The sequence below is a fragment of the Melozone crissalis genome, unplaced genomic scaffold, assembly GCF_028551555.1.
Source record: "Melozone crissalis strain CALT ecotype California unplaced genomic scaffold, PUWL_Pcris_2 ptg000105l_1, whole genome shotgun sequence".
In the NCBI taxonomy this organism is placed as follows: Eukaryota; Metazoa; Chordata; class Aves; order Passeriformes; family Passerellidae; genus Melozone; species Melozone crissalis.
This window is the reverse complement of record NW_026535882.1, coordinates 402,791-691,148: the sequence shown is the minus strand read 5'-3', so window position 1 is coordinate 691,148 and position 288,358 is coordinate 402,791. Positions and strand designations below refer to the sequence as shown.

At 43.3% G+C, this 288,358-nt stretch overlaps 1 protein-coding gene across 1 annotated transcript; it reads right to left on the bottom strand.

Moving 5' to 3' along the window:
- Positions 1 to 133,039: 133,039 nt before the first annotated feature.
- LOC128947409 (ras GTPase-activating protein 1-like) lies at positions 133,040 to 245,496 on the bottom strand. The gene is made up of 25 exons (XM_054291669.1): positions 245,036 to 245,496; positions 220,256 to 220,405; positions 215,284 to 215,419; positions 214,361 to 214,431; positions 207,250 to 207,367; positions 205,648 to 205,679; positions 201,519 to 201,571; positions 200,505 to 200,655; positions 190,426 to 190,504; positions 187,957 to 188,077; positions 185,393 to 185,549; positions 183,048 to 183,135; positions 180,979 to 181,056; positions 178,336 to 178,493; positions 177,993 to 178,069; positions 170,073 to 170,245; positions 169,761 to 169,920; positions 169,443 to 169,585; positions 168,591 to 168,706; positions 160,561 to 160,647; positions 155,314 to 155,381; positions 146,833 to 146,921; positions 142,918 to 142,995; positions 141,476 to 141,610; positions 133,040 to 133,123 (listed from the first exon to the last, which is right to left on the bottom strand). The coding sequence occupies exons 1-25, from the start codon at positions 245,494 to 245,496 to the stop codon at positions 133,040 to 133,042; spliced, it is 3,063 nt and encodes a 1,020-aa protein (XP_054147644.1).
- Between the last annotated feature and the right edge of the window lie 42,862 nt (positions 245,497 to 288,358).

The following is a 288,358-nucleotide window of genomic DNA, read 5'->3' as shown; positions in this document are numbered from 1 at the left end:
CTGGCGCGCAGCCCTTTTTTCAGCTTGAAATTGTAAGAGCTCAGTGTTAAGGACCCGCCATAACTTACCCAACCTCCTGGCAGTTTTATCATCATCCAAAGTAGCCTGCCACAATAAATCACCAAATTTACCCCACTCAGATAATTCATGGATAGTATGAGGATTAACAAAGATTCCCCTCTCAACACCATAGGCTAAAAGCCCTGGTAACTCTTTCTGTAAATCAATTCCCTTAATCTGCCTCTTTTGCAGAAAAGTTATAAAAAGATCATATGCGGCTTGTCGGTCCATCTCTAAATAAAATTGAGCGCTCTTTTCAGCACCTCCGACGTCGGCCACACTTACCAAGCTAGGACCCATCTTTTACGGTCGCCTAGGGCCGGCACGAATCGGCAGACTCCGTCCGCTTTGTCGGCAGACTCCGTCCGCTTTGTTATCGTGCTTAATGCCGTTCCGCAGCTGCTCCTCGGAACCTGGACACCTTCCTCACCTCCCGTGGTATTCCGTTATCCCCAAGAGCGTTCCTCGTAATTCGATATCACGTCCGGGGTCGACCATTTGTTGGAGATGAAGGGAGAATCGACCATACTTTATGCATCGAAACTCGACTTTATTGATCAATCGATCACCTTATATAACAATACTAACGAACTTCATGAATATTCTGTAATCCAATTTCATGATAGGCTAACAGAGAAAACTCTAACCACACCTTTTGTTTTAGAATACCTACAATTGTTTATCATAAGCAGAAACCAAAACAGAAACCATAAACTAAAACAGAAACTAGTGTTCCCAAAACCTCTACATCTGTTCTCAGGATAACAGGCCTTCCCAAGGACGGTGTTCTGCTTGCCATGGGAAGACAAGCTGAGAACTTTATTGTTTATAGAATGATGCCTGAGAGTCTAATTGTTTACACTAATCAGAAGGCTGAGAGCTGTTAGAAACTGCTTTTACTTTTACCTCTTACTTTTCTCTCAATTGTATGTCTCATGGCCTTTTTCTTTAAGCCATTCTTGAACCAACCTCTCCACATTCTGTATTCATTAGTATTATCTCATATTTTAATATTCTAGCATCGGTTAACTACTGCGGAGCTCTCTGTCTCAGTACTGCCCTAAGATCATGAGGAGTATGCACTTTAATTTTTCCTTGTAGGGTCAATTTTTGAGTCTCCTCTATCAGAATTGCAGTTGCTGCTACTGCCTGTATACAAATTGGCCAGCCTCTAGCCACTGGATCTAACAATTTGGATATGTACGCCACAGGTTTCCTGCACTCTCTCCACTCTTGAGTTAATACTCTATAGGCTATACCTCCTTCTGCACTCACAAACAGGTCAAAGCCCTTCCTGAGGTCTGGTAAGCTTAAGACCGGGGCAGAAGACAATTTGTTTTTTAAGTTTTCCAATTGTTGATCATCTTCAGCTGTCTAAATTAGGGGTTCTGGATCTACTAGTTTATTGTACAGAAATTTCACACTCTGTGTGTATTGGTCTAACCATAACTTACAATACCCAAACAAGCTCAGGAGTTTTCTCACATCTCTTTTCGTTTTTGGGGCTGGGAGAGCTAAAATACTTGAAATTCTGTCAGGGCTTAATTTCTTATACCCTCCCCCTGTTATGTGCCCCAAGTATGTTACTTCTGATTGCACAAATTGTAGTTTCCCTTGGGAAACTTTTAGTCTTTTCTCCTCCAGAAAATTCAAAAGTTTAATACTAGTTTGTCTGACTTGATCTTTTTCCTTTCCTGATACCATCAGGTCATCAACATACTGCAGGATCTGCACTTCTTGTTCAGGGACAAATTGTTCTAACAAACTCTCTAAAGCTTGTCTAAAGAGATTGGGGGATTCAGTGAACCTCTGTGGTAATCGGGTCTACTTTAGCTGTTGTCTCCTTTTCGTACCCGGGTCCTCCCATTCAAAGGCAAACTAATCTCTACTTTCTGTTGCCAGAGGACACACTCAGAAAGCATCCTTCAAATCTATGACAGTGAACTAAGCATGTTCTCTTGGAATTCTGCTTAAGAGACTATATGGGTTGGGCACAACTGGATGTCTGGCAATGGTTCTTTTGTTGACTTCCCTCAAATCTTGCACCAGTCTATATTTCTTTTCAGCTTTTTTAACTGCCGGTATAGGGGTATTATGTGGTGACATGCAGGGTTCTAAAATTCTCTCTTGCAACAGTGGTTCAATGACTATAGCAAGTCCCTTCTTTCCTTCTAGGGAAATCGGATACTGTTTAACACGTATGGGTGAGGTATCATCTTGCATTTTTATTGTTATCGGTGGAATGTCTAATAAGCTTCTCTTTCCCCCATCAGCCCATACTTCAGGATTTATCTCTGCAACATCCCCTTGAGACAGCTTCATCACTTGTACTACCATATTCCTTTCTCTTGGAACAATCTCAACCCTCAAATGAACTTGCAGATCCCTTCCTAACAAACTTTTTTCTAAGTTAGGCAGATAAAGAAAATTAGCTTCACATTGCCTTGAGTTTCCAATTATTTTCACTTCTTCAATCACCGATGCTCTAAATGGTCTCCCCTCCGCACCCAATACTTCACAAAATTTTCTCTCAATTTCTATACCTTGTGGCATTTTGTTGAGACAGGACTTATCTGCCCCTGTATCAACCAAAAATTCAAATTCTTCATTTAGAGGTCCCACTTCAAAGTTTACCAAGGGCTCTTCTAGATGTTTCATCGGGTCTCCTATGGTAAAAAGCCCTTGACACCTCTAGTCCTCCCCCTTAAGAATCTTTCTTAAATTGTCTTGTTCCTTGGCTATTGCTTCATCGAGACTGAGCTTTTTACAAAACTTCCTGGTGTGTCTTGCTTCTCCACAGTAATAACACTGTCGTCCTCTCAAAGGGACTTGAGGTCTCTCTATCCTTTGTGCACCTGTCAGTACTGGCCTACTTCTGCCTCCTCCTGATGGTGGACTTGCCCCCCCTGCACTTTCTCTAGCTGCAGCAACCATGACCTTAGCCTTGGCTTTGCTTTTTCTTCTTCCCTCCTTAAATACACCTTCAATGCCTCTTTTAATAATTCATGTCCTTCTCTTGCCATTCTTCTATCTTTTCTAGCTTTCTCCTTATATCAGGCCAAGATTTGGTAACAAATTGGACTTTTAGCAGCATCTGACCTTCTGGGGTGTCTGGGTCTATTCTAGAGTACAACTGGAAGTTCTGCCTTAGGCGATTAAGCCAGGCAGCAGGAGCTTCATCCTTTTCTTGTGCACCCTCAAATGCCAATTGGGTGTTAGTTCCTTTGGGAACTGACTCTTTGATCCCCCGTATTATCAAAGACCTATATTCCCTCATGGCCTTCCTCCCCTCCTCCTGGTTAGGGTTCCAGCTGGGCTCTGTTAGTGGCAATTTCTGTTCACCTGTTGGCACCTGGGGTCCTGGACTGTTATCTTTCTCCCATATTCTTATGCCAGCCGCCCTAATCATCTGGACCTCTTCTGGGGAAAATAATATACTCAGGATGGAATTCATCTCCCCCCAAGTGTAGATATTTGGACCTAGAAATTGATCCACTTGGTTGGCCATGCCCACTGGGTCCTTGTCGGATTTTGGGGCTGTTTAGATGGTCTGGAAAAAGCCCAAAGATGGCCTTGGGCCCCCGGGTTCAAAAGGACGAGAGGAAACTTCAGATTTTTTCTCGGTCTCGGTGTTTATTAAATGCTTATCTAAAAGATTTTCTCTTGGCCTGACAGAGTTCTGCTCAGCAGTCAGCCATGGGCACACACTGAGAGCCCCTGGGGCGGCCACCTATCTTTATACCCGGAGTTACGTATACAATATTTATCATTTTTCTCCAATACCCTCTACCCTTATTAACCAGTGTTCCCCTAGTAAGGTCCAATCCCAGAGTGCCAACATCACCACAGAAAATGGAGGCCTAGAGGAAGAAGAAGAAGGAGAAGGGCACGCCCCAATTCCTCCATCTTACCTCTCTAGACCCCCCTGTACAGAAATTTTAAACCCTGTATCTCACACTCCAATTAACTTATCCCTTCACCATTCACCCCAGTGAAATCCTCCCATCCTCATACTGACGTCATCTCCCCTGTGGGATCAAAGTCCAGCCACCAGACATTTCTGGCAACATTCCAGGACTCCCGAGCCCCCCCCAGGGGTGGTCTCGTTCACCCTGCACCCCAGTTCTGAGAGGCTGAGATCCCACAGGTCCTCAACTAAATGCCCCAACTCTTTCTTGAATCCTCTCACCTCAGAAGCAGTTAGGGGAGCATTCACAAAGCCAACACCTCCCGCTACTACTCCCATAGGAACCTCTCTGAGGGGAAAGAGTCTCTCTGCCTTGGAGGTCTTGGATCTGGTGCTACAGTATGGCCCATCTTCAGATGCCAAACTACTTTGTGGAATATCTGGGTTACCCTGAACTTTCTGCCCATCAGCAGGTGTACTTTCTGATAGCTGTTCATCGGGCAAGGAGGCATGTGTGCCCCAACTAGGAGGAGGTAAAGGGACAGCAATAGGAGGGGGAGAAGAGCCCGAGTGTGTATTAAGCGGAGCTGGAGACGGGGTAGAGAATACAGCAGGTGGAGTAGGCGCTTGTGGTGATGCAGAAGGATCTGGAGGAGCTGAAGGGGGTGGTGAGGGAGTGATTGGAGGAGATACTGGGTTTACCATAGCGGAAGCTGAAGAGGTAGAAGGAGGAATTTGAGCAGGTGGTAGTGGGATGGCAGCCGGGGGAGGAACCGGACCTGCCATTTGGGGTGCTTGAAGAAGAGGATTATAAGGTGGAGAGGCAGAAGGAGGCAAATAATCCAGGGGGTCCCATCTTTTACTAGTTCTATCATCCCCTCCTTCATTCCCCTTCTTTCTTCCTCTGTACCTTACAAATTCGCACCCCTTCATCCCCAACAGCGCTCTGTAACCAGCACGATACATACAGTAATTGCTCAGGATCAGTATTGCCTCGAGCTGTCAGATAATTATTTAATTGTTGGCACATCCACTTATCCTTTGTCCCACACCAAGGCCATCCCCCTTGCAATTCTAATTCTGGCCACACTTCCATACAATAATGGATCATTTTCACTTTATCTAATCCCTCTGTGGCCTCTATAGAATCCCATTTTACTAACAGTTCTCCTAAGGGACTATTGGGATGTATATACCTCAGTCTCTTGCCGGTCTTTTTACTACTACAACCTCCCATTTTTCAGGTCTCAATAAAAAAGTCTCAAAGGTGCCTCAACTGACCGGTAATTCCAAAAAACTTTGTTTGAACACCTTCAGCCTCCTCCACTGAGCTTCAAATTTCTGCCTGATGCTCAGGACTTTATACTGAAACAACTGCCCGATCTCTTGATTGCCCAACTTCCCAACGTCAGGTCTTACATCTATCGGGACTTGAACACACGACGCCTCGGCCGAAGAGTCCGGGTCGTGCCTGACTCCCTCAGTCAGGAAAAACAACTGCCTGATTTTTAGTTTGCCTAACTCGCCAATTTTTAGGCTTCACCGTATCAGGACTTAAAAGCAAACCACAGCCTCCTTCGCTGGGGTTTGTGCCTGACTCCCTTTGTCAGGACTTACTTTGCCTGCAGGGCTTGTGCAACACCCGAATCCTTCTCGGGACTGACAAACCTTACTCGAATCCTTCTCGAGACTTACAAAAGTGCCTGACCTCCCTTTGTCAGGACTTTGGGGTGCGTGCCACTCATACACAGTAATTCACTCCGCACGCCTGGAGTGGGGGGGCCCTTTATTCCCCCTTGGGAGACGACTTCACTCACGCTAATTCCACTCGCTTTCCCCTGTTTCCGGCCTGCCCCTTCGCAGGGAGTCAGGAAACGCGGTACTGAGGGGTCCCACTCGCTTCAAAGGTCCGGCTGCTGGCCCTCGTCTCACTCACACACATGCGCACGTCTCCCACTCCCGCCACCGGATTTCTCACCAGTCCGGTGATCCGGTGCTCCTCTGCGTCGCTGTCCTGAGCCGATCTCTCTGGTCCTGGTAGCCAGCTGTCCTCTGAAGATCCAAGATGGCCAGTCCTGAGTCCTCTTGCGGCGTGGCTATTCCCGATGAGCACCCCCAGCTGAAATAAACAGGGCCAGGAGACTTCTTCTCCTTTTTAATGCCTTTATTGAAAGTGATCAGCTCAGGATTGGGCGGCTCGACGGGTCTGCAGCATCCGTCGTCTCTCCCAAGGCGACTCAGAGGAGGAGGATATGCACAGCTCTGTCCACTAGGGGCAGAGCTGGGGATCACGTCCTCGTGGGAGCCTTTAGGGCCTGCTGATCCCCATCAGATGGTGCCCCTCCCACTCAGTCAGCCTGGTCTCACCGCCGGGGTCGTCTCTCTTGGTCAGGGCGAGAGGGTCCGAAGGTGTTCCGCATCTCTGCAGGCTCAGCATTCGGCTCCTCACGTCCAGACATCACTCCAGTCTCTCAACTCTTAGGTGGCTCGTTGTTTTGGGGGTTTCTCCGTACAGCGGGGGACCCATGCTGCATTGTGGTCTTGGAGTCACTTTGCATAGCCCCCCCCACCTTCTCAGGTCTCTTCACCCTTCTGGGAAAAGAACACCTTAGCCTCGGGCGAGGCTCTGATAATACAAAAGGAGCGATTAGCCACAACGACCCGTTATTACAATAACAAAACACGAAGAACTTGGGCAGCTACAGTGCTCTGGCTGCCTTTTTGTAACTTTTTCTCACAAAAAAAATATTACCCGAATTTTGTTCATAACAGGAGAGGTTAACACGATCAGGGCCAGAACTGATGTGGACTCTAGACAAGGAGCTCACTTCCTCCTCATAGAGGGATTGGTAGCATTCACTGTGCCGCTCAGCTGGGCTTCTCAGAGCACCACTAGCCATCAGAGCCATCAGTACTACCCTTCCCAAGAGTCCGGTATGGGTCATCTTGCGCAGCCTGCCCACCCGGCCTTGCCTCTTGGGGAATTTTACTGAGGAAAAGCTTCCAAGCTCTTTAGAGTCCCTTCTACCCGCTTCTCTGGTTAAACCTCTCTTGGTCTGTTCCCTACCAATTCTGGTTTCCCCTCCCAGGGGAGTGTTCTGTAGAGGATTAACCTGGAGTCTTTAGAAATAAATTGGGGAACTTAACCAGAATTACTTTTTTACAGTCTTAAACTTTTTACCAACATAGTTTACACAGAACAGTTTTGAAACATTTTAAGTAATATTAGAACTCTTGATATCAATTTTTTCCCACACAGTTCAGTCTATTTGACTCTTCCTTCTGAGAGTCAACTTTAAATCCTTCGGTCCTTTTACCACAGTATACTCAGGTGATTTAGCTTGTGAAGCAGATGAATCCTTATCCAGATCCCAGAGGTGAGTGGTGTGGACTCTGGCCCAATGCCAGAGGGAAAAACTGGGAGTATGGCCCAATGCCAGAAGGAGAAAGGGGTGGAGTCCGGTCCAATGCCAGAAGGAGAATGGGGTGCAGTCCGGTACAATGCCAGAATGCCAGAGTGAAAAAAAGACCTGATGTTGAATCTTGGTCCAATGCCAGGGGGTGAGAGTGATGTGAGTCCAACCTTTTTCTTTTGGTCTGCACAGTCGAATTAGTAGTGAAGAGTACCTGAAACGGGCTTTCAAACACAGGCATTAATGTTCCCGTATTCCATAATTTTATCAAAACCCAATCTCCTGGGCTAATGTTGTGAACTTTTGTGTCGAGAGGGGAAGTTTGAGGAAGGTATCTTTCTTTCTAAGTCCCTCCAGAGTTCTTCCAGTTATTTCTAAATACTTTCTGGTAGCTTCTTCCCCTTCCAGATAGTCTTCTGTGCTATAAGGTGTTAACAAGAATGGCAGCCCAAACATCATTTCATAAGGTGAAATTCTTATGTCAGCTCGAGGTCTTGTTCTGATGCGCAATAGCGCTAGGGGCAAACACTTCAGCTAATTCATTTTTGTTTCTTCAATCAATTTAGTTAACACATTTTTGAGAGTTTTGTTCATTCGCTCCACCCTCCCAGAACTCTGGGAGTGCCATGGAGTATGCAACCTTCATTTTATTCCTAAAGCCCCAATTATATTTTGTAATGTTTGGGACACAAAATGTGGACCTCGGTCTGAATCTATGGTGTTCACCATAGCATATCTGGGGATAATGTTCTCTAGGATTGCTTTTGCCACGACTTGAGCTGTTTCCCTCCTGGTCGGGAAGGCTTCTACCCAGTGTGTGAGATGATCAACTATAACCAGTAAATATCTGTACCCTTGCACTGGGGGCATCTCAGTGAAATCTATCTGTATGCTTTGGAAGGGTCTCAGGGCTAATTCCCTTCCTCCAGGTGCTACTTTTCTCATAACTTTCTGGTTCACTCTCAAGACACAAACTGGATCCTTATTGCTAGAAAATCACGGGTCCCCTGTAGCCTCCCCCCTCACCCTGGGGTTGGCCCACAGGTCTCAGTATCCTTGGGCCTCTTGGAAAGGCTCTGACTCTGGTTGCCTCTGGTGCCCATTCACCTGTGAGGCTGTCTGCATTCACTCACGCTCTTACAGCTAGGGCTCCCTCACACATCTGGGGAGCACTAGTCTGGTTTGCAGGTCACACACACACACTTCAGCCACAGCCCCCACCCGCCCAGGGGACACAGGCCTGGTTTGCAGGTCATACACACACACACTTCCACTGCCCCCCTTCCCACCTGCCCGGGAAGTTGAGGCTGACTTTGCTTGTGACTCACTCTCACACACACAACAAGACAACAAAAAGGTACCTTTTACTTTCACATAATTTATTACAAGTAAAGTATTACTGGCTAGTTTTGGTGCTATTGGATATCCTTTCTACCTAGCTGTTTTTAACCAGAATTTCTTAGTACTTTGTTGAGACAGGACTTATCTGCTCCTGTATCTATTCAAAAATTCAAATTCTTCATTTAGGGGTCCCACCTCAAAGTTTACAAAGGGGCTCTTCTAGATGCTGCATTGGGTCCCCTATAGTGTAAAGCCCCTGACCTTGTAATCGTCACCTCTAAGGATCTTCCCTAAATTATCTTGTTCCCTGGCTATTGCCGCATCGAGACTGAGCTTTCTACAAAACCTCCTGACGTGTCCTGGCTCTCCACAGTAATAACAATGTCGTTCTCTCAAAGGGACTTGAGGTGTCTCCATCCCTCTTGCACCTGGCAGTACCGACCTATCCTTGCCTCCTCCTGGTGGTGGACCCGCCCACCCTGCACTTTCTCTAGCTACAGCAACCATGACCTTAGCCTTGGCCTTTGCTTTTTCTTCCTCCCTCCTTAAATACACCTTCAATGCCTCTCTTAATAACTCATTAATGTCCTTCTCTTGCCAATCTTCCATCTTTTCCAGTTTTCTCCTTATATCAGGCCAAGATTTGGTAACAAATTGGACTTTTAGTAGCATTTGACCTTCTGGGGTGTCTGAGTCTATTTTAGAGTACAACTGGAAGTTCCGCCTTAGGCGATTAAGCCAGGCAGCAGGAGCTTCATCCTTCTCCTGTGTACCCTCAAATGCCAATTGGGTGTTAGTTCCTTTGGGAACTGACTCTTTGATCCCCCGTATCATCAAAGACCTATATTCCCTCATGGCCTTCCTCCCCTCCTCCTGGTTAGGGTTCCAGCTGGGCTTCGTTAGTGGCAATTGCTGTTCACCTGATGGCACCTGGGGTCCTGGATGGTTATCTTTCTCCTATATTCTTATGCCAGCCGCCCTAATCATCTGGACCTCTTCTGGGGAAAATAATATACTCAGGATGGAATTCATCTCCCCCCAAGTGTAGATATTTGGACCTAGAAATTGATCCACTTGTTTGGCTATGCCCACTGGGTCCTCAACTAAATGCCCCAACTCTTTCTTGAATCCTCTCACCTCAGAAGCAGTTAGGGGAGCATTCACAAAGCCAACACCTCCCGCTACTACTCCCATAGGAACCTCTCTGAGGGGAAAGAGTCTCTCTGCCTTGGAGGTCTTGGATCTGGTGCTACAGTATGGCCCATCTTCAGATGCCAAACTACTTTGAGGGATATCTGGGTTACCCTGAACTTTCTGCCCATCAGCAGGTGTACTTTCTGATAGCTGTTCATCGGGCAAGGAGGCATGTGTGCCCCAACTAGGAGGAGGTAAAGGGGCAGCAATAGGAGGGGGAGAAGAGCCTGAGTGAATATTAAGCGCAGCTGGAGAAGGGGTGGAGAATGCAGCAGGTGGAGTAGGCACTTGTGGTGATGCAGAAGGAACTGGAGGAGATACTGGGTTTATCATAGCGGAAGCTGAAGAGGTAGAAGGAGGAGTTTGAGCAGGTGGTAATGAGATGGCAGCCGGGGGAGGAACCGGACCTGCCCTTTGAGGTGCTTGAAGAAGAGGATTATATAGTGGAGAGGCAGAAGGAGGCAAATAATCCAGGGGGTCCCATCTTTTACTAGTTCTATCATCCCCTCCTTCATTCCCCTTCTTTCTTCCTCTGTACCTTACAAATTCGCACCCCTTCATCCCCAACAGCGCTCTGTAACCAGCACGATACATACAGTAATTGCTCAGGATCAGTATTGCCTCGAGCTGTCAGATAATTATTTAATTGTTGGCACATCCACTTATCCTTTGTCCCACACCAAGGCCATCCCCCTTGCAATTCTAATTCTGGCCACACTTCCATACAATAATGGATCATTTTCACTTTATCTAATCCCTCTGTGGCCTCTATAGAATCCCATTTTACTAACAGTTCTCCTAAGGGACTATTGGGATGTATATACCTCAGTCTCTTGCCGGTCTTTTTACTACTACAACCTCCCATTTTTCAGGTCTCAATAAAAAAGTCTCAAAGGTGCCTCAACTGACCGGTAATTCCAAAAAACTTTGTTTGAACACCTTCAGCCTCCTCCACTGAGCTTCAAATTTCTGCCTGATGCTCAGGACTTTATACTGAAACAACTGCCCGATCTCTTGATTGCCCAACTTCCCAACGTCAGGTCTTACATCTATCGGGACTTGAACACACGACGCCTCGGCCGAAGAGTCCGGGTCGTGCCTGACTCCCTCAGTCAGGAAAAACAACTGCCTGATTTTTAGTTTGCCTAACTCGCCAATTTTTAGGCTTCACCGTATCAGGACTTAAAAGCAAACCACAGCCTCCTTCGCTGGGGTTTGTGCCTGACTCCCTTTGTCAGGACTTACTTTGCCTGCAGGGCTTGTGAAAACACCCGAATCCTTCTCGGGACTGACAAATCTTACCCGAATCCTTCTCGGGACTGACAAACCGTACTCGAATCCTTCTCGAGACTTACAAAAGTGCCTGACCTCCCTTTGTCAGGACTTTGGGGTGCGTGCCACTCATACACAGTAATTCACTCCGCACGCCCGTAGTGGGGGGGCCCTTTATTCCCCCTTGGGAGACGACTTCACTCACAATAAGTCCACTCGCTTCCCCCTGTTCCTGGCCGGGTTTCTCGCGAAAAACCGGAAACGCAGTACTGAGGGGTCCCACTCGCTTCGAAGGTCCGGCTGCCGGCCCTCGTCTCACTCACACACACATGCGCACGTCTCCCACTCCCGCCACCGGGTTTCTCACCAGTCCGGTGCTCCGGTGCTCCTCTGCGTCGCTGCTCCTGAGCCGATCTCTGGTCCTATAAGCCAGCTGTCCTCTGAAGATCCAAGATGGCCAGTCCTGAGTCCTCTTGCGGCGTGGCTATTCCGGACGAGAGCCCCCAGCTGAAATAAACAGGGCCAGGAGACTTCTTCTCCTTTTTAATGCCTTTATTAAAAGTGATCAGCTCAGGATTGGGCGGCTCGACGGGTCTGCAGCATCCGTCGTCTCTCCCAAGGCGACTCAGAGGAGGAGGATATGCACAGCTCTGTCCACTAGGGGCAGAGCTGGGGGAATCCAGTCCTCGTGGGAGCCTTTTAGGACGTGGTATTCCCCGCCAGGTGTTTCTACCTCTGCCGGCTGTCTTAGCAGGCCCTCATCCCTGGGGGCTACTCCCGTGGTCAGGGTGAGAGGCTCCGAAGGTGTTCTGCATCTCTGCAGGCCCAGCACTCGGCTCCTCACGTCCAGACATCACTCCAGTCTCTCAACTCTTATTTAGCTCGTTGTTTTAGGGGTTTCTCCGTACAGCGAGGGACCCATGCTGCATTGTGGTCTTGGAGCCACTTTGCATAGCCCCCCCCACCTTCTCAGGTCTCTTCACCCTTCTGGGAAAAGTACACCTTAGCCTCGGGCAAGGCTCTGCTAATACAAAACGAGCGATTAGCCTCAACGACTCGTGATTACAATAACAAAACACGAAGAACTAAAGGCAGCTACAGTGGTCTGGCTGCCTTTTTGTAACTTTTTCTCACAAAAAAAATATTACCCGAATTTTGTTCATAACAGGACATTTTTTAGAAAGCTTAGAAGCTAGGAGTTAGGAATGTAACCAATAAAGGCAGACAGTTTCGTAGAAGGATTAGAAATTGACCAAGACTGATTGTTTGCATTTGGTAATACTTAGAGCCAGCCAAAGTGGGGCCAATATACATCTGGTAACATTCGGGTGAAATCAGTATACATCGCATAACACTCAGAGCCAGCCCAGAGAGACCCACACATTATGAATTTTGACACCGAAACTAATCAAGACCAGAATGAAAAGACCAGCAGGTCAGGTAGTCCTAGCAACAAGGAGAAGGTGAAAAGTTTAGGGGAGAGGAAGACTTCCCCCTCTTTCATCTTTTAAGCCCACAGACCCATTTTACGACCCCCAACTCAATAAAGAAAAAGGACTACGCAGCCACAGTGAGCATGCAAACTCATTATAATACCGTGTGGGGAATGGGGGGTGACAGGCAATAAATATGTATAGGCTTCTTAGAATATGCATGACTTTTGTGAATAAATAGAGGGCTAAAAGCTGCGGAAAGGGCACATGCCTTTGGGAGCGATCCCGCGTGTCCACCCAGAGCTGAAATAAATATCCCCTTTTAACCAAACCAATTTAAAGGGATTTTGTCCTTGCCTTTTCTGCATCAGTACAAACAGTGGATGTTTTCTGCATGGCTGCATCGGCACCGGGACCCTCCGCCACGGCACCCAGTTTCCCTACAGCTGCAGTAGCTTCCGTGCCAAGCTATCCCCCCTCACCAGCCATTACCGCTGTGGGGATTCCTCTCCCAGGAGCTTTCTCCCCAGTGCCCCACGCGGATCCCCTGCTGGGTCTCCTTCCCCCCAGCCGGGTCCCGCTGCTGGTCTCCCAGGTCTCGCCCCCCATCCTAAACCCCTACCCCTCACCAGGCGGGAAGCTAATCCAAAGCATCCCAGTTTAAACATGAAAGGCTTCAAGCACCGAGTGTTCCCCAGCCGGAGCTCTCATTCTCATACTAGCACATCTGTCTCCTCTCCAGAGGACAGTGACTCCTCAGATTCAGACAGTGAATTTCAGGATCACTGAGCAAAAGTTCAAAGGGAAGCAGCCTTTGATTGTAATTGGGAATTCGCTCAAAAACTAAAAGGCCTCGCAGCCCCAGTTATATACAGGAGAGGGAGGCCCCCTAAATGGGAATCTATTCCATATGATGAACTCAAAGAATTATGCAGAGCATCTAAAGATTATGGACAAAAATCTCCATATTTTAAGAATCTATTACAATTAACTTTCTCAGCTTACGTGCTCATTCCCCATGATCTTCGGCAAGTTATGTCCCTCCTCCTTTCACCTGGAGAGCTTCTTCTGTGGAAATCAATTTGGAAAAAACTAGTAAAAACATTAGCAAAAAGTTACAAAACTGAGGATGAGTGAGCTTATTTTACAGTAGAGCACCTGAGCGGAAGGACAATTTGAAAATCCACAGCAGCAAGCTCTAAATTTACACTCAGCTGTTTTAGAGGATATTAAAAATGCTGCCCAGAATGCCTTATTCCAAACACCTGATGGTACCACCCCACAACAAAGCTTTGCTGACATTTGTCAGAGTATTGATGAGGCATTTATTAAATTCATAGACAGACTAAAGGACATTATTGATAAGCAGGTTGATTGTCCAAGTGCTAGAGAAGAGCTGCTCAGTAAACTAGCGGTGTCCAGCGCAAATCAGGAATGCAAGAGAATTATAAGAGCACTCCCTCCAGACCCTGGACCCACCATTCAGCAAATGGTGCAAGTCTGTACCTGTCTCACAACTACAAAACACTAAGTTGCCCTAGCAGTCAATAAAGGAGTAGCTGAAGCCTTTGTGGCACAAAAGAAACAAAATATTTGATGCTATAAGGGTCATGAACTAGGCCACCCCAAGGTGGAATGTGATAAAGACTTTTTCCAGATATACCCCTCCACTGGTTGTCCCTTTGCTGCATGCCCAGACTGTAAAGAACACTTTAAACATTGTCCCCAGTTTCAACACCACCAGCAGGTTCAGCATCATCCATCCTAACAAAAACACCAGGGAAACTTCCAGTGGAGCACAGGCCAGTCCTGCACGACGACACAAAATGCCAAGCTGTTCTGTCCCTCTTTCCCCACCATCCCGGAAAGTTAAGGCACTGAGACACCGTCTGTGATGAGAGGAAAGAGCTCCGACTCTCCGAGATCTACCAACACGTTGAGGCAGGGACACGATGCACGCTGGTAAGTGCCCTTTCCATCCAGTTTGATGATGAGGCGATCTACCAAATTCCAACTGGTAAATTTGGACCTTCTGGCAAACCAAGGGACGTTTTAATCATAGGGGACTCTGTTAACGGACCAGACAGTTTGCAAGTACTTCTGGAAGTCCAGACTGTGGGAGCAAGGGATGAAATTACTGTGACTGTCACGTGTATAGACCCACCTTGGTTTTTGTCTAAGGGCTCACCCATCACCCAAGCTTTCCTCATACCCACCTGGACTGACACTTTGCTGGAAAACCCTATGGTTTTTTGGACAGAGATTGTGGACAAAGACAGACCTCTTACAGAGTGTGGCTTGTTTAACAAAGGGGACAAAGTTTATCTTCCAGGAGTAGCAGATACTGGAGCAGAATTGACCATCATTGCCTGCTCTGAGTGGCCAGAAGGCTAGGAACTTGTGCCAGCCAATGGAGTCATCTTTGGGATTGGAGGAGATGTCACCTCTATGCAGGGCAAACAGACAATCCTTACTGAAGGACCTGAGGGTCAGGTTGCCACAGTAAGACCTTTTGTAGTAAGGGCACCTATCCCCTTATGGAGCAGGGACCTTTTGTCTCAATGGGGAGCAAGGCTTGAAATTCCCTCACCACCACAGGATTTCTAGCCGGGGCCACTGTGGAGCGCACTACCCCACTGCTCACATGGAAAACTGATGAACCAGTGTGGGTTGTTCAGTGGCCCCTTTCAGAAGTAAAGTTAAAGGCACTCAAATCCCTAGTACAGGAGCAGCTGTCCAAGGGCCACATAGTACCATCCACTATCCCTTGGAACACCCCTGTCTCTGTCATCTGTAAACCAGGCAAAGACAAGTGGGGGGTCCTGCAATACTTCAGGAAGGTCAATGAGGTCATTGAAGACATAGGCCCTTTGCAACCAGGCCTGCCCTCACCCTCAGTGCTCCCGAGGGATTGGAAACTGTCATTGATATCAGAGATTGCTTTTTTAACATCCCTCTCCATCCCAGAGATGCCCCAAGATTTGCATTTTCTGTGCCATCAATTAATAGACAAGCCCCTCTAAAAAGGCATCATTGGCAAGTTCTTCTCCTAAGAATGAAAAATTCACCATCTATCTGCCAAATGTTTGTTGCTTGCATTCTCTCTCCCATTAGAGAAAAATTCCCGGATGCCATAATTTTTCACTATATAGATGATATTTTAATATGCACTGAGACTGACTATTATTTGGAGATTGTTCTCAAAAAGACTATTCAAGCCACAGAAGGACCAGGATTTGAAATTGCTACAGAGAAGATCCAATGGACCTGCCTGTGGACCTACCTAGAACTCTGTATCGGTGAAAGGACCATCATACCCCAGCAGGTCACCATCAAGGACAACCCGAGAACCCTGAGAGACCTACATCAGCTATGTGGGAGCATAAACTGGGTTAGTTCACTGCTAGGGATCACAAATGAGGACCTTGCACCCCTTTTCAACCTCCTGCAAGGCTGCAATGACCTAGACTCACTGTGAACAATCACACTGGAAGCCCAGGTGGCGATCCAAAAAGTATCAGAGGCACTGTCCACGAGACAAGACCACCACCCTGATCCTACCCCGCCTTTCCAATTTGTCATCTTGGGTAAGTCACCCAAGTTTCATGGGCCCATTTTCCAGTGGTACCTCACTCTGAGGGACCAGTTTTTAATCATAGAGTGGATGTTCCGATCGCACCAGCCACATAAGACTATCACTACTCCCCAAGAGCTGATGGCTCAGCTCATAAAACCCTAGCAGGCTGTGAGTTCACATGCATTTACCTTCCATTGAGATCAGGTGATCTGGAAACTTTGCTCCAGACCAATGAACACCTCGAGTTCGCTCTTGACAGCTACCCAGGTCAAATCTCTACCCACCTACAGAAACATGAACTATTTGATGAGTGTGTTAATTTGGTCCCAAAATCATTAAAAAGGTGAGCTCCTTTAAAGGCACTAACTGTTTTTACTGATGGCTCTGGAAAATCCCACAAGTCAGTTATGACTTGGAAAAATCCTGACACTCAGGAGTGGGAGTCTGATGTTCAAATTGTTCAGGGATCCCCACAAATCGCAGAATTAGCAGTCACTGTCAGAGCCTTTGAGAAGTTCAAACAACTCTTGAATCTGGTTACTGATTTGGCCTATGTTGCTGGAATAGCTGAAAGAGCAGAACATTCCTTATTAAAGGAAGTGCCAAATCCAGATTTATATAGCTTTTTTTTTTTTTAAATTAACTGTGGAAGAGGTTTTTCAGAGACTTCTGTGAGCCAGAGAGAAGTTTGATAAGAGGATTCATGTTTACCCCTGAAAGAATTTCCTACCAAGGTCATTGTCCTAGGTTACAGTATAAAGATGTGTTCTATTCCCATCTTCAAGAGCTGTTGAAACCAGGAGGGGCATTGTTTTCCCTATGTCCTGTTAATGGGCCCATCAAAGCCTTGCCTCATGACTCCCTGCATGAGCCATTTCTGTTTAATGGGCAATCAAGGACCCACCACATGACTCATAGAATGATATCCACCCATTGTGAGATGCTCTGGCCAGGGGGGAGGAGCTAAGCATCCCCACCTGTATGTAGTCTGGGGTTTGGGGCAGAACAAGCTGCCCTTACCCACTGGTTTCCAGAGGACAAGAGCTACCAGATTTTTTCTATGGGATCACCACTTCAACAAGACCATTTCATCTGGATTGCTACCACCACCCTAACTAGCAGGGTGTCAGGTTGTATTCTGACTCTGTCAATGGTTTTTTCTTTTGTATTATTGCATGTATTTTGGTTGGTTTTTTTTCCTTTTCCTAATAAATTGTATTTCTGACTTGGAGTCTCTCACTGGTTTTGCTTTCAAACCAGAACACCCTGTTTTTGTGACAAAAAATAAAACAGGAAAATGGAGACTTTTGCATGATTTACGGCAGATAAATGCTGTAATGGCTACAATGGGACCTTTACAACCAGGTCTTCCAACACCTACAATGATTCCACAGGGATGGGAGATAGTTGTCATTGATTTAAAAGACTGGATGTTTACTATTCCATTGGCTGAATAAAGGAAGGAAAAATTTGCTTTTGCTCTGCCCCCTTTAAATCATGCTGAACCTAATAAAAGATACCAATGGAAAGTTCTAATGGCTTCTGGTACACGCCTTATCAAATGTGCGAGAGCCAATTTAGTAATTGCTATTGCTATCATTACATGGATGATATCTTGTGGGCTTCTGACAGTAAACAACAGTTGTCAGATATCAAACAATGTGTTGTAACAAATTTGAAGACTTTTGGTTTAGTTATTGCCCCAGAGAAAATACGTAAATAGATGCCTCGGAAATATTTGGGGTTGATAATAATGAATACTTGGATTATGTCTTAACCTGTAAAATTAGACATTGAAGTTAAAACTGTTACTGATGTATAAAAACCGGTTGATGCAATAGGTTGGATTAGGTCATATTTAGGGATAACTAATTGTCAAATGCAACCTTTGTTTGAATTATTGTCAGGGATTACTTCTACTGATGAGAGATATTTGACTGATGCAGTAAAAAAAAAGGTCATGGAAGAAGTTGAATTAGCTTTTACATGTAAACTTGTTAACAGGATAAATACTTTTGTTGATGTGTAATTATTTATATTGAAAGAACAAAAATACCATGTGGAATATTGTTTCAATGGAATGATGATTGGGAAGATAAATTGTATATTTTGGAATGGAAATATTTATCTTTCAGATCCTGAAAAACAGCTTCAGGCCTTAATGTGTTTTTTTGCAGATATCATTATAAGTGTCGCAGATGTGGTCATAAAATTCTAGGCCACGATCTTGTGACTATTGTGATATCTTTATAACAATAGTCTTTTGAATGGGGTTTTCAAAATAATCATGAATTGCAATCTGCTTTATCCTATTTTACAGGTTAAATAACATAGCATTTACCTTCTCATCCTATTTTGACTTTGACTAAGACATTCCTTTTTAGGGGAAACAAATTTGTTCTCCTGTTTCAGTGGAAGGTACAACAGTTTTTACAGGTGGATCAGGGAAAACTGGAAAAGCAGCTGTAGCCTGGAAAAAGGATGATCATTGGGAACATGAAGGGATGATTCAACAAGGGTCTTCTTAATTGATCGATGTGGATTCCCTTGTGGCTGGTTTGGCAGTAAAAATGGTAACTAATGTGTTATCTCATCAATTTTTTCACCAAGGTGCTTAGGCACTATGGCAATAATTTAATTTGTCACAAAGTGAAGCAAAATCAGTTATATCTTCTTGCCCTGATTAGCATATGACTCATATTTCATAATATTATGGTACCAATCCTTGAGACCAACTCCCTTTGTAAGAATGGAAAACAGATGTTATAAAAATGCCTGAGTTTGGCCATTCAAAGTCTGTTTATGCTACAATTGACATCTTTGCTCATGCCATGGTTGCATTAGCATTGGCAGGTGAAGCATCTTGGGATGTTATTTGTCATTTTTGCCATGCCTTTTCTATTTTAGGTGTTCCATCACCTATAAAGATGGATAAAGGCCCGGCATATGTTTCACAAAAATTGCAGACATTTTTGTCACTGGGGTGTTGATCATTCCCCATATTTCAATAGACCAAGCAATTTTTGAATGCACTCATGGTGTTTTGAAGTGCCAGGTTTAAAAATAAAAAGGGAGAATGTATAGGGAGTTACCTTAAGTGAGATTAGATAAAGCTGTTTATGTGTTAAATTTTTTATGTCCTTTACCTGATTTACAGTTGTCTCCTATATTCTATCATTTTCCTTCTTTGAATTCTAAGTAGTCAAATCTTTGTAAAAATATTAAGGTATTTTTAATGTTTTGCGGAGAAAAGAAAAAGTACCCCACAACTTTTCGAAAGCTGTAAAGCCGGTATGTTTATTACAGCGCTGGATGCATGCGGAGATTGCTCTCCTCAAAAAGGCATGCGTACCTCTGAGAACTTCAGGTCTTTTTTTCTCTCTCTCTCAAATACATATGCATACAGTTTCACAATAGGTTCATACATATTCATTTTTATGGGTTTCGTGTGACATTTACCGCTAGTTCCTTTTTATCAGAAAGAATTACGAGGTCAGGTTGACTTGCCCTTACAGCAGTCACTGTCTCTCTCCATCATCTTCTGTCTCCCCCCCCTTTATCTCTGTCCTTCGCTGAAGTAACTTCACTGAGTTTAGGCCTTGCAGTCTGGCTAAATAACTGTGGTTTCTAACCACAGACTCAACTCAAAAATGTACATTTCACCTAAATTAAAATGGATTTCTATCCTGGAAAATTTTCACTTTGCTTCAGTATGGGTTAAAGATTCGATTGCTGGAAGGTTGACTGACTCGGTGGAATTATTAACGTGAAGGAAGGGACGCGTGTTCTGACAGAGAATGGCACTCGTTGGGTTTTTGCTCATTGTGCTAAGTCTTATTTGGAGTATATAGGAAGGAACAGGATGGGTGGTTCCACAACTGAAGTAGAATGAATGGGTGACACTGGCCACTAAGTGGATTGAAGCATGGACCTTCAAAGAACGTGCTGTGAAGATGATAATTCAAGGCAGAGTAAATGGGAATATTGACTGATGCTGAAAACTCGAATTTAAATTAGTGGATGTTACCTGTTGGATTTTGGTGCTGTCTGGATGGTCTGGGAAAAGCCCAAAGATGGCCTTGGGCCCCCTGGGTTCGAAAGGACGAGAGGAAGCTTCAGAATTGTTCTCGGTCTCGGTGTTTATTAATTGCTTATCTAAAAGATTTTCTCTTGGCCTGACAGAGTTCTGCTCAGCAGTCAGCCATGGGCACACACTGCGAGCCCCTGGGGCGGTCGTCTATCTTTATACCCGGAGTTACGTATACAATATTTATCATTTTTCTCCAATACCCTCTATCCTTATTAACCAGTGTTCCCCTAGTAAGGTCCAATCCCGGAGTGCCAACTCCACCACAGAAGATGGAGGCCTAGAGGAAGAAGAAGAAGGAGAAGGGCACGCCCCAGTACCTCCATCTTGCCTCTCTAGACCCCCCTGTACAGGGATCTTAAACCCTGTATCTCACACTCCAATTAACTTATCCCTTCACCATTCACCCCAGTGAAATCCTCCCGTCCTCATACTGATGTCATCTCCCATGTGGGATCAAAGTCCAGCCACCAGACATTTCTGGCAACATTCCAGGACTCCCGAGCCCCCCAGGGGTAGTCTGGTTCACCCTGCACCCCAGTTCTGAGAGACTGAGATCCCACATCTCCCCCTTCTGTTTGCACCAAAAAGATCTTTTTCGCTTTTATGTGAAAACCCCCCAAAGTCCTTAGTTTCTTTTTATTTCTCTTCTGGGTCGTTTTTCGCAGTCTGAGTCTCGACTTCTGTCTGAGTACTCGTCTCTTTGCTTCTTGGATCAGCATTCTTGTGTTCTCGCGTTCGGAATGGCTTCACGTGCCGTGCCGACACCCACTTCAGACCTCGATCTGTGGAGATACAAGCGAAACCCTTTCCCCAAGTGATTAGTTTGAAAGGACCCTCTATTTGTCCGGTCTCTGGGTTTCTGATCAAAACTAAAGGATTTTCCCTTAGCTTTGCCTGTGTGTTGTTTAGAAAATGTCTCACGATCGGTGGATCAGGTTCCGAGGATGAGCTATTTAGGAAATTCAGCACGTACAGTGCCTTATTTAATTTCATGTGAGGTGTTGCCTCTGGCTCACCCCTTCTCTGTCTGTCCAGAAGGGATTTTAGGGTGTGATGTGTTCTCTCAATGATTGCCTGACCTGTGGGTGAATGCGGAATACCAAACGTGTGTCTGACACCCCATCTTTTCAGGAATCTGTCAAGCACCCTGCCTGTGTATGTTGGACCATTATCTGTTTTTATCTCCTGAGGCACACCTAATGCTGCAAATGCCTGCAGAAAGTGTCGGCAAGCATGGTCTGCTGTTTCCCCAGCATGTGCTGAAGCAAAGACTGCACCTGAGAATGTATCTACAGAAACATGAACATTTTTGAGCTTCCCAAAAGACGGGTATTTTGTGACATCAGCTTGCCACAACTGAAGACTTTGCAGCCCCCGCGGATTGATGGCCCCGGTAGAAGAAGGTGGCTGCACAAGCTGACAGTCTGGACAAGCACTAATGATCTCCCTCGCCTGACTCTTTGTGAGACGAAAGGACTCCATCAGTGCTTGCGCATTCTGATGAAAGAACGCATGACTTAACCTTGCCTGCTCAAAAATGTCCGGCAGTGTTTGCAAAATGGGCATTGTCAACCTGTCCGCCCGAGCATTCCCTTCCGCTAAAAACCCTGGAAGTGTTGTGTGCGCTCTAATGTGTGTGATAAAATACTCTCTTTCCCTGCTCTCTAGCAGTGTTTTCAAGCTTGTCAGGTATGAGTATAAAACCTCATTACTGACTTCTTTCAAGAGCGAACCCTCCAATCTCTTGACCACACCCGCAACATATGCGGAATCTGTCACCAGATTGAGAGGCTGTTTGAACAACTGAAATGCTCGGACAACGGCTGCCAACTCCACAATTTGTGGAGAGCCCTGAACCATCCTCACGTCTGATTCCCAATCCCCTGTCGTTGAGTCTCTCCACGTGATCACTGACTTGTGTGTCTTCCCCGAGCCATCCGTGAACACGGTGATCCCGTCCAAAGGTTCTTCACTTATCTGTGGTTTTGCTCTATAGCATATTTGCGATTGCAGTATTCTGTGTTGGGGAAAGTGGATTGTGCAAGTTCCTGGGAACGCTAACAATGCGATTAATAGGTCTTTCGATTGTTGCATTGCCCAATCGAAGTAGTCTCGTTTCAGAGGTAACCTGATGACTGAGAATTCTCTTCCTGCCATTGTCAGCAGCCTTGTTCTCGCCTTTATGATGATTTGTGCTGCCATCTCCAGATCTGTGAGAATCGTTTTCGCGGGCCTGTGCGGTAGGAAAATCCACTCTATGATTATCAAAGAGTCCTTTTGCGATTCATCCCATTGGAAGATCAAACCATGGAACTGCGTTTTCTTCCCCAGCACTGCCAACTGAAAAGGCAACGACGGAACAAATCAGTGTGCCTGCCTTTTCTGTATCGCGTCCGAGATTTTCTCCAACTCTTTTCTTGCTTCTGGTGTGAGTGTCCTGGGAGAACGAATGTCTGTGTCTCCTCTCAAGAGATCAAGCAGTGCTGGAATGTCACTATTTGTGATTCCCAAAACTGGTCTCATCCAGTTGATTTCTCCCAAAAGCTGTTGCAAATCATGCAAATTGTTGACCTTTGTGCTGATCTCCACCTTTTGAGGCTTTATTGTTTTCTCTGAGATTTTCCACCCCAGATATTTCAGAGGTGCAACCTCTTGAATCTTTGAAATGCTGATTTCCAGACCTGCCTTTTGCACCTCTGCGATCACACAGTCACGAGCTTCTTGCAGCTCCTGTCGTGTTGATGCTGCAATGAGCAAATCATCCATGTAATGAATGATCTTCGCCTTCGGAAATTTCTTTCGTGCTGGTGCCAAAGCTCGCGCCACGTACCATTGACAGATCGTCGGAGAATTTTTCAGGCCTTGTGGAAGACAGACCCAATGGTACCGCTGCAGAGGCGTTTCCCTGTTGATACTCGGGACTGAAAAGGCAAATCTCGGAGCATCATCTGGATGGAGTGGGATACTGAAAAAGCAATCCTTGAGGTCAATGACCACAAGCTGCCAATCTCTGGGAATCATCGAGACAGATGGAAGTCCCAACTGAAGTGGCCCCAGGTCTTCTATGACTTCGTTGATCTTCCTGAGGTCGTGTAACAACCTCCACTTGCCCGACAGCTTTTTCTTGATGACAAACACCGGAGAATTCCAAGGGCTGTCTGTTGGCTTGATGTGTCCCTTCTGCAATTGTTCTTGGACCAGGTCTTTCAAAGCACTCAATTTTTTCCGCTCAAGGGGCCACTGATCCACCCAAACTGGATCATCTGTTTTCCATGTCAGCTTCAGTGTGGCGAGTGCTGCAGTGACCCCTATTAAAAATCCATTTCGATCTTCGCGCCCCATTGTGCCAAAAGGTCCCGACCCCAGACTGTGATCGGCTTTTGAACGACAAAAGGACGAATGATCGCCGTCTTATCTCCTGGTCCCGTGACAACGACGGAATTCTCACTTTGCAGACACAGAGATGCTCCCCCGATGCCTGAGAGAGAGCCCAATGGCGCGACCAAGCTCCAATTGCGTGGCCAAAAGATGTACGATATTACCGTTACATCCGCCCCTGTGTCGAGCATACCTCTGATCGATATTGTCCTGTCCCCACATGTCAATTGGCACGTGAGCGTGGGTCGGTCTCGACCTATGTGCTTCACCCATGTTGTATGTACTTCAACATGCTCTTTCATAGGGAGACCTTCTTCGTCGAAGATTGACATGACCTCTCCAACTGCGTGTGGTGGCAATGCAAAGGCTCTTGCAACCACAGTATTTTCCGGTACAGTCAATGGTGGACGAAGCGCTCTTGCCAAAACTGTTAACTCTGTATTTTTGTCTGCTGAGACAACTGTTGGATAGACAATGAGTCCAAGAATACTGCACTTATCTTGTCCAATTATCAAAAAATCTTGTTTCTTGTATGAGTCCCCACGGATACCTGTTGGTATCTCCGCATGACTTTCATCTAGAAAGCATACTAGTTTTGAAGCTGCCAATGCACACTGTGCCCCTGGTGGGAGGAGGTCTGGGTCACTGTGGAATCGACTGAGGGTTTTGCTGAGGGCATCTGCTTGTCGCTCACTGATGACTGCCCTGTCTGTTCTTGTGACACCGCCAGTACTTGTGTCGGAGCGCGCCGGGGATTTTCCGCGCTCAATTTCCCGTTTCCCGGATGCGGCAACGGATTTCCTTCCACATCTGTCCGGGAATAACATTCTTTCACAGAGTGTCTTCCTCTTCCGCACCGTGCGCAAATTGGTCTTTCCGCTTTCTGGGCTGGCGTTGGTATATGTGTCCGTGGGCAATTCCTTTTCATGTGCCCAGATTCCCCACATCCGTAGCACTGTCTTCCTTGGGGTCTGTTCCTTTTCTGCATTGCCGCAAGAACTTTGTTGACATTTTCGTCCTGTTGATGGAGTAATTTCTCGAACATCTTCTCCAATGTCTTGTCCTCTGATTGCCCTTCTGAGCGTTCCTTTAGCTGTTTCTCCCATTCCTCTTTTAATTCATTCTTTACAATCGCTGCGACGTGCTGAGGCGTCCCCACCTTGCTGCATGCCTCCACCATTTCTGCCAAGGATGGCCGTCCTGGCATGGTGCTAATCACCCGTTGACAATCCGGGTTGGCATTGCCGAAAGCTAAATTCTCCAAGAGAGGCCTCTTCACTTCTTCTGTTGTCACCTGTCGATCCACGGCTTGCGTGAGTCGGTCGATGAATGACATGAATGGCTCTGTGGGACCTTGCCTGATGCAAGAGAACGGGACATCCGGAGCTCCTGTCGGCGTAATTTGCATGATTGCCAATCGCGCTGCTTCTTTGATGTCGCTTAACACTCTTCGTGGAAGCCGCGCTGTTTGTTCCCCTGGATTGTCATCTGGAGGATCCCCTGCTAATTGCCCTTCTGTGAGGTTCGCATTCGGCCCACCTTGGTATCTGTTCCGCAACTCAGCAAGATATTTTCTCCACCTTTTTTCCCAGACAAGACTCTGTGTGTCAGTGAGGATCATTGCCACAATACTTCGAATGTCATATGGTGTGAGATCATACATAGAGAATGTCCCTCTTAATAGCTGTTTGAAGTATTGTGAGTTCAGCCCAAAAGTCTGAGCTGCCTTCCCTAAGTCTTTGAGTGTCTCATGACCCATCCTTTCCCACCTTGGATTCTGTCCCTGGGCATCATATGTCACTGGCATTGTCAAATCCCCTGATCCCGGGAATAAATGCTTTTCCTTTTCCAATGCTTCTCTGATTTGCCTCCAATCCATTGTCTTCACCGGCTCTTGAAACCCCTCTTCATCAGATTCCATTGGGATTTGCATGAATAATGGTGTTGTAGATGTCATCGGTGATTCATGGTGTCTCATTTTTCGCCTTGAGGTTTTTGGCCTTGCTCCTAAATCCGAAAAGGAAACTCGAGGATCCTGTTGATATTTCTTCTTTACTGCATCGAATGAATGCAAGAAGCTTTTTGCTGCTTCTGCTGCTGATAGCATCCATGTTGGGACACCTTCCGATGCTGTGATCCTTATGACATCTTCCCCTTGTAACTGTTCTTCATCTGAGCTTTCATCATCTTCATGAAATCCCGAAGTGGATGGATAATCCCTTTGTCGTGTTAACATTGTTTTCTTCGAGGTGCTTTTCTTTTTATATATTGTTGGAAAAAATTGCTGCATTGTTGCAGTCTCGCCACGAGATGGCGCTGTGGCTCCGCCGAGCCGACCCGGCATGTCGTGCACTTCTGCCCTCCTGCCACTAGGTGGCGCTGTCACCGGCCTCCCTGGCTCGGATGACGGAGCAATCTCGACTGCCCCACTTCCTCTTCCTGCTCGGCGTCCCCCGTGAGGGGAAGGGACTGGGACTCCGAGGCTCTGAACCAAAGGCGCCAGATCTGGAGACGGTGTGGAGCCCCGGGACGTAGAATCCCTAACACGGCCCCTCCTCACCCGCGACGTCACAGGGGACCGGGCTCGGGTCCGCCCGCGTCTTACTTTCTGCGCATGCGTACTCTCCGAGCTACTTCCTGTGTCCCCCAAGCTGACGTCATCGTCTCCCCCCTGTTTCACCTCCGAGGTTCCCGCCCCTCGGTCTGTCCCAGAGTCCGACCCCTCCTCCTCTGACGTTGTGTTCGCCTCTCCCGCCGGTACTCCGGCTCTCCCCGCGATTCGAGCTGACCGTCGCACCGGGTTTGACGTCACAACCGCGCGCCTCCTGCGTCTCGCCGCCGCGGCCCTTTGAGCCTGCACATTTTCCCTCAGCCCGCCTTCCGCGCTCGCCGCCGCCGCGCCCGCGTGTGAGTCTATACCCCGGTTTTTGCGAGTTTCGCCCTCCGCGCGCGTCTCCTCATCTTCACCCGCGCTGCCCGCCGCCGCCGCGTCGCCGTTTTCACCGCGAACAGGCCCCCCCCCCGATCCCTTATCTTCCTGCTCCCCCCCTTCTGCTCCTGACTCCTCCACACTCTCTGGAGTTTCAGGACGCCCTTGGGGTTTGTTGCATTTTTTGATCGGGGGTTTTAATATTTTTTCCCGCTCTCTTTTTTCGAGAGCCCTTTCCCCCTGGCTTTTTAAAGCCAGAGCAATTTTTTTCCCGGAGCTTTGCCGCTCCGCCCCCTTCTCTGAGGGTACCGCAGCTTCTCGCTGCTTTTCCAGTCTTTTAGACTGCACTGAAATACCTTGTAACATGATTCTTGCCGGCGAGAGTAGCTTTAACGCTGTCTCATCTTTTTTTGTTGCTAAAATATATAAATGCCTATTAATTTCTTGCCAAAACCCCACTTCGAACAGCAAACATGTCTCTGCAAGTGGATAATTAAGCCTTGCCCATAATAACAGCTGTTTTAATTCTTTCTTTGGGATCCCTTCTGTATATAATTCTGCTACACTTTGTAAGGTGGATAAGATTTCCCGTTGTTCTTGGGAGAGTGAGGCCCCCATGATTTTATTTTGGCCTTCTTACCGAATCTGTCGTCAGAGTGGTCTGGAAGCCCTCAGTCTCCGTCCAGCAGGTCACGAGGGATGGATCAGAGGCGCCTTTCTGGTCCCAGTCCAGGCCGCTCTGCTACGAACTGTCTTCAGCAGAAGCTGAGAGATGGGATTTCTCAGTGACTGCTGATTTTTGCAGCTTCTCCCGGCCGGTTTTTTCTTTTTCTTCTTTCTTTCTTCAGGCTTCTCTCCTCTGGAGTTATCAGTGCTGTTCTCTTGGCTCTTCAGCTCTTCAGGGCTTTCCCCCCCCCGAAAGGTTTGGTGGGAGATAGCCCGCACAGCGGACGCCAGTTGTGGGATTTTGGTGCTGTCTGGATGGTCTGGGAAAAGCCCAAAGATGGCCTTGGGCCCCCTGGGTTCGAAAGGACGAGAGGAAGCTTCAGAATTGTTCTCGGTCTCGGTGTTTATTAATTGCTTATCTAAAAGATTTTCTCTTGGCCTGACAGAGTTCTGCTCAGCAGTCAGCCATGGGCACACACTGCGAGCCCCTGGGGCGGTCGTCTATCTTTATACCCGGAGTTACGTATACAATATTTATCATTTTTCTCCAATACCCTCTATCCTTATTAACCAGTGTTCCCCTAGTAAGGTCCAATCCCGGAGTGCCAACTCCACCACAGAAGATGGAGGCCTAGAGGAAGAAGAAGAAGGAGAAGGGCACGCCCCAGTACCTCCATCTTGCCTCTCTAGACCCCCCTGTACAGGGATCTTAAACCCTGTATCTCACACTCCAATTAACTTATCCCTTCACCATTCACCCCAGTGAAATCCTCCTGTCCTCATACTGATGTCATCTCCCATGTGGGATCAAAGTCCAGCCACCAGACATTTCTGGCAACATTCCAGGACTCCCGAGCCCCCCAGGGGTAGTCTGGTTCACCCTGCACCCCAGTTCTGAGAGACTGAGATCCCACATTACCTTTACTTTAGTTCTTTGTATTTTTCTACAAAGAAGTTGGTAGTGCTGAGTAATGTGTCCTGTTTCATTTCCCTTTGCATGGCACTGACGTTCCCAAAATAGGAGAATTTAATGTACCTCGGGGAGAAGTGTTGCCTTTGCATAGGGGTGTTGAATTAGTAGTTAAGGTTCCACACTTTGAACAACTAGGTTAACTGCCCATTATGATAGCAGCAACCAGTTGTAAAGTTAAGTTAATGTAACTTAGAACTAAGTGGTGACTGGACAGATGACTTGGTCTCTAATTCTGCGTGGAGAAAAATCTATTCAACTAAAAGTGTTATCCTGCCATAAATGTTTCATTAAGGGACTGCTGAGTCTGTAACAGCATTTGAAAATTCATTTTCTGTGTGCCTTGTTGGTACATATTTATTGCTGGTGCATGGTTATGAACATCAGGATTTTGAGGATATGTGTTGTATGGGCTTGTTAGATCATAGTGGATAAGTTCACAGGAGTTTTGGATTTGAAGGAAGAAGTTAGTAATTTGCAGGTGAATAAAGTATGGAAATGGTAGTGTGGTTTCTTTGCAAGTTGGAGTATTGTTGAACGGCTCTGGGTATTGTTGGAAGGTGAACTCTTAATTTCGCTGGTGGTTGTAATCATTGTTTTGTGTTTTCCCAGTCTGCTTTGATTTTTGCAAGGGCCCTGCAAAAGTCCTTAGCAGTTGTGTTTGTTGAAATAAACAAAAAGGGCCAGGAGACTTCTTCTCCTTTTTAATGCCTTTATTAAAAGTGATCAGCTCAGGATTGGGTGGCGCGACGGGTCTTCAGTCTCCGTCGTCTTCCCGGGCGGCTCAGAGGAGGAGGATATGCGCAGCTCTGTCCACTAGGGGCAGAGCTGGGGATCACGTCCTCGTGGGAGCCTTTAGGGCCTGCTGATCCCGTCAGATGGTACCTTTGCCGGCTCAGTCGGCCTGGTCTCACCGCCGGGGTCGTCTCTCGTGGTCAGGGCGAAAGGCTCTGAAGGTGTTTTGCATCTCTGCAGGTTCAGCATTCGGCTCTTCACGTCTAGACATCACTCTAGTCTCTCAACTCTTAGGTGGCTCGTCGTTTTGGGGTCTTCTCTGTACACCGGGGGACCCATGCTGCATTGTGGTCTTGGAGTCACTTTGCATAGCCCCCCCCACCTTCTACTGTTCGGGAAGGTTCCCACCCTTCTGGGAAAGGTACGACTTAGCCTCGGGCGAGGCTCTGCTGATACAAAAGGAGCGATTAGCCACAACAACTCGTGATTACAATAACTAAACACGAAGAACTTCAGCAGCTACCCGTGGTCTGGCTGCCTTTTTGTAACTTTTTCTCACAAAAAAAATATTACCCGAATTTTGTTCATAACATTTGTGGTTCAAATAGAAAAAAAGGAGGAATTGTGGAAGAGGTTTTTCAGACACTTCTGTGAGCCAGAGAGAAGTTTAATAAGAGGATCCGTGTTTACCCCTGAAAGAATTTCCTACCAAGGTTGTTGACATAGGAACCAAGAAAGAGAGGATAAATAAGAGAAACCTGCAACTGTCTATTTCATTAAGCACTTTGTTTGTCTTTACTGACAAATGAGTAAAGTGTAAACTTATGAGTTTTGTAAGAATGTATAAAAAGCATGCATGCTATAATGAAACTGTTTTTGAAGCCTTCTGAAAATGGAGTATTGATTTGTATTGTCTCTGTCTCAAGTATGACCGTCTCAACTGCGACAGTTAACATCTCTCCTCTCCCACCAAGAGTGTAATATATGTTATAAAGTAATTCATGCTTAAGTGGAGAATGTATAAAATAAAAACTGTAAAAAGATTCTAACATCCAATGAGCCTCTGACCCCGATCAGCCCGGAGACAGATGACTACATTGGAATTACAAAACTCCTGGTGGCAGCAGGAGAACAATGCCTTGTCTACTAATAAAAGAACATGGCCGGCGCGGAGATGGGCTTCCTCCGGAGCCATCAGGGAACACCCAAGGGTGATCATCACTTGGTAGATACCATCAATCAAGATAACTGAAGTCGCCAAGGAACATACATCTGAATGCACAACTTCCCCTGACATGATCAGCACCTGCCACTACTCAGGAAATAGCAATCCTCCAGCCCTGCTGTGAGAGTCTGTCCTAACTTTCCCTCATCTGCCTCACGATCGTCCTTTGGAGCCCACTAGCCCACTGAAGAGAAGACCCCCCCCCGTCTATATCTGGCTCTGAAGGAGAAAAGTCACATGCCACGGGCCCTGAGACTTGAAAGCTCAGTGTTGTGTTTGCTGTATGCTAAGAAGAGGGCACCATGCCCCGTTTGCAACAATAGCAGCTTTGGAAGCTGTCTCACCTCTCGGCCTGGCTGGACTTCTCCTGAGTTCCAGGTGGTCTCCCACAGAAGACCCTCATCTGTTTTACAACCACCGTGACAGACAGACGGAGATGTGAGAAGCTTTTCCATCAAGGACTGAGACACGAAACTCCTAACAGGCCCCTCTGCTCCTTCCAAGGACTGGGACTGAAACCCCCAGCCCGGGGGAGGTGTGTGGGGGAGGCAAGCTGACCAAAGCGAGATGTTTGCCTGCAGATTGTGACCACTGGAGCAAGAAAACAATGGCTCTCATTTACTGCTAAGAACACAGACTACCTGTTACATCTATCAAGCTCATTTACTGCTGGGAACATACACTACCTGTTACATCTGTTCCCTATTGTATCTGTTTCCCCCCCCTCACAATTTTCAGTAATAAAAACCTCTGAGTTAGCTAGAGCCTTTGAGATCTCCCCAGCGTAGCAGGCGGACCCTCAGCTGGACTGCACCAAAGGACTTCGTCTCTGCGTTGGTAGCTATATCCCCTCTCTCTCTCTCTCTCTCTCTTTCTCTCCCTTAATCCCTCTATCGCATTTTTGCTGTAGTTATTTCAATAAAACTGCATTTGTTTTGATTATCACTGCAAACCCCCTTGTACCGTGTTGGTGTTTTGCACTCTGAGATCATTCCTACGAACCATCAGGTCATCTGTCTATTAGGACGGACCCTGACATTAAATTGGCGTCACGGACACAGGATTCCAGTAGACAGAGGGATTTGCAGGCAAATCCCATGCTAAATTGAGTGCTCTGTCTCCGGAATTGGCACAAAAGATCTCTCAGTGCAAAACAGGGGTAACTGTTACTGTCACTACTGTTGCTGACTCTGATACCGGCACTGACACCGACACTGATACTTCTCCTGATCCTGATATTGATGCTGTTATTGATATTGATATTGATATTGATATCGATACTGTTGTTGTTGTATTTGAGTTGAATCTGAACCTGTTACTGTTGTATTTGAGCTGAATTTGAACCTGTTACTGTTGATACTGCCGTATTTGTGTGCCTGGACTGTCTGAAAAGGAAGGGACAGACCTGAAGAAATTAAGCTGTGCCTTTTAGACAGATATTGTCCCTTCACCTACACAGGGGAGTGAGGGGTGGCTTAGCAAAGGCTGCGTGGCTTTCCCCCTGTTCTAGGTTTTGGTCCTCTCACAAACAAAAACATTTGTGTGTGTATGTTCATGTGAGTGTGTATCTGTACTGTCTGGGAAGGAAGAGACAAATTTGAAGCAACCTCACAGAGCCTCCCAGACTAATTCTGTCTCTTCAACTACCCAGGGAAGCAAGGGGACAGTGAAAAGGCTGTGTGATTTGTGTAACTTAACTCCCTGGTGTAGCTTTGGTCCCCTCACAAAATGACTAAAAACTTCAGTGCAAAAGGTAAAGCTGAATTTTATGCTCTGCTTGCTAAATACAATGCCACACCTTCTCCGGGGGGAGAAGAATGGGCAAGCTGCAATTGGTTTAACTTAGAAAATGTTATTGATAGAATATCTTCTATGCAACATGAATCAAAATTCAAACTGGGCACAAATAAAACCATCCTCTGCTCAGTCTTGGGCGCCTGCCTAACAGCAGCCATAGAAACTCGCTTTAAGCGAAAAAGTGAGGAAAATGCTATCATAGACTCCCTCCAAAACCTAGTTGAAGTTTTGCAAAAACAATTGGATGAAGAAAGAAATGTAAATAACTTATTACGGGCTGCCCTGAGAGAGGAACATTTTAAAAATTCACAGAACACTGATTCCTCAAAAGAAACAGAAGAGAAAGAAACTCCTCGCATTAATCAAAATTGCCCTCAAAAAGAATTAGCCCTGATGGAAAACTGCGGGAAACACTGCTGTAACAACATAAAACCTCTAAGTAAAACAGAATGCAACTATATCAATAATGAAGATCTTAACCCGCACATAATCACTAAAGAAATCCCATACGCTGCTACTGAATTAACAAAACTTGCAAAGCAGTACGGGCTTCTCCCTCAAAAATCTGAAACAGAACACATTTGCCAAGTGTCTCTCGCTGGGGGAGATCAGATTCTCTTGTCAGAACGAGAAGCTGGTGGGTGCTGGGGACATGGGGTGTTCCTAACAACAGCAGACAGACGCATCCCATGGTGCCTAACTCAGCACACTGCTCATTGGGCTGAGGGGCTTAACCCCTTGGGAAAAAGAGACCCTTTGGTCGGTACCCCCGACCAACTCCTGGAAAACATTCACAAAGCCAGCTGCCTGCAATCGATTAATGAAAATAAATTAATTCCTGGTCTTGAATCTCCAATCCAATCACCTGTAAAGCCTGAAATTATGACCTCTTTAACTCAAGGGCTTCCAGGAACACTTAAACCTACAGCAATTCTCCTTCAGAAAACCATAGTAGCTATGTCTCCTATTGAAAGACCAGATAAACTTCTTAGTAACCAGAATGACCCTTTTGTTCCCCTTTATGACTTGCTGAGAAAAAGAATAAAATGGGATTGGACTTCTTCTCAGAAGGAAACATTGCAATTGCTGATTCTTGAAGTGACAGCTCATCAGGTACTGGACCCTATCAATCCTATAGACCCCTTTCAGGTGGAGTGGGGATTTGCCTCCTCACAACTTTCAGTAAACATTTGGCAGCAAGGTCCCGAGGGTCTGACAAAGCCTGTTGGTTTTTATTCCTGTGGTTTCAAAGATGCTGAGAAAAGGTACACTACCTGGGAAGGGGTGTTTGTGGTTGGCTTGGCTCCCAGGGAAGTAGAGGAGAACTGGGCAATCCAAGAAACTGGCAGCTTGGGTAGCAGCCAAAATAAACCTGCCTCTGTGACTAAAGCAACCCCTCCTCTCTCCCCCGCTTCTGCTAACAGAGAGGAACAGGACAATGCCCAGGTTGGGGAACTGTTAACTGTTTGGAGCATTTTCCAAAGTGAGGGACAGAATTGCTTTCTTGTCTGTATTAACACCAAGTCCTATGCTATGTTTATATTTGGGTTGCTCCAGGCTGATGCTTTTAAAAGAACTACAGGAGATAATACTGTTAAAGCAATGCAGGGATGGTTTGGGATTTTCCTAAACCCACAGGAAATTCAGTCTGGTAATGTTTCTCACTTTACTGTCAAAAGTGTGCAGGATAGGGCAGAAGGTGAAAAGATTAAATGGACTTCTCATGCCTCTTACTATAGATGGGGGGTAAATGAGTGTTCCAAAATCGCTGCTTTTTGCCAGACAGCTCCAAGCACAATTCCTTCACTACAGGGACCAGATGATTTCAAGAACCCAGGACCTTACCCTGGACAACATGTTTTTGGTGGACCCTCTGCTGCTGTAGGGGAAGCACCACTGCTGTTCCAAACCTCTCTGACAATTCCATTGTTCTAACCTTTTCTGCCTCTTCGTGGCAGAGTCTGTTGTGTTTACTTTTTCAGAAGAACTCCGAGGGACATGAAGACCTGATAAACCATGATAACACTAGTGATGGACAACAGAAATAATGTTTTCCCTTCTATACGGTAACACCAGGTGATGATATTACACATAACATGTAAATTAACTGAACTTGAATGAATTGGCTGTCACAATTAGAGATTTGACCAAATTACAGCAACTACTGCAGTCATTCTTATTGGCTTTTGTGAACACACCAGTGGTTGCTATCAAACATATTACCAAATTGGGAGAAGGTAGGTGAAGAAGGCACTTTTCCCACTGAAATTTGGAAAATAATTTGGGACAGTGCCACTGACTTTGAAAGAGAATTCCAATCCTGGTGGAACCTGGTGAACTTGACCTATGATCCCATTTTAAATACAGCCACAGTTTTTGTGTTAACCATACGCAATGCCTCAGTGCATTTGACTTTCCCTGTTATAGCATTAGAACTGAATTACGATGGAGCTATTCCCTATCTTTGCGAACATAAAGAATGGGCCCGTCAAATTGGTGAGATATGGCAAACTGTTAATTTGGAATCTTGTATTGCCCGAGAACAACAAGAGTTCATCTGTGAAAGCAATGCAATCATAGTTCAAGACACTTGCTTAGACACAGAGCAAAATATCTGTCATTTTGAGATTTGTCCTAATGAGGCTTCTGAAACAGTTCTTATATACATAGGCAATAGATGTGCATGTTTTAGAATTGTGATTTTGTGCTCATATAAAATGTTATAGTAGATCCTAAAAATCATTCAAATTTTTTTGCTTGTAACTTTACTAAGATTTCAGGATGTGATTTTTTCTTGTGAAGCTCCAGTCACTTCTCACTACCTATTGCAATACAACTACACACTGATTCACAAACTGATGTCTACTCCTATTGAGATGGATCTTACTTTGGTAAGACGACTGCTGCTCCATCAGAACTTGGTTGAAATCCTGGAGAAAATCAAGGAAAGCAAACAGAAGACCCTGGTGACTGTACATCACAATGTAAGACAGATACACCGTGTCATGGAAAGAGTGAAGAAAGATGCTGAGCACAAGTGGTGGGATACTCCTTTGGGTGGTCTCCTTCTGCCACAGGTGTCTTGAACAGTGTGTGTCATCCCATTGTTATCCTTTTGATTTTAATTCTGTTTGATGTTATTTTATCAGCAATCCTAGTCGTTATGAATTAGAAGGTGGTGAAACAGCTGACAAGATTGACGTGTATAGTTAATGCACACAATTTGGCTGATGTCCCCTGCACTGTGGAAATCCCCAAGACATTTGACACAAAGCAATTTTGAATCAAGCATATGTGTTTTAGAGTAATCCTGAGTACCCTTTTATGATTTTGTGAAAATTATTTTTGATTTTTAGTGAATTGTTTTAGAAAATTATTTTAAAGTTAATGCTTATATTATGATTTGTTTATTGCTTTTGCTTTTGATTATTTGTGATTTGTTTTAACCATTTTTGAAATTGTTATAAAAATAATATTGTTTTAATTAATCAACCATTTGTGAAAATTGTTATGATAATCAATATTAATTATGTTTGTTTATTGTCTCCCTTTTCCCCTTTCTTTTTCCTACCCTTTCTTTTCCTCCTTTTCTCTTTTCTCTCTCTCTGTCATACTGTCTCTACTTTTCCGGATATGCTACCGACGTACGGCAAGACTGATCAGCGACACTCCAGAGCCCTGCTGAAGAAGATCCCTTCAAGACAATCGTGAGTCATGGGGTCGTGTGAGATTCTGTCCTAATTTTCCCTCATCTGCCTCACGATCGTCCTTGGGAGCCCACTGAAGAGAAGACCCCCCCCGTCTATATCTGGCTCTGAAGGAGAAAAGTCACACGCCACGGGCCCTGAGACTTGAAAGCTCAGTGTTGTGTTTGCTGTATGCTAAGAAGAGGGCACCATGCCCCGTTTGCAACAATAGCAGCTTTGGAAGCTGTCTCACCTCTCGGCCTGGCTGGACTTCTCCTGAGTTCCAGGTGGTCTCCCACAGAAGACCCTCATCTGTTTTACAACCACCGTGACAGACAGACGGAGATGTGAGAAGCTTTTCCATCAAGGACTGAGACACGAAACTCCTAACAGGCCCCTCTGCTCCTTCCAAGGACTGGGACTGAAACCCCCAGCCCGGGGGAGGTGTGTGGGGGAGGCAAGCTGACCAAAGCGAGATGTTTGCCTGCAGATTGTGACCACTGGAGCAAGAAAACAATGGCTCTCATTTACTGCTAAGAACACAGACTACCTGTTACATCTATCAAGCTCATTTACTGCTGGGAACATACACTACCTGTTACATCTGTTCCCTATTGTATCTGTTTCCCCCCCCTCACAATTTTCAGTAATAAAAACCTCTGAGTTAGCTAGAGCCTTTGAGATCTCCCCAGCGTAGCAGGCGGACCCTCAGCTGGACTGCACCAAAGGACTTCGTCTCTGCGTTGGTAGCTATATCCCCTCTCTCTCTCTCTCTCTCTCTCTCTCTTTCTCTCCCTTAATCCCTCTATCGCATTTTTGCTGTAGTTATTTCAATAAAACTGCATTTGTTTTGATTATCACTGCAAACCCCCTTGTACCGTGTTGGTGTTTTGCACTCTGAGATCATTCCTACGAACCATCAGGTCATCTGTCTATTAGGACGGACCCTGACACCTGCACAGCGAAAGAAAGCTTCATACATATGCGGGGTTACAAAAGAAATCAGGGCACCTCTGCCTCAGGCATAAAAAACTGTATAAAACAGCCCAGCTGGAAACGGCATTCGTGAACAGAGGGAGATTCGATGTGATAGAGGTTGGATATAGCTTCACCCAGCGCCGACCCCGGGCTTGACACTGTCTCTTTGACTGTGGTTTTTGAGGACCGTATTTTGGTCGTGAAAAAAAATCTTTCACATCTATTAATTTGGATTTCTGGCTGATCATTTATAACAAAGAGCAACCATATCACAATATTCATGTGAGGTCACAAACCGACCTTCCAGGACCAGTTACAGAGGGCAACCAGAGAGCAGGTACTTTAGCCATGCCAGTGCCGACCACCCTGCCAGACATTTTTAATTAGGCTAAATTGAGCCATCAGTTTTTTCACCAAAATGTACCGGCCCTTGTTTGTATGTTTAAAATCACAAGGGAACAGGCAAAAGCAATTGTGGGCTCCTGCCCCAATTGCCAGGAGTTTGCTTTGCCCTCCATGGGAGCCAGGGTTAACCCCTGAGGCCTCAAAAGATTACAATTGTGGCAAACAGATATCACACGCTACACACCCTTTGGGAGACAGAAATATATCCATGTGTCCATAGATACGTTCTCTGGGGTTATATTCACATCAGCTCACTCAGGAGAAAAGGCCAAAGACGTTATCAAACATTTTCTTCTGGCGTTTTCCACCCTAGGCATTCCCCAAGCCATCAAAACAGGCAATGGTCCTGCTTACACCTCCAAAAATTTCAAACAGTTCCTAGATCAATGGAGGGTGAAACACACCACTGGCATACCCCACTCTCCAACGGGGCAATCTGTTGTAGAGAGAGCTCACCACACACTCAAGAGAGTCCTTGATCAGTGGTGTGGGGGAGTTGAAACACCACCAAATGTAGAAAGATTATGTAAGGCTCTTTATGTCATCAATTTTCTTAATAATGCATTCATGGAGCCAAATCCCCCCATTGTCAGGCACTTCTCCAACACTAGCAGAGCTCAGCTCACAGAGAAACCCCCTGTGCTGATCAAAGACCCTGAATCCAAGCAAATAGTGGGTCCATTTCCATTAGTAACTTGGGGCAGAGGCTATGCTTGTGTGCCCACAGAGTCTGGCCCAAGGTGGATTCCTGGCAAGAATGTCAAGCTGTTCATCAAGTCACCAAATGCAGCACCCAGAGGCACTTTCCCGGCACCTCAGAGACAGCAAAGAGCTCAAGCTCAGGTAGCGTGGAGGAGAACAAAGAAAAAGACTGCAAACACAGACATTTGTCACAGAAGAAGATGACTCTCCACTGCTCCAAAAGATTATAAGACTTTCTGTTGAATTTTATTCACTCACTGTTTTGCACTGTTACCTTCTTTAGTTGCTTTTACTGCTATGTCCCTTTAGTTTGTTGCACTGTTATCCCCTCTTGTTTTCCCACCCCTTTTCTACTCAATAAAAACTGAGGGGATAAGATGGGAAGATATGAGGGGCTGTTAGTTACATGACCCCCAAGCTCATGACCCCCAAGCATCTTGCCATGTCTCTGGCAGCAGGGAACCTCCAACTGTTCCAGACAGGATTTTGGATGCTCCTCAGCTTTCCATCAGCTTGTACGTGGATCGTCCCTCAGCCCAATCCTAACATCTGGGTCACACTAGCCAAGACTTTGCAGCAAGACAATCTATGCCTGTCCATGGGCAGCATGGACAAACTTCTCTTGACGAGCCTAGGATTCCTTTAGCAGCAAATGAATATCCATATACAGATAAGAAACTCAATCCGGTAGACACTTGGGATGGGTGGACCAAGACCCTACCTCGAGCCCAAGAGGAACCCCAGGAATTAGAGCTGTTTGGGTCCTCTAAAGCGCATTACTGTGTCCAGTTTCAATATCAACCTCCCAACCACCACCTGACCCGCCTTGAACTTATCAAGTCTACCCATAGGAAAGATGTAACCCCATTCAATAAAAATGATACCCCTCCAAATTGGTGCAATTACACCAGTCCTACACTTTCTTCATCCTTACTCCATCTCAAAGTGCTGCCCCGGGGAGTGTTCCTTATCTGTGGAGACTGAGTATGGGCCTGGATCCCCTCATGCCTTCAAGGGGGTCCCTGTAGCCTTGCCCAGCTTACTACCCTCACCCCAAACATAACTTTATTCCAAAATTGGAAGCAAAAAGGGAAATTGGCACACCAAAAGAGATCATATACTGAATTTGATTAAAATTTCAATAGCTAAGTTTACAATTGTAGCAAAGAAAAGAGAGTCGTGGTCTCAATTTTTTACCTTGGGCGGCTGCAGCTAAGGCTCTTGGTGAGCTTTCTCATCTGGAGTGTTGGCTTAGTAAGCAGGCAAACACTATCTCCACTGCACTCAGTGACCTGCTTAGTGGCACTGAGACTACCAGGCATGCAGCATTGCAAAACCAAGCCATCATAGACTTTTTAGTGCTTGCCCATGGACATGGCTGCGAAGACTTTGAAGGGATGTGCTGCTTTAACCTTTCTTCACACTCAGAATCTATCCACGCAAACATCCAGAAGCTGAGAGAGTAAATAAAGGACTTAAAAGCAGAAAAGAACCCAGACTGGATCAATGAACTTTTCAGACAATGGGGGTTGACAGGATGGGTTTCATCTTTTGTTAAAGGAATTTTTGGGATTGTAATCATTGTTTTTATTGTTTTACTCATGTTTCCCTGTTTAGTTAAGAGTCTGCAGAAGTCCATTGGGGAAGTCTTCATAGTAAGAAAAAAGTTGCGGAATCCTCTGATTCCTTCCCCCTCAGGGAAATTCCCAGAGCCCTCCCTTGGGGAGACTTACCATAGAGTTCCTCCCACCTGGGCGGGCAAAAAGGTCTTCCTCATGGACTCTTGCATAACAGTGATCCATCCCAGTTCCTTTCCCCATATGTCCCAACTTCCTCTGGTTTCTCCTTTCCCTGTTTCCCCATTGGTTGTGGTTCCCCTGGTGGCCGGCCCCATCTCCCCTGAAAGCCAATGGCTTTTGCCCTGCCCTTTGTACCTCCCCCGTGCCCTCCCCTACTTAAACCTTGTGCAGAACACATGGCTCGTCTCTAGTCTCTGGTTTCCCTTCAGCGTGCTCGAATAAACCTCACTGGAAGTGACTATATAAAAGACCCTTCTGCTTCCCTTCGCTGAGCTTGCTGTGGTGAGTGTGATGTGTGTGGACTTGATTGCCTTGCCTGAATGCTTACCCAAGTGGCTTTTCCACAGGAGATGCTTATTGGGAAATAGGTAGCAGCAACCACTGTCACAGACATCTTTTCATAAAAATCCTTTCTTTAGGATTTTTCTCCCTTCTGAGAAGCTGTGGCCTCAGCAACAAAATGTAAACAATGGTTATCTGCTGCTGTGGAATGCAACAGGTGGATCCATGATTGGTCTCCTGTGGATGTTTGGATTTACTGACCACTAACGGCAGAGCTGGGTCTCGCTCTCTGCTGAGACACAGACCTTTGTTATTCATTCCTCTTCTATTCTTAGCTTAGCTAGCCTTCTGACAACTTTCCTTCTACTTCTTTTTAGTATATTCATAATGTAATATATATCATAAAATAATAAATCAAGCCTTCTGAACATGAAGTCAACATTCTCACCCTGAAGACCCTTGTGACCACTGTCACAAACCACCATCTAAACCCCCATGCTGCTACAAGCAGCTACATCATAGCTTTCCTGCTGATCAATGTTTCAGGGTTTGACACTGGCTAGGGACCAGGCACCCATGAAGAACTATTCACTCATTCTCCTCTGCTATAGCTGAGAAAAGGAGGGGGAAAGAAAAACCAAAGGGCTTATGAGTTGAGATAAGGATCGGGAAGAAACACTCTAAAGGCAAAATAGGCTCAAATTTGAATGATATAAGGAACATTTATTAACAGAATTATAAGATGATAATGAGAACTGAAATAAACCTTTAGAACACCTTTTTCCTCCTTTCAGCCCCTTCTTCCTTCCCACTGACAGCACAGAGAGACAAAACATGGGAGTCTTTGGTCAGTTTGTTATTTCTAAAAATCTTTCTTCAGTTTGCTTAGGGAAAAGAGTTTCTTTTTTATGCTGTGCTGTGGGGTCTTTCCCACAGGAGACGGTTCTCTGTGAACTTTTCCAGCGTGGTATTTATTTTCACGAGTAGCAGTCCTGCCTGACCTGATGAAATATGAGTCCCTCCCATGGGCAAACAATCTTCCCACAACTGTTTTTCTTAGGTCATTAGTTCATGGGGTGTAGTTTTTTAAGGATGAGCTGTTCTAGTTTTGAAAGCAAGGGTCCTCTATCTCTGGCAGCAAGGGTCTTCTTTCTCTGTTTGAGTTTCCCACTAGATTTAAGCATCCAGTCGCTCCAGTGTGAGCACCTTTTCTCACGGGCTGTGAGTGGATCTCTGCATCCCCCCCCATGAACTTCATGAATTACAGGGAGACTGTTGTATTACAGTCCTCACCACAGCTTGTAAAAGAATCTCAGCTCTGACATTTGGAGCACCTCCTCCCCTTCCTTCCTTTCACTGACCTTAATGTCGCCATGTCGTTCTCTTCATGTTTTCACCTTTTCCTTTTGACTCGGAAGAAAATTGTTGTCCATAGGTTTGTTCTCAAGTTCTATCAATTGAAAAGTTCTTATGGGGTTTTGCAGCACTGAAAGGTTGATCTTGTCTAGGCTCTGTATCAAGGAAATCGCTTGCTATGCCCCTCACTGTTGGCCATGTGGTCCCTGCTGGCACTGCATGATCAGTGGCAGTTGCAGCGGCGCTGACTCCATTCAGCACCTCTCTTCACGCGGGGTGCCCAAAAGGAGACGATGCTGCCGCTGCTTCTGCCCTTCTGCTCACAGAAAGGCTGGTTAAAAGCAGCTAAGCAGGCAAAGTTCATTGCGAGCTGTGCTGAGATGGCAGTGGCCTCATGGCCCCTGCTATGTGGCCCCGGCGGCCGCAGGGCCACTCACAGCACTGGGAGGTCCCCAGCCGCAGTACCCCCCCCCCCCCCCACCACACCCTTTGGACAAAGAAGAGGAACTGCGTGCAGTTTTTTCCTTCTTAAATATGTCATCACTGAGGCATTACCAACTTCTCTAATTGGGCTAGCAATATGTCTATCGCCAGTCTTCAGGGATTGGTTCTGCTGGACATAGTAGAAGCTTTGAGCAGCTTCTCTCTCAGAAGCTGCCTCTGTGGTTTCTCCTGTGTAAGATCTGTGTCTCTCGGGCTGTTGTTTCAGTTCACTCCGGCTAGCTATGGACCCTGACCCACACGGTCTTACATGGACGAAAACAAAAGACGAGAAACGCTCTTCTTCACGTGGGAAGGAGTGTCCTGTTTATTGGCTTGGGAAGGGACACCTCAGACTCTGGAAACCTCCCAGGTAGAAAAGAGGGCGTTCCCTTTTTGCAGAGGACTTGTATACCCGAGGGAATGGGGGCAGGGGGAGAGGACCGCAGCCAATGGGATACCATTGAGGAGGGGCGAGGGGAGGGGTAACCAGGGGCCAGACCACCAGGGGGTATAGCAGAGGGGTGGATGAGGGAGAGACCATGTGATGGGAGAAGGGAAATAACAATCTATGTGACATAACATAGTGCAAATTTCAAATCACCCAGTGCAAAACAACTAAATAAACTATTTAGTGCAATACAACACTCCTGCCCACCAAAAAACCCCAGACTGTTTTAAACTAACACACAATGGATTCCAGCTCCTCCTGGTTTTTACCCATACTTCTGCATTGGTGTGGATGCATGTCTTGGGGTGATTTTATGATGATACTCTATTCCCTTATAGGCTACTCTATGCCCAGAAATCATTGCTGTACCTTTACATTGAGTCTGGGAGAGGGGGGACCCTGAGAGCTCTTCTGTGGACTTTTTCAAAGCCTCACTCCCAGGCATCCCTGGTGCAGAGCAGAGGGCGGTTACTTTGCTGCTTAGCTGGCTTGGTTTTTTGTTAGCTTAAGCAAAAGGGTTTTTTTTTCCCCTTTCCCTAGCCTTGGAGACTGCAGCAATAATCCTTCAGTGGCCTTTGGTTTTTTTTTCCTGGACTGTTTGGTTTTGGTCTGAGATCAGAGAGTCGACGGGAGACAAATCAGCTGGGACTAGTCAGGAGCTGTGGGAAAAGTTGACCCAGCGAAAGAAAGGACCCTAAATCCACCAGGTTAATTTGCTGTGAAGAGGACACGAACATCAAAGATTCACCAGGTTCCCATCTGTTTGTTTTTTTCCCAAGCTGCTGCGTGAATTTTTTGTGTTTTTCTTCCCTGAGACAGAAGCTGGGTGCCATTTTGTTTCTCCCCACCACATGGTCGGTTGTTGCTTTTTCTCTTTCCCTGGCATTTTGGGGTTCTTTTCTTTGTTTTGGGGTGGGGAAGGGGGTGTAATGTTCCGACAGTTCAATATCTAGCATTTATTAATTTTTTTCCACACCATGTGAGCACTTTCTCAATAAATGGCAGGTTTTTTTCACTTTCATCCATTAATATTAATTTCTTATTGGTGGGAAGGGATTGCTGAAACCCTTTTCTTTAGAGGAAACACTCATTCCAGAGCATTTTCTCCTAAATTTGTCTCTAAACGGAGACAATGCACTTCACCTGGACTATTGATTTCACCCCCAACACTGGCCTGCTGCCCATAGACTTGTCTCTGGTGAACCTGGCCTTATGCCCTTTGCCCTTCAAACCTAGTTTAGAGCCCTCTCAATCAGCCCCACCAACTCATGGGCTGGAATCTTTTTTGCCCTTTTAGACAGGTAAACCCTGTCTCCAGCAGGCCTGGTTGTGAAAAACGAGGTTCACGCTCCTGGTAAAATTTTAAAAGTTTAATAAAGGACAACAGGATACAAAAAGAAGCAAAGTTTAACAGCCAGGTGCTTGGCATTCAGCCAAGAGCACACCTGCTATTTCGGAGACACCCTTTACATACCTTTTCTATTGCATCAGCCTATTGCATATTCATAAAAAACTATGTATATTTAAACTTTTCTCCAAACTTGTTTACATGTTCCAAGAACTGTTTATCATGGTTCCTCCTCAGGTCCACCTTTTTAGAGCATGCACATTTCTTGGCTGTGGTTTTAGTCCATTCTTATTATCATCTCCAGCTTGGGCTTTGGTCCATACTTTCTACAGACGGTAGGTGCTGATAGTTGGCATGTCAGTAGCAGGGGTCCTCATCATACGGTCATTGGATGTTATCCCAACCAAGCAGACAGTTCAATTACCACAAGCATAGCTATATCACTACTATGTCTAAGTTTAGTTAATAGCAGAAATAAAAACTATATCTTTATAGCAAAGTTACTTTAACATTATACAGATAGCATCTATTTTAATATTTGCAAAAAGCCAGTATTATAATATGTATTTATAACATGGTGCTGTATTGTGGCTGCAACAGGCTGGTCAGAGAGTGAGAAAATGAGCCTTGTTTTCTCGCAGTGGACTTGAGAGACTTTTTAGGGAGTTGTAGAAACGATGATAACTTGTTAGTATAAACAACCTGCAGGTGGTGTTTTCCTTCTCTGTTTTTCTGTTCTTCTCAAGGACTGTTTGTGAGAAAGATGCTTTTGTTAACTAGCCAATCAAGTAGAATGTGTCAAACCTATCTATAAAAAGAAGAGAATTTTCATATTAAAGCTGCTGTTCTGCAAACCAGCCTTCTAGTGAATCTGTGTCATTTTTTGCTCAACGGTGATACTGTATAAACCGTGCTATGATCAAAAACCCCACAATTCCACTGATGGCACCAGTCTTTAAGCCACGTGTTGATCAGGTGGGTTCTCTTGTTCCTTTCAGTATTCTTCCCTGCTACCAAATGGATTGAGGAAAATGCCACCTGCCCTCCTGTCTCTTTACCCAATTGCTCCAGTGCCCTGAAGTTCCTTTTAATCACCCTTGGACTTCCCTCATCAAGCTCATCACTACCAACCTGAACAGCCAACAGTGGGTAATAATCAGGGGGCTGTACCAGACCAGGGAGTTTCCTAGTAATGTCTTAGGCTCCAGAGAGGCAGTAGAAGAATAAGTCTGACTAGCTTTTCTTTCTTTCTTTCTTTCTTTCTTTCTTTCTTTCTTTCTTTCTTTCTTTCTTTCTTCCTTCCTTCCTTCCTTCCTTCCTTCCTTCCTTCCTTCCTCCCTCCCTTCCTTCCTCCCTTCCTTCCTCCCTTCCTCCCCCCCTCCCCCCCTGGTTTGTAACCCTTGATCAACAGGTGTGAATAGCAGGCTGGTGATCCTCTAGCATAGACCGAGTTTATGGTGCCTGTGTCTTTGCTTGTGTCCTTCTGCCTGGGTAAAAGAAAACAGCAAAACCTGGCACTGCAGAAAATTCCTGGGAAGCATGGAAGAACCTAGATTACGCACTATCTGAAAACAGGAAAGGCATCCTGTTTCTTCAAAGCCTGCAAACCTTGAGGAAACTAACAAACTGTCAGGCCGACGGATTTATTACAGGCCTGCAACCGGGTTGCATGCGAAGGACTGAACAAAAATTCTCACACTAACTGTATAAGTACTGTCTTAACTCTACAATAAACAGATTCATTTTGCTCTCAGCTTGTCTCATTTTCATATGCTACACCTGGGTGTTGCTTTGGGGATCACCCAGTTAGCAAGGTGGCAGAAATAAATTTACTCTTTGTGTTTTAGCCATGGGTTTGTGGTTATCCCAGCTCTTATGGATCGAATGGGAGCTTTAGACAAGCCCTGTCTTAGATTTTTGGCAGCAGCTTTATTTAGATGACCCGCACCTAAATTGATCTGGCTTGCAAGTTCTTAAGAATGGCTGATTAGGTCTATCAAAAAATGAATCACTTATTGAATAAACAGGAGGCAACAGACAAAAGGCCTTAAACAGAGTTACTTACTACACAGTATAAAACAAAATAATTACTAGTAGATTACATAAAACAGTGCATGGCATTAAGATACCTATATTAAAGCTACCAAAGAAATAGTATAGATTAGGAGTCAATGTAAATTATCACCAAAATGACATTAGTGTACAGAGTCCTTTCACTCAGCCCTCAAAGGAGTGACCACAAAGGAGGTATCCCAAACTTTCGGGACAGACCACCACACATTTCCAGGGAACGTGCAGAAGATTTCTGCTTTGTTAAAGTTTGGTGTAGCTTTTATAGTTTGTAAAGTGAAGTGTCTGTCAGTCAGAAATTCCAGCTTATCTTTTGACATCTCACTTCCACAGCACGATGTTTACTGTCAGCTGAAAGCATCAATTCCATGGTGGTGAAATAACTCACTACAAGGCAAACTGTCCTGACTTATTTCATCAAGGCTCATGTGAGAGTGAGATGCCCTGAGTTATTTAATCTGCTAACAAGCAATAGATAAGCTCTCTTGTGGTGGGGGAGATGCCCTGCTACACCAGCCGCCTGCCTTTGATGACTCACACAGACATGTATGCTGTGAAGCATATAGGTATGCTGCCCTGATAAGTAGGAATAGGATCAGGAAACTTAAGGCATAGATGGAGCTGAATTTAGCAAGGGATGAGAAGAATAATAAGAAGGGATTTTACAGGTATTTTGGCCATAAAAGGGAGATTAAAGAAAATGCACACCTCCAGTAAATAAGACAGGAGAACTGATAGAACAATGACCATGGAGAAGGCTGAGGTACTCAACAATTTTTTGACACAGTTTTCAGTAGTAATTTCTCTTCCCACATCTCTCAAGCCCCTGAACCTCAGTGCTGGTACTTAGACAACAAAATCCCTCCTACTGTAGGAGAAAATCGCGTTCGAGACAACTTTAGGAAACTGAACATACACAAGTCCATGGGACCCCACAAGATGCATCCCAAGGTCCAGAGGAAATTGGCTGATGTAGTTGCCTGCACTTGAGTTGGGGCAGTTCCCAGTATCAATACAGACTGGGAGATTAATGGATTAAGAACAGCACTGAAGAGAAGGACTTGGAGATACTGGTGGAGGAAAAATTGGATGTGAGCCTACAATGCGCACTTAAAGCCTAGAAAACCAACCATATCCTGGGCTATATCAAAAGAAGTGTGGCCAGCAGGTCGAGGGAGGTGATTCTTCCCCTGTACTTCACTTTCATGAGACCCCACCTGGAGTACTGCATCCAAATCTGGGGTCCCTGCCCATGGCAGCAGGTTGGACTAGAAGATCTTTAAAGGTCCCTTCCAACCAAAGCCATTCTATGGTTCTATGATGCCCTGATTCTATTATTACATTCAGATTGTTCAACTGTCTCCCAAAACTCAAGGGTCCCGTTATTCAGAACTGTATTTCCTGTTGTCAGAGACTGGAATCTTATGGTTCATGGCTTAAACATTATTATGAACCTTTTGACTGTTATGGCAAAACTGTGTTAAAAAGCTACAACCACCTAAGCCCACCCCTCCTTGAAGATACCTGACTGGAACTTTGGACTGTGAGTTAAGCTGCCTAGATAAGCTAAAGGGGACACTATTGTTCAATCATCTCAGGTCTAGAGAGTAAAAAACAAAGCTTCGGGAAAAGAATGCATCCACAAGAAAGCTAAATGCATCAGAAAATCATCCCTGGCTGGGTTGGGGTGGGGGAGACCACAGCCCACAGAGGCCAGGTTTATACAGACCCCCTCCCAGCCGAGGGGGGAGGAGGAGGTTTCAGGTGTGTGGTATAACCTCTGGTCAGAGGCACTGAACACCCATCCTCCTTTATACAAACTGGCCCAGCTGTGAAAACCCCAACCCTGGGAAAGCCACATCCACGGGACATTCATATGAGAGGCAGCTGAGGGGGTGCTGTAATCCATCAAAGACCCCCCCCCCAAAGTGCCCTCCAGAGTCATTGTTGAAACCTTGCACCACAGCATTGCATATGATGCAAAGTGATGCAACAGACCCAGTCTGCTGCAAGACAGTGTCAAACTTGCCCTGCTTCCAGGGGAGGTACCTGGACATTCCCCCCTGGCCTGAAGGTATATTAATCTGTTGGATTCAATTCTTTCTGGGGGACCCTCACCACCAAGAAGATCAGCTGGAGAGGATCATCAGGATACCAGTGGGGTCCACAGAATGGTGATATTTTCTTTAATCTGTCTCTGTCACTCTCTTTCTGTCCCCACAGCTCTTTTCCTCTTTTCTATTTCTTTCTCTTCCTTCTTCTCCCTCTCTTTCTCTCTCTCTCTCACATTTACTATTAAATAAAATCCATACTATTGACTTTGGCATATGGTCTCATTTGCACCTTACTTTGGGCAGAGGCATTTCTAATAACTTTAAAAAACAGACCATAACACCTGTTAACACCATCTCTTTTTTGCATACTAGAAAACTAATGCTGGAAGTAATGCCTATGTGACATTTCATATTACAGAAGGAGAGCAGAGTTCTTTATGTTTTTTATCTTAGGGCTTCTTTGGAATCACAATAAGGTGCAGATGATTTGAAAGCACACAAGAGATGCATTGTTCTGTTCTAATTTTTAATTTGAGCCTTATATCTTTATTGCCTTTTTTACTCACTTTTAACCCAGATTGATCCTTAGCCTAGCTTTGTTGAACTAAATGGATTTACACTGAGAATTTATTTGGCTCATAATGGTAACATCTATCCAGATGTTTTCAATGTTTTCCTAATTTTAAAAGAGTGAAAAATTACTTCCATAAATAATACTCCCTCAGGGAAAGGGACATGACAAAAATACAGAGAGAGAAATAAGAGAGAGAGAGAAATACAGAGAAATAAATAAGTACAAACAACAAAACTCCAATAACTATGATGGAGCTCATGCACCAACAAGTTTTCTGGCAAGACCTGTGGCCCTGCAAGAGACTCACACTGGAGTAATCCATTCCTGAAGGACTACACCCCATGGAAAGGACCCACAAAGAGAAGTTAGTTGAAGACTGTCTCCAGTGGAAGGGACCCCATGATGGAGCAGGGGAAAAGTGTGAGTAGGAAGGAGCTGCAAAAGCATGTGACGTACTGACTGTGATCCATGTTCCCTGTCCTCCTCTGCCACTTAGTAAGAGAAGGTAGCAAAATCAGAAGTGAATGTGAGCCCATGAAGAGGGGTGGGAGGGAAAGTGTTTTAAGACTTGTTCTTATTTCTCATTACCCTACTCTGACTTCTGATTGGCAATAAACTCATTTCCCTGAGTTCACTCTGTTTTGCATGTGATGGTAATTTCTGAGTCATCTCCCTGTCCTTATCTCAACTTATGAGCCTTTAGTTATATTTTCTCTCCCTCACCCTGTTGAGGAGGGGGAGTGATGAAGAGGCTTAATGGGCACCTGCCATCCAGCCAATCCTAGCCCACCACAGGTTGCCATGTAACATGTTGCACAAATATTTGATTTTTTTTCCTGTACAGGTCAAAGAATCATTGGGACAAAAAATGGTAACTTAAGGGAAGAGAGATTTTATTGAAATGGAATAAAGACAACTGAAGGGCATGAAAGCAGTTGAGAAATGATACTGCATTTGACTGTCTAGGAAATGGCAGTATGTTTTTGGGTTGCCCTGCCTGTTTCCTAAAGAATGAGATGAATGTGTGTTGCTTAATCTAGCCTCAAATCTGGGTGGCAGGAACAACAAGGTTATGTCTATTCTAATGGGTTTCTTAAAATTTGCCAATTGTGCAACATCAGAGGTTCTAGGGACAGCACCAGTATAGGTGTCCCAGTCTGACACAAATTTGGGAGGAAACATTCAAAAGGAGTCTCTTCTGAAAAGGCAGATTCTGGCCAGCCCTTCTCCCACCCAGTTCGGGAGAAAATTTCCTTGGAGAAAATGGAAAAAAAATTGTTTATTTAACAAGCAAAGTACTCACAAGCATGAAAAAAATAATATTAAGTAATAAAACCTCTCACTGCTGGTAAATCAGAGAGTTCTTTCTATGGGTGTGGCTCTGTCTCTCCAAGTCAAGAGCCGGCCTCCGGGCCATGGCCATGGGATGGGTGTCTCCCGGGCAACAGTCTTGTGTCTTGGACCAGAGAAAAGCTGAACAGTTCCAGAAGAAGAAGCTATGGTCTTGGGAAAACTTTCTTGACTCAGCTCACAGATGAGAAAATAGCTTAAAAAGCAAGGAAAGGCTGTCTTTCCTCTCTGTGCCACAAACAACACACCAAGAGGGGAATTTGGGGTAGGAAGTGAAGCTTCTGCACACACAAATGGCGTGCCAAAAAAACATTCCAGTGCTTTTTCCCCTCTTCACTATTAAAGGCACAGAACTTACATCTGGACAAAAAAACAGACTATGGGGATGCCGGACTGTACAGTCACCCCAGGATAATACGTGAGATGGTTTTATTTATCAGTGATATTTAATAATGTAAGATAAAATCTTCTTTAGCTTGCTTGCTGTAAAGGTTCTACTGAACCCGTATAAGTTCTTTAAAAAAAAATCAATTTTGCTTAGTGATTACAACTTTGGTCTCCTTTTTTTTTTGTGTGTGTGAGTATTGTTTAAATGATATTTTTAAAAAATAATCAATACTAGAATTAAAATACTAGAGTGCTAAAACCATGTTTGTTATAGTTCAAGCCACCCATTAAATAATTTCTATTTCAGTTAATAAAATAGCCATGTTTCAATTGCATATTTTTTATGAAATGCCACCATATTCTTACCAGCAATGAAACCTCATGGCAAAGAGTTCCATGAGTGAATTGTGAATTTTCTGCAAAATATATACATATTTTGAGAGTTTTAAATTCAGAAGTTCTAAATGTGTCTCAAATTTTCACTTTCCAAATGAATCAGATCTCTTATTGTTGTTGCTGTTATTATTATTACTATTATTATTATTATTATTATTATTATTATTATACTGGGAACAAGATTAATGCTGTTCATATAGCTTTATTTTAGATCTTATTTTTTTATGCGTTTTCTGTATGCCAAAAATATGTGAATAGGTTTTAAATAGACTCAGAATCATAAAATATCCTGAGTTGAAAGGGACCCACAATGATCATTGAGTCCAACTCCTGGCTCCTCACAGGACACACTCAAGAATTGCACCATGTGCCTGAGAGGGTTGTCCAAACTCTTCTTGAACTCTAGCAGCCTTGGGGCCATGACTGCAGCCCTGGGGAGCCCATTCCAGTGCCCAATCACCCTCTGGGTGAAGAACCTTTTCCTAATATCCAACCTAAACCTCCCCTGTCAGCTTAATTCCATTCCTTTTGGTCCTGTCACTGGTTACCAGAAAGAAGAGATTGGTGCTGCCCCGATGGAAGTGAAGGGAGATGAGCACATCCTATTGATGATCATTGGTCTCAGATTTATTGATCCAGCTTACATACTTTTATAGTAGTGTTAATTAAGCTCATACATATTGCAAAAGCTAAGCTCATCATTGGTTACAGATTACATGTCAACCCCTCCTTTGTGGCTACATTCTCAAAATACTTGTGGTTTTCTTGTTGAGGCTAATACTTGTTTTTACATCCTGCTGTTGACTACAGTTATCCATTCAAGGGCACCGTGTTTTTCACCGTGTTTTTCTTGTTATTTGCTCAAGGACGCAGTGTTGTTTTTCTCGTAAGAAAAAGGCTGAGAACTTACTGCTTACAGCTGCTTTTTACTGCTTAACCAGCTGTATATGATCATGGCCTTTTTCCTCAAGCCACGTCTGCACAAAACTCTCCACACTGCCCCTCCACTTCCCCTCATGAGAAAGGTGTAGACTGCATTGAGGTCCCCCTCAGTCCCCTCTTCTCCAGGCTGAACAAGCCAAGAGAGCTCATCCACTCCTAGTATGGCTTCCCCTCTAGGCCCTTCACCATCTTTGTAGCCCTCCCTTGGACATTCTCTGACAGCTTTAGATCTTTCTTATATTGTGGTGCCCCAAATTGCACACAGGACTCAAGGTACAGCCACCCCAGTGCAGAGCGGAGCAGGACAATCACCTCCCTTGACTGGCTGGTGATGCCATGCCCTCCAGAATGCGGCTGGCCCTCCTGTCTGCCAGGGCGCTGCTGACTCATCTTCAGCTTGCCGTCAACCAGGACCCCTAGGTTCCTTTCCACAGCACTTCTCTCCAGAGCCCTGTTCCCCAGTCTGTTCATACATCCAGGGTTGCCCTGTCCCACGTGCAGAATCTGGCACTTGTCTTTGTTAAACTTCATACGGTTGGTGATTGCCCAGCCCTTTGATTCATCCAGGTCTCTCTTTAGGGCCTCTGCTTTGGAAGGAGTCAACAGCTTCTCCTAATTTAGTGTCATCAGCAAACTTACTTAGTATACCTTTAAGTCCTGCATCCAAGGCATTTATGAACATGAGGAAGAGCACAGGGCCTAAAATAGAGCCCTGCAGAATCCCATTAGTGACTGGTCGGCAGCCTGATGTTACCTCATTCACTATAACTCCTTGTGCCAAACCTGTGAGCCAGTTGCTCACCTATCAAATGAGGTGTTTAGCCAGCTGAATGTTGGATATTTTGTCCAGAACAATACTTTGGAAGACTGTATAATAAGTTTTACTGAAATTCTAAAAGATTACATCAGGTGTCTTCCTCTGATCAACTAGGTAGATTACCTTGTCATGGAAAGAAATTAACTTTGACAAGCAGGACTTTCCCCTCATGAAGCAGTGCTGGCTGTGACCAGTGACTGCATTGTCTTTCAGGTGTTTTTCAACAACTCCCAGAATAATCTTCTCTGTAATTTCCCCAGTCACCAAAGTGAGACGGATAGGCCTTTAGTTTCCAGGGTTATCCTTCTTGCCCTTCTTGAAAATTAGGACAATTGTCTGCTTCCAAACAACTGAGACCTCTCCAGATTACCAACACCATTCAAAAAGCATTCAGACACACCTCACGATGACATCAGCTAGCTCTTTGAGTATTCTTGGATTAATCCCATCAGGTCCCATAGACTTATAGGGATCCAGCTGGAGCAGCAGATCCCACACAGGTTCGGGTCAACTGGTAGTTGATCATTGTCACAGTCATGGTCCTCCAGCTCAGTGCTCTGGGAGTCCCAAAGCCCATCATCAATGTTGAAGACCAAAGTGAAGAAAGCATTAAAGATCTCAGTCTTGTCCATGCCCCTGTTTGTGAGGTGACCATCCTCATCTTGTAATGGGCCAATGTTATTTCTTCAGTGACTTTTGTTAATAATGTCTTTTAAAAAACACTTTTTATTTTCCCCCACAGTACTGGCATCTTCAACTCCAGTTGAGCTTTTGCCACATTAATTTTCTCTCTCCAGTGACAAGCAGTCTATCTGTATTCTTCCCATATCACTTGACCTTGCTTTCACTGGGCATACACTTTCCTTTTTTTGCTGTAGTGATGTGTCAGGTTTTAGCTTTTATACTTTTCAGATTCTGTACTGCTTTAGTGTGTACTTCTGAGCTTCATATTAGAGGACAGTAAGCTCTCTTCACAGAGTATGTATACAAAACAATTCCTTCTCTAGCTGGGGACCAAGGAAAAATGATCCAAATTTCAGGCCCAAGAGCATAAACAATGGTGGACTGAAGAGAGAAAAACAAGAAGGATGGGACTTCATAAGCCAAAGCTAGAATTGGACAATTAACACCAATATGCTAATGGACCAGAACTTATAAAAGTGTGAGACCCCGTGACCGGTTATCCATTTTGTGACAATTTTGGGTTCATCTTGGGTGTAGCCCTGGCTGGAGTCTTGTGCCGCCCAAGGTGTATCCACTGAGGCCTTCTAATAAATACCTACTTTATTCTTTAGCTCCGTCTAGTCTTTGTTCTAGGTCAGCCTTCACAAGGCATCAGTAGCTCCAAAAGAAGATCCTTGTTCTTTCAAGCCAGCCATCTGTCTCGCCTGCTTGACTTGTGACATTTAGAAATTGCCTACTCCTGTGCCCTTAGGAGGTGGTACTTCAAAAGTGATCAGCACTGATGGACCCCAACACCTGCAAAAACATTTTCCTAGGGAACCTTGCTCACTAGTTCCCTGAGCATCCTGAAGTCAGCTCTCCTCATGTCCAGGGTTGCAGTTTTGCTGGCACTTTTCCTTCTGTCAACACAGATTTTAAACTTGATTGCTTCATGGTCACGATGGCCAAGACAGTCACCAATCTCCACTTCACTCACAAGACCCTCTCTGTTGACAAGCAGATCAAGGAGGACACCCTTCTGAGTCAGCTCCCTTAGGACCTGTACCATGAAGTTTTCATCCAGGTGTTTTAGGAATCTTCTGGACCTGTTTGTGCCACTGTGTGGTGTTCCCAGTTAACAACCAGCAAGATGAAGTCCCCCACAAGGACAATGGCAGTTGATTTGCAGGTGTCCCTTAGTTCCTTGAAGAATAATTAAGTGGTGTCATCATCCTGGCTAGAAGGTCTATACTAGTCTCCCACGGTAACATCTGAATTATTTATTTGCCCCTTAATTCTTACCCAGAGGCTCTCAACTGTGCCATTACAAACTGTGAGCTCCATACATTCTAGCCCCTCCATTACATACACCACCACCCTTCCACTTTGCCTGCCCTGCCTATCTCTCCTGAAGAGCCTGTAACCATCCATCATGGCACTCCAGTCACAAGACTCATCCCACCACACTTATACTAATGATATCATGTCTCTGGGACTCAGCCAAATCTTTGAGTTCCTCTTGCTTGTTCTTCATGTTTCATGTGTTGATATAGAAACATTTCAGGTGTGGTTCATTGTAGCTTACACCTCATGGAACAGATTGAGGGATCTCACTAGTGCTCATTTCCTCAAGTTTTGGCACACTATCCCATCACTCATCACTGGTGAGCTTGGTTTTGTCCCTTTCCTCCTTCCAATCTAGTTTAAAGCTCTGTCAATGAGCCCCGCTAGCTCCTGTGCTGGAACGCTTTGTCCCCTCAGAGAAAGGTGCATCCCATAAGGTGTCACTAGACCAGGTGTTGACTAGGCCATCCCATGGTCAAAAATCCCCAAATTATTCTGATGACACCAGCCTTGGAGCCATGTGTTGATCTGATGGGTCTGCCTGTTCCTTTCAATATTACTCCTTGCTACTGGAAGTGTTGTGATAGGTAAAAGAATTATAAAAGAAAGGCCTCATAATACCATACCTTGCTTTGCTAAATTACCAACTAGCCTGTAATTTCTTCTAAGTGCAGCTAGCACTTTGCAAGTTCCCATGTGAAAACAATCTTGGTATGAATAGTTCATTAACATAATTGTGGGAACTCATCCTGCTGGGATTCCTGCTTCAGATGCATTTGCAGAGGGCTTTGGTCACAAACCATGGCAGGTGGGGTACTGAGGGAGGGGGGGACCTGACCAGGCCACGGTGGGAGAGTTGGGGTCATGGGAATTAGTAGTATGCTAATAGAACCATCCTATACTTGGTCAACTTTCCAGTTCTTGTTTTCTGTTGGTTCAGGACCTTTTTCTTATAAGGTCATGTTCTGAGTTCACATTTGTGATTGGACCTGGGCTCCTAAACCTGGCTGCATTTGCCCCACCCAGGGGTCTTTGGAATCTAGCCTCTGTAACCTGCACCACATGTTGTTGTTTTCGTTATTAAAGTTTTTATTTTCTGGGCTAGCCCATTGCTCCTGTTCCTCACTTATTAGCCAGCTCCTCCTGGCCAAGCCGAGCAGGGAGATCACAGCGAGCTTTGAAGCTCATATCTGCACCCCAAGAACAGGGACCTCACACTGAAGGACCTCCTTGGTTTCAGTTTGGCTGGGTCTTGGCCAACCAGTAGGATACTTTTTTTCTGCTGTGGATTAAATCGTCAGCTGATGTGGTTAGAAGTGGCCTCTAAGACCTTGCTCGGTTCTTTTGGATGCCTGCCCAGAAAAACAGGTAAGCAGAGAAAAGCAGATACTTATTCTTGATTGCTCCCCCTGATTATCATGGGAGTAAGACTGTCTAGAACTCAGAGGAATGTTTATGGACAATTTAAAATACTTGTAGCAGTCCACAGCAAAAAAATCCAAAAACGTGAGTTAAAAAGCCTCCTAAAATGGGTGTTTCAAAACTTTCCCGCCACTGCCCATGGCAAAACCCCAGCTGCTTCAACCCCAGCTGCTGCAACCCAAAGCACAGCCTCGCTGGCTGCCAAACTGGCCCTGCACAGCGCAGTGGAAAACGGCACGGACTATGGAGTGTTCTCTTTGAGATTTTGGGATTCCATGGGGGTTGCTCTTTATGACTTAGCAACCAAGGAAGACTTTCTCATGGCGCGTATGCTTCCTGCTTTCCGCACAGTTTTGAAGCACTGAAAGCTGAAAGCCTCCAACTCCCGGCCCCCTCCCCCGCCTTACCAGCACGACAGGACTTCAGAGGGTCTGGGGCCATCCCGCTGCGCACAGTTGCTTCCCAAACCGAGACTGCTTTTAACTCCTTGTAGCCCCTCCCCCCTCACCCCTTGCTCTACCCCAGAGCTGAACATGGGGCCGATCTCCACCGCAATCCCAGAAGCGCCAATCTCCAAAATGGCGGCGCCCATGCCGGCCGCTGGGCAGCTGTGTCAGGGGACAAAAACAACACTGTGCTCGCACACTCCCGTCTGCGTCCCCCCCCCTCCAGAAGAAGACCTCACTTCTAGATCCAGGGATTCCATCACTCCATGGGAATGGATACAGGCAAGTGCTGTGAAAGATGGGGATTGGGAATTGGTTTCAAAAATCACTGCTTTTCCCATGCGATATTGACGGGGGAGAACTAGTCCCAAGTAGGAGCCTTTAGCCTATGAGGAGATAAAAGAACTCTGTAAAGCTGGTAAAGATCATGGCAGAGATTCTCCCTTTTCTGATAATCTCATGCGGGCTACTTTTACAGCACATGTATCAACTCCCCATGATTTAAAACATATGATGACTGTGCTACTATCCCTGACTGAATTCACACTGTAGGAAGGGGGGTGGGTGGGATTACTGAAACAATTATTAATTGATTATGCTGAAGATGAAGCACGGGCAATGCTAACACTAGAACATCTAACTGGGGAGGGGGCATATTCTCAGCCCAATGAGCAAGCCACAAATCTCCAAAGGGCAGTGCTTCATGATATTAAAAATGCATCAAAGAAAGCACTTTTTGCAAGTGCCTGATGGTAACACACCTACTCAAGCATTTGTAAATAGTAGGCAAGGGACTAGTGAATCATATATGAGCTTCATTGACCACCTTAAGCAAGCCATTGAAAAACAAATCGTAGAAGACAAAGCTATAGACGAATTAGTTAAAAACCTGGGCATGTCAAATGCAAATTCTGTGACGGTGGTCACAGGGGTCTTTGGATGAGGGAAGAGATGAAAATGTTGACTCCATGTTTCAGAAGGCTTGATTTATTATTTTATGATATATATTACATTAAAACTATAGTAAAAAGAATAGAAGGAAAAGTTTCATCTCAGAAGGCTAGCTAAGCTAAGAATAGAAAGGAATAAATAATAAAGGTTTGTGTCTCGGACAGAGAGTCCAAGCCAACTGGGCTGTGGTTGGCCACCAATTGTAAACATCCAAGATGGGCCAATCACAGATGCATCTGTTGCATTCCACAGCAGTAGATAACCATTGTTTGCATTTTGTTCCTGGAGCCTCTCAGCTTCTCAGGAAGAAAAATCCTAAGAAAAGGATTTTCATAAAAAGATGTCTGCGACACAAATTCTAAATGCAAAAAAGTATTACGGGCCCTTCCCCTTGAGCCTGAGCTGACTTTAATGCAAATGACAGAGGCCTGTAATCACCTCAGGATGCCAAAACACTCTGCTTCCCTGCAAGCTCAGGCAGTGGGGCAGGGAGTAGCTGAGGCTATGGCAGCAATGCAGATAATTCCTCAAGGACCTCTACAGCAGCAAGATCCTAGCCCTGCCATGCAAACTGTCCCTCAAGGACCACAACAAGAAAGGTCCTGGCCCATGCTTTGAATGCAGCAAACATGGACATTTCAAAAGAGACTGTCCCCGACAAGGAATGAGGGCCAAGGCTCCTGCCTGTTCCAAATGTAAAAGGAGTTGCTCTCACCTCACACTAACCAATGTCGCCCAAAACAGGAGGATTATGGCAAGCCGGTCTCAGGAAGCTTCCAGCGAAGCATGGAACAGAAATGTCCCAGCCGTTTCTGCCCATGACCACCAGAGACCAGGTGGCCTGGAGTTTCAACACCTCCTTCAGGGCTACCAGCAGCCTTGCCCCCACGTGCCAGGCTGGAGCTGGCAAGTGCCAAGCCAGTAACACTGACTGACTGTTTTACACATATTGAAGTGAAGGGGAGAACGACCATCCTGGTAATGCATCGAACTCCAACTTTATTGATCAATCAATCACCTTAAATAACAGTGCTAACGAACGCCATGAATATTCTGTAATCCAATGTCATGATAGGCTAACAGAGAAACTTCTAACCACTCCTCTTGTTTTAGAATACCTACAATTGTTTATTAAAAACAGAAACCAAAACAGAAACCAGAAACCAAAACAGAAACCAGTGTTCCCAAAACTTCTACATCTGTTCTCAGGATGGCAGGCCTTCCCAGAGACGGTGTTCTACTTGTTATGGGAAGACAATCTGAGAACTCCATTGTTTATAGAATGATGCCTGAGAGAGTCTAATTGTTTATACAAATCAGAAGGCTGAGAGCTGTTAGAAACTGCTTTTACTTTTCCCCTATACTTTTCTCTCAATTGTATGTCTCATGGCCTTTTCTTTAAGTCATTCTTGAAAAACTCTCCAACATTTCCCCTGTTTTTTTTTTCTTTGAGAGAAAAGTGGTTAGGTTGCCAGGTTTTCTCTACCATCCTACCAACCATCTTTTTGAATGCAACAAGGTAAGATAATGGTGAAGTTTTTCCTCATAGAAACTCTTGTGGAGGAGACATTACCAGATGTCAAGAGAAGTGCAGACCCCGCTCTGCCAGGGCTCAGCTGCACCAAAGGCCTGAGGATAAACAGGACACTCAGTGTCAGAAATGTGATCCTGCGGAGAAGGATCAGAACCAGTGCTCAGAGGTGGAATAATGATAACTTGCTTAAATAACAAGATCCACCCTGCGCCTGGGCTGGTATTCCATTCCAGGCTCTATCTTCACAAATTAAAAATATCCCTGTGGGTAATTTCCTAGGTGTCATAATAGTAGAGCCTTTACACTGGTTATAAAGCTGTTTAGACACTATTTCCAGGTTTAGAGATGAATCCAGAGTAGCCCATATCTGTTTATGCTGACTCATCCTTTGGAAATTAGAGTAATCAAAGCTGAACTGCAATTATTTAATGCTTGATTGGGATCTCTTCTTATAGGGCCTACAACAGAATGTTGTGTTAAAGGCACCAGTTTTCTACATCTTATTGAGGCTATATATGATGTACTTTGAGCTTTAACCCCTTTTCAAAATACACTGTACCTCCCACTGATAATAAGCCAAGATTTTCTGCTCATGAGATTCATAAAGGTCTAAAGCTGAGGCAGTATTTAGCCCTGTCTCATTCCGTAGTGCCCGCTCCCAATTATGTTCCCAGATATGTCTATAATTACAAGTGTGGCACCATAAATGAAAAAGTAACAACTGATCACAACCCCCACAACACAGTGCAACCCAAGCAGCACAATTTGGGCTGTGACATTCAAGACAGTCCTGTTTTGCCAGTCCTCGTATATGTAAAGATGATAATGATTCAATTATGTCAATCAGTTCTCTGGTCGTCCGGCAACGGCGTGTTAAGGCCTTATCAGGCATTGCACAACAGGTGGTAATTGGACTAAGAAAAGAAAGCTGTTAACTGTTTTCATTCATGCAACCTGGAGAGACGTAAACAAGCCTGAAAATGATTCTTTCTGTCCTTGAAGTTATCACATCCACCTTTTTTCATGAGCTTCTCAGAAATGTTCAAAGTCAGTTTTCAGTTAGTAATCCTTTAGTCATTTGGCTCAAATGGCATCAACTGGGAGATTCTCAGTCCTTTGTTAATTTGGAGTAGTGAAAAGATAGTATGCATTTAAGGCACTTAAAATATTTAACTTAACAGACTTATTTGCAAATCATGTAAAATCACTTAAATCTAATTCAAACTTAACAGAATCTAACTTAACTTACTTAATAATACTTAACAAAAATTTAATTTTCTTTAAATCTCACACAACTCAAACCTATATATAATTTAAACTTAGCAGACCTCGAACCCAACCGAAAACAAGCTCAACAATTTTAACCTTAACATTTAATGGCACTTAATTGATAACTTAACTTAAACTACTTAATAACAGATAAAACCTACTATAGAAATAAAATATAGCATTTACTATAACTTACTTACAGGCCTGATTCTAAAATATTAAGCTAAAATAACTTTCTTCACGTGTTTGCTATAGCATTTTTATACCAAAAACACACTCACAACATCTCACTCATACAATCAATCCAACACATCTCAACATTTTTAAACTTTTCAAAGCACAGCTTTAAAGTCTAATGTTCCACCGGCCCAGCCATCCGGGCTTCTGATGTTCAAAGTCTCTGGTAATACAGATGTTTCCAAGACAGCATAACCAATGCCGAGCCAAATCGGCCGAAACTTACTCCTGCATTCATTTACGCTGATCTGCTTTACAGTCTGTGCTGGGGAGAACAAAAGATCTCTCTAACTTAGGTGAAAAACATCCTGACAGCAACAGTCCTTGGTGTCGCTTGTTTAGTTTCACTAATCTTTTAATTGCAATAGGAATCTTTTCTTTTGTTGACAAGAGTCACAGTTATTACGGCTGTTAGATCTTAAACTGTAGCTCCTGCCGGCTACGGGGCGGAGGGAGAAGCGCTACCGCTCGAAAAAGCACTCTGAAGTCGGAATCCGCTAAGGAGTGTGCAGGACGAAAACTATCAATGCACAGCATGATTGCTCCTCCATCACCTGCTCTCTGATGTCCAGTCACTGTTCCCAAGCAGCAACTGGCCGCCCGTGGACATCTGGCCCCTAGTTCACACATGAGGGCGATGCGGCTCCGGTCGCTCCCCCCGCGGCGCTCTTTGTTCACTTCCGGCGCGGCGCGGCTTGGTTTCTGCGGCGGCGGCTCCATTCTCGGGGCGGCGCGGCCGCTCCCGCGCGGCGGCTCCTGCGGCGGCGGCTTTTGATCTTCCCGCCGCTGCCTCCGGCGCGCCCGTGCCGAGTTCGGAGTAGCACAGCACTGCAATTCTACCATAAATCACCGAATTCACACATTTCCGTTAATCCGTAAACCATATGGAAAATCCCTTTACCGTAACTATAAGTCCAAAGTCCTGTTAAATCCTTTTGCCAATTCATATCTGCTCTGCATTGCGGGTCACTCCCTTCGCGGCGGTTTAGCTTCGCCCGCGGTGGCTCCCTGTGATGTCGGGTTGAAGGCAGGAAAAGGTACCGATGATGCAGCGATGACTTCTGTTGGTGCTTGGCATTCCCGGCGCAAGCGGCCCTTGCATTCGCATGGACAGCATTTCGTGCGGCCCTCTTTATTAGATGTTGCAAACGCAGCTGACACTTGAAGAGGTGCAAAAGCGGCTAACACCTGACTTTGAGAGGACCTTGCCTGCTTTCGAAAACCTATTCCTATCTGCTTAAGTGCATCTACCACAAAAGCTTGCTGCCTGGTAAGAATAAGAGCCATCCCCTCTAATGCTTCCTCGATAGTCCAATTTGCACCTAGAGTGTTAAGTATGTTTCTAGTAGCAGAATTACAAGTTTGAAGGACACACTGCCTGAGTAGGACCTCGCGCAAATATTCTGGCACGCCTGCTCTCTTAATTGCAGCCGCAGCTCTACCAACAAAGGCATCAAATGTCTCATCTTTGCCTTGCTTAATTCCCATATACACTGGTATCCCTCCTGGTTCCTTTAGCATATCTATCGCGAGTCTGACTAACCGCATTGCCTTCCGGCACTTTTCTTGACCTATTAAAGCTTGTGCATCAGTTGGAAGGAAACGTCCCAGACCCATAAGTTCATCAACAGTGACACCATGCAGGGGGCTACCCCGCTGTCTCTGAACTACCACACACTCACTAACAAGTATCCGCCAATGATGATTAAACAGCAATAGTTGATGGTAGGTAAAGATTAATTTAACTATGCCAAGACAATCATTAACGAGGAGGATACTGGTGTTAAAAATATAATCGAGCATTTGCTTAGCTGGTCCGCTTCCAAGTCCAAACTGACTAACAGCAGCTTGCAATTGAGATAACAATTCCCAGTCAAGAGCACTAATTGTGGCTTGAAAACCTCCTCCAGCCTGAGGGTTAAAGACAACCGGACAAGCCAGTTCTCGAGCCGAACTTATCAGCTCTTGATCTCCCTTGTCAATTGCATCTTTGGCCAGGGCAGCCCACGCGTCCCGTCTTTCCCTCGCAATCGCCGCCGCCAAGCCGATTTCCGACCCAGGGACCGGCTGATTGCTTGTCGGGAACGGAGTACACGTATCTGGCCCCAGCTGCTGAGACGCAGCAGGTACGGGAGACTCAGAGGTGCTCTGTGTAGCCTGCGGCAAAGCAGACAACAAGGCACCCCGCGGAGCTTGGCTCGTTAGGGGGGGCTGCGAAGCGGGTACTAAAGCAGTCTGCGTAGCCTGGTTTGTAGGCTGGCTCGTAGCCGGGCTTGTAGCCTGGCCCGTTAAGGGGGGCTGCGCGGCGGGCAGCGAGGCGGTCTGCGCCTGGCTCATAGTGTGACTCATAGCCTGGCTTTCCGAGGGAGGCGGTGAAGCAGGTAATAAAACTGTCCGCGTCGCGGGGCCAAGAGGAATTCCCGCGTTCTTATCAAATTCCCTATCTTGATCGCATTCTTTGTTACGATCGTAAGCGGCAGTAGCCTGGTGAGCAGCCCTTTTTTCAGCTTGAATCCGCAACAGTTCGGTGTTAACGACCCGCCATAATTTACCCCACTTCTTAGCAGTTTTATCATCATCTAACGTAGCCTGCCACAATAAATCACCAAATCTACGCCACTCCAACAATTCGTGAACTGTGTGAGGATTTATAAAGATCCCCCTTTCTAGGCCATAAACTAAAAGGCCCGGTAAATCTTTCTGTAAATCTATTCCCTTAATTTGCCGTTTTTGCAAAAGGGTAATAAAAAGTTCATATGCGGCTTGCCTTTCCATACCTATGTGCGCACGTTGCAGCTCTTCAAATCAAGGTCGCGGCCGCATGTCTCGGACGAGCCTATCTGTATAGTCGCTCGCAGCGCGGCGCGGGCCGGCGGGTTACCCTCCGCTTTGTCTACCGCGCTTCTCCGCCGTTCCGGCTGCAGTTTCGATCTTACGGAACCCGAACCTGGCTTCACTTCGCGTGGCGTTCGCTTCCCCGTGGTGTTCGCTATCACGGTCGGAGGTCACCATATATTGAAGTGAAGGGGAGAACGACCATCCTGGTAATGCATCGAACTCCAACTTTATTGATCAATCAATCACCTTAAATAACAGTGCTAACGAACGCCATGAATATTCTGTAATCCAATGTCATGATAGGCTAACAGAGAAACTTCTAACCACTCCTCTTGTTTTAGAATACCTACAATTGTTTATTAAAAACAGAAACCAAAACAGAAACCAGAAACCAAAACAGAAACCAGTGTTCCCAAAACTTCTACATCTGTTCTCAGGATGGCAGGCCTTCCCAGAGACGGTGTTCTACTTGTTATGGGAAGACAATCTGAGAACTCCATTGTTTATAGAATGATGCCTGAGAGAGTCTAATTGTTTATACAAATCAGAAGGCTGAGAGCTGTTAGAAACTGCTTTTACTTTTCCCCTATACTTTTCTCTCAATTGTATGTCTCATGGCCTTTTCTTTAAGTCATTCTTGAAAAACTCTCCAACATACACACACCATATCAACAGGTCAGCTTGGGCCTGAAGATCGGCCCTGTGAACTGTTAATTTTGGAAAAGTGCAGATCAAGAACCGAGGGATTTTTTGTGTTACCCTCTGTGTTATCAGTGACATCCCAACAAGAAATCACTGTGTTAGCTTTGTGCCCTGACCCACCTTGCTTTATCCCCCAGGAACTGGTAATTGCTCAAGCGATTTCACTCCCTGAACAGGACTCTAACAATATATCAGAGTGCTTAGTAATGTGGACTAAAATAATAAGCCTCAATCGACCTCAACTAACCTGCACACTAGAACTTAACAGCAAAAATATTGTTCTCGCAGGACTCGTTGACACAGGTGCAGATATGATGGTCATCTCACAGTCCAAGTGGCCTCCTGACTGGACTCTTACACCTGCTCCAGGAATGCTAGCAGGGATCAAAGGTACCAGCGACAGCCTGAGGAGTATGCAGCTAGTTAAGTTTAAGGGACCTGAAGGCCACGTTGCCACCACCAGACTCTTTGTGGTAAGAGCCACCATAGTTCTGTGGGGAAGAGACATTTTGTCCCAGTGGGGAATGCGCTTAGAAACAAATTTTTAATTGGGGCCATTGAACAGCATTTACTTGTATTCCCATTTCTACTCGCTTCAGAGACCATTCTGGATTAACCAGCAGTCTGAATTCCTGTTTTCTTAATAGCATACAGCCCAATTCCAGTAATCACAGGAACTATAGGCTTCTCTTCTACTTCTGGAATAATTGGCCTTTGGGTAGTAACAGCTTTCTTTTACATTGGTGAGGTAGTTCTGGTCTTGTTCTTAGGATATTCAGTAGACACTTGAGTGATGTTAAAGTCAAGATCATACCCTCTTACTGCACACCCCTCTATTTTTAGTCTAAACTCAGGACACTTAAACATTTGTCAGAGCTAATCCAAATGAGTTTCATGGGTGGATGGTAAGCCTCATGGAATCCATCTTGCACAAATGCATAGTTACATCCCCAAACATTTCTCCCTTCCCACAAATGTGCATTTGTGACCTTTAGAATCTCATTTATGGCCTTACGAGAGTGGGGATTGTAGGCCCTCCCTTGGCACAGGTATATTCCAGTTACGTTGTACCTGCATGGTATTGCATTGGCTCCTGTTACAACTATGGCAATGGCTATAATGGTTACAACCTTCTCCATTATGTCCATGATTTCTTTAAGTTCATTTATTCGCTGTTCTGGGTGAGCTTCAGCCTCAGTTCATTGTCACCTGGTGTCACTTTCCAGACTCCCTCAGGGGTTTTCTTCACTTGGGAGTGATGGATCCAGGCCTTCTGTTCTTTGATCTTGATTGCAGTAAAGGTGGTGAGGAGCACCTGGAATGGTCCTTCCCACTGTGGTTCCAGGGTCTTTTCTGCAAAAGACTTAACATATACATAATCCCCAGGTTGTACATCACGTACTGGTCCATCTAATTCTCTGTTTTGAGCTCCAGCCACATATTTTTCAATTTCTCTCAGTTGTTTTTTCAAGGCTGCCATATACTTGTGTAGGGTTTCCTCCCCTACTTGTGTAGGTGTGGTTCCTTCTTGAACTGCATATGGTCTCCCATATAATATTTCAAAGGGGCTCAATTTTTCTTTTGTCCTTGGTTTTGTCTGAATTTGCAATAATGCTAATGGGAGAGCCTGGTGCCAAGGTAGGTTTGCCTCCTGTCCTAATCTTACAATTTGCTGCTTAATCAAATGATTCATCTTTTCCACCTGGCCACTCAATTGAGGATGATATGGAGTATGCATCTCCCAGTCTATCCCCAGGTGGTGGCTAATTTGTTGCACAATTTTGGAAATAAAATGCGGCCCTCTGTCTGAGGATATGGTAGCTGGAACTCCAAACCTCAGTATTATTTCTTGCAACAGCGCTTTGGTTACCTCTCGTGCTTTAGCTGTCCTAGTAGAGAAAGCTTCTGGTCAACCTGAAAAGGTATCAGTCAATACCAGGAGGTAACGATATCCCCCCTTCCTGGGTAATTCTGTGAAATCGATTTGCCACTGTTGCCTAGGTCTGCAACCTTTCCCAATTTGTCCAACTTTAGGCTTTGGGCTGCTTTTAGGATTAGTTCGGAGGCAAAGACTACACTGACGAGTTACCTGAATTGCTGTGCCCTGTAGCTTCCTGGCCATAATTTTTCCTTTCAGATGGTTATACAGGGCATCTACTCCCCAATGTGTCTTTTCATGTTCCTTTTGCACTAATGACCACAGCAAGTAGGAAGACACTACAAGTTTCCCTTCCTCTGTTACAGCCCATCCTTCTTGATTATAATATGCTTTTTCTGCCGTAATAAGTTTCTTATCCTTTTTATTGTACACTGGCTTACCTTCAATAGAAATTTTTCCATCTGGGATCAGTGTTGCCTCAACTGCCTCCTCAAATACCTCACCTTTGGCTGCGTCTTTTGCCTGTCTGTCCTCCAGCATGTTTCCTTCTTCTAATTCAGAGCTCACTTTTTGGTGTGCTTTAACGTGCATGATGGCTACTTTCTCAGGTAGTTGTACTGCATCTAGTAGTCTCAGTATCTCTTGTGCATGCTTAATATTCTTCCCTTGTGGATTCAACAGTCCTCTCTCTCTCCAAATGGCTCCATGTGTATGAACCACCCCAAATGCATACCTTGAGTCTGTGTAGATGTTAATCTCTTTTCCTTTCGCCAGCTCTAAGTCTCGAGTTAAGGCGATTATTTCAGCCTTTTGTGCAGAGGTGTTTGCTGGCAAAGGTCCAGAGTCTATTACCTCTCTGCTTGTGGTAACCACATATCCAGCATGCCTTTTTCCACTGATGACATAGCTGCTTCCATCGGTAAACCAGGTCTCAGCATCTTCAAGTGGAGTGTCCATCAGATCTGGGCAGCTGGAGTAGGTGGCTTCAATGGACCCTAGACAGTCATGGATCACTGGTTCTCCCATACTCCCGCTGAGGAAGGAAGCTGGGTTCACAATGTTAGTTACCACAATTTCAACATCATCTTGTTCTACTAGTATAGCTTGGTACTTCAGAAACCTCTGTGGGGAGAGTCAATGTCCCCCTTTTGCCTCAAGGACTGCAGACACCGTGTGGGATACTAGCACAGTCATCTTCTGGCCCATGGTGAATTTGCGTGCTTCCTGGATGTTCACTGCCACTGCTGCAACGGCTCTGAGACACCCTGGCCATTCTTTAGCTGCCGTGTCCAGCTGTTGGGAGAGATAGGCCACTGCTCTCCCCTACGGGCCTAAGTTCTGTGCTAATATTCCTAAGGCAATCCTTTGTTTCTCATGGGAAAACAGGAAAAATGTTTTACTCATGTCTGGGAGTCCCAGAGCTGGAGCTGACATGAGGGCCTTCTTTAGCTGATTGAAGGCTTGGGTTGCTTATTTTGTCCACTGAAGATCTCTGCTCCCTTCCATGATCAGGGCATATAAAGGTTTAACAAGTAACCCACAGTTATAAATCCATAGGCGGCACAACCTGGTCATGCCTAAAAAGGTTCTCAGTTCTTTCACTGTCTGAGGTCTCAGGGTCTGGCATATTGCTTCTTTGTGATCCTGCCCTAAGGTCCTTTGTCCAGCACTCACTTCATAACCCAGGTAAATAACTGCTAGCCTCACCATTTGGGATTTCTTCTGGGAGACTCGATACCCCTGCAGGCCCAAAAAGTTTAGGTGGCTTACCATCCAGTCCACGCATGTCTCCTGGGTCTGGGTGGCTATCAGGAGGTCATCCACGTACTGGAGCAACTGCCCTTCTCCTGGTGGAGGTTCCCAAGACTCTAAATCCTTGGCAAGTTGCTCCCCAAATATAGTGGGGGAGTTCGTGTACCCCTGTGGTAGTACACACTATGTGAGCTGGTTCTTTGGCCCAGTTTTGGGGTTCTCCCATTCAAATGAATACATTTTCTGGCTGGCTTTGTGGAGAGGGAGGCAAAAGAAAGCATCCTTCAAATCTAAAACAGTAAACCAGGTTACTTCAGGCATTAAACGAGTTAACAAGGTATAAGGGTTAGCAACTACTAGATACAAGTCTTCAGTTATTTTGTTAACAGCCCTTAGATCTTGTACTAACCTATATGACTCATCAGGCTTCTTTACTGGCAAAATGGGAGTGTTAAAATCAGATTGGCATTCTTTTAACAATCCTATTTGCAAAAAGTTTTCTATGATTGAGCTAATCCCTTCTCTGTCTTCCTTCTTTAGGGGGTATTGTTTAACCCTCACTGGTCGTTCCCCTTCTTTGAGCTTGATTTGTATGGGTAATGCATTCTTTGCTCTCCCTGGTATATTAGAAGCCCATACCCCAGGGAATACCTGAGACATTATTTTCTTGAAGTTTTCCTCTTCTTCAATAGAAATTTCAGTTTCTGTGGTTATTAACATTAGGCTTAACAACTCCACATATTGTTGGTCCTTTACCTCCAAACTAATTTCTCTGTTTTTAAATATTATTTTTGCATCCAGCTGCTCTAGCAGATCCCTGCCCAAAAGTGCAGATGGAACATTAGTCATATATAAAAATCAGTGAATCCCCCATTGCTTTCCCAATTTATACTTTAATGGTTTGCAAAAATATGCTTTTTCAGATTGACCAGTAGCTCTCCGTTCTCGTCCTGTTGTCTTGGCCTGGTTAGGCTTAGGATGGCCTTGAGGCAGCCCGCGCTCCAAAGGACGAAAGCACTCTTCAGATTTTTTGGTCTTCAATATTGTTTATTAATTCTTATCTACAAAGTTGTCTGCCAGCCCGACAGAGGTCTGCCCATCAAGACAGCCATGGGCACACTGACCTCCCTCTGGGCGGTTGTCTATTTTTATACTAAAAACTACATATAAGATATTTACCTTTACCTTCCAATACCTTTTATTAACAAGTGCAGATTTAATGTGAACCAATCCCAAAGTGCCAGCATCACCATCAAAGATGGATGACAAGAAGAAGAGGAGAAGGACAAGGCACACCCTAATTCCTCCATCTTGTCTCCTAAAAACCCCCCTGTACCAAGATCCCAAAACCTGTGTTTTCACCCTGTAAATAGTCAATTCCTTCACCACTTATCCCCAAGTGATCTTCTTATCTTCATACAGGTGGCACATCCCGTGCAGGGTCAAAATCCAACCACCAAGCACTTCTGGCAACATTCCAGGATTTCCAAGCCCCCCCAGGGGTTACCTCGGCAACTCTGGACATCAGGAGTGATGTGCTGAGTTCCCACAAGTAGCCCCCTTTACCATAACATAATCCTTTGTTAGAGGTATTAGGGCCTTATTCAACACTGAAAATGTTGCCTGTGTTCACTAAAAATTCCACTTCCTTTTCTTTGTTCTCCAGTTTAACTATAACCAGAGGGTCCCCTAGGGTAGACCCCTCCGGTCCTTCTCAGTCCTCCTTCATATGAGCAACCACCCTTTCTCTCCTCCCTGATCGCCTTTTCTCTGTTCATCACCCCTTCTTCATTCTGGGCACTGTTTTTTCTAGTGTCCAAATTTCTTGCAAAATGCACATTGATCTTTTCCCAGTCGGGGTGGTCCTTGTCTCGGTGGGTCTTGCTCACATTTCTCCTTTTCTCCCTCCCTTACTACTGCTACTAATTTCTTCATCCCTTGTCTACACCCTTCCTCCTGATTACTAAAGACTCACCATGCTTCATCCAATAGAGTCTCCAAGTCTTGGCTATTTGGGCCCTGGATCTTCTGGAGTTTCCACCTGATATCTCCTGTGGATTGTCCTAAAAATAAATTTATTACTTGTTGCGTCCCTTCATCCGATCCAGGGTCCTGGGTGGTATGTCACCGCATCGCGTCCCGCAGGTGATCTAAAAATTCAGAAGGTGTTTGAGAGGGACCTTGTTTAACAGCATATAAGGCTGACCAATTTATGGTTTTAGGAATTGCTCATTCTAGTCCTTTCACTATAAAGTCTCGGTATCTCTTAAGTTGTGCTAATTCATCAGGTTCATTGGGATCCCACACCGGATCCTGAAGAGGAAATGCATCTTTGATATCCTCTTATGCTGGTACACAAGCATCCTCAGCTAAATCTTTGGCTACCTTCAAAACCAGCTGCTTCTCTGATTCTGTTAAGGCATCAAGTAGTAACTGCATGTCTGCCCAATCAGGTGAATGCTGCTTAATCATAAACTTCAACCTTTATGCAACCCCTATTGGGTCATTCTGATAACCCTTAGCAGTCCTTTCCCAAGCCTCCAAATCCATTGAGAAAAAGGGGACCTTAATTATCTTTGGTTCCCCGTTAAAGGTTATAGCTTGTCTTAAGGGTGCTTGTATAACTCCTTTAGTTTGTTTTCTAGTTGTTTGTGAGTTCATTCTGGTTTGCTTTCTGGTCCTTGATGCTATCGGACCTTGTGGGGAAAGCTTGGGGTTTGGTTCAGATTCATTCCATTCACCATCACTACTAGGCAACGGTGGGTAAAGCCTCGATGGTTCCCTTGATTCAGGAGTTGGTGGGGAAACCTCTACCTCAATTACTGTTTTTCCCAGGGCAGATGAACCAGAAGATAAGTTAGGGGAGGCAAAAGTTGGTGAGGGTTCTGATTTTACTCGTTCCTCTACCCTCCCTCCTTGCTATTTTCTAGGAGGTTGTAAAAGTGCCTCTATCACCTCTTGCTCTAAGATCTCTGTTGGATACACTTTACTTGGGTGCGAGCATCTTTGATTTATTGAGCATGTGCTACAACACCGTTTGAGCTTTTCCCTATTAGCTTTATTATCCTTTTCCAGTGGATCAGATGTTGGCCTAATCCTGCAATCCCTTTGCCACTCGGGGTGATTTCGAAGGCTGAAAAACATATCAGCACAAGTCACCTCTTGCCACTTCTGTTCACGCCTAAGGAAAAGCATTAACTGTAATAGTGTCTCACAGTCCAGTGTACCATTTGCTGGCCACTTCAGTCCTCCATCAAGTCTATAGAGTGGCCACCACTGCATGCAAAATTTGACAAGTTCTCTTTTAGTTTCACCCCCACCATAGCCCACCAGCTCTTTCCAGTGTGTTAAGATACACCCTAAAGGGCTTCCTCTGGGAATCTCTTTGCTCTCATTTGCCCCCATGTTTAAGATTTTCTTTTTCACAAAGTCTTTTGACCTTATCCCAGTTCTTAAGTTTCACTTGGGTTCCCTCAGGTACAAAAATATGCTGGCCACACTTAACTCTAAGAATTTCCACTGGTTTCTTTAAGGTTCCTGAAATCCCATTTTCCCACAACTCGAATATTTTACTGCTGCCGTGGGCCTCCTGACCAGTTGCCAACAAAATCCGTATAGCTATCTGAGTAGCCTTTTGTTCTTTTGTAAGACAGAGAGCACAAATTCCTCTCTTAGGTATTAGCCACCTATACCCTTGTCGGACCCACGAGTCCTGACAGACTGCACACCAAAACACAATCCGCGGGTTACAGTAGCAATCTACCTTTGGGCAGGGGAATACCCCTGAACCAGGCTCTCAATTCCTGTGCCTCCTGTTCCTGCTCATATAGTTGTGCTAGCAAGCAAAAAGGATAAAACAGCTTGTTAATTAATTTTTCTCTTTACTTTAAAATAAAGGGTTAGCAGTATGTCCTTCAAAACAGAGTTCAGAGCAACAGCTGTTAAGGAAAGAACTTGTAGTTACACAAAAGTGGTGGGGGGGGAACCTCCTTTTTATTCAATCTAAGAGAACCACACAAGGTAGTCAGGCACTCTACCCAAGTTGCAGGTTATTAATTACTTATTAAATCAGGTCCTCTGTTATGCTTTGCTCTGGGTATATTGCTATTAAAATACGTTTAAAAATTGTAAGCAACTTTTCATACACTGTAGCAAGTGTGCAGCTAAGAGCCAAGCGTATCTCTTGTTGCACTGTAACCAAAAAACAGATGGAAACCTTGCAAAGTATCAGCCGAGTTTTGGCAGAAATTTCACGATTCCTCGCTGCACCAAGAGCTATGTGAATCACTACTATAGCCCGTTCTGAAGCTTTTCGGATTGCCGACCAAATTTCTCTCACCCTAAGATCAAAAATGTTACAAAACACGGAGTTCAACTGCGCACTTCAGCACCAAAGTAATCCCTCTGCCAGCACCAGTTCTGGGCTCTCTGCTTTCTGCATACAACCAAAGCCTGAGTTTCTTTTTCTCGAGACCTGACTCCAAATGCTAATAGTTTAAGCTCACAAAATAAAAAAAACAGCTAGGGGTTTTCCACGACCCCAAACAAACTCAAGAAAAGATTTAACAAGGTCCTGCTAAAAATCACACAAATTTTGGCTGGCGCACAGCAAAAACCCCTCCACGAGAAGTGGGGGGGGGTAAGCCACCAACAGTTTAAAGTATTACCACACACTCTAGCAACTGCAAACCTCACATAAAAGTAAAAATCATCAAAACATTCACTCGCCAAACTCTTTCAGGGGTTAAAAGAACATATCCCGAGGCTACAAAGCCTACCGGGAAACAAATTACTCCCCGATCACCTGGACTCTTTTAACTACAAAGTGAACAAATTTAGCTCACTGTCAGGATCCGTCCTAGTGAACAGATGACCTGATGGTTCTTAGGAATGATCTCAGAGTGCAAAAACCATCACGGTACAAGGGGGTTTGCAGTGATAATCAAAACAAATGCAGTTTTATTGAAATAACCACAGCAAAAAATGCAATAGAGGGATTAAGGGAGAGAAAAAGATAGAGAAAGAGAGAGAAAGAGCGAGAGAAAGGGGATATAGCTACCAACGCAGAGACGAAGTCCTTTGGTCCAGTCCTCCAGTCCAGCCAAGGATCCGCCTGCTATGCTGGGGAGATCTCAAAGGCTCTAGCTAACTCAGAGGTTTTTATTACTGAAAATTGTGAGGGGGGGGAAACAGATACAATAGGGAACAGATGTAACAGGTAGTCTATGTTCTTATCAGTAAATGAGAGCCATTGTTTTCTTGCTTCAGTGGTCACAACCTGCGGGCAAACATCTCACTTCGGTCAGCTTGCCTCCCCCACACACCTCCCCCGGGCTGGGGGTTTCAGTCCCAGTCCTTGGAAGGAGCAGAGGGGCCTTTTAGGAGTTTCATGTCTCAGTCTTTGGTGGAGAGGCTTCTTACATCTCAGTCTGTCTGTCACGGTGCTGTAAAACAGATGAGGGTCTTCTGTGGGAGACCATCTGCAACTCAGGAGAAGTCCAGCCAGGCCGAGAGGTGGGACAGCTTCCAGAGCTGCTATTGTTGCAAATGGGGCACGGTGCCCTCTTCTTAGCATACAGCAAACGAACCTGTGAAAACAATAGCTTAACACTGAGCTTTCAGGTCTCAGGGCCCGTGGTGTGTGACTTTTCTCCTTCAGAGCCAGATATTCTAAACGGGGGGGGGGGTCTTCTCTTCAGTGGTCTCCCAAGGACGATCATGAGGCAGATGAGGGAAAATTCAGACTCTCACACTCACTCATAGCCCTTTTCACCTAACAATACATCAAGTAAAATTTTACAGCCAAAAACACATACTACCCAGGCCCACACACAGCCTAATTCCCCTCTAACATACAGTCCAAGCACAATACAAACACTCAGTCTGCTCTCCCAAACAAAGTGTCCCTTTGCAAATCAGGCGGGGGTTTCAAAACCTTTTGCAACTTCAAGCTTATGAAACTCCCAAAAACACTTACCAAGGTTAATAACACACACCAAATCACACAAATTATAATACTTACAACACAAACTCTCACAAACCACAACAAATACCGTACATAAATAGCTTTCTACAACCCAAACATACAAAATCACAAAACCACCAAACAAACACGGATCCGTTTACAATACACACACACAGCGTGGGACCACAACCAAGATTGTCTGCAACCCACAATGGGACCCTTCCCGTCCCAAAAATTCAGACTAGCCACTCAAATGATGGATCATTGAGGTGCACCTTTAAACTACAGACTGAAACAGGAGCCACCACTGCTCCAATCCAAATTGACAACACTGCTGCCGCCATCTCCACTATGAGACGTGGATTACCAGACCCCTGGGTCGCCACTACGGGACACAGGTCCCCAAGTCCCCACTATGGGACACAGGTTACCAGACCACTGCTACGAGACATCTCTCGTGTCTTATTAACTGCTTATATAATAAGGTACCTTTCCCCCAAATATAAACATACCTTTTGTCCATAGTTCCAGCAGGTTCTGGTCTTTCCCCGGGTAGTCAGCGGGATTGCAGGATCCCTCTTCCCAGAAATTTCTGGGTGGGTGCCCAGAGGGGTCCCAGATCCCCACTGGCCCCATGGCCAGAGAGAGCAGATCTCCTGCCTGGCTTGCCAGATGATTTATTAAAAATATGGATATTCATCTAGTACCAATATCCAACTGTGACGGACAAAGACTCTCTAACAGTTTAAAGTTAGAAAGTGTATGTTTATTGCGATGCCGGGCAGTGTGAGGGATAGCTCCCAAATACACACTGTAATTTACAGGTGATTACAGAGTCCTTTTATCTATACAAGTATTGAATACCCAAAATACAAATGCATATTCATAACTTTGGTACATCTCATTCCTCGCTTCGTATGGTAATTAGTTCAAAAGCTATTAAGCATGCGTAGTTTGTTCCTTGAAATGGGTTGGTGGTCCCTTTCATGGGGAGGGGTCCCAAAATGAGGAAGTAAATGAAATCTTCCTCATTCTGACCTTTCTACCTTTTCAATGCAAATATGACAAATTAACCCTTGGTAGAACTCCCATTTCCCATCTTCAATTGGTTTCAGAACAGAGGAGGCCTACTATTGTCTTATGTTCCTAAAAGCTATTTATCAGTTTCTATATTCTTCATTAAAAACCAAGCTAACCAAACATTATGTTGACAAGCAATCAATTATTAGTTAACTACTAACTCTTAACTTCATCAAGGCCTACCTGTTGCGGTGTGTTGTAATGTCCTGTTTTAGACTTCCAGGTCACCTCCCAGGTGTGGCAATACCTCTCTTCCCCTTCCCCCTCGCCCCCTTGCTGAGTGAGTCCTGTCAATCAGGCTTAACATTCCAGGAAGGTCGTAGTGTGGTTGCTCAAGTTCAAAAGATGCCCCTATGCCCAGAGGTCATTGGCCTGTCTGGGTGTCATCCTCCCCTGAGACCCTGCCCCTCCCACCTGGTTGGTGGCTCACCTGTCCCCTCCCCTCCCCCTGGAGCTTAAAAGGTGAATCAGACCATGTACTCGGTATTCTATTGGAGCTGTTGCCAAGATTCAGACCTCTGTGGCCATGGAATAAAGCTCTGGATATCAACCCTCTGGCAGAATCCGTCTCCTTTCTCTTCACCATCGCCTGAAGCCTTCCCTCCTGAGGTAAACGGAGTTCCTAACAAGCCTGGACTTGTTTAGTGCCCAGCTGCAACCTCCAGCAAGCTAAAGGTGTCTCTGGGGTGATACGCCACAGTTGCCGCCTTTAGCCCAGCAGCAAGGGTCAGACTGGCCCAGGCACAATCTACCTGGTAATATTGGGATTCCTATTCCAATACCTACCCATTTATTTTGATTAACTCTAATAAAACTTATCTCTAACTAAAACCTCGGCTCCTCTAAAATCCCTAAATTCCTTAAAGTTTATGTCTCGTACGCACCACTAGAACCCCAAGAACTGGAAATTCTAGGCTCTGTAAAAATGGATTTTTGTGTTAGATTTCATTATATCAAAATGACTCCCAAATTATTACATACTATCATTAATGCTGATGCTATAAGAAAGCAACCAAATACATGGTGGGATGTTCCCCCACATCATCCAGTCTTTCAAAATGAAAGTACCTGGTGTAACTACACCTCACCCATCATTTCCTGGTCCAGTGATTCCCCGTTACAGTTACTACCTGAGACATTTCTTATTTGTAGAGACAGAGCATGGCCTACCATTCCATCTCACATTAAGGATGGGCCATGTAGTTTAGGAAGGCTTACTGTACTAGCACCTGAGATTGCCCCAGTTAATGAAAAAAGGTAAGATGTAAGAGATTGTCTTAGGCTGGAAATGAAAGATGTAGCTAGGGGTGTGTATTCTATTGCCATCTGTTAAAGGTGGGGCAGTTATCTTCTGTTAATTGGGCAGTTTTCTTCATCTCTTCCACAACCAATCCTCCCTCCAGGAAACATCTTCTGTTAATAAGTCATTAAAAATCACTACATTACAAATAAAATTGCATTTAAAAAAAAATTAATTACATAATCCCATTGTGAGATGGTCTGCCCAGGGGGAGGAGCCAATCATTCCTACCTGGATATAATCTGAGATTTGGAACACTGCAGTCCGGCTTCTCCCACTGGATTCCCAGAGAAGCAGCTTTTCCTCTCCACTGGATTCCCAGAGTAAGACCAGACTCATCTACACCACTACTGGACCTTCAGAGGAAAACTACACTCTTCTACAAGATCACTGCTTCAACACAGAACCAAATCTGTCACTCCAGGAGGACTGCAGCCACCATTTAATTGGACTACTACCAACATCCCGACCAACAGAGTGTCAGGTCATATTCTGACTCTGTTTTGGTTTTTTTTTGTTTGGTAGTATTGCATTTGTATTTTAAATTTTCCTAGTAAAGAACTGTTATTTCTACTCCCATATCTTTGCCTGAGAGCCCCTTAATTTCAAAATTATAATCATTCGGAGGGAGGGAGTTTACATTCTCTATTTCAAGGGAGGTCTTTTCAAACCAAGACAGATTTTGGCACCCACTGTGGGGCTCAAGGGCATCGAGTAAAAAGGGTGAAAAAAGGAATTACAATTCTTAAATAACCTAATTTTTGTGTGTTAGACATAGAAACTGTTAGGTGTCACCATGTGGTCTAGCTTACCTTGGTTTAGATGGCATGTGTTTATGGCTATATTTCTCCCATTTGCAGGCCCTTATCTAAACACGGGTCCTATAACTAAGGCTACTATGGCTGTTATCCAGTTTGCTTTATGGGTTAATAAGGTGAGGAATTCATGGATGTTTAACTTCCTCCGGAAGGTGGGCACATGCATCCAGAGCTATCACACACTAACTGTATGTTTTTGGGGTTACTTTAATAATGGTACTTACTCTGAGGAAATGACACCAGGGGAAATTTTCTCCCAACCCTTCACCCAGGTCTTTGGGTCTGCCCTACCAGTTTTAAAAGGGTTCAAATCTTCTCTAAATGCTAATGATATCATACAGTGGTTGGTGTTGCTGATATGACTGTTAAGCTTGTTCTATTTAGCATTCAGAGATAAAGGAAGATTGACTTGGATAACCACACTGATATCTACCCCAGAGAATAGGGATGCTGCCCCAGAACCTGACACAGCCCCAGAAACTAGGGCTGCTACCAAAGAGCCTGATACTGCCCCAGAGACTAGGAATGCTACTCCACAACCTGACCCTGCCCCACAGCCTACCTCAGAAATAAACCACCCAGACTAGGTGGGAGTTCTGGTGAAGGAGATAGTTGAGATGGGCCAGATGCTGAAGGAGTACATTTCCCCAGCTGGTGAGAAACCCTCCCCCTGCCTTGAAGACGGAGAGCCAAATGGTGCAGCAGTAGAACTCACAGACATTACAACTGTCCAGGTTTCAGCTGAACTGCAAAGGCAGTCACAGCCAGCAGCAGTCACCCCTGTGGAAATGAGGAAGTCTAAGATGAAATCAGAGCACACAGATAAGGATAAGAAAGGAGGGCCCTCACAACCCACAGGGGAGCCAACAGTTGAGATCATCACTGAGTCCCTGACTTATGAAAGTCTTCGTAATCTGCACAAAGACCTTGCATGATGGGGACGTGAGGCTTATACAACCTGGTTACTTTGGGTCTGGGACCTTATGGGTACAGGTATGAAACTGGATGGTGGTGAGGCAAGGAATTTGGACCCTTGACCCAGGACTCAGGTGTGAATCAGGTATTTGTAAGGGAGCCAAGGTCCCTTTCCCTCTGTGAGTGGCTTTTAACAAGTGTAAGAGAGAGGTTTGTCCACAGATAGAGAATGCAGGAGCATCATCATAGAATGCACTTGAAGACCCTTGAGGAAGGGATCCACCAGCTGACAGAAGTGGCGGTGCTGGAGGTACTCTTTGGGGGGGATGGACAGCCTGATAAAGACCCTAACAAGGTCAGGTGCACAGGACAAATGTTGTGGAATCTGGCAAATCTAGGGCCATCTCAATACACTGCCTTCATTGCAACAATTAATGACAATAACAACCGAGAGACAGTGGGTTCTATTGCCAACAAGCTTAGAAATTACAAGAGTATGATCAATGGCCCAATGCAGGCTCATGTCTCTGCCATGGTTAAGGAACTCAAAGAGGAGATGAGGGAAATGAGGGAGGAGGTGAGGAGGAACAGTTTCCATATGGCACCAGTACAAGTCACAGGCCCCAAAGTCAGAGCCCAACATTCCCCAGCTAGAGAGAGAGGGTACACCCCATGAGCTGACCTGCGGTTCTTCCTGCACGACCATGGGGAAGATATGGGAAGGTGGGATGGGAAACCCACTTCTGTCCTGTCAGCACAGGAGCGTCAGCTCAAGGAGGGAAGCAATAACCGAGGGAGTTCCACTACAGTGAAGGTAGCCTCAAGCTCCTATGACCAAGCTACCGGGTATGATCTGTCAGATCCCCTAAAGGTACCTCTAATATGTATGCCCAGGAAAGAAATAATAACCAGGGCTAGAGGGGCCTTGCCTCCAGCCAGGAAAAGGCACAGGAAAACCGGGTCTTTTGGACAGTGTGGATCCGAAGGAGGGGTGTGGCAGCAACTCTCTGGCCACAGAAAGAAACAACTTTCTCAGGCATTGTCCTGGGGAAAAGTCTGTGAGAAGATCAGAGAAAAGAATGAGAAACAATTCTTATCTTCACTTGCTACACCTGTTGTTGCAAACATGTAGAATATGTTATAGAAATTTGTTGACCAAATGGTAGTTTCTTAATTAACCAATAGTGATAGTGTTTAGATTAGTAGACCAATTAAGTCCAAGTATATCGTAACTATCTATAAAAGCAATAAGTTTCTTAATAATTGTTGTAGTGTGTTCTGCTAGTTTATTTAATTACTCCCCCATTTTCTGTATCACTCCCCCATTTTCTGTAATGGTTCTGCCCTCACCAGTTCTTCCCGCCATGGTATTGTCTATCATTTGGTTACCTTGGTTACTTCCACCACAGTTTATGTCAATCCTCTCTGTTATATGATTTCCCCTCCCCTGGGTTTCCTTATATGTGAATTTGTTCTCCTCCCTGGGCCCAGTCAATCACTCCCCACTCCTCCCAAGCTTCCAGAATCTTCTTTTACCTGGGAGTTATTATTGGCTGTGGCTCCGGGGCCCCTTCCTTATAATGTAACTATTGGTTTCTCCTCAGTGCCTATTATGTTAAGTCCACTCCCTTACCTTCCCCTATTGGTCCTTTGTAAACCCCTCCCTGAGATCCCTCCTCCCCTTTATAACCCTGTTGCACCCTTTGTTCCTTGTCACTCACTGGCAGACACGGTAGATTCAACATTTGGGTGTCTGCCACTCCCTGGTTGACAATAAATCTGACAAGTCCCCAGTGAGTGTCCGGACTCTTTACTCTCGTCGACCAGCAGCGATTCCGTCCGCTGTGAGCACAGCCTGAAGCCTTCTGACACCGAGGGGTGCTCACACATTTGCAGTTGGGTATTGGCCGCCCTCCTGCTAGCCGGACACCTGACCTTAAGGCCACACCTCGCTGCAAATAATGATATATAAAATAATATAATAAAGAGATTGATCAACCTTCTATGAATCATAGAATCAATGCGAATTATTACCCATTTAAAGATTACTTGCTGCGACAGAGAGGCACATCAGACACACAAAAATATGAAGCATTAGTTGATACTGGTGTGCAGTGTACCCTAATGCCATCGGAGACGTGTGGGGGCAGAACCTGTTTCCATTACTGGGGTAATGGGGGATCGCAGCAATTGACCCTGTTGGAAGCCAAGGTGAGTCTGACTGCGAAGGAGTGGCAAAAACATCTTATTGTGACCAGTCCAAAGGTCTCATGTATTCTAGGCATAGACTTTTTCTGGATTGGCTATTACAAAGACCCAAAGGGACGCAGGTGGGCTATTGGAATAACTGCTGTAGAGGAAGAGGACATGAAGCAATTGACCACCTTGCCTGGACTATCAGAAAACCCATATGCAGTAGGACTCCTGAGGGTGGAAAAGCAACAAGTAGCAATTGCCACCTCGACAATACACTGTTGGCAGTATCAGACAAATTGAGATGCCATGATCCTCATCCACAAAATGATCCATGAGCTGAAGAGCCAAGGGGTGGTCAGTAAGGCCCACTCACCCTTCAACAGCCCTGTATGGCTTGTGTGCAAATCTAAAGGAGAATGGAGATTGACTGTGGACTATGGTGGCTTGAAGGAAGTGACTCCACCCCTGAGCACCGCCATGCCAGACATGCTGGAACTCTAGTACGAGCTGGAGTCCAAGGCAGCAAAGTGGTATCCCACAACTGACATTGCTAAAGTGTTTTTTCCACAGAAGGCAGGCCTCAGTTTGCTTTCACCTGGCGAGGTGTGCAGTACACCTGGAACCAACTGTTCCAGGGGTGGAAACACAGCCCCGCTAACTGCCATGGACTGATCCAGACTGCACTGGAAAAGTGTGAAGGTCCAGAACCTCTGCAGTACATTGATGACATCATTGTGTGGGGGAATACGACAATGAAGGTATTTGAGAATTTGAGAAAGGAGAGAAAATCATCCAGATTCTGCTGGAAGCTGGCTTCACCATCAAGAAGAGCTAAGTCAAAGGACCTGCCCGAGAGATCCAGTTCCTGGGAGTAAAGTGGCAAGACAGATGGCGTCAGATTCCCACTGAGGTCATCAGTAAGATCACCACAATGTCTCCACTGACCAGCCAGAAGGAAACACAAGCTTTCCTAGGTGCCATAGGTTTTTAGAGAATGCACATTCCTGAGTACAGCCAGATTGTGAACCCTCTCTTCCTGGTCACCCCCAAGAAGAACAATTTCCACTGGAGCCCTGAACAGCAACAAGTCTGCACCCAGATCAAGCAGGAGATGGATCATGCAGTAGCCCTTGGCCCAATCAGGACGGGACCAGAATGTGCTTTACTCTGCAGCTGAGAACAATGGCTTGTCCTGGAGCCTGTGGCAGAAGGTGCCTGGGGAGACTCGAGGCTGACCACTGGGATTCTGGAGCCAAAGTTAAGGAAGATCTGAAGCCAATTACACTCCCACAGAGAAGGAAATCTTGGCCACCTATGAAGGAGTTCAAGCCACCTCAAAGGTGGTTCACATGGAAACACAACTCCTCCTGGCACCTCAACTACCGGTGCTGGGGTGGATATTTAAAGGAAAGGTTCCCTCTACCCACCACGACATCAATGCCACATGGAGCAAATGGATTGCCCTCATCAGAGAATGCGACCATATTGGAAACCCGAATTGTCCTGGGATTTTGGAAATAATTACAAACTGGCCAGAAGGTGAAAACTTTGGTCTCACTGACGAAGAGGAGAAGGAACAAGGGACACGAGCTGAAGAAGCACCACCATACAACCAGCTACCACCAGAAGAAACATGCTGTGCTCTTTTCACTGATGGTTCCTGTCACATCTTAGAGATGAAACGAAAGTGGAAAGCAGACGTATGGAGCTGCACATGACAGGTTGCACCAACCACTGAAAGAGAAGGTGGATCAAGGCAACTTGCTGAACTCAAGGCTGTTCAGCTAGCCCTAGACATTGCTGAAAGAGAGAAGTGGCCAAAGCTATATCTTTATACAGATTCATGGATGGTAGCCAATGCTCTGTGGGGCTGGCTGGTAAGGGGGAAAAAGGCCAATGGGCAGCTTAAACGAAAACCAGTATGGGCTGCTGTTGAATGGAAAGACATTACCACTCCAGTAGAGAAGCTGCCTGTGAAGTCTGTCATGTAGATGCCCATGTCCCCAAGAGTCAGGCTAATGAGGAACACCAAAACAACAAGCAGGTAGATCAGGCTGCAAAGATAGAGGTGTCAAAGATAGACTTCAAGTGGCAACATAAGAGAGAGTTGTTCCTAGCTCAATAGGCCCATGATGCCTCAGGTCATTAGGGCAGAGATGCTACCTAAAAGTGGGCATGAGACAGAGGAGTGGATTTAACCATGAACAGTATTTCTCAGGTTATTCATGACTGTGAGACGTGTCCTGAGATCAAGAAGGCCGAGGGAGGGAAGACCCTAAGGTGTGATAGGCAATGGTCCAAATATAAGTATGGAGAGGCCTGGCAGATTAATTACATCACACTGCCCCAGACCCGCCAAGGCAAGCGCTATGTGCTGACCATGGTGGAAGCCACCACTGGATGGTTGGACACCTACCATCTGCCTCACACTGCTGTTTGGAACACCATCTTAGGCCTGGAAAAGCAAGTCCATTGGAGTCATGGCACCCCTGAGACAATTAAGTCAGACAACGGGACCCATTTCAAGAATGGCTTTATAAACACCTAAGCCAGAGAACATGGTATTGAATGGATATATCATATCCCTTACCATGCAGCAGCTGCTGGAAAAGTTGAACGGTGCAACAGGCTACTGTTAAGACTACCATGAAAGCACTTAGTGGGGAAACCTTCAGAAACTGGGAAATGAACTTAGGAAAAGCCACCTGGTTGGTCAACACCCGGGGGTCTATCAATTGAGCTGGTCCCGGCCAGTCTGAACCCCTGCACACAGTGGATGGAGACAAAGTTCCTGTGATACACATGAAAGGTATTTTAGGAAAGACTGGATTAATCCCACTGCAGGCAGGGGCAAACCCATCCATGGGATTTTTTTTGCTCAAGGACCTGGTTCCCCTTGGGTAATGCAGAAAGATGGAGAAGCCCATTGCGTACCATTGGGAAACCTAATCTTAAGTGAGAACTGTTTGTAAGGCTTCATTGTGTAGAGTTTATTGATTTGGGTATGATGCAGATGGAAATAGAATAAGGAGTGGATAATGTCTTAGGTTGGAAATGCAAGAGGTGGCTGGGGGTGTGTATTCTATTGCCATCCGTTAGAGGTGGGGCAGTTATCTTCTGTTAATTGAGCAGTTTTCTTTATCTCTTCCACAACCAATCCTCTCTCTGGGGAAATGTCTTCTGTTAATAGGCCATTGAGTCTCACTGCATGGCTGATAAAATTACATAATCCCATTGTGAGATGCTCCGCCCAAGGGGAGGTGCCAATCATTCCTACCTGGATATAATCTGAGATTTGGAACACCGCAGTCTGCCTTCTCCCACTGGATGCTCAGAGGAGCAGCTTTTCTTCTCCACTGGATTCTCAGAGGAAGACCAGGCCCATCTACACCACCACTGGACCTTCAGAGGAAAACTACACCCTTCTACAAGATCACTGCTTCAACACAGAACCACATCTGTCACTCCAGGAGGACTGCAGCCACCATTTAATCAGACTACTGCCAACACCCCGACCAACAGGGTGTCAGGTCGTATTCTGACTCTGTCAGTGTTTTTTTTGTAGTATTGTATTATTGAATTTGCAGACAACTCTGACAAAGGGGAGAGAGAATGATGCATCTGACTCCATTGATATCAGAAGGCTAAACCATTACTTTATTGTATTATATTATTCTCTACTACATTACACTATATTACATTACATCTAAACTGAATCTGCCAAGCACTCAACCCTGCACACAACTGCTCTCCTACTGCACTCATCTCGTGACTGTCAGCCGACAGTCTCAACACACACGCACACTTGGCCCTGATAGGCCAAGGAAACAAAACACCATCACTTTGGGTAAACAATTTCCATATTGCATTCTACTTTTGCACAAACACAGGCACAGCAAATGATAAGAATTGTTTTTCCTTTCTCTGAGGTTCAGAGAATGTGAAACCCAGAAATATTCTTGGGAAGATGTGTCTTGCTTTTCTCTGGGAAGAGAAATGTGGCGCTACATTGCATTTGTATTTTTAATTTTCCTATTAAAGAACTGTTATTTCTACTTTCCATATCTTTGCCTGAGAGCCCCTTAATTTCAAAATTATAATAATTCGAAGGGAGAGGGTTTCCATTTTCTATTTCAAGGGAGGTTCCTGCCTTCCTTGGAAGACACTTGTCTTTTCAAACCAAAACAGAGATCTATCCATTAATTCAAATCAGATTGCAAAGACAAAATTAACTTTTAGGTAAAAGAATGGCAGCCTCAATATTGGCATCTGGGGTTGCTGCAGCAAAAGCTTTGAAAATGTTTGGCAATCTAGGATGTCGGCTGAGTAGGCAAAGCAGTGCTACATTTTGGGCACTAAGTGTGCTGCTGACAGATGTGGACAGTATCAGAGATGCTACCCTACAAAATAGAGCTGCAAGTGACTTCCTGCTGCTAGCACAAGGACATGGTTGTGAGGATTTTGAGGGCATGTGCTGCATGAATCTCTCAGATAACAACAATTCCATACACAAAAGCATCCAAATTCTCAAAGAGGGAGTCAGAAAACTACAAGTGGAAATAGATGAAGACTGGCTCGAAGGACTGTTCAAAAAATTGAACTTATCGGGTTGGGCTTTATCTTTGCTCAAAACAGGTTTACTGATTTTTGTAGTTGCTGTTGTTGTATTTATGTTGTTACCCTGTTTTATAAGATGTTTGTTAAGAGTTTTTCAGAAATCTTTACAGAATATTTTTCTAAAGAGGGGGGAATTGAGGGATCTTGTCCTGCTGGGATTCCTGCTTCAGATGCATTTGCAGAGGGCTTTGGCCAAAAAACGTGGCAGGCAGGGTACTGAAGGGAGGGGGAACCTGACCAGGCCACAGCGGGAAGAGTTGGGGTCATGGAAATTAGTAGTATGCTAATAGAAGCATCCTATATTTGGTCAAGTTTCCAGTTCTTGTTTTCTGTTGGTTCAGGACTTTTTTCTTATAAGGTCATGTTCTGAGTTCACGTTTGTGCTTTGACCTGGGCTCCTATACCTGGCTGCATTTGCCCCGCATAGGGGTCTTTGAAATCTAGCCTCTGTAACCTGTGCCATGTTTTGTTATTTTCATTATTAAAGTTTTTATTTTCTGGGCTAGCCCATTGCTCCTGTTCCTCACTTATTAGCCAGCTCCTCCTGGCCAAGCCGAGCAGGAGTGTCACAGTGAGCTTTGAAGCTCATACATAACAATTTATTCCTTGGTGAAAAACAACTAGTACCTGCATAAACATTAAATCTATCCCATGAGAATCAATGAAGATAATATGTAAACAATTTAAGAATAGAGAGATTTGATGGACAAGTAAAATAGCTTTTACTAACCAATAGAGTAATTGACAAGAAAGCTACTAACCAATTGGAGTCACACATGAGGTCTGTAAAACTGTATAAAAATGAGTTATGTGAATAAAGAATGGGGTTTTTCCTGCATGAAGAAAAATGGAGTCTTGCGTGTTTTATTCTGATAGGAAGGATTGAGGAAAACACTACCTGTGCTCCTGATCTTTCACCCAATCATCACAAGGCCCTGAAATCCCTTTTGATTGCTCTCAGACTTCTCTTTGTTATCCTATCACTTCCGACTCGAAGAACCAATAGTGAATAATAATCAGAGGGCTATACAAGACTGGACAGTTTCCTAACAATGTCCCTTACCTGGGGCCCAGGGAGGCAGCAGACTTTTAGAATTTTTTATTTCTTTAAATTGACAGTGCTCTGCTCTACCACACTACATTTGCCACAAATATCATAGTTTTAATAATTTGAGACCCCAAGGTTGACTAAAATGAAATTATTCAAATAGCTGAAACCCATCTTTTCATTACCCTTGCTATTATAATCTTTTGTAATGGAATGGATTCCCTTTGAAGTCTATTTTCTCTCTTCTCTAGTTTCATTTTTTTAATGTTGAGTGCTTTTTGTAATTTTCTGTTACCTGTGTGAAAAATGCGTATTTTATTATTGGCTTTTTGCAAATATTAAAATGAATATTATATGTGTTATGTTAGAAAATTATGCTGTATTAATTCTCTTAAGTAGTGTGTTAAGTATAGTTTTAGGTTATAACATAATGTTAAAATAGAAACTATGTTACGTAAGATACTTTTGTCCAGGTTTAGAGCAAATTTGGGGAAGAATCCCCCAAAGGAGCTCCGGTGGGAAAAGCAGATCCAATTGGCCCCTCCCCCCAACTGGTCCAGGAGGAAAAAATACCTCCTTGGAGAAAGGTGGAAAAAAGCTGTTTATTAAACATTAAAACCAAAACAATATCAAACAATGAGACCCCTTGCCACTCTAAAAGAGATGACAAACTGAGAAAACCCCGTCCTCGGGTTGTCGCAGGCCAGGCCTGGCCCGGTGGGCCACAGGTGCAGCTGCTGGTGCTCTCCTGGGTGTTCAGTCCAGAGCAGTTTCAAGAGGTCCAAAGAAAAGGGAAAAAAAAAAACCAGTCCAGGGAACTTCTTTGCCTCAGCTAGCTAACACTAACTAAAAAGCAAAAGAAGAGCTCTATCCCGCTGTCTGTCCGCAGACAACACAGCCCAGGAGCAGGAATATGGAGGAGTGGAGTACAGTGTCTGAAAACAGTCTGCGCCCTTCTTCTCTTCCCCCCTTCACTCTCTGGAACACTCTTAAAGGTGCAAAACTTATTATTCAACATAAACAGAATGAGACGATTGGGGATAAAAGCATCATATAGTCAACCCAGGACAACTTTTTAACTAGCTCAAGAAAGAGATGAGATAATCAAGAAATTCTTCGCACAGAGATAACAGCAACAAGATGCTGAAATTTGAAAGAGAAAGAATTATTGCCTCCTTATCGTGAAGAACTAGTCTCCTTGCAGACTTCATGGAGTCTGATCATGATTTACAAGATGAAGGGGGGGAAGTTGACCATAACCAGAAAAAATCCTTTGTTCAAAAAGAGTTCTTGAATCATGTACAAGATATATGAATATGCAGCAGGCTATTGCTTTTAAGGGTTAATCCTTTGTTAGTGAGCCATGCTTTTTTTAGGAAAGCATCCGAACGTTTGTATTCCTTGCTTTTATTGTCCTTTATTGTCCTAAGTCTGATTGTCCAAATTCTTATTGCTCTAATTTGTATTATTATTTTTATAACCATTTTATTACTATTAAACTTTTAAAATTTTAAAACAAGTGATTGACGTAATTCACACCTGCTACATATTTCAAAGGAACAATAAAAATGTCAAAATGCCACAGTTTATAAGTCTGCATGGCAGTTGTTGCTATTAAATCATGTTTTCAAAAATATTTGTGTGTGGTGTGAGATTTAGATTCACTCTCTCTCTTGGGATTTTCTGAAAGTTAGCTAAAATGCCAAAAATGCTATTTCACTATCCAAGCAGAATTCTTGTGTTTCAGTTTCCAGTTCACACATGAAGTAATGTATTGGTATACAAGAGAGATATTTTGCTATTTCAATTATAGATACAATTTAAAATTCTTCTTCTGTGATGGTATCAAGGCATGTTCTGTTACAATGGTGACTATATATAAAATGGATCAGGGTGAATAGTTTTCACCTTGAAGAGCTGCTTAAAAGTAGAAACATGGTAAAATTTTCATGGTCAAATGCCAGTAGCATACATCCTTTCATGCTCATGAAGGTGTAGTGCCATGAGACAACAGGCATGCTTGTTTTTGTGCTCAGAACAAAAGTCAAAATGAATCTGCAGGCACTTCTTTAAGAGTCTATTTCTAGACCATTTGAATTCTCTCAAGTAAAAGGAAGGTTATTGTCTAAGCATCAATGTTGATAGGAAAGGTGCGTGTTAATGTGTTTACAAACAATTCCATGGGTGAGGGTATGGGTGTTAACCTCTTTGAAATGGATCTTAATGTCTCTACCAACTTTAAGCATGTTTGTTAAACCCCACACAGCTTGACTCCTGAAACAGACAAATGGGTCAGCACAAGCCTGAGTGTCTGAACTTTGGGGCAAAATGACAGGTTCAAGAGGGGATATGTGGTAGGTGGTTCAGGAAGACTGTACTTTCCTGGTACCTCAGCCAGTGGGGAAAGGAAGAGGGCAACCTGTGGCCGGTAATTTAATTTAATCCAAAACCTTGAAACAGAAAACCCCATATGCATATGCCCCAATATACTCTCTCCCTTCATTCAAATAAAGTTGCAGGACTCCTCTGTCTCCTTTTGGACTTAAACCTCTGGTGTTGTGAATAGTTTTCTAAACAATGTACACAATAGCTCCACATTGTCAGATGGCACTGTTTTTTGTGTCTGCAATACGGGACACTAGCATTGGTAGGGTAGGGTGCTTTTGAACCTGAGAAGTGGTGTGTCATGCATCTCTTGCTGATGTGCTGTGATCTCTTAAGGCTGCTGGCTGGCTAGGCTTTTCAGAAGGCTTCACAGTACTCTATCACAGGTTAGGGAAAAAGGTGACTAATTACCATGTGTATTCATCATTCACCAGACGAGAGTGCATAGGAGCCTCTGTAGCAGTGTTTTAGCCTTAGTGCCATCTGCAACCACTACCTTGGGATCAGCATGGAGGGGAGCTGTGCAGGGGACCATGTAAGGGTTCAATCTCCAGCAATCCTGGGGCTACAGATGGAGAAAGGACTGTCTTCAAAAAGCAGTGTGGCTCATGGGGGTAAAACAATCACTCACCACTAGAGCTTCCAGTGATTCCAAATCAAAACCGTGACATTGCAGGCATAACAAGGGAGGAGAAGGCAGGAAAAGAAAGCTAATGGGGCCAGTGGGGCAACAGAGCTGGGGTTGGCTGAGGCAAGGGAACAGAGTAGTGACATGCCCAGCTGCCTGTGCACACCACCACATCTCCTGAATGAGTCCCCAGGGCAGGGACATGCACTTGCCACCAGCCGCCTTGCCGGGTGAAGAAACCATCACGACCCTCAGCAGCACACACAGGCACCTGGTACATCCCACTCCTATCTCATTGAGCCACACCTGAGATGCAAAAGAGGGCCCTGACATCTCTGTGTATACACCTCGGCCATTCCACCCAGCCTCCCTGGATTGTGCCAGAGCCCATGTGTGGAGGTGTCATTATGCCTTATGGCTGAAGCTGCTGCCAGTAGCAGCCTTCTTTTCCCTCCTTCTCCCTGCAAGCTGCTGATCTGTGGCTTCAATTTAACCCCCACCAGACTAGCATTAGTCTCTCAACAAACATTTTTCTCCAGGATTGATTATGTTGCCCTTTTCGTCTGGAACACCACCTGCCTGCTTGCTTGCCCTGCAGGGAACCCAGCTGTCTGCCCGCCCCTCCCGGGCCATTGTTACAGTCGGCTGCCTGGCGTGGCGTAGCAGAGCGAAGCAGGGCAGGGCAGAGCAGGGCCGGGCCGGGCCACAGCTCTTTCTGTGGGGCTGAAGAACACTGCTCACTCCTGCGAGGTTAGCAGCCTGGTGATCTCCCATGTCACGTGGTGAGGGTCACGCTCCTGCCCTGCGCAGAACCAGTTATCTGACGGGGAGAGTACTGGAGATTTGTTTGCTTTGTTCCCTGATAGGAGCCTTTCGTCGTCTAGTTATCCTCCCTATGTGGGGGTGAAACGACAGGGGAAGGATTGGCTAATATTGAGCAATCTTGACGCGCTACGATTCTGTCTGTGCAGGCAGTTTAGCGGACAGCTTAGTTGGGCCTCTGGCTGCTGGGATCCTGGTGTGACCTCTGTGAGGTGAGGTGAGATGTGAGTTAAGTGGGAGTTAGTGAGCGGTTGGTCTTTGATGGATGTTTGGCTGCTAAGGTGGAAGTGGCGTGGAGCGGCAGATTTATGAACTTGGAGGAGAGTGAGGTTGAGGAGGAGAGTGAGGCTGAGCAGCTGGAGTAGCGGTGGCGGGTAAGAGCGACTCGAGCATCATGGTGAGAGGGAGGATAGCTCCTATGTGTGGGCCGGTAGGGGGACTCTCTGTGGGACTGGGTCTTGGGACATGTAATCTCTCCACTGGAAGGAGCTGAATGGGTGAGAGGTACTTATGGATCTCACTTGGCTCTGTCCTTACTAGCTGGGGGTAGGGGCTCTCTTTGCTCCTCTGCTCTCTTGTGACCTAGGGCTGAGGATGTGACTTATTAGGGATGAGGGGATGTCTGGTGCAAGGGGTAAGCCAAAGAACCCAAACCACCCAACACCCCCTGCTCCCTCAGCAAAAAGTGTTACAGCTGGTCTCCGTTACTAGTACTTGTTGGAGAAATACTGATTTGTTTTCAATCTCACAACGACTTTATACTAGTATGTTTTTATGTCACAATGGTTATTTTAAAATCTGGTTATTTTTCAGTCAGAAGCAGTCGAAATTGCTGCATTTTATGGTCTGTATCAGGTTTAAGATGCACTTTTCCAAATAGAAATGTGCATACATGTATAGATGGGTATTCACACCCCATATAGCCAAGAAAGAATCGAGATTTGAATCAGCTGTTATCTTAAATATATTTTAAAAGCTTTACCAAATGCTTTGTTTTATGAGATATTTGGCTTCAGGTGACTTTTTAAATAGATTTCTTAGCATAGACACAAGCTATTGCACATGGCATAACACTGTAAATCAGCTTCTTGTAATACAGACAGAAACAGAGAAGAATGAAGCTTGACAGGTGTAATTTCTACTAATCACAAAAGCTGTTTGGATAGCTCTAGTTTAAATAGCAGACAGATGAGTATTTTACGAGCTCACATCCTTTGCTATAAAGATATGCTGAACTCTGTGTTTAGGTCTTAATTACAACTTGCGACACCAGGATTGGCTTAGTCCACTTATAATATACTTGCCAAATATGAGATATATGGGGCATCCTAGTGATTCAAAATTTTGATAGCCAAACCGAATTTCATTTTTATATCTTTTCTTGTAAAGAAAGCAAGCAAGCAGCGCTGGGTGGCCAGGGAGTCACCGCTCCACTCACGACACACGCCACTTACAAGTTCAGCAAAGTATATATACTGTTTTTAAGCCTACAAAGCATTTTCCAATGTGCTTGGTTAGTCCAGATCAGCAAATATCAATAAACTGGGATCAGCAATTTCATAATCTTTCCAGGTGGTCGTTGGATTCCTGTCCTTGTGGTCGTCTGGAGGGAGGCCTTACCGGTGTCTGCTACATGATTTTGTCAAGTGCATCAAGCTTTTTATTATACATAAGCATTTAGTTGCTTTGTTGCAATATCTCTTAGCTTTACCACAACTTCCTCTATTTTATTCTAAGCATCAGTCGTCTTGCTACCTCATCTCTTTACTCTACTATACTTCTTTTATTTTGATGCTTTATTTGGCTAATCGGTCAGAAAGTTTCAAAACCATTCTTTGTGTCTATTTTCGACACAGCAGATACAAGCATTTGCTGATTCCATTGACGATTGACATGAATCACAAAAACATTTTTCACAATAGGACTACATTTGTACTGGTATAAAAAGTCCATTTTATGTGTGCCATTAACACATATATTTCTGATTCTATTTGCACATCTGTTATTTCTGTTTGTTTAGGAACCTGCAAAGAAATGTGTAGCTGTTGGGTGGTTTCTGGGCCTTGTTTTGGGGGGATTTTGTTGTTGTTGTTGTTTTTCCCCTTTTGTGCATATTTTTTTTTCCCCTAAAGGTTAGACTACTGAATCAAAGAATTTTAAAATATTTGTACTGTTTGTAGGATTCCATGGGTGCTGTCATCAAGCACTGTACTTGAAACTGGATTTGAAAGTTTGTGGGCAAATAGCTAGTCCACTCAATGTAGATCCTTATTAAAAAAAATCTAACAAACCCCAAAGGCTTTTTTTTGTTGCCTGATGGGTTTGAAAAATCAGAACCAATTTTCCTTACTAGTTTCTGGAAGCATGGACAAATAATCCTTGCATGTGATTCCATGATATAAGGAAAATTAAAAGATTATCTGTGATGGTCTGCTCTTATGCTGTTTGAAGGCTGCAATCTCTAGCTGCAAATCAGGAGCAGAATGAAATGTTCACCAGTTTCGTTTGCATTAAAAAGTTTATAAATTAAATTATCAACATAATTTGCTAGCTACGCTATTCCAAGTTGTTGCCATTGGGACTCATCTTTGTAGTTCTTATGCTCACAAATTTAAATTCGACATAAAGATCCTAATACTACCCCAGGCCATGTTTAGACTGTTCAGCAGAGGCATTAAAGACAGTTCATAGAATCATCAAGGTTGGAAGAGACCTTTAAGACCATCAAGTCCAACCATCAACCCAGCACTACCCCTAAACCACATCATCCAGTGCCAGATCCAGATGCCTCTTGAACACATCCAGGGATAGTGACTCTACCACTTCCCTGGGCAACATGTTCCCATGCTGAACCAGTGAAAATTTTTTCTAATGTCAAATCTGACTCTCCCCTGTCTCAGCTTAAGGCCATTTCCTCTTGTCATCTCAGTGCAGGCACAGGAGAAGACACCAGCTCCCACCTCACTACAACCTCCTTTCAAGTAGTTATAGAGAGCGATGAGGTCCCCCCTGAGCCTCCTCTTTGCTAAACAAACCCAGCTCCCTCAGCCATTCCTCATAAGATATGTTTTCCAGACCCTTCATGAGTCTTGTTGCCTTTCTCTGGACACACTCCAGCACCTCAGTGTTTTTTATGATGTGAGGCTGTCCTGGTTTAGGGCAAATTTCAGGAGGAAACCTCCAAAGGGGTCTCTAGAAAGTAGATTTCAGTGACCCCTCCCCCTACCAGTTCAGGAGAAAATCTTCTTCAAGAAAAGTGGAAAAAACTGTTTCTTTAACAAGCAAAGTACTTACAAACATGAGGAAATGAATAGTATTAAACAATGGAACCTCTCGTTGCTCTGAAGAGATGACAAATTCAGAAAGTCCTTCTGTAGTCCAGAGAGAGTCCTTTCATGGGGTGTGGCTTGGCTCGCTCAGTCTCTTTCAGTCCCTCTGGGGCTCAGACCTGGCATCCAGGCCGCAGAGCAGCTTGGGGGAAGGGGGGCCCTGGGCGACTGTCCTGATGTTCTGGGCCGGAGACAAGCCAAATAGTTCCAGAAAAAAAACAGTCCTGGAAAAACCTTTCTTGCCATAGCTAACGTGGAATACCAGCAAAAAAGCAAGGAAAGCTCCCAAGCTCCCCGTTTCTCTCTTTCTCTCTGTGGCGGAGAGCTCAGAGAGCACTGTCACCAGCTTGGAGAGAGCTGCACTCTTATACTCTTATCTCTATGTTTTGAATAGACCACCTCAGACATTCCACCGCTTCTCCTTCTCCTCCCCCCCCCCCCCCCCCCCCCTTCATTTTAAAGGCACAGAACTTATTTCTGGGCTAAACAGACAGATGGGGGATACAAATACAACATCATAAACTCACCTTAGAACCAGGGCCCAAAAGTGAATGCAGCACCCAAGGTGCTGCCTCACCAGTGCCGAGTACAAGGGGACAGTCACTTCCCTGATCCTGCTGGCTACACTATTCTTGATACAGGCCAAGATGCCTTTGGCTTTCTTGGCCACCTGGGCACACGCTGGCTCATGTTCAGCTGGCTGTCAACCAGCATCCCCAGGTCCTTTTCTACCAAACAGCCCTCAAGCCACTCCTCCTCCCAGCCTGTAGCACTGCATGGATTTTCTGTGACCCAATTGCAGGACCTGGCACTTGGCCTTATTGAACCTCATGCAGTTGTCCTTACCCATTGATTGCGTCTGTCCATACTCTCTGTAGAGCCTTCCTACCCTCGAGCAGATCAACACTCCCACCTAACTTGGTGTCATCTGCAAATTTACTGCGGGTGCACTCAATCCCCTTGCCCAGATCATCAATAAAGACATTAAACAGGACTGACCCCAAAACTGAGCCCTGGGGAACACAACTGGCCATCCAGCCAGTTCTTGTACCCATCTAAGCTGTGAACAGCCAGTTTTTCTATGAGGATGCTGTGGGAGATGGTGTCAAATGCTTTACTGAAGTCTAGATAGACAACATCCACAACCTTTCCCTCATCTACTAAGCAGGTCACTTTGTCCTAGAAGGTGTACTAGTTCGACAGCAAACCAGTGGGAGATTCCAAGTCAGAAATACAATTTAATAGGAAAATTACAATAATGGCAATAGTACAGAAACACTGACTTAAATTGACAGAGTCAGAGTACACCCTGACACCCTGTCGGTCAGGGTGGTGGTAGCAGCCTGATTAAATGGTGGCTGCAGTCCTTGTAGTGATGGATGTTGTTCTGTCAAAATGGTGATCCTGTAGAAAGATCTGGTCCTTCTCCAGTGGTGGTTGTTGAGCTCTTGTCTTCTGGGAATCCAGTGGTAGATGCTGCTTGTGGTATTCCGAGCCTCCAATTATATACGGGTAGGAACATTTGGTTCCTCCCACTGGGTGGAGCATCTCACAGTGGGATAATGTAATTTTATGAGTCATGCAGTGAGACCCTGATGGCCCATTAGGGGAGATAGCCTCCCGTTTATCATGGAGAACATAAAGAACACCGCCCCACCTGTTTTAACACCTTCTGAAGATGGTAATAGAATACATACTTTTGGTTACATCTTACATTGTAACCTAAGACAGAAGGATAGCAGGTTGGTGACGTCGGACCTCTCTTTGGGAAATTCATTTTGGCTGGGCTTGATCCCCTGGTTGTCCTGTGTGAAAAGCGCCAATCACTTGTTTTTAAAATTTTAAAAGTTTAATAGTAATAAAAAAGTTATAAAAATACTAATATAATTAGACTAATAAAAATTGGCAATTAGGATTAGGACAATATGAGACAATAAAAACAAAGAGTTATGGACTGTCCGGGTACCTTTTTCTGGGCAAAATAAGCCCGAAAAAGGACACACGTTAACAGAGGATTAACCCTTAAAAGCAATAGCCTGTTGCATATTCATACATCTCATACATGATGCATAAATTCCATTCAAACACAGAATTCTGTCTGGTCAGTGTCAACTTTTTCCTCTGAATCCTGACGGCGTCTTCAAGGCTGAGCGAGGCAGGAAGAAGTTCGTTTCTTCTGATAGAGGAGCAATAAATTCTTTTTCTCTGAAAGATTTAGGTGTCCTGTGGCTGCTATCTTGGTGCGAGTACCTCATTCCTCTCTTTGAAAAAAGCATATTACATAGCATAGTTTCTATTTTACCATTATGTTATAACCTAAAACTGTATTTAACACACTACTGAAGAAAATTAATGCAGCATAACTTTCTAAAATAACACATATAATATTCATTTCAATGTTTGCGAAAAGCCAATCATAAAATACACATTTTTCACATTCTGGATGTGTCATGCAATGGCACTCAGGATGATCTCTTCCATAAGTTTGCCCAGAACTGAGGTTAGACTGACCAGCCTGTAGTTCCCTGGATCATCCTTCCAACTCTTCTTGTAGATGGGCATAACATCTGCTAATTTCCAGTCAGTTGGAATTTCTCCAGTTAACCAGGATTGCTCGTAGACGATTGAGAGTGATTTGGCAAGTTCCTTTGCCAGTTCCCTTATTACTCTTGGGTGGATCCTATCTGGGCCCATAGACTTGTGTCTAATTGGCATAACAGGTCACTAACAATCTACTCCTGAACTGTGGGGGCTATTACAGTAGAATCAATGATGTTTGAATGTCTGAGACGTAACACACAGACAGAACTCCCTGGGTCATCAGCAAACAGCACAGTTTATTGTGTCTAGCACCTTTTGTAGCCTATTCAAAACTCCCGGGTCAGGACAGCTCATTGGTCTATTCCTGTGACCCCAGACTCTGAACCAATACAATGTCTGCATCCTAGGAGAGCTCCCATTTGTTGTGAGCTTCTGTCAGTCAGCCCAGAGGCTGCTCCATGGAGCTGAGCTGCTTATTAACTTGATTAATACTACTGCAACAGGGGCTTCACTCATCTCCCCATCACCAACTTCGAGCACTGGGAGCTGGGTATCCTGGGGACAACTAGTCTTGATATTGGAGACTAAGGCAAAGAAGGTATTAAGTACCTCTGCCTTTTCCTCATCCCCTGACACTACGCTACTCTCTGCATTCAACAAATGATGGAGATGCTCCTTGACCCTCCTTCTGCTGACAAGGGATTTCTAGAATTTTATTTTTGTTTTCTTGAACTGTAGCAGCCAAATCAAGTTCTAGTTGGGCTTTGGCCCTTCTAATCTTCTCCCTACATGACCTTGTGACATCCTTATAGTCCTCCCAAGTTATTTGACCCTCCTTCCACTGACAATAGATCACCTGTTTTTCCCTAAGTTTTCTGTTCAACCAGGTTGGTCTTTTTCCCTGACGGGTCTCTTTCCCTGTCTTTCTATACATGGGAACGGCCTGCTCCTGAATATTTTTCAATTCCTTTTTAAAGTACATCCAGCCTTCCTGGACTCCTTTGCCCTTCAGGATTGATTCCCAAGGGACTCTGTCAATGGACCTCCTAAACAGGCCAAAGTCTGCCTGTAGGAAGTCCAAGACTAATGCGACCTTCTCTGGATTTCGGGGTGTCCTCAGCGGGCTGCAACGGGGTCCGGATAGAGCAGTCCTGCTCGGCACAGTCCTGTCCGCCTGTCCGAGTTCCCAAGAAGTTCTTAGCCGCAGGCAGGCAGATGCAGGGAGAGAGAGGAGAAGGCTGTAATGAGGTTCCACAGTGATGTCTTTATTGGAGTCTTCTGAAAAGGTCTCAGGGACAGCTCTTCTGCCGATTTGGACAAAAGTAGCTCCCTATATAGGGTACAGGGGTTTTGGAAATTGTCTGATAGTAAGGGTTAAAGGAAAGTGACATATAGTCTTACAGAGAGATAAAGCAAGGGTCTGAAGGCAGAAGAGAGGGGCTTCTAAGGTCCAGTCATCATGACTCGGCATTTCCTATCCTAGGCTACAGAACGCCACGGAGCCCTTGCAGGCTCTGTGCCTGCTACAGAAGATGGAAGTTCTGCTGGTGCTCCTCCTTACTTCATCCAGTGCTTAAAACGATAACATTTTATGGTCACTATTCCCAAGATGGCCACTGATCACTACATCACCCACTAGTCCTTCTCTGTTCACAAACAACAGGTCTAGCAGGGCACCTCCTCTGGTAGGTTCATTTACTGGTTGTGTTAGGAAGTTGTCTTGCACACACCCCAGGTGATGCCTGGAGAGGCTACCTAGAACAGAGGCTAGACAGAGTTAAAAGACAAAAGTAGGTATTTATTGAAAGGCCTTCTATGGGTACACCTTGGGCCGTGCAGGAGTCTTGCAGAGACTACACCCAAGATGGATGACTGTCACAGGTTTTTCGGACAGATATAAGTTTGGTCTATTTGCATATCAGAGGTTAATTGTCCAATTACAGTTTCAGGTGATGGAGTCCCATTCTCCCAGTTTGCCCCTCCTACTTCACTGTTGTTTACATTTTTCAGGGCCTGAGAAAGTAAGGTGTCCTTGGGTTTCAGGCCTAGAGAAAAATTGTTTTCTCTGAATAAAATGGGAGAACAGTAGCTGACAGGCTATGGAGTTTTAGAGTTAAACACTAAAGCAGTACTGATCTGAAAAATATAAATGCTAAAACTTAAGGCATCACTGGAACCTCCTAGACTGCTTCCTCTCTGCTGTGTTGTATTTCCAGCAGACATCTGGCAAGTTGAAGTTGCTCACAAGTAGAAGGGCTGATGACCATGAGACTTCTGCCAGCTGCTTGTAGAATGCCTCATCTGCCTGTTCATCCTGGTTGGGTGGTCTGTAACAGACTCCCACCATGACGTCCACCCTGCTGACCTTCTCTCAGTCTTTACCCAGAGATACTGAACTTTGTCATCTTCATCATCGTCAATTTCAATATAATCAAAACACTGTAATATACAGAGCTACCCCACCACCTCTCCTGCCTGTCACTTCTAAAGACCTTATAGCCATCCACTGCAGCACTCACATAATGTGACTCATCCCACCATGTTTCTGTGATAGAGACTACATTGGCACGTTCCCATTGTATGATGGCTTCCAGCTCTTCCTGCTCATTGCCCATACTGCATGCATTAGTGTAGATGCACTTCAGCTGGGCTATGGATTTCACACCCCCCCCCCCCAACACAGGCATGCCACCCTTGGGCTCATATCTAGTGAGCCTAGTCTTATCCCCTTCCCCCTTCAAGCCTAGTTTAAAGACCTCTCAGTCAGCCCTGATAACTCCTGGGCCATAATCCTTTTCCCCGAGTCAGGTGTACCCCATCCCATATGAGTAAGTCTGGTGCTATGTAAGCCGCCTCATGGTCAAAACCCACAAAATTCCATTTATGGCACCGGCCTCTTAGCCATGTATTAATCAATTGTCTTTTCCTATTCCTTTCAGTATTTTCCTCTAATATTGAAGGAATTGAGGAGAAAACTACCTTTGTAGCTACTCCTTCAACCAAGTGCCCCAGTGCCCTGAAGTCCCTTTTGATTACCCTGGGACTTCTTCCTTCAGTCTCATCTCTATCCACCTAGAATACTAAGAGAGGGTAGTAGTCAGAGGGCTACACTGTGGAAGGGGCTAACAGTGGGCCTGTTAGCTAAAGGAGTGAGAAGAAGCCAAGAAGTAAGAAGAAGCTGATAAGGAGCTCTCTCCAAGGCTGTAACCAAGGAGACCGAGAGAAGAAAGATAAGAGAACCTTGCAGCTGGACGAAGCATTTTTAAAAAGTTAGTTGAAGTCACTATAACTTCTCACCAATAGTATTATGTTGACTTATTGTGGCTAATAGTTAGGGTAGAAGAAGCATAAACAATTGGAAAGTGTATAAAAGTCAGCCATGTTCACTAATAAAAAGTTGCCAACTGAGACTGCTTGTGATCTCTGCTTTGTGTTGTGACCGCCTCAACAACGACACTACACCAAATCAGGAAGCTTCCTGGCTACATCTCTTACCTAAGCCCCAGGGAGTCAGCAGACTTCCCTGCAGGTTGGGTCTGGTCTGCATATTGGGCCCTTCGTTTTTCTCAGTAGAGAGTCACCTATAACAATTACCCTTCTTTTATCATTTTTGGAGCTGGCTGCAGTACATCTGGTTGACTGATTCTGCTTAGGCAACCCCCTAGGTGGTCCTTCAAAATCATGATTTTCCTGGCCCTCAATTTCCAGAGCCTCATAACTATTCTGTAGGGGAATGTGGGGAGGGGAGGGAGGCCATGAGAGATTTGCCACCCCAAGCAGGGACCTGCCTCTATTTCCTCCCCCCTCCCCTTCCCCCACCCCACTGTCTCCTAGGTCCACTCCTGCCTGTTGTGGAGAAGGGAGAGGATCCTCCACTTCCTGAGGTACATTTGCTTCAGGGCAGGTAGAGAATGGCTCCACCAGTCAATCTCTTCCTGTTCTCTCTTTATATTTGGAAATATCTTTGTAATGGCAGAACTTTCTATTTAAAAATTACTCTGGAGAGTAATAGCTTCTGTAGTTCTTGCTCATGTGTTAATTGAGAAAATATGAGTAAACCAGATTTTAAAAAATTTGTAATAATATAACCTCACCTTATTTTAATTTTTTTACCTTAATTTCACCTTGTGTTTTTTCCATTGTCATAGATCAGATTCTTTGGACCAGATCTTTTAATTTAATAATACATTTAGTATATATTAGTGTTCTGCACAATGGACATTATATATTGGCTGCTTCAATGGTAATGATAGTTGTGATATTACAAATACCTTTATTCTGGCTGTGAGTTTTCTACAGAAATAACTTGATTTCTTTAGTAGTCATTAGCAGAGAGTTCTATAATCTTCATGTGTAGAGAACCTCAGTGAAAAAGAGAAACAAGACTGTTAAAATACAGTTGATTTGTTTTAAGGTCATTTTCTTTTTAAACAAAACACCTTATCTCAAAGGGAGTTGTGCTGTTGTTGACTGTGGTGGTGTTCACAGGGGTCCCAGGAAGAGGAAAGAGATGAGGATCTGACTCCCATGTTTCAGAAGGCTTATTTATTATTTTATGATATATATTATATTAAAACTATACTAAAAGAATAGAAGAAAGGATTTCATCAAAAGGCTTGCAAGGAAAAAAAAAGAATGATAACAAAAGCTTGTGTCTGACCGAGAGTCTGACACAGCTGGACTGTGATTGGCCATTAATTAGAAGCAACCAACATGAGACCAATCAAAATTCACCTGTTGCATTCCACAACAGCAGATAATCATTGTTTACATTTTGTTCCTGAGGCCTCTCAGCTTCTCAGGAGAAAAAAATCCTAAGGAAAGGATTTTTCAGAAAATATCATGGCTACAGTTGACTACTTCAGTGTAGCAGATTATGACCCTCCTTTGAACATGTAGAAAGATACTGGTTGTCCTGGTTTGAGAGGAAGTGAGTTTTTTGGGATGCTGTGGTCAAAGCAATAGGTGCTCAAATTTGAATATTGGCAACTGGTGTGGCCACTGAGGACATGGATACGCCTCTAAGAACACAGGGGGTTAAAAGCAGAGAACTCCCAGGGGGAAACTCTCTTGGGTTCCGGTCCGGTCCGTGAAGGAGGTCAGACCTCCCCTGCCTGGCTGGGCAGGGGAGGAGAAGCCATGCGGCCTGGTGAGGTAGGCCGGGCCTTGGACAGAGAAGGGAGGTGAAGGCCCCTGAGGATGGAAGGGTGGAGGAGCACCGAGAGGCATTGGGCAGACACCCCTCCCTACCCCAGGAGAGAGAAACAGAGAGAGAGCTGGTGTCTGAATTTGGTAGCAGCCAGCTGAGAAGGAGAAGGGAGAGCGAGAAGAAGAAGGAGCAGCGAGAAGGTGCCCGCAGGGCAGTGTGGGAGCTCCGGAGCTCCGGACAGGCAGAGACTGAGATTTTTAACCCTTTTCTTGCATGATGGAAACTTTACAAATGCTGATCCTCCTGGAGCTGAATTAGAAGAGAGATAAGAGATGAGATAAGAGGAAATGGGCCACGAGGGAAGTGGAGAAGACTCTTAGGTGGGAGGAGATGATGGAGTGGCCTTTTGGCTGGACTTTTCTTGTATAGCCATGGACGGAACCATTTTTTTTTTTCCCTGTGACACAGAGACTGCATTTAGGGGGAGGCAATGGCTCAGAGCCAAGGGAGTGCAGTGATGTTATGTGTAAGAGTGCATGAACAGAGACGATGGGTGAGGAGGGTGGTTAGTGCCCTCGATCTTCAGGGAAGGAGAAGATCTCTTTTCTTGAGACCCCTCGGCCCCAGGGGGTGAAATTTGGGGGGGACAGATGTCCCAAAAGTGAGAGACTGTGCTCTTTTCGGAACTGGGCAAAGCACCCTTAAAAGGAAAACCCTAGAAGCAGCTCTGGTCCATGTGCAGTGGTGAGGGCACTGGGCATGGAAGGAAGATGTCACAATGGCAAATGATCTCTGGGCGGTGCCACGTGTGACGTGGAAACACAGCAGGTTTCAACTGTGTTTCCAGGGGAAGCCTATGGCACAAGCGGGACTCCTCTCTTCTTGATGAACTGAGAATTGATTATCTAAAGGGTGGTGATGGACTGAGAGTTGGTGATCTGAGGGATGGTAACTGAATTGAGAATCCAAGGTTTTGTCTTACTGTGATGTATTGGGAATTTGATGGGGGGAGGAGGAATGTTTGGAAGGTTTTCATCCTGAGTTCTGTGTGTTTCTTTTATATATTGTAAGTTAATAAAGTTTTTTTTCCTTTTATTCCTAAGCTGGAGCCTGCTTTGCTCTGTTCCTGGTCCCATCTCACAGTAGACACTAGGGAGAATGTATTTTCATGGGGGCACTGGCATTGCGCCAGCATCAAACCATGACACTGGTCAAGAAAAGTGACCTTCAGGTGGGAGAAGTCCATGAAGGTGAACAGTTTGATGGAAGTCCTGACTTCCTCGTGTGTTCTTGATGCCACTCTATGAATCTTTTTTTCTTCTCTGCTGTGCTTATAACAGTGGTAGGAAGCAAGAAACAACTTTAGGAAAACTTAGTTATGAAAACAAAACACCTCTAAACTTTGAAGAGACCTCCTGATGTAATGTCTTTCCCAAAGCTAGCTTGTGGATACTTTATGCTTACAAACTATAAGATTTGTACATGCCTTAGACTCTTTAAATATCAGATTGTCAACCATTTAAATGATGTAGTAGCCAACTTTGAAATACATTTGCATAGTAGCGATCCTATTTTTGCTAGGTGTCCTGGTTTAGGGCAAATTTGGAAGAAAGCCTCCAGAAAGCAAACCCACGCAGCCCCTCTCCCCAACTGGTTCGGGAAAAATTTTCTTGTAGAGAAGTGGGAAAAAACCCCCTGTTATTTAACAGACAAAGCACTCCTCAGCACAAAAAATAAACAGTACCAGATGACAAAACTCATTCGCCACTCTGAAGAGATGACAAATTCAGAAAGTCTCTCCTGTGGGTGGTCGCTCTATTATCAGTTCCTCCAGCACTGGGAAAGGCTGCTGCCCAGAGTAGGCCCCGGTGGGCCACAAAGTGCGAACTCTCGGTGCTTCCCCAGGTCCCCAGTCTGGAGCAGGTTTGAGCAGTTCCAAGAAAAGGGAAAGCACAACAGTCCAGGGAAAAGTTCTCTGCCTCAGCTAGCTAAACTAACTAAAAAGCAAAGGAGGGCTCTGTTCTGCTCCATCCGTGCCCAGACAACACAGTCCATGTAGAGGAGTGAGTGCAGTCTCTGATGACAGACTCAGTGCTTCTTCTCCCCGCCTTCGCTCTCAGAACCAGTCTTGAAGGCACAGAATATAATATCCAGCATAAACAGAACAGACGATTAGGGATACAAGCATCATAAAGTCACCCTAGGACAGAGTATTTTTGGGTTTAGTCTGTAGGCAAGGGTCACACTGCTGGGTCACCTGAATGATAGTGGCATATAAATTCTGGGCAACAATTCTTTCAGTCAAATAGGTATGCAGGGCATCAACTCCCCAGTGGTTTTTCTGATGTTCCTCTTTTATCAATGACCACAACAAAGCAGAAGGAATGACTAGCTTCTTCCCAATAGTGGCCCACCCCTCTTTGTTCTATGTCCCTTCTAGGTTTTCAATTAGCTTTTTATCCCTCTTATCATATACTGGCTTACCTTCACGTAAAATTTGTCCATCTGGAATTAGGGCTTCTTCGGTAAAAACCTCACCTTTTGCTGCTTCCTTTGCCTCTCTGTCCACCAGTTTGTTTCCCTCCTCCAATTCTGAGCTCACTTTCTGGTGTACCTTAATGTGCATAATTGCTACCTTCTCAGGCAGCTGAACTGCTTCCAATAGCCTGATTATTTCTTGTGAATCCTTGTGAGGTCAGCAGTCCCCTCTCTTTCCAAATGGCTCCATGTGCATGCACAACTCTAAATGCATATCTCGAGTCTGTGTAGATGCTTATTCTTTTTTCTTTTCCATTTCTAAGGCACAGGTCAAGGCAATTATCTTGGCCTTTTGTGCAGAGGTACCTTTTGGCAAGGCTCCAGATTCTATGACCTCTCTGCAGCTAGTAACTGCATACCCAGCATGTCGTTTTCCACTAATGACGTAGTTGCTTCCATCAGTGATTGTCTAAAGGAGTGTCCTCCAGATCAGGGTGGTTGGAGTAAGTAGCTTTGATAGTCTCCAGGCAGTTGTGGTGTACAGCTTCTCCTTGATTTCCACCGAGGAAAGAAGTTGGATTGACAATATTAGTCACCACTATTTCTACATCATCTTGTTCTACCATGATGGCCTGGTATTTCAGGAACCTTTACAGTGAGAGCCAGTGCCCACCCTTCACTTCCAGTACTACAGACACTGTGTGAGACACTAGTACGGTCATTTTCTGGCCCACGGTAAATTTACGTGCCTCCTGGATATTTAGCACAACTGCTGCTACAGCTCTGAGACAGCCTGGCCACCCCTTGGCCATTGCATCTAGCTGCTTAGAAAAGTAGGCAACTGCCCTCCGATATGGGCCCAGGTCCTTGGCTGATATCCCCAAGGCAAACCCCGGTTTCTCATGGGAAAATAGAAAGAATGGTTTGCTCACATCTGGAAGTCCTAAAGCTGGAGCTGATATAAAGAGCACTCTTTAGCTGGTGAAAGGCCCGCATGGCCTCCTTTGTCCACTGGAGATCTCTATTTCCACTGGCAATGAGGGCATATTGGGGTTTTACGAGCAGCCCATAGTTATAAATCCACAGCTGACACCACCCTGTCATTCCTAAGAAGGTTCCAAGTTCCTTTATTGTCTGAGATTTCAGGGTTTGGCATATCACTTCTTTATGATCTTGCTCTTAAGTCTGTTGCCCAGCACTAACCTTGTAGCCCAGGTACTTTCTGCTTCACTACCTGTGCCTTTTTCTTTGATACTTTATACCCTTGGAGTCCTAGGAAATTTAAAAGGCTTACCGTCCAGGCCACACATGCCTCTCTCGTCTGAGTGGCTATTAGGAGATCATCCACGTACTGCAATAGCCATCCTTCTTCTGGTAGAGCTTCCCAGGACTCCAGGTCTTTTGCAAGTTGTTCTCCAGAGTGGGAGAGTTTTTTAATCTTTGAGGCAACACCGTCCATGTGAGCTGAGTTTTGCCCTCACTTTTAGGGCTTTCCCATTCAAATGCAAAATATTTCTGGCTGGCTTCGTTGATAGGGAGGCAAAAGAAGGCATCTTTCAGATCTAGAACGGCAAACCAAGTTAGCTCAGGTGTTAAGCAGGTTAGTAAAGTATATGGATTGGTCACCACAGGATATAAATCTTCAACAGTCCTAACTGCAAAAAATTCTCAGTTATTGGGCTGATTCCTTCCTTGTCTTCCTTTCTCAGGGGATACTGTTTGATTCTAACTGGCTGTTTCCCTTCTTTAAGTTTGATTACTATGGGAAGGGCATTTTTCACCCTCCCTGGTACATTGGAGGCCCATACTCCAGGAAATACTTGGTTTAATATCTCTTCACTAATTTCCTCCTTAAGTTCAATGGTCGTTAATATTAAACTTAGTACCTCTATGTACTTTTGGTCATTTACCTCCAGAGTAACCTCCTCATTTTTGAATCTAATAGTTGCTTGTAATTGTTCCAATAAGTCTCTCCCTAAAAGTGCCTTTGGCAAATTGGGCATATATAAAAACTTGTGAATACCCCATTGTTTTCCAAGCTTATACTTTAAAGGTTTGCAAAAATATGCCATATCAGATTGGCCTGGAAGGGCCTTGTATCAAAGTGGCAGACTTTGGCAGACTTCTGGGGCAGGGTTCTGGGTGTGTGGCCCAGGGCGGAGGTGGACTCCCTGATGGAAGGGGAGGGTCCCAACACGGGGGCAGTGCTCAACATAGGGGTGGATCCCAACGCAGGGAGGACTCGACGAAAGAACGGGGAGTGGGAGCGAACTCAACATGACGGTCCCCCTCATGGGGTGGACTCCATTTTCTGAACAGTAGGAAGAGGGGGTAGGATTGAGGGATAATGGAGCATGGGTTAGGGTAGGATCCAGAGTGGTATGGCCAGTACAACTCTGGGAAGGGGATAGAAAAGGAGGGGAGATGGCAGATGGCAGGTGGCTCACCTGTGCCTCATTGCAGGTTCCATCTCTTGTCCTCTTCTCAGGATCATTGGGGTTAGGGACACGGGGCAGAACACAAGAACTGGGGAGAAGCATCAGAACTTTGAACATTGGAATCAGCCCCATAAATCAAATGAAAGAGGGGACAAAACTTAGCAACCTTTAACAGCCCTTGGGTTTGCAAAAAATAGTCTTTCCCCAATCGCATCCCAAAATGCCAACTAGTGAACAGAATCAACAGAAATGTCCGGAAAATCTTTGAATCACCAGTGAACAAAAGATTTTAAACTCCCCTTACAAAAATTTTTTCCCTCTAAAACCAGAACTTCCCTAACCCACACATATACATCCCTCTCAGCCTTGGAATAAGCATTCCCCATGGCTGCCCCTGATGAAAAAGGATTGCCCACCCACAGGACCAAACTAACAACCAGCCTGAACCCTGGGTGGCTGCCCACTAAACTCACTCTCCAGTGGGTCCGAATGCAGGTCTCCTAAAATGTCCTGTGAGTGTCATTGACTGACCTGGTCCTTGAGCTGCTCAGAGGGTACCAACTCTCCCTTCAGCGAGTCCTGAAAAAACTCAAACCTTGCTTCCAGGGCTGTGGTTGACTCGAAGGCATCTTCTTTTTCAACTATGATGGACCAGCCAATTTGTCACCGTAGTCACTCCTCAGAGACTCAAAAAGGGGTCCCTGTTCAGGCACCACTTGAAGCGCTGCACTTCAACAAGTCCCAGAGAGTGACTCGCACTTTCAGGGCCCAGAGCACACTTGCAAAAGAGCTAACAAAGAAAGGTGAAAGACAGGTCTTTGGAGAGCCAAAGGCTGTTTATTGCTTTGAAGAGGGTCCAGGGACAGAGACGCAGCAGGGTGGAGGGCATAGAGTTAAATATGGGAAAAAAGGGGTGGATCTGAGGGTCAAGGACCAATGGGAACAGGGAAAAGTGGTGCAGGGGAGGGACAGCAAACTAGGGGAACCAATGGGATAACAGGGGTGGAACACTGCAGCAAACTGGGGCAAATAGGGATGTAGAAAGGGGAGAACATTCTAGGGGATATACATATATGGCGAATGGGGGCTGAACTGGGGTGGAACAACTAGGAGAACCAATGAAACTTGAAACATTAACATGTGCCTGTAGAGGCCCAAGGGAGGGAGGCTTTTCTCATCCTAACCTTAAAGGAATGTTTCTCCTAGCTTGTTTCTGCCCCTCCAGGGTTGAAGTACTATAGCCTCAGTGGTAGACCTTCGAGCCTCCACATCACCTGGTCATAAAAGGAGACCAGGTTGGTCAAACATGACCCATCCCTCCTAAACCCATGATGGCTGGGTCTGATACCCTGGCCATCCTGTAAGTGCTGTGTGATGACACTCAGTATAAACTTTTCCATTACCTTACCGGGCACTGAGGTCAGGCTAACTGGCCTATAATTATCAGAATCCTCCGTCCTACCCTTTTTTGAATGGGCATCACATTGGCCAGCTTCCAGTCATCTGGAGCCTCACCAGTGATCCAGGACTGATGGTAAATGATGGAGAACAGCTTCGCAAGCCCATCTGCCAGCTCCCTCATCACCCTGGGATGGATCCCATCTGGTCCCATAGATTTATGAACATCCAAGTGGCTCAGCAGTTCTCTGACTGCCTCCTCCTGGATAACAGGGGGACCGTTCTGCTCCCTGACACCATCTACCAATCCAGGAGGACAGTTGTCCTGAGGACAAGCTGTTTTCCCACTAAAGACTGAGGCAAAGAAGACGTTAAGCACTTCTGCCTTCTCCTCATTTGCAGTTAGTAAGTTCCCTCCCACGTTCAGTAGATAACAAAGGTTGGTCTTACTCTTCCTTTTCCTGTTAATATATTTGTCAATAATTTTTTATTATGCTTTAAAAAAGTTGCCAAATTAAGTTTGAACTGAGCTTTGGCCTCCCTAATTTTTTTCCTACATGCCCTAGCAACCCCTTTAAATACTTCCTTAGAGACCTGACCCTCCTTCCAAAGATGATGCATCTTCTTTTTATTCCTGTTCCTTCGAAACCTCATTGCCCATCCAGGCTAGATATTTGCCTCGTCGACTCATCTTTTGGCACAGAGGGACAGTCTGTTCCTGTGCCCTCAAGATCTCTGCTTTGAAGCATGCCCACCTTTCCTGGACTCCTTTGTTTTTAAGGTCTGCTTCCCAAGGAACTCTCTGAATAAGTCTCCTAAATAGGCCAAAATCTTCTCTCTGGAAGTCCAATGTAAAAGTCTTACTGATGTTCCTCCTGATTTCACCAAATATTGAGAACTCTATTATTTCATTATTAATATGCCCCAAATGGCCCACAACCATCACATCTCCCACCAGCCCATCTCAATTTGCAAACAACAGATCTAACATAGTCCCTCCCCTGGTGGGCTCACTCATCACCTGTGACAAAAAGTTGTCCTTCACACACTGTAAAAATTTCCTGGACTGCCTCTTGTCTGCTGTATTAAGTTCCCAGCAGATGTCTGGTAGGTTCCAGTCACCTACAAGAACACAGGCTGGTGATCCTGAAACATTCTCCAGCTGCTTAAATAATTACTTGTCCACCTCTTCTTCCTGGTTGGGTGGATGATAACACACTCCCTCTAGGATGTCAGCCTTGTTTGCCTTCCCCTTAATCCTTACCCATAGACATTCAACTTCATCATCACTAGTTTCAATACTCATGGCAACAAAAATCTCCCTAATATGAAGGGCCACCCCTCCACCTCTTCTCCCTTTCCTGTCTCTTCTTAAGAGTTTGTAGCCATTCAGTGCAGTGCTCCAGTTATGTGAGTCATCACACTACATTTCCGTGATGGCGACTACATCATAGCTTTGCTGTTGCACCATGGCTTCCAGCTCTTCTTGTTTGTTACCCATGCTGCATGCATTAGTATACAAGCACCTCAGCTGGGCTACTGATTTTGCCCCTAACTCAGGCTTACCACCCTTGGGCCTGCTACCAGAGAGCCCAGCTGCATCCCCTTCCCCCTTCAAATCTAGTTTAAAGCCCTCTCATTGAGTTCCGCCAGTTCATGAGCTAAAATCCTTCTGCCCTTAACAGAGATGGAGCCCATCCTGTTCCAGCAGGCCCGGTGCCGTAAAAGTTTCCCTGTGATCAAAGAATCCAAAATTCCGCTGATGACACCGACCCTTGAGCAACTTGTTGATAAAAGGGAAACAGATGAGTCCTGTAACTTTATTTGAAGAATTTAAAAGGTCATGGGCCTTTCCCATGGGGTCTCTCCAACTGTTAGAGGACAGAGCCTCCTTTTTATCCTAATTTTCCAGCTGAACTTCCCTCTCTCTTACCCCATTGGCTGAGGTACTTGAGAGGTGCAGGCTTCCCAAACTGTTTAATACAGGCCCCCTTTCTAATGTGTACCTCCCCGCCTTTTCTTTTCCTAGTGTCTCTGTTCTTTTTCCCTAAATCAAGAGATTTAGCACAGTCTTGAGTAAGTAACAGTCTGTGTCAATTAGTGGAATTGCTATGGAATTTATGGTTCCACTCCTTGCTTCTTCCACCTCTCTGTATCTGGCCTTATCTACCATCAGGCCCACAGTTTGTTTGTAAAGACACCTCCTTCTTATTCCTTTCATCTTAAACTATGACATTTTGTTATATCGGTGTAAGTAAGTAGTAAGTAGTTGGCATTGCATTTCTGAAGGTGAAGTTGTAAATTAGATTATACTAACTGCTTTTTCAGGCATGCATTTGTATGAGTAATCTTGGTGCATATAACTGTTGACTGCACATGAAGACTGTCCTCTTGCAGTGGTGGAGATGGTTATTATTAGTGAACAAGTAGTTTCAAAGTCCTGTATAAAACTAGATGTTGAATTATTTGCAAGATCTGGGTATGTGATACAGTGACTGCTTGGAGGATCCAAAGGGAAATGGTCAGTGATCTGATATGCCACTTAGACACTTAGAAGCCTATGGGGCCAGATACGATCCACCCAAGGGAGCTGGCACAAGTACTCACAGAGGCACTTTCAATCATTTCTCATCAGTCCTGACTAACCAGAGAGGTTCTAGTTGACTGGAATTCAGCAAATGTGACTCCCATTTACAAGAAGGGCCTGAAGAAGGATCTTGGGAACTAGAGGTCTGTCAGTCTGACCTTGGTGCCAGGGAATGTAGTGGAGCAGATCATCTTGGGGACCATCACATAACACATGCAGGACAACCAGGGGATCAGACACAGACAACATGGGTTTAGAAAAGGCAGGTAGGTCCTGCTTGACTAACCTGGTCTTGTTCTAGGACAGGGTGACCCGCTTATTACATGAGGGAAAGGCTATGGATGTTGTCTACCTAGACTTCAGTAAAGCTTTTAACACCACTTCCCACGGCATTCCTCTGGAGAAACTGGCTGCTTATGTCTTGGACAGTGTAGTGGGTTGAGCTTGGCTGGGTGCTAGGTGCCCACTAAGCTGCTCTATTTTCTCCTTCCCAATGGGACAGGGGAGAGAAAATAAGACGGAAAACAGCTAGTAAGTTGAGATAAGGCAGTTTACTAAAGAAAAAAAAGTGAAAGTTTGCACACGCAGAAGTAAAGGGCAAAAATTAATCTCTACTTCCCATCAGTGAGGAATGTTCAGACACTTCTTGGGAAGCAGGGCTTCAGCGTGTGTAGCAATAGCTCTGGAAGGCAAACATTGTAGAATAACTAATGCCCTCTCCCCATTCTTCCTGCCTCCGTTAGCTTTTATATCTGAGCTGATGCCATATGGTATGGAATATCCTTTTGGTTTATTTGGGTCAGCTGGCCTGGTTGTGTCCCCTCCCAGGATCTTGCCTACATCCAGTCCCTTGATCAGGAGGGAGAAATGTTAGCAAGAGAGTGCTGCTCAGCAGTAGCCAAAACACTGGTGTGTTATCAACACCTTTCTAGCTACCAATGCAAAGAACAGCATTATGAGGGCTGCTAATGAAATATGAATTCTACCTTAGTCAGACCAAATACAATCTCCACCCCTTATTCCATAACATTTGCATTATACTTGGATACCAGATAATTTATATATCTTCAACTGTGGCTATAGGACACGAAATAAAACAATGTGGACACTGGAACCTCCAAGGTAAAAAGAAGGGCAGTTTAATTTCTGACTCCAACATTTATAGATTTTCAAAAGTGACAGTGGATTGGAGGATGACAGTGCCACCTCTCCAATGACACTGGGCAAACCAACAGTCCATCAAATTTCTCCTCCTCCAGAAAAGAATGTAAAACAATAATTATTTACATAAAACTGCGTGAGAAAGTTTGTTACAAGAATGTAAACATCAGAAGGCTTAAAAGAACTTAGAAGAACAGAGCGACATCTCACCCTTTTTCCATTTAAAAAGAAAAAGAGAAAATGAACAATGTGAAAAAGAAAAATGAACAATGTTCAGTGTCCACTCGTGGAGGAATCATCGGAGTGATCACTCGCGTCTGCATCTGAGTCATCACTCAATGATTCATCCACTTGATGACTTTCAGTTTGGTCACGGTTTCCATTTTGATTGTCGGCCGGATTCTGTCTCTGCGGTTGCAGGTCAGGGTGAACACACTTCAAAGGTACCCAGTGTACCCCAGTATCTGTGGTTACTCACGCATACCCACACCCCGAAGCGATAAGGTCATAGGGACCTTCCCACTCTTTGGTGACCAAATTCCACACCCAAATTTTCGCTTGAGGCTGATGTGTCTCATCCAAAGCCTGCAACGAAAGGTGATGATTCAAAATTACAGGATTATTTGAGTTCTCTGGCACAGTGAGATGATTGACGGCATACAAAGCTTTTGCCAACCAACTGTGCAGGGTTTCACCCTGCATTCCCCATTTTTGTTTTTGAAGAACCCACTTCAGAATACCATGAGCGCGTTCTACAATAGCTTGACCAGTCGGAGAATGAGGAATACCAAACCTGTGTGACACACCCCACAACTGCAGGAATGCGATGCGTAAATGTGAGAGTCTGTCTGAATTTTCCCTCATCTGCCTCACGATTGTCATTTGAGGACCACTGAAGAGAAGACCCCCTCCTGTCTAGAATCTCTGGCTCTGAAGGAGAAAGTCACATGCCAACAAGGCCCTGAGACCTGAAAGCTCAGTGTTAAGCTATTGTTTTCACAGGTGTGTTTGCTGTATGCTAAGAAGGGGGCACCGTGCCCCGTTTGCAACAATAGCAGCTTTTGGAAGCTGTCCCACCTCTCAGCCTGGCTGGACTTCTCCTGAGTTTCAGGTGGTCTCCCACAGAAGATCCTCATCTGTTTTACAACCACCGTGACAGACAGACTGAGATGTAAGGAACCTCTCCATCAAGGACTGAGACATGAAAACTCCATGTGAAAAGGCCCCTCTGCTCCTTCCAAGGACTGGGACTGAAACCCCCAGCCCGGGGGAGGTGTGTGGGGAAGGTGAGACAGAGTACAGATCCATTCTGAATTAGGTGAAGTGTCTAGGAGAGGTGAAAAGTCTGTGAGGCCAAAGCTGAAGGAAAAGTCACATGCTGGAGACAGCAAGGAGACAGAGAAAGAAAAACAGAAACCACCAGAGGTCAATTTGCCCCCGACCTAGGAATTCCTTTGATAAAGAAGAACTGGTGATAAATGTCACGCGGAATGAATATGTATGAACCTATTGTGAAACTGCATGCATATGCATTTGGAAGGGGGATAAAAGGAGACCTGAGGTCTTCAGGGGTACGCATGCCTTTTGGGGAGGCTTGCGTCCGGCGCGCGTTGTAATAAAGGCATACCGGGCTTTACAATTTTTATAAAGTTGTGAGGTTTCTTCTTTTCTCCGCAAAACATTCTGGCGAGCCAGGCAGGAGGAGGAGAGATACCTTCCGTCTCCGTCTCTGTCCCCGCAGGGGCAGGGGGAGAACCGACGGACTCCTAGGCGCGCCCCAGGATTTTCCTGGAGGAGGCTCCGCTCGTCTCGACTTGCCTCCTGCAGGGACAGACAACGACCTGCTGGCCTGTGGACGAAGATACGGTATGTACTGAGGGGCCCCCAGGGGGGGAAAGGAGAGCAAGGGTGTAAACCACCCAGAGACGTCTGGGTTCAGCTGATGGAGCAGCTGTATTAGAGACGGGATTCATCGTTCTGATAGGGCAGAACCGCTACTGGCTCTGGGGGTGAGCTGGGTGAACCCGTGTATGTGTGTATTGGGGTTCGTTGTTCTGGTACGGCAGAGCTGAACCTGCGTGTGTTTTCTTTGTTTGTGTGTGTGTGAGTGGTGTCCGGACACTGTGTTGCTGTATGGTTAATGCATTGTGTGGTCAGTGCACTGTGTTTGTAATCGTGCAGGTGTATAAAGTGTATGGTGCATAAAAGAGAGTAGATCTATAGCGCTCTACTCTGCGGGGGGGAAGTTCCTACCTGCTGCTGGAGAGGCTGAGTAAACACCGGCTGAGGCAGGCTGCGGGGGGAGAAGCTCCTACCCGCCACTGGAGAGAGGCTGAGTAAACACTGGCCGGAGTAGGCTGTGGGGGTGGGGAGCGCCCGACAGAGAAAATAGAGTAAACAGTGGAAAAGCGTGGGTGAGGATGTTTATTGAGTAAAGGTGGTAAATTGTGCTGTAGGTTGTGCACGCTTTCACCGTGGCTAGACGAACCCGAGGGGTTCGTCTGCCTCAGTGGTTTGGACTCGATCCTTGGGAGTTTGTGAATCCTGTGAATTATTGGATAGATAGAGGAGACGAACGAGTTCATTTAGAGGGGCTCTACCAGACTTCAGCTGGCACTCTTGTAAGTCTGGACTGAGAACAGTTTGCCGTAGAGGATTTAGAGCTCCCTGTAATAAACGGAATAGCCTGCCTTTATGGGAAATTTCGGGTAGCCTTTGGTGCATCAAGAGGCTGGCACGCTGCGTGGGTATTATTACAGTGCAGAGTTTGTGAGAAACGCTGGTACTGCTGTTCTAATAAGTGACAGGGCACGTGCCCCGGGTGTAGATTAGAGGTTTCTGATCAAGCTGATTCCGAGTCTAAGATCTTAAAACTTGTGTGTGGGAAATTACATCTGATACCTGCCACTTGGAGTGTGTGGGAGGAGGACTGGGAAGCTATTGTGAAGTTCTGTGAAAAGAAGTTTGGGTGGAAGCGAGATAGGACAAAAAGGAAATAATGGGAACTAACCAGAGCAAGGAAGTTTCACGGGCTAGCCCCTTAGGGTGCATCTTGGCCCACTGGAAGGAAGTCACCAGCAGGGGGGGCTCTGAGAACAAAAAAGATCTAATCCAATATTGCACACGCTGGTGGCCCTTATACAGGTTAGAGGACGGAGCAAGGTGGCCACCCACTGGAACCCTAGACTATAATACTTTACTGCAGTTAATGTTGTTTTTAAGACGGGAAGGTCAATGGGATGAGGTTTCGTATGCTGATATGTTTTTTGTTTTAAGAAATCACCAAGAGTGGCAAAAGGACTGTGGGATTAAATCACTCTCAGACCCACTGGTCTTGGCCCTTGAAAAAGATAACAAGGCAAAGAGAGGTCAAATCAAACGCTGTTGTTCAACATGCAGTATAGGACAACGGTGTATGAGATCAGATAAGGTCTATCGTTCTGAGGAGCAAGAACGAGACACATCTGAGTGGGTGAAAGCTCCTCCCTGGAGGGGAGGTTGAGGCTGAAACTGAGGATGAGGAGGAAAGGAACTTCCCCAAAAAGGAGGAGGACTCAGGTGGGGAAGGCACATCAACTAGAACCCACCCCACCCGTGGGAGTCCAGTTGCATCTAGAACCAGGAGGCAAGTAGTGCTACAGGCCCCTCTGCGACAGGCAGTGGGACCAGAAGGGGGCAAATTAATGATTAAAGTGCCATTTACCACCCTTGATTTAGAGGCATGGGAAAGGATTGCGAGGAATTATCGTGTTGATCCGATACTCACTGCCAAACGCCTATGATATGTTATCAAACAACACAATCCAGACTGGGCTGACATCCAGCTACTACTAGATGCTTTCACTGAAACAGAGAAACAGCTGATCTTAAAGACAGCAGGGAATTTGGCAGAGGATTACTGTAAGGCCACACAGCTGGATGTAAAAGAACATTTCCCCCTCCAAGACCCAGAATGGGATCCTAATGTGTCAGCAGAGGTAAAGAAATTAGCAGAGTATCAAGAGTGGATAGCAACAGGGGTGGAAAGAGCTATTCCAAAAACCATAAACTGGTCTGCCTTATATTCCCTTAAGCAGGGGCCTTCTGAGACTCCATCTGAATTTCTAGAGCGTTTAAGGGATACTATGCATCATCATACATCATTAGATCTGGAGTCTGAGATAGGCACAAATCAACTAGTAATTCATTTTTGGGGAAGTCTGCTGGAGATATCAGGCGTAAACTTCAGAAAATTCGGGGACCAGATGGGAGGAATCTTGAAGTCTTGTTAGAGGAAGCCTGGAGGGTATTTAGTAACCGGGAGGAAGGATATAAACAAGGAATGAAAAGATTGATGGCAGTGGTACAGGAGGAAAGGCAGAGGAACTACAACCAGGGACCGCCGAGACAAGGACCACCTCGGCTGGGCAGGAACCAGTGTGCAATCTGCAAAAGAATTGGTCACTGGAGAGACCAATGCCCGGAACGAAGAAGGAGTGACCAACAGATGGCTGCACACGTACAAAACAACTGAGGAGGACTGGGGCATTCTGCCCCAGTGAATCCACTGGTTATAACAATGAGGCTGGGGGAAGAAAGGAAAAGGGTGGAATTCTTGGTTGATACGGGAGCTACATATTCAGTTTTAAATAAAGTTTTAGTACCTGTGGAAAATGATTATGTTGTAGTGCAGGGGGCAACTGGCCAGTCTGAAAGGGCATATTTTTGTAAACCTTTGAGGAATAAATTGGGAAAACAATGGGGTATTCATAAATTCTTGTACATGCCTAATTCACCAAAGGCACTTGTAGGCAGAGATTTATTGGAACAATTACAAGCAACCATTACATTCAAAAATGGGGAAATTACTCTGGAGGTGAATGATCAAAAGTACATAGAGGTATTAAGTTTAACCCTAACAGCTATTGGCATTAAGGAAGAAATTGATGAAGAAATACTAGGTCAGGTATTTCCCGGGGTGTGGGCCTCTGATGTGCCAGGGAGGGCGAAAAATGCCTCCCCCATAGTAATCAAGCTCAAGGAGGGAATGCAACCAGTGAGAATCAAGCAGTACCCCCTAAAGAAAGAGGATAGGGAAGGAATCAGCACAATAATTGAAAATTTTCTGCGGTTAGGATTACTGAAAGAATGCCAATCTGATTTCAATACTCCCATTTTACCTGTTCGGAAATCTGATGGGTCATACTGGATAGTACAGGATTTGAGGGCTGTCAATAAAATAACAGAAGATTTGTATCTGGTGGTAGCCAATCCATATACTTTATTAACGTGCCTAACACCTGAGCTAACCTGGTTTACTGTTTTAGATCTAAAGGATGCCTTCTTTTGCCTCCCCATCCATGAAGCCAGCCAGAAAATCTTTGCATTCGAATGGGAAAGCCCTAAAAGTGGGCACAAAACCCAGCTCACATGGACCAGACTAGCCCAAGGCTAAAAAAGTTCCCCTACTTTGTTCGGGGAGCAACTTGCAAAGGATCTGGAGTCCTGGGAAGCTCCACAGGAAGAAGGAAGGCTTTTGCACTATGTGGATGATCTTCTAGTGGCCACTCGGACGAGGGAAGCATGTGTGGCCTGGACGGTAAGCCTTTTGAATTTCCTAGGACTCCAAGGATACAGAGTATCAAAGAAAAAGGCACAAGTAGTGAAACAGAAAGTTATCTACCTGGGGTACGAGGTGAGTGCTGGGCAACAGACTTTAGGGCAGGCTCGCAAGGAGGCCATATGCCAAACCCCAAAACCCCAGACAATAAAAGAGCTCCGAACCTTCTTAGGCATGGCAGGATGGTGCCGACTGTGGGTTTATAATTATGGACTGCTTTTCAGACCCCTCTATGCTCTTATTGCCGATGGAAGCAGAGATCTCCAGTGGACAACAGAAGCCACACGGGCCTTTCACCAGCTAAAGAATGCTCTCATGTCAGCTCCAGCTTTGGGACTTTCAGATCTTCCTTTCTCAGCAGAAATCAAGGAGAAGCAGTACACCATGATTGCCTGGAGACCATTGAAGCTACCTACTCCAGCCGCCCAGACTTAAAGGACACTCCTCTGGACGATGCAGAGACCTGGTTCACTGACAGGAGTAGCTACATTGCCAGTGGAAAGCGACATGCTGGGTATGCAGTGACCACCTGCAGAGAGGTAATCGAGTCTGGACCCTTACCAACAGGGACCTCTGTGCAGAAGGCTGAGATAATTGCCCTGACCCGTGCCCTGGAAAGGGCAAAAGGGAGGTGAATAAACATCTACACAGACTCGAGGTATGCATTTGGAGTCGTACATGCACATGAGGTCATCTGGAAAGAGAGGGGACTGCTGACCTCACAGGCAAAGAACATCAAACATGCACAAGAGATATCCAGCTGCTGGAAGCAGTTCAGCTGCCTGAAAAGGTAGCAATTATGCACATTAAGGCACACCAAAGAGTGAGCTCAGAATTGGAAGAAGGAAATGAGCTGGTGGATAGAGAGGCAAAAGAAGCAGCAAAAGGTGAGGTAGCTACTGAAGGAGTTCTTATTCCAGATGGACAAATCTCCCTTGAAGGTAAGCCAGAATATAATAAGAGAGATAGGAAATTAACTGAAGATCAAAAAGGGACGTATAACCAAGAAGGGTGGGCTACCATTGAAAAGAAACTGGTAATCCCTTCCCATTTGTTGTGGTCACTAGTAAGGGAAGAACACCAGAAAACGCACTGAGGAATAAATGCCCTATACACATACCTGATTGAAAGAATTGTTGCTAGGAATTTATATGCCACTATTACTCAAGTGACCCGACAGTGTGATCTTTGCCTCCAGACTAACCCCAAAAATACCCCCAGACCGAAACTCGGTCAGATTGGGAGAGGCCATGGGCCTGGACAACAGTGGCAAATTGACTTTTCAGAACTCCCAAGGAGAGGGGGGTATCGGTATTTGCTGGTATTGACAGATACATTTTCAGGGTGGCCAGAAGCATTCCCCACCAGAACTGTCAAAGCTAGAGAAGTGACCAGAGTATTATTACAAGAAATAGTACCACGCTTTCAGAGTTCCAGCCACAATATCCTCAGATAGAGGATCACATTTCATTTCCAAAATAGTGCAACAGATTAGTAGCCACCTGGGCATAGACTGGGAACTTCACACCCCATACCGCCCCCAATCAAGCGGCCAGGTGGAGAAAATGAATCATTTGATTAAACAGAAAATCATAAGACTGGGGCAGGAAGTTAATCTACCCTGGCCCCAAGCTCTTCCACTAGCACTATTGCGAATTCGAACTAAACCTCGAGCTAAAGAAAAGTTGAGCCCTTTTGAAATACTCTGTGGAAGACCATATGGAATACAAAAGGGAATGTCCACCCACATTGGAGAGGTAACACTAGCCACCTACATGGTGGCCTTAAACAAACAGCTCAGAGAAATTGAGAAACATGTGGCTGGAACTTGGAGCCGGGAGCTAGATGGACCAGTACATAACATACAACCTGGAGATTATGCATATGTTAATCTCTTACAGAAAAGACCTTGGAACCACAGTGGGAGGGACCATTCCAAGTGCTTCTCACCACCTTCACTGCAATCAAAATCAAGGAGCAGAACGCCTGGATTCATCACTCTCGGGTGAAGAAGGTCCAGAAACCCCTTGAGGAGTGACGCCAGGAGACAATGAACTGAGACTAAAACTTACTCAGGCAAAATGAGTATATTGCGGTCGGGAGTAGCTCATACTTTAGTTTGTAGAATCGTTTTGTATGTAATCATAACTGAAGTTTTAGAACTTGAGAGTACCTCTATCCAAAGCAATGCTGAATGGCCTTGGTCCCAGGCGTTTAATCAGTATACTGGATCCATGGGGAAACCTTCTGAGATAAAGGATTTAAACCTATCCACTGTAGTAATTCATGGAGATCAGGTATATGAGGAGCAGGAATGGCAGGAACAGAAACTGTGGACACTTCAAGGGATCAGAGGAGAAGAAATCAAGGTAGGGTGCCGGATGATAAATCGGACGGCTTATGAGAGACCAAATGAAATTAGTGTATCAACTTCTCCTGGTGTATATGAACACCAGGAAATCTGTGATAGCCTAAATGAATCAGACTGCTGGTGTAATTTCACCTTAATACAGCCTGTAGAAATAACTTGCCTTTGGGCATAGGATGATATCGGACTTTCATTTAAATTCAAAGTAGACACTACACTTTTTACCACAGCAGGACCTTATACAACCCATACCAAGACTCAAATAGTTCAGACTCAACCCAAACTTGAACCTGAGGTGTATGAAATAGGCCCCTACGTAATAAGGAATGTGGGTGAACAACAACTATTATTCAATCCAGAATGGTCTCTCAAACGTGTGGAGTTGATAATGCAAATTAACATCTCAAAAATCCAACCAGCCTGCTCCCCCTTCCTAAAAACTTCCTTTGAGGGCTGGACAACATGGTTACAAAAACAGGCATATCTCAGGAGCAGAACAAGAAAGGATCTAACTGGCATATTAGGGACAGGATTAGGAGTTTTAAATGGAATTGATTCAGAAATACTGATGAATAAACTGGCCACTGCAGCAGGTAGCCTAACAAAATTGAAGCAGCCTTTACAGTCATCTCTATTGGCATTAGGAACTAGCCAGTGGCAGATTTCAAAAGTACTGTCAAAGTGGGAAACGGCCGGGGATCAAGACCACAAGTTAATAGTAGAAACACTTAGTACAGTTCAAGATAATGTGTCTTTAGCTTTCAGTTGTATACAAGCACAGTTATGGGTGCAGGCAACAGCAGCTCTGATCATACAGGAAGGGGGTTAAGGTAATTTTCCAGCTGAAATTCGGAAGATTGTGTGGGATAATGCAATTGATTTTGAAAGGAAGTTTCAATCCTGGTGGACTATGGTGAATTTCACCTATGATCCTGTTTCTAATGTGGCAACTGCCTTTGTGCTTACCATACGTAATGCCACTGTTTATGTTATCCATCCCATCATTGCCCTAGGATTAAAGCATAAAAAACAATACTCTATCCTTCAGAACATAGAGTGTGGGCACGAAAGATGAATGGAAAGTGGCAGACAGTAAACTTAGAATCCTGCATTACTAGAGAACAGATGGGATTCATTTGTGAAAGCAATACTATTAATGCTCAGGATGTGTGTTTGGACACTGAACAGAGTATTTGTCACTTTGAAATTCATCCAGTCACTGACCAGAAAACTGTGCTCGTATATACTGGAGAAGGGCGTGTATGTCTGAGAACTGCCTGTGCTGCTGTACAAATTGATAGCAATGATGTTATTCTGTCTAGTAGAAATCATTCTAATTTCTGTATTTGTAATTTTGTTAAGATTATCAGGTGTGATTTTTCATACTTGGCCCCAGTGACATCCCACCAGCTGATTAAAGCCAATTACACAATGTATCACAGACTACCACCTACCCCTATTGGGATGAACCTTACATTAGTAAAACAATTAATTAAGCATCAGGACCTATTGGAAATCTTGAAGGAAATCCAAGAAAGCGGAAAGAAAACCTTAATTACTGTCCAACATGATACAAAGGAGATAACCAGAGTTCTACAAAGAATAAAACAAAATATGGATCATCACTGGTGGGATGTGATCTTTGGGTGGTCACCAACTGCAAATGGAATCTTTAATAGGTTGTGCCACCCCATTGTAGTTTTACTAATATTAGTTGGGATAATCTTAGGATTATCTATTATATTGTTAATTTGGAACTGGAGAATGCTACAACGAATAGCTGTACTAATCTCTTTGTCAAACATACATGGTGAAGCATTAAAAGACACTTATTGTCGTGAGGGTTTTCATTAAGTAAAAGAATTTACTTATTTCCTAGGAAAGGGGGGAATGAGACAGAGTAAAATCCCCCAGAGTAGAAATCCATTTTGAATTGGGTGAAATGTCTAGAAAGGGTGAAAAGTCTGCAAGGCCTAAGTAAAGGGAAAACTGCAGGACAGAGATAAGGAAGAGACAAGGAGAGACTGATAAAGAAAAACAGAAACTACTGCAAGGGCAGGCCAACCTGACCCCAAAATTCTTTCTGATAAAGAAGAACTAGCAGCAAATGTCATGTGAAATCCATAAAATGAATATGTATGAGTATTTGTGAAACTGTATGCATATGTATTTGGGGGGGGGGGGAAGATAAAAAGAGATCTGAAGTTCTCAGAGGTACGCATGCCTTTTTAAGAGAGAAATCTCCTCACGTGTCCAGCGCTGCAATAAAACATACCGGCTTTACAACTTTCACAAAGTTGTGGAGTTATTTTCGCCTTCTCCGCAAAACATTCTATGCTCTTTCAGGAGTAACAAATCTAAGGCCAATCAGTTCTGTAAAGTCATTTCTGTAGTGGCTTGTAATTGCATGTTTAGGTTTTTAAATCCTTCCTGGGCAACTTGCCAATCTATCTACCTGACCTGTAAGTTTGTACAACATTTCTCTATTCTGGTAGGTTGTGCAAGGACCAAACAAAGACTGTAGGGCCTACCCAAATTTCACTCCACTAGAGGGTTCTTGGCAATTCTACAAAATCCATCTGCCAATAGTCTCCTGGTTCTATTCCTACCCAAATCCTTCCTAGCTGTGCCTGTCAGCTAGCCACTGGGTTGTTTTTCAAGATCTCACATTTTGACATTACTGATTTTGCCATTGTTAACATCCCTACTGAGATTAAATTTCACTTTAGCAATTTCACCAATGCCTCTGCACCCCAATGACATTTGTTATGTTTAATTTGTAGAACTTCTCTCATTATTAAGGGGGTTACCACTATTTGCCCTTGTGTAGTTACATATCACCCTTCTGAATTCTTTTGTGCATTTAGCAAACGTCCCAATCTCTCATCTTCTACTGAATATTTTGGTTTTGGAGGCAAATTGAATAGAGATACATTAAGTTTTAAAGGTATCAATGCCATTGTTGTTTTCACTTCTCGAGCAACCTGTCAGGCTGTCCAGTCTGCTTTTCAATTTCCCTCACAAATTTTGGAGCTTCCTGACTGGTGTGCTTTACAGTGTATAATTGCCACTTGTTCAGGTTTTTGTACTGCTTTTATCAATTGCAGGACTGCATCTTGATGTTTAATGTGCGTACCTTGAGAAGACAGCTGTCCTCTTTCTTTCCACAGTGCTCTCTCTACAGGCACCACTCCAAAAGCATATTTTGAGTGAGTCCATATGTTTACCCTTTTCCCTTCACTTAATTCTAGAGTTCTGGTTAAGGCAACCAGTTCTGCCCTCTGGGCAGATGCATTTGGTGGTAATGCTTTTGCCTCCACTACTGTACTGATTGTTGTTACCGCATATCCAGCATATCTGGTTCCATTCTCCATGAAGCTGCTTCCATCTGTGAATAACTCCCACTCTGGTTGCTCTAGTGGGACGTCTTTCAGGTCTTCTCTCACTGAATAAGTGTACTCTATTACTTCTACACAGTCATGCTCTAATGGGCCTTCTTCAGTTATGGTACCTAGAAACAAAGCTGGATTCAAAAGGTTAGTTGTCTTTAATGTGACATCATCCTGCTTGGTTAGGATTACCTGGAATTTTATCATCCTGCTTGGAGATAGCCAATGGCCCCCCTTTTGTTCCAAAACAGTGGTTACCATGTGTGGTACATGGACATCTATGTGCCTTCCCATAGTGATCTTCCTGGCTTCTTGTATCAGCATCACAGTGGCTGTGACTGCCTGCAGACATGAGGGCCACTTGGCACTTATATTGTCAAGTTGTTTGGAAAAATAGCCCACTGGCCTTTTCCAGCTTTCCAGATGTTGGGTCTGGACTCCCAGTGCTAGGTGCAGCCTTTCATGTACAAACAACTGAAAATCTTTAGACAGATCAGGTAACCCTAATGCTGGAGCAGTTGTCAGTGCTGCTTTTAATTTTAGGAAGGCTTCTTTCTGTGGTTTGCCCCAGGTGAATGGCTGAGTCTTCTGGGCTTCGTACAGGGGTTTCGCAATTAGTCCATGATCCACAGGCGACACCACCCTGCCATCCCAAGGAAGACTCGCAGCTCGTGTAGATTCTGGGGTTCTGGAATAGCACAAATAGCTTGAATACGGTTAGTACCTAGTTTTCGTTGCCCTTGTGAAATTTCACATCCCAGGTAGATCACAGTCTGTCGGGCAATTTGTGCCTTTTCTCTGGATACTTTATAACCTCCCATTCCCAGTGAATTTAAAATTTTGATCGTTACCTTTATGCAGGTTGCTTTTTATTCTGTAGCTATCAGTATATCAGCGACATACTGCAACAACAGGTATTGGTCTCTCAGTACTTGCCCATTCTCAGTCCAAATCTCCAGCTCCTTTGCCAGTTGGTTTACGAATAAGGCCGGACTGTTCTTGTATCCTTGTGGAAGCCATGTCCAGGTGAGCTGGGTTTTTCTTCTGTTCCCTGGATTTTCCCACTCAAAGGAAGTTTCCTACTTTGTTTGTCCAGGGGTATGCAGAAAAAGGCATCTTTTAGATCAATTCTGGTATACCATTTATATATCTCTTTTACGGATGTCAACAACATGTAGGGATTGGCAACCACTGGATAAATGTCTTCAGTTATTTCATTTATTGCTCTCAAATCCTGCACTAGGCTATACTCACCATTTGGTTTCTGTACCAGGAATATTGGTGTATTATATTCTGATTCCCATTCTTCTAGAATTTGATACTTTAAGAATTTATCAATAGTCTTTGCTATTCCTTGCCATGCTTCTGGTTTTATGGGATACTGTTTGACCTGGACAGCCCTCGCCCCTTCTTTTAATTCTACACGTACGGGTTGTGCCAATTTAGATTTTCCTGATATATCTGTTTCCCATACAGAGGGGATCACTGCATCTTCTACTTCCCTAGTGATGGTAGAAACTGGTTTTTATTTTATCATTAGAATTTGTCCTGTCTTTGACTCGGGTATTTTCATTAGAAGTTCCCGGTTCTCAAAGGTTATTACCGCATCAAGTTTCGCCAGCAAATCCCTCCCTAAAAGTGGAATTGGACACTCAGGCACATATAAGAATTCATGCGTTAAAACCTTGTTCCCAAAACACAAATCTAAGGGTTGCAAGAATGACCGATTTTCCTCCTTCCCTGTGGCTCCAACTATTGTCGTTGTTTTGTTCCCAATTTCCCCTTTCAAATCTTTTAGTACAGAATACGTGGCCCCCATATCCACTAGGAATTTTACTTCTTTATCCCCTAATTGTATAGTTACTACAGGTTCCTGTATAGATTTTTGTGATTTTTGTTCAAATTCTAGTCAGCTGCTATAATTTCCCAGCACCATCACCTTGGCAATGTCTTCCTGCTGGAACTGATTGCCCTGGTTAAACCGGTTTGGGCACTCTCTCTTCCAATGCCCCTCCTGCTTGCAATACACACACTGATTTAAGCCTAACCCTTGCATGACTGGTCCTCCACGGCCCCTGCCAAACCCACCCCTCCCCATAGTCCTGCCGCCTCGACCATCTCTACTATGTTCCCTTGAATTCCCTTGTAATACTGCCAAGACACTTTGCCCCTGTTTTTTGTTAACTCTTTCTCCCTGTTATTATAAACTTTCCAGGCCACCTCAAGCAGTTTATCTAGGTTTCTTAATTCCCCTCCCTCTAGTTTCTGTAACTTTTTCCTAATGTCTTCTTGTGACTGGCCAAGGAAGATAAGAGCAAGCTGAACTTTTTTTTGCTCTGTGTCTATTTGGAGGTCTGTATATTTTCTCACTGTTTCCTTAAGCCTTTCCAAACACGCAGTAGGGGATTCTTTCTTTTCCTGCCATATCTAATACAATTTAGACTAATTCATTGTCTTAGGTATAGCATTCTGAACCCCTATCTGGACCCACTTGTGAGAGTCTGTCCGAATTTTCCCTCATCTGCCTCACGATCGTCCTTGGGAGACCACTGAAGAGAAGACCCCCCCTGTCTATATCTGGCTCTGAAGGAGAAAAGTCACACGCCACGGGCCCTGAGACCTGAAAGCTCAGTGTTAAGCTACTGTTTTCACAAGTGTGTTTGCTGTATGCTAAGAAGAGGGCACCATGCCCCGTTTGCAACAATAGCAGCTCTGGAAGCTGTCCCAGCTCTCGGCCTGGCTGGACTTCTCCTGAGTTTCAGGTGGTCTCCCACAGAAGACCCTCACCTGTATTACAACCACCGTGACAGACAGACTGAGATGTAAGAAGATTCTCCACCAAGGACTGAGACATGAAACTCCTAACAGGCCCCTCTGCTCCTTCCAAGGACTGGGACTGAAACCCCCAGCCCGGGGGAGGTGTGGGGGGGAGGCAAGCTGACCAAAGCGAGATGTTTGCCTGCAGGTTGTGACCACTGGAGCAAGAAAAGAATGGCTCTCATTTACTGCTGAGAACATACACTACCTGTTACATCTGTTCCCTATTGTATCTGTTTCCCCTCCCCCTCACAATTTTCAGTAATAAAAACCTCTGAGTTAGCTAGAGCCTTTGAGATCTCCCCAGTGTAGCAGGCGGACCCACGGCTGGACTGCACCAAAGGACTTCGTCTCTGCGTTGGTAGCTATATCCCCTCTCTCTCTCTCTCTCTCTCTCTTTCTCTCTCTTTTTCTCTCACTTAATCCCTCTATTGCATTTTTGCTGTAGTTATTTCAATAAAATTGCATTTGTTTTGATTATCACTGCAAACCCCCTTGTACCGTGTTGGTGTTTTGCACTCTGAGATCATTCCTACGAACCATCAGGTCATCTGTCCGCTAGGACGGACCCTGACACCACTCCTGATATTTCTTTAGCCTCTGCATACTCCCGGGTGTATTACGATCCCACCCTGGATCCTCGGTTGGAAAATTATCATCTAGAGTCCCCATCACTAGCCTGTTTCTGATATCTTCTCTCACTCTTTCCTTAGCTGCCCCAAGTACCATCTCTTTCTCAGTAGAATCCAATAAAGTATCTAGTATTACTTGTATATCATCCTAGTCTGGATTCTGAGTTTTCATGATCATTTTTACCACCCTTGCCACTTTATCAGGATTTTCCCCCTAAGTCCCAGCTGATTGCTTCCAAATTACCAAGTCCACAGGAGAGAAAGGTACTTTTACAAATACTGGCCCCTCTGCTCCTATCCCTTGTCTCAAGGGGGCAATCACAGGCCACTTTTGCCTGCCCAAGTCTTTTCCTGCTTTAGACAGGATCGGGGCGAGCTTTGACCAAGTCTGAAGAGATACTGGTGTGGCTGATTCATCTCCACTACTGCTATCTTCCTCACTCACATTTCTCCCATTTCCTTGTACCACAGTTAGATTTTGATCATCTCCCAGGGAAGAAGGATCAGGTGAAGGTGGGAGAGGGGAGTAGAGAGGGAAGGGTAAAGTAGGATTAGGTGAAATAGGGTTAGGTGAAGTAGGGTTGTGTGGAGTAGGGGAAAGCGGAATAGGGCCAGGTTCTCTTGGTCCTGTTGGAACCATTTGTAAATCAACATCCATATTGTTCCCCCAACACAAACTTTCTTTCAATGCCAGGTGTTCTAAACAACACTTCCCTTTTACACAGACCTCACACTTATCACTCGCAAATGCCTTGACCACCATCAATCCACACTCAGTCTGCCATTCTGGCTTATTTCGCAAATGGAAAAACAAATCAACATATGGAACCTCATCCCAATTTCCCTCTCGCTTATAAAACAACATCAACTGTAAAATGGTGTTATATTGCAAAGACCCGTTTTTCAGCCACTTTTCCCTATTCTCCAGGACATATTCTGGCCACCATGTATTACAAAAATCAATCAACTTAGCCTTCTGCAACTCTTCCCCAAAGTTGCCCTGTTTCCAATGTGCTAATAAGCACCCCAAAGGAGAAGTACGCAGTATGGGGGCATTGACACCCAAAATTGCTTTAAGCTTCTCCATATTACAACTACAATACACCACAGATGCCAAGCTTGCAACGCTTTTGCAATTGTCTAACAGACGGCGCCTAGGCAATACCAGGAATTCCTTAGCCCAACCACGCGTAGCTTTCGCTGTGTTTTATTGGCAGGCAACCAGACCAGAGTGAAAAGCACCTTACCTTTCCAGGGGACATTGTGAGCGGCATGAGGGTTGCGGCACCAGTGGGCTCCCTGAGAATCTCTCGGTGTCGGCTGGAGCGTGATTGGGTGATGGGGTCCTCAGCAGTGCTCACAGAGTCCATCTAGGGTTGCCAAAAATGTTGGCATTCACAAACACATAATCACGGAATGATTATATGCAGGTGCTTTTATTGAAGAGCTCTAGGGTGTCAGTGGTACAGACCCAAATCTGACTCCGACATGGGTTCGGGATGAACATGTTTTTATACCCTTATCGTTATATAACTACATATTAATTATTAAACTTATATTGTTCTATTGTATACATTGATTTCATCCAAGCATAGATTTTTGTAATTTCCATCAAACCCCTGGGGCAGAGTGGAAATTTTCCAGAGTAGAAATCCATTTTGATTTAGGTGAAATATACATCTTTGAGTTAAGTCTGTAGCTTGCTCTTTAGTCTGACTGCCTGTTCTCACGAAGGGCCTGTGCTTGGAGGGACTGCTTCAGCCGAAGGACAAGAGATAAGGGGGGAGAGGGAGGAGGAGGGGGCAGACAGAGCAGGGCAACCTGACCCAGGAGTTCTTTCTGATAAAGAAGAATTAGCGGCAAGTGTCACACGAAATCCATGGAATGAATATGTATGAACCTATTGTGAAATTGCATGCATATGTATTTGAGAGGGAGATAAAAGGGGATCTGGACTTCCCAGAGGTAAACATGTCATTTTAGGGGAATGATTCCCACATGCATCCAGCGCTGTAATAAACATACTGGCTTTAGAACTTTCACAAAAGTTACAGAGTTTGTTTGCTACCGCAAATCATCCCCCCAACATAATTTCTCATTATTCTTGTTATGATTAAACAATAATTATATCCAATTACCAAAAAATCATCTAATTTAACAATCATATAATTTATCATAGTCATTAAATGATTATACAGGTACAGCCTAACATTTTCCCAGGGCCTACCAGGCCTATCCTTCCTTTCTAACTCCCCTGAATATTCCATGATTTTAGAAACATTTTATCTCAATGCTATCAAAGTGAGCACACCCTGGGGAAGCAAACAAAATGTAGCAGAAATTCTGTAGCTGTAGCAAGACCTGTGGGGGTTCGGCGGATGTGGGGTATCAAGTTAAAGTGTAACAGGAAGCCCTAATTAGTGGCAGAAAACAGGGGGGCTAGGCAGGGAATCACTCCCATGGATAGCTCACCAGCAATGACTGGTCCCAGGGTAGGGCTGCACAGAGGTAGTGGCCCTGGCGGGGGACAGCAGGCTCCCAGCACAGCATGCACTGGCTTTGGGCTCCCAAGCAAGCCAGCAAGCCCAGTCACACTGCCAAAGGAAAAGAAAAAAAAACAGGCAAAACCCACAAGGCAACAGTATCTCCAGTCAGAGGCACCACGCTGCATGGTTGTCGGGAGAGTAGCTAAGAATTGGAAAAGTACAAGGCTGTGGCTAATTCCAAGTCCTGCACCTGCAAGATAGCGTGTTCTTGGGCCTAGCTGTAGTATAATGACAAATAGTGAAAGAGACATGAGAAAAGAGAGATGGAACCCCTAAGGAATGGGGAAGAGCTGATGTTGTGGTGTGGCCAATAGACGGTGTAAATTACAGAATATTCATGAGCTTATTACTTGCTGAATAAGTGTCTGATGCTCTCTTCAATAAATAAAGCTTGCTGATCTCATATTGAGAGTCCCAAGTTTTCCCTGCACCCGACAAATGGCTCATCCCCGGCAAATGGCTCATTCTGCAACACATGGTCACTGAGCTGATCGTCCCACCGGAAGGAAACCACAGGCTTTCACCCCCCCAACCCTCACAGGATCCCAAGCTGGCTCTCACCCACCATGATACTCCTGGAGCTGGGAAGGGCCGGGGCAAATGACCAATTCGGGACACAAAAAAAAAAAAACAAAAAAATGGTTATGGGATAAAATCCACACCCAAGACAGCTGCTTACCAGGGTTTGTTGTTGCAAGCGGGCCCGCAGCCGAGTAATAATTAGCATAGACGCCATGATTCACAGAAGGCTGATCAAGAATTCTTTATTAAGAAACCCATTGCTCTTTTATAGACAGTTACGATACAGGTGGACCTAATTGGTCCTCCAGTCCAAACACCAGCACCATTGGCTAAATAAGAAACCACCCTTTAGTAAACAAATCTCCATAACACATTCCACATGTTCACAATACCAGGTGCAGCAAGTTAAGAATTGTTTTGCATTCTTTTCTCTGATCTTCTCACAGCCTTTCCCAGGATGATGCCTGGGAAAGTTGTGTTTCTCTCTGTGGCCAGAGAGCTGCTGCCACAAGGGTTGACCCACAAGTAAGAACTGTGGTGGGTTGATCTTGGCTGGCTGCTAGGTGCCTACCAAACAGCTCACTTACTCCCCTCTCCTCAGCAGGACAGGGGAAGAAAAGATGCAAAAGCTCATGGGTCGAGATAAGGACAGGAAGGTCACTAACCAATTACCATCATGGGCAAAACAGACTCAGCTTGGGAAATATGACTTTAAATATTGCCAGTAAAAAAAAAAAAGAACTAAAACCCCAAAATAAAACCACCTTTCCCCCACCCTCCCCCTTCTTTCCAGGCACAGCTTCACTCTTGCCTCTTCTACCTCCTTGTCATGGTTTAAGCATAGATGGAAATTAAGCCCCACACAGGCCCTGTCCTCCCCTCACTCCCTCAAGAGAGATAAAAGGCAGATTCCGAGTTGAGATAAGAACAATTTACTGGAAACAGCAACGAGATAAGAAAATGAACAGTAACAGCTACAATACTAATAACAACAGTGTATGAAAGAATGATTACATGCAAAAATGCTCACTGAGTCTGACCCAATGCGGCATGACTGCAACCAGAGCCATCCCACCGCTCCATCTGCCACTTGTTCTGCTGGAAAAAGGAACAAAATGGAAATGACCCCCTAATGACCCCCTCCCCCCCCCCCCCCCCTTCCCAGAAGTGAGTCCCTTACTTCCATCTCACAACAATGATGTGAATGGTATAGAATAACAACCTAGACACAGCCACACAGCTCTAGGCTCTGCACCCTCTTGGCTGCTACCTCCCACTGGAGAATAGGCTGGGGAGTGAGTAAGAAGTTTGGAGTGGACACTGTAAAGAAATAAAGAAAACTAGTAGCTTAGTGTAACTTACTTAGCATTAGTAACTAGATGTGCTGAAGCCTCAGGCTGTGAGCTGTGAATTTACACCAAGATACACTGAACTTTTACCTACTTAAGTAAAAGGAGGCCCCAGAGCCAGTTTGAGCCAGAAGATAAGGAAGCAAGGAAGGCAACTACCCCTGTCAGCATAAGATGCAGCCTTAGAGGTAAGAGAAGAAATGGGTTCACCTAGAGACAATGAAGAGACCCAATGAAGAACAAGACTACCCCATACCATAATATTACTATTGGACTAAACTGTCACGTGAGGGGTGGGAAACTTGCGTTGTAAGGGTATAATTGCCCAAGGATTTCTTTGTTCAAGGTCCCTCTCCTGAGGCACCCAGGTCAAGCTGTATCTCATCACTGTACCAAATAACCTAATTTGCTAGATTCTGCCTGAGACTCTGCTTGGTGAACCCTAAGCTAAAGCCAAAAGGGAAAATGTCCATGTGAGTGTGTGTGTCTGGAGTCAGCACAGGGTACCCATTGGTTCAGTGGAGCCATTCATCATGAATGGACTGTAAAGTCCTAGTGGTCGAAGTCTCAGGTGGTATGAATATAACTCCTTGATTGAGTGTGAGATGAGGCAAATTTCCCTAACAGACACAGAGAGGACAGCTGACCTGAACTGGCCAAAGGGATATTCCATTCCATTCCATTCCATTCCATTCCATTCCATTCCATTCCATTCCATTCCATACAATGTCATGCTCAGCAATAGAATTCGAGGGAAAGGATGAGGGCTTCCTTTTTTTGGGGGGGGAGAGGGAGGTAGCTGTTGTTCAGAGACTGGCTGAACATCAGTCTACTTCTGGAAGGTGATGAGTAATTACCTTTGCATCACTTGTTCTGGTTTTCTTTTCTTCATCTTTCTCAAATCCTGAGTTCACTTGCTTTTGCTCTTCCTATTTTCTCCGTTCCTTCTTTTTTTGTGGGGGTGGGAGTGGGGTGGCATCTGAGCAAATAGCTGTGTGGTGCCTAAGCTGCTGGTGAGGGGTAAACTACGGCATTATTTTCACACACTGTTTTAGGAAATATGTAATGGTGTCAATTTTTAAATATATATAGTGTATTGGTTTTGCACGGTCTAGTTTTTGCTAGCAGGGGGGCTATAGAGAGATGGGTCCTGTGAGAAGCTGCTGGAAGCTTCCACCATGTCCAGTAGAGCCAGTCCCTGATGGCTCTAAAGATGGACATGCTGCTGGACAAAACTGGGACAATTAGAGAGGTTGGTAATGCCTCTGTGATGACATATTTAGGAAGAAAATCAAAACAAAGTGCACACAGTTTTTCTTCAAGTCAGAGAAGAGGAGGAGGTAGGAACAGGTGAAGGAAAACAACATGGCAACACCAAGGTCAGTGACGAAGGAGGGGTAGGAGGTGCTCCAGGTGCTGGAGCCGAGATTCCTCTGCAGGCCGTGGTGAAAACCATGGTGAAGCAGGTTGTCCCCCTGCAGCGCATGGGGATCCACGGGGGATGCAGAGATCTACCCGCAGCCCGTGGAGGAGGCACTCATGCCAGAGCAGGTGAATGCCTGGAGGAGGCTGTGCTCCAGTGGAAGACCCAGTGGAGAGAGGGGGCCCTTGCTTCCAGGCTGGAGCAGCCTGTCCTTGGAGGACTGCACCCCGGGCAAAGAGAGACCCATGTTGCAGCAGTTCTGGGAGGACTGTTTGCCCGTGGGGGGAATTCATATTGCAGCAGGTGCAGTAGGACTGCTGGTTGTGAGAGTGGACCCATGCCAGAGAAGTTCACAGAGAACTGTCTCCCATAGGAGGGACCCCATGGCCTCACAGGGGAAGGACTCCTCTCCCAGAGCAGCAGAAGAAAATCTCGGCGGTGAACTGCCCAAAACCTGCATGCCCTGTCTCCCTGTGCTGATGGTGGGAAGGAGGGAGGGTCTGGGGAGGAAAATTTGTTTTAAGGGTTTATTTTACTTCTCATTATCCTCCTCTGATTCTGTTAGTAATAAATTCACTTTGCAACCTTAAGTTGAGCCTGTTTTGCCCTTGAATTTTTTTCTCCCAGTCCTTATCTCAGTCATGAACCATTTGTAAATTTTTTTTCCCCTTCTCCACTGCCCATCTATAGCAGAGGATGGTGAGCGAGCGATTCTCATGGGTGCCTTGGGTTGGGCCAATGTCAAACCACAACATATACCTAAATGCATCTTTACCTACAGTCAGTTTTATCAATGCATTTTATATGCAGTAGATAAATAGCTAACCATATCTGCTATCCAAATTTCATTTTTACAGTGTTCTATTACTTGAACACAAAGTTAGTTTCTATGGAGAATCTATTGGCAGCTTGATTATTTTAAAACTTATTTTTCAAGTTCAAAAATAACATTCATGGAAGCCTTACATTACACACGAGCCCAATCAATATATGTTATAAAATGGTGTAATGGATGCATGCATGTCTGATAGAGTGATAATAAATTTACTAAATTCTTATTGTTCACTTTTGTAAGCATTTTAAAAAAGCATTGTGATTTGCTTGAACGGATACACAATCCTTGATGGAAGAATTATTTAGACTGAATCTGTGGCACATTAAGAATAAAGCTGACAAGATCTGTTCTGCATATTCTTTTGACATGATTCCAGCAAGAGAAACAGCATGGTATAAAAAGTATATAGGAAAGATTGTTCTTACCATAACTGTCAAAATCTGGAAATTGTAAATACATGTTTAAGTGGTTGAAAAAGTCAAAATCATAATAATTGTAACCACTCAGAAATTACAGTAAGAAATGTTATGCAGTTACATGTAGCTGTCAAAACAAGGCATATCTTTCCTTGTCAGTTGGTAGTTCTTTTCCAACAAGACAGAAAAACTTTGGCATTTGCAGGTTGTCCTGGTTTAGGGCAAATTTTGGAGAAAACCTGCAAAGGGGTTCCTCTAGAAAGCAAATTCAAGTGGCCTCTCCCCCAAATGGATCAGGAAAAGATTTCCTTGGAGATAAGTGGAAAAAAATGTTTATTTGACAAGCAAAGCATTCACCAGCACAAAAAAAAATAAAAATAATAATATTAAACAATAAAGCCTCTTGCCGCTCCAAAGAGATGACAAACTCAGGAAATCCCCTTCATGGGCTGTGGCTCGGCTCGCTCAGTCTGTTATCAGTCCCTCCAGCGCTGGAAATGCTGTAGCCCAGGCCAAGCCCCAGGGGACCACAGGTGTGAGCTGGCGGTGCTCTTCTGGGTGTTCAGTCCAGAGCAGGTTTAAACAGTTCCAAGAAAAAGAAACAGTAGAGTCTAGGGAACTTCTCTGCCTCAGCTAGCTAAAAACTAACTAAAAAGCAAAAGAGAGCTCTGTCCTGGTGTCTGTCCATCTGTAGACAACATAGTCCAGGAGCAGGAATGTGGAGGAGTGAGTGCAGTTTCTGAAAACAAACTGCACGCTTCTCCTCTCCCCCTCCCCCTTCCCTCTCAGAACCAGTCTTAAAGGTGCAAAACTTATTTCTGGGCTAAACAGACCAATGGGGATACAAGCATCATAAAGTCACCCCAGGACACAGGTGTTCAAAATAATTTTCAAAGTTACTACAGTCACAGCATTTTCTTTGCAAAAGGTAAACTGTACACCAAGGCTCAGAGGCTGTAAAAACTGGTTCCAAGTGGAAAAAAGTGCAAATATCCTGCACAGATAGCTTAAAGAGCTGCTGGTTGAATCATTTGCTAACAGAATCTTTGTTTTCTTTTTTGCATAGTTCACACATCACTGGGAATGTGACAGGGTGTGCGATTTTTGGCAAGAGCAAAAAAAGTGATACCTGTGTAAGTTGCCATGTTAGACATGCTGGATTCATGCAGAATTCAGGTAGAAGGCTGCTACCTGATGTTATTAGACAATGAATATTGATGTTGTTTTTGTTGAAGCAGTTCTGTAATAGCCAACAGCTTCTTAAGAACATGCTGCAGAAAAAAATACAAAAAGAAAACACAAACAACAAAAAACCCCAGTACAACCCTACATTAGCAAGTAGAAAAAAACAACACCCGTCTTGCTTGAGAAGCATCTTCAACATTAACCTACCAGACTTAGAATTAGGTAGTTTAAAATATATTTAAATCCACAGCCCCCACACTCCCTCTCCCCAGCTCCAGTTTCACAGTCACTAAGACATTATTTCAAAAGGCAACTGTAAAACAGCAATATGCAATTTATCTGCAGCCATGGAAACCCATTAAGTCTTGCCAACTTAACCTGAGAGTTTGAAAATGAAACAGTTCTATCTGTTAAAAACAATCTGTAAACCAAAAATCTACTCTCAGGTATTTTTCCAATGTGAAAGTGCAGAACTGGGCCAAGAACATGAAAAAAATTCTGGTGGAAAATAAAAAAAAGTTGATAATCCAATTCACTACTGCACAAGCAGAAGCACCCTCTGACTTTCTGAAAACCTGGTCATTAAACTTGAACAAATGCAACTGAACATACAAAACAGGCTGAAAAATAGTATTGCTAATGCACTGTCAGGAGTTCAATAACTTTTTCATTATAGTAGAACTGTGTTCAGCTACAACAGGTTGATGATACACATTAGGGCACTTATAGGTGAAAAAAAAAAAAAAGATTCAAGAGGTTTTTTTTATGGAAACCCATGAGGAGAAATTACTCCTCTGAAGTAGAAATATAAGTGTATTGAGAAAACAGTGTCACATTTATGACCCTTGAGTGCTACAGATGCAGGCCTCGTGAAAGAAATTCCCTCCCTTATCTGTAAGCAATACATATTGAATACTGAAAACTTCTACTATCCTGACTTGCCAGTGTAGCCATCATCTTTGCTTTGTCAAGACTAGAAGTAGCTGTGAATTATGAACTTGAACATGACTGATTTTTTTCCTCTCATATGCCCCTGAAGAAGCAAATTTTAGTAGTTATTAAACTAGGTTAGTTTTTAATTGCTATAATGTAGTGTTATCTCATTTTAAATTCCTTGATCTTTCTTCTGCCAAAGCTAATTGAATACAAATATATTTTCACCATTCGTAACATTGCCCTAAGTGTTCCCAGTAATATCCTTATACAAAAAAAAAAATTACTGCCAAAAAATACATTCTTTGAGTAATATCTGCTGAGATGAAATATAGATTTATTATCTATTTGGGTTTAAATTAAGGCCTTGAAAGAGTCAGGATATAGGAAGCTCAGACTTCAAACCATGACAATAATAAGAAATCTGATTACAACAAGTAATTTTGAAGCAATTAAATTAAGAACTATTTTTAAAACTGCCTCTTCAACATGAGTCATTAAATAGTTTGAGCTGATACTGATTAAATGTAAGGAAGACCATCTCTAAACCAAAAGGCTTTCCATAGTACAACTGCTGCTGTCCCCAAATCATTAGCATTAAAAAGGGAACAGAAATTATCTCCTGCACAGCACAGTATACTAGTCAAGCATACCAAAACATGATACTGTGCAATAAGTAGGATTGGCAACTTGAAGTTCATCATAATTAGTAGACCATAGGCAAGTATATTACTTTTTGAGACAATGCATGAAGTCATGAAGATTTTTTTCCTCTTAAAAATAAGTTTTCATAAAAGCTGTACACAAGTTAATTATTTGGAACAGAACATTCATTTATAGCATTTACTAGAGAAGTTTGCCATGATTGTTTACAAACATAATAAATCAGGAAGCAGAAGTGAAGTAGTGCTAGAAAGCTAAGGAAAGTAAATTTAGATGTTTAGTTCTCAATTAGATGAGCTAGATCCTAAATCTAGAGACTGCCAGGAGACAGTAATTTCTTGAGTTTAGGCTTCCTTTCTCTAGAAACTAAAAACTTCACCTGGAAACTAAAGAAAAAAACCTCATAAAAAACCAAAAGAACAAAACCAAAATAAAACCAAACAAATAAAAAAACCCACAACCCCCCCCCAAAAAAAAACCCCAAAACCAACCCCAAACTAATGAATGATCTCCTTTCTTGGTGGCTGAGCTTAGGGAGGAAGTTGAAAGACTAAGGAGTATTAGGGAAACTGAAAGGGAAATAGATTGGTGGAGTTCTGCCCTTCCATTCTTGAGGGAGGCCCACCAGGAGTCAGACGACTCCCATTCCTCTCATTGTCAGGCAATAGGAGGACACCTGGTGGATGAAGGGGAGTGGAAATGGGTTATTACCTCAGGGAGGTAATAAAAACAACTCCTGACCCCCATCACATACCCAGGTGCCACTTCAGAATAGGTATGAGGCCCTGGATCTAGAGGGGCAGCCAGATGACATAGAAAATGATCTGCCCAGTAAGCCTTCCAATTACACTTTGTCTGTCAAACGAATTACTACCTCTAGCATTAAAAAGAAAAGAAGGGTAGTCATAGTGGGTGACTCCCTTCTGATGGGAACAGAGGGCCCCATATATTGACCGGACCCATCCCACAGGGAGGTCTGCTGCCTCCCTGGGGCCAGGGTATGGGATATTACCAAGAGACTCCCTGGGCTGATTCAGCCCTCTGATTATTACCCACTGCTGATACTCCAGACTGGCAGTGATGAGATTGAAAAGAAGAACACTAGGGCAATTAAAAGGGACTTAAGGTCACGGGGTCAAGTGGTTAATAGGGCAGGAGTACAGGTATTCTGCTCAGTCCCTTTGGTGGCAGAGAAAAACAATGAAAAGAATAGGAGAACCCACATTATCAACAAGTGGCTCAAGGGTTGGTGTCATAGGCAGAATTTTGATCACGGGGCCACTTTTATGGCACCTAGTCTGCTGAAACTGGATGGCCACCATCTCTCTGTTAAGGACAGAGGGATTTTAGCTCATGAACTGGCAGAACTCATTGAGAGGGCTTTAAACTAAGTTTGAAGGGGGAAAGGGATGCAGCTGGGCTGTCTAGAAGTAGGCCCAAAGGTGGTAACCTGAGTTAGCGGTGAAATCAGTAGCCCAGCTGAGGTGCATATATACTAATGCATGCAGCATGGGTAACAAACAAGAAGAGCTGGAAGCCATGGCACAACAGCAAAGCTATGAGGTAATCGCCATCACGGAAATGTGGCGGGATGATTCACATATCTGAAGCACTGCACTGGATGGCTACAAGCTCTTCAGGAGAGATAGGAAAGGGAGAAGAGGTGGAGGGGTGGCCCTTTATATTAGGGAGGCTTTTGATGCCATGGGTAATGAAACTAGGGATGATGAAGGTGAATGCCTAAGGGTAAGAATTAAGGGGAAGGCCAACAAGGCTGACATCCTAGAGGGAGTGTGTTATCATCCACCCAACCAGGAAGAAGAGGTGGACAACTTATTCTATAAGCAGCTGGAGAATGTTTCAGGATCACCGGCCTGTGTTCTTGTAGGTGACTTTAACCTATCAGACATCTGCTGGGAACTTAATACAGCAGACAAGAGGCAGTCCAGGAAATTTTTACAGTGTGTGGAGGACAACTTTTTGTCACAGGTGATGAGTGAGCCCACCAGGGGAGGAACTATGCTAGACCTGTTGTTCACAAATAGAGATGGGCTGGTGGGAGATGTGGTGGTTGGAGGCCACTTGGGGCACAGTGATCATAAAATTATAGAGTTCTTGATATTTGGTGAAATCAGGAGGAACATCAATAAGACTTTTATATTGGACTTCCAGAGAGAAGATTTTGGCCTATTTAGGAGACTTATTCAGAGAGTTCCTTGGGAAGCAGACCTTAAAAACAAAGGAGTCCAGGAAAGGTGGGTGTGCTTCAAAAGAGAGATCTTGAGGGCACAGGAACAGACTGTCCCTCTGTGCCAAAAGATGAGTCAACGAGGCAAACATCCAGCCTGGATGGGCAATGAGGTTTTGAAGGAACTTAGGAATAAAAAGAGGATGTATCATCTTTGGAAGGAGGGTCAGGTCTCTAAGGAAGTATTTAAAGGGGTTGCTAGGGCATGTAGGAAAAAAATTAAGGAGACCAAAGCTCAGTTCTAACTTAATTTGGCAACCTATGTAAAGGATAATAAAAAATGGTTTTACAAATATATTAATGGCAAAAGGAAGAGTAAGACCAACTTTTGTTCTTTACTGAACGTAGGAGGGGACTTAGTAACTGCAGATGAGGATAAGGCGGAAGTGCTTAATGCCTTCTTTGCCTCAGTCTTTAGTGGGAAGATGCTTGTCCTCAGGACAACTGTCCTCCTAGGTTGGTAGATGTCAGGGAGCAGAATGGTCCCCCTGTTGTAACAATGTATATGAACAACTTAGGCCTCAGTGTGCACAGCCATACCATCTGTAACTGTTCTTATCAGAATTTTCTCAGGGCACTGTGGAATTCATCAAAGTTACTAAGACATAAATTGTGCTAAAATAAGAACAAAGAAGCTGAGAAACCGCATACTAGGATCACAAGAACTAGATAACAGAGGACTGTGAAACACCTGCATGGTAACCAATCACAGACATTGAGAAATGGAGGCAGAGAACGAGGGAACAAGACAAAGGCACTAATCGAGAAGTGTGATCTTAGTAGTTTGTAGAATCTATAAAAGTGTGTGTAATGTAAACAATAAATGGCTTCTGCTTGATCATATTGGTCAGTTGTTCAGGAGTCCTGGCTTTCCTGCAATACCCTGTTATCCAGGAGGAGGTAGTCAGAGAACTGCTGAGCCACTTGGATGTTTATAAATCTACGGGACCAGATGGGATCCATCCAAGGGTGATGAGGGAGCTGGCAGATGAGCTTGTGAAGCTGCTCTCCATCATTTACCAACAGTCCTGGCTCACTGGTGAGGTTCCAGATGACTGGAAGATGGCAATGTGATACTCATTCATAAAAAGGGTGGTGTCCTGGTTTGAGAGGAAGTGAGTTTTTTGGGATGCTGTGGTGAAACCAATAGGTGCTCAGATTTGAATATTGGCATCTGGTGTGGCCACTGAGGACATGGATACACCTCTGAGAACACAGGGGGTTAAAAGCAGAGAACCCCCAGGGGGAAACTCTCTTGGGTTCCAGCAGTGAAAGAGGTCAGACCTCCCCTGCCTGGCTGCGGGCTGGGCGGGGGAGGGGAAGCCATGTGGCTGGGTGAGGTAGGGCCTTGGACAGAGAGGGGAGGTAAAGGCCCTTGCAGGATGGAGGAACATTGGAGAGTCATCGGGAAGCCCCCCCCCCCCCCAGAGAGAGACAGAGAGTGAGCCTGTGCTGGTGCTTGTGCCACATTGAAATTCGATATTGTGTGCGGGCAGCACGGCCGGCTGGGAAGGAGAAGGGGGGGGGGGGGGGGGGGCAGCGAGAAGGTGCCTGGCAGGGCAGCTGTGGGAGTTCTGGACAGGCAGAGCCTGATATTTTAACCCTTTTCTTGGATGATGGAGACCTTACAAATGCTGATCCTCTTGGAGCTGAATGAGAAGAGCCATAGGGAGGAATAGCAGGAAATGGGCAAGTGTGATGCAAGTTTGTGCAAGCGAAAGGTGTCCTCAAGAGAAGTTGAGAAGAATTCTAGGTGGCAGGAGATGATGGAGTGGCCTTTGGCTGGACTTTTCTTGTATAGCCATGGACAGAAACATTTTTCCTGTGACACAGAGGCTGCATTTAGGGGGAAGCAATGGCTCAGAGCCAAGAGAGTTCAGTATTGTTATGTGAAGGAGTGCGTGAACAGAGACGACGGGTGAGGAGGGTGGTTGGTGCCCTCGATCTTCAGGGAAGAAGTTCTCTGTTCTTGAGACCCCTCGGCCCCAGGGGGTGAAATTTGGGAGGGACAGGTGTCCCAAAGGTGAAAGACTGTGCTCTTTTTGGAACTGGACAAAGCACCCTTAAAAGGAAAACCCTAGAAGCAGCTCTGGTCCATGTGCAGTGGTGAGAGCACTGGATATGGAAGGAAGATGTCACAACGGCAAATGATCTCCAGGCAGTGCCACATGTGACATGGAAACACATGAGGTCTCAACTGTGTTTCCAGGGGAAGCCTATGGCACAAGAGGGACTCCTCTCTTCTTGATGAACTGAGAATTGATTATCTGAAGGGTGGTGATGGACTGAGAGTTGGTGATCTGAGGGATGATAACTGAATTGAGAATCCAAGGTTTTGTCTTACTGTGGTATATTGGGAATTTGGTGGGGGGAGGAGGAATGTTTGGAAGGTTTTAATCCTGAGTTCTGTGTGTTTCTTTTATATATTGTAAGTTAATAAAGTTTTTTTTCCTTTTATTCCTAAGCTGGAGCCTGCTTTGCTCTATTCCTGGTCCCATCTCACAGTAGACACCAGGGAGAATGTATTTTCATGGGGGCACTGGCATTGTGCTAGTGTCAAACCATGACAGGTGGGTAGGAGTATCCTGGTACTTATAGGCCAGTTAGCCTGACTTCAGTGCCTGGTTAGGTAATGGAACAGTTTATATTGAATGCCATCATGCAGCACTTAGAGGGTGGCCAGGGTATCAGACCCAGCCAGCATGGGTTTAGGAGGGGTAGGTCGTGTTTGACCAACCTGGTCTCCTTTTATGACCAGGTGACCCACCTGGTGGATGCGGGAAAGGCTGTGGATGTTGTCTATTTGGACTTCAGCAAGGCCTTTAACACTGTCTCAAACAGCACACTACTGGAGAAGCCGGCAGCCCACAGCTTGAACAGGAGCATTCTTTGCTGGGTTAAGAACTGGCTGGATGGCCAGGCCCTGAGAGTGGTGGTGAACAGTGCTGCACCCAGCTGGTGGCCAGTCACCAGTGGTGTCCCTAAGGGGTCTGTGATGGGGCCAGTTCTGTTTAATATTTTTATTGATGACATGGATGTGGGTATTGAGTCTTTCATTAGTAAATTTGCAGATGACACTAAGCTGGGGGTGTGTGTCGAGCTGCTGGGAGGTTGGAGGGCTCTGCAGAGAGACCTGGAATGGTTGGATGGATGGGCAGAGTCTAACAGGATGAAGTTCAATAAGTCCAAGTGCCGAGTCCTGCATTTTGGCCACAGTAATCTCCTGCAACACTATAGGCTGGGGACAGTGTGTCTGGACAGTGCTCAGGTGGAAAGGGACCTGGGGGTACTGGCCAACAGCCAACTGAACATGAGCCAGCAGTGTGCCCTGGTGGCCAAGAAGGCCAATGGCATCCTGGCCTGTATCAGGAATAGTGTGGCCAGCAGGACTAGGGAAGTCATTCTTCCCCTGTACTTGGAACTGGTGAAGCCGCACCTTGAGTACTGTGTCCAGTTCTGGCCCCCTCGGTTTAGGAAGGCTGTTGAGACACTTGAACACGTCCAGATGAGGGCAACAAGGCTGGTGAGGGGCTTGGAACACAAGCCCTATGAGGAATGACTGAGGGAGCTGGGGTTGTTAAGCCTGGAGAAAAGGAGACTCATAGGTAACCTTTGTCACGGTTGCAGCTGGTCTGTTGCCGCAAAGATAAATTTGGCCATAACAGACCCCCAAACTCAACCAGCCTAGAAGTAAGCAAGTCCCTGGGTAAGTAAAGATAGGATGGATTTGAACTCAAGCAGAGAACCCCAGCCAATCCCATTCAACCCTGAATGCAGACACATCTCTAGCCAGAGAGCTGGGCAGTGCTGAAATCCCAACCAATCAGTTGTCTAAGGCTGGGAATTTTGAACCCCCTCTCTAAGGGGGTGGCCATAATAAATATTTGTTGTTTGTCTCATGATCATCAGAGAATTCTGTCTTTTCTGTCTCCAACCAATGACCCAACGTAATAGACCTTATTACTCTCTACAACTTCCTGAAAGGTGCTTGTAGTCAGGTGGGGGTTGGTCTCTTTATCCAGGCAGCAACTGACAGAACAAGAGGACACAGTCTCAAGCTGCGCCAAGGGAAATTTAGGTTGAATATTAGGAAAAAGTTTTTTACAGAAAGAGTGGTAAAGTACTGGAATTGTCTTCCCAGGGAGGTGGTGGAATCACCATCCCTAGATGTGTTTAAAAAACGACTGCATGTGGCACTTGGTGCCATGGTTTAGTTGACGTGTAGGGGCATGGGTTGGACTTGATGATCTTTAAGGTCTCTTCTAACCTAGCGATTCTGTGAAAAAAACAAACCACTAAAACAAACAACACAAACCCCCCAAAACCCCAAAAGAGAAAAAACAAAATATCAAAAACCTAATTAAAAAATCCCCAACCCACTGCTTTAAATCATCTGTGGATTTGTTGTAGAAATACTTAGTTCATATTTTTGAGCTTCTTTACCTTTACAGCTAGCAACCTCCTGGTGAAATGTACATATTTATCACTCATACTGCTGAAGAGAAAAAATTACAAAGGAACCACGATGTTAAAAAATAACTTAAGTTACACATGCTATCTCTATGTGTGATTTTTGTTAATAATTAAAGTTTACCTGCATTACACCTCGCTCATTGCTAAGTGTCCGAAGTTCATCTGAATGAGCCACACACATCTCATGCAAGGCTGCCAGATAACGAGATAAGTCAGTTCTAGAGTAATCTGTAGTGTCTGGAAGCTCAGGAACATTCTTTAACAAAAATTATGAGAACAGATTTAGAATGGTGAGTAGTCAGGCATAAAAGAAATTAAATTACAGTTCCCCACACCCGCCAACAGTTCTTTTGATACTGCGAGCAAGTACCATGTTTTTCTTCACAATTAAGTCTTCCGTCCATGTTATCTAATAAAAATAATTTATTTCCTTCTCTCCATCTATTTTATGAAGACAATTAAATTATGGTTACACATTTCACATAGAGATCACTGAATATACAGCAATTCCTATTCCTAATAGGAGAGTTTGATGCTGCTATGCTGTCTCTGAGCTGTCTAGAAAGATACTGAGAAAAAGAGATTCATATCATATCTTCCCCCCAAATGAGGGGGATCCATCCATTAGATGTTTTTTGCTTTATTTGTTTTTTTTTAAATTTAAATCAGGCAATAACAATAGCAAAAATGGACACCAAAAAAATCCTCAAACTATCAAGTAATACTAATAAAATAATGTAATTAAACCAGGAGATGAATCAGTTATTTTAAAACCCAACAATTTTCCAAGTCCTCATGCATAATTTACCATTTAAAGAAAAACAAGTGTATCATAATATGCAGAAGTTGCCATTTAACCATAAAAAGGTGACATATAGCAATCTATCTGAATGACACACTTCAAAACAGTAAATCTTATAGATTATCAAAATGGTCTGAGATGTTTTCTAGGTCACTTTTAAGGGAATCATTCAGGAATAATAAAATAGGCATATTTCTTTTATCTTTTTTCAACAAATTATTGGTTTAAACATAAACATATATACATACATGAGCTCCTAACTCATTATAACTATTATAGACAAAATGGTTTCAAAATGAACTGAAACTATTATTTTCTTTTAAACTACAATATCCAGAATTCATGCAGTGAGACATTTTGTTATGTGTAACTAAAATAGAACACAATATTTTTAAAAACTTCAATTTTTTCAGTGTCAGGTCAAAATCATATGAGAAATTAAGCATAAGATTTTATTTATTTTAAAATATTTTTTAGAAGGTTGGTATTTTTGTCTGAAAGCCCTAATCCTTGGGGAGAAGCTCAAATAGATCTCATGTCTACAACAGTACTTTCTAACTGGACATTTGATTGGTTTTAATTCTGTGCGACAGGTCAGCAATCTGCAGTTCCTAAACATGCACAAGAAAAATATTTCAGTAACAATCATTCAAAATTGTGAGGAAGCTGATGCATTTTTGAACTAGTTAACAAGGACTATAAAGAATTTTAACTCACAATGTTGCTAGACAATTTGAAATTTCTCTTTTTAAACCACTTACCCCAAGTTCATCTAAAAACATGATCATGCGATGTTTGTTGCTCTTGATAAATGGATTTACCCCCTCCATATATGGCTCCTGGTAATTTTTAAAAGTATTTATTAGAACAAATTGATACTGATTTATCAGTCATACCTGAACATATTGCAATCAGAGACAAATGACATTGCAAAACAAATGTGTCATCTTTTTCAAGTGAATTTATGATTACTGGTGTACAACCAATGAAAAGATTACACTTTTTTCTGCACCAGATGGATTCTGAAATTGTTGATATATGCATTGTGACATGAAATGTTACATTTCTGAAATAGTGAAAATAGACTTTTTTCATTGTAGCTATAAAATAAAAACTTTCAGAGGTAACAACATCAGCAGCATCAACATCAGGACATAATTGCCCTCCTTTTTGTTCTTTCGTTAATGTGTACATTCCAAGTTGTGAGTGTCAGACAAATGGCATTATAATGGCAGCCTGAAATTTCTTTTATTATATTTAAGTCAACAGATTTTTATTGTTCAACCATGTTGTGACTTGGGAACCAGAACAGGCCAATTGTTGCTGCCATTCTTTTAGTGATGCAATAGAAAGTTTAGTAAAAGCTGAGGCTTTTAAAGGAAACTTGTAAAACTAATTTACAAAATTATGTCAAGCAGTATGAGAACAAGTACAAATAAAAGAAGTTTTTCAAAATGCTGTAACAACAGAAAACACCAGTCTAAAGAATAAGTAAAGAAAAAGTGTGTGTGTGTGTGTGTGTGTGTGTGTGTGTGTGTGTGTGTGTGCCTCAGGTTGGTAGTTGTTAACATGTTTCTAAATTAAAATACTCTATATCCAGGCTGGAAGTTCAGTCCTAATTGGTCTCAATTTGAAAGTGCATTACTACAAAATTACAGAATTCACAGAATGACTAGGTTGGAAGAGACATTAAAGATCATTGAGTCCAACCCATGCCCTAACACCTCAACTAAATCATGGCACCAAGTGCCACATCCATTCTTTTCTTAAACACATCTAGGGATGGTGATTCCACCACCTCCCCAGGCAGACCATTCCAGAACTTTATCACCCTTTCTGTAAAAAACTTTTTCCTAATATCCAACCTATATTTCCCTTGATGCAGCTTGAGACTGTGTCCTCTTGTTCTGTCAGTTGCTGTCTGGTGAAAGAGACCAACGCCCACCTGACTACAACCACCTTTCAGGAAGTTGTAGAGAGTAATAAGGTCACCTCGGAGTCTCCTCTTCTCCAGGCTTAACAACCCCAGCTCCCTCAGCCATTCCTCATAGGGCTTGTGTTCCAAGCCCCTCACCAACCTAGTTGCCTTCCTCTGGACGTGCTTAAGTGTCTCAACAGCCTTCCTAAACTGAGCGGCCAAGAACTGGACACAGTACTCAAGGTGCGGCCTCACCAGTGCCAAGTACAGGGCAAGGATGATCTCCCTGCTCCTGCTGGCCACACTATTCCTGATACAGGCCAGGATGCAGTTGGCCTTCTTGGCCACCAGGGCACACTGCTGGCTCATGTTTACTTGGCTGTCCATAAGCACCCCCAGGTCCTTTTCTTGCCTGAGCACTGTCCAGCCACACCGTCCCCAGCCTATAGTGTTGCAGGGGATTATTGTGGCCAAAATGCAGGACTCGGCACTTGGACTTATTGAACTTCATCCTGTTAGACTCTGCCCATCCATTCAACCGTTCCAAATCTCTCTGCAGAGCCCTCCTACCTTCCAAGAGATTGACACATGATCCTAGCTTAGTGTCATCTGCAAACTTACTAATGAAAGACTCAATCCCCTCATCCATGTCATCAATGAAGATATAAAACAGAACTGGTCCCAGTACAGATCCCTCAGGGGTACCACTGGTGACTGGCCGCCTGCTGGATGCAGCACTGTTCACCACCACTCTCTGGGCCTGGACATATAGTATATAAAACAACATGGATGTGGAATGTATTTCAAGGTTCTATACAGAGACATACCAATATTACTGAAAGATGTTTCCCCATTTTGACATGAAATAATCAATGGAAATGCAAAAAGACTCCCATCATCTACTTCAGGCAAATGATTCATACTTCTTCAATAGATTTTTTCTAATCACAGCTTTCTACTCTAGCATTTCTCAGTTGTCTTTTTGATATGGAGATTCCTAAAGAAAATTTACTCATTCTAGCATCACATAAATGTTTTCTTTGTGGAGAGATGGCTGCCTGCCTCTCCTCTCCCACTTTTCCAACTCTAACACTCATCTTTTTGACTAGGGGAAGACAGTAAACATGGTGGTTTTGGATTTTAGCAAAGCTTTTGATACTGTCTCTCACAGTATCTTTCTGGATAAAATGTCCAGCACACAGCTAGAAAAGTCCATAATACATTAGATGAGCAATTGCCTAATGGGCCAGGTTCAAAGGATCATAGTAAATGGGGTTATAGTGAAATCAGGCTGGCAGTCAGTCATCAGTGAGGTTCCCCAGGGCTCAATTTTAGGGACAGTGTCTTTAATGTTTTAATAAATGAACTGGACATAGGAATCAAACATACATTAGGTTTGCTGATGATAAAGCAGGAGGAGCTGTGGACTCCATCAGGGGTAGAGAGGCCTTACAGACTGATCTGGATAGACTAGAGAGCTGGGCAATCACCAAGCATATGAAATTTAAAAGGGCAGGTGCTGGATTCTGCACCTGGGATGGGGTAATCTTTGCTATACATACAAATTGGGAGACAAAAGGTTGGAGAGCAGTCTCACAGAAAGGGACCTGGGGTCCTGGTTGAGGGCAAGTTGAATATGAATCTGCAGTGCCCTGGCAGTCAGGAGGGCCAACTGTGTCCCGGGGTGCATCAGGCAGAGCATCACCAGTTGGTCAAGGGAGGTGATTGTCCTGCTCTGCTCTGAACTGGTATGGTCCCACCTCAAGTACTGTGTGCAGTTTTGGGTGCCTCAATATAAAAAGGACATCAAACTATTAGAGGATGTCCAGAGGAGGGTAACCAAGACATTGAAAGACCTTGAAGGCAAAAGCGGCTGAGGTCACTTGGTTTGTTCAGCTTAGAAAAGGCTGAGGGGTGAGCTCATCATAGTCTACAACTTCCTCAAGGGGAGCAGTGAGATGCTGATCTCTTCTCTCTGGTGACTACCAATAGGACATGAGAAAATGGAATGAAATTGCGTCACAGGTAGTTCAGATTGAACTTTAGGAAAACATTCTTAACTGAGAGGGTGGTCAGTCACTAGTACAGCCTCCCCAAGAAAGCAGTCATGGCACCAAGCCTATCACTTCAAGGACAATATGGGTGATACCCTTAGTCATATGATTTACTTTTAGGTAGTCCTGCAGGGAGCATGGAGTTGGACTTAATGATCATTATGGATCCCTTCGAACTTGAGATATTCTATGATTCTATGAATTCTAGAGTATGACTACTACCCTTTTTGGCATCGACTAACAGAAAAAAAGAGTTCACATACTTCCACTGTTGTATTTGAAATTAATGTCTGAGTTTATCTGATCTCATAGCATAAAAATATGGTTACATCACTCTATAATGCTTACTAGCATGGCCATAAATTTATCAGTTATTTTAGCATGTTGCTGCTGTTGTTCATACTTCCAGACTGAAAATCTTTATGGTAAGTACCAAATCATTCACATAAGTTTCTAGATGACTCATTGTGAAATTATTGACTCCTCTTTCTAAATCACCCATACTAGCCATACTAGGTTAAAACAATACCCTGTTGAGCTCCAACTAAAGAGGATAGAAAAAAAATGCAGGAATAAAGCTTCCTTGCTGATAAGAAACCCAGGTCACACATCAAGATTTGCATAAGAATAATACAGACAAAATCTGTTTCTGTTAACATGAACATGGCAATCTTCTAGACCATTCTGTGTAAAATTATATTCACCTTAGCTCCAAATTCAACCAGATTTGCTAAATTCTGCACAGACTTGGCAACCAGCGTCAGGGTTCTTGCAGCAGTAGGGGAAGGAGAATCTGATAGGAATAGAAAGTAGAAAGTTACTGACCATTTAATTTAAAACCTCCAGTAGTCACAAGAAAATTCTCTTCCACAATTTGTTATCATGGAATTCAATACTTTAAATGCTGTAAGAAAACTGCATGTGAAAAAATTCTCATGATCAAGTAAACTTTTGGTGTTTTAGTAATTATGTCCACAATAAACATCAATATGCATATCTGACACTTAATTTAAGACAATTTATAGGGTGAAGACTCCAAAGTGAATTACCTCCCCTTAGTTTTAACCACTTCGCTTTCATCAATAAGGAGAGATGAATGGGAGAAGATATAGGTGAAAAAATAACAGTTTACTAAAGATAAAACAGCAACAACAAAGATAACAGCAATAACCACTAGATACAAAGGTGCTGAGTCACATGCTTCCCCCGGGAACAGAGAAAACAAGGTAGCAGAGAAGCCTCCTCCTCCTAAGATGGAGGCCACTGTAGCAGCCCATTGGCCCAGGGGACCAAGACAAGATGGCAGAGAAGCCACCTACTATGGATCACACAGTTGAGAGAGAACAAAGTAAAACAACACAGCAACCAAGCCTCTGCGGTTCCAGAACACTCCCCCCAAAACAGGAGAGCACGTCCAACCACTCCTTGGCACAGGGCAGGCAGTAGCAGTGAAGGTACTGTGAAATTCTCCAAAGCCCAGGATGAGCATGAGCTCCTGTGATTTGACAAGCGGCAGACTAACAACCCATCAAGCAGCAAAGGTGTTGCAAAATCTGCTCTGAAACAGCTTCAGATTGTGAAATGCAGCTTCTCAGGTTGCCCCATTACAGCAAGGAAGTATGTTAAAAAATTTGCTCCAAAAGAAAAAGAGACCACTTTGTTTGTTTTGGTTTGGTTTTTTTGGGGTTTTTTAAATGAAAAGTTCTAACAACCCTATATAAAGCCCATAAACTTACCTTAGTGAAAGTCAAGAATATTATCTGGACTTCTAAACAGGACTAACACTTACAGATAAGCTTAAAAGGGATTACACAAATATATGGATAACAACATAATTTACAGCTGAAGAAACAGTGGTCTCAATGCAGTCCCCAAATTAGAAAATAATATAATCTGAAGATTATATAAATAATAAAGAAATTATAGGAAAGATGTGTGCTAATGTCTTTACAAACAATTCCATGGGTGAAGGTATGGGTGTTAATGTCTTTGAAATGGGTCTTAATGTCTCTACCAACTTCAAGCCACAGGTTTGTTACAGAACCCAGACAGTTTGACTCCTGAAACAGACAAGTGGGTCTGCACAAGCCTGAGTTTCTGAACTTGTGAGGAAAATGACAGGTTCAAGGGGAAATATGTCATAGGTGGTTCATGAAGGCTGTACTTTCCTAGTACCTCAGCCAATGGGGAAAGGAAGAGGGCAACATGTGGCTGGGAGTTTGGGATAAAAGGAGGCTGAGTCCTCTAAAACATCAAGAGAGAAAACCCCACAGGCATGAGCACCAGTGGACTCTCTCCCTTTATTCGAATAAAGTTGCAGGACTCCTCTGTCTCCTTTATGGACACTGCTTTTTCATAGTGCGATTTTCTGTACAAGATGGGAGCTCTTGTCCGGGATCCTTCCAACATCTGGGACCGGCACATGGCAAGAAGAGCTGGAGGTGCATCTCACCCGCTTTTTAGGTGACCAGTTCCCTTTGACGCTGGCCAGCACTGGGCAATTGATTGTATTCCTGAGACTGCCCAGGAGACAGATGAGAGGCTGACCGGGGGGGTCCATGAAGAGCCCACAGGAAAGGACTGCTGGAAATGTCACGGGTGAGTACAATGGAAACTTTGAGGAGTAAAACATGGCAGGATGCCTAGAAGGGGTTGTAAAGGAAAGTTGAGAAAGGGTCTCGACTATAGGGATGGCGATTGCAAAATACCTCCAAAGGGCCATTTGGCAGAATGTTGAGATGGTTTGCACATTCTCCCAGAGGTAGTTAAGGACATGGATGCCCAGAGGGTACAGTGAGGGGAGTTGAGAAGAGGTCTCAGCAACAGGGGACAGATGGTGTTGGTTTGGGAAAGGATTGGTTGAAGGGGAGTATGGAGGAATATGGTTAAGGCAAATAGCAGTGGGACACTACATGATAAAAAAAGAATTGAGAAGCAGTGAGAATTGGGATGTTCTCTGCCTTATCTTCAAAATTTGCAATCTAATATAGGGCCGGCTGCAGGTCTTTTGTAGTCTTGGCTTCCAAGACAGGGAAGGCAGGGAGGTATTGTTCCTACATCCCCCACCTCTCCCCTGGTCATTATGGAGCCAGGGTGTAGGATTTGCGTTTGTCCGCTTACTACTTAGGACTTAAGGGAGTTTCTCTATGGTGAAGAGTGCCGAGGCCAGGCACAGAAGTGTGGGACCAGGAGCATGGGCTGAGGGCCTGTAGGGAGGTGTGGGGCCGGGCTGAAGCTGTGGGGAAGCCAGGGCTCAGCACCAGGTGACACCTGATGCCACCAACCCTGCAGGCAGGGGTTGTAGTGGCCCTCCGGCCCCTATGAGGTTGCAGGACATCTTGTCCGCCTGCCTGTCCCTGTGGCACTGCCCACCTGCTGGGACCTGGTGCTTTACAGAGCCTCTGGTGCTGGGAGAGTGGACCAGGGACCTGGACGAGTGTGCTGAGGGGATGCATCTGGACACTGCAGCAGGACAGGGACTGTGGTGTACGGTGTAAGGTAGAGTGACTGTCTTTGGTGTACACCATGAGATACAATCCGTCACCAAAGCCTGGCCTGATATAAGAACAGATTTTGCTTGGGTCCCCAGGGAGGTGAGTGATTTTGCAGAGTTTGGCAGTTGTGGGAGGGTGAGAGCCCACAGGGAATGGGAGCATGGGTTGCAGAGGTGGCAGAGTGGGCCCTTGCAGGAGTGTGTTGGAAAGGCACATCAGGTATATGTAAGAAGGGATGAGGAAAAGGTAAAGGTACAGGCAAGGATAATGGCACAGTTTTTAATCAATGTGCCATTTGTAAAAAAAAAAAAAAAAAAAAAGAGAACATTAGAAATGGATTGTTAAGGGTGCCAGGATCTCCTATTGTACTGGGGGCTCACCACACTGGAGCCCTTGCTAACATGCAGGGTGTGTCTGAACCGAGAAATGTGTTTCCTAGTAGACACGGGAGCCTCTCTGTCTACTTTGAATTTTATGCCAAAGAGGGTTTTTTTGATAATTCAGGGAGTAAGTGGGAAAGATGAGCCAGTGCTTTTTATTCAACCATTATTGGTCAATGTGTGAGATGGGTTTGAAAAGCATGAGTTTCTGTTTGTTCGTAGTTGTGGTTGTGGTTTTCTAGGAGGGTATTTGATGACTGAGTTGTGTTATAGATGGGTGGTGCTGTAATTGGCTCTCACATATGAGGAATGGATATTATGTGTGTTACAAGAAGCTTTGTTAAGGATTAAAGTTCTTTTGATGTGTGACTGTTGTTGTAGGTTGTTTTTGGACCCCTTTTTGTCCTCCCTTTAATCCTCTCTTCTCCCCTCTGTATTGTTGCCACCAGACAACCCTAGTCGTCAGGGTTGTCAGAGACATGTGGAGGGAGGGTGTGTACACATGCCCCTTGCATGAGGCATCTGAGAATGGGGGAATCTTGTTGCTGGGGGGACTTGGCATGACACCACCTCACCTCCAATTAAGTTGCAAGAAGGTCTCCACCAATGGATGGCAAAGAAGCGTCAACTGGCAGGCTTTGGGAGGGGCTAAGGATATAGAAGGAAGATGTTTGAATATGTATGACTGCTTATGAATATGTATTTGGCTGATGCAACACCAAGGGTATAAAAGGTAGAGCCACCATTTTGTGGATGAGCCTCTGGTGGCTGGCCACACTCCCAGTGCTGTCCCTTTCGCTTTGTGAATTATTTTTATTAGTTCTCAACAAAAGTTTTATAACTCATTCCCACTTGGGGTTTGAGTCATTTATAACAGTTGGGAATGTGGGTTAGTGTTGTGAAGGTTGATGGGGAGGCTAGGGCTGTTGTGACACTGTGTAAATTATCTGATAAAGCTTATGCTAAAATGAACCCAGAAGTGTTGTCAGTCCCAGGGAAATATGGAAAACTGGATATGGAGCCTCTCCAAATTACTCTGAGGCAACCAGGACAAGTGGTGTCTAAGAGGTAATACCCTATTTCAGGGAAAGGAAGGGGTTACAGCCTGTTATTGAGTTCCTGTTAAAGGCGGGTCTTTTGGAGCCATGTATGTTAGGTTTCCCTATAACATTTCTATCCTGTCAGTTATGAAATCAGATGGAACCTATAGAATGGTGCAGGATGTGAGAATAATGAGACTACTAAACTCAGGCACTCCATGGTCCCAGATCCTTATACCATCCTGAACAAGGTTTCCTCCTCACACTGCTACTATTCAGTACTTGATTTAAAAGATACTTTCTGGGGATGCCCACTTACAAAGCATAGTAAACAGTATTTTGCCTTTGAGTGGGAACAAAGGGGAGAAGGGAAAATAATAAAGACATGGATGATCCTTCCACAGGGATACATGGAAGCACTGGTCTTATTATTAAAATATTTTACTCCGTCCTTGGGAATTAGGTTATTGCAGTATGTGAAGGACTTGCTCTTATGAGGAGAACGGGAGGAGGTGGTAGGGGAAGCCACACTGAAATTACTTAATTTTGTGGCTGGAGGATGGGATCTTGGAGTGTCTGAAGGGAGGGCATAGGTGATGGAGTGAAAGGTTGAATGTTTGAGGCCTCTTTTGACTGAAGGTTTGTGGTGTGTTGGCCCAGAAAGGGTTCAGGGAATCTTGGAGGTGCCATTTCCCAGGACTGAAGGGGAGCTGTGACAATTTTCAGGATTAATAGGGTATTGCAGGACCTGGATTAAGGACTTTTTATTCTGTGACTTTTTAAATCCAGATAGCCTCAGTGTTATGGTATGGACACCAGAAAGACAGCAAAACATTAGCCAGACTCATAAAAGGAATTGGAACTGTGTGTGGATGTTAAACAAGGCCGTGCCAAAGGAATTCTAGTGCTAAAATGTTTGGCCCATCGGTGAGGGGATGGCCCCATTGTTTGCTCTAAGGGTAACTGTGGCTCTGTTGTCTGCAGAATTGTGCAGCCACGGCTTTGATGGCAACTGATGGCAAGATTGTTAAAGTCTGGCATCAAGTTCTAAATGGATGACCAGCACTAGGCTGTTACAGTATGAAACCTGTTTAATAGAACAGGAGTATTTAGAATTTAGAAGCAGGGAAGGGTTTAACCCAGCCTCCTGTTTAACTGGTACAGAAGGAGACCGAAAGGAAACTCGTGACTGTATCCAGGTAACAGATCTCCAGACCCGAGCTAGGGAAGATTTACAGGATATCTCTCGGTCAAATGAGGGAAAGGAGTTTATTGATGGATCTTCAAGAGTAATAGGAGGAAAATAAATTACTGGATATGCTATAGTAAAAGGAGGGGAATAAGAGGGGAAGCTACCATGCACATGGTCTGCACAGACCACAGAATTGTATGCCTTAATAAAAGCCTGAAAATTGCATCAAGGAAAGGTGGTGAATATATTTACAGATTCAAAATATGCATATGGGGTGGTACATGCGTTTGGAAAACTGTCAGGAAAGAGGTCTGTTAACTTGCAGGGGAAAAACATTCGCTCATGAGAGCTCAATTACTTGCCTGTTGGAGGTGGTGATTTTACCAAGAGGTAGAAATAATACATGTTAGGGGATATTAGGCAGGGTACTCAGAAGAGGCAATAGGTAATCAACTGGCCAATGGAGAGGTTCAGAAAGCAGCACTTCTGCCAGAGGTCTCTGGGATCCTCCCTTTGCTCCCAGTGGCTCAGCTGTTGCTGGGGGGAGGGCGGAGTTGGTGGTGGTATCTTTTCCATCAGAGGAGTTGGAGATAATTAAAAGTGGTGGAGCAAAAGAAAAAGGGGAGTATTACAATGGACAGTAAACAGCGGCTGCCAGGAGCTTTGACCCTTCACATATTAAAACAACTCCATGGGGGGAGTCATTGGGGCTCTCGAGGATTGGCAGAGACCTTCCTCAAGATGTACTGCTTTGGGTCTTTTGGTTTTAGCAAAACGAGCTATTGAGGGGTACCTGGCTAGTTAATAGGAGATAATAACCTCCCATGGGAAGGTTTCTATGCTGGAACAGGGGAAGAGTGTGAGGAGTCCTCCTGAGGAATGGCAGTGAAAATGTGATGGACTGACCACAACCTCCATTCCCCTGTGCCACTGGGAGGCAGGGGGAAGAGAAAATAGGGAGTTGTTGTGGTTTCACCCCAGCCAGCAGCCAAGCCCCACACATCCTCGCTCACTGGCCCCACCAGTGGGATTGTGGAGAAAATCAGAAGGTTAAAAAGTTTGAAAACTTGTGAGTTGAAATAAAGACCGTTTAATAGGGAAAGCCAAAGCCATGCATACAAGCAAAGCAAAACAAGGAATTCATTCATCCCTTCCCATGGGCAGGCAGGTGCTCAGCCATCTCCAGAGAGCAGGGCTCCATCATGTGCAACGGTTACTTGGAAACACAAATGCCATCACTCCAAACATCCCCTCCCTTCTTCCTTCTTCCCTCAGCTTTATATACCGAGCATGATGTCATATGGTCTAAAATATCCCTTTGGTCAGTTTGGGTCACCTGTCCCAACTGTGTCTCCTCCCAACCTCCCATGCACCCCCAACTTCCTCACCAGTGTGGCAGTATGAAAAGCAGAAAAGGCCTTGGCTGTGTGTAAGCACTGCTCAGCAACAGCAAAAATATCTCTGTATTATCAACACCGTGTTCAATACAAATTCAAAACACAGCCCCATATCAGCCACTGGGAAGAAAACAAACTCTACCCCAGCCAAAACCAGCACAGGAGTGAAGTTGAGCCTGGGAAGAAGGAAGGGGTAGAGGGAAGGTGTTTTAAGATTTGGTTTTATTTCTCATTACCCTACTCTGATTTGATTGGTAATATATTAATTCAATTTCCCTAAGCTGAGTCTGTTTTGACCATGACAGTAATTGCTGAATGATCTCCCTATCCTGGTCTCAACTCATCAGCCTTCAGTTATATTTTCTCTCCCCTGTCCAGCTAATAAGGGAGAGTTATAGAGAGGCTTTGGTGGGTGCCTGGCATCCAGTAAAGATCTACCCACCACAAAGGAATACAGCAAAACTTAAAACATGGAATTCCATCAACACAGCCTTATGTCTGGTACAACAGTAACATACATACTAGCTGTTGCATCTCTAAGACCTCAACTACATCCATAAGTTAAAATGCTCAGAAACAATTCTAGGTACTTAAGCCAACTGCAGTGGAATAATCTATGCCCACATCATTCACAACAAAGCCCCATGCCAACTTTTAGATATGATCCCTGATGCATGTCAACATCCAAAGCACATCTAAGAACCGTTTAGGAGAATGCTATCTGTTATCAGCCAGAACTGTACTGCACATGAGTACTGCAATTTTGCAATCCTGTTCTAGCAAACGGGAATAGTCCCTGTCACTGCTTTATCTACTGATAGAGATGCACTCTACAAAAAGAGCATCAAAACCCAGGATCATGCTTTTGTAATGGGCCTGGCTAGGACAGAGTTGATTTTCTTCAAGGGCAGCTCATATGGAGCAGTTTTAGATTTTTGACCCAAATAGTACTGATAGCAGATTAATATTATAGCTTTTGCCAAATGATGTTTATACAGCATCAGGACTGCCTCTGTTTTTCACTCTGCTCCCCCGCAATGAATAGACTGAGGGTGAACAATAGGCTGGGATTAGACAGAACAGGGCAGGCATTTAAAGCCATGCTCAGCAATACAAGGGAAAAGAGGGAGGTTTTATGGGTGTCAGCCATCTTTTATTCAGGAATTGGCTGGGCATCAGTCTACACATGGGAGGTAGCATGATTGCCTTTGCATCACTTGTTTAGTTCTATTAAATTTATCATTTACTTATTAAACATTTAAATATTTTTGTTTGTTTTATCTTGACCCCCAAATTTTCCTCTTTTTATTTTTTCTTTCCTCTTCTCCCATTCTACTGAGGGTGAAGAAGAAAGTGAGCAAGTGACTGTGATGCTTTATCTGCCAAACAGGGTTAACCCAAAACAGTTTTCTTTATGAAACACTTTAACATTCACCTTCTCTTTGTTTTTGTTGTTTTTTGTTTTTGTTTTACTTTACAACAAGACATTGGGAATAAATATTGTCTAATCTTTAAGTGTGAGAACTCTATGCTGGCTGCCTTAGGGAGTAAGTAAATTCATTGATATGATTAACATGATTTCACAGTGTTCTAATTACTTAATATTTTGCTAAATTAGGCACTAAAGCAAGTTTATGCCTATTATTATATAAAAGTATGAATTCAGTCTGAAGCATAGTCACCTGAGATGATATTAAACATCCTTGGGTTCAGGATAGCAGGACAAATCAGTCGAAGAAAAACAAAGCCACTGAAATGGGAAAAAAAGAGAATTTGTATTTTGCTCAATATTAAATCTATGATAAAATTATTGTAAAATTATGTAGTCTTTAGGCATTTAAGTCAGTGTGGAAATCTTTGTGACGTGATAACCAGCCTGTGCTCCATGTTTATTAATTAAAAATGTCTTGTTATGATTTCAACTATGACAAAAAAACAAAATAAAACCAGACATATTGATTTCTCAATAAAGGTGAACTTCTGAAAGTACCTGGGAAAAGCTTAACTGTAAAGCCATACTGAAATCTGCAGTCTAAGACCACATTGCCTTTAAAAAGGAGGAGCACTTCATCTCCTGCCTCCTACAAGTGTTACACTGTCTACTACCACAAGTAATTCATCCTACAGCCACTCATTTCCCCAAGCCAACATAAGGAGAGCAAGAGTGCACAGTAACAATGGAACCTCTCTTTTGGCAGCAACATGGCCTTAGTTCAGCTTGAACCAATCCATCTCCTAATAATAGTATGACAGTATCCGAGAAGAATAATACTGGATCAGCTACTTTCTTCACAGAAGTAACTGCTGCTATCCAGACAATCTAGAAAGCTAGGGAAAAATACTCAGTTTGACCGCAGAACTAGGAACTTATTAAACAGAAACCTAAATTGTTGTGTTGGTTTTGCACAGTCTGGTTCTTGGTAGCAGGGGCACCACAGAGGTGGCTTCTGTGAGAAGCTGCTTGAAGCTTCTACCATGTCAGGCAGAGCCAGTCCCTGATGGCTCCAAAGATAGACATGCTGCTGGCCAAGGCTGGGCCAATCAGAGGTGGTGGTAATGCCACTGTGATGACATATTTAGGAAGAAATATAAACAAACTTTGTGGTGCTGTTTTAATTCTAACTGAGAAGAGGAGGAGGTGAGAACATGTGAGAAGAACAACTCTGCAGACACCAAGGTCATTGAAGAAGGAGGGGGAGGAGGTACTCCAGGAACTGGAGACAAAATTCCTCTGCAGGCTATGGTGAGGACCACGGTGAAGCAGGCTGTCCCCCTGCAGCCCATGGGGATCCCTGGGGGATGCAGAGATCCACCTGTAGCCCATGGCAGAGGAGCCCACACCGGAGAGGGTGAATGCCTCGAGGAGGCTGTGATCCAGTGGGAGATCCATGGAGAGAGGGGCCCTACTCCCAGGCTGGAGCAGCCTGTCGTTGAAGGACTGCACCCTGTCGAAGAGTGACTCACACTGCAGCAGTTTGAGGCATACTGCTGTCCGTGGGATGTACTCATGTTGCATTAGTTTTGGGAGGACTGTTACTATTGAGATGGAGCCACGTTGGAGAAGTTCGGGGAGAACTGTCTACTGTGGAAGGGACCCCACGGCACAGCAGGGGAATGACTCCTCTCCCTGAGCAGTGAGAGAAAGCACAGGTGATAAACTGCCCAAAACTCCACTCCCTGCCTCCCTGTGCAGTCAGTGGGAAGGAAGGAGGGGTTGGAGGGGAAGGAAAGATGTTTTGAAGGGCTTATTTTACTTCTCATTATCCTGCTCTGATTTTGTTAGTAATAAATTCACTTTATATCTCTAAGTTGAGCCTGTTTTGCCCTTGATGGTAATTGATGAGTGTTTTCTCATGGTCCTTATCTCAACTCATGAACCCCTCACAATATTTTCCCTCCTCTGTCCAGTTGCAGGGGAGGGTGAGTGAGCAGCTTTCATGGGTGCCTGGTGTCTGCCCAGTGCCAAACCACAATTGTCCTTCAGTTTAGCATGAGAAAAATCTAACTTTCTGTTGACAGTTAAAGCAAAATTAAAATAACATAACATAACATAAAATAAAATAAAATAAAATAAAATAAAATAAAATAAAATAAAATATCCATTTCAGGTTACCAATAATTCTGGAAGACTGCTACAAAATGAAACAACATATGGACCAACTAAAGCAATCTAACTCACCTCTCATTTTGTTCAGAGTGCATGGACACTACCAGCCAACTGCTTTTCACTACAGCAATACCAAAGTTTGACCTCTTACAAAAGAGTGGAAGTCGACCTTGCATTACCTTGCTTATAAGTATACAGTGATGGCATTGTTCATTATTAATTGAAAGTGACACGTAGTAGTGAGGCTAACAAACCTTTCATGTGTCCAACACACTTGAATTCCAATATATACTGTTATAGAAGTCTCCTGTTTGTCCAAGAACCATGTATTATGGGTTGACAAAACACTCCTGGCCCAGTGTGAAACAAAAATATTTTCTATGAGATGAATTTAAAGCTATGAGGAAGTAAATAATTTTGAAGTCATGGCATGAACATCAATTTCTCCTATAGATGGTGTATTGGTTTTGCACAGCCTGGTTTTTGGTAGTGGGGGGGCCACAGAGAGATGGGTCCTGTGAGAAGCTGCTGGAAGCTTCCACCATGTCCAGTAGAGCCAGTCCCTGATGGCTCTAAAGATGGACATGCTGCTGGACAAAACTGGGACAATTAGAGAGGTTGGTAATGCCTCTGTGATGACATATTTAGGAAGAAAATCAAAACAAAGTACACACAGTTTTTCTTCAAGTCAGAGAAGAGGAGGAGGTAGGAACAGGTGAAGGAAAACAACATGGCAACACCAAGGTCAGTGACGAAGGAGGGGTAGGAGGTGCTCCGGGTGCTGGAGCCGAGATTCCTCTGCAGGCTGTGGTGAAGACCATGGTGAAGCAGGTTGTCCCCCTGCAGCACATGGGGATCCACAGGGGATGCAGAGATCTACTCGCAGCCCGTGGGGGAGGCACCCATGCCAGAGCAGGTGAATGCCTGGAGGAGGCTGTGCTCCAGTGGAAGACCCAGTGGAGAGAGGGGGCCCTTGCTTCCAGGCTGGAGCAGCCTGTCCTTGGAGGACTGCACCCCGGGCAAAGAGAGACCCATGTTGCAGCAGTTCTGGGAGGACTGTTTGCCCGTGGGGGGAATTCATATTGCAGCAGGTGCAGTAGGACTGCTGGTTGTGAGAGTGGACCCATGCCAGAGAAGTTCACAGAGAACTGTCTCCCATAGGAGGGACCCCATGGCCTCACAGGGGAAGGACTCCTCTCCCAGAGCAGCAGAAGAAAATCTCAGTGGTGAACTGACCAAAATCTGCATGTCCTGTCTCCCTGTGCTGTTGGTGGGAAGGAGGGAGGGTCTGGGGGAAAACGTGTTTTAAGGGCTTATTTTACTTCTCATTATCCTCCTCTGATTCTGTTAGTAATAAATTCACTTTGCAACCTTAAGTTGAGCCTGTTCTGCCCTTGCAATGTTTTCTCCCTGTCCTTATCTCATTCATGAACCCTTTTTTCATTTTTTTTCTCTCCTCTGCCCAGCTGTGGAAGGGGAGGGTGAACGAGTGACTCTTGTGGGTACCTGGCATTGGGCCAGCTTCAAACAACAACAGATGGTCTAAGGACAATTGAGGTATGAACCCAAGATGGACCTTGCAGACAGAAAATTTGCTGCTTCTTACACTAGTCAAGCTGACTAAATTAGGAATAAGTCAATACCTATGTATGGTCTTTTACAAAGAAACAGAAATGGCAGTACTTTCTGAATTTTACAGAAGACAAGCTACCCAGGCACTTAAAAACTATCCACCTGTCTTTGAATATGTAATTATTCCTGGACCAAAACCAGTGCAGTAAAAGATAACATTCTTCACTGGAGGCTGCAAAAATCCCCACAAAACTCTACTCTAGAGACAAGTCACAAGTATCCACTTATGAAAAGAGAAAGGGACCCAATATTTATAGTATCCAGCAGAGATCCCAGAAAAATTCTCAGTGTAAGCTGTATCACTTAAGGAAAGCCATATGGTGCTCTCTGGAGATGGGAAGAAACAGGAAGAGACATGGTATTTGCTTCTAAGTTCTATACGCTTGCAATAGACTAGCCCAAACACTTTTGATGAGAGCAGCCTCAATTTGAAGGCAAAACTCCGGCAGAACAGTGTTGGTAGGCACTTTACTGAAGATTTTTCTTCATTAAAATCTTGAGTCACTATTGTTAGGAACACTAAATGACAGGAAAATAAGCATGGAAAGTACTGTACTAAGTACACTAACATTAACTGAAACTCTGGGGAAGGAAGGGTTCCCATATCTTCATTTCTGTCTCCAGCCACAGTGATAAACAAGAGCCAATGGCAAATCATCTGGAAGACACCGTTCAATGGGAGATTAACCTCAGTAAACCAGATCAGTGCCAGATATTGGGTCTATTAGAAAGCTAGGCTTGTAAAAAAAAAAAAAAAAAGGTAACGTAAATGTAGAAAAGATGTGAAGATGTGGCTTTGAAACCTTTAAATCTCCAGTAACGTTTAGAGCAAGTGTCAAGACCTCATTTTTGTCAAAAGGTGTTTTTTTTTTACCTGCACTAGCAACTGGTAGTGTGAAAGAAAGAACAATTTATTCAATTGATTTATGAATGCAGACTGGAGTTTTTGTACTCGGTGCCAGTTCAAAGGAGTCAGGTTCAGTAGCTTGCAACATTTTAAAGAGACTCTGGAATGTTTTAACATGATTGGGCTGGAGCAGTGAAATAAAACTGGGACAGCATAAAAGTATGCATTTTCCAAAATGAATGCTGATTCCAAGTGATCAGCACAGGAAGCCTTCATTGAAGCAGAAAACTATATATTCCAGTGCAGAAAGTACCTCAATGAAATCTAATGACAGTCCAATCACCTTTCTGAGAAGGTATTAGTTTCCTTAACATGTTATGTTTGCACTTTAAAGGACACTTAGCATGTATACGATTTTTCCAGTAATTAACACACACTACATAAGAGTCCCTGGATAAGGCACAGTCTTCCCAGATGGCATGACAGGAACATAATCATTAGAGGATATAAAAGGTTAACTATCACTTTGAGAAAACTTCTCTTTCCCAAGATCTTAGATTAAATAAATTAACAAAATACAAGCAAATTAAAAGTCAAAGCTATTAAGTATAGCTATACTGACCTCTATACTAGACTGTTAGAAATTCTCCAACAACATGACTAAGAATCTAGCAGATCCTTGAGATATCATGCCCCAGTACCACAATAATTTTAATTATTCTCGCAATCTATATAAATACTAAAAACTGTTGTCACTAAAAGAAAAAATTGATAAGCACACTGAAGCATGACAGTAATAAGACAAAAAAAATTATTTTCAGCATAAAATGACAAGTAACTTACCTAACAACTCTTGTTCTCATTGTCGTATTAGCTGGCCACTTGTTTTGAACAGACTTCTGCAAGCATCCATAAATATATCTCAATGTCCTGTAAAAATAATAACTGATGAATAATTTAATTTACAAATTTTAATGAGTAAAAATAGCTGGTCAGAAAGCATCTAGTCCAATCTTCTCCAATTCAGACATAAGCTGTAACTTAATTAGAAATCTGCTATAACAGTCCATTTACAAATGGCAAAGAAAGTCCTTGACTAATGCACTACTCTATTTGTGAAGGTAAAATTCTGATAAATCATGTGTGCATTATATGTTTTATAATACTTTTTTCCTATTTCCCTAGTGTGAAAAATGCATGTATTTCATGATTGGCTTTTCGCAAATATTAAAATTAATATTATATGTGTTGTGTTAGAAAGTAATGCTGTATTAATTCTCTTAAGTAGTGTATTAAATATAGTTTTAGGTTACAAAAACTGTTAGAATAGAAACGATGCTATGTAAGATACTTTTTTAAAAGAAAGGACTTGCAGCAAGATAGCAGCCACAGGACACCTAAATCTTTCAGAGAAAAAGAATTTATTGCCTTCTTATCAGAAGAAACTAACTTCTTCCCGCCTCAAAGGTGCTGTTAGGATTCAAAGGAAGAAATTGACACTGACCAGACAGAATCCTGTATTTGAATGGAATTTATGCATCATGTATGAAGTATATGACTATGCAACAGGCTATTGTTCTTAAGGGTTTATCCTCTGTTAACGGGGGTCCTTTTTCGAGCTCGCGCTGCCCTGAAAAAGGTACCCAGACGTCCGTAACTCTTTGTACTTGTTGTCTCAGATTGTCCTAATTCAAATTGTCCAAATTATTATTGCTCCAATTGTATTACTATTTTTATAACCATTTTATTACTATTAAACTTTTAAAATTTTAAAAACAAGTGATTGGCGGTTTTCACACCTAGGTAGCATTTCAATTTTTTTTTTTTTAAAGTTTGGTTTGCTGGCTTTTTTCCTTGATTTTTTTCCACTTTTAAACTGAATGAATAATAATTTGTGCATCCATAACTACTTTTAAAAACCTGACCTCTAGTTATGTAAGTCTTCTCCTATTAAAAAAATAGGAGCCCTCTGTTGTATTTCAGAAAATGTTGAGATGCACCATATACTTAACAGGATGAAGCTTTTAATACTAAGTATACTGGTTTTATATTAATTGATTTTTGATGAAGAGGGAAAAAGTCAGCCACGGAAGTGATTCTCTGTGAGGAGCTGCTAGCAGCTTCCTCCGTGCCTGGCAAAACCAATTGCTGGCTAGCTCTCAGAATTGGCACACTGCTAAGCCAATTAGAAAAGCTGGAAACGCCTCTCTGATGACATTTAAGAACGAAAAATCGCGGAAGTGCTTTAGCTCTCTGCAGAGAGGTGGGGGGGTAGGCCGGGCCCCCTTCCTGGTGGAGCCAGCTAGGGTCCCTTTCCAGCGGGGGCTGCCGGCCCATGCTGCGAGGGGCCATTACAGCGCCGCGAGCAACCATGGGGCCGGGGCAGCGCCGTGCGGCTGCGCCTTTCTCGGAATAGCTCACAATGGACTTTATTTACTTAGCCGCTTTTAACCAGCCATGCTGCGGACAGAAAGACAAAAAGACAAAAGCGGCGGCAGCAGCTTTTCTTTTTTCGGTGTGCCGCATGAAGAAAAGGCGTGGAGTGGAGCTGGCAGCCAGCGAGGCTTGCCCAGTGCCGGCGGAGACCGTGTGACCAATAGAGAGAAGCACGGCGAGGAATTCCCCGATTGTGGAGCTTAGACAAGATCAACCTTTCTGCGCTGCAGAGCTCTATAAAAACTGTTTCAATTGATAGAACTTGAGAACAAAGGAACCGACAGATACCAATTCTCTCCCGAGTCAGAAAACAGGAAAAAGTGAGGACATGTGAGGAGAAAAATATGGTGACACTAAGATAGGTGCAAAAGAAGGAGGGGGAGGAGGACGTGCTCTGAGCATCGGAGCTGAGATTTTTCTGCAAGCCATGATGAGGACTATAATAGAACAAACTGTTTCCCTGTAATTCATTAAGTGCATGGGGGGGATGCAGCATTCACCTGCGGCCCATGAGAAAAAAGCATTAGTGCTGGAGTGTGTGGATGCTGAAAAGCTGTGATCTGGTGAGAGGCTTAAACAGAGAGAAAGAGAACCCTTGCTTTCAGAGATTAAGAAAGAGGACCCTTGCTTTTATGGTCTAGAACAGCTTGTCCTTAAAAACTGCACCCCATAGCTAAATGGCCTATGAAAATCAGTTGTGGGAAGACTGCAAGCCATGGGAGGGACTTCATGTTGCAAGCAGGTTCCAGGCAGACTGTTAGCTGTGAAAATTAAAACCACCTCGAAAAAGCGCACAGAAAATTGTTTCCCATAGGAAAGACCCCATGGCATAGCAAAAGAGACTCCTCTCCTTAAGCAAAGTGAAAAAAGACCTTAAGAAGTGGCAAACTAACTTAAATTCCCATATTTTGTCTCCCTGTGCTGTCGGTGGGAAAGAAAGAAGGGCTGGGGGTGGGTGAGGGGTAAGGTATTCTAAAGGTTTATTTTTGGTTCTCATTATCCTCTTCTAATTCTGTTAAGAATTTTTCCTGTATATGTTTTAAAATTTTGAGCCTGTTTTGCCCTTAAAGTGTTTTCTCCTAATCTTTATCTCACACCATGAGTTTTCTTTCCCCCTCCTCTGCTTAACTACAGCAGAGGAAAATTAGTAAACGATATTCATGGGTGTGCTGACATTTGGCCAGCATCAACCCATAACGCTAACCTTGCTATCACTGACACAAAACTTTCTGTGCTGTTCTGTGATGGGTTGACCATGACCAGCAGCTAAGCCCCCACCCAGTCACATGCTCACTTCCCATCAGCAGTGTGAGAAACAACTGCTCACTTTGAAAATTTAAAAAGGTTTATTAAACCTTGACAAAAACACAACAAAAGGACTATATAACCAAAAATTCGCAGCGCTAGGAACTGCCCTTGTGGATACCACGTGGCTGATTTGTCTTCAAGATGGATGTTCAGTCTTTTATACCTCTGGGGGTTGCATCAGCCAGCCCTGGCCCCTCCCAAAGTCTGTCAGTCAGCTTTTCTTTGCCATTTATTGGTGGAGACTGCTTTCTTGTAACTTGATTGGAGGTCAGGTGTTGCCATGCTGCACTCCCTTAGCAACAAGCTTTTCCATTCCCAACTGCCCCAGGTAAGGGACATGTGCATGCCTTCTTTCTACCTGTCCTAGACAACCCAGGCTGTCTGACGGCAACAATACAGGGGGGAAAAGGGAACTGTGGGGAGAACAGAGGACATCTAAACTACAATAACATAACTATACATCACTAAAGCTTTTCTTAATATTCACACAATAGTTATCCCTTAATTGTGAGATCAAATCATCTCATTATCCATCTATAACAGCAGGATAGGGGAGAAAATAACAAAATCACATGTTATAGATGAGTAATGAGATGATTGGCTCTCACAATTAAGGGGTGAACATTAAATATATGTCAAGAGAAATTTTATAGATGTATAGTTATGTTACTGCAAAGTGTTCCCCCCAGCATTGTTATCCCGGGATGGTCTTGGTAGTCGGGGCATTTGGGGAAAGGGGCAGGCTGGTTACTAAAAGGCACGGCATGGCGACACTTGACCTCTAATCAAGTTACAAGAAAGCAGTCTACACCAATGGACAGTGACGAAGAGTTAACAGACAGACTTTGGGAGGGGCTAGGGTTACCTGTTGCAACACCAAGGGTATAAAAGGTGGAGCAACCATTTTGTGGATGAATCAGCCACGTGGTTACCAACCATATGGGGGTGATTGTTGCATTGTGATTTCAGGGTTTACCTCAGAAACCCGGGTCCCTCCCAGGAAAATTCCCTCCCAGGTGTGTCAATCACCTCTCCTTTCCCCTCCCTGACCCCTGCCGAGCACTGTCTGTCAATCCTGGAATTCCAGAAGGGCATGAAGTGATTGGCAGATTCAAAGGATGCCCTCTACCCCTGGGGGGCATTGGGCCATCCAGGTGTCCTTTGTCCCTTAAGACCTCCTCCTCTGTACCTGGTTAGTGGGCTTCCTACCCCTTCCCTCCCCCTCTCCCCGGGGTTAAAAGGAACAGCAACCACGTGGCTCAGGGAGTTCTGTTGGAGCTGTTGCTGGATGCAGAGGCCTGTGGGCCAGAATAAAGCTCTGGATTAAAACCCTCCATCAGAACCGACTCCTTTCCTTCACCATCACCTTAAAGCTTCTCCGCCAGAGGTAAACCTGAGGAGCGGACCCTCTCTCTCAAGGAGGCTCTATCCCACCATCACCAGAGCTCCTGCATGCCTGGACTTGTCTCCAAGCGCCCAGCTGCAACATCCAGCTAGCCAAAAGTGTCTCTGGGGTGAAACACCACAGTTGCTGCTATTTGGTTCAACAGCAAGGGCCAGACAAGCTTAGGCACATCCCGTCCGGCTATATTGGTAAATATTCAATAGGGGATGCTCCCAGCACTGAAATTTTTCCTTATTTAGTCCTTTTGTTGTAATTTTTGTTAAGGTTTAGCAAACCTTTTAAAATTTTAAAAAGTGAGCAGTCGTTTCTCTCACACAGAATCATTTAGGTTTGAAAAGAGCTCTAAGATCAAGTCCAACCAGTAACCTAATACTGCCCAAGTCCACCATTAAACCACATCCTTAAGTGACACATCTATATGCCTTTAGATACCTCTAGTGATGGTGACTCCACCACTTCCCTGGGCAGCCTGTTCCAATGCTTTATGACCCATTTGGGGAAGAAATTTGTCCTAATATCCAATCTAAACCTCCACTGCCACAACTTGAAGCCATTTCCTCTCATCACTTGCTTTTTGAGAAGAGACCAACACCCACCTTGCCACAACCTCCTTTCAGGTAGTTACAAAGAATTATAAGGTCTCTGGAGCCTCTTTTTCTCCAGGCTAAACAACCTGAGCTCACTCAGCCACTCTTCATAGGACTTATTCTCCAGCATATTCCTCAGCTCTGTTGCCTTTCTCTGGACATGCTCCTGCACCTCAATGTCTTTTTTGGAGTGAGGGGCCAAAAACTGACCCCAGGATTCAAGGTGTGGCCTCACCAGTATCAAGTACAGAGGAACAATCACTTCCCTGGTCCTGCTGGCCACATTATTTCTGCTACAAGCCGGGCTGCCATTGGCATTCTTGGCCACCTGGGCACATGCTGGCTCATTTTAAGCTGGCTGTAAACAAGCACTCCCAAGTCCTTTTCCATTGGGCAGCTTTCCAGCTACTCCAAGCCTGTTGCACTGCCTGGGGTTGTTGTGACCCAAGTGCAGGACCTGGCACTTTGCCTTCTTGAACTTCATACAATTTGCCTCAGCCCATCTATCCAGCCTGTCCAGATCCCTCTTCATAGCCTTCCTATCCTCAAGCAGATCAACAGTTCCACCCAACTCCGTTCCATTTTCAAATGTACAGAAGGGCAAAAGCGAGAAAAACTCACGAGCTGACATAAAGACAGTTTAATAGGTAAAGTAAAAGCTGTGCATGCAAGGAAAGCAAAATAAATTCATTCACTACTTCCCATTGCCAGTCAGGTGTTCAGCCATCTGCAGTAAAGCAGGGCTCCATCATACATAATGGTTACTTGGGAAGACAAATGCAGTAATTCCAAAATGTGTCTTCTTCATCTTTCTTTCTCTGCAGTTTTATTGCAAAGCAGAACATCATATCATATGGAATATCCATTTAGTCAGTTGGGGTCAGCCATCCCAGCTGTTTTCCCTCCCAACTTCTTACCCATGTCCAGCCTACTTACTGGGGGATAGGGCAGAATGGGGAGAGAAAATACAACCCTCAACACTGTGCGAGCACTATTCAGCCAAAACATGAGTTTGTTATCAACACTGTTTTAGTCACAAATCAAAAAGAGAACACCATTCAGGCTGCTATGAAGAAAATAATCTCCATCATATATAATGTAAAGTAATTCATGGTTAAGGGGAAAATGTATAAAATAAAAATGATAAAAAGAATTTAACATCCAATGAGCCTCTGACCATGAGCAACCTGGAGACAGATTGCCACATTGGAATTACAAAACTCCTGGTGGCAGCAGGAAAACAATGCCTCGTTTACCAATAAAAGCACCTGGCTGGCGCGGAGATGGGCTTCCTCTGGAACCATCAGGGAACACCCAAGGACGATCATCACTTGATAGATATCATCAATCAAGATAACCAAAGTCACCAAGAAACATACATCTGAATACAGGACTTCCCCTGATCAGCCTGCCACTACTCAGGAAACAGCAATTGTCCAGCCCTGCACAGTGAAAGAAACCTTCATCCATATGCGGGGTTACAAAAGAAATCGGGGCACCTCTGCCTCAGGCATAAAAAATTGTATAAAACAGCCTCGCTGGAGACGACATTTGTGAACAGAGGGGGATCCGATGCGATAGAGGTTGGATATAGCTTCACCCAGCGCCAATCCTGGGCTCGATGCTGTCTCTTTGACTGTGGTTTTTGAGGACCATCTTTTGGTCGCGAGAATAAAATCTTTCACATTTATTAATTTGGCTTTCTGGTTGATCATTTATAACAATCTCTTTTTCCATACCATTTACACAATATACTTGGGTTGTACACTATCCGGTACATCCTCATTAACCACCATCCCTCCTTCCCATCCTATAGTATGCATACAGATATCATTCCCTTAGTCTATAGTTCCCCTTCCCCCCAAAGTGTCCATAAAATGTCCATTCAGTTCACTTAGTCTGTAACCTGGGCTCTGTTAAGGTGGTCACTTGGAACAGGAGAAGTAGTGCATTGTGTGGAGTCATTTGGCACCAAAAGCAGTTCAGATTGTGTCACTGCTGCACTTGCACTGCTTTTTGCGAAGCTCATCCACCACTAGTTCAAGTGGTCCCTTTTATAGTACAACTTCTAGCATGCAAATCATTTAACGAGTTACAACAGTTTAATCACATATCCATTACAATCTCTACCCCTGGTCCTTTTGGACCAGGCTATAGAGTTTTACATCACAATGAACTCCATGCCTTGCCCCTGCTCCAGCACGGATTCTCCATGGGCTGCAGTCCCTTTGGAGGCATACCTGTTCTAGCATACAGTTATTCACAGACCAGCCACTTCAACTCCAGCTCATACTGGAGTTCCTTCATGTCCAGTATGGCAGCACTAAACCATGGCATGATTTCATTCAGGCCATGATAGTCCACTGTTAGTCTCCACTCTCCGCCAGACTTTTGCAGGCCATATGAAACTATTCAAGAGTGACTGAGTATTACTGCTTACTCCTTGGCTCTTCAATTGATGAATATTGATGAATCAGCTTCAGCCAGGGTCATCAGCTGTCGCAGACATTTTTCCACAGAAATCCTTTCTTTCAGATTTCTGCATTTTCTGGGAAGCTGAGGGCCCCAGAAAGAGAACGTAAACAATTGTTATCAGCTGCTGTGGAATGTAATAGGGTTCACCTTGATTGGCTCATTTTCTATGTTTATAATTAAGGGCCAATCACCAGTGCAAGCTAGGGGACTGAGTCCCTGGACACAACTTTGTTTTAGATTCTTTCTATTCTTAGCCTAGCTAGCATCTGCAAACCTCTCTCTTTATTTTATTTAGTATAGTTATAATGTATAATATATCATATATCAATAAATCCAGCCTTCTGATCAAGAAACAAGATTCTCGTCTCTCTCTCACCACCAGTGACCCACTCAGGCGCTGTAATAATCAGCCACTCTTTTGTTAACTCAATCACCTTCTATTCATCGTCTAGGTGCCACCCCCTTCTTCTCCCAGGGTCTTTTTCAGATGACAGATGGGAAGAAATTCCCTGAAAAACCTAACCCACAACACAGCCCTAAAGAATTTAGTCTTAGTACTAATTAGTATAAGATAAACCAATAAACCACCATTTTTATGGTGCAATGTAAACAATAGACAGAAATTTGCAAGTACAAATTTGAACAGAAGAGTGCAAACTTACGGAGGCAGTATCTCTGCAGCCATGAATATTTTCTCCACCAATTCTGAAAGTATACTGAGGAGATGTGCCAAATTAGTGTTTACATCTTCATTTTTTTCTAACTTCGAAGGATTTAACTAAAACCAAAAGGAAAAAAAAGACATAAGTTTTGTCTCTTGAATAGAACTACATATATAATTTGATAATATTACACACTGAATACTATTTCAAAATAAATTAAATATTCTACTCCTGTACAAATCTTATACAGAACTTACAAATCTGTTTCAAGGGCTAGCTAGAAAACTAATGTGAAAAAGCAAAGTTTTTAAGTTCAAGCACACTATGCTTTAAACAGCACATTTAACACTATCCACAAGTACCCATCTTTTTCTAACTATGTATATTTTCATCTTTTAATCCAGTATTCTGAGGACACAGCCCTCCCCTTTCCATAATTAAGTTCAAGTGAAACAGAAGTTAGGAGAGTTGTTTTAGAAATAAAGGTAGGGTCTAACACAAGCAGTTAATGTAAGGAGAGTTTAAAAATTAAACTTAGTTCAGGCATTGACTTCTAGCATATCTGGAGCTTAAAACAAGTTATTTAAGGTAGGCCATTCAGTAAATGCTGCAACAGAACATACAAATGCTTAAGAATAAATACATAATTGAAAGAAACTTGAGTTTAAAAGTTTATTTAAAAGTGATGCTATGAACATTGTCCAAGCTCACATTTAGAAAAAAAACTCATAATCAGTTCAGTTCCAGTACTGAAATTATTTCTGAAGAATTAATAAATGCCTCTGAAGCAAATAACCAGTAGATCATCGTTTCAACAACTCAAAATTTAAAAAACATAGTTCAAGTTATCACCTCACAGGACTGCTTGCTCTCCATTATCTTTAATATACTATCTTTCAGTGCATGATGAACAAAACGTGTTGCTGTGGCTTTCATATATTGCTCCATAAGTGTACTTGCTAAAGTGGTGGCACGAAACAAAGTAGTAGCTTCATCTGAAACAAATAAAGTATAAAGTTGGGAAAATGAGGCAACAAAAAGCAGAGGGGAAAAATAAGCTGTGTTGACATTTTGATATGTGATGCAATAAAGAGAGGAGACAGAAATGAAGACATGGGAGTCATTCCCTCCCCAGAGTTTCAGCTAATGTTAGTGTAATTAGTACAGTACCTTCCATGCTTATTTCCCTGTCATTTAGTGTTCGTAACAATAGTGACTCAAGCTTTTCATGAAGAAATATCTTCAATAAAATGCCAGCCAACAGTGTTCTATCCTGGCCACAAACATGTGATAAGGCATAGACTACATGCATCTCTTTCTGGAGTATGAGCTGAAAGAAAACCAAAACAATGTTCAGAAATTTGTGCTAAAATAACAGTTGCCACAAATACAACTTAGCAACATCTGAAAGTGTTACTGAAATTTCTCTCAAACAACAGAGAAACTGATTTTGACAGAAAAAATTAGGAAAAAACTTAATACCTCTTTAAACTCGCTGTACTCCTCTTCTGGCATGATCTTCTCCATAGAATATCGTGCTCGGACACGCAAAGATCCTGGCTCAATACCTTTCAGTGGTATATGGGAACTGAGTTGAAACCACTCATCTGTTGCATGTCCTTTCTGTAATCGGCTTAATTGGCAACGCATAAATACTTTAAGAAAAAAGCATTGTTAAATAGGTTATCTCCAGCAAAACAGTGCTAGCATTGAATAAAAAAAAAAAAAATTTTCAGCACGTAACCTTGCTTCAGCACAAGACTATTAATAAAAATGATCAAAATTTGTGTCATCAAATAGATGGACAGATTATCTCTCAGATAGTTTAAGAGACTCCTGAAAACTGAAGTTGAAATATAAAGCATGCTGTAAATAATGTATACCCAGAGATTTGAAAAAAGTTTTCTTTTTAATGCCCAAACAGGGGAAAAAGCTCCTCTGCTCCCTCAGCCACCCATCAAACCTTGGCAGCAATAAGAAAATTAAAACAGGTAAAATGCTTAGAATTCACTGTCCTCTTTTGAAGCCCTGGGCTCATACCTCTATCAGGTCTGCTCTTGAACCCCTTTGTTACCATTTTTAGTCTTTACTTTTAGCTTTAGTACATATTTCCTAAATGTTGTCAGATTTATTTCTTCAATACTTTGAAACTCCCAAGTTTAAGGCTGTAGCATTTTATGCAAAACATATAAGTCCTTCCCAGACAGGTTACTGCCCAAATAATGACAAGTCAACTACATATGACAAAAACATTAATTCACTTTTTTTGGTGGTGTTGGTACCTTAAAATTACAAAGTAATGACCTGCACCAGCCTATTCAACCATAATTGAAAGTCTGATCTGACAGCTGACTAGTAAGCTGCAGTAGTCAGACCATGGACCATTCCAAATTAAGTACATGCACTCCTGAACAGACTGTCTGGAACTTCTAAGCAAACACTCTTATTCTGCATCTCTTGATGAAATCTACTTTTAATCAAGTCCCTCACATTTAAACAAAACAACTCTCCAAACAAAAAACACCCAATCATCCCCCCAAAAATCAAAACAAACAAAAACACTATCACACACTTCTTTTTCACTTTTCTGCAAAACATTTGAATAGTTCTGGCAGACTTTTCACTGCCCCAATTCTGCAGTATGTTGGGCCATCATTTGCATAATCAGATAATGGAACAGAATGACATCATATTTCTAATATAGATTTAATATCTCATATTCTTTGGAGTTGATGAATTGATAAGGTAACACAAGTCAGTCAGGTAGTGGATGTACCAATTCATCATCATCTACTATTTATCACAAGTGTGGACTGGACTGTCTTGACACCAGATAATCAATTGACTTTCCCAAAATATTTCTTCTGAGCAAAGCTCTTACACCCTCAACCGAGCAAGGAGTTTTCTTCTTGTTTTGCTTGTGCATATAAGGCATGTATCACATTGACAGGAACAGTGAGATACAGGATTCAGAATAACCTGATTGAAAGGAATGAGGGATTTGTCTTTACAAACAAACTGTGGGTCTGCTAGTAGATCAGACTAGGTACTGAGAGATAAAAGAAACAATGGGAAGGATTCCACTGATTGATATATGGAATGAGAGAGATTTGTCTTTACAAAATGTCAAGGTTCGATGCTGGCGCAATGCCAGTGCCCCCATGAAAATATACTCTCCCTGGTGTTTGCTGTGAGATGCGACCAGGAATAGAGCAAAGCAGGCTCCAACTTAGGAATAAAGAGAAAACTTTATTAACCTGCAACTATATGTAAAAAGAAACACACAGAAAGAATGAAAACCTCCCAAAAACATTCCTCCTCCCCCCCACCAAATTTCCAATACATCCATCCCTCAGATCACCAACTCACAGCCCATCACCACCCTTTAGATAATCAATTCTCAGTTCATCAAGGAGTGAGGAGTCCCTCTTGTGCCATAGGCTTCCCCTGGAAACACAGTTGAGACCTCATGTGTTTCCATGTCACACGTGACACTGCCCGGAGATCATTTGCCATCCTGACATCTTCCTTCCATGTCCAGTGCTCTCACCACTGCGCATAGACCAGAGCTGCTTCTAGGGTTTTCCTTTTAAGGCTGCTTTGCCCAGTTCCAAAAAAAGCAGAGTCTTTCACCTTTGGGACACCTGTCCCCCCCCACATTTCACCCCCTGGGGCCGAGGGGTCTCAAGAACAGAGAACTTCTTCCCTGAAGACGGAGGGCACCACTACCACCACTCTCCTCACCCGTCTGTTCATGCACTCCTTCACATAACAACACTGAACTCTCTTGGCTCCGAGCCATTGCCTCCCCTCTAAATGCAGTCTCTGTGTCACAGGAAAGAAATGGTTCTGTCCATGGCTATACAAGAAAAGTCCAGCCAAAGGCCACTCCATCACCTCCACCCACCCAAGATTCTTCTCAACTTCTCTCGCAGCCCATTTCCTCTTATATCTCATCTCATCTCATTCAATTCCAGGAGGATCAGCATTTGTAAGGCTTCCATCATCCAAGGAAAGGGTTGCAAATCTCAGGCTCTGCCTGTCCAGAACTCCCACAGCTGCCCTGCCAGGCACCTTCTCGCAGACCCCCCTCTTCTCCTTCCCAGCTGGCCATGCTGCCCGCACACAATATCGAATTTCAATGTGGCACAAGCACCAGCACAGGCTCACTCTCTGTCTCTCCTCCACCCTTCCATCCTGCAAGGGCCTTTACCTCCCCTCTCTGTCCAAGGCCCTACCTCACCAAGCCACATGGCTTCCCCTCCTCCGCCCAGCCGGCAGCAGCTGGGAAGGGGAGGTCTGAACCTTTCACTGACCAGAACCAAGAGAAAGTTTCCCTGGGAGTTCTCTGCTTTTAACCCCCTGTGATCTCAGAGGCATATCCATGTCCTCAGTGGCCACATCAGGTGCCAATATTCACATCTAAGCACCTATTGGTTTCACCACAGCATCCCAAAAAACTCACTTCCTCTCAAACCTGGCCACAAACAAACTGTAGGTCTGCTGATAAATAAAATTGGATACTGAGAGATGAAAGAAACAATGGGAAGAACCATAAATTCTGTAGGAATTCCGCTGAGTGACACAAGGAAAAGAAAAAAAGAGGATAAATTAGAAGGGGGTCTTAGGTATTAGGTGTTTTGGGAAGTCTGCGCCTCTCAAGTACCTCAGCCAATGAGGAAAGAGAGAGGGAAATGTGGCCAGGAACTTAGGATGAAAAGGAGGCTGCGTCCTCCAAAAATTTGAGAGACCCCATGGGAAATACCCATGACCTTTCCCTTTATTTGAATAAAGTTACAGGACTCCTCTGTCTCCTTTATGGACATAAACCTCGGGTGTTTATGGATTAATTTTCCTGACACTGATGATTTAATTTTTCCCATGGTTATACAGTAGCATTTTCTAGCGAGAATATAAATTTTATAATATTTTGATCTTAAAAGATTGAAACAGAAACATCAACATATGGACTGTAGAATACTTCTTATAATTCATATTCAAAAACTTTAATAAACACTTTCTGCTACTTAGAAAAGTATATTGAACTATCAGGCTATGTTCAATAAGAGATTGCCATTAGTTGATGATTTAAGGATGGTTAAACTTTGCAGTCTAGCACAGTATGATAGAATAACAAATATACAGAAAAAACCCCAAAAGTTGATCCATTCTTTGTAAGCACAGTCAGAAACTGTATACAACAACCTTGAACCAAGAACATTTTCTGTGATGAACATTAGCAAAAATTAAAGGTAAAACTGAGCTTTCTTAATAGTTTGTTTGCAAATTAAGCTTAGGGATTAATATTTAGTAACAAGTTTATATATTGATGATTAATAATTATGATCTGGAAATCAAAGTGGTTAAAACTTATGGTTTTTTTAGAATAGAAATGAACTTAGGTTTACATTGAAGCCTTTGTGAAGCCTTTGTTGAACCCAACCAGAACCAACCAACCAAACCCCCTAAAACCACTTACTGATTCAGAATAAAAGCTTATCTAAATGTTGACAAAGAATAAGTTGCTCAATAATGGACATATTAAATGCTGGCTTTCCCACCCACAGCTTACTCCTGTGTGAGCACAATCCATTTACAAGGCAGTGAGGAGCTGTTAAGGACTTGAAACTCTTATACTAAGTTCTTCAAAGAAGGGTCTGCCAACATCTTATTTTTGGTACCTAGTGTTGGTAGACAGTATGTTGTTACTACCATTAACAAGTACTTGATAGGCTCCATAGTTTCTCCCCGTTGTTCAAAGTGCGCCCGTGTCAATGCAAGAGTGCTTACATAAACTACTTAATATGTTTAGCACATATTTCTTGAAGAATATGAGAGGGAAGGAGCCAAGTATATAACCTGCCATAGTAGGCTTATTTCCCAGTGCCACAGAAGTGATACATGTGTATCACAGTGACTTTTTTTGTCCTCAAGCTGCATATTCTCAAATTACTTCAAAACCAAGCTATGGCACTACTGCAAATACAAACTGGCTGAAAGAGACAAAGGCAATGTGCACTTGCAGCCCAGAAAGCCAACTGCATCCTGATCTGCACCAAAAGCAGCATGGGCAGCAGGTCAAGGGAGGTGATTCTTCCACTCTACTCTGCTCTCACAAGAATACTGAACACAGAATACTGTGTTCAGCTCTGGGGCCCCAAGCTTAAGAAGGAAGTGAACCTGCTTGAGCAGGTCCAGAGGAGGGCCACCAAGATGATCAGGGGGCTGGAGCAGCTCCTGTATGAAGAAAGGTTGAGAGAGCTGGGGCTGCTTAACATAGAGAAAACTGTGGTAAGACCTTATAGTAGCCTTTCAGTACTTTAAGGGAGCCTACAGGAATAATGAGGAGGGACTTTATGAGGAATTGTAGTGATATGACAAGGGGCAATAGCTTTAAACTGAGAATGGGTTTGGATTAGATACTGGGAAAAAATTCTTTAATGTGAAGGTGGTGAGGCACTGGAACAGGTTGCCCAGAGAAGCTGTGGCTGCTCCATCGCAAGTGTTCAAGGCCAGGTTAGATGGGGCTTGGAGCAACCTGGTTTAGTGGAAGGTGCCCCTGCCCATGGCAGCAGGTTGGAACCAGATGATCTTTAAAGTCTCAAGCCAAGCCATTCTATGATTCTATGACATAGACAGGACAGCTGACCCAACCTGAACAAAGGGATATCCCATAATACATGGTGTTGTGGTCAGCAATACTAAGAAGAATACTAAGCTAAGAAAAAGGAGAAGGGGGGGGCATTCATTATTAAGGTATTTGTCTTCCAAAGCAACCACTATGCATACTGAGGCCCTACTTCCCAGCAAGTGTCTGGACATCATTTGTTGATGGGAAGTAGAGAATAATTTTTTTTCCTTTGTTTCCATGTGCAGCCTTTGCTTTTCTTTGTTAAACTGCTTTTATCTTGACCCATGAGTTTTTCACCTAATCCTTTCTCCTCCTGTCCCCCTGAGTGAGTGAGAGAGCCACTTGGTGGGAACCTGGCAGCCAGACAAGGTCAACTCACCACAAATATTGAAAAAAATATAGCTCTGACATTACTCCTATTTCAGAGCAATCCACTTTTAAAAACTGTGTCTACAAAGGAGAAATGTTCAGAAAGGTAATCAACCCCTTTTCTTGCTTTTGGAGGTTTAGGCAACGTTGCACACAGACAAGTTGGATATGGTCTCTTTTAGCTGAGTTTTTCTCCCCATATGGTTAAAATAGTTAATAGGGATGGGGATGTAGGCAGATATGCTTGTTAATTCAAGTTGATATGGTCTAATTCTTATCCCAAAATGAAAGGACTGTTAGGTTATGCTCTAAGAGTCTACCTAACCATGATCAAAAAACATTGCCAATCCTCTTGACCTAGGTAAGAAAAAAAATCTATAACCTTCCATCAGTTGGATACCTCTAAAAGTAGCACAATCTCCTTAATCTGGACAAATGTTGCAGTGTGATGTATTACCCTGTTTCAGCTATCCCAGTTCCTTTCCCAGGTGTACCAATGCTTTCTCCCTTCCCCTCCCCTTGTCTCCTGCTGAGAGCTGTCCGTCAATCTCGGTAGGCCAGCAAGGGCATTGTCTGATTGGCAAAGTTCAAAAGATGCCCCTCAGACCTGGGGACATTGGGCTATCCAGGTGCCAATTGTCTCCTGAGACTTCCCCCCTCCTACCTGGTTGGTGGCATACCTACCCCTTTCCTCCCCCTCTCCCCGGGCTTAAATATACGGCGACCACGCGATTCTGGGTTCTGTTGGAGTTGTCGCAACATTTAGAGCTCTGTGTGCTATGAATGAAGCTCTGGATGAAAACCTTCCAGCAGGACCCATCTCCTTTTTCCTTCACCATTGCCTAAAGCCTTTCCACCAGAGGTAAAACTTGAGTTCCTGCTTGCCTGGACTTGTCCCAAGTGCCAGCTGCAACATCCAGCTAGCCAAAGGTGTCTCTGAGGTAAAACCACCTCAGCTTCCGCCTCTGGTCAAGCAGCAAGAGCCAGACGAGCCCAGGCACATTCCATCCGGTAATATTGGGATCTTATTCCAATAGACAAAGAGAAGGAAACTACAAAAACACTTTAAAAGAAGTTACTGAAGTATCCCATTCATGAATTTTCCTTTGAAAGGGTCCTTTACTAACCAAAGCTTTGGCCAAGATAAAGAATTTTCTAGCTCAAATGCATAGAACCATGCAATAACAAGGTCACAACTGCAATCAGAAAGTCCTTTTGTCTGTCAAATGAAATACATATTTTTTTCCTTTTGCTATGCAGAAAATTTTGTAGTTAAAGGAAAGAGCAACAGTTTTGAAACTGAATTAAGTTTGGCAAGAGCATTCCATCTTCAAAGTAATTCTTCTGCTTTCGACAAACTTTCCCTACAAATCTCTTCTCCGAGAGGAAAAAAAGAGAAATAAATTGACACAGAGGCAAACATAACAGGCCAGTAACATAATACCATGCAAATCAAAACCCACAGCAACAGATTATCAGTACTGTGCTAGGCTTTGGGACAGGTTGGAATACAACAGAAATGTACTTGGAACAACTGTTGAGGAAGAGGGTGTCTGTTCTGCAGGCAACAGAGAGAAGGCAAAAGGATGAAGTTACAAGACAATTATGGTGGGAAACAAAATACCTTGAAAGCCAAAAAATCACATTGTGTGGCTCAGAATTCAAGTGTGGGTTTTTTGGGGAGGGTTCATTTTGGTGGGTTGGGTTTGGGGCTTTTGTTTAGTTTTGTTTTTTGCAAGCTGATAAGTCTTACCGTCTAGTTAGTAGTTTTCTGGAATAGAAAAATAGAAACAAAACAGCTGAAGAAGCTGTGTAAATAACAGGAAGAAAGTACAATCTTGGGAACACAGATGAGATAGAATGGGGGGAAGAACAAGATGCTACAAGGACTGAGGCAAGTTTCATTCAACAGACTGTCAAATTGGAGTTTAATTTATTTTCAAGTGAGGAAAGTACTACTGTTTCTCTCTCTTTCTCACTGGAAGCAACAAAAAATCCTGAGAAGGACAAAAGTAATTCCACACAGTTGAGCTTAAAAAAAATTAAAGAAATTAACTTAATGAAACTTAACATTTTATGAAGGAGATTAATTCTGACAGCTTCTCTTCTTTTTTTTTTTGTAAACATGGTCAGTATAACACAATAGGCATACTGAAATAGAGCTAGAAAAGCCATCAGATAGACAGTATTGGACTAACGTGCATTTTACTACTAAAAAGCATACAGGTTCTTACTGAAAAATCATTAATATAAAATCAGTAACAGACATCTAAAACATACCAATACAGCTGTATGATAGTCACAGAATATACTTAATTCTCTTGTGACAATGTTTGACAAGAGCAATGCAAACTCTATCCATTGTTAAAGTATATATGCATCCTTTACATAAAAATACTTACATATATCTGGATCTTTACTTTTCTTTGTTTTGTTACTAAGACTTATCTCAAATCTATTAATATCAGATGAAAGATCACTGGGGAAAAAGACAAAAAGCCCCAATCAATACTATATTTGGCTAACATTTAAATTTATTCTAAAGTTATTTCAATCCTAAGTTATCATGACTAGGCAAAGATACTTAGATTCATGCATAAAATTCTATCCATGCATTTGTGGATCCTATATAACCATGCATACAGTATTTTTAAAAAGCAGATACCAAACAGTACAGTGCAAAGAATCTTAAATGCAATGCAACTTTCAAGTGAAATTCAGTAATTCAATAAGATTAAGACTTACTCAAAGACAAATTCTTCTGACCATACAGGGTTCTGACCTTCCCTGATATGTGTTTTTGCTACCTGGACACTGTTCAGGTAGATGTTACAATATGGATTAGTAAAATGTTTTACTGGGAGTGTATGAGCTTCTTCTACATGCAAGATAAGACTGCTGACCTAAAGAAAATAAACAAAGTTTATTTATTTATTTAAGAAAGAATGGAATTCTTCCCTCCCCCCACCCCTCCACCCTGACCATGTAGAGGCTTAACATTAGGGAATAAATATTAAGTACAAAATATAGCTTCCTAATAGAAAGAGAAGGGAAGAAGAATAATGAAAGACGATTTTAAGAGGCACCAGGGACAAGGTAAGGGCAACAACTTGAAAATAAACCTCCAGCACCAGAGCTTTACCTAATTTTTTATTTTAAAAACATCAGTATAAGATTTGCAATTACTAACTTTTCTATGCATAGAAAATTCTGCTGAAGCTAAAGACTTGCATCTTAAGTAAGAACCATGGACAAATCCAAACACAATGCTGCATTTCATGCTTTCCTAATAGATTAGGCTCAATTTGAGTCAGCAGTGAGCCCTAGCAGCTGAGAGGGTAAATCACACCCTGGGGTGCATCAAGCACAGCATAACCAGCCAGTTAAAAGGGATGATTATCCTGCTGCATTTAGCATTGGAGCAGCCTCACCTTAAGTATTGTGTGCAATTCTGGGCTCCACCATTTAAGAAGGATGTGAAGGTCCTTGAATGGGTCTAGAGAAGGGCAACAAACCTGGTGAAAGGGCTGGAATGAATGTTCTATGAGGAGCAGCTGAGGACACTGGGTTTGTTTGATTTGGAGAAAAGGAGGCTGAGGAGTGACCTCATTGCTCTTTACAGTTTCCTGAGGAGGGGAAGTGGAGAGGGAGGTGCTGAGCTCTTCTCCCTGGTATCCACTGACAGGATGTGTGGGAATGGTTCAAAGTTGCACCAGGGGAGGTTTAGATGACATTAGGAAGCATTTCTTTACCCAGAGTGTGGTCAAACAGTGGAACAGGCTTTTCCCAGAGAGGTAGTTGATGTCCCAAACCCATCAGTGTTTAAGAGGTACTTGGATGATGCCCTAACTTAATACTATGCTTTAACTTTTAGTCAGCCCTGAATTGATCATGATGTTGGACTAGGTGATTGTTGTAGGTCTCTTTCAACTGAAATCTATTCTATTCCATTCTATTCTAAACCAGTAGATTACATAAAACCCTTTTGTTTAACACACTACACTGTTTTCTCCCTGTTATAAGGAAGATATTAGTCTGTACCACAAATTCTCAAAATAAGAGCACTTGGAAACTCAATTTCCAAAAAATGAGAAGTGAACACTGAACTCATTTACATTAAATGCATTGTAAATAGTCTACTATTTTACAAACTTCTGAATTGCATGCAACTCATAGCTTAATCAAATATCTACAGATATCAACTGAAGTCAATTTAGTCAAATACGGGAAATATTATATTTAATCAGGTCAAAGTTTCATTTAAATGCAAATATTCAGTACCCGAAATTTCAAAGGACAGTTTGAGGAACCCTGAAATTGATATAACTTCTGTAAGGCAGTCGTGGAAGTATGATTTCTGATCTTTATATGCTTCATCTACCTTGATCATTCATGCTTTTTATAGTTTTCACCTCTAAATAGTTCAATACTTCCCATACTTATTTACCTGGAAATTCTTTTACTCATTCCAGCCCATAGTTTTCTCATTTTCTTTATACATTTGATATAAGATGATCAAAACTATCTGTATCCTAAATGAGCATACCATAAATATGAAATAGTATCTATCTTCTATACTATTTCTTCATGCAGCCTAATATTTGCTTTGCGTTTGCAAATACAGAATTATTTCAGATGATCACTCTGTAGGTGCTTTGCTTTTTTGGCTCCAAATTTCTTCTGCCATTCATATATCAATTGACCTAATTTAGTTTACTTTTTCAGAAGTATTCAGTCATCTTAAATGTTGACCACAGAATAATTTTGCATTTCCTAAAAAACCCCACCCATAAAATGTATTCCTTTTCCTATAGACTGGTAAAGCAGCTGCTTCCAACATTCATAGCATTCAAAGATACTAGGGATTCTTGATTCCCATTATTTTTCAATCATCACTTATGTAGTCATTTATTATCTGTCCTCTACCTCTGAAAGAAATTCTGGACACAACAGTACTCTCAAGAAATCAAAAGAATATACACCACCATCACAGTTAAGCATGTATTTGTCACTGAAAAATTAATATATTAGTTATACAATTATTTTGGTTACAAGTGACATGTCTGTCAAATCTGGTGAACTGCAAGAGTTAAGACAATACAAATGCTGAATTGTTGACACCTTTCCTTAATGTGATCAGAAATTATTACCTAGCAAAACACCTGCCAGTTGCCTAAACACCATTTTGATCTTTGTGCATATAGATATCATAATAGAGTGGAAGTCATTCCCGTTGATTTAACAAAGGTACTGTATAACTCCAAGAAAAAGAAAGCACATGTAGGATTTACTATTGTTGAAAGGAAAGTTCTGACATATATTATCATTTTGCAACAAGGAGGCAACCTCTCCCCCTCTTCCCCCCTCCCCGTATCTATATAGCTTCACCTGACGTAGACGTTTATTTGATGTCCCTGGACTGTTTTTCCTTAAACTGCAAAACATCTGCAGAGCCTTCATCCAGTCCTAAAAGATAAGGCACAAAACAGTGCAACAAAAAGTCAGATACGGCTTCTTGCAATAGAACTGACATATCAAAAACTATCTGAAGTTGTTTCTTTAGCTTAAAAAGAACCAACTTGTATACAACTCAGAGTATGAAACTTTAAATAATAAAGCAAAATTCATATATTTCTCAGTAAATCTAAAAAGACATTTGCAAATTTGAGTTTCTCCTTTCAGAAATATCAAGCATCACTAATGGATATACAGAGACCTTTATCAATTTTCCAGATTAGTCATACTTAATTAAATAAAAAATGGTATATAAAATGAAGCAAGACTTGATTGCTTCTGAGAAAATAACAGATAAGTCAAACTGTTCTGATCATTCTCTCCTCTATTCTAATATGCAGTTGTATTTACTCTGTGTGCTTCAAACAAAAAACAAAGCAGCATTAACAGGAAAACACTGAAAAGTATAACCTTCACCCCCATTCTCTCTGCTCACAAATGCATAAAGCGGAGTAGATACTTGGGAAGGTGGAAGATATGCTATAGCCACATTTCTCATGTTTTCACATCCCACACTGTCAAATTTTGTAAATTCTCATGAAGCACAAAATTTAGGCTTTGACTAACATTTATAAAGGTGTAGGTCAAAGATCTGCTAGCTACTCTCAAAGTGCAATTTAATAATTTTTAAAATACAGCTACATTCAATATTGCAGCTATTCTCAAGTAAACTACTTTGGGAGTGAAGTTTAAGCTTTCAAAACATTCCATAAAATGAGGAACTGTCAACTATGCATCAGATTTTTATTAGCTTGCTTTCTTATTCAAATAAGAAAAAGCAAATAAAGAACCATAGAACTTACTAAACACTCTAAATTAATCTAAATGTTTCCTAGATAGTCATCTTTATTCTCCCTTTTAACAGAAAAATCTATCCCCTTAAACGTCACAGTTTACAGCAGCAAGTCTGAACAGTGCACCATAGTATGCACAATGACACTAGTTATGTCATGAGGCTAACACTACACTACATTTCCTTGACATAATGGTTTGTACAAACCTCAGAACACTTTCAATCCATTGGACAGCTGCTTTGATATTTACCACATTATATGAAAACCATACAATTTTCCTTCATATGACAACAAAACTATTCTTCTGTGAAATGTTACAAAGTACAGACAGCTGTAACTTCTGAGAACATAAGCATCAGTAAAACATCTGACCTACCTGAACCAGAATCATTTTATAAAAGAAATCCCAGTATTCTGTATAAATGCAGTGAAAATCTTAAGTGTTAAGCAAATCTAAACCAAAAGCAGATTATACCAAATGTTCAGAAAACAGGACAGGACATTCTGCATGTCCTGACAGGTTATTCTGCCTACTACACATTCTTAAATAAAATCAAATGCATAGCTTGACTTCTGACACAAAATGTCTGTTTCAGAGCTCTGGAATACCAAAACAACTTGATGACTAAGAACAATATCACATCTTCCATATGCTCCCCTTTTAGTGAGTGACTTTTAGAGAATTAAACTCCATTCCTAATGGTTCAACAGATTTTGATTGGTGGGCATACCTCCTTTGCATTATAGTTCTTATCGGGAATGTGCTCTTGAAGCAAAACTCCCACTTAGCATGCTCTGGTTCATTATTTGGAAGAGTACTGGAAAGCAAACTTTGTTTTTTTTCATTGAACTACTCCAAAATATATTCTCCAGAAATATCTAATTGAAACTTATGGAAGTTCAGTACATGGGACCAGACTAGAACTTCACCAAAGTGTAATCCCTAAAGCATAGATAATGTAAGTGCTGGATTATCATCACCAGCTATATCCCTTACAGATCTGCTATTACTGCATGGAAATATTTGCTAATGTAGACATAGCCACCATACATTGTACACTTGCTTTCTATTAGAGAAAGATAATATTATTAAACACTACAAAACAAAAAATTGCTTTTAAAATTATATTTATCAACAAAAGCTCTCACCTGCACTTGTTCTTGAGTTTCTCCTGCAAAGTAAAAGATGTAATGGTCTTCACTGAAGTGCTGAACTACTATCTGAAAACAGTTTGGCCTTAAAATCAAACAAAACAAAAATGTCAGAAAAAAACCCAACAAGAAATATCTCTACATGCTTCAAAAGTGCATTTTGGTTGGAATTAACAATGCAATTTCAAGAAAACTGCACTATAGTTCAACTAGTTTGTTTCAGAATATTTAAGAAACTTGGAACAATTTGTATGGAATATACATATACACTGACTTACACTTGAGGCAAAATGCATCTGATAGCATTATCAAGTCTTTTATGAGGACTATTCACCACAAACATTTTAAATGATGCACAGGTTCAGCATTACACCCCAAGCACTTAATCATGCGTTATGGATTTGTTGTTTTAGGAGTTCAGGAAACTATATTAATATAAGGAGTTCTTTATCTGAATGTGTTCCACAGCTCTCACAACCAATTAAATGTGTACTGGATCATGTGTCATAGAAACTTTTAAAGCTTTAAAATGTGAGTATAACATCTTCTCCATTTTATGTATGTACACTCATTTGTCCAGAAATTAAAAAAAAAAATATTTTGTACTGTTACATTAAAAGTTGCACACTACAAGTACACTGAGTCTTCCACATTACCTTCAAGGTGATTTGGCTCTCCCAAACACAGTTACATGAAGGATCTTACTTCATTGGCATATATTTCAGTCTTCCCTTCCCCCCATCCACTGTTTAGGTAAATACTGGCATGGCATTTTCTGGCCATGCACACAGGAGGATTGAGGAGGGGGGCAAAAAGTAGCTGGGGCAGGGGCTACTCATGACATGCAAAGCTACAGCTCTCACTGTACTACTGAGAAAAAGGGAAAGATATTTTAAGTAGGTGGCAAAAATAAGAGGAATTTTATCTCAACTAGTTCTTCATCAACAGTTTTCCCAAGCAGGTGCAACCATACATCTTTTACCCACAGTTTCAGTGTAACTTATTATCCAAATATATTTTACCTCACAGTACAGCGTTTCTTAGAAGTGGCTCAACAGTCATCATTAACCAAAACACTCCTTGTTTACAGTCTCCACCAAAGTTTCATGTATAATTGCCAACTTTCATGAGGAACATTTCAGTATTTTTTTAATGGTACCCTCATATGTATGGCTCCTCATTGCAATAGTTGCGCAGATCTTTCAAAATGATTGCAACATGTATAAAAATCAGATGCTACAAGAACACCAGATCTTTGCAGCTTAAGAAATACCACTAATTTTAAACATCTATCTTCACATAATCTATGTGAAAAGGCTTTAGGTTGATGAAATGCTCTTAATAAATATTAAGATGCATGGAATAACCAGAGCTGCTGTTTAATGCGTTTTTCCATCTGTTATGAAAAAAATAACATTTGCAGGAGTAAATGCATCTTTTTCTTCTATATCACACAGGACTACATATTTTTTTTATAATTAACAATGAAAAAAGTGTGATCTCTTTCATCCTAGTTACCAATGATATCAAAAAGTAGTTTGATTCTCAATATCTTTGCCAACAATCAAATCACTTGCAGTTGACATATTTAGTACAGTAAATGAAACTGTGAAAATGCTCTCTTCCAAAAATAATTTTTAAAATGTTTGCTTATATGAACTAACTTGCTCCTCTAACATTGGTTGGTTTAATCTGATTCTTATTGATTCCTAAACAGAAAACCATTGACACATTATCTACTTAATTTAGCTTTCCAATACCTATCAACAAATGAATGTAGATCTTTCAGAACGGACAAAATTCTTGATCTTATCAATTCGTGGTTCAATCGGATTGAAACACTCAATACAGTTGCTTCATAATCTTTTTAATACATGTAGAACAATTAATACACAATATTGAAAAATGACAGTGCAAAAGGCCAAATCATTATCACATCATATTACATGAGAAAAATCTTAAATTCCAAAATTTCTTACTAGAAGCTGTTTATGAGCAGTTACTAGCAATCAAGCTGCCATGGCTTAAGTTTCCATTAATCAGTTAAATTTGTTTACATATGTTCTTGCAATCTACATCAACTATGGAATAAAATGCAGTATGAAACAAGAGTCACAATACTTGCATTTCACAATCAGCCAAAGCTAAAAAAACCCTAAAACAACAACCAACCAAAAAAACCCCACATATGGACAGTAACCAGGGCTCAGGTATCAAAACCCAAGTGTATTGTGCCAGGCCAGCTTGTTCATTAGTGACGAATTGTTTGTATCTTGTATATGCCTCAAGCTAGTAGTTAGCTGTCCTGCTGTATGTACAAGAATTAAAAGCCAGTGCCCTACCTGCCAAATAAACTGTCGTGTACTCCATAGACCGAACACACACTAAGGTCTATCAATCCTTTAGGTTTTGTGGCTCGTTTTTCACTTTCAAAATAAATAAGCTGGGCATCATTTCCCTCCAATATAAAGTACAAGTTTTTCCATCTCTTCCCTTTACCTGTAAGAAAAGTACAATATTGTTTTAAAGAAAATGTAAATTCGATAAATGAAGGAAAAAGAGAGTAGTAAAGTTTTTGCCAAAATACAAACAGAAGAACAACATACAGTTAATTATGCTTAAGTAATAATATCAGTACACATAATAATTTTTTTCAGCATGTAGCTAAAACTAGACCCTCTTCACAGACAGATGGTTCACTGTGCCGGTTTTGCATTGGAGCCACCCACAGAAGTGATTTTTCTGAGAGGAGCTGTTAATAGCTTCCTCTGTGCCTAGCAAAAGTAATAGCTGGCTAGCTCTGAGAACTGACAACCTGTTAAAGCATTAAGAAAGCTAGATCTGCTTCTGTGAGATTCACATTTTAAAACTAACAAGCCCGGGAAAAGCTCTTTTACTTCCGGCCTTTAAAGGAAGAAGTTCTTCCCCCCCCCCCCCCTTCGGCCCGGTGGCTGGGCGGGGGAGGGGAGGCCGCGGGGCCTCGGCCGAAGCCAGGCCCGGCCCCAGTGGCTGCCGGGAAGGGAAGAGGAGGCCATCCACCCCAGCGTACTGCAGCTGAGCCCTAGCCTAGTTGCTGAGATCCCAACCACACCCCCCTCCTTCAGCGCGGCCTGAAATAAATCACCATAAGTGCTTCAGCCACAGCGTAGCAGAGACCACATGACCACCCACAGGCCTGGGTGAGATATTAACTCATTCACTGCACGGATGAAACTTGCAAAACATCGATCCTCTCTCAAGTGGAAGAAAAGAGTGAAGACACATAGAAGACAACATGAGGCACTGAGGTCAGTAAAGAAGTCAAATTCCGGATGGGAGGAGAATGAGGAGATGCCTTAGTTTTGGGCTGAAATCCTCTTGTAAGGCTATGGAGAAGAATATAATTGATACATCAGACTCTTTTGCCCTGTAACTCATTAAATGCATTGAGGGGATGTAGCATTCTAATCACAGCCATGAACAGAAGCACTAATGTTGAAATAAGCAGATGTTGCAGTAGCTGTGATCAAATGCGAAGTTTGAACAGAGTGAAATGAGAGCGATGAGAAACCTTGCCTCAGGAATAGAAGAAGACCTCTGTTCCCAGAGATAGATGAAGAGAACTTTTGCTTTTATGCTAGAACAGCTCATCCTTAAAAATGGCACCCCAAGAAGTTGACATGGCCCAGGAACGCAGCTGTGGGATGGCTGCAAGAGATGGGAGGGACTTCACAATTGCAGATTACCAGGTGGCTGCTATTCGTGGAAATTAAAAAGCATGGGAGAACTCTTTCTTGTGGAGAAGTCTCTATGGCATAGCAAGAGAGACTCCTTTCCCTGAGTGAACTGAATAACAACTATTTTAGAGGTGGTAAACTGACTGAAAATACCAGGTTTTGTTTCTTTACGTTATCAGGGGAAAGGAAAGAGGAGTTGGGGGGGAGAAAAAGTGTTTTAAAGGTTTATTCTGATTTCTTATTGTTTTTTTATTTTAGTTCTGTTAATACAGTTTTCTTTATACCTTTTAAAGTTTGAGCCTTCTCTGCTCCTCGTCCTAAATCCTTATTTCATAGCAGAAAATGAGTAAATAATTTTATTGGCTGCATTGGCATTGGGCCAGCACTAAACTCATAACATTATTTGGTGCATTGGCCAGGAAATCCAAATTGGTGAACCAAAACCATTACACGAAATTGGTGTTTCTGCCTGGTTTCAAACTGAAACCACTACATTCACTAAACATTTTCATTAATCTCAACAGGATTAAACAAGTGTGCATGAACTCTGTTCATATCAGTGAGAAGACTATATTTTGCAAATAATGTATGATGCTGTAAACAATCTCATTTATTATGGCTATTTTAAGTAAGAAACAGAGTTCTCTTTACATGATAAATTTATTTCTAAACTCTTACCAACTGATCAGCATAACAAATTGCATCACAATATCTTAAAATTACTAAAAACCAGAAATGGGAATACAGTATATGCAAATCTGGATCAGAACCATGCCCCAAAAATACATATTAAAAAAATTTAACCATTTAAAAAAAAAAAAAGTTAAAAAAAAAAGTTAATACCCAGAGATCTATATGTTGAGGTTTGTTGGAAGACAAATTAGATGTGCCAGTACAATGTGGATTTAGCCATTGACTAAAACAACAAAAAAAATCACTCATTGTTTAATGTTCACCGAATAAAACTGATAAGGTTCTGAACTAATTCATACATAAAGCACAGTACCTTTTGAAAAAACATTCAGCCTTAATTTTCAACTTGATCATCATAGGTCCACCACAGCCCATCATAAACAACCTTTTGCTCACTTCAATTTTGCCTCTGCTAGTACCACTACTACACAAAATTTGCATACATACCTGCATTTTTTAGAAAAAAAGTACATTTTATAAAATCAAACAGAACTCACTTTTTTTTAGAAGATATCCTTTTTTGACAATATTTTTATAAAAAGCATCCTTTGTTTTGCGACGAATTGTATTGTAGATTTCTTTTCCATCGACTGTATCATTAAACACTTGTTCTTGATGCTGGTAAACAAGGAAGAAATCAACATTTTTTTTAAGCTCAGAAATCACTGTGAAACAATTGCATACTATGCAGCTGCAACCAAACTTTTATTGAATCCTACTAATTCCTTATTCTCTCATGTATCTTAACAAACCAATATAATTTAATACACTACATTTGGTAGAAATGTAATATAACTACTTCTTGTGGAATGATTAGGCCACAATTATAATATGAAAAGAAAAACAAGGTTTAAATACAGACTAATTTTCAAAAAGTACCATCTGTATGTATGTTTTTTAATACTAAATAGCTTTCAGCAATTTATGCAAAATTTACATAAATCTTTAAAGGTTCTTTAACTTTTGTCTTCTACCATGGATTTTGAGACTGAGTAATTAAGGATAAACTCTGAACCAACAAGAATGGTATAGATCACAATAAAAACTGAATTATTAACACACAGCTAGTGCACAGTTCCTCACTAATCTTATTAGCACTCATACCCTAAATGACTGTCATTCTAACAAAAAGCAAGAGGAGAAAGTTGAAACAGGACATTGAAAAAGGATAAATTCACATATAAAATGAAGACCTGGAAATAATGTTACCCAGCTAGAATGGCCAAAAGCCAAGCCAAGTTTGACTTTACCAAGTCAGCTGATCAGCAAAAGTTCTTTAGCCATAAGAAAACATGAAAAGCAAGACTATCAGACAGAGAACAGTATCAAGATGAAGTGATATGCACTAGCTCCATACTAAATACTTTACTTTTCTCTCCTCTATTCTATAAGAATCATGGTTTTAAACAACATGACAAAGGCAAGATGAAAAACATTTCAGTAATAGGAATTACAGGGCTGACAATAGAAGCAATATCCAAGTTTATACTAACTCAGTATAATCTCCATAACATATCTATGGAAAAAATAACATAAAAAACAACACATCTAGTGAAAAATGTTTTAAAGTAAATTTCAAAATTAGAAACAGGAAGTCTACTAGATTGAAGCAACAGCATGAAAGACTTGTGGGTTTTTTTTCTTCACAAACAGAACATGACAGTATGTGGTAATTACACCACCAATATATTTTTTTTTTTTTTTAACAAAGGAAAGTCACACATATATCTTAATAACTTAAAATAATTTGATGCAGTCTCACATGGAAAATTAGTCAACATAGAGAAAGTTATTTATACAGGAACCATAATTGGATAGACAAAGTGCCAAAAGGAAGATGATCATCATAATCCAAAAAGAATGATAGAGGGCAAGGAAAGTTATTGGGTGAAGCTTTACAAGAATCGGTCTCTGAATTCAAGTTTCCTCACATTTGTCTCAAACGCATTGAAGAGCATGAGCTAATAGAAGCAGAAAACTGGGAAGCATTGATGACAAGTCAGCAGAAAAAAACCCAAGCAGTCAGAATAATAAGCTATAAGTCTACTAATACAAGATAAAATTTGCTCTTGTTGACACTTACCGATAGCAAACAACATAATACAATGTGGGTACGGTAATGACACAGATAATGTTCTAGGATAAGACACAGATAACCTTCTGCAATCTGGTAAACACTCTCACAAAAAAAAGGAATTACTAATGACATTGAGCTGTTCTGGTTCATTACATTCAAGAAACACAAACTCATACTGGAATATGGTGCTAGTAGGGCAGCTACAAGAATCTTACGAAGAGACAAAACCAGATTTTGGTATGCTCATCTTAGTGAGCTGACTAAAGAATAATACAAAGGAATGTCCTTGAATTAATATAATAGCTCTAACAAAGGGGTAACCATTTAGGTTAGAAATTAAAAACAAATTTCTAACCATCAAAACAGGAAAGTTGAAGAATACATAGGAAGAAAGGATAAAACTATACTTTTGAACTAGTTATAACTTTAGGAAAAACTAGACAATATAGTTTGTTTATTATCAGTGGTCTCTTAGGATGAATTTATGCTACAGGGCAACAATGTTCTTGAACACACCCTGTAATCCTGGCCCCTTGATCATCTCTGAAGATTTTCTTTTCATACAGATTTTTTTGAGGGAAGAAAGATATTAGACACAGAAGAATAGAGAGCAGCCTAGTTCAGGGACCAGAGTTAGGGGCACAAGATGGAGCATTTACACCCCAGAGCACAGACAAAGCTAATAACTTTTGTTTATTACAAGCCAATAGATAAACTAATGCATATGAAAATAAAATAAAAGAAACACAAACTCAAAACAAAAATTCAGGAGGGAATGATGTTGTTTAACTACAATGGATACCTGTGTAATAATTCAGTTCCTATATTATAAATATTTGAGGACTAAGTCAATACCTTCAATAACAAGCGCTCAGAGATGAAGTTTTACCTGCATTGGAACAGGATCTTTAAGGTAATATCCTTCAACAATCTGTTCTTTTCTATAATGTTCAATGATCTCTGCAATACTGTTCAAATAAGAAAAATAATATTTAAAATGTTAAATCAATTAGTTTTTCCTCTCTATGAGACATGCAATCACACTACATTTCCTCACATATTTATAATAAAAATCAACTGTTAAACATCATAATCTCATTTGCAGCAATGACAATCTACTAATAAATACATTGAAGTCAAGAAAAATCACAGAACTGCATTTATTTATTCTAAATGTCACAGAATATTTTCAATCAGATGTTGAAAATGCATGTATTGAGTATGTCTGAGATGGAGTTAACTTTCCCCACAGCAGTCCTCGCAGTGCTGTGCTCTGTATTTTTAGCTAGAAAGATGTTGATAAACAACCAGTTTTGGCTACTGCTGAGCAGTGCTCCCACAGCATCAAGGTTGTTTCTCCAACCCCATTCCTCAAAAGCCAGTAGGCTGGGGGTGGGCAAGAGCTTGGGAGAGGACATAGCCAGGAGAGCTGACCCAACCTGACCAAAGGGATATCCCATACTGTATGACGTGCTCAGTAATAAAAGCTAAGAGAAGGGGAGAGGGGGGAGGGCATTCATTATTAAGACATTTGTCTTCCAAAACAACCACTATGCATACTGAGGCCCTACTTCCCAGCAAGTATCTGAACATCACTTGCTCATGGGAAGAAGAGAAAAAAAATTATTGTTTTTCCTTTGCTTCCCTGTGCAAGCCTTTACTTTTCTTTGTTAAACTGCCTTTTTCTTGACCCACAAGTTTTTTACCCTATTTTTCTCCCAGTCCCACTGAGGGGGCTGGGGGCTGAGAAGGGGTCTTGGTGGGCACATGGCAACCAGACAAGGTCAACCCACCTCAATGCCAAATGAGTACACTACCTTTTCCACATTCAAGTAACACGTGCATTTCTCAGCTCTCCAAACAGGCTGAAAATTGCTATTTTATTGGTAATAATTTTCAAAGTCCTAGAGTAACTAAGAAAGGGGAATGGAAGATATTTCAAACTGTTGAAATCAAGTTTTTTTTAGGAAGATGAGAATGGGAAATCAAAAAAAGGTTTTGTAACATGGACTATACAGATTGTACGTCAAATCACTGAACCATCGTGTTAAATTAAACACTCAGTCAGCAACATGTTTCTATTGGTAAGCTTACATTTTAATTACCAAAGTCAGGTTGAATTTCTATTTTGAAGGATCAGGAAAGAAGTAGTGACAGACACAATCTAAAATTCAATATATCTTTGAATTGCTCTTATTTTTGCAGTTATTGAAAATTACATTGTAATAAAGAGAAGTTAACATCAACACAGATGAAGCAGTCATATATGAAATATAAACCTGAAGATAAGAAGGTAATTCAGAAGAAAACAAAAACAGACATGATGTGTTTTCTCATTTCATATAGACTGTTAGCTGTGTGTGCAAATGTAATCAAAGAGGCACGCATGATAGATCTTTGGCCTATTACAATTGGATAAAATTTTATTGAAAGGAAAAATATAGGATACTATAAAATTATCATAAAAACAATCATAAATTACATGTAACTAAATCAATATAAAGAAATCTATTTGCTTTGTCTCAATTTCATTCTTCTAAAGCTATGAACTAGTGTATACGCATTAAGCTAAAAATGTTCACAGGAAATTAGTTATTTTTTCAAGTTTGTAATGACTTGGATTTTTCAATATTACTAAACCCCAAATAAATTTAAATTTTATTGATATGCAACATGCATATGCCATTTTCACCATGACAATTTAAGCTTTACTACACTGTATAAAATAATCACTCGCTGTATTTTGCATGTTGAACAGCTATTGCCAATATGAGGGCAATCAATAATAAAGCAGCTTTATACAATTTCTTTAGCCCTCTTCTCCCCCACACACTCAACTCAGATGGTCATTATCTATTGTCACCACTGAAGCAGTCCAAATGACTGAACAAACCAAACATTATAAACAGAAAGATACTACATATAATCGAATACACTTGAGAATGAATTATCAAGTCATCCAAGTTATATAACGTAAAATACAAAGCATGAGATGGAACAGACCACAAAAAGAATCAAGGCGACAGGAAAATAGGATTTATAAATATTTTCAGCATCTGACTGTGACAGTGGTCACAAGGGTTGTCAGGATGAGGGAAGAGACGAGAATGTTGACTCTATGTTCAGAAGGTTTGATTTATTATTTTATGATATATATATTACATTATAACTATACTAAAAAGAATAGAAAGAAGTTTCTTCTCAGAAGGCTAGCTAAGAATAGAAAAGAATGAATCACAAAGATTTGTGGCTCAGACAGAGAGCGAGAGCTAGCCCTGCTGTGACTGGTCACTAAATTTAAACATCTACAGGAGACTAATCACAAATCTACTTGTTGCATTCTACAGCAGCAGATAATCATTGTTTACATTTTGTTTCTGAGGCCTCAGCTTCTCAGAAGAGAAAAAATCTCAAGAAAAGATTTTTAGTGAAAAGATGTCTGCGACATCTGACATCAACAAAATCCTACTTACACAAAATACATCAAAGAAGGTATAAATAAGTATGAATTTATAAAAAGGAATGGTTAAACTTGCTTTGATATGGAGAAATAAATATGAGTCTCAATACTATACTACAGTTACACTAGTAATTGTAAAATGTTTACTATAGTTTATTAGGCTGCCCAGATCCTAGCTACTTGGATAATTTTAAAAGTATCTCATCATATTAAGCAGTATCAGTCTTTTAATACTTAATGGGTGAATTAAGGGTTACTCCAACAGCTGATGATAAGGATATTAGAACAGAACAGCATTTTACTCTGATAAGGACAATAGAACAGAACAGAACAGCCTTGGAGAAATAGATAAAGGATGTAACTTAGGCAAACAAAAGTCATGCAAAATGCAAGCAGGATGCCAGCTCAGCTCTGCAAGGCTGACAAAGCAGAAGTTATGCAAAACAACAATATTGCGCTTACTCTAAAGCAGGGCTCAAGGAACAGCCACCTAAAAAAAGGACACCAGATGTTGGAGGCTACTGAAGAAGCATATAAGGACTTTTGATAAGGGGTGTGACTATGTAAAATAAAGCCAAGGAAGTGGGGATAGCTAATTAATATGTAATACATATACATCAAGTAAGCAGGGATAGCTAATGAATATGTAATCAGTGTGTATGATAAAACCCCTGTTCACTTGATGCTCAGGGCACTTGATTAGAGGAAGGATCCTCTGAGTGACCAGCATGCTGCAATAAAGAATGTCTACTTTCTAATACTCAAAACTGTGTTAGAAAGTTTCTATCTGGCCAATTTTGGAATCACTGACATTTCAAATTGTGAAGAATACAGAAAACAGAACACTACATCGTTAAATTATAAGGAAAAAGACATGAACATGTTAATACGTGTTAAGCCCATAATGTTCAGCCTATCAAAACATGGATTAATATATCAGTTAAAATAAAAAAGTCTTCCAACAACTGCAGTCATCATCTAGTCTGAAAATTGTCTCATCTCTCAAATTAAAGATAATTTGAAAGCTTGTTAAATCTATAAATGTTAGGTCAATATTTCTTATGTTCTACTTTGACATGGAATCAACAGATACACACCTGTGTGCTGCTGACCCCTTCTAAGTTTTTCAAGTTTTTGGAAAACTCTCTTAGGAAGGTGAGATTTCAGAAAGAAAACAGAATGAGAGGACAAAGTGGCATGAGATATGCCTATCCTACTCCACCTTCTAAAATCAGAAGTGAAACTTTAAAATTGTCACCTTACATTCAAATATCATTTTACTTCCCAGGTAGTTTGCATATCCAGACACAGGACTGGAAGTTTCACAACCTGTATAAGCAATACTACGTTTCTGCCTATATTCCAAAAGCAAGCACAGGTAGCATTTTCCTCAGTCTTCCCAGTAAGAGGGAGAGGCTTTAGAATAAACAGGTGAACTCAAGACATCTGGATCCAGGACTGGTGCCTCTACCAGAATATTGCTTTTTATAACCATGGAAAGTCTGAGACACAAGGTATGCTGGGACCTGACATGATCCATCTGTCCTGACAGGGGAAACGCTTCCTCGTTCATAAACTCACAGGACTGATTGAGAGGACTTTAAACTACAATCAGTGTAGGAAGGGGACACCAACAGGAGAGCTGAAGGTAAGCCAAGGGTTGTCATGGTATCACCTGAGGATGGCAATGCTAATGGGGTGCTGGAATGATGGCTATGAAAGGCTATTCAGGAGGGATAGGCAGAGCAGGCAAGGTGGATGAGTTGCACTGTATGTAAGGGAGAGATGTGACTGTACAGTACTTACAGTTAACATTAATGTGGCTGAGAGACTCTGGGTGAGGATTTGGGGGATGGAAAACAGCAGCTGTCAGAGTAGGTGTCTGCTATCCATCTCCCAGCCAGGATGATAGCACTGATGAGTTATTCTACAGGCAATTAGGAGAAATCTCTGGATCAGTAGCCCTTATCCTTATGGGAGTTTTCTACTTCTCTGACATCAACTGGGGATATCATATTGCTGTGACAATTAACTCTAGGAAATTCCTAAAGTTTGTAGGAGATAACTTCTTGTGACAGGTACTCAGTGAGCCAGCTAGGAAAGATGTCATCCTAGACTTACTGTTTGCAAACAGAGAAGGACTCGTGAGATAGGATGGTAGGTGGCTGTCATGGCCACAGTGATCATGAAATGGTTGAGTTTAAATATTTCAGTGTAATGAGAAAAAAGGACAGCAGAGTTGCTACCCTGGACTTCAAGAGAGAAAACTTTAGGCTATTCAGATTGCTACTTAGCAGTGTCCCCTGGGAATCTGCTTTTGAGGGCTTAGGGGTCCATGAGTACTGATTGGTCTTTAAGAACCACCTTTTAAAAGCACAGGAATAGGCAATTCCAGTGTGTCACAAGTCAAGCAAATGGGACAGAAGACCAGCTTGACTGAACAGGGAAGTCCTTGACAAGCTCAGAGGGAAAAAATTTTTAGGATCTCTGGAACTGAGGTCAGGCTTCACAGAAAAATTACAGAGCCCTTGTTTCCATATGAAGGGAGAAGACATCGAAGGCCAAATCTCAACTAGTGTGTAAACTCTGTCTGGAGAGTAGCCCTGCAGAAAGAGATCTGGGGGTGCTCGTTGACAACAGGCTCAATCAAAGGCAGCAGTGAGCCCCGGCAGCCGAGAGGGTAAATCACACCCTGGGGTGCATCAAGCACAGCATAACCAGCCAGTTAAAAGAGGTGACTATCCCTCCATATTTAGCATTGGAGCAGCCTCACCTTGAGTATTGTGTGCAGTTCTGGGCCCCACCATTTAAGAAGGATGTGAAGGTCCTTGAATGCGTCTAGAGAAGAACAACAAAACTGGTGAAAGGTCTGGAATGAATGTCCTGTGAGGAGTGGTTGAGGACACTGGGTTTGTTTAGTTTGGAGAAAAGGAGGCTGAAGGGTGACCTCATTGCTCTCTACAATTTCCTGAGGAGGGGAAGTGAAGAGGGAGGTGCTGAGCTCTTCTCCCTGTGATCCAGTGACAGGACATGTGGGAATGGTTCAAAGTTGTGCCAGGGCAGGTTGCGACTTGACATTAGGAAGCATTTCTTTACCCAGAGTGTGGTCAAACAGTGGAACAGGCTTTTCCCAGAGAGGTAGTTGATGTCCCATGCCTGTCTGAGGACAATGCCCTTAGTAATATGCTTTAACTTTTGGTCAGTCCAGGACTAGATAATCGTTGTAGGTCCCTTCCAACTGGAACAAATAAACAAAAAAATCCAACCAACCAACCCCACTCACCCAAAAAAAACCCCAATTCCAAAACCTACCCCAAAGTAAAAAACTAAACCAAAAAAACCCACACCCTCCTGTAACAAAACCACATCATAAACAAAAACAAACAAAAGAAACCCAACTGTAAAACATGGAAGCTATTCACAGAACAGCTGAGGTTGCAAGGGACCTCCAAGATCACCTAGTTCAAGTCCCCATTTCAAAGAAGGTATAACAGATTGCTTAGAATCTTGTTCATCAATGTTCTGAATATCTTTAAAGATGGAGACTCCACAAGCTCTTTGGGTATTCTCTTCCAGTGTTTGATCACCATCACACTGGCCACTACTACAAAGAGTTTCTCTCTCTCTTCTTTGCTCCCTCCCTATTGGGAATTTATACAGAATAAGATTCCCCACCACCACCTTCTCTTCTCAAAGCTGAACAGTCAAAGCTCTCTCCACTTGTCCTCAAATGACAGATACTCTAATCCATCATCTTCATGGCCCTTTTCTAAAAGCCTACAACACCTGGACTCAGTATTCTCAAGCAGTCTCCCATCCAGTATTAACTGGGCCCAAAGCTGCTTAGCTTCTAAGATTAAATGAAACAGAGTATGTTCAGGATGGTGTGGCCACAGGCTAGTAAGCATATATTTTCTGTTTGAGATTTCATGATATGCAGTTAGTGAAATCACATCTCCTGTCTCACCATCATGCCCCTTGCCCCCCAACTGACTTTGACAATTTTTACATGAAAAAGTAGATATTCATAGAATCATTTAGGTTGGAAAAGACTTCTAAGATAATCAAGTCCAACCATTAACCTAGAACTGACAAGTTCACCACTAAACCATGTCCCTAAGTACCACATCTACACAGCCTTTAAATCCCTCCAGGGATGGTGACTCCACCACTGCCCTGGGAAGCCCTTTCTAATGCTTGACAAGTCTTTTGGTGAAGAAATTTTTCCTGATATTCAATCCAAACCTCCCCTGGCACAACTTCAGGCAATTTCCTCTTGACCTATTGCTTGTTACTTGGGAGAAGAGACCAACACCCATCTTGCTAAAATCTTCTTTCAGGGAGTTGTAGAGAGCAATAAGGTCTCCCCTGATCCTCTTTTTCTCCAGGCTAAACCTCCATTTCCTCAGCCACTCCTCATAAGACTTGTGCTCCAGAGCCCTCCACAGCTTCATTGCCCTTCTCTGGACACGCTCCAGCACATCAATATGTGTCTTGTAGTGAGGGGCCTGGAACTGAACACAGTATCCAAGGTGTGGCCTCATTAGTGATAAGTACCCCAGTAGTCATGTATCTTGTCCATGGAATAAACATAAAGATCACAAAAGTTACATGCTTTACTGAAGTCCATGGAAAAATACTATTTCAATATCTAGTCAAAATAATTCACTAAATATGTATTTCACATTTACTATATATTAAGACCTTCAAATAGACAAGTAAAAGACTACAGACTGTCTGTTTTGTAGAGATTCTATAAGAAATAAGGAAAGCAAATCTCCATATGAGTGTAAATATGGTCTGTTAGTTATACTCATCAATAGAAGTTTTGAGCAATTTATATGCAGAATAGTGGGTGAACATGCAAATGGAGAAGGTTAGTAGAAAAAGTAGTCGTCCTATGCCTGACAGAACACTAGATTCCCAAGATGTACTCAGGAATTTTTTGCCATGATCACTCAAAATAACATTGTCTGGCTTTTGGAATATAGTCTGATACATAGCATTGCTTATATTGGTTCCAGTCCCATGTCTGGATATTTACATTACCTGGAAAATAAAACAACAGTCAGCTTTTGAGTTAGTTTCTTAACTATTCTTCAAGCTGTTACTTTTGTATGGAAACTTTATTCTACAATTTTTGTGGCTATAATTGTAATCAATACTCTTCCAAAGAAGATTGGCTTTATTTTATCCATTTTTTTAATCCCACTTAAAATCGCTAAAGCAGCAAGAGAAGAATATTCAAGAGAAACAACACTACTACCATGTGGGATTCACATTCTCTGAACCTGAGAGAAGCAGTGAGTGAAGCAGAGAAAAGAATGATCAAAACAATTCTTATCTCATTTGCTGCTCCTGTGTTGTGTCAAAGTAGAATGCAATATGGAGATTGTTTACCCAGAGTGATGGTATTTTGTTTCCTTGGCCTTTTAGGGCCAAGCGTGTGTGTCAGGACTGTCGGCTTACAGTCACGAGATTCTGTGCAGTTGAGTTGAGTTGGGTGCTTGTGCAGATTCAGTTTAGATGTAATGTAATATAGTGTAATATAGTATAGAATAATATAGCATAATAAAGTAATTAATTAGCCTTTTGATAAGATGGAGTCCTCATCATCATTCCTCCCGGACGTCGGGCAAAATATCACCAATACTACCAAGGATGATATTTTTCAAGTTCCAGTCTAATACTAGCATCAGATTTAAAGCAGATACCCTCAGAGCATTTAAAGAAATAGCTTATAAAAAAGATCAATGAAAACTGTTTAACATATGCATTTAAAGAAGCAGCACATCTTCAACCTCTAGTTTTTCACCTTGAAGACAAACTCTACATTTTTGATGAAGAATAATCACAGATGTTCTCTCTGCCCCAATAAATGCTCATAAATAAATTCATTATCTTGCAGAAACTCATACTTCCTATATTTCTGTTCTGAATTTAATGCCATTTGATGCTTTTCAGCAACTTCTGACTGTTTCATACAACAGTCCACCTTAGTCTTCACATATTTAAAGACTTCCTTCTTCCAGGGTCCATAACAAATAAACCAGTACAAGAATTAAGAAGTCCACAGAAAGCTATTCCTTTTTTTTCTGCTTCTCATTTATTGCCCTCTGCAGTATATCTTATGGTAAATAATTTGGGGCAGTTACCACCTTCATTTTGCATCATTATCCTGCATGTTTGAACTTTCATGAAGTCTATCAACTGTCAGTAAATATGAATTGGACAGAATTTGAGCCTAAGAGTATATTAGTAATTCTCCAAAACATTCAATTAAAACTAGAAGTCTTTCAAAGCCAAGTAGTTCTCTCACACTGAGGAAGATCTTTGCAACCTAGGTACCAAAATATTCAAAAAGCCCTCTAAAAGCATATTATCATAGCTTAGTGGTGCTTAATCTTTTCATCTTCTTTTCCATCCAATGTCAAGGAAAGAATCTTCTCTAGTGAATCCAGCAGTGGGAAGTAATAACTTACTGCAGTAAGTTTCTGGAGCTATACTCTCTAATACTGCGAAGCCATTTGAGACTAAAAAGACTTCCACTAATTTGCCAATTAGCTTGACATCACCTACAGTGTTTGAAATCTATCATTCTCCCGATACGCTACGTAACTAGAGAATGGGCAAAAGAGGATTTACCTTCAAAGGCTGACACTGAAGCTAGCTTGATTTTCAATGAGGATGTCTGGAGGCCAGACTGATTAATGTAGAAGATACTCAAGCAGTCTGTGTGTGGGATATATATAGGTTAATAAGGTTCCAATTGCTTAGTCTCAAACCATTGTTCATTTGAAATCATATGAAGAAGTCCACTGAACTTCTTAGTTAGGAGACCTCAACATTTTCTCAGACACACCAGTTGCTGGATCTCTACCCACTCAGAAGCCAAGCTGGAATTGAGAGAAATTCTCTATTGGGATGAAGAATGCCCTGGGTCTAGGTGAACACGTCCAGAAAATTTCTGATCATGTGACAGGCAATGGCCTCAGTTAAGAGAGAAAGGTGAGCTTTCACTATCTGCACTTCTGACCAAAATATTCAGATATATTAAGGTGATTAATTTAATGACTTTTTTCAACAATAAAGGTAATTTTCCCCTTTGTTGTCAATACCCATTTCTATTGTTTATACTTTAAAATCCCTACTGAATGTCTCCAATAAAACTAATATTTTAATTTTCCCCTTTCATATACACAAAACTCCTAATTACAAACAGTAGTTTCCAAGACAACACAGCGTTCTCCTAATTACATGTCATAATCCAATGTATAGGGTAAAGAAAATAATTTACAGGAGAAAAATACTTCAAAAGAAACAAGTTACACCTAAGCTTTTGAAGGCTTTCAGAATGTACTTAGTTACAACTAACTACTAAGCAAGTTAAACTCCTAGTATATCCTTAAGAAACACTGAAACTTTATGATCATATCAGTAAGTTATCAGCAATATGTTATACAAGTTCCTTACAGAACTGTAAAATACACACGACTGTTAAAACTTACCTATTATAATATCTGCCTCCCATCATAAACTGATTGCTTGATGTTGGACATATTTTAAAACGTTGAATATTTTCATTGGTCCGAAAATAAAGTGAATAATCACCAGGTGTATTATCCGAAGGCCTCACAAGAAAACTGCACACCTGACCAACTGAAAAGATATAATAATACAGCATTATTAACTGTTACTTGTGTCACTTATGAGCTCTTATCAAAGCTCTTTCTGTACAAATTAGCAAGAATTGCACACATAAAGGATAAAGTCTGATCTAAGTTCCAACAGTCATCCCCATTCTTCCCCCAAAAAGGATGAAGTAGTACTAAACTGCCAAAGTTAATGCCAAATCATTTGGCTGTAGGTGACAACCTATCCCAAACTTTTGTCAGCTCTTTACAGAGCATATGGTGTGCATATGCGTTTTGACAATATTTTCAGAAAAACTAAATATTTTTGCTCTCATATTTAAGGTATGTTATTTGGCAGTATGAGTATGAAATCTTGATGTTTTCATTTTAAAAAATATTTCCTCTATGAGAAGACTAAAGTTTAATACATTCTCCCATAAGTATATAACAGCATCAAGCCTTCCAGAGTTCAAGAAGTGTTTGGACAACATGCTCAGGCACATGGTGATTCTTGGGGGATGGTTCTGTGCAGGGCCAGGAGTTGGACTCAATGATCCTTGTGGGTCCCTTCCAACTCAGAGTATTCTGTAATTCTGTGAACAGTATTTTCTCCTCAGTATTTTAATGAAGCCCGAGATATATTTATGTATATTACAAAAATGTTTTGAAAATTAGCTATTTCAATCAGAATTCTGAAACTAACTTTACTTGAGAACATTAAAAAAAAAAACCCTCAATGCTCAGCCATGAGGTTTTTCCAATGTAGTAGCAACCACAGATCTGATGCTCCTATGTTCATACAGAAGAAAAAACAGGTTTTCCTGCAGTCTCAAAGGATTAATTTGTCTCATTCCCCTACCACTGTATTTCCATCTGAAATAAAAGTACCTGTCATCAGTAAATTGTAAGCGTCTTGTTTGGAGATCTTCCCATGGAACCATCTTAAAGATAAAGAGAAAAATTAGAAAGCAAAATTATCAGCTCTCTTTTTTAGTAGGTGTGACATCTAAGACTCTGACATCTATGAATTAATCTCTGGTACATATGAATGAATTTTTGTTAAAAAAATCTAGCAAATATCGATTATATAAGCAACTGTTATGTTATTTAGCAATTCTGTTTTTCTACCAACAGAATGAAAAATAAATATCTACATCTATATAAACTTGAGTACAGGTGTCCAACACAAAGCAGATGTTCAAATCCAAATGTGTTTAGAGATTAAAGGCATTGTTTGAATGCTAGATAATGACAGGCATATTTGAAGCCAGTCTCAGACAGCAATTTATTTGAAGCATGCAATACAAAGCCCAAGGACATTAATGAAAGTTAAATACTATACAGAATAACTAAAATGGAATTTTGCTAGAAGCTGAGGAAATAAACTCCAGTTTTATTAACTACTGAATAAATAAGAATCGTTGTAGTTTCCTTCATCAGATCATCATCCAAAAAAACACAGCTATCTATCTAGTCTTCAACCTGATACCAACGATTATAGGAAACAGCTTGATGTTGCACAGGTATTCAGTTTACATGTGACATACCACATGCTACATCTTGAGAGCTCATCCTGTCTTTTAAAGGAAAGCTAGAAATAGGGCCTTTCATTGCAGAGTGGATATGTACATGCATGCATGTTTAAGTGTGTCCTTAGTAACAAAGGGGTCCAGGAAGGCTGGACATACTTTAAGATAGAAATGGTAAAGGTGCAAGAGCAGACTGTCCCTGTGTGCCTAAAGACAAGCTATCAGGGAAGAAAACTGGCCTAGTTGAACAGGGAGCTTTCACAGGAACTCAGGTTAAAAAAAAAAAAAGTGAGTTTATGACCTTCGGAAGAAGGGGCAGGCAACTGAGGAAGAGTACAAGGATGTTGTTTGGTCATGCAGAGGGGATTAGAAAGGCAAAAGCCCAGCTGGAATTCAATCTGGCTACTGTCATAAAAGACAATAAAAAGTATTTTTACAAATGCATTAACAACAAAATGAGGGTCAAGGAAAATCTCCATCTTTTATTGGATGTGGGGGGAAGGATGGGATGGACACATTGTTCCCAAGGATGAGGAAAAGGCTGAGGTACTTAATACCTTCTTTGCCTCAGTCCTTAACAAAGACTGGTTATCCTCAGGGTACCCAGCCCCCTGAGCTGGTAGACAGGGGTGGGAAGCAAAATAGATCCCCTGCAATTCAAAAGGAAGCAGTTAGTGACCTGCCAAGCCACTAAAACACAAGTCTATGGGGCCTGATGGGATTCACCTGAGGGTACTGAGGAAGCTGGTCAAAGAGCTTCTTAAGATGCCCTCCATTATTTATCATCAGTCCTGGTGAACCAGGGAGGTCCCAGATGACTGGAGGTTGGCCAATGTGATGCCAATCTACAAGAGGATCCAGAGAACTACAGGCCTGTCAGCCTGACTAACACCATCTGGAGTGCCATCACACAGCATGTGCAGAAAAAACAGGTGATCAGGCCTAGCCAACATGGGTTTAGCAAAGGCAGGTCCTGCTTGACCAATGTGATCTGCTTCTCTGACTAGGTGACCTGCCTGGTGGATGAGGGGAAGGCTGTGGATATTGTCTACCTGGACTTTAGCAAAGCCTTTGATACGGTCTCCAACTGCATTCTGCTGGAGAGGCTGAAGCCCATGGCTTGGACAGGTACCCTCTGATGGGAAAAAAACCGGCTGGATGGCTGGGCCCAGAGAGTGGTGGTGAATGGTGCTACAGCCAGTTTATATCTGGTCACTTATGGTGTTCCCCAAGGCTCAGTGCTGGGGCCAGTCCTGTTTAATATCTTTATAATCTGGATGGGAGGATCAAGTGCACCCTCAGTAAGTTTGCAGACTACACTGAGTTGGGTGGGAGTGTTGATCTGCTGGAGGGTAGGAAGGCTCTGCAGAGGGATCTGGACATGCTGGATCAATGAGTCAAGACCAACAGTGTGAGGTTCAACAATGCCAAGTGCCAAGTCCTGCACTTGGGTCAAAACAACCTCATGCGGTGCTACAGCCTAGGTTGACATCTGGCTGAACATAAGCCAGCGTGTGCCCAGGTGGCCAAGAAGGCAAATGACATCCTGGCTTATATCAAAAATAGCGTAGCCAGCAGGACCAGGGTAGTGATTTGCCTCCCCGTATTCAGCACTGGCGAAGCCACACCTCAAATACCGTGTCCATTTCTGGGCTCCTCACTGCAAGAAAGACATTGAGGTGCTGCAGCGTGTCCAGAGAAGGGCAACAAAGCTGGTGAAGGGTCTAGAGAGTAATTCCTCTGAGGAGTGGCTGAAGGTACTGGGGTTGTTTAGCCTGGAGAAGGGGAGGCTCAGGGGAGACCTTACTGCTCTCTACAACTACCTGAAAGAAGGTTGCAGCCAGGTGGGGGTTGGCCTCTTCTACCAGGTAACAAGTGACAGGACAAGAAGACATAGCCTCAAGCTGTGCCAAAGGAGGTTCAGGTTGGACATCAGGAGGAATTTCTTCACAGAAAGGGTACTTACACATTGGAATGGGCTGCCCAGGGAGGTGGGAGTCACCCTCCCTGGAGGTTTTCAAAAAAGACTGAATGTGGCACTTAGTGCTCTGGTCCAGTTCACAATATGGTGATCAGTCAAAGACTGGACTCGATCTCAGAGGTCTTTACCAACTCAAATGATTCTGTGAAATAACCCAAAATGAGACCAAACTAGGGCCTTAAAGGGAAAGTTGCACCAGGAGAGGTTTAGGTTAGATATTAGGAAAAAATTCTTTGTGGAAAGGGTGGCCAGGCATTGGAACAGGCTGCCCAAGGAAGTGGAGGAGTCACCATCCCTGGAAGTGTTCAAAAAATGCATAGATATGGCACTTGAGGACATGATTTAGTGGTGAATATGGTGGTGCTGCTGCTGGGTTGATGGTTGGACTTGATCTTAGAGGTCTTTTCCAACCTTAACGATTCTGTGATTTTGCATAAAACAAAGCCTCTTACACATAAAAAAGAGCCCTAGTTCTAACAGTTCTAACTTGCTTTCTATATTACCTTTACAGGAAAATCACTGGCTATTGGAATATTTACAGAAATCCCTGCCTCCCCTGGAATCTTCTGAGCAGCATGAGTGACTGAATTGAGTATCCAAGCTTCAAGATTTGCTACAAACTACTTTGTTTAAAAAAAAAGTTCCTGTATTTGAAGGCATCCCTACTACTGTAAGGCTGCTGTACCAAACTGACTAGCACAACTTTGAAAATCTGTAAACTTAAGCTACACACCAACAATTTCTTTCCCTTATTAGGAACAAAAACAATCAAGAAAACACCACCAGAAGAAATGCCTTCTTCTAACATCAGTCCTTTGGAGACTGCAAACTGGGTAAAAAATACAGAAAGCAGAAGCTGCAATTATTGCAAGCAAATAGAGGACAGATTAAGTTATCCAGCTACTAGAAATTTTCTGTAAATTTCATTCGCTGCTCATCTTTACAAAAGAAAATCATATAACAATCAAGTTTCCTGTATCAATTCATTGCTCATGGTAAATTGTATTCATTTTTTAAATTATTTAACAAGTTGGAATTCACTGCAAACAAATTATTTTAGTGTCTCCTGGTTTTCATTTAAAGTGCTAGCACATGAGGCTAATATCAAGTGTTACTATTATACTATCATTCCTCTAAATGATACTTTGATCCCTCTCCTGCAGTTAGAGTTAAGCAGACCTGAAAAAAGGTTACCTCTAAGCTAAACTGCATGTGTATAAAAAATCCCCACAAATCAGAAAACACCACATCCTCCAGTGAATATATTCTAGGTAAAGTGATCACAGAGACTCATTCAAGATTTTCACTGTAAAACCCATTAACATTAGGCATAACTAATACAAGACTTCATGTCAATGACCTATGCAACTTCAACAGCTAAAATAGAAGAAAAGTCATAAGATTAAAAAACAAGTACATTCAACTTTGGTTCACCTTCCCAATCTCATAGCTAAAGTTTACAAACAGTTGTTTTATGATTTGCTTTAAAAAAAAAAAAAATCCTTACATTTTGCCTTCATGTGGATCTTCTTCTCTTCCCTAATAGGAAAATTAACATATTAAGTACATGACAACAGTATGCTTGAGTTTAGAAATGTAAACTTCATAGGTTAAGACCTTCTGTAGAAGTACCACTAAGCAGTCCAAGACATTTTTGAACTAGATGGTTTATTGCACAGTTCATGTAAAGAGGTTTTCAACTTCATTCACTGGAATTCAGTGGAAATTCAGCCATAACACGTTATTTCAAAGGACTGTTTCTGTCACTCTTCAAGTCCTTCTTTACATGTGGTAACTTAAATCTAAACTTTTGTGAACTTCAACCACTAATGTAGAAATTTATAGTTAGATACTCTAACACTACCTTTTCAATTTAGCCATTCACATCCTGATACAGATATGAGAACAGGTGAAGCAAACTTTATTAATAGCAATATACATATGCTGCAAAGCAAACATCATCAAGACTCCAAAGCAATGGTGAACTACTTTGGAAAAAAAGCATGTGGGAGGGTGGGGTGGGTGTTTTTGTCCATTAAATAATCTCTTATCTTGCAGCAAATTAATTTCAATTATCTTTGTCACCCGATTAGCTTCCTGACTTAGCATAAGCCCTTCTACGTATAATTAACTCATAAGAATGTTGATATTCACACTTGGCCCTTAAAAAAAAATGAGAACAAAGACATTCGGCAAAATTTAGGTCTATACATGTATGAATATTTCAAAGCAAACAAACAAACAAAAAGAATATAACTGAATTACTAGCAAGTTATTTATCTGGACTGGTGAGTTTAGGAAACTGCGTACAAAGTTCACAGTATCATTCATTTGCACATGAGCTTTTTTGGATAACAAGGAGGGGTACTTTGGATATTAAATTAGACTTAATGGTTTGTTTAACTACTTAAAAGCTGGCAGATTCAAATACAGCAAGAAGGTTTAGAAAAGTAGAAAGAGTCAGACAGCTAAATGACACTAGTTTGGTTTAATTTCAATGTTAACTTCTACACACAACTAACAAAAAATAAAAATCAAATCTCAGTTCTGTAGCAGCCACAGCGTCTGCAAGGCCTCCCTGGCAGTCAGTTGCCTAAGATAAGAAATGCCTAGTCATGATGACTGGACCTAAGAAGCCCCTCTTCCGCCTTTGGACCCTCATTATCTCTCTGTAAGATGATAGGTCTAATTTGCCTCGACCCTTGGATTGTTTCCCAAAACCCCTATACCCTATATAAACACCCACTTCTGCTCAGTTCTGCAGAAGAGCTGTCACTGTGACCCTTCGCAGAAGCTGCCAATAAAGACATCTCTGTGGAACCTCATACAGCACTTCTCCTCTCTCTCCCTGCATCTGCTAAGGCACTTAGCAAGCAAAGAGCTGAAATCACTAAAGAGCTGAATTCACCAAAGAGCTGATCTCATTTAAGAGCTGAGCTGCTTGCTAAGATTGCCTGCGTCTGGGAGCCTGCCTGAGGGACCCGAACAGGTTGTGCTTAGCTGGACTTCGCTATCTGGACATCTACGGCAGCCGGGGTTGGAGAGACCCCGAAAACCCCTACCGTAATAAAAACAGTTCTGCAACAGATTTGAATATAAAATTACTTACCACTTCTTCTACCAGGTCTTCTACTATAAGACCTTGTTCATCTGTACGTAGGTTTGTAACCCACATCCAGCCATCTTCCAATTCATTATGCACAATAAGCATATCTCCTTTAAGAAAACTGAAGAGAGTTACAGCAACACATATGTTAGAAGTACAAGCATATTACAAAGTTTATTGAACACAGTGAATTCTTGAGAATAGTTTCAGAAAAACATTTGAGAAAATCTGACCATGAAAGATATATTTATTGGTATCCCAAGTACATCATATGCATTTTTCACACGGTTTAAGTAGGTACGAATATCACATAAATGTTAATCTTTCTTTATTTTACATTTAGAATCTAATAGATACTCTAAAGTATGCTAAGGATGCATAAAACAAAAAACACAACAACATTACAAGATAGTAACATTCTTTTATCCAGAGGCACCAAATACTAAGCACAGGTAAAAACAATCAAAGATTTCCTTAATAGTCTAAAAAAATAATTTGTATAATAAAGTCTATGGAATATCTACTATTTAAGTATTTGGTTATGAAGACAAGTGCTAAAAAGTAGATGCAGAACAGTTCCTCGAGAAGATATGCAAACAACTACAAATAAGAATATAAATACAAAGCATTAAAACATTCAGAGGAGTTTCATTACTGGGAGATCAGTATAAATTATTCCTTAAGTGTAATCCTAAACTCAGGTATACTCGTTATCACTAGAATAAATTTCTTCATAATAGCTCCTATGGGGGGACAGTGTTCTTAGGGACTGGCTGGCATCAGTCTGTTGGTAGTATGCAACTGTTTTCATTTCCATAACTTGTTTGTCTTGGGTTTTATTTCCCTTTCTCTTTGACAAATGGTGGGTAGATTTTTTTCCCCTTACAAAATGTTTTAAAAAAATTATTTTTAATGATTAAAACTGTCTTGATCTCAACTCATGGATGTCTCATTTTTACCCTTCCAATTCTTCCCCCATTCTACCAGGAGGGAGGGAGCAAGAAGCTGTGGGATGCTTAGCTGCTATCTGGAGTTAAACCAAAACAGTCCTTTCCCGTACCCAAAAGGGTCCTCAAAGGGTTTGAGATTTTACCAGAAGGTATTAGAAGGAACTTACATCTCTTAACAGTTGCTGGTCCCAATATTGATTTATCAGTTTTAAACATTAGTTTATCTGATCTGTGCCATGCTCTTTTTTTCACTGTACATGATAAAGACTGGTTTTGGCTTTTGTAGTTTTCTGTGCTCTGTAGCACTTAGTGGTTGCTCTGGTTTGAAAGCAAAACTAGTGAGAGACTCCAAGTCAGAAATACAGTTTATTAGGAAAAGGGAAAAGAAAACCAAAATACATGCAACAATACAAAAGAAAAACCACTGACAAAGTCAGAACACAAACTGACACCCTGTTGGTCAGGGGGTTGGTAGCAGTCCAGTTGGACTGGTAGCTGCAGTCCTCCTGGAGTGGCAAATGTGGTTCTGTTGGAGCAGTGATCCTGTAGAAAGGGTGTAGTCTTCCTCTGAAGATCCAGTGGAAAAGACAGCCATTCCTCTGGGAATCCCGTGGAAAGACTGACTGTTCTGTCCCAAATCCCAGATTATATCCAGGTGGGGATGCTTAGCTCCTCTCCCCTGGGCAGAGCATCTCACAATGGGCTGTTATCATTCTATGACTCACATGGCAGGTCCATTAAACAGAAATAGCTCCTGGAGGGAGTTACCTCTGAGTCATGTGGAAAAGCATTGACGGGCCCATTAACAGGAGATAAGAAAAAAAACAATGCCCCTCCTGGTTTCAACAGCTCTTGAGGATGGGAATAGAATATACCTTAATATTGTAACCTAGGACAGTGGTACTGGGATATTTATTACCAAAACACTAGCCTTGAGATTAATCTGCTATTTGGGCTTTGTACTGATTCCATTATTGTACTTCAGGAACTGTCTCATGGAGACAAATAACAATTACATTTCCTCCAGGAGGATTATCGTGGCAGAAACAGAGAATGGCATCTTCACCACCTTCTTATGTGATGCTTTCTCCCTTGTTATAACAACTCTTCAGTATCTTAAACATTCCTGGGTTATGAAAATACTCCTTTTGGTATTTCTTAGAAAAGTGTTTTGGCTTTTTCCAAGGTTAACAAGCAGTTTAGGAATATCACCCGATGCCATGGCAATGTGGTTATGGGTGGCAAGGTGTCTTGGTTTATGACAATTTAAGAGGTGGACACTCTAAAGTGAGTTACCTCCTGTCCTGGTTTATGGCGAATTTGGGAGAAAACCTGCAAAGGGGTTCCTCTAGAAAGCAGATTCAAATGGCCCCTCCCCCAACTGGCTCAGGAAAATATTTCCTTGGAGAAAAGTGGAAAAAACCCTGTTTATTTAACAGGCAAAGTATTCACCAGCACAAAATATGAACAATAATAAACAATAAAACCTCGTGCCACTCCGAAGAGATGGCAAACTCAGAAAGTCCCCTTCATGGGCTGTAGCTTAGCTCACTCAGTCTGTTATCGGTCCCTCCAGTGCTGGTAATGCCGTGGCCCAGGTCAGGCCCCAATGGGCCACAGGTGTAACCTCCTGGTGTTCTTCTGGGTTTTCAGTCCAGAGCAGGTTCAAACAGTTCCAAGAAAAAGAAAAACCACAGTCCAGAGAACTTCTCTGCCTCAACTAGCTAAAAACTAATCAAAGCCAAAGAAAAGCTCTCTTCTGCCGTTTGTCCATTCTGCAGACAACACAGTCCAGAAGAATGATGAGGAGGACTTGGTGCAGTTCCCGAAAATAAAATGCACACTCCTCTCCACCTCCCCCCCTCCCCTTCCCCCAAGAACCGGTCCTAAAGGTGTAAAACTTATTTCTGGGCTAAACAGATGAATGGGGATACATTTCAGTATCATAAAGTCACCCTAGGACACCTCCCCTTATAGTTTTAACCAATCCCTTTCCACCAATAAGGAGAAATGAATACAAGTAGATATAAGTGAAAAAATAGCAGTTTACTAAAAAAACCAAAATAGCTACACGCAAAAAAATAACAGTAGTAGGTACTAGTTACAAAGTTGCAGAAATCTTGCAGATACCTCAGGAACAAAGAGAAACTCAAAATGGCAGAGTAACCCCTTCCCTAAGATGGTGTCCTCCACAAGTAACCATGTGTTGGGAGGCAAAGGGAAAAGATGATGGACAAACCCTGTTTGGCTCAACCTTCCACCTGGAACAAAAAAAATGGGAAGGTAGGAGCTTACAAAGCCGCTCTAGTGGCAGATGGGAATAGTTGGCATGTGTGAGGTCAGTGCTGCTACTTGCTGCCACCTCCTGCTACCCACCGGACTGTGCCGGTGTTGGTGCTGCTGTCTTGGGTCCTGTTCTGATGGGGAGGAGGAGAAGAAAATGGACTCTCAAGCATGGATGAGTGGTGGCCCAACTCCAGCTGAGCTCCAGCTTCGCGCTGCCAATAGGTGTTGCAAATGTCACTCTGAAACAGTTTTTGATTGTGAAATGCAGCTTTTCAGGTTGCTACTGTTGTGAGTAGAGCCAAAAGGCAAGAGGGAGCTCTGCTTGATCAAGTCTGACTTTTTTAAATGGCCCTGGCAACCCCCTGGCTTCATGATTCTGTTTCTGGCTGTGCTGTCAGGTTTTAAGGAGACAGTAACATTTTTTGGGCACCAATAGATATAGAAAACAATAACATTTTGGGTTACCCAGGACACAAGGCATGTAGGAAAATATGGGCAGGTATCTAGAAAGGCTGTCACCTCCAGTGGTCTAAGACTTCACTCCCAGATCCTGATGAAGTAATAGAATGTTTGAAAAAAGATATTCCAAAGAGGCACAACTTATCACACTCTACTGGGGCCTGGCCTGTACCAACCAACACTGTTTAGAACTGTTCAGCATTCTCAAGGAAAGAGTCTTCTGGATCTGAAAACATACCAAATGACACTGCTATATATGAGTAATAGTTGGCTCTCACAATTAAGGGATGAACATTATGTGTATGTTAAGATATATAGTGTTGTTATTGTAATATATCCTCCCATAGTCCTCTTTCCCCTCCCCCTTGTAATAGCCTTAGTAGTCAAGGCATTTAGAGAGGGCCAGCTTGTTACCAGAAGGTGTGGTGTAACAACACCTGACCTCCAATCAAGATGTAAGAAAGTAATCTCCACTAATGGATGGCAGAAAAAGAGTTGACTGACAAAACTTTAGGAAAAGCTAAGGGTATAAAAAGCAGAACATCCATTTTTTGGATGAGCACATGGCTGATAATCACGGGGGCTCCCAGCGCTGTAATTTTTCCTTATTCCGTCCTTTGTGGTATTTTTTGTAAAGGTTTAATAAGCCTTTTAAAATTTTATAAGTGAGGGTCATTTCTCACAACACTGTGACTTAATCAGAGACCCAGCCTTCAACTATATCAGTCACCCCTATAATTAAAAAGAAACAATGAAAGTGGAAGTCAACTCATTTAGAAAGGGATGAAGAAGCTTCTAAGAGGCAGCAGCAGAGCAGTCACAAGAACAGGAGAGGAAAGAATGAAATCATAAGTGAGACAGAAACCATACAATCCCTATCCCTAAGCAAGTAGTGAGAGATGTGAAGCCATCAATCAGGTGAAGAAATTGTCAGCTAGTTATTCTGATGCTGGGATATTGGACCCAAACATCAGGAATTAGAGGGTAAGGAAACCTAGCAGCTGGGATCCTGTTGGAATGTTGGAGGACACAACACAGATGATGGACTTTGGACCTGGTTAACATAAGAGATTTGATAACAGGATGCCTTGGCAAAAGCAAACGGAACTTTGAAAATTAGACTTAGATTGCAAGAAGATTAAATCAAATGGGTTTACTGGAAAAAGAAAATCCTGTTAAACTCTGCAAGCAAGAGATGTTGTTATATGCATAAGTTTGTGTATGTGATTTTAACCTAATCATTGTAGTACACATTACTAGTCTCCTTGAAATAGTATATAAGCATTTGTATTCCCCAATAAAATCGGATTCTGATCACCGAGTCAGTCTCCCCGTCTCTCTCCACCACCAACAGGATCCCTTGTTAGGAATAAGGTAACTGACAAAAGGATTGTAAAAGGGGCAGGAATCTTTGGAGGCAGCTTTCATCGAGTGTGAACAGATATTTCACCAAGGAAGGACCTACAAATTCCCAAAGCAAGGTGACTACCACTGGGGGAGGTATCCAGTATCTGAGGGAATTAACTGTGGTGGAGGTATATGACAACCAGGTATCCAATGAGCCGTGTAAAATCCCACGCACATGGCCCACGTGGTGAAAGTTTGCATGAAGTGCACCAACACTGTACACCAACAACCTGGCAGCAATAAGCTGGAGAGACACAAAAGCACCAACTGTGGTTGGATTGGCCAGCCAACTTGAGAATTCAAAGAGAATCTCGCTTCCTCCCTAGATCTCAGCTGTGGAGAAATTGTTCCAACAATTTTCCCATCAATTAAAGAAGGATAAGTCTTCCTCACCCATAGTGACCAACATCTTGGCTATTAAGAGTCAGCGTTTTTGTATTCAGGGAGAGGTTTATCAGTGACACGGACCACATGCCACCTTGTGGTTCTATCTGCCATGACCAGGGGGAGGACATAAGGAAGTGGGATGGTGAACCTACATGGAGACTAGAAGCTCAAGTACAAGAAGTGCAAGAAAAAACAGCAGCGAAAAGGCATCCATCCAGGAAAATTATTGCCCTAGTGTCTGTTGGTGCTTATTTGCTGGCCAGGGTTAAACCATAACATCAGGTCATATGAAAACCTTTCACTGGAGCACAGGGGGACTTCTCAATCAAGTCACATGATGTATCAGGGATACAGGCAATAGCTACACAGTACTGAAGTTCATCAACTACCAAAATTAGATAGCAATTTTCTACTGAACGCCTCTTGAGAGGGTGTGATAGATGCATCCACTCTGAGTGAAGTGTTAATTACCATTTAATAATTGTGTAATCATTAATAAAACCCTTTTAGTTAACCCCACAACGGCGACTTCTTTTAATAATTCATCTGTGACAGAGTAACAAAAAATGTATTAACTTGAACACAAAGTAAAAAGCAAGATTTAAAAAAGCCTAATGAAAATACTTAGAATGACTTCAGCTATTAACAAACCTAAATCTTCACAATGTACAATAGACAGCAAAGCCATCCTATATCAGTTGTTACTGTTTGAAATGCTTCAAGCTTTCTAAATATTAATTATTACATTACAATTAAGTCAAGATTCCCTGAAATACATAACATCTTCAAGAGTACATTACAAGAGTATAATATATTAATTTGACCTAAAACAGTGTACTTTGTACCAGTTTGCTATGAACAGACTATTTCACCATGCAGATCTCAGAAACCCAGCCAGACACATAGAACTTCACAATTTGCTGTAATTCCTGTTACCATAGCAGAGTAATGAAATACTTTTTCCTCTTAAGTTGGTGGGTGCAATTAGGCATTTACTGGACTTGATGGACCCTATTATGCGTAAGAATAGAAAGAAGTCCTACTTTCAATATACAATTAGGGAGGTCCCTCCTGTCTTACTACCTTATTGTATGCTTAGAAGAAGATCGTCTCAAAGATTAATATCCTCAAAGTGTTTTTTTATAGAGATCAGAATGGACTGGATAAATTTTCACCCTGATGAGGATATAAAGCTGTCATATACTTTTTCTCTATAATCTTAGGTTAATAGTCCTATCAAGAACCTTATTCCAAACTACACCAGCATGTTCTATCAACTTGTGAAACCAAGACAGTCTCATCAAAAATTACTACAAACATCTTTCAAATCTGGCTTTTTGTTTTTCATCTGGAAGAAAACTGGTATCTCAGGAAAGCAGTATTAATTCCAAGCAACTAGTATATGTTCTTCCATTAGATACAGGACTGTTGGTTTTGCATCTTTTCCACATAATATACATAGTGGAAGAAAAAAAAAAGGCAAGCATAATACCTTTAACTTCTCAGAGCATTAAGTCTAAGATGCAATTGGAAAGTATTTGCATAGTGAACATATATCAAAATCATTAGGCTTTATAAATACTCCAAGAATTTCACATGTGCTTCTACCTATTATTAAAACATACCTTATTTCATCAGTTTCTGGCACTTTGGTGTAAGGTAGAATTGCTCGAACTCTCCTTCTGTCTTCCACAGGCTACAGTTTTAGAGAAGAGTTCAAAGACATTAAGTTTTCCTTTCATTCTAGTGTAGCTTCCTCTCCCCAACATTATGCTATTCTGAGGAAAAAGACTGGTAATAATAATTTGTATCCCTTTGCTAGTTTTAAGTTTTTAAAGGGTCAAATTTGTAAGAGCTGGAAATGCTCAATTCCTAAAGTTATCTACAAAAGCCTTCATTTTGGTTCTAGCCTGTAACATTATCATTCATGTTATCTCCAAAAATCAAATTACCAACAATGTAATTCCCATGAAAGAGCACTTTACAACTTACTTCCTCTTAGTGAAAAGTTGTGAAAATTTAAAATTCAGAAACATCTTTATTCGTGGGGAACGGGGGCATTACTCATACTGATAATTACTGATATCGTTTTAAGGATAGTCATTTGAAAGAAACAGGTTTCAGGAGCTTTGGTTATTTCAAGGATGTGTACTTTAAAATCTTTGCTATAAAACAGTTATATTATTTTGATATAATTTATACAGTCTGTGTAAAACCCTATATTACAATGGTGCTCTTTATTAGCCAAAACCCACACATTTTCTTATTTCAGTTTACATAAAATTTTATTACTACATTTGGAGATAATTGCAATACCAGACATCTAACCTTCTCATTACATATTTTTATTAAAAAACATTTTTTTATTATTAGTTTCTATCAGTAAAACCTTGTTTATATATTCATTATACTTCACCATATGCTGAGATAGGTCTAGAACTAGGGGAAGCCATCTACAAGGCTTTTTTATAGAAAACTATGAATATCAAATGCAAGATTAATTATATTATTATTTAAGTAAATTACATTTTAAAATTTTACTACTTGCCTCTGGAGGTGCTACTGGAAAGAATAGTTTTTCCCCCTTCAGCAAACAAGACACATGACTGTAATACCCAATAAGGTCTGAGAGTGAAGCAAAGCGACGTCCACCAATGTAATAATCTCCACACATGGCAATAATCCTGTTAATAAAGAAAAAGAAGTTTGACAGAAGAACTTTTGCTACAAACTGTTGGGATGGTTTGGGTTTGGGATTTTTTTAAAAGGAAATGAGGATAACGCAGAGTTGTTAAAGCAGGCTGTCTATGTTCAAAATACAATATTACAAACTCACTCTCTAAAAATGTTAAGAGCTACCTGGAAAAGCAACTTTGAGAAGGGAGAAAATACTGACAGAGGGATTGAATTATTCCTTTAGTTACACAAAAGAAAAAAAAATTAAAAAGACATTTGATCTACTTAAAAACTATAATTTTTTGGTAAAAAATGTGAAATTATCAGTTTTATGAAGCTTGCAGAATGCTAAAAACAGTTTCCAATAAATTATGTAGTAAATGGGAAAAATGTAATACTTTCCACCAGAACTCTGTGTTGCAGTGTCAAAACAATAATTTTTAGGATCATAGAATCAGGTTGGGAAAAAATCTTTAATACCATGGGGGTTTCTAAGATAATGGGACTTAAACATTAACCCAGCACTGCCAAATCCACCACTAAACCATGCCCCTAAAGCACAACATCTACACATCTTTTAAATAACTCCAGGGATGGTGACTCCACCACTTCCTTAGGCAGCCTTTTCCAATGCTTCCCTTTCAGTGAAGAAATATTTCCTTATATCCAATCTAAACCTCCCCTAGTACATCTTGAGGCCTCTTCCCCTCATCCTATTACTTGCTACTTGGGAAAAACAGACCAACACCCACCTGGTTACAACCTCCTTTCAGGTAATTCTAGAGAGCAATTGTCTTCCTTGAGCCTCCTTTGCTCCAGGCTAAACAACCCCAGCTCCCTCAGCTGCTCCCCATAAGACTTGTGTTCCAGACCCTTCCCCAGCTTCATTGCCCTTCTTTGGACACATTCCAGCACCTCAATATCTTTCTTGCAGTGAGAGACCCTGAACTGGACACAGTATTCGAGGTGCAACCTCACCAGTTTTTAGTAAAAAGGGACAATCACTTTCCTAGTCCTGCTTGCCACACTATTTCTGATCCAGGCCAGGATGTCATTGGCCTTCTTGGCCACCTGAGCACACACTGGCTCATGTTCAGCTGGCTGTTGACCAGCACCTCCAGGTCCTTTTCCACTGGGCAGCTTTCCAGCCCCTCTTCCCCCAGCCTGTAGTGTTGTATGGGATTGTCATAACCCAAGTGCAGGACCTAGCACTTGGCCTTGTTGAACTTCCTACAACTGGCCTCAGCCCATCAATCCGGCCTGTCCAGATCCCTCTGCAGAGCCTTCCAGACCATCAACACTCCCACCCAACTTGGTATCACCTGTGAACTTACTGAGGGTGCACTCGATCTGCTCCTCCAGGTCATCAATAAAGATATTAAACAGGCTTGCTCCAGTACTGAGCCCTGGGGAACACCACTGGTGACTTGCCATCAACTGGATTTAACTTCATTCACCACCCCTCTGCTCCCAGCCATCCAGCCAGTTTTTTACCCAGCAAACAGTGCACCCGTCCAAGCCATGAGCAGCCAGTTTCTCCAGGAGAATGCTGTGAAAAACTCTGCCAAAGGCTTTACTGGACTTGAAGCCTAGGTAGACCGCATGCACAGCCTTTCCCTCATCCACTAAGTAGGATCACCCCTTGTCATACAAGGAGATCAGTTTGTCCAAGCAGGACCTGCCTTTTATAAACCCATCCTGGCTGGACCTGATCACCTCTTTTTTTCTGCATGTGCCGTGTGATGGCACTCAAGATTATCTGCTCCATATTCTTCCTGGCACCACGGTCAGGCTGACAGGCCTGTAATTCTCCAAATCCTCTTTCTGGCCATTCTTGTAGATAGACATCACATGTGCTAATCTCCATTCAATTACAGAAAATTCTGAAGGGCAAGATGAAAATATAAATATTTTCCTTCCCAATATTTTATATCACTTAGCAACTCACCAAAAAAATATACTACTACAGCCAAAAAAGAATGTAGTTTTGATGGACTCATACACTATCTGTCAATCATATGCTTCATGAACATATGCCCATATACAGCTTGGAGGGAGGGGGATTTGGAGAACTTTCAACTACAATATTGGTATTTTAGTCAAACAGAAATATATAAGGAAAGTCTAATCTGAGAAATATCACTTTTAGGAAACAAATAACAGGGAGATTGTCAAGCAATGAAAATTTCACCCATTTTTGGCAGAAACCAAGCTTTGGTGGAAGTGACACTTCCAGTCTATGGGATCCAGGGGGCACATCCCTATATTTGGCTGAATTAACTTCAAGACTGTCAATCTTGAGGCTGGACAAATGTTTGAGTGTGGCATCTGCCCTTCTAATAACAAAAAACATATACACTCTGCAGTCAACAAGTGAAATCAAAAGCAGGTCTGCTCTATGAATACCAGTATCAGCAGACAAATTAGTTTCCTTCAGATAGTTCACATATTTAATGGATCCAAGAAGAAAAGATTCTTTAAGATTTGAAAATATTATAAGGAATCCTTTCTTAGAAAGTAGCATTTAATGGTTTCCCATTTTCTGAGATGCCAGAAACAATTTTATGGTGGACAGAAATCAACATTCAACACCTGATATTGGCTACAATAAGCAGAAGTTATTAAAAAGGAGAGTCTTGAAAACCTAAACTTAAAAAACAAGTATTAACATAACTTCATTTTCTACTACTGCCACACAGTAATCAGTTTCCTAACAAGAATCAGTATAGCTGAGAAGCATGAATTGTTAGCTCAGATATGATGCAAACAAGTGCATGCTATTTGTTTGCTTTGCAAGAAAACTTGCTTTCTGTTTATTTCTTGTTATCTAGATAGCTGACAAAGGTTTTTTCTAGAGCTGAAGATGCACTTGATATCGTATTTTGTGAATATGAACATTACACTGTGTGCTGGTTTGGCCAAGAAGAAGTGGGAATTCTGGGATGCTGTGGTCAAACCAATGGGTGCTCAGATTTTGATATTGGCACCTGATGTGGCCAGTGGGGTTTAGACACACCTCTGAGAACACACAGGGGTTAAAAACCAGAGCTTCGGCCCTGGGAGGCCCTCTTGAGACTTTGAGGTGAAGAGGTCGGATCTCCCTCCCCCATTCAGCTGCTGCTGCTGGCCGGGGGAGGGGCAGCCATGCGGTAGGCCTGGGCCTGGACAGAGATGGGGGGTGAGGAGGCCCTTGAGAATGGAAGGGTAGAAGCACCAAGAGACATCGGGCAGCCACCCCACCCCCCCACCCCCTCCCCCAGGAGAGAGAGAGAGAGAGAGAGCCAGCGACGACGGAATGTGATAGCAGCTGGCCCAGGAAGAGAAGGGGGGAGAGTGCAGCAAGAAGGTGCCAGAGCAGCATGGGAGTGCCGGAGCTCTGGGACAGGCAGAGACTGAAATTTTTAACCCTTTTCTTATATGACTGAGGCCTTGCAAAAATGCTAATCCTCCTCAGAGCTGAATAAGAAGAGAGATAGGAAATGAGATAACAAGAACTAAGCCCGAGAGAAGTAGAGAAGACTGGCTGAGTGAGGAGAGATGATTAGAGTGGCCTTTTAGCTAGACTTTTCTTGTGTGGCTATAGACTGAACCATTCTTATTCCTGTGACACAGAGACTGCATTTAGGGAGAAGCAGTGCCTCAGAACCGAGAAAGTTCAGTGTGAGTACCCCTCGGCCCCAGGAAGTAGAAAAAATGAAAGAGACAGATGTCCCAAAGCAGAGACTGTGCCTTTTTTAGAGTGAGACAAAACATCCTTAGAAGACAACCCTAAAAGCAGCTCTGGTCCATGCACAGTGGTGAGAGCACTGGGCATGGAAGGAAGATGTCACAATAGCAAAAAGACTTTCCGGGCAGTGCTGAGTGACATAGAAGCAAAGTTTCAACGTGTTTCCAGGGGAAGCCTATGGTGCAAGAAAGACTCCTCTCCTCTTCATGAACTGAAGTTTGAGTATTCTAAAGAGTAGTGCCAGACTGAGCGGTTAGTAATTTGGAAGAATGTATCAGATTGAGAAATTTTGGTAGTGGAGAAGAGAAAAGTGCTTTTTGTAAAGTTTTCAATTTTTCCCTTATAGTTTTTTTCCTTCTTCTCTTGTAGTTTAAGTAATAAAGTTTTCTTTATTTCTAAGCTAGAGCCTGCTTTGCTTATTCCTGGTCACATCTCACAGCAGACACCAGAGAGAGAGTATTCTCATGGGGGCACTGGCTCTGTGCCAGGCCTAAACCATGACACACTGCAGCACACTACATGCTGACTAACATTCAAGCGCTTCCCAGAACATCTGATTTACACTAAATGAGACTAAATTAATGTCTATAACTTGCTAATGGTAAAATAACCACAGTTACAATTTCAGATAAATGGATACTTGTATTTAGAACAACTAATTCTAACAAAGACTGAAAGCTGGTTTTAGCAAATCCTCATATTTTTAAACACATTACCTCTTTGTTTCTTGTTATAGCTATCTTATAAACAAATTTGCTAAGACTTTGACATTCAAATATGTTTTTTAAGCTGCAATATCTGAGGAACAGACTTCAAACAATCTGATTACTACTAAAGAGCCTGCATGTTACTGTAAATTTACTCATAACAGCTTTAGACAAGCTTTTCTATCCTGATAATGCTGGTTTCCTCACATTTTCATTCTTCAGCCTGTAAAGGAATTTTTGTAGCATGGTTTAAAACAATTAAACCCTAGCAAAGAGCTATACCATACATGGATAAAAAGAAAAGTAAAAAATATTCCATTTATAATACAATTGTTTTCTATACCGTACTACATTCTCAATCCACAAATAAATGAGTTATAGTGTGTTAAAAGAAAACATTTACTTCTCACCTAAAATGATTGACACTTGTTTTACTAAGGAATGAAAGCACAAATGAACCCGGTCTCCGATCACTCTCTCGAATAAGGTAACTTCCAGGTTTTTCCGCTTGCCAAAGACGTTCTTCTGCAATTGTTCTGTCGAGTTTTCCATGATACCACCTAAAAAAAACATGTAACAATGGGTGTCCTTTAAAGTTAAGGCCTCTGCTTATTCTCACAGAATAGAGCTATGAAACTAATGAAAGATCTCCGTTGAAACTGATAAAATTCCAAAGCTTTATTTCAAAAAAAGCTATCAGATGTTTACATGCGCAACCTCTCTCAAATTACTTATTCCCAACTGTCCTAGATTGCAAGGCAATGTGTATTCTATTTGCCATCTGTTAGAGGTATGGCAGTTATCTTCTGTTAATTGGGCAGTTTTCTTTATCTCTTCCACAAACCAATCCTCCCTCCAGGGACACATCTGCTGTTCATGGGCCATTGAATGTCACTGCATGACTGATAAATATTACACCATCCCATTGTGAGATGCTCCACCCAGAGGGAGGAGCCAAGCCTTCCTAACTGGATATAATCTGAGATTTTTGGGACACTAGCACAGCCTTTCCACTGGATTTCCAGAGGAACAGCTGCCTCTTCCACTGGATCTTCAGAGAAAGACTACACCCTTCTACAGGATCACTGCGCCAACAGAACCACACCTGCCACTCCAGGAGGACTGCAGCCACCATTCCAATTGGACTGCTACCAACACTCTGACCCACAGGGTGTCAGGTTGTATTCTGACTCTGTCGGTGTTGTTTTGTTTTACTGCATTGTTTATTTCATTTTTTCTTCCCTAATAAAGAACTGTTATTCCTGCTCCCATATGTTTGCCTGAGAGCCCCCCTTAATTTCAAATTTATCCCAATTCAGAGGGAGGGGGTTTACATTTTCCATTTCAGGGGAAGCTCCTGCCTTTCTTAGCACACACCTGTTTTTTCAAACCAAGACACCAACACAGATTTTGGAAAGCTTCACAGGTTCAGATAATCCGTTTCCCCAAATAACTCAGACTGGAGAAAATCACTCTGAACCATCCAAAGGAGACAAAGGCTCTCTATAACCATCTTTTTTTATTCCCCAATTTGTTCATTTTCAGCAAATAAGTAGTACCAGAGGTAACTAAACTGCTGTATTTTAATCTTACTCAGGCTTCTATTCAGGCTACAATACAACCTGTTTCTCAAACAACAAACACAGATAATAGTATCAAAATCTGCACCTAAAAAAATGACAGCATTCACACCAGAGTATATTTCAGCCAAAATGTCTTCCCCAAGCACAACATGCAGCCTATTAAGAACAAATACAAATGCATGGCAACTCACAGACTTCTAAATATGACAAAAGAACACTTCAGTTTAAGTCGAAAGCTAAACTCATTAAAACACTCCTTACCCTTTCCTCAATTTTGACCTCTTTCTACCCCAAGCAATCAAATGGGGAGAAGCAGCAGTGGAGGGAGCAATCGAAGCAAAGACAAGTGTTGCACTCAAAACCTTTTAAAAATGAAAACTTTTATACGGGTAATGTTTTATACTATTTAAATTATCAGCTATTTCAGACCATTCACCTAGTGATTCTATCAATTTGCACATCTTGCAGGAGTTGCAAGAAAAGTACTTTAGAAGTGATATGAAAGTAATCTTCCAGCTTAAAATAAACAAGAAAAAAAAAAGAAAAATTGCAGTTTAGAGTAAAAATACCCAAAAAAACAGCTTAGCTGGTAATAAAAATCTTGCAAAAAACCATTTTTTTCTATAACATAGAAATTTTCAAAGCCACCTTTCACTTCCATCAGAATGAAAGTCAAATAAATAAATTATGCAGATTACATATAACAGCAGAAGTAGTACCAGTGCCAACACTGTTTTCATTGGCAAAGCTGCAGTCTTGTTAGTATAGCGCTCTCCTTTGCATCTCCCCATCCTGATTAAAACAAGTTAAACCAGTGAAAGAATTGTTTTGTCTGTACATTGTATTGAACTTGAGGCAAGGTTAGAAAGATCATGTCTGTGGTGGGTTGACCCCAGCCAGCATCTAATCACACATAGAGCTGCTTGCTCACTCTCCCAACAGAACAGGGTAGAGAATCGGAAGAACAAAAGCAAGAAAATTCATGTGTTGAAAAAAAGTTTAATAAGTCAAGGAAAAATAAGAAGGGGCTGGTGGAAACAGAAAAAAAAAAACCCCAAAGCAATGCACAGTTAATCACTCACTCACTACCTCCCACAAGCAGACCAACGTCCAGCCAAACTGAGCAATGGCTACTTTGGAAGACACACACATTCTCTTTTTTTTTTTTATTGTTGAGATGATACCTGGCATGGTATGTGTCTTGAATTGTCAAGCAAACTGTATTCTATTTGCCATCTGTATGGCAGTTATCTTCTGTTAAGTGGGCAGTTTTCTTTATCTCTTCCATAACCACTCCTCCTTCCAAAAAAACATCTGCTAATAATAAGCTATTACATGTCACTGCATAACTAATAAGAGCTATAGAATCCCATTGTGAGATGCTCCACCCAGAGGGGAGAGCCAAGCATTTTTACTGAAAATATAATCTAAAGACTCTAAAACACCAGCACTGCTTCTCTACTGGATTTTCCCAGAAAAACAGCTGCCTCTTCTTCCACTAGATCTTGAAAAAAAGACTACACCCTTTTCTACAAGATGCTTCCTCAAACAGAACCACACCTGACACTCCAGGAGGACTGCAGCCACATTTTTAATTAGACTTTTACCAACACCCTGACCAACAGGGTGACAGGTTGTGTTCTAACACTGTCAATGTTGTTTTAGTTTACTGCATTGTTTATTTTATTTTTTTATTTTCTTCCCTATTAAAAGACTATTATTTCCTGCTCCCATATTTTTTGCCTAAAAGCCCCTTAATTTAAAATTTATAGCAATTCAGAAGAAAGGGGTTTACATTTTTCATTTTAAGAGAGGCTTCTGCTTTCTTTAGCAAGCACTTGTCTTTCCAAACAAAAACAAATTTTGGCGCTCAACGTGCGGCTCGAGGGCATAAAAACAAAAAGAGAATAACAGTTCTTGAGTAATCTATTTTTTGTGTGCTGCTACAGAAACCTCATTAAGTGACACCATGTAGTCCAGCTTACCCTAGTTTAAGTAACATGTAGTCGTAGCTATATTTCTCCCATTTGTAGGCCCTTATCTAAACATGAGTCCTGTAACCAAAACTACTGTGGCTGTTATCCAGTTTGTTTTATAAGTAAATAAGGTGAAAAATTCATCAATTTATAACTTCCTCTGGAAAGCAAGCACATAAATTCACAGCTATCACACACTAACTGTATGTTTTTGGGGTTACTTTAATAATAGCACCTGCTGTAAAAGAAATGACACTGGGAGAAATTTTCTCCCAACCCTTTAACCATCTCTTTGGGTCTGCCCCAGCAGTTTTTGAAGGGTTCAGATCCACTCTAAATACTAATGATATCATACAGTGGCTGGTGTTGCTGATAGGCCTGTTCTATTTAGCATTTAGAGAGAAGGGAAGATTAACCTGGATTATCACCCTGACACCTACTCCAGAACCTGACACAGCACCAGAGCCTAGGGATGCTGCTGCCCCAGAGCCTGACCCTACCCCACAGCCCACCTCAGATATGAACTACCCAGATTGGGTAGGGGGTCTGGTGAAAGAGATGCGTGAGATGAGCCAAATGCTAAAAAAATACACTTCCCCAGCTGGTGAGAAGCCCTCCCCCTGCCTCGAAGAGAAAGAGTCTAATAGTGCAGCAGTAGAACCCACAGATGTTACAACTGTCCAAGTTCCAGCTGAACTGCAAAGGCAGTCACAGCCAGCAGCAGTTGCCCCTGTAGAAACAAAGAAATTCAAGATGAAACCAAAGCACCCAGATAGGGGAGGGCCCTCACAACCCACAGGGGAGCCAGAGGTTGCAATCATCACCAAGTCCCTGACGTACAAAAGTCTCCGTAATCTGCACAAAGACATTGTACAACAGGGACATGAGGCTTATACAACCTGGCTACTTCGGGTCTGGGATCATATGAGTACAGGCGTCCAGCTGGATAGTAGTGAAGCAAAGAATCTGAAACCCTTAACCCAGGACTCAAGTATCAATCAGATTTTTGTAAGAGAGCCAGAGTCCCTTTCCCTCTGGGAGTGGCTTTTAATAAGTGTCAGAGAGAGGTTTGTCCACAGGGAGATAATGCAAGAGCACCACCATAGAATGCGCTAGAAGACTCTTGAAGAAGAGATCCAACAGTTGAAAGAAGTGGCAGTATTGGAAGTACTCTATAGGAAAAATAGCATGATAATGACCCTGACAAAGTCAGGTGCACAAGGCAAATGTTGTAAAGTCTAGCAAATCTAAAGCCATCTCAATACACCACCTTCATTGCAACAATTAATGCCAATACCAACCGAAAGACAGTGAGTTCTGTTACTGATAAGCTTAGAAATTATGAGAGTATGATCAATGGCCCAATGCAGGCTCATGTCTCTGCCGTGGTCCAAGAACTCCAAGAAGAGATGAGAGAGATGAGAGAAGAAGTGAAAAAGAACAATTCCCACATCACAGCAGTGCAAGTCACAGGCCCCAAAGTAAGAGCCCAACATCCTTCAGCTAAAGAGAGAAAGTACAACCCACGGGCTGACCTATGGTTCTTTCTACGTAACCATAGAAAAAACATAGGAAGGTGGGATGAGAAACCCACTTCTGTCCTGGCAGTGTGAGTGCGCCAACTTAAAAAAAGAAACACTAACCGAGAAAACTCCAATAAAGTGAAAGTGGCCTCAAACTCCCATAACCGAGCTGCTGAATATAATCTGTCAGATCCCCTTGAAAGTACCTCTACCATGTATGCCCAAGAAAGAAATAATAACCAAGGTTAGAGAAGCTCTGCCTCTAGCCAGGGAGAGGCATGGGAAAACCGGATCTTCTGGACGGTGTGGATCTGATGGCCTGGCACATCAGAACCACAAAAATACGATGTCTTAGTTGATAGTGGTGCACAGTGTACCCTGATACCATCAGGACATGTGGGGGTGGAACCTGTTTCCATTGCCAGAGTAACGGGGGGATCACAGCAATTGACCCTGTTAGAAGCTGAAGTAAGCCTGACTGGGAAAGAGTAGAAAAAACATCCTATTGTGACCGGCCCAGAGGCCCCGTGCATTCTAGGCATAGACTTCCTCCGGAATTGCTATTACAAAGATCTGCAAATACTCAGATGGGCTTTTAACATAGCTGCTGTAGAAGCAAAAGGAATTAAGCAGTTAAACACTTTGCCTGGACTTTTAGAAAACCCATCTGCAGTAGAACTTCTGAAGGTAGCAGAGCAACGAGTGCCAAGTGCCAATTGCCACCTCGACAGTGCACCACCGACAGTACCGAATGAATCAAGATGCTGTGATCCCCATCCACAAAATTATTTGTGAGCTGGAAAGCCACCAAGGGGTGGTCAGCAAAACCCTCTCACCCTTCAACAGTCCCATGTGGCCTGTGCGCAAATCTGACAGAGAATAGAGATTAACTGTAAACTATGATGCCTTAAATAAAGTGACTCCACCACTGAGCGCTGCTGTGCCGGACATGCTGGAACTCCAGTATGAGCTGGAGTCCAAGGCGGCAAAGTGGTATGCTACTGTTGACATTGCTAATGCATTTTTCTCCATTCCTCTGGCAGCAGAATACAAGCCTCAGTTTGCTTTCACCTGGAGGGGCGTGCAGTACACCTGGAACTGACTGCCCCAGGGGTGGAAGCACAGCCCCACCATCTGCCATGAACTGATCCAAGCTGCACTAAAAAAGAGTAAAACTCCAGAACACCTGCAGTACATCGATAACATCATTGTGTAAGAAAACACAGCAATAAAAGTATTTAAAAAAAAAAAAAAAGATCATCCAGATTCTGCTGGAAGCTGGCTTCACCATCAAGAAGAGCAAAGTCAGGAGACCTACCTGAAAAATCCAGTTCCTGAGAGTAATGTAGCAAGACAGACAGTGTCAAATTCCTACTAAAATCATCAACAAGATCACCACGATGTCTCCACCAACTAGCAAAAAAGAAACACAAGCTTTCCTAAGCACCATACGATTTTAGAGAATGCACATTCCCGAGTACAGTCAAATCGTAAGCCCTCTTTAGCTAGTCACTCGCAAGAAGAACGAGTTCCACTAGGGCCCTGAGCAGCAACAAGCTTTTGCCCAAATTAAGCCAAAAAATCACTCATACAGTAGCCTTTAGCCCAGTCAGGATGGGACCAGAAATGAAAATGTGCTCTACTCTGCAGCCAGGAACAATGGCTTGTCCTGGAGCCTTTGGCAGAGGGTGCCTAAGGAGACTCAAAGACGACCACTAGAATTTTAGAGTCAAAGCTACAGAGTCTGAAGCCAACTACACTCCCACCAAAAAAAAAAAAAATCTTGGCCGCCTATGAAAGAGTTCAAGCCGCCTCAGAAGTAATTAGCACAGAAGCACAACTCCTCCTGGTACCCCGATTACCAGTGCTAGAGTAGATGTTTAAAGCAAAGGTTCCCTCTACCCACCACGCCACTAACGCTACATAGAGCAAGTAGATTGCTCTCATCATGCAGTGCACCCATATTAGAAACCTAAATCGCCCTGAAATTTTAGAGAAAATTACAAACTAACCAAAAAGTAAAAACTTTAGTCGCACTGATAGAAAAACAAGAGCAAGTAACACGTGTCGAAGAAGCTCCACCATACAATCAACTGCCAGCAAAAGAAACACACTACACTCTTTTCACTGACGGTTCCTGCCACATTGTAGGGATGAAGCAAAAGTAGAAAGCAGCCATATAGAGCCCCACACGACAAGTTGCACAAGCTACCGAAAGAGAAAGTAGATCAAGTCAACTTGCTGAACTCAAAACTGTTCAGCTAGCCCTAGACATTGCTGAGAGAGAGAAGTAGCCAAAGCTCTATCTTTATGTAATGGGTTAAAACTTTAAGTTTGTTCATCAAAGCTGACAAAGCTATTCCAGTAAGACTGTTGCACCACCTCCATTTGTTTGCTTAAGTAAATTTCCAGACTTAAAAGGATAAGGAAGGTGAAACCAAAGACAATGGGTTTCACAAACATTTGTTTATCTGTTTAGTAAACTGTTAATATGGGTGGTGGGCTTGCTATGATTGATAGCACAGTATCAGCTTATCTGCTCAGTAAACCTAAGATTCCAGGAACTCAGCAGATTGAGCCTAAAATTCCAGGAATCAGATAAACCTAGCAAATAAGGAAAATACCGGCCTTCATCTTCAGACCTCCGGGAGGTGGACTATGACCACCTAGAAACAAGAGAAGAATACGCAGAGTACTACACGTCAACCCGGAAGCAGGACTGTATAAGAACTCCACGAAATATCAGAGGAGTGCGGCAGTGGTGGAGCGGGGACTCCCCTGTCACCCAGCGCGCCCGGGGCGCTGACTTTGCCTGTTATCGCTTGCTCTATCAATTAATAAATTTCATTTTATTTGGACTTACTAGTTGGTGATTAATTCCCCACCGCAACTAACCTATAACACTTTATACTAATTCGTAAATAGTAGCCAATGCTCTGTGGGGCTGGATGGAAAAGTAGAAAAAAAGCCAACTGGCAGCTTAGAAAAAAGCCAGTCTGGCCTGTTAATAAATAAAAAGACATTGCCACTCGGGTAGAAAAACTACCTGTAAAAGTCCGTCATGTAAATGCCCATGTCCCCAAAAGTCGGGCTTATGAGGAACACCAAAAGAACGAGCAAGTAAAGCAAGCAGCAAAAACAAGTGTCAAAAATAAACTTAAATTAGCAACATAAGGGGGAATTGTTACTAGCTCAATGAGCCCATGATGCCTCAAGTCATCAGGGCAGAAATTCCACCTACAAGTGAACACAAAACCGAAGAGAAGATTTAACCATAGACTGTTATAAATAAAAAATCTGCCGATTTTTTGGGGGAAAAAAGGAGTTGCAAAACCAGTTAAACCAGTTGCTGCTAAAGTAAAGTTCTGCCTGCTTGTTATTATAATCACCGGTCATTCTCATAAATGCCTCCTTTTGTATTGGTATGGCCCTGCCTGAGGCTAAGTTGTCCTTCTCCACAGATGGTGGGTGGAGGGGACATGGGGGGGGCATCAGAGAGGATGCAAAACAGCCTCGAGACCAGCATGCCATGGGAAGGAACTCCACCAAACTTACCGAAAAGACCCCAAAAACAACGAGCCAACACAGAATTACGAGTTCAGAGTGATATCTGGACGTGAGGAACAAAGTACGAAGCCTGCAGAGATGCTGAAAATCTTTGTTGCCCCTTGCCCTAAGCAAGAAGACTTCAGCTGAGGCCAAGACCCTGGATGACAAACCCGAAAGTTGCGAAACATGGGGTATAGCCCTACTGCTCTTGTGAGGACCAGACCCTCAGCTCTGCTCCAGGTGGACAAAGCTGTACATGTTATGAACAAAAATTCGGTTTATATTTTTTTGGTGAGAAAAAGTTACAAAAAGGCAGCCAGATCACTGGCCCTGCCCAAGTTCTGCGTGTTTTGTTATTGTAATCACGGGTCGTTGAGGCTAATCGCTCCTTTTGTATTAGCAGAGCCTTGCCCGAGGCTAAGTTGTACCTTTCCCAGAATAGTGAAGACACCTGAGAAGGTGAGGGGGGTTTATGCAAAGTGACTCCAAGACCAGAATGCTGTGTGGGTCCCCCGCTGTACTAAGAAAACCCCAAAAACAACGAGCCAAATAAGAGTTGAGAGACTGGACTGATGTCTGGATGTGAGGAGCGGAGTGCTGGGCCTGCAGAGATGCTGGAAACCTTCATTGTTCCTCACCCTGTCTTCGAGAGCCCCCGGGCCAGGTCTGGGAGGAAGCGAGACTCGGACCGAACCAACATCTGGCGGGGATTACCACGCCCTAAAGGCTCCCACGAGGACTGGATCCCCCAGCTCTGCCCCTAGTGGAGAGAGCTGTGCATATCCTCCTCCTCTGAGTCGCCCTGGGAGAGACGACGGACACTGCAGACCCGTCGAGCTGCCCAATCCTGAGCTGATCACTTTTAATAAAGGCATTAAAAAGGAGAAGAAGTCTCCTGGCCCTGTTTATTTCAGTACATATCTCCTCCTCCGAGTCACCCTGGGAGCAGCGACAGCAGACTGCGGACCCTTCAAGCTTCCCAACCTTGAGCTGATCACTTTTAATAAAGGCCTTAAAAGGAGAAAAAGTCTCCTGCCCTGTTTATTTCAAGACTATTTCTCAAGTTATCCATGACTGTAAGATGTGTGCTGCCATCAAGCAAGCCAAGCAAGTGAAACCCCTATAGTATAGTGGGCGGTGGTCCAAGTACAAGTATAAAAAAACCTAGCAAATTAACTACATCCCACTACCCCAAAATCGCCAAGGCAAGCGCTATGTGCTAACCATAGTAAAAGCCACTACTAGATGGTTGGAGACCTGTGACAGTGGTCACAAGGATTTTCAGGATGAGAGAGAGACGAGAATGTTGATTATATGTTCAGAAGGCTTGATTTATTATTTTATGATATATATATTACATTATGAGTATACTAAAAAGAATAGCAGGAAAGTTCTCAGAAGGCTAGCTAAGCTAAGAATAGAAAAGAAAGAAAACAAAGGAGCTCTCTCCGACTCTGTCTGTCCGAGAGAGCTCAGTCCTTGATTGGCCATTAATTGTAAACATTCAAGATGGGCCAATCATAGGTGCACCTGTTGCATTCCACAGCAGCAGATAACCATTGTTTACATTCTTCTTCTGGGGCCTCAGCTTCCCAGAAGGGAAAATCCTAAAGAAAGGATTTTTAGTGAAAAGGATGTCTGCAACAGAGACCTACCATGTGCCTCACGCTACTGCCCAAAACACCATCCTAAGCATTAAAAAGCAAATCCTGTAAAGACATAGTACCCCTGAGAGAACTGAGTCAGACAACAAGACCCATTTCAAAAATAACCTTATCAACACCTGAGCCAAGAAACATGGTATGGAATGAATACATCATATCCCTTATCATGCACCAACTTCCAGAAAAGTTGACCAGCGCAACAAACTACTTAAACCTACCCTGAAGGCACTTGGGGGAAGAATTTTTTAAAATTAAAAAATAAACTTAGCAAAAGCCACCTAAATGGTCAACACCCAAAAGTCCATCAATCAAGCTAGTCCTACCCAGTCTGAACCCTTGCACACAGTAAATAAGCATAAAAATCCCTATTATACACATTAAAAGCATTTTTAAAAAGACTGTTTAGATTAATCCCACCTCAGGCAAAGGCAAACCCATCCCTAGGATTGTTTTTGCTCAAAGACCTGGTTACACTTAGTAAGTAATGCAAAAAGATAGAAAAAGCTGTTGTGTACCACAAAAAAACCTAGTCTTAAGTGAGAACTGTGTGTAAAGTTTTATTGTGATGCAAATAGAAATAGAAGAAGGGGTAGATAATGTCCTCAATTGTCAAGCAAATTGTATTCTCTTTGCCATCTGAATGGTAGTTATCTTCTGTTAAGTGGGCAGTTTTCCTTATCTCTTCCATAACCACTCCTCCTTCCCCAAAAAAATCTGCTAATAATAAGCTATTACATGTCACTGCATAACTAATAAGAGCTATAGAATCCCATTGTGAGATGCTCCACCCAGAGGGGAGAGCCAAGCATTTTTACTGAAAATATAATCTAAAGACTCTAAAACACCAGCACTGCTTCTCTACTGGATTTTCCCAGAAAAACAGCTGCCTCTTCTTCCACTAGATCTTGAAAAAAAGACTACACCCTTTTCTACAAGATGCTTCCTCAAACAGAACCACACCTGACACTCCAGGAGGACTGCAGCCACATTTTTAATTAGACTTTTACCAACACCCTGACCAACAGGGTGACAGGTTGTGTTCTAACTCTGTCAATGTTGTTTTAGTTTACTGCATTGTTTATTTTATTTTTTTTATTTTCTTCCCTATTAAAAGACTGTTATTTCCTGCTCCCATATTTTTTGCCTAAAAGCCCCTTAATTTAAAATTTATAGCAATTCAGAAGAAAGGGGTTTACATTTTTCATTTTAAGAGAGGCTTCTGCTTTCTTTAGCAAGCACTTGTCTTTGCAAACCAAACCAGCATGGAATCCCTTTGGCCAATTTCAGTCAGTTGTCCTGGCTCTCTCTCCTCCTCAATTTCTTGCCCACTTCTAACCTACTTGCTGGAGGACAGAAGAAAGTGAGAAATTGAGAAAATGTTAACACTTTGAACACACTGTTCAGCAACAGTCAAGACAGTGCTATAGATGGATAATGAGATTATTAGCTCTCACAATTAAGGGATAACTATTGTGTGAATATTACGAAAAGCTTTAGTGATGTATAGTTATGTTATTGTAGTTTAGATGTCCTTTGTTCTCCCCATAGTTTCCTTTTCCACCCTCCTCTGTATTGTTGCCATCAGACAGGCTGGGTTGTCTAAGACAGGTAGAAAGAAGCTGTGCACATGTGCCCCTTCCATGGGGCAGTTGGGAATGGAAAATCTTGTTGCTAAGGGGGCATGGCATGGCAACACCTGACCCTCCAATCAAGTTACAAGGAAGCACTCTCCACCAATAAATGGCAAAGAGCTGACTGATAGACTTTGGGAGGGGCCAGGGTTGGCTGATTCAACCTCCAGGGGTATAAAAGACTGAGCATCCATCTTGAAGATGAACTGGTAACATGGTAGGCAGCCATGAAGGCAGTTCCCAGTGCTGCAACTTTTTCCTTATTTAGTCCTTTTGTTGTATTTTTGTTAAGGTTTAATAAGCCTTTTAAAAATTTTAAACTGAACAGTTGTCTCTCACAATAGCAGTGTGTTATCAACACTGTTTTAACCACAAATTCTAAGCAAAATGCCACAGGGGCTACTATGAAGAAAGTTAATTCAAGCCCAATCAGAACCAGGACACCCTTAGATGGCTCTATACCATTTAGAATTTTATAGTTCAAGATCAATAACTTAAATTTGATGCTGTTCCAACTGCCAATTGCTTAATGCATTCAGTTAGAAGCAATACTTAACATCTCTCAACTTCACACCAAATATGGTTTTTCCCCAAAGAGATGCAAAATGGTGTCTTACTTCGCTATTCATAAAAAGAAGCTGTCCCTCTGGCCATAACTATTACCAAATGTTTTCATTTCAAAGAGTAACTCAGTATTACTAAGATTTTAAACTTTCATCATTGCCAAGGACAAGATCCCTATAATTTCCAGTCACCTCTTATTTTCTTGCCTAGTCCTAACTAGGAAGACTTCTGTATTTTCCACATTAAATTCTGTGAAAAATGCATATTTTATGATTGGCTTTTTGCAAATATTAAAATGAATATTATATGTGTTATGTTAGAAAGTTATGCTGTATTAATTTTCCTAAGTAGTGTGTTAAATATAGTTTTAGGTTATAACATAATGTTAAAATAGAAACTATGCTATGTAAGATACTTTCTATAAAGAGAGGAATGAGGTACTCACACCGAGATAGCAGCCACAGGACACAAATCTTTCAGAGAAAAAGAATTTATTGCTCTCTTATCAGAAGAAACTAACTTCTTCCCGCCTCGCTCAGCCCTGAAGACGCCATTAGGATTAAGAGGAAGAAGCTGACACTGACCAGAATCATTTGTTTGAATGGAATCGATGCATCATGTATGAGGTGTATGAATATGCAACAGGCTATTGTTTTTAAGGGTTAATCCTCTGTTAACGGGTGTCCTTTTTCGGGCTTATTTTGCCCAGAAAGCGGTACCCGGACTGTTCATAACTCTTTGTTCTTATTGTCTCGTATTGTCCTAATCCTAATTGTCCAAATTTTTATTACTCTAATAATATTACTATTTTTATAACCAATTTGTTACTATTAAACTTTTAAAATTTTTAAAACAAGTGATTGGCGTTTTTCACAAGTTCTAAAGTTTCAAGTGATATTGGACCTTAGGATTTGTTCCTTTTTTTCTTTCTGTCTCAGGGAATTTTTCTCGAATTTGTTGCCTGACACCAGAACGATGAATACTTTAAGAGAGACAAAGGAAGTGGCCAAGATGGGGGGAGGGGTGCAGTAGCTGCAGTCTCTTACCTAGGGAGGTTTCTCTTGGGAAGTGCAAAGATACCGCGAGATTTTGGCTGGGGGGGTGAGGGGCTGGGCTCGTCCCTTGCTCTCTCTCTCGGCACCGGAGGGGAACTGTCGGGCTGGTGCTACTGTGGGGCAGAATTCGCTGCCACCGTGGAGTTCAGCCCTTTACTGCTTCTCCTACCGTGGGTGAGCCTTTGCTCGTAAGAGCAGCCGTTGAACTGGGACCTTTTCAATACCCAACCTCACTGGGAAGGACCCTCACCATCTACTCGGGTGGCTCAGGAAAAAACCCGGGACCCTGAACCCCTCCGGAGGGAGTGTCTCCTGGCTGCTTACGGCAGCTGCCTGCAGCAGCCCATCTGCCGCCACCCACCCCCAATGTTTTCTGCCACTGCTTCAGGGCTTTTTACTACACTTTAACCTGACACCCCATGCCCGCCCGGACAGTCCGCGGCTTCCGGCACGGCTCCGGAGTCTCTGCTACACTTTGTTTGCAACCCTAGGTGAGCTTGCCTCTGCTGTTCCAGCCTGCTGTTTCGAGGTTTTCCTGCTGCAGTCTATTTAGCTTCCCGAGTGGCACTGACACCAACTGACCCCCGTGAGTTTGCCCCTTCTTTCTCTCGCCGGCTGAGTTGCCATTACCCTTGTGGAGAGGCAGATGAACTCGCGCCACAGCGCCCCCTGCATCTATGGACGAATCATTACAGCGGCCCTGCGGACTGTGATCATTACACCAAAGTGGAATGTGCTTGACAGCCGAGAGAAGGCTGTTATTGGTTTTCTGGTTTTATTTGTTGCTACCACTGTTCTTGTTTGTTTGTCTTGTTTTATATAGATATATATATAAAGTATTGTTATTCCTTTTCCCATATCTTTGCCTGAAAGCCCCATAATTTCAAAGTTATAATAATTTAGAGGGAAGCGGGGTCACATTTCCCATTCCAAGGGAGGTTCCCACCTTTCTTGGCAGACACCCGTCCCTTAAACTAAGACTAGTGGCAACAATTCATGGAATCATAGACTATGCTGAGTTGGAAGGGATGCATAAGGATCACTGAGTCCAACTCCTAGCCTGGCACAGGACAGCCCCAAGAATCACACCATATGCCCAAGAGCATTGTCCAAAGGCTTCTTGAATTCTGTCAGGCTTGGTGCTGTGATCACTTCCCTGGGGAGCCTGCTCCAGTTCCCAACCACCCTCTGGTTGAAAAACCTTTTCCTAATATCCAACCTAACCTCCACTAACACAGCTCCAGCCATTCCCTTGGATCCTGTCACTGGTCATGAGAGTGAAGAGATCAGCACCTGCCCCTTCACTTCCCTCATGAGGATGTTGAGGACTGCAATGAGGTCTTGTCTCAGTCTCCTCTCCTCCAGGCTGAACAAACCAAGTGACCTCAGCTGCTCTTCATATGGCTTCCCCTCTAGGCCTTTCACTATGTTTGTAGCCCTCCTTTGGATGTTCTCCAATAGCTTTATATCTTTCTTATATTGTGGCATCCAAAACTGCACAAAAGACTCAAGGTGAGGCCGCACCAGTGCAGAGCACAGCAGGACAATCACCTCTCTCACTACATGGTGATGCCGTCCCTGATGCACCCAGGACATGGTTGGCCCTCCTGGCAGCCAGGGCACTGCTGACTCATGTTCAACTTGCCATCGACCAGGACCCTCAGGTCCTTTTCTGTGGTGCTGTTCTCCAGCCTCTTGTTTCCCAGTCTATACACACAACCAGGGTTGCCCTGTCCCAGGTGCAGAATCTGGCACTTGTCCTTGTTAAATTTCATACAGTTGGTGATTGCCCAGCCCTTTAACTTATCAAGGTCTCTGTTTATCCAACTCAGCTTTTCTTGTACTTTTTTCAAAGATGTTCCCAATAGCTATTTCCACTGACATAATCCCAGACTATTGCAAATAACAAGTTTCATTAAGGAGGTAATCTAATAACAGTCCTCAACTCCAAACAGTATATGTATAAATATATAAAACATAATTTAAATATAGACCTATGCATAAAAAACCCAAACAAACCCCATACTTCTTTCATTTCCACAGTCATCAAGCGTTTTACATAAAAATAAAAAATAATTAGGACAGCCGGAGAATATGAAAGATCTTGTCAGGAACCCGTAAAATTTTATTGGTGCCATTCTTGTTTAACTGGAATACTTCTATGCAACACAAACACAGTGTTGACATAAGATGCTTCCTCTATCCTCTTATTGTGCCTAAATACCAATGGGGGGTTTTTTGATTGTTTTTTTAAAGGAAAAAGGAAGATATGGGGTAAAAGGGAAAACTACCGCAGAATTCCTAAGAATTTATCACTGAAACAACAGGCATGATCCTATGACAAAAAGATCTAACAGCAGAAAATGTGTTCTTCCACTATAAAAAAAGAAAAAAAAAGGAAAACAAAAGGTGAAGAAATATAGCATGATAGTATGCTTCTCAATAAGGTATGCTAGCAGGTGAAGTGCATAAGCCCCAGTACCCCCAGGTCCCTTTCTGCCTGGGCACTGTCCAGCCACACCGTCCCCAGCCTATAGTGTTGCAGGGGGTTATTGTGCCAAAATGCAGGACTCAGCATTTGGACTTATTAAATGTCATCTTATTGGACTCTGCCCATCCATCCAGGTCTCTCTGCAGAGCTCTCCTACCTTCCAACAGATCAACACACGCTCCCAGCTTAGTGTCGTCTGCAAATTTACTTATGAAAGACTCAAGACCCTCATCCATGTCATCAATAAAAATATTGAACAGACCTGGCCCCAGCACAGACCCATGAGGGACACCACTGGTGACTGGCCACCAGCCGGATGCAGCACTGTTCACCACCACTCTCTGGGCCTGGCCATCCAGCCAGTTCTTAACCCAGCAAAGAATGCTCCTGCCCAAGCCGTGGGCTGTCAGCTTCTCCAGGAGGATGCTGTGGGAGACAGTGTCAAAGGTTTTGCTGAAGTCCAAATAGACAAGATCCACAGCCTTTCCCGCATCTACCAGGTGGGTCACCTGGTCATAAAAGGAGACCAGGTTGGTCAAACACAACCCACTCCTCCTAAAGCCATGCTGGCTGGGTCTGATACCCTGGCCACCCTCTAAGTGCTGTGTGATGGCACTCAATATAAACTGTTCCATTACCTAACCAGGTACTGAGGTCAGGCTAACTGGCCTATAATGACCAGGATCCTCCTTCCCATCCTTTTTGTGAATGGGCATCACATTGGCCAGCTTGCAGTCATCTGGAACCTCACCAGTGAGCCAGGACTGTTGGCAAATGATGGAGAACAGCTCCGCAAGCTCATCTGCCAGCTCCCTCATCACCCTGGGATGGATCCCATCTGGTCCCACAGATTTATGAACATCCAAGTGGCTCAGCAGTTCTCTGACTGCCTCCTCCTGGATAACAGGGGGACCGTTCTGCTCCCTGACACCATCTACCAACCAGCACTTCCGCCTTCTCCTTATCTGCAGTTACTAAGTTCCCTCCCTCATCCAGTAGAGAACAAAGGTTGGTCTTACCCTTCCTTTTGCCCTTAATATATTTGTAAAAACATTTTTATTATCCTTTACAAAAGTTGCCAACCTAAATTCTAACTGAGCTTTGGCCTCCCTATTTTTTTTCCTATATGCTCATACATGTACTTATGTTCAGTTTACTTACTGTTTCACTTCCAATGTAAGGTTAAAATACAATTTTGTTCTGCTGCTCCTAACCATTGTTTTAAAATAGTATTTGTGATATTATCTATTCAGACCAAAATATAACCAGATTTATATATAATTCTATTCTGCAAGTACTCAAATTATAAAATCTGGAGAAATCAGCAAACTACCCAAAATAAGGTGTTTATAGTCCCTCTGCAATTCTAAAACAGGCAGTAGTAAGAAACACTCGTTACCTGATGAAAAAAGGTTACCTTCTAACTAACTTAACTGCAAAACAGAAGAGAAATTTCATACACTAAAATCAAGTTACATCACAGCTGCAGACAGTTAGAATTAGACTCAGATCCACAAAGGGAGTTAAACTACCCCAATATCTGCTAGAAGACCAACACATCAGGACATAAGCAGTCAAGGAGGTTCCCGGAGAGGCTCATTGGGAATGTGAAGGCTAAAGGCAACTTTGGCTACAGTGACCATTACATGGCAGAATTCAGGGGGGTAAAACACAAGATCACAATACTGAATTTCAGGAGAGCAGTATTGGCCTCTTCAGGGATCTCCTTGGAAGAGTCCCATGGGATAATGCCCTGGAAAGAAGGGGAGCCCAAGAAAGCTGGTTAATATTCAAGGATCACCTCAACCAAAGGCAACAAGAAGAGATTCTATAAGTACACAAGTGACAAAAGGAAGACTAGGGAAAGCATGAGCCTACTGCTGAATGGGGCAGGGGCCCTGGTGATAAAGGACATGGAAAAAAACTGAGGTACTGAATGCCTTCTTCACCTCAGTCTTTACTGGCAAGACCAGCTGTCAAGGACTGAAATGATTCATGCCTTAAACACTGTTATAAAATAATTTTGCCCGTTATAGCAAAACTGTATAAAGAAGCCACTGAAGCCTACCCCTCCCTAAAGATGCCTGACTATAACTTTGGACTGAAAGTCAAACTGCTGAGATTAGACAAAGGGAAACCCATTCTTCAGTCATCTCAGGTCTGGGGAGAAGTAAACAAGTAAACAAGGAAAAGAATGAGAGCCAAACTCAGCAGCCCTGCTAAGAATCATCTCTGGCTTGTTTTGGGGTGGGGGAGGCCGTAGCCCACAGATCCATTTGCTGGGAGCAGGTTTGCACAGATTTCCCCCCACAACCAAGGTGGGAGGAAATTTCAGTGAGTCGTAACCTCTGCTCAGGGGCAGTGAACTCATCCATCCTCCCTTACACAAACTGGCTATGGAACCCCCAACCCTAGGAAGGCTACATCCATGGGACATTCTTATGAGAAACAACTGAGGGGGTATCTTAATCCATCAAAGACCCCCCCCTCAACTGTCCCCCCAGAGTAATTCCTGAGGCCTTGCAGCACAGGACTGCACACAATACAACAAATCCGGAGCCTGTCAAACAATGGCAACAGCCCCCCCCACCAGGCAGGTGCCTGGGTTTTCCTACCTATCATGAACTACTTATATTAACCCATCAGGTTCTATGCTTTTTGGGGGACCTTCACCACCAAGAAGACTAGCTGGAGAGGATCAATGGAACATTGTTGGGATCCACAGATGGTGATATTTTCTTTATTCTCTCTCTGTCACTCTCTTTCTGTCCCCCTACTTCTTTTCTATTTATTTCTCTTCTTTTGTCTCTCTTTCTCTCATATTTACTATTAAATAAAACCCATACTATTGACTTTGGCATATGGTCTTGTTTGTACCTTAATTCAGGCAGAGGCATTTCTAATAATTTTAATAACCAGATCATAACACTGGCCTTCAGAAATCCTGAGTCCCAGAGACCAGAAAAAAGGCTGCAGCAAGAAAGATGTACTCCTGCTGGAAGAAGATCAAGTCAGGAAATACTTCAGCAAACTGGACGTACATAAGATCACAGGCCCTGATGAGATACACCCATGAGCACCGAGGGAGCTGGCTGATATCATTGTAGGGCCACTCTACATAATATCTGAACGGTCATGGCAATTGGAAGAGGTGCCCAAATAGTGGAAGAAAGCAAATGTCACCTGAATCTTAAAGAAATGGGACCCAAGGAACTACAGGCCAGTCAGCCTCATCATGATCCCTGGGGAAGGTGATGGAGCAACTGATGCTGAAAACCACTTCCACACAGGTGAAGGACAAGAAGTTACAAGGAGTAGTCAGCATGGCTTCACAAAGGGGAAGTCTTGCTTGACCAATCTGATAACCTTCTATGATTAAATGCCTGGCTTAGCAGATGAGGGGAGAGCAGTGGATATTGTCTAGCTAGACTTCAGGAAAGCTTTTGACATTATCTTTCTGTTGGAGGGTAGGATTTTTCCTGTTTTCTTTCTCTTATGGAATTTTCTCCCATTTTTTTGCTAAAAAAACAATAACGATCGGTATTTAAGAGAAACAAAATAAGTAACCACAGAGAAGGGGGAGGAGTGCAGCTGGCTTTACTGTGGTAGCTGAGGGGTTTCTCTGAGAAGGGCAGAGATACTATGAGATTTGGGCTGGGGGAAGGGGTTGGGTGCAGCTCCTAGCTCTCTCTTCCTTTCTCGGCTTCCAGAGGGGAAAAAGACTGCTATCGCTGTGAGAAGAATTCGCCACCACTGCGAGGTTCCGTCTCCAGCTGCCTTCTACCGTGAGTGGAGCTCTGCTCGTAAGAGCGGCCGTTGCACTGGGACCTTATTAACACCCTACCGCACCAAAGGACCCTTCATCATCTGCTCGAGCGCCTCAGGGGAAACCCCGGGATCTCCGAGCCCCTTCCCCTCCAAGGCAGCCTCTCCCTGCCGGATTCGGGAGCCGGGCTGCCACTGCCCGGCCCCCGCCCTTTCTTGGCCACTGCTCCGGGTTTTTTGCTACACTGTAACCCCGCAACCCCTGCCTGCTGGGACGTCCCGTGGTTCCAGCTACAGCTGCTGAGTTTCTGATACATCTCGTCTACCACTCCGGGATTTTTTTTATTGCTTGTCCCTGCCATTCCAGCTTGGTGCTTCCGACATCCCTACTACAGCTCCTTTTGCTATCCAGAGGGGGCACCGGGATCGGCTGCCCGTGGAGGTTTGTAAAGGAAGCCCCTCCTCTATCCCTTTCCTCCGTCTGCATCCGCCATTGTCCACATGAAAGAGACGGCCGAACTCATGCCACAGCGCCCCCTGCAGCCGCAGGGAAATCATCGCACCTGCCCTGCCCGACTGGGGAGCCACCATCGCCCCTGCCAGCTGCGACCATAACTACACCGAAGGAGAGAGTGCCTGCCAGCCGAGAGAAGGCTGTTACTGGGTTTGTGGTTTTGTTTGTTGTTGTTGCCATTATTGTTGTTAGTTTGCCTTGTTATACATACTAGTAAAGAACTGTTATTCCTTTTCCCATATCTTGCCTGAAAGCCCCTTAATTTCAAAGTTATAATAATTCGGACGGAAGAGGGTCCTATTCTCCATTCCAAGGGAGGTTTCCGCCTTCCTTGGCGGACATTTGTCTTTCAGACCGAGACACACTCATATGATCCTCGTAGAGAAGCTTTTGTTATATGGGCAGGATAAGCAAACAGTGAGGTGGACCAAAAACTGGCTGAACATCAAGGCCAAGAGAGTGGTGGTCAGCAGCACATGTAGTTGGAGGCCAGTATGTACCCCAGGGGTCAATACTGGGTCTAGTCCTGTTTAACACCTTCATTAATGATCTGGACAATGAGGAACAGCATATCCATAGCAAGTTTGCAGAACCAGGAGGAGCAGCTGATACACCAAGGGGTCATGCTGCCATCCAGAGGAACCTTGACAGGCTGGAGAAATGGTCTGACAGGAATCTCATGCAGTTCAATGACAGGAAGTGCAAAATCCTGCATCTGAGGAATAAGCCCAGGCACTAATACACATACTGGGGGCTTACCAGTTGGAAAGTAGTTTGGCAGAAAAGGACCTGGGGAGTCCTGGTGGACACCAAGTTGAATATGAGCCAGCAATGTGCCCTTGCTACAAAGAAGGCAAATGGTATCCTGGGCTGCATTAGGAGGAATGTTGCCAGCAGGTTGGGGGAGGTGATTCAGCACTGGTGAGGCCACATTTGGAGTCCTATGTCTATAGTTTTGGGCTCCCCAGTACGGGAAAGACACAGACATACTGATGTGAGTCCAGGAAAGGGCCATGAAGGGACTGAAGCATCTCTCCTATGAGGAAAGGCTGTCTAGCCAAGAGAGCACAGGAGATCTCATCAACATATACAAATAGCTGAAGGGAGAGTGCAAAGATTACAGTGGCTATTGTCAACCATGCCCAGTGACAGGACAACATGCAATGGGCTATATCTGAAGCACAGGAGGTTCTGTCTTAACATGAGGAAACACTTTTTTTTTTTACTGTGAAGGTGACTGAGCACTGGACACAGGCTGCTTAGAGATGATGTAGAGTCCAAACATGGCAATAGTATTTCCCCTCAGTTTTCAATGCAGTACAAATTTATTCTTTGGTATGGAGTAGAGCCTTCAATAATTATTGTAAAGCTATGCACTTTCAGAAAAACCTTTTATTAGCTACTGAAATAAACAAATGCTGCAGAACTCTGGACTTGCTACCTCTGACAAATTCACCTGAAGAAATTATAACTTCACACTACATTGAGACAAAACATTTTTTTCCTTTCACTCAAACCACATTTGTTAAATACTTCTCTACCCAGCTCTTTTTTTCTCACTAATGTTGTCTCAACAGATACCAAGAGTGACTGTAACAATACATCTACCATGGAAAGGATTTCTGTTATCAAAGGATTTCAAAGGATTTTAAAGGATTTTCATTTCAACATGATATTCATCACTTAAAGAAACACCATATGAAAATATGAATTGTGTCGGAATATACTGGAACTGCTTTTGCCATCTTAATGCAACACTAAGATATAACTTGTCAACTTTAAGATTTTTATTCAAATACATAAACAACTAAACTATTTCACATATCACCAGTTTACTAGTAAATTAAGTATCATTCATTCTTTAACTTTGTAGGCATTTCTGTAACACCGTTTCAGACTGCCATCAACCTCGAGCAGTAAGCTTTGCAGATGGGGTAGATAGTGCAGAGAAAAACACCCAACACACAAAGGGCATTGTCCACTCTATTACCTAGCATCCTGTGCCTCCCACCTACCATTAAGCTACAGCAGAAACATACTACTTCTATACTCAAATGAAAAAGTATACACTGAACACACAATCATTAAGTCAGTCTCATTCAGGATTGTGGTGCATTGCCTTGCACAGTATTTGCATGCCCTCTGCACACTAAGGACAGAACTGAAACAGAGGTAGGATGTGTGCTGATTGGTTAACACGTCCATATAGTGCTTCCACAATTCAACAATTAAAGAGGTCAGCCCAATCATGGAATTCTGAATTCCCTGAGTGCATCAGCTGGTCTGTGTCATTCATCCAAAGAAGCCACGCCCTGCTTCTTGCCACCCTGCTCCATAACCATGGTTATGTAAACCTTTGCACTCATGGGTATTACGTTTAGCCCAGTAATGGTAAATGATTGGATTTGCTGTTGTTTTGACCTGGATAATTGTACTAGTGAATTACTGAATGTGTTGTAAAAACACAGATAATTGTACTACTGATCTCTATTTAGCAGTAGCTTGTTTATCCCTAAAGCTGTTTGGTCTAGCATCAATTACTGTATCCTGAACCTATATCTTGGCAGTGCCTCCTTAGGCTGTTACAAAGACCAAAGGGAAACATCAATCAATCATACTTTGGACTTTGAGTATTTTAATTAGCAGAATTTGTTACATATTGACAAGCTTCTCCCACTGCTACAAAATTAATCATATTAAAATTTATTCCCATTTTCCTGAGGTACTTGGAAAAGAGGAAGTGTATTAGGTGTTTGCTTATAATATTAAAGTGACAGATCTTTGTTCAATTCTATAAAAACAGATAGTATGACTACAAAGTACGCTTCCAAAATAAAACATCAGGACTGAAAAAATAAAACTTACTATCAACATGCAGCTAATTTAAATTACTTAACTGACAATGGTAAAAAATTACTTTGTATCAAAATAGATGTATGAAAGAGAAAAGAAATTCTGATTATTTTTAATTAGCCAACAACTTTAAAAAAAGTCACAAAAATTATAAGTTAAAAAAACAGGTAAGCAGATGGAGATATAAGTTTCTGAATCAATTTTTCAACATCTATTTTGCTGCCTAAATGTGTTTATATTGAAGGACCTGCAAGAACAAATACTCAACTACACAGTTATGCTGGTCCTGCAAAGGCTTCAATATTGCTTTTGTCTTAACAAGCTAAGTAGCCTCATGGACCAACAGAGAAAATCGGGGCCTTTGCAGTCATGCTTTTTGTCAGAAATTTTGTATCCTCTTCTATGAAAGTTAACCTTCCCACTATAATGCGAGTTACAATACTCTGACAGCAAAATTCACTTATAATTGTGAAAGTAATAATGATTACTTAGTATCAAATACATGATCATTCACCAATAATTACCTCTCTTTCTAAAAAATATTTGAAAAAAAGCACAACCTTACTTTCTGAGATACATAATGACCAGTTCTAACAGAAAAAGCAGTCTGATCTTTCAGAAAGAACAGGATACTGTCTCTCTCTGACATAATACACAATATTGAAGAAGTGACTTTCCCTTTATGTGCCTCTATTTCCCTCCTCAGTCTTTATCTTAAACTGCCTGATTATATTGCTAGCTCTTTATGGAAGTATAAAACTTTAGGACTATTCAAACACTGTCTTCACAAAACAAGGTCTTATTCTTTATTATCTTTCACAAAAAGTCAAGAAATCAAAAGAGGAAAGGATTAGTAGAAAGCCTGCCATGGTTAGAGATTACTTTTAACAAACAAACATTTAATATTACAGAAATGAACTCTCCAACACCAGTTATGAAAGATGGTAAAAATGAACTCAAATTCAGATGGGTTTTCAGATGAATTTTGACCTATACCTTGAATATATCTGCCATCCTCTACCTTGAAACCATGTTTTTCTCTATATTTACTACAACTTGAGAAATAACATATTTCTATATGCCAACATAAGCTATTTAAGCCTTTGAAACTGTTTCATTTTGGGGAGAATAAGGTACTTACTTGAGGGCTGTTCCAATACAAGCTGTCGTGGTTTAACCTGGCAGGTAGCTAAACACCACTCAGCTACTCATTCACTCCTCCCCCCACTAATAAGCTAGAATATACAAAACAAGTGATGCACAATGCAGTTGCTCACCACCTGCCGACCAGTTCCTGAGCAGCAACCCCCAGACAACTTTCCCTCTAGTTTATATTCTGAGCATAATGCCATATGGTATGGAATACCCCTTTGGCCAGTTTGGGTCACCTGCCCTGGCTATGTTCCCTCCCAGCCTACTCGCTGGTGGGGTGATATGAAAAGCTGAAGAGTCCTTGACTTAGTGTAAACACTGCTTAGAAACAACTAAAAACATCTATGTGTTATCAACCTTATTGTCCTAAATCCAAAACACAGCATTATACCAGCTACAGGGAAGAAAATTAACTATCCCAGTAAAAACAGGACACAAGCCTTGCTACCTCTCTATGTAAATCTGCAGACTTCCTGGAATTAGTTCATTGTCAAATCCAAAGATTGTTTAGTGCACTTGCCAGTTACATTAACTATAACATTATATGATTTTTTTTTTATTTCGCAAAATATAACTGAAAAACTACTCCGCCTCTAACACAAGATTCTTTATATAACTAGCATTGTAGGAATCACGATCAAGCTGATGGAAGGAAAAGTATAATAAAAATATTAACGAAGACTTAATTTTTTCAATTTTTTTTTCTTTCCAAACATAACCTAATGAAAAATTTCTACGACACTTCCACAGGAGTTTGAGAAAGTGTGTGGGCCTGATGCCGCGCTGCCCACTGCGGCGCCCCTCTTCCCCGTGGGGGAAACGTCCAGGGGTGGCGGACACTCGACGGGGTTCAGAAACGCTGCTACTCACTGGTTTGTGGGGGGAGCGTTGAGCGGGATGGCCACCTCCTCCTCTTCATACTCGGGCCCATCCAACGAGTCGCCTTCATCCACAATCCCCAGCCCTCCCGCCAAGGAAGGTGGCTGTGGCGGCGGCGGCAGTGGGGGAAAGGCGACAGTGCTGGGTTTGGGTGGGAGCAGCACCTCTCCGGACACCTCCGGCCTTTGTCCAGTTGCTGATAGTGCGTCTCTGGACGCCAGAGAAGCAGGCCCGGAGCTTAACGCCAGAAGCCCCAGCGCCGAGCACAACGCCGGACCGCCAGCGCCCAGGCTGTCCCCGCCAGAGCCAGCCAGGAAGGGGCCCTGCGACCCCAGCTCCTTGCCCCGGCATAACGTGGGGTAGTGCTCCGACTCAGCTCCGCCAGCAGCTCCCACCATCCCGGCAGCCGTAACCGAGCCGCCCTCCTCAACCCCGGCCTCAGCCGCCATCATGTTGAGCCTCACTCCCTCCTACCTCCACCTCCCCCGCCGAACGCAGTACTCCGGGGAGATGGCGACGACTTCCGCCTCCCCGCGCCTCCGCCTAGCGGGGAGTGAAGCTAGTACTTAGGAGATTTCTCTAGCAGACAGGCTCTGAATAATAACCGTCTGAGTGCCTAGAGTAATCCCTCAAGACCCCAGCACTGCTGCTTTACCCCCCTGCAGCCGCAAGGGGAGCAACTCTTGCGGAAATACAACTCTACGCTCTCACCCCACCCCTCCCCCAAAAGCCAGCGAGGGCACGCGACTGCATGGGCGGGGCAAAGAAGAAAAGGGGGAGGAAACTTGTTAGCTAGTGACAGAAAAAACGGCAAATTGGTAAGCGGCATTTGCGCGTTTAGTATCTCATTCTCATGCAGGGAGTAGGCAGCAGAGCGCGGAGCGTAAGGTAGCTAACAAAGAAGATGGGGGTTCCCTACTCCCTCTTGAGGAGTGTAAGGGATACAGGGAGGGGAGAAAAGAATAGGGAGCCCCTCACCATTCCTGCTTCGGAGAAAACAAACAAACAAACAAAAAACCAATCCCCACACCAAATGACACCACAACGACCAAACAGGAAAAGGCAGATCTCCACAGATCGTGCCAAAGTTTGTTCTTCTCCCGAGCTACGGCATCGAAATTGAGAACAACTGTGCGAGTCTTTTGCACTACCAAAGCGTGAAGCAATAAATACTCACGTAGGTCTATAGAGAAAGCAGGGCTGTTCGCAGGTCATTCCTGTGCAACAAAACCAAAACCAAGCAAACAAACAAAAGCAGGAATTTGCTCAGTGCTATGCTGCTGCCTACAGGGAGAACAGCTTTAGTGAGGCGCTTTAGTGAGGCACCCTAGCGAGGATGCTACAGTGCGGGGGAGAGGGGAGCAGCTCCGGGCGAAGGGCGATGCCACAAGCTCCAGCCATTAGGGGCAGAGGAAGGGGGGATTGAGAAGAAATCCGTTTTCCTGTCCAGCCGCCAAATACGCAGTGATGAAGGTCTCGCTGAGTACTCACGTGCTTATTCAGACGATGCTATGCTTCAAGCCGCAACTAAGGCCTTACCGGTGGGTTAGCTTCTAGGTAAAATTGGGGAGTATTGACAGAATGCAGTATGGGGTAGTTTTCCTTTATGCTCTGGTACTTGGATCCAGACTTTTCAGCACAGTGGAAGTTTCGGTGCTTGTACAGTGTTTTAAAAATATCTCATAAAAGCCTAGATGCAAAAACCCCAGAATGATTCAAAAGATCTAGCATTAATTGACCACTTCTGGGCCTGACTGTCTTCACATAGAATGACAGCACTGCTCAATGAGATGGAATTTTGTATAGTGTAGTGGTTTGACCTTGACTACCAGATGTCCACCAAGATGTTTTATTCACTCCTTATCTACCAACAAGACAGAAAGAAAACACAACAAAAAGCTTGTTGTTTGAGATCATGTCAGGGAGATCACTCAGCCATTACTTTCACAGGCAAAACAGACTTGATGTGGGGAAATTAATTTAACTTATTGCCCATTAAGCAGATAATAATACAATAAGAAATAAGAACAAATCTTCCCCCCCCCATCCGTCCCTTCATCCCAGGCTCAGCTTCATTCCCAACTCCTCTACCTCCTTCCCCCTCCAAATGGTGGCGGGAGATGGGGAATGGAGGTTGTGATCAGTTCATCATGCATTGTCTCTGCTGCTCCTTCCTCCTCACACTCTTTCCCTGCTCCACTGTGGGGTCCCTCCAATGGGAGACAGTCCTTTGCAAACTTCTCCAATGTGGGTCCTTCCCACAGGCTGCAGTCTGTCAGGAACAGACTGCTCCAGAGTGGGTCCTCCACAAGGCCATAGTTCCTGCCAGAAAACATGTTCCCATGTGGGCTCCTCTCCACAAACTGCAGTTCCTGCCAAGAGCTTGCTCCAACATGGACTCTCTATGGGTTTGACTTCCTTCAGGGCACATCCACCTGCTCCAGCATGGGGTCCTCCATGGGCTGCTACATTGCTACTAAAAATGTATTTAATCTGCACTTTCCTGAAATTATAGGTTTTTTTTTTTTCTTGTTACCCAAGCCCATGAGCTTTCACACCCAAGCTTATATTTGTCATTAATTAATTCTGGTAACTTTGGTGGATTTACTTGAATACATTAGGTTCACCTAATATGTAGGTACCTCCATGATCAAGACATTGTGTGACACATTACCAGGCAATATAACATGTAGATATCCTTTTTACATTATTAAAAATGCTAACAACATAGCACATTAACACTTGCATGTCTCTAAAGAGTTTTCAGAAGGCAGCTAAGCATTCATGTTTTTAAAGCTTTGTATTACCTAAAAGTATTAAGTGAATTTCTCCTGAGGCCACTAAAACAAACTAATACTCTCACTTTAAAAGCTTTCCAGTCAGCATCTTTTTATCTGCTGAAATAAAGTTTCATATCATTCCTAATAAAGGCAAAAATTATTTCTGGTTACACCACTTATATCAGTGGAATTATGCTGGATTTGTGCCAGTGTCAATGAAAGCAGAATCAAGCTCAAGTCCTGTTTACAGGATTCTAACACATTTGTACCCTGCTGTTTTTCTGTTTAAGAAATTACAGCTTCAATAGCAATCTCTTCTGACTTTGATTTCTGTATTATCATATTTCAGCATTATATTTGTAATGTCAAATAATCTTGTAGTTTACTGTCTCTATGGGTTTGTATTTAGTGCTGTTTGCTGTTCCTCGGAGATTTTCAAGTAAAATGATTTTAGCACAGTCTTGTTGCTTTTGTAGAAGTGATATTCTGAAATCTAGAAATGCAGTGTAAATATTTATGATTCCCTTTATGAGACAGTCTTTTCTAAGTGCCTTCAAGGGCAGCAGCATGTGTACAGGTGTCATGGTTCAACCTTAGATGGCAACTAAACACCACACAGCCATTTGCTAGCAGCACAAGTATGTAAACTAAAAGAAGAAACTACTAACAAAGGAAATTCATCAAGGATGAATGTAGCTCCAATTTCCCATGGGTGAGCTCCTAGGTATAACAAAAGGGAGGATGACATGTCTGTTCCCTTTGAAGGGACCTCCAGGATGCATGCACAGGGAGGAAGCAATAACTACAATGAATAGAACTAGAGGAGCCCTGCCTCTAGCCAGGCAGAGGCCAGGGAAAATCAGGTCTATTGGACTGTGTGGATCCAATGACCTGGCACATGAGGCCCACAAGGATATAAAGCTTTGGTTGACACTGGTGTGGAATGTACTCTGATGCCATTGGGACACATGGGGGGCAGAACATGTTTCCATTTCTGGGGTGACAGGGGGGTGTCATCAGTTGACTCTACTGGAAGCTGAAGTGAGCCTGACAGGGAAGGAATGGCAAAAACACCCCATTGCGACTGGCCCAGAGGCCTCGTGCATCCTTGGCATAGATTACCTCGGGAGAGGGTATTTCAAAGACCCAAAAGGACATTGGTAGGCTTTTGGGATAGCTGCTCTGGAGACAGAAGGCATTACAGTTGAACACTTTGCCTGGTTCCTCAGAGGACCCTTCTGCGGTAGGACTCCTGAGGGTTGAAAAACAACAGGTACCAATTGCTACTGCAACAGTGCATCATTGGCAATACTGCACAAACTGAGACTCCCTGATTCCCATCCGTAAGATGATCTGGAGAACCAGGGAGTGGTCAGCAAGACTTGTTCATCCTTCAATAACCCCATATGGCCTGTGTGTAAGTCTAATGGAGAGTGGAGGCTAACAGTGGATTATCATGGCCTGAATGAAATCACACCATCACTGAATGCTGCCATGCTGGACATGATGGAACTTTGGTATCGAGTGCAAGGCAGCAAAGTGGTGTCACTACTGATACTGCTAACACGTTTTTTTCTATCCCTTTAGCAGCAGAGTTCAGGTCACAGTTTGCTTTTACCTGGAGGAGCATGCAGTACATTTGGAACTGACTGCCCCTGGGGGGTAGAAGCACAGCCCTACCATTTGCCATGGACTGATGCAGACTGCACTGGAAGAGGATGAGGGTCCAGAACATCTACATAACATTGATGACATCATCATATGGGGGAACATGGCAGAGGAGATTTTTGAGAAAGGGGAGAAGATAATCCAGATTCTCCTGAAAGAGGCTTTTTCCCATTAAACAAAGTAAGGTCAAGGGACTGGCCCAGGAAATTCAGTTCCTATGAGTAAAGTGACAAGCTGAATGTTGACAGATCCTAACAGAAGTGATTGACAAGATAGCTGATATGTCCTCACCAACCAGCAAGAAGCACAGGCTTTCCTGTCGTTATAGAGCATGACACGGTACAAAAGTACACAACTCCATCAAAAGGGTGCAAGAGAGAGATTTAGTAGAGCAATGTTGCTTTTATACTTCTTCCAGATATTTACACCCATCTAACACACATGCAGTGCTCATTGGCCATAAAAGAGAAACAAAGTTCCCAGTAGGCGACCAGGAAGCCACGTCACTCTGCGAGCCAGCCAGAGTCCATATCTCTTAACTTTCTCTCCCTCCTCTGGTCTCCATGGTAACAACCTTGGTCTTCCTTCAGGAGAGATATGGGGCTTCTCCTTATCTTCAGGAGGCCTTGCTAGCTCACAAGGACAGCACAGAATGTCTTTCCTACACTTTCCTAGGCACCGTGGGCTTTTGGAGGATGCGTATCCCAGAGTACAGTCAGATTCTAAGACCACTCTACCTTTTGATGCCAAAGAAAAAGGATTTCAAGTGGGGCCCTCAACAACAGCAATAAGGTTTTGAACAGATTAAATGAGAGATTGCTCACCTAGTAGCCCTTGGGCCAGTCAGGACAGGACAGGATGTGAAGAATGTGCTCTACACTGCAGCCAGGAAGAATGGTCCTTCCTAGAGCCTCTAGCAGAAGGGACCTGGAGAGACTCAAGGAAGACCTCTGGGGTTGTGGAGTAGCAGACACAAAGGATCTGAGGCCAGCTACACCCCACCTGAAAAAGAGATCTTAGCAGAATATGAAGGGGCTCAAGCTGCCTCAGAAGTGATTGGCACTGAAGCACAGCTCCCTCTGGCACCCTGACTACCAGTGCTGGGTTGGATGTTCAAAGGGAAAGTCCCTGCAACACATCATGTCACTGATGCTACCTGGAGTAAGTGAATTGCTCTCATCACACAGCAAGCTCAGATAGGAAATCCTAATTGTCCTAGGATCTTGGAAATCATCACAAACTGGGCTCAAGGTGAGAATTTTGGAGTATCATCTGAAGAGGAAGAGGAGCAGGTGACGTTCGGAGGAGGCCCCACCACATAACCAGCTACCAGAAAGTGAAAAGTGATACGCTCTCTTCACTGATGATTTCTGCCATCTAATAGGGACAAATCAGAAATGGAAATCAGCAATATAGAGCCCTCTGTGGAAAGGTGAAGAAGCTAACGAGGGACAAGGTGGATCAAGTCAGGTTGCAGAACTGAAAGTTGTCCAGCTGGCTTTGGGTATCACCGAGCAAAAGTGGCCAACACTCTACCTCTACACTGACTCGTGGATGGTAGCAAACACTCTGTGGGGGTGGCTGGAATGATGGAAAAAGGCCAATTAGCAGCACAGAGGGAAACCCATCTGGGCTGCTGAAGTGCAGCAAGACATCGCTGCCCAGGTAGAAAAGCTGACTGTCAAAGTCCATCATGTGCCTAAGAGTTGGGCTAATGTGGAGCATTGTAATAATTGTTATAAATACATAGTATAATATTGGCTTTTCACAAATATTAAAATGGATGCTATATGTATAATGTTAAAGTATCTTTACTATAAAGATATAGATTTTTATTTCTGTTGTTAACTAAGCTTAGACATAATAGTGAAATAGCTGATATAGTATGCTTGTGTTAAAATGCCTGCTTAATTGGGATAACATTCAATGAACTTATGATGAAGACCCCTGCTACTGACATGCCAATTATCAGCACTCACCATCTGTAGAAAATATGGACCAAAGACCAAACTGGAGATGATAACAAGAATGAACCAAAACCACAGCCAAGAAATACGCATGCTCTTAAAAGGCGTACCTGAGGAGGAGCTATGCTAAACAGTTCTTGGAACATGTAAACTAGTTTGGGGAAAAGTTTAAATATGTATAATTGTTTATGAATATGCAGTAGACTGATGCAATAGAAAGGATATTTAAAGAGTGTCTCCAAAATAGCAGGTGTTCTCTTGGCAGAATGCCAAGCACCCGGCTGTAAAATCTTTGCTTTATTGTCATTGTCTCCTATTGTCCTTTATTAAACTTTTACATTTTTACAGTAGAGTGAACCTCGTTTTTCACATAATGAACAGGAGGATTGGGCTGCCAAGATCAAAGTGTCACAGGTAGATCTGGACTGGCAACACAAGACAGAGTTATTTCTAGCATGGTGGGCCGATGATGCTGTTGCAATCTGCTCTAATCACATAAGAGCCAAGTGAGCTCTTGTTGGAGAGTTTTTCAAGAATGACTTAAAGAAAAGGCCATGAGACATACAATTGAGAGAAAAGTATAGGGAAAAAGTAAAGCAGTTTCTAACAGTTCTCAGCCTTCTGATTTCTATAAACAATTAGACTCTCTTTATAAACAATAAAGTTCTCAGGCTGTCTTCCCATAACAAGTAGAACACCGTCTCTGGGAAGGCCTGCCATCCTGAGAACAGATGTAGAAGTTTTGGGAACACTGGTTTCTGTTTTGGTTTCTGTTTTTAATAAACAATTGTAGGTATTCTAAAACAAGAGGAGTGGTTAGAAGTTTCTCTGTTAGCCTATCATGACATTGGATTACAGAATATTCATGGCGTTCGTTAGCACTGTTATTTAAGGTGATTGATTGATCAATAAAGTTGGAGTTCGATGCATCAATAGGATGGTCGTTCTCCCCTTCACTTCAATATATGGTGACCCCGACGTGATAGCGAACACCACGGGGAAGCGAACGCCACGCGAAGTGAAGCCAGGTTCGGGTTCCGTAAGATCGAAACTGCAGCCGGAACGGCGGAGAAGCGCGGTAGACAAAGCGGAGGGTAACCCGCCGGCCCGCGCCGCGCTGCGAGCGACTATACAGATAGGCTCGTCCGATACATGCGGCCGCGACCTTGATTTGAAGAGCTGCAACGTGCGCACATAGGTATGGAAAGGCAAGCCGCATATGAACTTTTTATTACCCTTTTGCAAAAACGGCAAATTAAGGGAATAGATTTACAGAAAGAGTTACCAGGCCTTTTAGCTTATGGCCTAGAAAGGGGGATCTTTATAAATCCTCACACAGTTCACGAATTGTCTGAGTGGCGTAGATTTGGTGATTTATTGTGGCAGGCTACGTTAGATGATGATAAAACTGCTAAGAAGTGGGGTAAATTATGGCGGGTCGTTAACACCGAACTGTTGCGGATTCAAGCTGAAAAAGGGCTGCTCACCAGGCTACTGCCGCTTACGATCGTAACAAAGAATGCGATCAAGATAGGGAATTTGATAAGAACGCGGGAACTCCTCTTGGCCCCGCGATGCGGACAGTTTTATTACCTGCTTCACCGCCTCCCTCGGAAAGCCAGGCTATGAGTCACACTATGAGCCAGGCGCAGACCGCCTCGCTGCCCGCCTCGCAGCCCCCCTTAACGGGCCAGGCTACAAGCCCGGCTACGAGCCAGCCTACAAACCAGGCTACGCAGACTGCTTTAGTACCCGCTTCGCAGCCCCCCCTAACGAGCCAAGCTCCGCGGGGTGCCTTGTTGTCTGCTTTGCCGCAGGCTACACAGAGCACTTCTGACTCTCCCGTACCTGCTGCGTCTCAGCAGCTGGGGCCAGATACGTGTACTCCGTTCCCGACAAGCAATCAGCCGGTCCCTGGGTCGGAAATCGGCTTGGCGGCGGCGATTGCGAGGGAAAGACGGGACGCGTGGGCTGCCCTGGCCAAAGATGCAGTTGACAGGGGAGATCTAGAGCTGATAAGTTCGGCTCGAGAACTGGCTTGTCCGGTTGTCTTTAACCCCCAGCCTGGAGGAGGTTTTCAAGCCACAATTAGCGCTCTTGACTGGAAGCTGTTATCTCAGTTGCGAGCTACTGTTAGTCAGTTTGGCTTTAAGAGTGAACCAGCTAAGCAAATGCTCGATTATATTTTTAACACCAGTATCCTCATCGTTAATGATTGTCTTGGCATAGTTAAATTAATCTTTACCTACCATCAACAATTGCTGTTTAATGATCATTGGCGGATACTTGTTAGTGAGTGTGTGGTAGTTCAGAGACAGCGGGGTGACCCCCTGCATGGCGTCACTGTTGATGAACTTATGGGTCTGGGACGTTTCCTTCCAACTGATGCACAAGCTTTAATAGGTCAAGAAAAGTGCCGGAAGGCAATGCGGTTAGTCAGACTCGCGATAGATATGGTAAAGGAACCAGGAGGGATACCAGTGTATATGGGAATTAAGCAAGGCAAAGATGAGACATTTGGCGCTTTTGTTGGTAGAGCTGCGGCTGCAATTAAGAGAGCAGGCGTGCCAGAATATTTGCGCAGGGTCCTACTCAGGCAGTGTGTCCTTCAAAATTGTAATTCTGCTACTAGAAACATACTTAATGCTTTAGGTGCGGATTGGACTGTAGAGGAAGCATTAGAGAGGATGGCTCTTATTCTTACCAGGCAGCAGGCTTTTGTGGTAGATGCACTTAAGCAGATAGGAATAGGTTTTCGAAAGCAGGCAAGGTCCTCTCAGAGTCAGGTGTTAGCCGCTTTTGCACCTCTTCAAACGTCCGCTGCGTTTGCAACATCAAATAAAGAGGGCCGCACGAAATGCTGTCCATGCGAAGGCAAGGGCCGCTTGCGCCGGGAATGCCAAGCACCATCAGAAGTCATCGCTGCATCATCGGTACCTTTTCCTGCCTTCAACCCGACACCACAGGGAGTCACCGCGGGCGAAGCTGAACCGCCGCAAAGGGAGTGACGGAGTGACCCGCAGCGCAAAGCAGAGATGAATTGGCAAAAGGACTTAACAGGACTTTGGACTTATAGTTACGGTAAAGGGATTTTCCATATGGTTTACGGATTAACGGAAATGTGTGAATTCGGTGATTTATGGTGGAATTACGGTGCTGTGCTACTCCGAACTCGGCACGGGCGCGCCGGAGGCAGTGGCGGGAAGATCAAAAGCCGCCGCCGCAGGAGCCGCCGCGCGGGAGCGGCCGCGCCGCCCCGAGAACGGAGCCGCCGCCGCAGAAACCAAGCCGCGCAGCGCCGGAAGTGAACAAAGAGCGCCGCGGGGGGAGCGACCGGAGCCGCATCGCCCTCATGTGTGAACTGGGGGCCAGATGTCCACGGGCGGCCAGTTGCTGCTTGGGAACAGTAACTGGACATCAGAGAGCAGGTGATGGAGGAGCAATCATGCTGTGCATTGATAGTTTTCGTCCTGCACACTCCTTAGCGGATTCCGACTTCAGAGTGCTTTTTCGAGCGGGAGCGCTTCTCCCTCCGCCCCGTAGCCGGCAGGAGCTACAGTTTAAGATCTAACAGCCGTAATAATCGTGACTCTTGTCAACAAAAGAAAAGATTCCTATTGCAATTAAAAGATTAGTGAAACTAAACAGGCGACACCAAGGACTGTTGCTGTCAGGATGTTTTTCACCTAAGTTAGTAAGGATCTTTTGTTCTCCTCAGCACAGACTGTAAAGCAGATCAGCGTAAATGAATGCAGGAGTCATATTTCGGCCGATTTGGCTCGGCATTGGTTATGCTGTCTTGGAAACACCTGTATTCCCAGAGACTTTGAACATCAGAAGCCCGGATGGCTGGGCCGGTGGAACATTAGACTTTAAAGCTGTGTTTTGAAAAGTTTAAAAATGTTGAGATGTGTTGGATTGATTGTATGAGTGAGATGTTGTGAGTGTGTTTTTGGTATAAAAATGCTATAGCAAACACGTGAAGAAAGTTATTTTAGCTTAATATTTTAGAATCAGGCCTGTAAGTAAGTTATAGTAAATGCTATATTTTATTTCTATAGTAGGTTTTATCTGTTGTTAAGTAGTTTAAGTTAAGTTAAATATTTAAGTGCCTTAAATGCATACTATCTTTTCACCACTCCAAATTAACAAAGGACTGAGAATCTCCCAGTTGATGCCATTTGAGCCAAATGACTAAAGGATTACAAACTGAAAACTGACTTTGAACATTTCTGGGAAGCTCATGAAAAAAGGTGGATGTGATAACTTCAAGGACAGAAAGAATCATTTTCAGGCTTGTTTACGTCTCTCCAGGTTGCATGAATGAAAACAGTTAACAGCTTTCTTTTCTTAGTCCAATTACCACCTGTTGTGCAATGCCTGATAAGGCCTTAACACGCCGTTGCCGGACGACCAGAGAACTGATTGACATTATTGAATCATTATCATCTTTACATATACGAGGACTGGCAAAAGAGGACTGTCTTGAATGTCACAGCCCAAATTGTGCTGCTTGGGTTGCACTGTGTTGTGGGGGTTGTGATCAGTTGTTACTTTTTCATTTATGGTGCCACACCTGTAATTATAGGCACATCTGGGAACATAATTGGGAGCAGGCACTACGGAATGAGACAGGGCTAAACACTGCTTCAGCTTCAGACCTTTATAAATCTCATGAGCAAAAATCTTAGCTTATTATCAGTGGGAGGTACAGTGTATTTTGAAAAGGGGTTAAAGCTCAAAGTACATCATATATAGCCTCAATAAGATGTAGAAAACTGGTGCCTTTAACACAACATTCTGTTGTAGGCCCTATAAGAAGAGATCCCAATCAAGCATTAAATAATTGCAGTTCAGCTTTGATTACTCTAATTTCCAAAGGATGAGTCAGCATAAACAGATATGGGCTACTCTGGATTCATCTCTAAACCTGGAAATAGTGTCTAAACAGCTTTATAACCAGTGTAAAGGCTCTACTATTATGACACCTAGGAAATTACCCACAGGGATATTTTTAATTTGTGAAGATAGAGCCTGGAATGGAATACCAGCCCAGGCGCAGGGTGGATCTTGTTATTTAAGCAAGTTATCATTATTCCACCTCTGAGCACTGGTTCTGATCCTTCTCCGCTGGATCACATTTCTGACACTGAGTGTCCTGTTTATCCTCAGGCCTTTGGTGTAGCTGAGCCCTGGCAGAGCGGGGTCTGCACTTCTCTTGACATCTGGTAATGCCTCCTCCACAAGAGTTTCTATGAGGAAAAACTTCACCATTATCTTACCTTGTTGCATTCAAAAAGATGGTTGGTAGGATGGTAGAGAAAACCTGGCAACCTAACCACTTTTCTCTCAAAGAAAAAAACAGGGGAAATGTTGGAGAGTTTTTCAAGAATGACTTAAAGAAAAGGCCATGAGACATACAATTGAGAGAAAAGTATAGGGGAAAAGTAAAGCAGTTTCTAACAGTTCTCAGCCTTCTGATTTCTATAAACAATTAGACTCTCTTTATAAACAATAAAGTTCTCAGGCTGTCTTCCCATAACAAGTAGAACACCGTCTCTGGGAAGGCCTGCCATCCTGAGAACAGATGTAGAAGTTTTGGGAACACTGGTTTCTGTTTTGGTTTCTGTTTTTAATAAACAATTGTAGGTATTCTAAAACAAGAGGAGTGGTTAGAAGTTTCTCTGTTAGCCTATCATGACATTGGATTACAGAATATTCATGGCGTTCGTTAGCACTGTTATTTAAGGTGATTGATTGATCAATAAAGTTGGAGTTCGATGCATCAATCGGATGGTCGTTCTCCCCTTCACTTCAATAAGCTCTCTGTGGATTATGGATAGAATCCTGAGGTTCAAAATATTTCCTGAATCAAAATTAAAACCAAACAAGATTAAATGTTGATACCAAAAATTTGATATATTTTGTTTAACACGAAAAGAGGCAAAGAGAAAGAAAAAGAAAAAAAAAATAGAAAAAAGGTGGGGGAGACAGGAAAAGTGACAGACAAAGTAGAAACATATCACCCCTCTGTGGGTGCCAACAATGTCTCATTGTTCCCCTCCATCTGGTCTTCTTGGTGATGAGGTTCTCCCACCAAAAAGTGTAGAATCCAATGGATTAATATACGTTTGGGCCAGGTGGGAATGCCCAGGTCCCTCTCCCAGCGGGGGCAAGTTCAACAGTCTCTTGTAAGACTCTGGGTCAGTTGCTTCATTTTGTATCACATGCAGTGCTCTGGTGCAGGGTCTGAGGAACACTTCAGGGGGCCTTTCATGGACCATGATACCCCTTCAGCTGCCACTCACTTGAATGTCCAGAAGATGTGGCTTTCCTGAAGTGGGGGCCCCCGCAGCTGAGCTAGTCTGCACAGCAGATAATGGGCATTCAGTGCCTCTGACCAGAGGTTTTTTTGCCATGCACCCAAAACCCTCTTCTTCCCCCCTGGGTTGGGAGAGAGTCTGTGCAAACCTGGCCACAGATAAGCCTGGGGCTATGGCCTCCACCCCAAAGCTGCTGGGCTTGGGTGTCCATGAATGCTGTCCCAGCCTTATCCATTACTTCCCAGACCTGAGTTGCTTTGAACAATAGTGTCACTTTTTCTTATCTCTATCCCAAAGTTCCGGGCCTCAGCCTAGGGGGCCCATTCAGGGTGGGCTTTGGTGGTCTTGAAGCACGGAATAGAACTCTCCAACTAGTTAAAGTTAGAAAGCGGTATGTTTATTAACAGTGCCGGACACAAGAGGAGTAGTCTCCCAAAGACGTGCAAAATCACACTGCTCCGGGTCCCTTATTTATCTAAAAAAGTCTTACATATTCGTATAATTTCCCAGAACACCTAATACATATTCATTGCCTAACCCCACCTACCCCTGCTTTGTATTAAAATGTATTGAGTCCAAAGTTCTTTTTACGCCTGCGCAGTCTCTTGATTGAATTAAGTCAGTGGGCTTCAAAATGGGTCGGTGGTCGAGATCACAGTGACCATTTACTTTTGCCTTGATGGCAGGCTTTCTGACTCTTTGGCTATAGCTCAAGTTTTGGGGGCCAGGTGCAAGTCACAGTTTCTTCATTTTCATAATAGCTCCACATTTCCATGCTGCTTCTTCAAACACAGTAAAGACAAACCAGTGATATATTACTCGAGCCTTAACTACTCCATCTGCTAATAATTAACTATTTCCCATGTCCTGGTTTAGGGCAAATTGGGGAGAGAACCCCCAAAGGATTCCTCTAGAAAAGCAGATTCAATTGGCCCCTCCCCCAACCAGTTTGGGAAAAAATACCTCCTTGGAGAAAAGTGGAAAAAACTGTTTATTAAACAACAAAACCTAAACAATATCAAACAATAAAACCTCTTGCTGCTCCAGAAGAGATGACAAACTCAGAAAAGTCCCCTCCCCGGCTTTCAGTTCAGCTCACTCCGTCTCTTATCAGTCCCTCCGGTGCTGGAAATGTCGCAGGCCCAGACCCGGCCCGGTGGGCTACAGGTGCAAGCTGCCAGTGCTCTTCTGGATGTTCATTCCAGAGCAGGTTTAAACAGGTCCAAAGAAAAGGGAAAAAAACCCACAGTCCAGGGAACTTCTTTGCCTCAGCTAGCTAAAACTAACTAAAACAAAGGAGAGCTCTGTCTCGCTGTCTGTCCATCCGCAGACAACAACAGTCCAGGAGCAGGAATGTGGAGGAGTGAGTGCAGTGTCTGAAAACAAACTGCGCGCTTCTTCTCTCCCCCCTTCACTCTCTGGAACAACTCTTAAAGGTGCAAAACTTATTATTCAGCATAAACAGAACAGATGATTGGGGATAAAAGCATCATATAGTCAACCTAGGACATTCCACCCCTTATCCCCATATTGTCATCTTACTACTAAAACTAATATGTATTCTAACTCTACAAACACATACATTATACATCCAATATACAGCTATACACACACAATGGCAGTAACATTCAGCAAACAGTGATATTTACACATAGTTCCTGAAATAAACAAAAAGGGCCAGGAGACTTCTTCTCCTTTTTCAATGCCTTTATTAAAAGTGATCAGCTCAGGATTGGGTGGCTCGACGGGTCTGCAGTCTCCGTCGTCTCTCCCAAAGCGACTCAGAGCAGGAGGATATGCGCAGCTCTGTCCACAAGGGGCAGAGCTGGGGATCAAGTCCTCATGGGAGCCTTTAGGACCTGCTGATCCCGTCAGATGGTACCTTTGCCGGCTCAGTCAGCCCGGTCTCACCGCCGGGGTCGTCTCTCTTGGTCAGGGCGAGAGGCTCTGAAGGTGTTTTGCATCTCTGCAGGTTCAGCATTCGGCTCTTCACGTCTAGACATCACTCTAGTCTCTCAACTCTTAGGTGGCTCGTCGTTTTGGGGTCTTCTCTGTACACCGGGGGACCCATGCTGCATTGTGGTCTTGGAGTCACTTTGCATAGCCCCCCCCACCTTCTACTGTTCGGGAAGGTTCCCACCCTTCTGGGAAAGGTACAACTTAGCCTCGGGCGAGGCTCTGCTGATACAAAAGGAGCGATTAGCCACAACGACTCGTGATTACAATAACAAAACACGAAGAACTTCAGCAGCTACCCGTGGTCTGGCTGCCTTTTTGTAACTTTTTCTCACAAAAAAAATATTACCCGAATTTTGTTCATAACAGTCCCCCCTCTTTTTCTTTGATCGAGCTTAAATTCCAAGCTCGCATCAACTCACAAATTTTTTTTGTTTTGAATCTACTATAAATCTCTTGTGCAGTTTGGTAATCATGGTTACTTAACCTTGTTACTTTCTTTGGTTTCTTCAGGTTGGTCTGCACGGCAAGTACTATTCTACTAAAACAGATGAATAAGCATAGTAAAAAAGGCAATCCTCCAAGTACGCACACAGTGAGAAAAACTACCTTTTCCCATACATCCTTTTTGAAAATCTCCAGGTTCTCCCACCCACTGGAATCAAGTGTAGGAGTTTGTTCTTCATTATTTACACATGCTAATCTTTTTATTTCGTTTGAAATGTTCCTAATAATTGAATTCTTTATTTTTAATACTGCTTGGAGCCGGATTAATTTGTTTAACATAGATATTGAGATCTCAATTTGGCTTTTACAATTTTGGATTTTCTCAATTTCTATTTCACTTTCCCGGTTCTGTTTATTTTCTCCCAAATCATTATATATAGGAACTCCCAAACTTGATCCAGTTTCTTTGGGTAATAAGAGAATTGGTTTTATCGCTCTAGCAATGCAGTTGCCAGATGAGATCAAACTTAGGGATTTTGGGCTCCCCTGAAATGTGTTCCAAAAGGGGTTGATCTCCTTTCCAGTACACTTATATAAATACTTGTAACAAACAATTTTTCTTACCATTTTCACCATTTCTTTACTTTTTACTAGATCTGCTGAGCTTGTTTCAGCAGCATCACATTCAAAGCACAACCAGGCTTCCCCTACAGTACACTCTCTTAGGAGTGGCTGCCCAAAAGTGGCAGTATTGTATGCTATCCAATACACTCTCTTATTTTTCTGATAAAGGACCAATTGGGAGGGGTTAACACGATCAGGGTCAGAACTGATGTGGACTCTCGACAAGGAGCTCACTTCCTCCGCACAGAGAAGTTGGTAGCATTCACTGCACCGCTCAGCTGGGCTTCCCAGAGCACCACCAGCAATCAGAGCCATCAGTACTACCCTTCCCAAGAGTCCGGTATGGGTCATCTTGCAGAGCCTGCCCACCCGGCCTTGCCTCTTGGGGAATTTTACTGAGGAAAAGCTTCCAAGCTCTTTAGAGTCCCTTCTACCCGCTTCTCTGGTTAAACCCCTCTTGGTCTGTTCCCTACCAATTTTGGTTTCCCCTCCCAGGGGAGTGTTCTGTGGAGGAGTAACGTGGAGTTTTTTTGAAATAAATTGGGGAACTTAACTAGAATTTCTTATTTACAGTCTTAAACTTTTTACCAACATAGTTTACACAAAACAGTTTTGAAACATTTTAAGCAATATTAGAACTCTTGATACCAATTTTTTCCCACACAGTTCAGTCTATTTGACTCTTCCTTCTGAGAGTCAACTTTAAATCTTTTGGTCTTTTTACCACAGTATACTCAGGTGATTTAGCTTGTGAAGCAGATGAATCCTTGTCCAGTGCCCAGAGGTGAGTGGTGTGGACTCTGGCCCAATGCTAGAGGGAAAAACTGGGAGTCTGGCTCAATGCCAGAAGGAGAAAGGGGTGGAGTCCGGTCCAATGCCAGAGGAAAAAAAACCTGATGTTGAATCCTGGTCCAATGCCAGGGGTGAGAGTGATGTGAGTCCAACCTTTTTCCTTTTGGTCTGCACAGTCGAATTAGTAATGAAGAATACCTGAAACAGTCTTTCAAACACAGGCATTAATAGTCTGCTATTTAATGATTTTATCAAAACTCAGTTTCTCTGTTTAATGTTATTGTTTCTCTCATCAACTTCTACATACTCTGTATTTTGCAAGGAGTTGTATTTCTCAGCTAACTTAACTCCCAAAGTACTTTTATTTTCTTATATCTCTGTGTATTTAATTCACTGGTTTTCTGTTCTACTTTCACTTAGAGCTTAAATATTTCTTTCAACCCCTTACACTTAAATTTTTGGGTTTTTTTTCTTACACCATTCTTCTACACAATACACTTCCTTCTAAAGATATGTGGTAAAACTTATAATGCACAATCTACATTACCTCTATTCTAATTTGTCTATATTCACTCTCACACATTCCTTCACACCCTCAAGACACAAACTGGATCATTATTCCTAGATAATCACGGGTCCCTGTAGCCCCCCCTCACCCTGGGGTTGGCCCACAGGTCTCAGTATCCCTGGGCCTCTTGGAAGGGCCCTGACTCTGGTTGCCTCTGGTGCACATTCACCTGTGAGGCTGTCTGTGTGTCACTCACGCTCTTACAGTTACGGCTCTCTCACACACCTGGGGAGCACTAGTCTGGTTTGCAGGTCACACATGCTCTTTGGCCACAGCCCCCACCCGCCCGGGGGACACAAGCCTGGTTTGCAGGTCACACATACACACACTTGCACTGCCCCCTTCCCACCTGCCCGGAAAGTTGAGGCTGACTTCGTGACTCACTCTCACACACACAAGACTACAATAAGGTACCTTTTACTTTCACATAATTTATTACACGTTAAGTATTACTGGCCAGTTTTGGTGCTATTGGATATCCTTTCTACCTAGCTGTTTTTTGTCTAACTTCAGATGTTTTTCACTATTCTATACTATACTTCTTAGTACTTTGTTGAGACAGGACTTATCTGCTCCTGTATCTACTCAAAAATTCTAATGCTTCATTTAGGCGGCCCACCTCAAAGTTTACCAAGGGCTCTTCTAGATGTTGCATTGGATCCCCTATAGTGTAAAGCCCCTGACCCTCTAATCGTCACCTTTAAGGATCTTCTCTAAATTATCTTGTTCCCTGGCTATTGCCGCATCGAGACTGAGCTTTCTACAAAACCTCCTGACGTGTCCTGCCTCTCCACAGTAATAGCAATGCCGCTCTTTTAAAGGGCCTTGAGGTGTCTCCATCCCTCTTGCACCTGACAGTACTGACCTATCCTTGCCTCCTCCTGGTGGTGGACCCGCCCACCCTGCACTTTCTCTAGCTGCAGCCACCATGATCTTAGCCTTGGCCTTTGCTTTTTCTTCCTCCCTCCTTAAATACACCTTCAATGCCTCTCTTAATAACTCATTAATGTCCTTCTCTTGCCAATCTTCCATCTTCTCCAGTTTTCTCCTTATATCAGGCCAAGATTTGGTAACAAATTGGACTTTTAGCAGCATTTGACCTTCTGGGGTGTCTGGGTCTATTTTAGAGTACAACTGGAAGTTCCGCCTTAGGCGATTTAGCCATGCAGCAGGAGCTTCATCCTTCTCTTGTGCACCCTCAAATGCCAATTGGGTATTAGTTCCTTTGGGAACTGACTCTTTGATCCCCCGTATCATCAAAGACCTATATTCCCTCATGGCCTTCCTCCCCTCCTCCTGGTTAGGGTTCCAGCTGGGCTCCGTTAGTGGCAATTTCTGTTCACCTGATGGCACCTGGGGTCCTGGACTGTTATCTTTCTCCCATATTCTTATGCCAGCCGCCCTTATCATCCGGACCTCTTCTGGGGAAAATAATATACTCAGGATGGAATTCATCTCCCCCCAAGTGTAGATATTTGGACCTAGAAATTGATCCACTTGGTTGGCTATGCCCACTGGGTCCTCCACTAAATGCCCCAACTCTTTCTTGAATCCTCTCACCTCAGAAGCAGTTAGGGGAGCATTCACAAAGCCAACACCTCCCGCTACTCCTCCCATAGGAACCTCTCTGAGGGGAAAGAGTCTCTCTGCCTTGGAGGTCTTGGATCTGGTGCTACAGTACGGCCCATCTTCAAATGCCAAACTACTTTGAGGAATATCTGGGTTACCCTGAACTTTCTGCCCATCAGCAAGTGTATTTGCTGATAGCTGTTCATCGGGCAAGGAGGCATGTGTGCCCCAACTAGGAGGAGGAAAAGGGGCAGCAATAGGAGGGGGAGAAGAGCCCGAGTGTGTATTAAGCGGAGCTGGAGAAGGGGTAGAGAATACAGCAGGTGGAGTAGGCGCTTGTGGTGATGCAGAAGGATCTGGAGGAGCTGAAGGGGGCGGTGAGGGAGTGGTTGGAGGAGATACTGGGTTTACCATAGCGGAAGCTGAAGAGGTAGAAGGAGGAATTTGAGCAGGTGGTAGTGAGATGGCAGCCGGGGGAGGAACCGGACCTGCCATTTGAGGTGCTTGTAGAAGAGGATTATAAGGTGGAGGGGCAGAAGGAGGCAAATAATCCAGGGGGTCCCATCTTTTACTAGTTCTATCATCCCCTCCTTCATTCCCTTCTTTCTTCCTCTGTACCTTACAAATTCGCACCCCTTCATCCCCAACAGCGCTCTGTAACCAGCACGATACATACAGTAATTGCTCAGGATCAGTATCTCCTCGAGCTGTCAGATAATTATTTAATTGTTGGCACATCCACTTATCCTTTGTCCCACACCAAGGCCATCCTCCTTGCACCTCTAATTCTGGCCACACTTCCATACAATAATGGATCATTTTCACTTTATCTAATCCCTCCGTGGCCTCTATAGAATCCCATTTTTCTAACAGTTCTCCTAAGGGACTATTGGGATGTACATACCTCAGTCTCTTGCCGGTCTTTTTACTACTACAACATCCCATTTTTCAGGTCTCAATAACAAAGTCTCAAAGGTGCCTCAACTGACCGGTAATTTCAAAAAAACCTTGTTTGAGGAGGTTCAGCCTCCTCCACTGAACTTCAAATTTCTGCCTGATGCTCAGGACTTTATACTGAAACAACTGCCCAATCTCTTGATTGCCCAACTTTCGTCAGGTCTTATATCTATCGGGACTTGAACACACGATGCCTCGGCCAAGAATCCGGGTCGTGCCTGACTCCCTCAGTCAGGAAAAACAACTGCCTGATTTTTAGTTTGCCTAACCCGCCAATTTTTAGGCTTCACCGTATCAGGACTTAAAAGCAAACCACAGCCTCCTTTGCTGGGGTTTGTGCCTGACTCCCTTTGTCAGGACTTACTTTGCCTGCAGGGCTTGCGAAAACACCCGAATCCTTCTCGGGACTGACAAATCTTACGTGAATCCTTCTCGAGACTTACAAAAGTGCCTGACCTCCCTTTGTCAGGACTTACTTTGGGTGCGTGCCACTCATACACAGTAATTCACTCCGCACGCCCGGAGTGGGGGGGCCCTTTATTCCCCCTTGGGAGACGACTTCACTCACAATAAGTCCACTCGCTTCCCCCTGTTTCTGGCCGGGTTTCTCGCGAAAAACCAGAAACGCAGTACTGAGGGGTCCCACTCGCTTCGAAGGTCCGGCTGCCGGCCCTCGTCTCACTCACACACTTGCGCACGTCTCCCACTCCCGCCACCGAGTTTCTCACCAGTCCGGTGCTCCGGTGCTCCTCTGTGTCGCTGTCCTGAGCCGATCCCTGGTCCTAGTAGCCAGCTGTCCTCTGAAGATCCAAGATGGCCAGTCCTGAGTCCTCTTGCGGCGTGGCTATTCCGGACGAGCGCCCCCAGCTGAAATAAACAAAAAGGGCCAGGAGACTTCTTCTCCTTTTTCAATGCCTTTATTAAAAGTGATCAGCTCAGGATTGGGTGGCTCGACGGGTCTGCAGTCTCCGTCGTCTCTCCCAAAGCGACTCAGAGCAGGAGGATATGCGCAGCTCTGTCCACAAGGGGCAGAGCTGGGGATCAAGTCCTCGTGGGAGCCTTTAGGGCCTGCTGATCCCGTCAGATGGTACCTTTGCCGGCTCAGTCAGCCTGGTCTCACCACCGGGGTCGTCTCTCTTGGTCAGGGCGAGAGGCTCTGAAGGTGTTTTGCATCTCTGCAGGTTCAGCATTCGGCTCTTCACGTCTAGACATCACTCTAGTCTCTCAACTCTTAGGTGGCTCGTCGTTTTGGGGTCTTCTCTGTACACCGGGGGACCCATGCTGCATTGTGGTCTTGGAGTCACTTTGCATAGCCCCCCCCACCTTCTACTGTTCGGGAAGGTTCCCACCCTTCTGGGAAAGGTACAACTTAGCCTCGGGCGAGGCTCTGCTGATACAAAAGGAGCGATTAGCCACAACGACTCGTGATTACAATAACAAAACACGAAGAACTTCAGCAGCTACCCGTGGTCTGGCTGCCTTTTTGTAACTTTTTCTCACAAAAAAAATATTACCCGAATTTTGTTCATAACAGTTCCCACCCAACAATCAGATCTCCCTGAGGTACACATCATGTTCTTCCATCTTTCTGCATTATCCACTATGTGCAGGTGGATACCCAGGACACTCCATTACTTCTACTCTTCTTGGTATGCTTTTAATCATCATAAATTGTTTCTATCCTCCTAACTAAATCTAGCTAAACTTTTAACTCTTTCAATTTTTTTTAAACCCTTGATTCAGTCTTCCATGCAGCTTTGTTATACAGTTTTGCCATAACAGGCAACAATCTTTATAACAATGTTTAAGCCATTAATTAGAACATTTTGGTCTCTGACAGATGCCTCAGGTCATCAGGGAAGAGATGCCACATACCAATGGGCTCATGACCAAGGGGTGGACTTAACCACAAACACTATATCCCAGGTTATCCATGGTTGTGAAATGTGTGCTGCAATCAAGCAGGCCAAGTAGGTAAAGCCCCTGTGGTATGGAGGGTGATGGTCTAAGTATCAGTATGGGGAGGCCTGGCATATTGATTGTATCACACTGCCGCAAACCTGCCAAGTCAAGTGTTGGGTGCTTACAATGGTAGAAGCAACCACTGGATGGCTGGCGGCATATCCCGTGCCTCATGCCACTGCCCAGAACACTGTCTTGATCCTTGAAAAGCAAGTCCTGTGGCAACACGACACCTCTGAGGGAATTGAGTCAGATAATGGGATTACTTTCAAAAATAACCTCACAAACACCCGGACTAGAGAACACAGTATTGAGTGGGTGTATCATATTCCCTATCATGCACCAGTTCCTGGGAAAGTCAAATGGTACAGTGGAATGTTAAAAACTACACTGAAGGCAATGTGAGGTGGGACCTTCAAGCATTGGGACCTGCCTTGAGCAAAGGCCATCTGGTTAGTCAACACCAGAGGTTCCACTAATCGAGCTGGCCCTGCCCATTCTGAACCCCTGCATACAGAAGACGTAGATAAAGTCTCTGTGGTGCACATGAGAGGTACTGTAGAAAAGACGTTTGGATTAATCCCACCTCAAGCAAAGGCAAACCCATCCATGGGATTGTTTTTGCTCAAAGACCTGGTAACACTTGATGAGTAATGCAGTGGGATGAGCAAACATGTTGTATACCTCAGGGGGATTTGACTTTGGGTGAGAACAGCCTGTAATGTTGAATTGCATATGTAACACTGGTTCCTGAATGGCCCTGTCACTGCATGTCATAAATACCATGGAAAATGAGAATGGACTGCTCCAGGTTTATCAGTCATGGACCAAAGTAACTCAGTCCACATCCTGGGGGATTGTCAGTGACTACTAAAATAATAATCATGCTTGTGTATAGCTATATATATGTACATATATATATAAATATTTAGAAAAGGTATTAATTTGGACATGAGGTAGATTATGTGATATAAGGGGTGGATAATGTCTTAGTTACAGAGATAGTAGGTGGAGTTCAGCTTCAGGGGTGACCCAAAATCATGTATTCCGTATCTTCTCTACATCAATCTGTGCAAGTTGGTTTACTGTCTCTTTAAGACCTGGGATTGAAAGCAGAACCTCTGTGTTTTAGCTCAGTTCATGGAAGGGGAGGGATACTGCGTCCCTTTAAAAACAGGAAATGGAAATGTGGAGCTTTCTTTTGTTCTCTCCAGGACCTCAAGAATTTTGCAATACCTTCACTGCTACCACCTGCCCACAGCTGCCCGCAGCTGCTGCTGCTGGAGACGCCACAGCAGCCACCCAAGAAATGGTATTTCACAACCCTGTTGCCTTTTTCCTAACCTGGAAATTAAACTCGAGATAATTGTAGTGTTATGAACAAAAATTCAGTTGATTTTTTTCTGTGAGAAAAAAAGTTACCACTACTGCTGGGCTGCTGCCTGTATTATGGTAATTACGGGTCGTTGTTGTTAATGGTTGTTTTTGTATTAGTAAAAGCCCTGGCTAGGGCGAGGTAATGGCCCTTCTCCGAGACAGTAACGGGTGGAGACCTTCCGGAACAGTGAGGAGAAGAGACCTGGAGGGGGGGGGGGGTTTGCAAAGTGACTCCAGGACCAGCATGCTGTGTGGGTCCCCCGCTCCGAATGTACTGAGAAAACCCCAAAAACAACGAGCCAAATAAGAGTTGAGAGACTGGAATGATGTCTGGACGTGAGGAGCCGAGTGCTGAGCCTGCAGAGATGCTGAACACGTTCGGAGCCCCTCTCGCCCTGAGCATGGGAGTCGTCCTGAAACTGGGAGCGGGCAGGAGGGAACAGAGGAAACTAACTGAAATAAACAAAAGGGCCAGGAGACTTCTTCTCCTTTTTCAATGCCTTTATTAAAAGTGATCAGCTCAGGATTGGGTGGCTCGACGGGTCTGCAGTCTCCGTCGTCTCTCCCAAAGCGACTCAGAGCAGGAGGATATGCGCAGCTCTGTCCGCAAGGGGCAGAGCTGGGGATCAAGTCCTCGTGGGAGCCTTTAGGGCCTGCTGATCCCGTCAGATGGTACCTTTGCTGGCTCAGTCAGCCTCGTCTCACCGCCGGGGTCGTCTCTCTTGGTCAGGGCGAGAGGCTCTGAAGGTGTTTTGCATCTCTGCAGGTTCAGCATTCGGCTCTTCACGTCTAGACATCACTCCAGTCTCTCAACTCTTAGGTGGCTCGTTGTTTTGGGGTTTTCTCCGTACACCGGGGGACCCATGCTGCATTGTGGTCTTGGAGTCACTTTGCATAGCCCCCCCCACCTTCTACTGTTCGGGAAGGTTCCCACCCTTCTGGGAAAGGTACAACTTAGCCTCGGGCGAGGCTCTGCTGATACAAAAGGAGCGATTAGCCACAACGACTCGTGATTACAATAACAAAACACGAAGAACTTCAGCAGCTACCCGTGGTCTGGCTGCTTTTTGTAACTTTTTCTCACAAAAAAAATATTACTCGAATTTTGTTCATAACAGTCCCCCCTCTTTTTCTTTGATCGAGCTTAAATTCCAAGCTCGCATCAACTCACAATTTTTTTGTTTTGAATCTACTATAAATCTCTTGTGCACTTTGGTAATCATGGTTACTAAACTTTGTTACTTTCCTTGGTTTCTTCAGGTTGGTCTGCACGGCAAGTACTATTCTACTAAAACAGATAAATAAGCATAGTAAAAAAAGCAATCCTCCAAGTACGCACACAGTGAGAAAAACTACCTTTTCCCATACATCCTTTTTGAAAATCTCCAGGTTCTCCCACCCACTGGGATCAAGTGTAGGAGTTTGATCTTGATTATTTACACATGCTAATCTTTTTATTTCATTTGAAATGTTCCTAATAATTGAATTCTTTATTTTTAATACTGCTTGGAGCCGGATTAATTTGTTTAACATAGATATTGGAATCCCAATTTGGCTTTTACAATTTTGGATTTTCTCAATTTCTATTTCACTTTCCCGGTTCTGTTTATTTTCTCCCAAATCATTATATATAGGAACTCCCAAACTTGATCCAGTTTCTTTGGGTAATAAGAGAATTGGTTTTATCACTCTAGCAATGCAGTTGCCAGATGAGATCAAACTTAGGGATTTTGGGCTCCCCTGAAATGTGTTCCAAAAGGGGTTGATCTCCTTTCCAGTACACTTATATAAATACTTGTAACAAACAATTTTTCTTACTATTTTCACCATTTCTTTACTTTTTACTAGATCTGCTGAGCTCGTTTCAGCAGCATCACATTCAAAGCACAACCAGGCTTCCCTTACAGTACACTCTCCTAGGAGTGGCTGCCCGAAAGTGGCAATATTGTATGCTCTCCAATACACTCTCTTATTTTTCTGATAAAGGACCAATTGGGAGGGGTTAACACAATCAGGGTCAGAACTGATGTGGACTCTAGACAAGGAGCTCACTTCTTCCTCATAGAGGGATTGGTAGCATTCACTGCACAGCTCAGCTGGGCTTCCCAGAGCACCACCAGCAATCAGAGCCATCAGTACTACCCTTCCCAAGAGTCCGGTATGGGTCATCTTGCACAGCCTGCCCACCCAGCCTTGCCTCTTGGGGAATTTTACTGAGGAAAAGCTTCCAAGCTCTTTAGAGTCCCTTCCACCCGCTTCTCTGGTTAAACCCCTCTTGGTCTGTTCCCTACCAATTTTGGTTTCCCCTCCCAGGGGAGTGCTCTGTAGAGGATTAACCTGGAGTCTTTAGAAATAAATTGGGGAACTTAACCAGAATTACTTATTTACAGTCTTAAACTTTTTACCAACATAGTTTACACAGAACAGTTTTGAAACATTTTAAGCAATATTAGAACTCCTGATACCAATTTTTTCCACACAGTTCAGTCTATTTGACTCTTCCTTCTGAGAGTCAACTTTAAATCCTTTGGTCCTTTTACCACAGTATACTCAGGTGATTTAGCTTGTGAAGCAGATGAATCTTGTCCAGCGCCGGGGGGCGAGAGTGGTGTGGACTCTGGTCCAGTGCCAGAGGGAGCTGATGTTGGGTCCGGTCCCGTACCTGGGGGTGACACTGGCCCTTTTATTCTTGTAATATGAGTCCAACCTTTTTCTTTGGTCCGCACAGCTGAATTAGTGATCAGGAGCACCTGGAAGGGGCCTTCAAATTTAGGCATTAATGTTCCTGTATTCCATGATTTTATCAAAACCCAATCTCCTGGGCTAATGTTGTGAACCTTTGTGTCGAGAGGGGAAGTTTGAGGAAGGTATCCCTTCTTTCTAAGTCCCTCCAGAGTTCTTCCAATTATTTCTAAATACTTTCTGGTAGCTTCTTCCCCTTCCAGATAGTCTCCTGCGCTATAAGGTGTTAACAAGAATGGCAGCCCAAACATCATTTCATAAGGTGAAATTCTTATGTCAGCCCGAGGTCTTGTTCTGATGCGCAATAGCGCTAGGGGCAACCACTTCAGCCAATTCATTTTTGTTTCTTCAATCAATTTAGTTAATACATTTTTGAGAGTTTTGTTCATTCGCTCCACCCTCCCAGAACTCTGGGGGTGCCATGGAGTATGCAACTTCCATTTTATTCCTAAAGCCCCAATTATATTTTGTAATGTTTGGGACACAAAATGTGGACCTCGGTCTGAATCTATGGTGTTCACCATACCATATCTGGGGATAATGTTCTCTAGGATTGCTTTTGCTACGACTTGAGCCGTTTCCCTCCTGGTCGGGAAGGCTTCTACCCAGTGTGTGAGATGATCAACTATAACAAGTAAATATCTGTACCCTTGTACTGGGGGCATCTCAGTGAAATCTATCTGTATGCTTTGGAAGGGTCTCAGGGCTAATTCCCTTCCTCCAGGTGCTATTTTTCTCATAACTTTCTGGTTCACTTTTTGACAAATGACACACCCTCTGGTAACAGCCTTGGCCAGGCTATATACACCGATGCATAGGTTATTTCTTAGGAAATGATCACATAGTCCTTGGACTCCCCAGTGAGTTAATTTATGTAGTTCTGTTAGCACTGTCCGAGCCAGTGCTTTATTCAAAAATACCCGTCCATCTGAGGTTACCCACTCCCCCTGTTGTCCTTGATGTAACTTTAAATCTTTTATTGCTTCTAATTCTTCTTCACTAAATACAGGTTCTTCTCCTTTTTCAGGTGTCATTTTTGTCTTCAAAATTTTTACTGGATCCCCTGGTTCTAAAGCTGCTTCTTTGGCTATCTGATCAGCCAGTCGGTTTCCCCTAACTTCTAAACTGTCTCCTCTTTGGTGCCCCTTTATATGGACCACTGCTATTTCTGTAGGTTTATGTAGGGCTTCTAATACTGATCGGACTAGGTTCTCATGGGCTAAGCTCTTTCCCTTTGAACTTAAATACCCACGTTCCTCCCATATTTTCCCAAATGTGTGAACTGTCCCATATGCATATTGGGAGTCCGTATAAATGGTTCCCCGGTCCCCCTCCAGTAAGTCCAGTCCCCTTTTTAGGGCATATATTTCACAACTTTGGGCTGACCAGTTTGGGGATAGTTTCCCTTTTTCCGCAATTTGTAATGTTTTTCCATCTATAATGGCATAACCTGAAGCTCTTTTTCCATTTACTACCCTCGAAGAGCCATCTATGAATAAGCTTCTTCCAGTTGCTAGAGGCTGATCTTCCAAATCTTCTCTTACTTTTGTTTGGAGATAAACCAATTCAAGACAATCATGTTCTAAATTTTCTATAGGCTCTCCCATTAAGAATTGTGCTGGATTGAGGGCATTTGATGTGATAAATTCTAAGTCCTCTGTATTCATTAGTATTATCTCATATTTTAATATTCTAGCATCGGTTAACCACTGCGGAGCTCTCTGTCTTAGTACTGCCCTAAGATCATGAGGAGTATGCACTTTAATTTTTCCTTGTAGGGTCAATTTTTGAGTCTCCTCTATCAGAACTGCGGTTGCTGCTACTGCCTGTATACAAACTGGCCAGCCTCTAGCCACTGGATCTAAAAATTTGGATATGTATGCCACAGGTTTCCTGCACCCTCCCCACTCTTGAGTTAATACTCCATAGGCTATACCTCCTTCTGCACTCACAAACAGGTCAAAGCCCTTCCTGAGGTCTGGTAAGCTTAAGACCGGGGCAGAAGACAATTTGTTTTTTAAGTTTTCCAATTGTTGATCATCTTCAGCTGTCCAAATAAGGGGTTCTGGATCCACTAGTTTATTGTACAGAAATTTCACACTCTGTGTGTATTGGTCTAACCATAACTTACAATACCCAAACAAGCCCAGGAGTTTTCTCACATCTCTTTTCGTTTTTGGGGCTGGGAGAGCTAAAATACCTGAAATTCTGTCAGGGCTTAATTTCTTATACCCTCCCCCTATTATGTGCCCCAAGTATGTTACTTCTGATTGCACAAATTGTAGTTTCCCTTGGGAAACTTTTAGTCCTTTCTCCCCTAGAAAATTCAAAAGTTTAATACTAGTTTGTCTGACCTGATCTTTTTCCTTTCCTGATACCATCAGGTCATCAACATACTGCAGGATCTGCACTTCTTGTTCAGGGACAAATTGTTCCAACAAACTCTCTAAAGCTTGTCCAAAGAGATTGGGGGATTCAGTGAATCCCTGTGGTAATCGGGTCCACCTTAGCTGTTGTCTCCTTTTCGTACTCGGGTCCTCCCATTCAAAGGCAAACCAATCCCTACTTTCTGTTGCCAGAGGACACGCCCAGAAAGCATCCTTCAAATCTATGACAGTGAACCAAGCATGTTCTCTTGGAATTCTGCTTAAGAGACTATATGGGTTGGGCACAACTGGATGTCTGGCAATGGTTCTTTTGTTGACTTCCCTCAAATCTTGCACCAGCCTATATTTCCCTTCAGCCTTTTTAACTGCCAGTATAGGGGTATTATGTGGTGACATGCAGGGTTCTAAAATTCCCTCTTGCAACAGTTGTTCAATGACTATAGCAAGCCCCTTCTTTCCTTCTAGGGAAATCGGATACTGTTTAACACTTATGGGTGAGGTATCATCCTGCATTTTTATTGTTATTGGTGGAATGTCTAATAAGCCTCTCTTCCCCCCCTCAGCCCATACCTCAGGATTTATCTCTGCAACATCTCCTTGAGACAGCTTCATCACTTGTACTACCATTCTCCCTTCCCTTGGAACAATCCCAACCCCCAAATGAACTTGCAGATCCCTTCCTAACAAACTTTTTTCTAAGTTAGGCAGATAAAGAAAATTAGCTTCACACTGCCTTGAGTTTCCAATTATTTTCACTTCTTCAATCACCGATGCTCTAAATGGTCTTCCCTCCGCACCCAATACTTCAAAAAATTTTCTCCCAATTTCCATACCTTGTGGTATTTTGTTGAGACAAGACTTATCTGCCCCTGTATCAACCAAAAATTCAAATTCCTCATTTAGGGGTCCCACTTCAAAGTTTACCAAGGGCTCTTCTAGATGTTTCATCGGGTCCCCTATAGTAAAAAGCCCTTGGCACCCCTAGTCCTCCCCCTTAAGAATCCTTCCTAAATTGTCCTGTTCCTTGGCTATTGCCTCATCGAGACTGAGCTTTTTACAAAACCTCCTGGTGTGTCCTGCCTCCCCACAGTAATAACACTGTCGTCCTCTCAAAGGGACTTGAGGTCTCTCAATCCTTTGTGCACCTGTCAGTACTGGCCTACCTCTGCCTCCTCCTGATGGTGGACCTGCCCCCCCTGCACTTTCTCTAGCTACAGCAACCATGATCTTAGCCTTGGCCTTTGCTCTTTCTTCCTCCCTCCTTAAATACACCTTCAATGCCTCTTTTAACAATTCATTTATGTCCTTCTCTTGCCAATCTTCCATCTTTTCCAGTTTTCTCCTTATATCAGGCCAAGATTTGGTAACAAATTGGACTTTTAACAGCATTTGACCTTCTGGGGTGTCTGTGTCTATTTTAGAGTACAACTGGAAGTTCCGCTTTAGGCGATTTAGCCAAGCAGCAGGAGCTTCATCCTTCTCTTGTGCACCCTCAAATGCCAATTGGGTGTTAGTTCCTTTGGGAACCGACTCTTTGATCCCCCGTATTATCAAAGATCTATATTCCCTCATGGCCTTCCTCCCCTCCTCCTGGTTAGGGTTCCAGCTGGGCTCCGTTAGTGGCAATTTCTGTTCACCTGTTGGCACCTGGGGTCCTGGACTGTTATCTTTCTCCCATATTCTTATGCCAGCCGCCCTTATCATCTGGACCTCTTCTGGGGAAAATAATATACTCAGGATGCAATTCATCTCCCCCCAAGTGTAGATATTTGGACCTAGAAATTGTTCCACTTGGTTGGCTATGCCCACTGGGTCCTCCACTAAATGCCCCAACTCTTTCTTGAATCCTCTCACCTCAGAAGCAGTTAGGGGAGCATTCACAAAGCCAACACCTCCCGCTACTCCTCCCATAGGAACCTCTCTGAGGGGAAAGAGTCTCTCTGCCTTGGAGGTCTTGGATCTGGTGCTACAGTATGGCCCATCTTCAGATGCCAAACTACTTTGAGGGATATCTGGGTTACCCTGAACTTCCTGCCCATCAGCAGGTGTATTTGCTGATAGCTGTTTATCAGGCGAGGAGGCATTTGTGCCCCAACTAGGAGGAGGTAAAGGGACAGCAATAGGAAGGGGAGAAGAGCCTGAGTGAATATTCAGCGGAGCTGGAGAAGGGGTGGAGAATACAGCAGGTGGAGTAGGCGCTTGTGGTGATGCAGAAGGAACTGGAGGAGCTGAAGGGGGTGGTGAGGGAGTGGTTGGAGGAGATACTGGGTTTATCATAGCGGAAGCTGAAGAGGTAGAAGGAGGAATTTGAGCAGGTGGTAATGAGATGGCAGCCGGGGGAGGAACCGGACCTGCCATTTGAGGTGCTTGTAGAAGAGGATTATAAGGTGGAGGGGCAGAAGGAGGCAAATAATCCAGGGGGTCCCATCTTTTACTAGTTCTATCATCCCCTCCTTCATTCCCTTCTTTCTTCCTCTGTACCTTACAAATTCGCACCCCTTCATCCCCAACAGCACTCTGTAACCAGCACGATACATACAGTAATTGCTCAGGATCAGTATCTCTTCGAGCTGTCAGATAATTATTTAATAGTTGGCACATCCACTTATCCTTTGTCCCACACCAAGGCCATCCCCCTTGCAGTTCTAATTCTGGCCAGACTTCCATACAATAATGGATCATTTTCACTTTATCTAATCCCTCCGTGGCCTCTATAGAATCCCATTTCACTAACAGTTCTCCTAAGGGACTACCAGGAGGTATGTCTCTCAGTCTCTTGCCGGTCTTTTTACTATTACAACATCCCATTTTTGCAGGTCTCTATAACAAAGTCTCAAAGGTGCCTCAACTGACCGGTAATTTCAAAAAAACCTTGCTTGAGGAGGTTCAGCCTCCTCCACTGAACTTCAAATTTCTGCCTGATGCTCAGGACTTTATACTGAAACAACTGCCCAATCTCTTGATTGCCCAACTTTCGTCAGGTCTTATATCTATCGGGACTTGAACACACGATGCCTCGGCCAAGAATCCGGGTCGTGCCTGACTCCCTCAGTCAGGAAAAACAACTGCCTGATTTTTAGTTTGCCTAACTCGCCAATTTTTAGGCTTCACCGTATCAGGACTTAAAAGCAAACCACAGCCTCCTTTGCTGGGGTTTGTGCCTGACTCCCTTTGTCAGGACTTACTTTGCCTGCAGGGCTTGCGAAAACACCCGAATCCTTCTCGGGACTGACAAATCTTACGTGAATCCTTCTCGAGACTTACAAAAGTGCCTGACCTCCCTTTGTCAGGACTTTGGGGTGCGTGCCACTCATACACAGTAATTCACTCCGCACGCCCGGAGTGGGGGGGCCCTTTATTCCCCCTTGGGAGACGGCTTCACTCACACTGAGTCCACTCACTTCCCCCTGTTCCTGGCCGGGTTTCTCGCGAAAAACCGGAAACGCAGTACTGAGGGGTCCCACTCGCTTCGAAGGTCCGGCTGCCGGCCCTCGTCTCACTCATACACACATGCGCACGTCTCCCACTCCCGCCACCGAGTTTCTCACCAGTCCGGTGCTCCGGTGCTCCTCTGCGTCGCTGTCCTGAGCCGATCCCTGGTCCTAGTAGCCAGCTGTCCTCTGAAGATCCAAGATGGCCAGTCCTGAGTCCTCTTGCGGCGTGGCTATTCCGGACGAGCGCCCCCAGCTGAAATAAACAAAAGGGCCAGGAGACTTCTTCTCCTTTTTCAATGCCTTTATTAAAAGTGATCAGCTCAGGATTGGGTGGCTCGACGGGTCTGCAGTCTCCGTCGTCTCTCCCAAAGCGACTCAGAGCAGGAGGATATGCGCAGCTCTGTCCGCAAGGGGCAGAGCTGGGGATCAAGTCCTCGTGGGAGCCTTTAGGGCCTGCTGATCCCGTCAGATGGTACCTTTGCCGGCTCAGTCAGCCTCGTCTCACCGCCGGGGTCGTCTCTCTTGGTCAGGGCGAGAGGCTCTGAAGGTGTTTTGCATCTCTGCAGGTTCAGCATTCGGCTCTTCACGTCTAGACATCACTCCAGTCTCTCAACTCTTAGGTGGCTCGTTGTTTTGGGGTTTTCTCCGTACACCGGGGGACCCATGCTGCATTGTGGTCTTGGAGTCACTTTGCATAGCCCCCCCCACCTTCTACTGTTCGGGAAGGTTCCCACCCTTCTGGGAAAGGTACAACTTAGCCTCGGGCGAGGCTCTGCTGATACAAAAGGAGCGATTAGCCACAACGACTCGTGATTACAATAACAAAACACGAAGAACTTCAGCAGCTACCCGTGGTCTGGCTGCTTTTTGTAACTTTTTCTCACAAAAAAAATATTACTCGAATTTTGTTCATAACACTAACATCGGATGGGATCACTACGCCCTAAAGGCTCCCACGAGGACGTGATCCCCAGCTCTGCTCCTAGTGGACAGAGCTGTGCTTATCCTCCTCCTCTCAGTCGCCCTGGGAGAGATGACGGGAGACTGCAGTCCTGTCGAGCTGCCCAATCCTGAGCTGATCACTTATAATAAAGGCATTAAAAAGGAGAAGAAGTCTCCTGGGCCTGTTTATTTCATGTAGTAAGGAGGTAATATAAAAGAGGATCTTTATTTGAAGGCCTCCAGGTGCAGTTATGGAAAGATATCCACAAAAACCTGCCCCCACAGGGATGAGTACATATTTATAGGTTTTAGCAAATTAGCATAACTGATAAAAAGCCCCAGTTAGGAGGACAAGTGGTGATGCAATCTTGCCCCCAGGTCAAACCCCTTGTCTGGAGTTGCCCCTCAGCACTAGCTGCACTTTGTCCATGAAAATGTATCTTGAAGAGTTGTTCTCGGCCTTGGTTCCCAGGAAGAACCAAGATATCACAGGGGCCCTACACCTCCCAGAGCTTGGAGCTCTGGAATTTGTTCTGTCTTTCTGCCTAAGGAAAGGCCATGGAAAATTACTGGGAAAACTGGCCACTAATACAATAGGTGAAAGAGTTACAAATATATGTGCAAAGAACACAGGGAACATATAAAAGAAAAAAAGGGCAAAAACCAAACGGCATCAACCTGTGGCAGGACATGTCTACACCCCCCCCCCCCCCCCCCGCCACAGATGGTTGGTGTATATGGAAAAAGATAACCCAGGGGTTGAAAGTCCCAGCAAGGGGTCATCTCTGGTGCCAAAAGGGATCAGGCCTCCACTAAGAATCAACATCTTATTCTGGAGAGCAGAAGTGGAGAGAGATAAAGAAAATAAATATTGCTGATGGAGAGACACTGTTTTGCAAACTATAAAAGCACACACAGTTATCACAGAGGTAGAAGCCTCTACACGTACACCCTGAAGCCATAAGGGACTTCTCCCTCGAGTTTAGACGCAAATTCCGTGGTTACTTTCCTGGGAATTGGAGGAAAGGATCTCAAAGCGTCTTCCACCAACAACTGGATGGTAAAATACATTGAATCTTAAGCTTATACTATTCTTCACTAGCTGCAACTGAAAAGGCTACCTTATTGTGCACTGTATGTTAACCTACTAGTAGTCTCTTTATTTGTTCTTTTTCCTGTGTAGTATATAGTCTGTGTTAAGTCTTATGCCTATTAGTTTTGTGTCTATTAAAGAAATAATTCATTCTATAATAGACTGAATCAGCCATTATTAAAGAACTTGTGAATGAGAGTGGGTATTGAGGTGCTTGCCATCTCAATAAAGCTACTGCCTGCTGCCAGAGGCCTGGGCTAAAGGTAAGGACTTATCTAAATTCCCACATCCATTTTTAACACACGCCCAAACTGGCACTGAGACTGCCACTGCCTGGGACAGCCCTGCTGGGTGTCATGGACCAGGCAGCTTGCCAACACTGACTCTTTTTGGACAAAAATAGTTTTTTTCAGTTTTTGTTTTTGTTTGGGGGTGGGGAGTTCTGGAACCGTGGAGACTCATTTGCCGTGTCATTTCCGTCATTACTGAGGGGAAGGAGAGGGGAATCATGTGGCTCAGCACCATTGTATCTTGTGGGCATTGCTGTTTTCTTATTTATTGCTGTTTTTCTTTTAGTAAACTGTTATTTTTTAACTTATATCTCTTTTCATTTATCTCTCTTTATTAGTGGAAAGGGGAGAGGTTAAAACTAAGGGGAGGTGACTTATTTCAGAGTCTCCACCCTGTAAAATTGTCTTAACCTAAGACAATTATATAATACCATTATTGATGTATGTATTCCCTGTTGTGATGTTTATCCTCCATTGAGCCTAGGTTGAGATTATATTTTTTTTGTTCTTTGCAGCACTGACTTATGATAGAATTGCTGGCCATGATACTAATCTGGTGTGTGTACTCAACATTGCTGTCACTGTACTTCAGAAGCCATCTATTTGAATTAATAATTACACCTTTTACTTTTTTCTTTGGGGAATCAGCTTATTGAAGAAATATCTTCCTTCCTTCCTATTGCCATAGCATTTGAGAATAAAACTTTGAATATCCTTTGAATGCCCTTGAAACCAGCCTGGCCCTTTTGTTAGGAATCAGCACAGGCTGTTAATTTCTTGTTTAGAGTTAAGCAACAATCAGTGGTCACCCCAAACCCTATGAAAAGCACTGAAATTCAAAAGAATTGAAGAGGGTCTGCAGCTACTCAAACCTCAGTGACAAGCACTGTGGCAACTTCCATCCCTGCGACATGTACTGCAGCTGCTCAAATTCTGGCGACCAGTATTGGGGGTGATCAAACTCCAGCTATTTTAACCCCTACAACAAGCATGATGACTATTCATATCCCAGTGACAGATGCTACGGCCTTCAGTGAAATGCAGATGAACCAGAAAGTAAACCTGTGCAGGTATTAGTCATCCCTAAACAAAAGAAATGCACACAAAAGTAATCTGGTCCCATAAAGAACAAGGAGGGCAAAGAGGGTGAAGCAGGGCTATCTCAAGAACAGGAGATAACCACTACTCAATCCCTACCCCCAACCCAGCTGTGGGAGATATGAAAAGATTTCAGCTGTCATCCAAGTGAGCACAATACCACCTGGCTGCTCCAATGCTGGGATAATGATGCTTGCAGTTTGGAATTAGAGGGTAAGAAGCCAAGCAGCTGGAATCTTTTTCCAGGGAAGAATCACAGAATCACACAATTTTTAGGGTAGGAAGGGACCTCTGGAGATCATTCAGTCAAGCCCCCTGCCAAGGCAGGGTCACCTAGAGCAGGTGACACAGGAATGCATCAAGGTGGGTTTTGAATGTCTCCAGAGAGGGAGAATCCACGACCTTCCTGGGCAGCCTCTTTCAGTGCTCTGCCACCCTCAGTGTAAAGAAGTTTTTCCTCATGTTGAGGTGAGACTGATAGAAAAAGATTTTAAAATCACAGAAAATTCAGGGAGCTAGAAAGAAAGTAAGGCTTAGTAGGCCCTGGGAAAGTTAGGCCTTGTATTTGCTAGATCATGTGAAACTGCACCTGTGTAGTCAGTATATGATAAATTATATAATTGTTAGATGTGATTAGATATAATTATTGTTTAAAGAATCATGAGAAACTATGTTAGAGGTTTGAGGGAGATCACGAGAAATCCATGCTTGGATTAAATCAATGTATACAATAGAACAATGTAAGTTTAATAATTAATATGTAAGTTATATAACGATAGAATATAAAACATGTTCGGCCCGAAACTATGTCGGAGTCAGATTTGGGTCTGTCTACCCCTGACACCCAGAGCTCTTAATAAAAGCACCTGCATATAATCATTCCGTGATTATGTGTTCCTGAATGCTAATAAAACTTCCTGTGTTTTAGTTTATTGCCATTGCTCCTCATCCTGTAGCTGGGCACTACCAAAAAGAGTCTGGCACCAAGAAGGCATTGGCAAAGCAACTGGAAAAACAACACAAGTTCTTAGCCTTTGGAGGCACCTCCTGTAAGGAAAGATATTCCTACAAGGAAGACATTACATCTTTCATAGGTAAATGTGTCATCGAAAATCACCAAAAGTCAGGTAAATAGAACTCGTTAACACCAGTGTAGCATTAAGAATCAGGCGTTATTCATTGCAGGCCCAGATATGTGGGGGATAGCACCACCTAGCAAGCATTCCAGTCCTCTGCAAGTGCATTGCTTACATACATTCATTACATACTGTCGTGGTTTGACACTGGTCAAACGCCAGGCACCTACAAAAGCCAGTTGCTCACCCTCCCCTGCCACAGTTGGGCAGAGGAGAGAAAAATTAACAAAGGGTTCATGAGTTGAGATAGGGACCGGGACAAAACCCTCCAAGGGCAAAACAGGCTCAGCTTGGAGGTGCAAAGTGAATTTATTACTAACAGAATCAGAGTAGGATAATGAGAAGTAAAAGAAGCCCTTAAAAAAAAATACCTTTTTTCCCCCAACCTCTTCCTCCTTCCCACTGACAGTGCAGGGGGACAGGGTATGGGGGTCTGGTCAGTTCGTCACCTGAGGTTTTCTTCTGTTGCTCAAGGAAACAAGTCCTTCCCCTGCTGCACTGTGGGGTCCCTTCTATGGGAGACAGTTCTCTGTGAACTTCTCCAGCATGGCTCAAATCTCACTAGCAGCAGTCCTTCCAAAACTGCTGCAACATGAGTCCCTCCCATGGGCACACAGTCCTCCCAAAAGTGTTGCAGCATGGGTCACCCTTCCACAGCGTGCAGTTCTCCAAGGACAGGCTGCTCCACCAGGTCTCCCACTAGACCACAGCCTCCTTCAGGCATCCACCTGCTCCAGCATGAGCACTTCCCCCACAGGCTGTGGGTAGATCCCTGCATCCCCTGTGGATCCCCATGGGCTGCAGAGGGACAGCCTGCTTCATCATGGTCATCACCACAGCCTGCAGAGGAATCTTGGCTCCGGTGCCTGGAGCACCTCCTACCTCTCTTTCTTCACTGACCTTGGTGTCTCCATGTTGTTTTCCCTCACATGTTCTCATGTCCTCTGCTTCTCTGACTAGAAGAAAAAACTGCATGTACCCCACTTTGTTTTGATTTTCTTCTTAAATATGTTATCAGAGAGGTGTTATCAACCTTTCTAATTGTCCCAGTTTTGGCCAGCAGCAGGGCCATCAGGCATTGGCTCTGTCAGACATGGTGGAAGCTTCTAGCAGATTCTCACAGAAGCCACCTCTGTGTCCCCCCTGCTACCAAAAACCAGGCCATTCCAAACCAACACACATACACATGCATCATAAGTCCCAGAAATCTCATACATATTATAATTTCTCGTTACCATAAAAGCTTCCCCTGGTTCAGTACCTTTTATGGTCTTATTTTGGCTGTGGCTACACTCCCAGGCCAGATGTATTCCCCTCCCAAATTATTTTATATCTCTCTTCTGTCCTTGCTCAGTATGCAGATCCTGTACATCCTCTTCCTTTCCTAAAAGTACACAGACACAGTAGAGCTCTTTGTTCTTAGATTAACCCTTTGGTATCAATTCCCCCATTTGAAACTTCTCAAATCCCTTAAGGCCGTTTGACAAGTTTCAATTCAGGTTTCATCTATAGTCACATATATTCCTGCGAGATTATCATCAATCATTTTGCACACAACAAATAGCAGTGCTAATAATTTTTTCTATTACAATCACAATTATAATGTTTTCCAGTATCCCAGCCATCCTTTCAGGGACCATCCTCCTATTCCTTGAAGAATTTTGTTGAGTCAATTAGTTTCCAAGGCTGTTTGGATAGCATTGCTGTCTTCAGCAACTTGCCACATTTTGTTATCTTTCAAGACCTTCTGTTCCATTTGGGATGTGTACACAGCAGTAATCTCTGTCCAATTTTAAATACCCACAAAGCCCTTGTTCTTTGGCCAGCAATACATCTAAGGCCATTCTGTTTTGTAATGTCATTTCAGTATTTGCCTGTATTTGTCTACTTATAATTTGGAATCCCCTTTCTGTGGCTTTGGATAGTTTCTTTACTTGCCAAGTCAGGTTATTATATTGAATCGCCATTGAGATTGATAGGGATATTTCCCCAAGGAATAGGTTCCCCTGCTGAATTTGGGATAGGGAGGCAGGCTGTAATGCTGGACAGATTGTGCATTTTACCAAACCCTTGGATTAAAGTCAATATTAAATTTTCTTCAACACCTCCTCCTAAAGATAAAGTGATCCCCATAAATATTAGTCTATACATTTCACTGCTTGTTTACAGACATCTTCGAAATTTTCAGCTGCAGCGATCAGGTGTTTTGAACTGTCCACTCTGAGTTGGAAGCCTTCTTAATTTGGGTGCAATGAATCCAGGAGTTAATTCCTTTCACTTTCACAGCTGTTCTTGTAGTCAACAAAACTAGATAAGGTCCTTTCCACTGCTCCTGAAGTGGCTCATATTTCCAGGTCTTTATGCATATGTGACCCCCAGGCTGAAATAAATGAACTGGGGTGTCTAGGGTAAGAGGTTCTGAGAGAATGATAAACATTTTTAGTTCAATCAAGTATTTCCCTAATGAAATTTAATATTTTTCTATTTCCTGATTCCCAGTTTGTTCCTCAGACCCAGGGAAGGTTGTAACAGAATACAGTCTCCCAAACATCAACTCATTGGGGCTCACCTTCAAGTTAGTTTGGGGTTGTACTCTAATTCGTAGCAAGGCTGGTGGTAACACCTCTGTCCATTTCAAGAGTTTCCTGACACATGTTGCTAATTTGTCTCTTTAAAGTTTCATTCATCCACTCAACCCTTCCACTAGATTGCAGTCTCCATGGAGTATGTAAATCTTAATTTATACCCAGCTGCTTACTAGGTTGCTGTAAAATTTCAGACATGAAATGGGGTCCCCTATCAGATAACATCCCTATAGGCACTCTGACCCTGTGTATGATCTTTTTGAAGAGTATCTTGGTGACTTCCCTGGCCTTGTTGGGGCAGCAGGGGAAAGCTTCTGGCCACCCAGGAAAGGTATCTACTAATACTAAGAGATACCTGTATCCTTGTTGGCATGGTAGCTCAGAAAAATCAAAAATCCAGACAGGGACAGTGTAGTAGAGGTTTGTGAGGCTTCATTGGGAAACCTGGTTTGTTCAGGGCAAACCAGGCTTAGACAGAAACAAGAACAGCTTAGAACATGGGGAATACCCATCAGGAGCTGATCCTGTGTTGGTGGCCATTAGAATCAATAGTTGCCCAGGCTACTGGTCCTCGAGTGTCTGTCAGAGCCATAGGCACAACCCCTGTGGGTGGATCTCTTCATCCCCCATGGACCCATGGGCTGCAGGGAGACAACCTGCTTCACCATGGTCTTCACCACGGCCTGCAGAGGAATCTCGGTTCCAGCACCTGAAGCACCTCCTCCCCCTCCTTCTTCACTGGCCTTGGTGTCACCATGTTGTTTTCCCTCACATGTTCTCACCTCCTCTTCTCTGACTAGAAGCAAAACTGTGTGACTTTGTTTTAATTTCTTTCTTAAATATGTAATCACAGAGACGTTACCAACCTCTCTCATTGGCCCAGTTTTGGCCAGCAGCATGTCCATCTTCAGAGCCATCAAGGATTGGGTGTGCTGGACATGGTGGAAGCTTCCAGCAGCTTCCCACAGGGGCCATCTTTGTGGCTCCCCTGCTACCAAAAACCATGCTGTGCAAAACCAGTAGAAAAGGGGTTTACTGCATTCTGTGGATCCGATACTCTGGCACATCAGACCCACATGAGCATAAAGCTCTAGTAGATATCAATGCACAGTGTACCCTAATGCCATCAAGCTATAGAGGGGCACAACCCATTTGTATTTCTGGAGTGACAGGGGGATCCCAACAGCTGACTGAATTGGAGGCTGAAATCAACCTATCTGGGAATGAATGTGTTGAAGATTGCAATGAAAGTTGTTTTCCATTACCATCTGCATGGCAGATTACCTTTGTCAAGTAGGCAGTTTGCTTTATCTCTCTCTTTGAGTGACCACATTCATACCTCCCTCAGGACGGGGACATCTGCTGATAACAGACTATTGAATGTCACCGCATGACTGATAAGAACTATAATACCCCATTGTGAGATGCTCCGCCCAGAAGGAGGAGCCAAGTATTGCTACCCAGATATAATCCAGGAATTTTTCAGACACCAGCATGGCTTTCTCCACAAGATTCCCCAGAGAAACAGCAGCTGTTTCTTCTTCCAGGGGATCTTCAGAGGAAGAATACATCCTTCTCTACAGATCCCCCTCGCTCCAACAGAACCACACCTGATACTTCAAGAAGACTGCAGCCACATTTCCAATTGGACTGCTACCAACACCCCACAGGGTGTCAGGTTAAGTTCTGATTCTGTCAATGTTGTTCTAGTGTACTACATTGTTTATTTTATTCTTTTTTTTTCCTTTTCCCTATTAAAGAACTGTTATTTCCTGCTCCCATATTTTTGCCTGAGAGCCCCTTAATTTAAAATGTATAGCAATTCGGAGGGGTGGGGAAGGTTTACATTCTCCATTTCAGAAGAGGCTCCTGCCTTCCTTAGCAGACTCCTGTCTTTCCAAACCAAGACAGAATGGTAAAGGCACCCCACTGTCACCTGTCCAAAGGCTCCATGCATCCTCGGCACAGAATCATAGAATCATTAAGGTTATAAAAATATCCCAGATCATCGAGTCAAAATATTATCCCAGTACTGCCAAGTCTACCACTAAACCACATCTCTAAGCACCACATCTACACTTTTTTTGAACATGTCCAGGGACAGTGATTCCACCTGGGCATTCCCTGGGCATCCTGCTGACAGTCAAAGAACAGGTGCCAATCGCTAGCACATTGGTGCACCAGTGGCATTATTGCACCAACCAAAACTCCCTTATTCCCATTCATAAGCTGATTAATTGACTGGACAGACAAGGAGTGATTCACAGGACCTGCTCACACTTTAACAACCCCATACGGCCAGTGAGAAAGCCTAATGAAGAATGGAGGCTGACAGTGGACCATCGCAGCCTAAATGAAGTCACACCACCACTAAGTGCTGCCCTACTGGACAAGCTGGAACTTCAATATGAACTGAAGCCAAACGCAGCAAAGTGGTGACACCACTGATATTGGTAATGTGTTTTTCTCAATCCCTTTGGCAGCAGACTGCAGGCCACAGTTTGTTTTCAGTTGGAGGGGCATCCAGTACACCTGGAATCAACTGCCCCAGGGGTGGTCCTATTGTTGATATGGTCATGAGTAAAATTGACTAAATACCACCAAGATTGGAATTATTTTTCAAATTTTAGTTGCACTATCCCAAATCACCTGTTGAATTTCAGTGGGTAAGATGCCGTCTTCACTTTCTCTTATAATTGTTGCTGCAATAGATTGCATCTGCAATTGAACTTGGATACAACTAAGAGCTAGACAAACATTATTTTGGGCTGCACCAAGTGCATCCAGAATCAGGTGTTTGTCCCTTTAATTAATTTTTTCCCATTGAGCCAGTATATCAGTTAAGAGCCATTAATTACTTAGTTCTCAGTATTAATAGAGAATTCTATAATGGGTGTTCTAATTTGTTTAAATTATTTGTTGTTGTGCTCAGTTGATTTACAAGTACTTCAGCATTTATACTATTTAAGACTACTAATCCTCTCCCTATTATATAGGTCACATCTCTCCTTGTTTACTTTGGAGAAACAGATCATCACCCATGTATCCATATGTTATGGTTTGACACTGGCTGAGTGCCATGTACTCACGAAAAAACTATTCACTTATTCTCCTCTGCTATGGTGGAGCAGAGGAGGGGGAAAGAAAAACCAAAGGGCTCATGAGTTAAAGTTTAGGAGAAAACATTAAAGGCAAAACAGGCTCAAATTTAAACCATATAAAGAAAAAATAATAATAGAATTAAAAGAGGATAATGAGAGCTAAAAGAAACCTTTAGAAGACCTTTTTCCCCCCTGCAGCTCCTACTTCCTTTCCACCGACAGTGCAGGGAGACAGAACATGGGGTCTTTAGTCAGTTTGTCACTTCTAAAAATCTTTTTTTCAGTTCGCTTAGGGAAAGGAGTTTCTTTTTTTTGCTCTGTTATGGGATCCTTCCCATGGGAGACAGTTCTCTGTGAACTTTTTCAGCATGGTTTTAATTTTCACGAGTAGCAGCCACCCAACCTGCTGCAACGTGAGTCCTTCCCACAAGCAAACAGTCTTCCCACAACTGTTTTGCATGGGTCATTAGTTCATGGGGTGTAGTCTTTTAAGGATGAGCTGTTCTAGTTTGGAAGCAAGGGTCCTCTTTATCTTCTCTCTGTGTTTAAGTCTTTAGTCTAGATTACAGTTTTTCAGCATCCACTCACTCCAGCATGGGCACCTTTTCTCACGGGCTGCAAGTGGATGTCTGCATCCCCCCATGCACTTCATGAATTACAGGGAGGCAGTTTGTATTATAGTCCTCACCATGCCTTGCAGAAAAATTTCATTTCTGATGTATGGAGCACCTCCTCTCCCTCCTTTCCCTCACTGACCTTAGTGTTGCCATGTTGTTGTCCTCACGTCTTCACTTTTTTCTTTTCTCTGACTCGAGAAAATATTGTTATGAGCAAGTTTATTTGTTCTCAAGTCCTATCAATTGAAAAGTTCTTATAGGGTTTTGCAGCTCTGAAAGGTTGATCTTGCCTGGGCTCTGTAACCGGGAATTCCTCGCCATGCCCCTTGCTGCTGGCCATGTGGTCCCTGTCAGCACCACGTTGGTTGCTGGGGTGCTGGCACCATTCAATGCCTCTCTTCATGGCAGGGCACTGAAAACAAGAAGCTTCTGCCATCACTTCTGCCCTTCTGCTCTCAGCCCAGCTGGTTAAAAGCATCTAAGCAGGCAAAGTACATTACGAGCCATGCCAAGATGGTGGAGACCGCATGGCCCCAGGCACATAGTCCTGGTTGAGGCACCTCCCCATCCCTTGAAAGAAGCTGGACTGAGTCCATTATTTTCCTTCCTAAATATGTCATCACAGAGGCATTACCAACTTTTCTAATTGGGCTAGCAATATGTCCATCATCAGAGCCTTCAGAAATTGGCTCTGCTGGACAGAGTAGAAGCTTCAAGCAGCTTGTCTCTCAGAAGCTGCCTCTGTGGCTTCCCCCATCCACCAAAAAGACCCAAAACTGTTTTAAACTAACACACTATGCTAAACGTCTTTCATAGGACATACTTAGGAATGGTGAACAGGTTGATCTGACTGTAGAGATATTAATATGTATCAATAGTTTTACTTGCTTAAATCCATC

Excerpts from the sequence above, each read along its gene's own strand:
- LOC128947409 (XM_054291669.1), bottom strand. The coding sequence starts at position 245,496 with ATGATGGCGGCTGAGGCCGGGGTTGAGGAGGGCGGCTCGGTTACGGCT. Across the intron at positions 181,057-183,047 it reads AAACTCAAGAACAAGTGCAG|GACTGGATGAAGGCTCTGCA; the intron begins GTGAGAGCTTTT and ends CTTATCTTTTAG. Across the intron at positions 141,611-142,917 it reads TGTTTTTAGATGAACTTGGG|AATGTTCCTGAGCTTCCAGA; the intron begins GTAAGTGGTTTA and ends TTTTTGTTAAAG.